The following is a 203,167-nucleotide window of genomic DNA, read 5'->3' as shown; positions in this document are numbered from 1 at the left end:
GGGGCGTTATAATGTGACGGTCAATCTCACTATTTGTTGGTAAAATAATAGCCCAAGAGTTGACGGTGGGTGGTGATTACTAGTTGCCTTCTCCCTAGTCTTACACTGCTAAATTAGGGGCGGCTAGCGCAGATAGCCCTTGAGTAGCTTTGCCCGAAATTCAAAACAAACAATCATTCAGAAAAACGTTAAAAAACGTAAAATTCGCAGTGTGTGTGTTATTAGCCATAATGGGTGATATTTTAAAATGAGTTTCACAGTTTAACAGAGATAAGGAGAATATTTTTCTTGTCAATTGGATTCCAAAGTAATTGAATCAGTCTATGTGGACTTTTAACAAGAAAAGAGAATTTTTAAGAGTTTTTGATATAACTGTAATATTCAATAGTGTAAAGAATTTTTGTACATATGTTTCACTTGTTTTGATTATATTATTTTAAAACAAGTTGATTGTGTACTGTCCATTTGTTGTTCGAATTTATTGCCAACAATTCACATACACCTACTGTAGAATAATCTCAACCTACATACTTAGAACCCTTACATGTTTTATATACTATGAACATTATCATAAGTACATGGTATTTATAGTCGGATGAGCAAGATGTGCAATATATGCAATATAAATTAAAATCTCAAAAATGCTGCAAACAGCATGTAAATAAAATATCATAAGCACTTTACGCACACACTGTTAAGTTGTAAACAAACCAATTAACAAGCTACAAAAGCACTAGAGAAAGTCGGTAGAATAAAAACAAAATTTCAGAAAACTACGAAATTGTCTATCTGACTAACTGACGTTGTTTATATTGGTATAATCCTCTCCTGCCTTCACCTTATACAAATTTAAATGCAGATGATTGAATTACGCTACCTTGACTAAAAGCACTTTTCTTAGTTTTACTTATATTCTTGGTAATAAAAAGTAATAACAACATTGCAATAATATTAATGAGCTAACAATACACTAGTAGTTATATTCTATGATTACGAACACACTCAGTGAGTTGCCAAAAAACAATTCACCCTTATATCACGTGCAAGTGCACGATTGCTGAAGCATATTAGCTAAGTGATCAGCCTGCAGCTGTATTAGCAAGATAAGAAAAAAAGACTACGTAGGTATTCTTTGATAGATTGTTTAGGCAGAGTATTCATGAAGAAACTTTGTAGAATGGACGGCAACTCCACAACAGGCAGTTGCCATCCATTCTACAAAGTTTCATCAGGACTACATAAATTCTCTATATCTAAGTTCTAATTATGATCTAACATTTGAAAGCAAAGTTTTCAGTGTTACGCATTTTACTCGAGTATCCTGTGTTGGACAAAGTAATTTCATTATAGTAGTCGGTATCTAAGACGTGAGTATCCTACATAAGGATGAACGATACCACTGCCAACGTCTTAAATGGTTTTGCTCAAGCACTCTGGATTGAAAACAAAAACAACAAGTTATGTAATTTACCTTTACAATGTTTTTAAACTAAATGTTACCTATTGACATTTAAGGTTGTGCTTGAAACAGTTCAATTTTTAAAATATGCTTTCAAGGTAACAAAATGTGAGAAAATGAAAAAAAAAAATGTTGATGACCTTGTAATGCTTTTGTCCCAACAAAGAGAGAATTACTGTAAGAATAGAGATAAGGTTAGAAAGAGTAATGCCAAATATTCAAAACAAGTTTTAGATGTTCATCTAGCCAAAGAAAAGGCTACTACCCTGGCTAGACAGAAGAAAACTATAGTGATGATATAAACGAAAGCCAGGAAATGTCGAGAGATAGTTCTAAGAAAAGTTTTGCCCGAAATTCAAAACAAGTCAGACCAATACTAGTAATAGATTGTTGTCTAACTGATAATATCAATCTGTTTCATGAGGTACAATGTTATTATCTTTCTGGTAAAATTACTATATTTCATTTTATTCCAAGATATTATCTTACAGGATTACTCTGTTTCATTTTATATTAAGTTATTATCTTACTGGAAAATACTCTTATAACAAATGGAGTAACAGTACTCTTAAAAGAGTATATTACTTGCTCTTTGGCACATCCTTTTATGAAATATATGTACTTTTTCTTAAAAGGAGTAATGTTAGTCCTCTTTAGAGGAGTGATTTCATTCCTTATAGCTAGGAGTAATTTTACCACCACTACTTCACTCAAAAGGACCTATTTTACTCCTACTTATTCTTTCTCAAATTATGATTCATTCTTCTTTCCACAGAAATGTGTGACTGAACAAAAGATTTACATAAAACATTATTATAAAGTGATATAATTTCCTCTTTATATAGCCCGGCATAGCCAGATGGTTAAGGTATTCGACTTGTAATCTGAGAGTCGCGAGTTCGAATCCCCGTCACACCAAACATCCTAGCTCTTTCAGCCCTGGGGGTGTTATAATGCGATGGTCAATCCCACTATCTGTTGGTAAAAGAGTAGCCTAAGAGTTCGCAGAGAATGGTAATGACTAATTGCCTTTCGTATTGTCTTACATTGCTAATTTAGAAATGGCTAGCGCAGGTAGCCCTCATGTAGCTTTGCGCAAAATTCAAACCAAACTATCCTCTTTACAAGTCAAACAAAATGATAATGTATGATAGAGGTATTTTCTTATAAAATGATACACATAATACATGAAAAACAGAACAGGCTGAAACAAAATACACATTTATTACAATGCTTTTTTGAACATACGTTAGCATACGTTGCTAAATTAGAAATATCCATACAACAGTAATAAGCTAGTTATTTTCCTAGCACTTGCTTTGTTTTGGAAAAAACTTCATAAGCAGAAAAGAAACATGATATTCCTTGTATATCATGAAGATGCAACACTGCTATATTGTTGAAATGCAATGTCTTCTGGGTCATATGGCTTAGAAACTTGCAGACAAGGTATGGAAGTTACTGGTAATTCCATGTTCTTAATGAAATAAAACAATTATAAATAATCTAAAGCTTTAAAAACAGAACTAGTAAACTAAACAACAATTGTATTTGTTAAACATAAATGCTATGTTCTAGTCACTAAAATTCACAAACTGATAATAAAATACTCATCAAATTTACAAACCAAAAATGTTTATTTTGATCAGAACTTAAACCAAAATACCTGCTTTATAGTGACAGGATAAATGAGCCATTACTTAAAAAAAAAATGAAACTGATCCCATGTTTCACAGAAAAAAATAATAATTTTATTGAATTAGGACTTACATAGTCTAACCATGCTTTTCACATTTCAGGTGATAGCAAAATATAGGTAAATAAAAATTCAAGTTATATAATATAAAAACAATGCAATTTAACTGACAACAGAAGAGATGTGTATTAACACAACAAGGTACTGTTGAAATATAGTTTATTATCTGCAGTAAAACTTACTGGTCTGTATTATTAGTGCTTTTTAATATCTAAGTGGACTTGCCTATGCAAATAACAACTCTACATATAATTCAAAACTACCAGTTGCAGTAATAATGTAAAAAAATCCAAAATAAATATGTAAATTATTTTACAAATCCAAAAGATATTCTAGAATATTGCAAAATGAGATAAGATATAAAAATAATTTAAAAATCCCAAAGGTACATTATTAAATGCTTCTTTTACAGTAACAAAGCAAATTTATAAATGCTGATTTAACTTGAAAACTTTCTAAATAAATTGTCAAATAAATATATTGTAATAACACAAACTGAAAGTGAATTCACACTTTGCATTTTTTCATCATGTGCACTTAAAATAGTGGCTTGCTTTTTAATACTGATTTCACTTTTTTAAAAGAATTTAAAATACTGTCCACATACATTTATTACAAATATAAATGAAATAACTGAATATACATTAAAGGTGATTTTTCAACAAATTTAATAATTACCTTAGAAACTGTACTTTGGTTAGGTATAATTCCTGTGTGGTTGCCATATTTTTAAACACTTTAATTTTTGAGTAAAAAATGAAACAAAATATGCGGGTCCTTGAACTCAAGTTCCTCTCGGTCGTTCGGCTGTTTCCGTGACGTTTTACAACTATGACGTAATAGTTGCCAAACACGTTTCGTTGCGCGCCGACCATTGTGTTCCTTTCAGTGCTGGTGTTTTATGTAAATCTATCGGTGCTTTTTTCAGATTACATACTTTGTGAGACTATTTTTTGTCTTGATATTGCTACTTTATGTTTGTTTTATGATAACATGGTTTACTGCGTTGCTTATGGTTGTAAAAACAGTTCGGCATCGGGCAAAAGCTTCTTTTCGTTTCCGTGCAAAGAGAAGGAACCAGCAAGGTGGCGACAGTGGGTGCGGATGGTCAATAGGAAGAACTAAACTCCTTCACACCATGCAAAGCTTTGTCAAGATCACTTTGAACGTTCATGTTTTGTGTCGGACCCCACTGTTTTGGATTCTGTAGGTTTCAAGCTAGGCAGTTTGACACTGAAAAAAACATCGGCAGTAAACAAGATCGTCCCCACCATCTTTCCTCGTGTAGAGTTGAGGACTGATCTCAGCCTGCAGCGTACAGGTTCCACCCCTCTGAAACCATCCCTTGCCATCACGAAAAGAACAAACTTAAAGGTATGTGTGCAGTATAAAGCGATAAACAATAACTAGTATAATATAATAATTTAAAAAGTACAAGTTTTTGAAGAATGTAACTAGACATACACATTTCACATTCATAAGCGTGTTTTGCATTTGTGGCACCTGAAAGTCAGTGAAACCTTGATTTCCTAGTCGAGAGAGTGGACAAATCTATTCCAAATAGAGTATATTCAAAGTTTAAAAGCTGGTAGATCATTATACAGATGTTTTTGTATCATTTTTAAATATGGAAAAGTTTGAAGAATTCCATTTTTCTCCCATCCTTGTCGCACGTTCGGAGATACTTTGTCCCCCGCTGGTACAGCGGTATGTCTACGGACTTACAAGGCTAAAATTAGGGGTTCGATTCCCCTCGGTGGACTCAGCAGATGGCCCGATGTTCCTCCGGGCCCGGCATGACCTAGCGCGTTAAGGCGTGCACTTCGTAATCTGAGGGTCGCGGGTTCGCGCACGAGTCGCGCCAAACATGCTCGCCCTCCCAGCCGTGGGGGCGTTATAATGTGACGGTCAATCCCACTATTCGTTGGTAAAAGAGTAGCCCAAGAGTTGGCGGTGGGTGGTGATGACTAGCTGCCTTCCCTCTAGTCTTACACTGCTAAATTAGGGACGGCTAGCACAGATAGGCCCCGAGTTGCTTTGTGCAAAATTCCAAAAACAAACAAACATTATTTCCATAAACATACAATTAATAAAATAGTAAAATATGTACTCTTATGTAATTTTGAGTTGTGTAATAATTTATATAATATCTTAATTATCAGCTTTTATATTACAAATCCTTTCATAAAAATTGATATTGAACCAAGCAGTAAAGCGCTTATGACAGTTTTCCAAGACTGAAATTCTGTTATTTTTTATGTACAACATAAATTTTTATTTTATCTTTTATGGCATCATTCTGTTTTAATATGTTTTAATTAATTTTTCATATGTGAAAAACTGTTGTTGTTGTTGTTTTGAATTAAGCACAAAGCTACACAATGGGCTATCTGTGCTCTGCCCACCACGGGTATCGAAACCCGGATTTTAGCGTGTAAGTCCGCAGACATACCGCTGAGCCACTGGGGGGCGTGAAAAACTGTTACTAAAATTAGAACATTACAAATCTTTTACAACAATCAATTAGTTTATAACATATAATGTGTGTGTGTGTTTTTCTTATAGCAAAGCCACATCGGGCTATCTGCTCAACCCACCGAGGGGAATCGAACATATAATGAAAAGTTAACACAGTTACCAATACTGAAAATTGGAATAATAATTAAAATTATTTTTATTACAAATGACAAGTGAAGAACAAAACGCATCTTAAACTATTCTACTTATTACTTGGGGACCATTACAGTTAATGATACTTTCACCTATAAATTTGAGTTTAAATAATAATTACATCTTGAATTTTTCAAGAATTGATCCTGTGGTTTAAAACTACCAGCAAAGCATTAAAAGCATTCATAGTCAACGTAACTGTATTGTTATCCAGTAAAACTGGTAAGTATCAGATGTTAAAGTTGTGTTTGCCAATTGTGATACTTTTACTTATACTTCTTTATGGTATAAACATATATAATGTGTTGTTGGGCTTGGGTTTTTGTACAGTATGTGTCGGTGACTTGTTGGCAATAAATTCAAAAACAACAAATAGCACTCAATCTACTTGTTTTCAAAATAATATATATATATATATATATATATCGGAATTAGTTATGCATGCAAGTTTTTTACGCTATAAAGATCATACGCATATCATAAACACTATACAGTTCTATTCTTGTTAAAAAGACCACTTAGGCCTATTACTTGCTTTAAAATTTCAGTTGCCAAGCCGAATTACCTTTCTCTATTTCTATCAAACTAGTATTCTGTGTATAATTCTCTTACAATTGTAATGTGAGTTACCACAGTTATATAAGCTCTTGCAGTAATCATCTGGTCTTCTTTCCTCAAAATATCCTCTGTTCCTTTTGTAAAAGTACACTCAGACTGGTTCACCTACTTTTAAATTCACTTTGTAAGCCTATTACTTTTACCGTGGTTAACTCCACGGCAAACTTTTCTTTGGCCGTGACTTTACTCTGTTCTGCTATCGTCTTTGTTTGTTTGCTGTTCCCTGCTCATATCATACTATTTTTGTTTATTACTTAATCGTCTATTCACTATATTCTCGACATAAAATTGACTAACAAACACGACTTCCAATAATCGTCTGCTTTTAACTGTCTTATAACAACAAAAAACTAAACAATTATAAAGTATTTATTCACAAGAAAAACTAATAATTTATATCCACACGAAACATTTTTTATTTTTATATCATGACAATTATACAGCTAAAAATAAGATTTAAACTATTACAATTTCTGTTTTACTCTAATTCACTGTTACTATTACTTATTCTACTAAACTATTTGGCACGGCATGGCCAGGTGGTTAAGGCACTCGATTAGTAATCTGAGGGTCGCGGGTTCGAGTCCCCGGTGCACCAAACATGCTCGCCCTTTAAACCGTGGGGGCGTTAAAAGTCTACGATCAATCTCACTATTCGTTGGTAAAAGAGTAGCCCAAGAGTTGGCGGTGGGTGGTAATGACTAGCTGCCTTCCCTCTAGTCTTACACTGCTAAATTAGGGATGGCTAGCGCAGATAGCCCTCGTGTAGCTTAGCGCAAAGTTTAAACCAAACTAAACTACTTAACTTTCTAGTTTTAAAGTATTACTACTAATATTATAACAAGCGTTCTACAGAGCACAGTTAGCTCATTATGAAGCTTCCAACGGAAACAACAATATCATACAGTGGTAAAAAAACTAGAACTCTAATATGTCAATATCACTCAACATTAAAGATTCTAGTAAGCCACAGGTTGAAATAAACGTGAATATAAGTTTTGAGTAATATAAATTTTGTGTAATAATTAAAGATATGTACTCTTTTTTTTTCTTTGTCTTTCGTTACCATTCTCACGATAACCCACAATAGGTACTGCGCTATCTCTAAGAACACAGACGGTTAAGAACAACTGCGCCGTGACAACAAAAACCTCAGAAAAGGGACAACATTGTGGTTTTCCTCTATACTATCACCAATAGTGGCACGCAAGCGTAATTATTTTTCCCGGCTTAATAATTACACTGATGAGTCACATAAAATGCGAGAAACGATTTTCTTTGTTTTTCTTGTTGAGTACGAAGGCACTCAATGGGCTATCAATGCTCTGCCCATCACAAGTATGGAAACTCAGAATTAGCTCTGTAATCTCCGAGACTTCTCGCTGACCAATGACAGCATTCTTTATTGATAAGCGCAAAGTTGAAAAAAACAATTAGTAATAGTGACTCTTCTGTGTAACCGCGGAGATCGAACCCCGAATTTTAACAATTTGTCTTCGAGCTTACCACTGAACTTCCTACGAGTAGGAGGTGGGATACAAAGAAGCAATGACCTCGACGATTGTTTGTTTGTTGTTTTTTTTTAATTTCGTACAAAGCCACTCGAGGGCTATCTGCGCTAGTCGTTCCTAATTTAACAGTGTAAGACTAGAGGGAAGGCAGCTAGTCATCACCACCCACCGCCAACTCTTTTATCAACGAATAGTGGGGTTGACCGTCACATTATAACGCCTCCACGGCTGAAAGGGCGAGCATGTTTGGTGCGACCGGAATTCGAACCCGCGACCCTCGGATTACGAGTTGAACGCCTTAACACGCTTGGCCATGCCGGGCCGGACCTCGACGAAGCCTGCGTGTTGCTCTCTTATTAATAACGCTTCTTTCGCGTCCTTACTTCGCAAGACAGGTACACATGAGTTGCACGTGCCGCATGCAGTACATGATGCTGCAATGAAGCCCCTGCTTATAAAGACGACCAGAAGTAAAGCACTGCATTGCGTCAGGAAAACCGCATGTGATGAGTCATACCTAATAAGCGGTGGAAGAAGTATAGAGTTGGCTGTGGAAATGACTAAATTATATTAATTTCTCTAAACACCAATCCAACGACAAGCATAGGTAATTAATAAAGATTAACGAACATTGTTTCAAAGTCATGCGCAAAGTAAACATTTTTAGACTTATTTTTAGATAAAAGATACGTTTAATTATAGAGTCATACACGTTATCAAATAGATATTTCTTTTTAAGAAAAAGCTTGCACTTTATAAGAATGTGTCATGTGGGAGATAGGAAAATATTGTAAGTGACACATGAGTAAAATATACTGGGTTAACATCCAACATTACTCATGAATACTGTGTTCACTTAACATGGCACGTTAATATTTTTTTCGAGTTAACATCCAATATGACACGTAAATATTGTGTTAACATCAAACATGACACATGAATAATATATACTGTGTTAATATCCAAAATGATTCATGAATGATGTATGGAGTCAACATCCAATATAACACGAAAATACTGTGTTAACACAACGATGTGAACACCTAATATGACTCATGAATATTTTGTGTTAACATCCAATATGACACGTAAATGACGTATTGAAAAATTGCCAGCGTTGTGTTTGTTTTTTAAATTTCGCGCAAAGCTACTCGAGAGCTATCTGCTCTAGCCGTCCCTAATTTAACAATGTAAGATTAGAGGGAAGGCAGCTTGTCATAACCATCCACCATCAACTCTTGGGCTACTCTTTTACCAACGAATAGTGGGATTGACCGTAACATTATAACGCCCACACGGCTGAAAGGGCAAGCATGTTTGGTGCGACGGGGATTCGAACCCGCGACCCTCAGGTTACAAGTCGAATGCCTTAACCCACCTGGCCAATGCCAGGCCGCAGCGTTGTGTCATTGGTCTTAAAAGTAGTGCTGCATACGATAAAAAATACAGATTTATATTGTAAAAAAGGCGTTATTTTTAATCATCACGAACATTTAAGATTTTATTATTAGAACCCAAGTGCAATACTCTTGGTTCAGATAATAATTATATTTTCTTATATTTCCAATGTTTGTTGGACTTAATAAATCTACAGATACTTAAAACAATTAGACCAATCACAACTTTGATTTATTTTTCACTAAAAACAAGTATTTTAATTGTGTAGGCGTTTTTATGATGTTCTTAACACCCACTTGCATCAAATTCGTTCTTGTTACCAACTTGCTTCATGGATTTTGACTGGTAAATATTTTAAACCATAAACTCAGGATCTAAAGCATGCGCAGTTTATCAGTATGAAAGGATGTAAAAAATGTATATTCTCTCATTATTTCCAATCCACCATTAATGGTATTCTCGTTTAGTAGTCACTCAAGAACAATTATAAAACAAAGAAAAAAATGACTGTTTATCCTAGATAAAGCAGATTTCATTTTATCCAACGTTTCGCCTTTATGACTATTTATTCCACATAAATGAAAATTTATTGTATCCAGCGTTTTGCCTTTACGGCTTTTTGAGGGTTTGTACAAAACTGATCGTCAGGAAAAAAACTTCTGTTGTAAATAGCTGTTTTTTTCTTTTCTTTTTTTTTTTTTTTTTGTAAATGACAAATAGTCTGCAGTTAGCAGTATAAACTATCGGCTATGAATCATCAACATTACCCTTCTTTGAAAATGGCATTGAAACGTTTTTCAATGGTCATATAAAAATACTATTTTATGATTAAGGAAAAAAACAACGAAAAATAACATAAGATTCTTTATTTATTTGTTCAAAAATAAAACCACATTAATCTATCTGCTATGTCCATTGCAGAAAATCAAACCCCAAATTTTAATGTTATAATTTCGTAGATTTTGCGCTGCCTCACCAAAGGACCGTAGCATAAGAAAGCCCAAGGAAGAGTTGTTGGCCGAGTGTAGCTTAGTGATCAGTCTATAGGATTGGTCCCCAGTTGGTACAGCGGTAAGTCTACGGATTTACAACGCTAAAATCAGGGGTTCAATTTCCCTCGGTGGACTCAGCAGATAGTTCGATGTGGATTTGCTATAAGAAAAAACACACACACACTATAGGATCGAAAGGTCCACGGTTTGATATGATATCGTTGAATACGTTCCACATTTCCAGTTATGAAAGCGTTGTAAAAGTGACAGTCAATACCATTACTCACTTCAAAGCGCCAAGTAAAACAGCTGATTGACTTCAACTTCACTCATGTCAGTAGCTCAAAATTAAGAGCAGTTTTTCATGAATCTTAGAGATCCTTGACTTAGTTGTTTAATCTATTTTGAAACTTTATATTTCTATGATGGTTTCTTGTTGTCCTACAACGCCTCCGATGAGAAAGAAAATTATTTTATAAGATTGTGTTACGGAAATACAGTTATTTTAACTTTACATTAAAAGCATGTAATTCTGATATGACAGTTAATATTTGACTATTGGCAAGCTGTAAGAACAACTTTAAGTCTTTTTAGTGTAACGGAGTTACCGTTATACTTTTATTTTAACACTACGTTTGTTTCAGTTTGATGCATGTGACGTATATTACTGGATGAGTATTGTGCAAGTTCTGCCTGTGCTCTGAATTTGTAAAAGCTTCTCGAGAGCAAAAATCAGCAATATATGGTTTACGAAAATACTCGCGTGTTTGCGAACATTGTTGAATGTTCGAGAATGGTCCCGGGTTCGAATCCCCGTCACACCAAACATGCTCGCCCTTTCAGCCGTGGGGGCGTTATAATGTGGAGGTCAATCCCAGTATTCGTTGGTAAAAGAGTAGCCTAAGAGTTGGCGGTGGGTGGTGATGACTAGCTGGTTTCCCTCTAGTCTTGTACCGCTAAATTAGGGACAACTAGCGCAGATAGCTCTCGTGTAGCTATGCACGAAATTCAAAACAAACCAAACCTTCAAGGATCTCGCCTTAAACTATATAAACCAACACGCCAAAAGATAGAATATTGTTTGGTCGCTACAGTCTGTATACTATAAGCTTCGGAAGCTATAATTGTGAGTAACACTTATTATTCGGAAAACTAAATTTTACCAAGGACGTTTGTATATTTCGAATATTATAAATTTTTCTATATCAGTGAATTAACTTTGGGACATTAGTATTTCTATGAGGACATGAAATAACTTCTTCCGTAAGAAGTCAGCTTCAAAGCAATGTAAGTCCACCCAAGAAAGGACGGCTCTAGTTTAAGTGAGGTGTAACAGTATCAACTCTGAATTTCAATTTGCTTGTACTGGACTTGGATCGTCGATAAAATATTCAGTTCTACACCAGAGAGAAGACTCAGTATAGTTTGTAAGCTTGTAAAACCCTTGTGTATAAACAAATATTTGTAATAACCGTTATTATAAATTGTATTGTTTTGTATATTAAATATATTTGTGTTAAGAAAAAAATTGTGTGTATCAATCTTGTTGGCAGATATCATAAATTTGATATATATCGAAATTCAATTAACCTTGAAATTTAAATTTACGGTTATTTGAATTTGTAATACGTAACATAATCAATCGGAGACTCATCCGGGATAAATTATAATACGTAACATTAGTGATATAAATTATCAAATACATAAGTACATATTGATAAGAATTTTTCTCGAACATTCTTAGTAGGCTATTAACTAATGTGTAAGGTTAATAGTTCTTGAATTGTGAAATAATCAATAATAACCTGAATCTTTATAATAAAACCAAAATATATTATTTCTAAACTTTTATAATATAGATAACAACCTTTACAAATTAGATAATAAAAAGCCACTTTATTCTCTCATTATTTGTACACAGCTTTTTGACAAATTCCTCTAAAGAACAATAAAAATTGTATCGTATTTGTCTATGCTTCGTAATTTTTTTTTCAAGAAAAATTTCCACAAGCTTAAAAGTGCTTTAAATGTAAAAAGTTAGTCAAAAAAGCAATACCGTGTCTTGGATTAATTTAATTATAAACTACCGTCCCAGATATATATTATGTGGATGTTACAGATGGCTAAGTGCAATTAAGTTTGTCATTAATGCTTTGACGCTTTCTGTAAAACAAACACAAGAATCATTATGTAAATTATTCTTGGTTAATTCACAACATTCATATATTGTGTAGGAAATAAAGATTGTGGTTGTTATATTATGTTAGTATTATCATTTATCTTTAGATGACAACTAGTCCTCGTAAGGTAAGACGATTTCTTTTATATTCTATAATGAACATAAATCTTGGATATAATAATTTTTTGTTATAACAGAAACATAACGTCAATTATATACCAGTAAGTCGTCATCAGGTCCATTATATTTTTAACACTGCATTCTTTATCCAGTTCCTTAGGGGTTTTCAGGAATTAGAAAAGCGTATAGTAATAGCATTCCAGTCACACTGTGTTAACCATATCCATTGCTTAATGACGTTCAGCTCAATCCAGAACTCATCAGGCTGGCTGGGACACTACAAACACACTAATTGTAATAACATTATTTATATATGCCATTTGTATTATATTTGTAATAGTAGTTGTTATGGAATAGACACATATTTCAAGCTGGCGAAGCATGATTACATACAATTAATTTTATTTTCAGGTATTAGTTCTAGGCCTAACATTAATGTCTAATAACAAGTATAATTAATTATAGTAATTTTCGCCAACTTGAAAAAGGTGTTCACACCATAAAGATAAAACAATTTCAATTTTTAACTCTTATAAAGTATCCACAGATCTAATGCATAGAGCGTGTTTTTGCTGGTACGGGAGGCAAGACATAAATCATCCGATTCAAATTCTGCAGGCCGTGTCTTTAGGTAAATTTGAAAGAACATAACATGCAGAATTATATAATAATACAATTTAGGATGTTACAAGTTTTTCTCTAAAACCATAAAAACGTAAATAGAAGAGAAAATATTAATCACAAACGAGTCATTCTCTTTTATTACCAAGTAAATTGTTGACAGATTTGTCGATTATTTATTATCTAGAACACAGTTATTATGCTTTCAATTCGTTAAGTGCAAGTAAATCCAATTAATTCTCCAATTAGTGTATCTGTTAATGTTTGTAAAAGAAAAAAGTGAAGAAGAGGAAGAATGTGAATTATACAAAAATGTTTAAAGCTTTATTTACATTTTGTTGTTAGATTCTGTACATACCCCCCACTAGTACAGTGGTATATCTCCGGATTTATAACGGTAAAATCAGGGGTTCGATTCCCCTCGGTGGGCTGAGCAGATAGCTCGATGTGGCTTTGCTATAAGAAAAACACACACAGATTCTGTACGAATACAGAAAAGAGACTTTTACAGGGGTAAAATTGTGAGAGAGGGCACATTCTACAAAACACATGCGTGAGTGTTGTGTTTTTATTGTAAATATAAGTTAATCAGTCCGTTTGTGTATTTGCATATCTGTATTTTTTTGTTTTTGCTATTAACGAATATAGGCACAATAAATAGTTGGGTTAAATATTTCAATAATGATAATGAAAAATAAAAACAGCACTTTTATTAATAAATTTCATAACGTTGTATGGTTGTGTGTTTAGAATAAAAATAGTTATGTATTTAGATACAATATTTATTTATCATAAACACAAGAAACTATTGATCAAGACGAGATTATTCAAAAGGTACGAAACTTACGTATCAACAATTGAGCAAAAACGGTAGTTATAAACACGTATTTTCTATTGTCTCACGTACATTAACTGAGAAAATTATTCAAAACATAGCGACCTTGGTATTAAAGTGTAGAGAAACAATCACGCAGTTTTAGATTAAGTATCCCTCTTAGTATTTTCTCAGAGATAAGTCGTATATTATTTTCACTTTCGATAATGTCTATTTTATACTATTTATTATATTGTTTATTCGCAAAACACATGGCGGAAAATGATAAATAATTATACAGCTTGCAAATACCGTAGTTTTATTTCCACGTTCATTTAAATTTCAATAAGTATTTAAAACACATTAATACTAGTTCAAAATTTAAAGTAGTAAGAATATGCCAAATTAGGATAGAAATAAATAAATATTATAATAATATAGATGTAAATTCACTTTTTCGCATTTTTGACTTGACCCAAGAGTGATTTTCACAAAATAAAACTCAAATTAATTTCTTTTTTCTCCTAGTAATACAACTTACAAAATAAGATATTTTAAAAGAAAATACATAGTATCGAACGAATATAACACTGGCCAGTAGGCAAAGTCCATAAAATAACACAGTTAATTTTGTTATCACACATCTTGAACCATTCGCTACAAATACGTGTGTGTGTGAAGTTTTATCTATGGTATTTTTTTCTAGGCTACTTTTACAATTTCACATTCAGTTTTGTATTATTGGAAGTCCCTATTTTGGTGTGTAACTTAAAAAGTTGAATCACGACTTTGATTCTCTAACACTTACTTTATGGGCCTAAACCGTAAGACAATCTTCGACGAACACATCTAAAGCAAAATTTAAAATATCATAAATTTTGTTATGTGTTTATAGCAATACAATTCATCTGTTATTTAAATTCTACCTTCTGAATTTTTCCACAAAAACATTAAGCAACATTAATCTTTCAATCACATTCCAGTAACCCTTTTCCCTTACTTCAGGTTTAGTTTAAATATTGCTTTCTTGCGATGAGAAAGTAACTTGTTTTTTTTTATATATATTTATTAACACTTTACAAGAACCTTAAATTAAAAAGAAAAATTAAGAAACTTTCCATCTTTCTTTCAATGGCAAGTTTTTAATCCAATTTCACCTCGAATTTCTAAGCCAACAGAGACCAGTTCATCATCGTTGATATGCACAAAATATAGCACACATACACTACATAAAACGAATTTATTATACGTTTCCGCAATTATGTATTTTATTCAGACAGTAAACTAGTACGATATTTTTAAACCAAAACGTGTTTTACAACTGAATATCTCACTATAATAAACAGTAAAATAGACCGCGAAGACTGACATAGTTCCTCGGAGTAGATCTGCATTAGCTTAGGTTTAGCACAAACGCATTGCAGAGACAACATAACCAATCGTATTTCCCTAAGCAAAAGACTGTCCTGTAGTACAAACCATGTGCTCTAGACCAAAGCACATTTTTAAGTTTATTAACTCCATGTACTCCGCAATGAAAAACAGTTCTTAATTTATTGAAATATAAAACATAGAAACGAAGTGTTCTATACAATACTGGAATCTCTGGGTTATGCAGCGAAGAAATATTCTTTGTTACTGAATCATAGTTGTTTTTAACTGAGCATCAGGTGCAAAATTTATATTTATGTAGGAATACATTAAGACAGGGTGCACTAAGAGACATCTGCGTTCGATTTAGAAGTGTGTAAAACATTATAAATTATAGAACGGTGGGTCTTGTGTTGAACTAGCTACTGAAATATAAGAAACATGGTATGTATTATAATTTGTATAGTATAATTAATGTATTTTGCGAATAAATGAACCTTTAAGTTAAATATTTGTTATTCCCAAGTGTATAACATGTATACTCAACTCCTGAATTTAAATTTTGCTTTAGTTTTAACTTAAGTAAGGCACTAGTTGTAGTACTAATAGTAGTAGCTTACTGGTACTGACTTTAGTTTTAGTTGAGAAATACTCTAGTCGAATTGGATTTTCAGGTTTGAAATATAAACTAAAATTCATAACGACTATTATTCGTTTAAGCTAGCGATAGTTAATTTCTATGAGTAAGAGTAAGACAACGCAATTTGTTGAAACTTGTCCTCAAAATTTCACTTTGAATTGTATTTATAACTAATTCGTCATACAAGCTATTAGTTTTAAGTGTAATGGCCTACTGTTTATCTCAACCTTCAATTTATTTACTAAACATGTGCGACCCTTAAATCTACGATTAAATTACAGTTGTAGTATAAATTACAAGATATTTACAATGACATTTCAGTAACTTGAATCAGTGTAAAACTAAGTATGTTGGCGTAGCTAGACCTAATATTAATGTTTAAATTAATATATCGTTCATAATAATTCATTTTGCAGTCTCACACACACCTGTTATAGATGGTATATGTATAAAACTTTAGATTAACATTTTGACTTCTAATTTATATATATATATTGTATTAAAATTCGTTTTTGTTATATATTACTACGTAGTAACTCGAGCTGAAAAAGATGCTGCTGAATAAATACATTTCAGTATAAATAATTACATTATTTCACGTGGTGAGAGTAGAATACAAACTAATGTTTTTGAGTCAGTGTATGTAAGACATTAGATTTAAATAAGTTTTTCTTAAAATGTTCTTTGTGAGGAATACATTGAAATCAGAATTTTCTAGAATTCAAATACTCCTACAAGATGTTTGTGTATTTCTATCACTGATGAAAATAAACTATCTTTGCATCTTGTAAATGATGTAAAGTAATGGAAAATAGTTTTAAATTTGTTTAATAATTTGAGTTTAAGGTACTTCACTTTAATCTTGTGTGTTAATAATTACAAATTGATGAATGTTTTCATGTGTTGACATATATATTTCAAATAAAATTGTTTTCTTGTTGCAGGCTGATCAGTTAACAGAGGAACAGATTGCAGGTACTGTAATAGTAAAATAAAATACTGTTACAACCAGGCTTAAAAGGACTAGGTACAGAAATTAATAAGCAATACAACATAAATCTCAATGTTTTACAGTAAAAACAGACAAATTACAAAAGTGAACAAAAAATATTTTTAAAAAACCTAATTCACTAGAAATTATGCAGTGTATCAATTAAACTACTTCTCAGTATCAAACACTGTATTGAGCAATAAACTTTAAATATACTATATGAACTAACTCCTTTTCAGAATCAAGGGAAGCTTTTCATTTAGTATTTAAACCATGTAGCTTTACCTTAAATTACATAATATTCACGACATTAATATCCTTGTAACTGTTATGGCAAGGTTGTATCCATTTCGTGATGCGTACATAAGCTAAATCAATAAACTGTAGTTGAAAGATGAATTTACATATTAGTGTAACTACACTTCAACTGTTCAATTAAACAGTAGAAAGAATAATAAATGAATGGTAAACAAAAGCCATAAAGGTAGAATTTTGATATTTCACAGTATGTGTTCTTTAAGATAACTTTGTTAAACTGTAATATTTTTATATCTTATGTGTATAAAGAATATCCATTATTGTAATTCTCTTGAAAAGGAAGTGTACTGCTTCATACAGTTGCAGACAATACCACCAATGTTAAAATGTGTTAGTGAATGATAACTTTGAAAAATATATTTTAATTGTGACTGACTTAATAAGCTAATGCAGTATGTTAAATGTACAATCTTTATAGTGTTAATAGAATAATACCACTTTGTGGTGGGTTTTATAACCTAACAGATTCTGTATTGGTTACCTTGAAACTGTGACCAATTCATGTTATGTAGACACTGATTCTATGAAATTGATAGTTTTGTTTTGTCAGAACAAAACTTAAACATATTTCTTGAAGCATGCCTTTTAAAGTTTTGGCCAAATACCTTATTGAACTTTTTTTGCTTGCTTGCAGAATTTAAGGAAGCATTCTCACTTTTTGACAAAGATGGTGATGGAACAATTACAACTAAAGAACTTGGAACTGTGATGAGATCACTAGGACAAAATCCTACTGAAGCTGAGTTGCAGGATATGATTAATGAAGTTGATGCAGATGGTGAGTAAAAGAATAATAAAGATTTTCCAGTTAGGGTTCTGCTTAAGTTTAAATATGTTTTTAATCAGGTTTTTATGTATCAAAACCTAATAATGGTTGTTTTTGTTTGCAATGTCATTGAATGGAATAACTTTTATTTTTCGTGCCACCTTAAAGGTGTTGGTTGTAACTTTTGGTACAAAATATTTATTGAAAAACATTTAACCTTTTTTTTCTTATTGTTTAATGATAAATAATGGCTGGGAAGTTGCAAAATAGTGTTTTAATTGTTTTTCTGGGATTCTTAGTTAATTGTTTTAACACATGCATGCATGCAGTGAATTTTGTATTTTAACATAACATTTTCAACTCCAGATTTGTCTTTAATTGTATACTTTATCTTTGGTAATATCTTAAATTGTGTATTTAGTATCCCAACTAAAATGACTAATGTAAACTCCTTATTATTGTGTATTTATGTACACTCTTGTAACCTTAATTTAATTCTACATTCTTGATTACTCACTTAACACCTACTGCACCCTTTATCATACATTTCATTTGCTAGCATTTAATCCTGTTCTCTTTAAACTTTTGGTTGTATCAAAAACTTCTTCCTTTAATAGCTTTGTTTTGTAGTTGGAATATTGTGAACTAACATTTTGTGGTGTTAACACTAATGAAGAAATATGAAACAACTAAAACATCTATAATTAAGTTTTTTTCAAATATTTATTACAAAACTTTGTTTTCCACCTGATGAATCCATCATCCTTTTCAGGATGAGTATTTGTATAGTGTACACAAATGTAAAGCTCTCTATATAATGTTTTTCATAGAGCTGGCAATCAAACTTTACTGGAGTTTAACTATAGATAAAAAGTAATGTAATATTTGCTACATTAATTTCAATATCTTGTCACTGTGTGTGTTTTGTAGTATGAAGTTCAGAGCTGCAAAATTTAAATGTTCATACCAGATTTCCACAATTCAGAATCTTAAAACTTTCTTAAACTTAAATTTACTTGGCTTAATATAAATAAAATGCATAAAATACTTGTCCACTATTTCAGATGAAGTTTGCTGTCCCAGATTTTTGGTAATATGAATTCCACACCCCTATAAATTAATACAGCTTAGCAGTAGTTACCGTATTTTGTTATTCAATGTATCCTAATTTTTAGATGTAAAATCTTCCTTCTAGTAGTGGTGTTGGAAAGTTTTTTGTATTAATGTTTGCAAATGTAGTTTATATTACTTTATCTTCTAAATTGTAGTGCAGTTTCCAGTAATTACAATCATTGGTTATTATCTTCTAAAAGCATGACTACACAAGTTTTTGTTGTCATAAATATAAAATTCTTGATTTTAAAGTGTGGATCTGTGTGCTATCAAGCTTATTGAGTTGCCTTTGAAATACAAGTTTTTTTTCTATTATTTGTATACATCTTATATTAATGTCATTTGTAACATATGCCCAGGAATTTAAAAAAAAAATCAAATTTTCACATTCCCAGGGAACTTTTATTAAAGAATTTCATTTTTTTCAGTTGACTTTTCCAATAAGGAATGCATGGTCCATCTGTATTTGTTTAGTTATGACCTATGAAAGTGGACATTATTGCACAGATTTAATTAAAAAGAAAAAAACAAAAATCTTGAGGAATTGTTTTTTTTTCTTCTTGATAGCTTTTCTCCTTAAGTGAGTGTAATTTTATTTCATTATTTTTATTCCTGAGGCCTACAAGGGTCAATGTAATATTTTTCAAGCTTGTTAAAGAAAATAATTCAATTTTCAATCCATTTATTAAAAGAAAACAAATTGACCTTAAACTTCCTTGTATTAACCCTTTCATCCACGCAAATCATCTTAACTCTTTTCTGAACTTTTTCCAATGAAGCAATGTTCTTTTTTAGATAATTAGACTGAAACTGTACACAGTACTTCAAAAGAAGCCTAACTAGGTTTTATTTGTATTTCAAGAAAATATATTCAGCACAATAAAAACTACTTATGGTATAGTGAATACTTTTTAAGCTGTCCTTTTAGCTCTACTAAGTATACTTTAGCCCTCAGATTTTAGTGTGCTTTCATTTTTAAGCTAAAAGAACTTAATCTTAAAAACAAGTATTTGATTTACTTGTAGGAAATGGTACAATTGATTTCCCTGAATTTCTAACAATGATGGCAAGGAAGATGAAAGATACAGATAGTGAAGAAGAAATCAGAGAGGCCTTTAGAGTATTTGATAAAGATGGTAATGGTTTCATTAGTGCAGCTGAACTTCGTCATGTTATGACAAATCTTGGAGAGAAATTAACAGATGAAGAAGTAGATGAAATGATTAGAGAAGCAGATATTGATGGGGATGGACAAGTAAACTACGAAGGTATGAGTATTTTTATTTTTATTAGCCTGTGTATAATTCATCTTTTTTTTTTCCTAAATACCAAAATCTATATATTTTTCCTATGAGTTTTTAAGCTGTTGATTTTAAATACTTAAACCTTATTTTGCTGTTAACTTGTGCACTTGAGAATGATTGCACCAGTGATTGAAATATCATACCCGTTTTTAAATACTGTTTCTTATTCAACTTGTAATAAGATAACAGTAAACTTCTTAGTGCACTTTGCCTGAGGCTACTTAAAATTTAAAAAAAATAATGCAGATATAAACTTCTGGATACTCCAGTAAAAATTGTGGCATGTTTTATTTAGAAGTAATTATTTGCAACACCTCCATTTCTTTTATCTTTTGATGTACAAGTAAATTTAAAATTTTAGGTTGCTAAAATTGTAAATATACTTTTTTGGTTTTGCACAGTATAACTAACTTTTACTATGAAATTTACATTTACTCCCCCAAAGTGACAAAATAAATTACAAAATAGTTTGTTTATTGAGAGAAATCAAGTTTTATGGTAATTGTTTGAGAAAAAAGAACAAAAATTGATTTTATGAAGCTTTTTTGTAGTAAGAAGTTTGTATATATTATATTAATGTTGTGAAAATTTCTACACCAAATATTTTGGTATAATCAGTAATTTGTTTGTGAGAAACTATTACTAATTTATTACTTAATATTAGATTTTTATGGTGTAGCCAGTGTTTAAACCTTAAACTATCACATAACCCTCTAAAATGTAATTGTGTATGAAGTAGATTGTGCACATTTTAAGTAGTTGGTTTTTTTCTCCAGAATTTGTCACCATGATGACATCAAAATGAAGTTTATGCTACTTGTGAAACTTGTCATTTTAAAGTGATGAAGAGTATCTGCTGGAGTTTGCTTTCCATTTTAATTTAGGATTAACACCCATTTCATCCCGGTTTTTTCTTGTAAAAAAATTTTGTACCATAAGGAAAAAAACAAACAAAAAATTGTGATAGCTATTCATTTTAGAACATCCCAATCCATGCTTTTTGTAAACATTTATTCATTCTCATAAAAAAAATTTAAACCTGCAGGTTGTTTCTGGTATTTCAGTTGAAGGAACATGATTCTACATTCCATATCATTCATTGTAGGTTGTAAACTAGTTTATTTTAGAATGTAAGTTTCAATTTTTTTTTCTCTTTTACACACACACACACACACACACACACACACACAAAGTCAAAATGGACATTGTTTTGGAAGTGAAAAATAGTTTGCATTTTTATTGCAAATAAATGAATTACCAACAGCTGTTAATAAGTCATTTACTTCTGTACTAAGTTTTCAATGAAATTGATACCTTTTGTGATTTTGCTGTAGGAAATAGTGGTTTGAACATTATTTTTTCAACCTTTCTATTCTTCATTATGTTAATAAAGAATACAATGTATTCTACAAGTAGGCATAATATATTTATTGAGATGTTACTGTAAACAGGATGTGTGTTATTATACTAAAGAAAGATAAATTTTAAATAAGTTTAACTTTTCTCCACTAAAAAATAACTTTAAAACTTTTTATTCAAAAAGTATGGTTTTTATTGCTTGAAGAAAGTTGACTTTATTATCAATAAAGATTTATTGAAAAGCTGAGTGTTAAACACTTTGTGCCTATTTAGTATTTAAACTACTGGAATTTTTTTTTTATTGTGGTATCTTTATGATCACTTCCATTCAAATGATAACTAGTTAATCAACTTTTTTCTTTTATATGTAATTACTTAAGGTACAATGAAAAACAGTTGTTTCATACATCTGATTAAATATATGTAAAACTTACTGGTACAAAGTACTGGTAATATCTAAAATGTGAGTCAAAAAAACTATAGTCACATTCTAAAAGTATTCTTGAGTAACTAATATTGAAACAAAGCTAACCAATGCTCTAATAACTTTTGTGTTAGTAATTATTGTTAACATAACTTCAAGACAGTAACTTAATTATTCAATTTGAAATCAAATTACAATGATGACTCTTAAGATGATTACAAGAGAATATTTAATTCGTAGTTGATATAAACCCCCCTGCTACTTGTTGGAATAATTTAAGTGATTAGAATGTTCTCGGTTGTAACTGCTACGTAAGTATGTGTACAGGTGTTTTGATATACAAGTTTTCAAGATGATTTTTCACTCCCAACCTTTATCCATTTTAAATCTCAAATGAATTTAACTGATGAAGACAAACTTTTAATTACATCGGTAAGATAGTCCTTAGTTAAATTGTACTAAGGTTATTTTCAGTAAGATTCAAGCACCTAACGAAGTTTGACGTTCGGTGTTATTGAAGAAGCAAACTGTGAAAATGGGTCTAAAAAACAAATACATCTGATGATTGATGAATTTATGAAAGTTTAAAAGAATAAAAACACCTATAAGAAATATAAGAGTTTACACTGAATTTTTTTTATATAGACGCGCACACACAGCACAGCGTGTTCAAACTTCAAGCTTCCTTTAGTGCAGTGAATCTCAACAACACTAGCTTTTTGATTAAATAATGATCATTTAGAGTTGATCATCAAGACAGTCTTCAGTTATGCCTCCTTTGGAGGAAGGCGGGATGGCCCATTAGTGTATGAGACTGGTTTTTCATTCATGCCCTGCCATCACACTTTGGGCCATCAAATGCGATATTAGGTGCATCGATAGCTTTGCGTCAATATCTGGAAACATGCTTTCGCTGTTTGTTTTTGAAACCATTTATTCTGCGGTTAAGATAGACTAACCATTAAGTTAGAATGTCTAAAGTGTGACTTGTCAAGTTTTTTCTAGCGACCTCAAGCTTTGTGGAACTTAACACTGATGTCTTGTTGGAGAAAGTGCTTCATAACGTTCTTAGTAAAAAATAATCTTTTTTCACAGAAATTGTATCATCGATTGTAACAACCAGTATTGCAGGAAATGTAAAAGGAGGTGCTGGGCTAGATATGCGGTTTTGACAATGATAAGTTGAAAATGTAAATTGTTGCTAAAAGTAGCTCGCATGATACAAAAGGCAGCTCAATGTAGGAAAATTAATATAATTTGGTTACTATATAAGTCAAATGTGTAACTGTGGAGGTGACACAGTCTCTGGTTCTGGCGCCTCTGCACAATATTTTCAAATACTTATCTCAGGGGCTGGGTGGGTTAAGGTGTATGACTCGTAATCTGAGGGTTGCGGGTTCGCATCTCTGTCGCACCAAACATGCTCGCCTTTTCAGCTGTGGGGACATTATAATGTTCGCTAAATTCCACTATTCGTTGGTAAAAGAGTTGGCGGTGGATGGTGATGACTATCCAATGTAAGACCGATCTAGTCTTACATTGTTAAATTAGGGACCGCTAGTGCAGATAGCCCTCGAGTAGCTTTGTGCGAAATTTCCAAACAAACAAATGCTATACGTATTGTATTTAGAAAATACCGAAATATTCACAATGAACAAAGAAAAAACTTCTGCTCCATACAAGATTTGAATTAATCTATCATAACTCGAGTTATAGAGATGATCAGTACTTTTCACGATGATTTTTAGAATTAAAACCATCGAATTACTCGGAAGCATTTAAACTTTTCCTGGTTGGGGAGTAAAACTGTTTCCAGGTCATCCGAGAAAACTATTGGGAATAATCCTGTAAACACGCTGTATTTACTGGCAAAGCTACTGGTATTAAACCTCAACACTACAAATGTAGTTGCAGTATCTGCTAAATATCTCCACTTGTAGTTGTGTAGTAAAGTTGTCCAATCCAGTCCTTGTATATATTAAGATACGTTATCTTGTATGTACACAGAATGCTATTTTTTGAAGCTGTTAGACCTACCTTCCACGAAGCCGAAACCTAAAAGGAAATCATGTGACAGGGCTAATTGCTTTCAGTGAAGAAGAGAGATACTCTTTCGCCTCTTTTCGCGCGTACAGCAAGTATATATTAACTAATGCAAGGTAGTTAAATGTAATAATAAACAGCATGGCTTTTGAAAATGTCAGTTGTGGTGGTTTTATAATTATCATGTGTCTTATTTATGAATAAGGCAAATAATTAACAGAAACTTCTAACGACTTAGTTGAACTCGTTGACTTTCCAATTTTGACTCAATTTAACTTTTATATATTCCAACAGACAATTAGTTTAACAACTCGATTCCCAGCACAACCAAGGACACTGCCTCTTGACTGTTAAAGAAATGTTGTCCAAGACCCAAAGCTAATTTTAGAATTGTGAATTCTCCTTCTATTCCAATACCTACATGAATATACTTGCACCAACAATATTCAATAATTTCTTGCAAAACTGTACAAACAAAAGCAGTTTAATACACTTGAAGTTACAGCTCATAGAGAGGTTTTTAATTTATGGAATTTGAGTGTCCTTTTATGTGAAGTTCAGCAGTCAGAGGTGAAGACCAGTCGGATTTTAATTATAAACCACACATAACATACAATAGGATGTAAATTTATTTCACATTACAATTCCACTCTGAAATTTCACTTTAATGAAGCTACTACCTATATTTTAGAAATGCTAACTAATTTTATCTACAGGCCAAGTAAAGCCTGAATCTTTTCATACTCTAGTGAAATGTAACATATGTTATAATTTTTTAAAGAACTGACAAGTGACACACAAACAAAAATACCAAGATGGATACTATTCCAACTAAACCAAAAAAAAAAAATCTGCTGGTGATGGGCACATGCAGAAGATATACTGAATAAAAAGCTCATAATTCATCTTGATTGTATGAATACCAACAAGTACAATAAACAAACAAAAAGAAGACTGTACAAATTATTCATATCAATCGACATGTATGGTATGTACACAGTAGGTTTTAATCCCTTTCATTATCCTCTGCTGGAGGAGAGCTCTCTTTTGGTGACCGGGAAGGAGATTTTGACTTGGATTTGCTTCTGGATCTGCTGCGAGAATTTTTAGAGCTTCGTGAAGCAGACTTTGAGCGAGAACGAGACCTGGACTTGGAGCGAGACTTACTACGGCTACGACTTTTGGATGGTGTTCTGCTGCGACTTCTTGAGCGAGATTTTGTCCTGGACCTGAAAAAAGAAGGCAAATTTTTGTATATTTTTATAGAAGTGCAAAAACTGTTAATAATAAATAGGTTACATTCTTTCCTTGATAGTACTACAGAAAAATCTTGTTCCAAAAAGACAACTTTGGAATTTAAAAGATTTCCCATTCAAAGACAAATCAGTAAACATTTCTTTTATTGCCTTGTGAATTAAGTGTTTTTTTTTTACTGGACGTGTTATCAAAAATATAAAAATGTGTCTCACAAAATACTCATTATTACCATGCTTGAGTGTCAAGGATGAGGTTTATTCTCCTTATACTGACTAAAAACACTCAGAAACCAGCACAAGGTTAATAAGTATTTAAAGTTATTATACAATAGAAAAAAAAACACAAAAAAACCTGCAAAATCAATTCCAGTGATACAGTTACAATGAGAACATTCGAAAAATAAAAGAGCTTCACTACTTAATTGACATCCTTTCCCCCACACCCACACACTCCAAAAACTGTTTATGACCCTGATAAATATTTAACTGTCATGGTTTCATGTAACAAATTTACACAAGAAAGGAGTAACAATTTGACTGATTAAAACTTAACTGCATGCAGTATTATTAATAGTATTACAAGTATATATGAAATATTTGAAATTTTGAACAAATTCAAAAACTGAAATAGAAAGGCAACATCACACAAAAATATCAATAATCAGCCCCTGAATAAACAGTCACGTAAGTTAAGTGCAATGCAATATTACCTTCGTTTCTTTGATCTGTCCTCAGACAATCTGATCTTTCTGCCATTTAACTCCGTACTATCCAACTTCTCTAGAGCATTTTTCATGTCCGAAAATGTTGCAAACTCCACAACACTAAAACAGTTTCATATAGAACAGCTAAAAATGTTTTTGTTCAACATATTAAACTAAAAACAAAAAACATAACTTCAACATACACTTTTCACTAGTTCTTGATAACATATACAAGTTTCACTATAAATCATAATAAAATTATTACAGCACCTTATTTAAAATCTGGTATAATCTAATAAAACTTCCTTTTCAAACACCATGTAAAAGACTATTTTAAACATACAATTTCCATATCAACACATTAATTTCATGTACTGTAAAATATTATTAATGAAGACACTTGATACACAGGAATTACCCTTCATTTTTTCTTTGCTTATGAGCATCAGCATAGGTTACTTCTCCTGCCTGTCTCATGTAATCTTTAAGATCCTATAGAAATGAAACTTGCATATTAAGTTCTGAAATTAAAGCATCTGGAAAGGATACATTACATGAACATTTTAACAGGAACATTGAAATACCCTTAACTTTTTTTATGCAATTTGTTTTTATTATTAAAAAGGGATTCAGTACGAACATTTTTTTTGCCTAACTGGACTTTAAAGAAAGGACGTGTACAACTGAGTTAAACTTATGTTTTAGCCGATTGTCATAACTTGTGAGTTTAAAATAAATAATAAATTATTACCTTGAGTTAGCTTCTTCAAACAAGGGACAGAAAGTTACCTTGCTAGCCAGAAAATGATCCCTAGGAAAAAGAGGCTACCACACCAGAGTACAGATCAGACAGGCTGACTGTGTTTGACAACCAGGGAGTCACAACCTAGCAGTGACAGACCTCCCGGCTAGACAGACACACCAACTTCTTAGAATATGGAACCAGATCTCAAGCTTTAGGAAGGTGTTCTGAACCTGTTATATGACCCTTCGATGGGCGGCTACACCAGCTTTAGACAACAAATGCCCACTGACCCTCACATACATCTAGGGAGATCCAGGAAACCACAAGGTTTATCTTAACTATTCTCTTTAATCAACTGCATAAAATTTACCAGTTGCTATAATTTTGCCTAAAATATAATACTTCTTCAATGTGTTAAAAAGTATATATCCTACTTTACTACATCATTAAAGTACCCCAATAACTTGAAATTAACAGCTGTTTTAGCATATTTAAGTCAAATTTATGAAAACAAACATATACACGATGAGGAATAAGATTATTTAATTATAACTAAATATCAGCAAAACATGCAACATCTTCACTAAACAACACAAAATCAATTTAATAAAGTGATCTTTTAATAAAGCAATTATTACATGAACTAGAAATATCTGATCTGCTGGAATAAATAGGAATGGGAACACGGGAGGTAAAAAAAATAAATACATTTTTTTTTCTTCAGGGGAGGGGGGTCCAAGGACATGGTACCCCAGAAAAATTATTCAGAATCCATTTGGTGTATTTCCCAGTTTCTTTCCTTTCTCTCCATTAGTCACACCTCACCTGACACCTTTATATATATTAGTTACAATGCCAAAATTGTACAGCTAGCCTTTTGAAATAGTTTTGTTTCATATTGGACTTAAAGCATTTCCTGGTAAATATGCAATTTCAATGAATTCCTCCATGCTGACGTCACCACTCACAGTTTACTATCCTCAATAAATGTAATTTCTAGTTGTTATCCTACCCGAATTTGTCTTTAGGCAAATTATGAACTTCCCTAGCTATTTCATGATGCCAATCAACAGCTTTCTGTCCTTTGTCAAATAAAATGTTGCACCAATAAGAAGCCATTTTGTAAAATAGGGAAGTTGTATTAACTGGTTTCTGACTGGTCAAACACTGTGGTAATTATACACAATACCCAAACAGAGAAAATGTCATGCACTGAAATAGTACAAGCAGCACTTGTTTAAAAAAGCTGGAAAGGTTAAAGTTTTATTTCCCTCCCATCAAACTTTCCTACCAGATTATTGCAAACATTAAGAACAATCTCCAGTGCTATTAAAAAGTTGGAAATTAAGAGTTTGACATAAAATTTAGTTCTAAGAAAAGTATTACTAAGTGTATTATGAAAACAACATTTTAGCCTTTTTTAGAACCCTACAATGACCTATTTACATTGTAAGTAGTTATACAATTCATGAAAGTTCTTTATAAAAACGAAACTAGTGGATGAAATTGTTTCAAATTTGATATGCATGACCCCAAAAGTATGTTGTTTCAAAAAACAAGATATTTAATTTTGATCTTTTCTACTATTTATAATAAAACATTTGACCATCCAAACCCACAGCATATATTAGCTATTCAGTTTCTTGTATAAGAACTTTTTAAAAATTGAGAATTGTAACTGCTGTTTTACAGATTTCTTTTTGAAATAAAGGAATGAAATAAAACTTCAAATAACATATTTGATAATATTAACTTCATTACAATACATTTATAGTGGTTTAATAACATTTTGAATATAACTCAGTAATATGCACAGAATCAGATTTAAAAATGGTGTAATTTCTATCACAGTAACACAACCCACTGTTGTCTTGTAAATGATTTGGCTTTCACAATATTACAGAACTATATTCAATCTTAAAAAACTGCAATGACAGCTTTCTTGTCATTTAGTTTAACTGCCAATTAGTTATTTAATACCCTGTATTTAAAAATTAATTTTTAATTTTTTTTTAACCATTTCTTCCTACCAATGTGGGAACATAAAAATGGGCTACCAAACATTTTTCTTTTACACAGAGATCAGTTATTATTTTAATTATCTAAGAATAATGTTTATTGGTCCAAGTTATGATCAGGACTTATTTTTTCTAAAAGCTATTTAGTGAATAAAAAATGTCCCAAAAATGTAGACTTACCAATTTATTGGTTAACATCCTTATAATTTAACCCTAAAGTTTTTGATGCTATTTTTAAATTCTTTTTCTTGTGTATAGTACTGCGTTACTTACAGGTAGTTAGTTGACCCCAGTGCATATAGTGGTTAGAAATAGTTCAGTTCAAACTATAATCTACCAACAGTTAATTTGAAATTGGAACAATTTTTCTCATAGTATTTATGTAAGTGCTGTTAGTACTGTTGTCTGTTTGATCGACTATAGCACATATGGTTTTTTTAACCTAAATAAGCTGTAACTAGAAAGAATTATATTTTGATCTTACTTTTATCATTAATTATGCATTACTTCTGTTTCAAAAATTGTATTTGAAAGGTATTAAGTTTAACTTATTGCTTGGACTATGAAGGTGTACAAACACAATGGCATCATTCATGTGTGCAAAGTATTAGTGAAACGAGTCTCTGCACCGAAGTTGCTGTATAACAATAATGTCCCACTGGTACCAATTGACATAAGTCAAAAAATAAAAGATAAACATCTGGAAAGGAAAATTTAAAAAAATACCAAATGTGGAATAATACATGTTTAAAAATTTTTTTTGAAAGACTTGCATGGAGAGCTAAAATGTATGTGCACATTTTCATTTACTTTCAGACAATTCACTGGAACATATAATGAAAGTAATAGGTAGTTAGTGATACAGTATGGAAAATAAAATATAAACATTTACCATAAACTCTGATATTGACTTAGGTGGTTCTAGAGGTCATGCAAATGAAATGTTAGCACTAAGACAAAAAATAGTATATTTATACTTTGTATAAAAATAACCTTAAAGTTGAACAAATAACGTTACATGAAGAACCTTTTTTATCAGAAATAAAAGAAAATTAAAAGATTTTATTTTTCTGAAACAGACTTTTAGAAATGTTCTTGTTAAATTTTAAGCAATTTTATCCATCAATTTTATTCTTGAAATGAAATTTGAGAATATTAGACACCAGAAGCCACAGGGTTAATGCAACATTTAGAAAATGTTATGCACCTAACAGTCACTTAGACTACTTTCTACTGACATATATACACATACAAATACACCACTTACAGTAAACTAACCTTTGTATTTATCATAAGGGAACTGCGATTCAAGCAGTTACCAGAACATGAGGAAATGAAGCTGCTTTATTCATTCTGTAGTTTACCTTTTTACTAAAATTATTAGGTTGTACTTCCAAGTCTGTGGCTCAGCTTATGTAAGTAAATGATTAAAATCAGAGTACCTGGTCTAAATTACTGGCAATATGATTGTCTCAATGACTAGTTGATTTGGACTGTAGTTTAAACTCAACCAATCATCTAATAGCAAGCACCTCTGAGGACAGTTATAACAATTATTTTTAATTATCAATATAAAATTAAAGTTACTAATTTCTAAGTGCCTAGTATTTTGTCTGAAAACTATTTTATATACATAGCCATTTCGGTAACTATTTACACTTGTGTTCCCAATCTCTCGGCATGGGTATACAATGCTAGTTTGAATGCTACTCAACAGATTGTTATCAATATTAATTTGACATCTGGATTTTAAAAACAAAACAAACACAAATGTGGTTCCTCAAAAGAAGCTATGTAGAAAAAAAAAGTTCAATAACTAAGTCATTGACAATCCATTCCACTCTTATTTGACTTACAGAATTACCAAGGAAAACAGCAGAACATGAGTGTTGAAGTATTTTACACACTGAGATAAGTAATCTTGAATATTTTATTTTTAGTGCAGCTTTTGAGAAGTTTTTTTCAAGCCAGAAATGGACAAATTTTCATTAACCTTTTCATGACATTTCCATTTTTATTCTAATTCTTATTCTAAAATTATGTTAGAAATAATGCTCAGAACGAATCTTTCTTCAACAAACTTCAGACCCGAAAGATGTACTCAAAGCATTATTTAACAGTGAGTGCATGCATTAAACTGCACCTCTACTTTTCATGTAATCTCACTTCATTCTCAACCAATTTAATTTTTATCTATTAATTTAAAGCCAGTCAAAAAATTTTTTATCATTTCTAAGAACTTAATTTATTGAGCTGCTAATACAGTTCAATTTAATGGGAACTATTTTTCACATTATCAATACATAGTACACTATTTATACTATAATAGCCATGATAGCAACATTCGCCAGAAAGCTTTTCTTTATTGAATCATATGAAATTTGCATTATCATCTCAAGTTAATAATTCCTACACTAAAACACTTGAAAGCTATAAATGCTTACCTGCCAACTTACACGGCTACTGAGGTTTTCAACAATAACACGATTTTCTGTTCTCGTAGGTGGGCCATATCTTGGATTGTAACTACGACTGTTGAAGTAGAAATCAAAATTTAGTTTTAAAACACTGAAATTTTAAAAAATTGTCACAAAACATTTACTATATGGTTCTTTAGTTGCACATCAAAATGTATTGCTTTAATTCACACAATGAAGAATTACTATAAACACCAAGCAAACAAGAAGGAATACAATCTTGAATAAGTGATGATTAAATAAAAATCCTTTATTTTTTAAAATAATGCATGCATTTTATAGCATATAATTTGTTTCTGACAATTGCAAACTAATCAGGGAATAGAAAACCAAGTATCAGGAAAGCAACTATGGAAAACAGAACAATCCTACATGAAATACATATCCCACATGAAACGTTTCTCAACAGCAATGTAGGTCCACATGCTTTATAAACATTCTTCTGAACTATTTACAGCAAACTTGCTGATGAATCAATGACTGCTAGCTAAATGGGCCTTGATTAAAGAATAATTTAAACAACTGCCTTTGTTATTTATTTGTACTTGAAGAGGATGATGAGATTAATTAGATATTTCTTTTTATAAAACGTGGACTACATTTATTTGATTTGTTATTATAAACTAAAATATAATTAATACTACCAATCAGACTTTCTAGTTACTGCTGTTAGGGGGAGGACCCCTTGGACTACATCCATAAAAAAAATGAATGGCTTCACCACACAATGTTTGCTATATTTTTTACACTGAGTGTTGTCGCAAGCCAAAATCTAATACTACTTACTATCTTACAGTACATTTTTTATATCTAGCTTTTGGTGTAATCTAAAAGTCACTAATCTGAGGGTTCAAACACCAACAACCTCAATATGCAAACTGTTAGCATAAAAATAACAGGTGAATAACATTAGTAACTAAGAATATTTCACAAAACAGGAGACATTACCATGAAAAACAGATACAAAAGTTATAATATATTACAATGGAATTCATCTTCAGAACTCGTTTTTTTAAGCTCTAGCAACTGAAGTACTCCTATTTTTTTTTCTGCTTAGAAGTTATGTGAAAACATAATAATAAACCCTACTAATCAGAGTAATATACAGTCCAAGAGCTGTAAAAAGAAAACTTCTTTGTTTCATATTTTCTTTTTTATTCATTATAGTTTGGAGGATTACAAGTTTTCCTTTTTTACAAAAAAGTTTCCTGCGCATTTATAAAAGTTACTTTTGATAATATTATGGAGTTATTATTCAAAACATACTAAGGAAATTAATTTATTGTGAACAGACTTCATACAGCAACATAATAAAGTAGATGTTTCATTCTAAACACAACGTTAATTGTGTAACTAATAAAACTGGATAACATTCATTTTATGCACATGCAAAAATAGACTAAACTGTTGTACCATGTCAAAAGTTATGAAAAATTCATTTTAATTTTTGTACACACATTATAAAGCAAACACTATTCATCATGCATTCATGTTTATTATTAATCAGTTAGCTTAAGTAACAACATGCAATACACAAATTCTTACTTGTTTCGTCCTGCCTGCCAGCGCGGAGGTGCCCTCCTACTCCGACTTCTAGAGGACCAGAGGTCACTTCCGCGAGGCTGACCTCGAGCCTTTTCAACAGAAACTCTGAAAGAACAATAAAAGAAAGCAATGCTTACTTGTCTGTCCAGTTAGAACGTCTCCGAGAACCAGAAGCACCATACGAAGCATTCCTACGAACTGGACCACGGGCTCGTTCCACAATTACACTAATAAAACAAAAGTTTTTACCAGATATGGTTACACTGTAAAATAAACTTGGCAAAATTGAAATCACTACAATAAGATTTTTACAATTCCTGGCATATCATGCCTAATTTGTTCAGTAGCTTTAATATACTGATAATACTCAGAACACGTTTGGTAAATTTTCTTCACTTCAGAATAAGACCCGAAAGATTGTTCATCACTGTATGTCAGTTTTAAACATCAAGTAGTATCATTATAAACCCTACTAACAAGCAATGTACATTAAGATTAAGAAAATAAGTGTAACAAAATTCTTCTACTATCAAAATGCTAAAGACACGAGAACAGAAAACAATTTCATTAACCAAAATATTTTCTCTGTAAAAGTAAAAACCTGGTATTACTATAGTTCCTGTTTACATTATGAATATAGACACAAACCTACAAAAGTTACACTATTAGATAATTGCTTTAACAATATAATATTACAAATATCCTCACACCTAAAACCAAGAAATAAAAGTGGCTTAATTACCTGCAGATTAATGTTGTACAACTACTAAATTTAAATAACCTCGCCAATGATATACACTGTTAAAGTAATATAGTTGGAATGGATGTGATATAACAAACACATAAATTAGCTAATGTAACAATCTTTAAAGGTTTCTCACTGACTGTAAAGCTCAATTTTAAAATTATAATGTTATCAATAAAATATTAAATTGTTCTATACATTTATTCTACCTAGTAATAATATAATTATAACATGTACCTTAGATACAGAGAGAGAGAAACAATTGGTTATGAAAATAATGTGTAGATTATACATTAAGAAAATAAGTTTTGTTTGCATCACATTAAAAAAAAAAACATTATAAGGGGCAAAACTTTGAGGGGAACACAAGTTTACATCATGGAAAACTACAACATGACTAATTAGACCTCTCTGGACCAATGGGAATCTTTCAAGAGTTTACATACACTGCTAGCCAAAATCTTAAGGCCAATGAGCATAAAGACAAAATATGCATTTTGCATTGTTAGACTCGACCACTTATTTAAGTAGAGCCTCGAAAGATGAAAATAAGAAAATGGAAAATAAAAATAAAAACTTTTTTAGCATTTAATAGGGAAAATATGAACACTATGAAATTAGCCTAAATACTAACTGGTCAGAAGTTTAAGACCACACTGAAACAAAGCGTTAATCGGTAAACACGTAATAAAATTTATTCATTTGTGTTCATGCATTAACATTGTCAACATCTCCCACTGACATCGCCTGTATTACATTGGGTAAAAACATACAGAAGCTAAAAAGTTGACAGAATTTAAACGTGGCAGACCCGTTGAGCTGCAAAAACTAGGTCTCTCTCAATGTGCCATCACTGGTGAGATTAAGTGTAGTAAAACTACTGTTACAAATTTCTTAAAAGACCCTGAGGGATACAGAACAAGAATTTCAAATAGTCAGTCCAAGAAAATTTCTCCGGTGTTGAGCAGGAGAATTCGACAGGTTGTCCAGCAATATACCATATTAAGACCCTTAAGGACGCAGAACGCAGCTCAAGAACAATAAGACAGCATCTACGAGAGAAAGGCTTTAAAAACCATAAACGTCTTTAAAGACCACGAAACAGCTCGGTTAAATTTTGGTGAGGAGCACCAACATGGGAAGTAGAAAAGTGGACAAAGGTTTTATTCTCTAATGAGAAAAAATTTAACCTGAATGGTTCAGATGGCTTCCAATGTTACTGGCACCATAAGGATATCTCACTGGAGACATTTTCTTCACGACACAGTGGAGGAGGTTCCATCATGATCTGGGGTGCTTTCTCCTTCTATGGAACAATGGAGCTTCAGGTTATACAAGGGCATCAAATAGCAACTGGCTACACTGACATGTTGGAGAGAGCAACCTTACTGACTGAAAATCCTTGGCTTGTGTGGAAATGACTGGATCTTTCAGCAGGACAACGCTGCAATCCACAATGCTCGCAGTACAAAGGACTTTTTCATGGCAAATAACGTGTTTCTTTTAGATCATCCAGCATGTTTGCCCAAACTCAACCCCAATGAAAATGTTTGGGGGTGGATGGTAAGGGAAGTCTATAGAAATAGACATCGATTCCAAACAGTGCATGATCTATGTGAAGCCATCTTCACCACTTAGAAAAACATTCCAGCCGGCCTTCTGCAATGATGGCTGTGCAACTCACTACTGAGAACCCTCGTTGAGCATTTCCTAGCCTGTTTAGGACTTCTTTTTGGTATGGTCTTAAACTTTTGACCAGCTAGTATTTAGGCTAATTTCATAGTGTTCACATTTTCCCTATTAAATGCAAAAAAAGTTTATTTTTATTTTCATCTTTCAAAGGTCTACTCAAATAAGTGGTTGAGTCTAACAATGCAAAATGCATATTTTTTCTTTATGTTCACTGGCCCTAAGATTTTGACCAGTAGTGTATAAAGTTACATGCTTAAAATAAAACTAGTAATATAACTCTACTTCAAATTTTAATTTAAAAATATTCAGTAAATTATAATTTACAACAAAGAAACAAAAAATGCTTAAACTTTGGTTGCTTATATATTGTTTTTTCCAAGAAATTTCTTGCCCATCCAAAAATACCATATCTTACTTATCAACATTTCTCGTTTTTCCTCTCATGCAACTTTTAATTTAGTACTTTCAAAAAAGCTGTTTTAAGAAGTTATATACTGTAGCAAGAGGACTGGACAATAACAAATAAATCTGCCTCCAAACAACATAGAACCAATGGCTAAACATGACCCGATAAAGTTTCTTTACCTATTTATTTTAAAGTAAACAACACTTAAGTTATGAATAATTTCTGAAAAAATGAGTAGCTGAAATTCTCATAATGGAGAACAAAAAGTTCTAAAACAAAGTTTACAGAACTTATGAACAAGTAATAAAAAAGGAAACCATAAGGTACGTTCTCTAATAGTTAACAGTTCTCTACATTGTTATATTAAGTTTAAAAGACAGTGCGAGGACATTTTAGGTTAGTGATTATAATGATTAAAACAATCTATTCATCCGTGTCTTGTTATTTTTGTATTTTTGCAGCTATACACAAAAATCCAGTTTTGTTGCTTTCATATAATAGTTACTTCCTTTGCATGTAAGAGATTGCATGAAAAGGATGAGCCTATTATTGAAAACAAGCATTATTAGTTTTATTGAAAAAAGCATACATTTAGCACATATGCACACACACACACAAACTAAATCAAAAGGAAGTTTCTGAAAACAGTATTTCAAACAAACACTTTGAAAATTTACATCTTAAAATTTAAAACAAATGCTAAATTAAATTACACAATTTTTCAAACACAAACTACATATTATATACAAGTGTATACCAGACTACATGCATTTAAGTTATAAATTTTAAAACTATGAGAACAAATTAACACAGTGCCATAATGTTACCATCGCAGTTCAGATACGGTTATAACAAGTGTGATGAGAAGTTAAATTATTAAAGCACAGTTTAAAAGTAGATTGGATGACTATTTTGTAGATGAGGTTTCTACAAAAAGTCTGGATAGGAATAGTTCACATGGGTAAAATGATCACTCATCAACCCTTATAAAATAAAATTAGTGTGATAATACACATGCACACTTTATATGAATTTTAACACTAATTAACTTGCATTTTCACAAGTACACAGTAAATAAATTAACTCTGGCACATTGCAAACAAATTAGTAATATTAAATTATCAAATTTAACAAAAAAGAAAAAGCAAATTTTAAAATATTTAAGAACAGTAACAAAACACCCCTTTGTTAGTTAAGAAATATGCATTCTATATATATTTATATTAACACCTACCGTTCCCCTAACAGTTCTTTCCCGTTAAGTTCATAAACTGCATCATCAGCATCACGATAATCCTCAAACTCCTGCAAAGAAAAACAAAAATAATTCCATTACAAGACATACAAGCCATTGTTCTGATATGTATCAAATATTGCACTTATTTCAAAACTATGATAAACCATTTATTTCCTTGGTGAAATAATAATCAGTGATGTCGAGAAACCCACTTGTTGAGAAATTTATATGCAAAAACGGCTCGTTTGGGTTGAGAAAATATTTTACACAGAAGGTCAAAACGTTGTTCGCTCTTCTGTGTAAAATATTTTCTCAACCCAAACGAGCCGTTTTTGCATATAAATTTCATTCATTTCCTTGTTTAACAGTTTAAATTTAAAATGCAAACCTCAATTTTTTTAATACAAGAGTGCACAGCACTTCTAACTTAATAACCTACATACACCATTTAATAAAGGGTAAATATACAAGTATTAGGAAAAAAATTTATCACTATATACAAAGGCTGTGGAAGCCCAGTTACTGAACCTGAAAAAAAGAAACTAAACACGACAGGAACAGAAGTGAACATATCACTTGATCCAACTAATGATCACTTAGTAGACTAAGCTGTCTCAAACTTGCATGGAAAAATAAAATTCCTATACAACTGCACAGTAAAAATTCTTTCATGTGCTTTATATATACAGTAGTACAAGAAACACCCCTCTTAATATTTCATGGTTTCCCAAAATTTTCTAAGATGGAAAACTCCCACCTCTGAAGTTACAGTCCAAGGTATAATCCAACTACTAAGGACAGAAATATGTAATTATTGGAATACGTCAGTACACCCCTGTTAAGAATGAAATATCGCCAGATCAGCTGCTTTAGGTTTTTCTTCTGGGAAGTTTCTAGTTAAACTTTTTATTAACATACAGAATAAAATAAACTTGCTTTTTAAAAATACATGACTGTTTTGACCATTTAAGTCTCTCAACATTGGCTCAATCAATTTGCCTGACCCTGTGACTATTTTTGTACTCATAAAATCATAAAATAGATTATAAACTTCCAATATTCAACATGGTGTATATCATCACAATATCTGACAGTCTTTGAAATACAAAAAATCATTTTTAGTGAAATATTTTTAATTCTCTCAATACATGACCTCTTTGTACATTTAATCATTTTATACTTAATACTTCTAACTTTCAATATGCATATATCTTGTATACATTTGTGCATATATTCACAAAATTTTTTATTCCTTTAATTAACCCTTTCACGGGGGTCATATGTCAAAGGCCATGCTGTTGCATTTGTTGACTTGTATTCAAAATTTTATTGAACTAATATTTTATAAATTTAGGTTAATAAGTTCAGAATCAAACTGTAAATTAGAATTCAAACTTTAATATTATATTTAAAAGTTAATATTAAAAGAAACACCTATATATAATGAGTCACATGGTATTTTGAATTCAGCAATGTTTAAAATTAGATGTTTATGATATCAAAATACTAAGTCTATTGTTTGGTACAAATTAGGAAATCAAATTACTAATATTAACAAGCTAGAATATTAAATGAGAACCTCATATTTTTAATTTGCCGAGACATGACTTATGTATGGAATCAAACAGCAGGCCCCGTTTACCTCTTCATTTTTTAAAATAGTCCTTTATATACACTTACTTCAACAATTGGTATGTAAATAACCAATCAACAGCTTAGAATGTCCTCCTAGTGTGGTTTTTCAGCTATTTTAATCTGTGGAAAGGCTACCATGTTCTTTCAAACCACGATTTCAAGGAGGTAGGGTTATGTCTTTTGTTTTATGCTCAAAAGTTTCATATTTAAAATCTAAACACATCTTAGTCACAGCTTAATTAATTATAGTGGAATCCTATAGTATCAGTGTAGTTATTAATAATATTTGGTTATATAATTGTATATATAAAAACCTAAAAAATTTTTGTTTGATACTCTCCATATGGAAAATTTTAAAATGCTTAGCAACCTGTGTCTATCAGCACCCAAGGTTAAAGGTTGTAGTGAGAAGAGAATTGTTTGCTTTACTTCTTTATATATTTTAAGAAAAATAAGTTTATTTCTGAATAGTAATCATCTATCAAGATATATAATGTATAATAATTGAAATGTGAGTGTATATTACAAAATACAAGTCCATTAAATCACAGCCAAGATAGGGAAGACTTAAGGTTAGTTTTATATTATTGGATATATAACATGAGTGCACATGCACCTTGTCAATGCAAGTTATGAAATGTTAGCTAGGCAAGACTGGAAGGTCAATGTAATAAATATATAGTTTGATGAGATTTAGGCTACCAAGACAAAACATTTCTATTTTCATGTTATAACGTAGTCACCCTAGCATGCAAAAACAATTATTTCCCAATTCTTTTTATGATGATTATACGAGATTGGTCAAGTGACAGATCCCAAACAGCTAGACTATAGAAAATACCATGAAATAGTCGTACTGACAATATATGTTTCAAATGTAATTAGAAAGTTTTATAGATTTTGTTAATATTATCTGAGATTTTTGGAAAGAAGAGTGTTCTCTTTAAAATCATAACATGAAATCACTTTGCACTCTGAGTAATAACAAAACAGACTCAATATTTGTACAAAGAAATCTTTAGTAAAAATATGAATTTCTGTACACAAAGTACTTGTAATCTTTACTAAAAAGTCTACCAACTTTTGTGAAAGTACACAAGACGTATCAAAAGTTATAGTGCAAATACTTAATGTGTGCATGTAGAAGAACTTGTGTATTCTATACCAACCCCATCAAGAAAGGGTTAAAGGTATTGTGTCAAATCAGAAAACAAAAGTTGATTGGATATTCTAGTAAGAGACAAAATTGGATTATTATCTATCAGTGAATTACAAAACAGTGTTAATGATGATTGAAAAAAGGTGCATTTTCATGGCATTTGGATAGTCATATTTCAGAATGGTCTGTATGTCACAAAAGGTAATCGTTAATTATTCAATGTACCATAAAGCATTATTAAGAATACAATAAAATAAAACTCGTACTACTGCACACAATAGTATTCTTCAATAGCTTAGAATGTATCTAGCAAATTGATTAAGCATAAAACCTCCAAAATGAGTCAAATTTTGCTCAAAAGGCACTTCTGTTCCACAAAGTTTTAAATAAAAATGCATTTAGTTGTATGTGGAAAACACCAAAAGATTTTGACAATGCACAATTTTCAAACATCGAAGAAAAAGTGATGCATATGCACGAATATCCTACCAAGAACTACACATCATAACCGACAATCAAAATGTAAATTTTTTTCAATGCAATTTATTTTACTTATTCAAAGTGAAAACATTTGGTAGCTTCAAACAGAATGGATGGATTTATGTAATATAAAAATCATCTCTAAATAAAAATTTCCTTTACTAAATGTTTTCACATCATGAATGCATTTTATAAAGAAATTGTAACTAATTTCAAAACTTCTTGTGATCACTTTGTGAATGACTCGTCCTCTGTAAACTTTTCTTATGCAAGTTGTACTTTTCTAAACCTTTAGTTCTTACAAAAGAAGTTTAATAAGCTAGCTATGTAATGGCTTTGTAATTTTTACATGCTGTGTAAAAGTAAAAAAATTAAATTTACAAGTTTTCATGCTTATTTTGTTTAGTAACTTCAGAATGTGCTTTTGCTTAAATAAATAAAACTCAGTAAATTGAACCTATTGTTATGTGCTCTTTAAATGGACATCCCACATAAGCTAATAGAATTTGTGGTACAGAGATAAATTTAATAAATATGAAACATCACAATATTTGTATTATCTGTTTTATGAATGCAACTACAGACATGGGTATCATGCTCAGCCTTGGTACATTTTTTTTAAAACAAACTTAGATAACCTAATTAAAAATGGACAGACAACAATAAATGAATAGAATTAAATAAGAATACACGCTTCCAAAAAAAGAAAAAAACTCACTAAATGAAGTTCATTTGACTTGCATTAGGTTACTATTTTTGAAAGAATGTACTCCACAAATGAATACCAGAATATTAAGCTTGTCTACAAGGCTCCAAGTAAACTCAGCTTTGCTGGCATTATTCACTGTTTACACAAACCACTATACACTGGACATTTATGAAAATACAATTTTTAAATATAGTCTGCAGAAAGATCTACATAGGTGTTAACATACAACATTAGGTACACTACTAACACTGATTCTGAATTTTAAAATAACAAAATACTACCACTGACTCTCAAAACACTTTTAACATTCATCTTAACAACAATATAAATACTTAATGTAACCAGGGTTACAAAACTTAAGCTAATAAGCCAACAACTGACTGACAATATTTAAAAATGTTCATTATGTTATGTATTATATCTGACCACAAAATATTTAAATCTTTTAAGACTACAATTACTGGTTATCTGAATTAACAAAAAATAAAAACTATTGAAATTTTATCTTTGCTTACCACAAAACCAAAGCCGTTTTTAATAAGAATCTCCCGTATCCTTCCGTAACCTTTAAAAAATTTTTCAATATCTCTTTCACGGCAATCATGGCTTAAGCGACCAATGTACACTCTTGTCCCCATTGCAAACCTGAAATATTAAAGCACAAAATAATGAATGACCATTAAAAAACCAAAAACATTAGTGTAAGTTATGTTATACTAAATGGTTTTAATTTTCACTACATGCTAAGTTTTCTGCAAGCCTTATCCCCAAATAATTATAGACACTTTAAAGAAAGAAAATCACACCTACTAAAAACTAGATGTTTTTCACATTACTCATCACACAAGAACCCAACCATCAGAATACTACTGCACTCCTAAATCAAACATTGCAACATCACAATACTCTAAAATCATTTCCAGTTCAAAAGAGAATATTTAACAATTCTGTTCAAATTTTGCTTTAAATAAAAAATCCCTAAAGTTAGATGGTACAATGGGCCATCTGTGGTCTGGTCACTATGCCCAGTTATGCATTATAACTGTTTCTAGACAAATCATATAAGAATACTCACTTTTACCATTCTTTAGTTATAAGATTCGTTAAATAATAAGTTAAATAATTGATTAGCACATTTTGCTAATTTTTCAGCTCTGGTTCTTATAAATTTTATTGATTTGAATCACCTCAAAACTACCCTATCTCAAAATCCAAAATAATTTTTTAATATGGTGCTCAGAAAAAATGGGATGGTTATCCTCAAGTGGAATTCAGACCCGAAAGATAGATTCATCACTGCACCTTCACAACAAAAAGAATATTTTGTGCAAAGCTCATCAATACTAACAATTTAGAAAAATTATATTCATTCCTTAAAGTGAGAAATAGAAATGTTACAAACTTATCCGTAACCCAACTTATTTAGTGTGCAAGATGCAATTCTTTTATAACTTCAATTTATTAGCTTATGTACTCCCTTTACTGTCTACATGTACAATCTTGTAGACTTCACAATCCCTCACAATCGCAGATCAGTTTGTTTTTTTACACAAAATATTATCTCAAATGTGTATTTGTAAACATACTAAAACTTAGATTATCTTTATCAGATTCCAATACTTACATAATATGCTGCAAAATAGCCTAGTTACTTTTTTGCCGTAAAACAATTTGCTTTATATCACTGGAAATTTAAAAAAAAAACTAGGTGCAAGTCAAAGCTTTATGTTTACAGTTTCTTTCTTCAAAATGATACACAGCGCTTTTCATTAAGGTTAGAAATTTCTGCACACACTTGCTACAAAGGCAAAATCATGAAAGAAGCTATAACACATTTATTGCTTTGTTGACAGGATGCAACCTGTTCATTGATTTACGTATTTAAGAGAAAAGATAAAAGGAAAGGTAACAAAATTAAATGAATCTGGCACACTGTACACGATCCAGTGTATAATGTTGTAATAACAGTCAAATAAATATTCACCTACTGCATTTGTACTTCAATCAGATGCAGATTGGTAAAAAAAAAAAAATCACCTGAAAAGCTCCAGAAAACCAAACAAACCATCTTTCAATTAAGTTTTTTTGCATTAAATTATTAAACCACTCTTCCACAATATTGTGCCATGTGAAGGTCATAAAAAACCATGTCTCTCATTCAGTTGTTGGTATGGTGTGTCAACACTCTCAGCTAATTATAGTTGAGCTTCCATTCTGGCAGTCAAATATTTCATCATAGTGGCGAGAAAAATGGCTGTCTTTAACATGCCACATAAAAGGCTTTTAAAAAATTGCCTCTATAGGTGTGGGGGATAAATCACAAATCAGATAGAAAGTTGGCTGGATGAAAGAATGCAGAGAGTTCTTACAAGTTTAATCAAATTGGATTAAACGCTAGCAACCTACAGCAAGCAGAAAATGAATTCAAAACTCGTAACTAGAACAGATAATTATTTACTGTTCTACACATCAAGAAAAACTGAAATTTAAGAACATTTTCAATGGTAATAATTTTTAAAACTGAAATGTAACAATCTTAAAAATAAAAATCCACAAAAACACAGCAAAAGTAGGCCATATGTAAAGGTAAGTTTTATATTGTTGAATATGGTAACAATACTGAACATTTGCCACATCATAACTTCTGGAACATTAGCCAGATATGGCTGAAAAATCAAGATAAAAATAATAAATATATACATGTATAAATTTAGAATGTAAGGAGATTTAAGCAATTTTTATAAAACATTTGTGTTTATGTTTTAATTCTTTAAATCATTTTTGTAGTGGTTACAAATCAGTCAAACTTACTAAATCTGTAAAAAGATTCTACTGGGAAAAATAACACATTTGAAACTATCTGAAAATTAAATATTTTATTTGTGAAACTTCAAAACTTTCTGAAGCAGTATTTTTAATCTTAAAATCAAAATTTCTTTGTATATTTGATAGTTAATAGAAAAAAGTAGCAGGTTACTAGGTAAAGCAATAAATTGCAGAAATTTTAACAAAATTGTTGCAATGAGAAAGTAGCATGACTAAGTAATTGAACATACAGTGCAAATACATTCATTTGTGATTGGAATTCAATGGCAGGGAATTTTCGTATTTTCATTATATAAAAAATAAGTGAAATCCCCAATATAAAATGTTTGAAGATATAGTCAGCGATATCACTCTGTACCCCAATCTCTACTCTGCTGCCAAATCCAATACTTTTCTTCACAATGTCATACAATTCAAAATTATAATTTACAGAATTATAACATACTTATTTACGTCCTTCAAACTTCTTTATGTTATTTAATACTTCGTTCAATGCTAGTACTCAGTCCCAGTACAACAGCCAACTCTCAATAGTAAAGTTATGCCTAAATAAAAATTATGCTGAGTTCAGCAGCATTTTTAAAATTAGGCCTAAAATTAAACATGACATTAAGGGCATAATTAAAAAAGAAACAAACAATAAAACAGTCAAATACAAGCGTAGTTTTATATTCCACCATATTCAAATAAAGTAATTTACGAGATATATTACCAGAAAATGTATCTCAAACAAACGCTGAACAATAATCTTGATTCTTCAACCTCACAACCCAACTATTTTTTCTTTCTCTAATTCTAGACTACGGGGTCTACAGATTTGTTCACAAGGGATCTTCTGAAGCGTCGAAAAATCTGTTGTTAATCTCGACACCAGATATGTAGTTTTCCTTCCAAAATTGAATACAAAGTTATTATTTTCTCTTTTATTGTTACATTTTTTTACAGTGAAAGAATCATTTTAATTTCTTAATTTTCTAAAATTGCCCTTTTATGAAATAACTTTGAAGAAATTAAACGAAATGTTTCTTTTACTCAGGCGAACAGGAAGTAAGGAAAACCTGTAATAACTGCCATGATGCTATTGGGAAATATAAATAAAAAAAATCGAATATAGATTAGCGCATAAAGATTTTTAACCCTATAGATTAGCGCAAATAATTACAAGGTAAACTACATACAAGTAGAATACTGATGACCTCTAAAAGGATTTTTATATACCAGTTAATTTATTATTTTACAAATGTTTGCTTAAAACTAGACATTTTTTTTATATTAATCAGTGATGTTGAGAATATACATATATATATATATATATATTGTTTTAAGGTATTATATTATTGGGCTGTTTCTTTTTTTTGTGAAAATATTGCGAAGTTTAGTTCACGTAACAGTTTGTTTGTTTAGAGTTAAGCACAAAGCTACACAATGGGCTATCTGTCCTCTGCCCACCCCGAATATTGAAACCCGGTTTATAGTTGTGTCAATCCGGATTCATACCGCTGTGTTTCTGGTGGGCCTACGTAACACTAACGAATTATTTTATTTCTTCGATCACGTTTGCTATATTTACTTTCACGCATTTGTGCACCTAAATTCAGAAATAAACTTTTCAACTTAGACTGTGAAACTGCCGTACATCTAACATATTATTAGTTTAAACGTTGATAATAAACCTAACTTGCCGATTAACTTTACGCCATCAATTCACTCACTGAATACTTCAACGAATTCTCAAAACTGCTTAATAAATACTTCATTAACTTTTTTCTTCAACACTTTACTGATATTTACATTGATATATCCAAGTTTAAATGCAAGTCGAAAATTTTAGAATATTGACGTATTCTATATTCTAGAACTACTTTTATAAGTGTTCTTCATCCTAACGTCATGTTCCCTTTACCAAACATTTAAATTAAATACAGGGTGTTCGGAAAGTTACTGTGCACTTATATATTTATTAACAGACGTGTTTCAATATAGAATACAAAAGGTAAATATGAATGACAATTATAAACAATGTTGAAAGTGACCCCCGTTGTCATAAATACAGGCTTGGATCCTTCTCTTTTTGTTTCTAAACACCGCTATCAGTTGCTGGCTTGAAATAGACTGAATGAATGCTCTTATCGCTGTTTTCAAGTCACCCAGTATGCGCGGACGATCTCGATACACTGCAGATTTTGCTGCTCCCCATTGATAAAAGTCTGGTGGATTAAGATCTGGTGAGCGTGGGGGGCACACGTCTTTGGAAATAATGCGGTCTCCAAAACATTCCTTCAATAACCGCATAGATCTGTGAGATGTGTGGGCAGTAGCACCATCCTGTTGAAACCATGAGTAATTGATTTCATCACTTGTCATCTGACCGATGAAGGTGTGAAGAATCTCCGAACAATAGCGTTCGCTGTTTATTGTGTTCATAAAGAAAATAGGAAATCACAACCCACACACCAACCTTGAAATCATGTAGGGGTGTTTCGTGCAAACTATGAGGATTATCGGGTGACCACGATCTTGAATTTTGTGAATTAACGTAACTCGAGAGATGGAACCATGCTTCGTCGGTGAAACAGGTCACATCCAACACATTAATTGTATTCTCTTCGATAAATCGGTTAAACCATCTGCAATAGCGTATTCGTTTTTCATTATCGATTGCTTTTGGTTCTTGTACCGCCATTATTTTGTATGGGAAGAGCTTTAATTTCTTTCTGACGGCCTTATGAGCAGTTCCAAGAGCTGAGCTAACTTTCCTAATGATTCTGATGGACTCTCCATCACACTGTCAGAAATATCCAACAGTTTCTCCTCTGATAGCTTTGCTGGCCTTTCACAGCGTTTGGCATCATCCACTGATCCTGTTTTCCGAAACTTATCAACAAGGTTACGAACTGCATTACAATGTGGAACAGGTGTATCTGGGAATTTTTCAGCAAATCGCTGTCGCACCACATCTGTGCATCTACCACCTTCTCAGAATACGTGTTCGATGAGCCATACACGTTCTTCAGTTGTTAAAACATATTGGGACCAAAATCTGAAATATAATAAAATATGTGACTTTCCAAACACCCTGTATGTTGTAGGCTCCACAGAACTAAGTAAGTTTGGTTTGTTTTGAATTTCGCGCAAAGCTACATAAGGGCTATCTGTGTTAGCTGTTCCAAATTTAGCAGTTTAAGACTAGAGGGAAGGCAACTAGTTATCTCCACCCACCGCCAACTTTTGGGCTACTCTTTCACCAACGAATAGTGGGATTGCCCATCACATTATAACGCCTTCACGGCTGAAAGGGCGAGCATGTTTGGTGTGATAGAGATTCGATTCCACGACCCTCGGACTACGAGTCGAGTGCCTTAACCACTTGGCTATGCCGGGCATCCAGAACAAAGTTAGGCAAAGTGTAAGTTACTTGTGTGGTATGCATGCATACCATGCTCTCATGCCTTCTGTAGTTATATAAGTATTCTTTTTTTAAATTACTAATTAGTTAGATTCTGCACTGTCAAGTTGTCAAACATTGTGTTGCTTTAGCCACTTCAGCCATTTATTAAATGACTTCCTCTGTCCGCAAGGATATTTCAGTGCTGCATTTTGAGCCTATATTTAACTAGTTATTACTGGAATATTATTTGTAGATCGAATTATGACATAAAGTAATACTAATAGCTGGCCAATGCTGACAGGGAACTGAGATTACGAGGTGACAAAATTTTAAAAAATCCAAGAGCACTTTCTTTGTTCAGGTCTACTTAACTCTCATCATGACTTGTTCACATAGATTATACTTGGGAGAGAAAAAGCCATCCAACTATGTTCTGATCACTAATTCAATTGAGTTGATCTTACACTCGTCTACACAACTAAAAAGTATTTTATGGTATGAAGACGAAAGGCGGAAGACCTTTGAAATGTCGTTCTTTATACTTGTGTCTCCACAACAGGCAGTTGCCGTCCATTATACAAAGTTTCATCGTGAATACTCTGCCTAAACAATCTATCAAAGAAAGATTGTCTTCATTGTCAATTAAATATGTCCAATTTGTTTATTTTTTCCACAAGTTAAAATATATTCAATTTGTCAATTACAAAATACTCTCCTTATTTTTTGATCAAATTTCTTGTTATTTGTTGGTTTGCCTGTTTGATACCAGAGAGGAAATCAGTTTTACTTGAAAATATCGCACTTGTTTAACATGGCATTTAATTTATATACAGCTTTTCTGAGAGTACAGTTCGCCATGCATTTTTTAATATTATTATGAGTAAAATCTGAACTGACCTACTTTGGCCTATTATATAATTTTGTTTGACAGCCGACTCGTCAAAAAATGCCAGGACACAAAAACTTTTGAGCATGGTGGTTAAGGCGCTCAACTCGCAATCTGCGAGTCGCGGGTTCGAATACCTGTCACATCAAACATTCTTCCAGCTGTGGGGTATTGTAATGGGATAGTCAATCCTACTATTATTTAGTTAGAAAGTAGCTTAAGAGTTTGCGGTGAGTGGTGTTGAATAGCTGCCTTCCCTTTAGTCTATCACTGGTAAATTGTGGATGGCTAGTGCAAAGCGTCCTCGTGTAGCTTTGCGTGAAGTTCAAAAACAAGTCAAATAAAACAAAAAAGTTGAAGAGGGGAGGGTAAATCTGCCGACGTTTTACTTTGTTTTGCTAAATATTTAGAACAAAATGGCTTGAAGATGAAACAAGAAGCGGTGGAGACGTAATGTCTTAAAATCCGTTTCAGATGATCAGTGGGCCCGAAAATACCAGGTGAAATAATATGTTCTTTAACGCTAAATGTACTGATTTCATGTTCATGAAATCTAATATGATTCTAGTAATAGTTAGTAAATGAAAACTGTGTTATAAATGAAAAAGAAAATCTTTCTATTCAATATTTGTACGAGATTCGATTATGAAATTCAGAATTTGTACATAAAAAAGGGAAAGGTGACTTTTTAGGATGATAATATAGATATAATTAACTCACAAGTTTAATACTTAATTTGCATAGTCACTAAGAGCTCTTAATAAGCATTAACAAGTTTTATCCTAAGTTTAATTGTGAATATTTTTCATAAACATCAGGTCAAAAAAAGAACTTTTACTCTAAACCTTCAAGTATGCGATATAAAGCATTCAAAAGCTTATCATTTTTCATAATACTTTATTTGAAATTTTTACCAGCTTGTAAAAGGCATTCACGCCAAAACATTGAATTTTTGTGGGCGTTTTTATAAATATTGTCCATTTATTTGCTACTACATGTCCAGTCTCTTTATTTTACTCTCATAAATGCAGCTATTCAGGTAAATTCAGATTTACTCTATAATAATTATTTTGTCAAATAACTTGTTTTTCTGCAGGCCTATTCTATCGCTCTTGTAGGAACTTAAATTTACTTGCAAATATATGACAGTACAGAAAGGAGAACAGTTTGGTGCCGTGGTCATAGGATATATTCCGGTAAAGTTTTTTGCTGATGCGTACATTGCTCTTTACATCTGGATTTGTTTTATTAAGTTTAAAAAGGCTTCAGTGATACATAAATGGCAATTTATACAAGCTATAGGACTTATAACCAAGAGGAAGAGTCAGTTCCTGGAGGGAAATGGTTGTTTGTGAGAGATATTGGATCCAGGAAACCTCTCACGAGCATTAGGCTTTCACTAATGCTGCAAACTCCATGACTATGAAGTCATTGTATCCAATGGCTCAGGTTTAATTGATTATTTGGAAATAGGCACAAAGCTACATAATGGACTACCTGTGCTCTTCCCATCACAGGTTTCTAGTGGTGAAAGCCTGCAGACATACTGCTGTGCCACGAGCGGGGCACTGATATAGGAATTGATGAGTGTGGTATATTCAGAATGGTTTTTCTCCTAAGAATATACCTCACTGCAAGGAAAGCGCTGATGTGACATCTTGCAGGTCTGAGACAATATGTGGTGGTTTGAATAGAACTCCCAGACATTTTCCAAGCAGAAAAACCCAACCCTAGCTCTAGGAAAATTACCACAGAATGGTCAACAAAAAAAAGAAGGTACCATTCTTGAATGACACCTGCCAACAGAAGCTGTCTCTCTGGTAAGTTAAAAGGTGGGTATGAAATGAAAAGACAGTGAACGATAGGGTAGTAACATGTTTATCAGAGCTTAAAGGTACGCTTATGAGGCGGCAGTGGATTATAAAAGAGCCCAAGGTCGTGCAGAACCAACAGACCAGCTATCAATGGCAACTCATTACTTTTCAGCCTTTCTTGTACCAAAGTTCCTGAGCATTCTTACCATGTTGAATTCACGACGTTTGCCTCAGGCAGGTGACAGGTAAGAGGTCATGACAAAAAGATCTTGCCCAGGAGATTAATTTTCCAGTACTGAGGCAAAACATATTGTGCGCCAACATTCAATGATGAAATAAAGGAAGATTTTAACTGTTTTCTTTATTAATGTTTCAGATGACTAACTAGTTGGAATGGAAGGTCTACGGATTAGGCTGTACAATGCCTGACCTTGGGTTTAAATGCTCCAGCCATGGACTCCATTGAGCTCGTGAGTAACGCATAACTTTGAAACTGCAAGTCAGTCATTGCTTAACAAGTCTATAGCATTATTTAGTTTAAATGCTTTTATTCAAACCTGAATCCATGTAAATGAAAGAAATTTGACATTTAATTGTAGATAAAATATTTTCTTGAAAATATTTGGCTACTTATGAGATGACTTTTGTATGTTTATCTTAACCTTGCTTATGTGCTTTTTGCCATTGTCTTCACTGTTTCATTCTTATTTTTGTATTTTTTTAAACATTAATTGTTATATTGCAAGTGATACTTAAGTAATATCCGCTTACTTTGATGATTTACTCATAGGAGATTAACGTATTATACATCATTCGCAATCTTCAGTTTGATATACCCTTTTTAGGTCATGACCACTTCATGAGGTTATAAATTTACAATATGCTTCACTATGATGTATCATTGCAACTTCAATCCTATGCTCACACGCATATAATTCTATTTTTACACAAAAATCCTTTTAAAATAGAACTATTTTCATTATTTACGGTTATTTGGTTTGGTTTGAATTTCGTGAAGAGGTATACCAGGACTACATGCACTAGCCGTCCCGAAGTTACGTAGCAGTGATACACTAGAGGATTTGTTTATTTCTGAATTTCGCGTAAAGCTACACTAGGGATATCTGCGCTAGCAGTCCCTAATTTAGCAGTGTAAGACTAGAGGGAAGGCAGATAGTCATCACCACACACTGCCCACTCTTTTACCAACGAAGAGTGGGATTAACTGTCACATTATAATGTACCAACGACTGAAAAAATACGCATGTTTGGTGTGATAGGGATTCAAACCCTTGATCCTCAGATTACGAGTCGAACGCCTTAACTCACCTGGTCTTGCTGGGCCCTACACGAGAGGGAAGGCTTTTCTTTAACCAACAAATAATAGGATTGGCAGTTACATTATAATTCCTCCACGGCTAAAAGGGTGAGTATGTTCGTTGTTACAGAAATTCGAATTCGTGACTTTCAAATTGCGAGTTGAGCACCCTGCTAGCCTGCCAGGCCACTTACAGATTTACTGTCATCTGACTCACGTTCAGCTAATAATGATAGAAATTTAAGTTAGGTTTACTTTTAAGCTGATCCCTAACTCAAAATGCTTTCCTCGTTTTCTTGTTTTATTTTAATGTTTAAGTAAAATTAAAATTATAAAAGTAACGGAAGAATTAACATATACCAATATAATCGTATGATATTATAGAAGTTAAATCAAAGAGAAAACAACGTAAGAAAATATTTTCTTTGAATTTGATATCAACAAGACCCTCACAACAAATTATTTATTTAGTCTTTGTTTTAAGTTCGTAGTACAGTTTTTGTTTATCTACTTTAGTATATTGATAACCATTTCTTCCTTCAACGACCACCAGTGGCTCAGCGATATGTCTGCGGACTTACAACGCTAAAAACCGGGTTTCGATACTCGTGGTGGGCAGAGCACAGATAGCCATTGTGTAGCTTTGTGCTTAATTCAACAAACAACATCTTCCTTCAACCTGTTTGTGAATTATCATAATGTCGTTTTAAATCAGCAGAAACGTTCATGGAATACTAAAAATAATCCTCATATATATTTTATGTTAATATTTTTAGCGTAGAATTGAAGACAAGAAATTACTACTTAAAATTTTCTATGGACAACTTTTTCTAAACATAGAAATCTGAGGCTTTGGATACAAGTAATAATTTTGCAGTGTTGAGAAGAGTTTTTGAGTTCCTATATGAACAGTTTCCTCATTGACACAAATATTGTATGATATTTTTTAATTGATGAGAATAATGTCCTGTGAGAATCACTATTTGGCAAGGCTAAGCCTTCTCAAGTCTCTTATATGTGCCACCCTTGAGACTCCTCCAATATAGGTATTCTTGTCATATCAGATGTCTTATGTCACATGGTTTATATTTCTTGCATTGTTGTATACTTAACTTTTGTATCATTATTGTTGAAGCAGGTTTCAGAAGCATTTATATGGAAGAAATTGATAAATGGCTCTGGATGTTGCAAACTGGAATGTTTAAACATTATGTTTTTGCTGCTTCAGATATTAGCCAAAGTATTGTTTCTTATGCTTGGAAATCATACAAAATTTATGAATTTGCAATTAGATGACATGGAGGTGGCTACGAAATGGCAACAAACCAAGGAATAAACTTATTTCTGATTGTACATACTCTACATCTCTTTTCTCACCCAACACAGTGGCCTCGTTTGTGACCTTCAAAATGTATATGGATTTCTTGTATCAACTCACATCACCTGTAATAGACTCAAGAATGGACTGGTTCTCAATCAAAGAAAGCCTAAATTTTGATTCCATTTACACTAAGACACATCGTTTTCGGAAACTGTTGTGCCAGAGAACGTAGACGATCTGGCATATGACCAATGTAACTAAATTAGTAAATACGACTACTGTATTAACAGGTTAGTCATGGGCTGGGCAAAATAGGCTTCATAGTTTGTTACTAGAAATGTGAACATTTATATTAATTCTTAGTTATTATTTATTCATGTATTTGAAAGTGTAACAATTATAATATTTTGTGTTTTACAAAATATGGTTGGCAATTAGTTAATTAGAATCTGAGAAAGTACAGTGAAAAAAACCTTTACACATACAGAGACTGGAGTTTGTTCACCTCAAACTTTTATAAAACTATATCTAATAATTATTAAGTAACTGTCAGATAAAAGAACAAAGTTTTGTAAGCTGCTGCTATTTATATTCTTGGCCTAACATGGCCAAGCGCGTAAGGCGTGCGACTCGTAATCCGTGGGTCGCGGGTTCGCGCCCGCGTCGCGCTAAACATGCTCGCCCTCACAGCCGTGGGGGTTCATAATGTTACGGTCAATCCCAGTATTCGTTGGTAAAAGAGTAGCCCAAGAGTTGGCGGTGGGTGGTGATGACTAGCTGCCTTCCCTCTAGTCTTACAGTGCTAAATTAGGGACGGCTAGCACAGATAGCCCTCGAGTAGCTTTGTGCGAAATTCCTAAACAAACAAAACATTTATATTCTTTTAAAACTATGAGTTTATCAAATCTGTGCTGCCATAAGAATCCTTATATGACTGGCATTGTCATGTATATATTGAAAATTAAACTTTGTTTTTGGCTTTGAATTTCTTTTTTGCATGTTTCATAAAGTTTTAGCATGCATTGGGTTTATATTGCTATTTTATTAATATTGATTTTTAGATTAACTTTTATTTCTTATAAGGTTGTTTTTGTTTTATTTTTTGAAATAAGCACAAAGCTCCACAAGGGACTATCTATGCTTTGCCCGCCAGGGGTATCAAAACCCGGTTTTTAGCGTTGTAAGTCCGAAGACATACCGCTGAGCCACTGGGGCCTTCTTATAAGGAGATTGTATTTTTTAATGTGTGAAAACATTAAGAAATATGATTAATAAATCAGTTAATAGTACGGATGTGTTAAAGAAAAAAGTTTAATAGTACACAAAAATATTTAAGAATAAGATGTCTAACGCCCCCCGCTAGTACAGCGGTATGTCTCCGGATTTACAACGCTAAAATCAGGGGTTCGATTCCCCTCGGTGGGCTGAGCAGATAGCCTTTGTGGCTTCGCTAAAAGAAAAACACACAAACACAGATGTCTAATATTATTCTATCTTCAAACAGTAAATTATGAAAAACAAAATTTTTGTCGCGCTTTGAGCTTGGAGACAGCCTCACTTTTAAATATTTATTGTGTACTGTTAAATATTGGATTTTTTTTCTGTAATACATTTGTGTTATCGAAAACTGATATAGTTGTCATCCTTATTTTAATCTCTCTCTCTCTCTTGTATGGTCACAGTATGGGTATTTGGGTATTGATGTTTATCTACCCAAGAGGGTCAGGTTTCGTTAACCTCTTCCTTCTTCCTTAAAACTTTGTTTTCACAACTGTCAAATGTGTTTATATATGGGACACGAAGGCCAAAATAACCCGCACTTACTCATGCCCCTTTCAGGGCAATGTTCATACACAATCTACACATACACTTGGTGCAAATAAATCATTTCTCGTATAGTTCCAGGCCTGGCATGGCCGAGCGCGTAAGGCGTGCGACTCGTAATCCGAGGGTCGCGGGTTCGCGCCCGCGTCGCGCTAAACATGCTCGCCCTCCCAGCAGTGGGGGTGTATAATGTGACGGTCAATCCCACTATTCGTTGGTAAAAGAGTAGCCCAAGAGTTGGCGGTGGGTGGTGATCACTAGCTGCCTTCCCTCTAGTCTTACGCTACTAAATTAGGGACGGCTAGCACAGATAGCCCTCGAGTAGCTTTGTGCGAAATTCCAAAACAAACAAACAATCTTATAGTTCCATAAATTATTTGCACTTTCGTTAGTTAGGTATTAACTATAAAACGTTTACATAAAAACCCTTTTAATGTTTAGTAATTAATCCCTAATCTAATGTGGAGTCTAGTTTATAGGTAGCCTTTTATTTATTTAGAAAATATATATTTACTGGAGAAAGGTGCTTAGGACTATCCTCATCATTTAAACAATATCTGTCAAGTTCGCTTACTAGTTCATTTGTTCTCCAGTTTTTGTCAAAATAGTTTATTGTACTATGTAGGAGTCTATCTGCTATTGTTTCCATGTGTGCGTATTTATGCATGAATTCAGATGATGTTGTTTTGGGTACTTTATAAGCTGTTGTGAATAGTGTATCTTCTATTGTTTGTAGTTTTGTTTGAAGTAGTTTTTTGCTTACATTTATCCATGCAGGGGCTGCATAATCAGTGACGGGTTTAATGTATGTTTTATATATTCTTGTGATGTTGTCTGCAGTAGCTCCACTGTTTTTGCCAGTTACACTTCTAGCATAGTTTGTTCTTCGCCAAATTTTTGTTCTAATGTTATTTATGTGGTTTACCCACACAAGTTTTGAGTCAATCGTAAGTCCTAAAAATTTTGCAGATGTAGCAGTCTGGAGTAGTTCTTTATTCATGTAGATCTGTGGTTGTGCTTTTTTATGTTTAAGTAGCTTAGTGAATACTACTAGTTATGTTTATTTTGATTCTATATTTTTGATAATATTCACTTATTCTATTTAATTGTGGTTGTATGTTTGTGGCTGCTATTGCTGGTGTTGCTACACTTTTCCAGATTGCTACATCGTCTGCGAACTGTGAGAAATATCCATTATTTGGATCTTTTAGAGGCTAACTACCCCTCCTTGAGGGACACCAGCTTCTGGAGTGAAACTCTCAGAGAAGGTCCCTTCATCATTTATTCTACATGATCCGTTTTGCAGAAAGTTTGACAGCCAGCGAATAGTTTCTCGCGGTAGTCCCATTTCTTGTATTCGGAACCGGAGACCGTTATGCCATACAGTGTCGAATGCCTTCTCAATATTGAGAAAGCAGGCGACAGTGCATTGTCATTTATTAAAACTATCTACAATTGCCTTGGTTAATCTGACTAAGTGGTCAGTTGTTTGTTTGAATTTTCTGAAACCATTTTGTTTTTCTGGTAATTTTGATGTTGTCTCCAGGAATGTGCAGAGTCTGTTACTGATTATTCTCTCTAGAATTTTGCCTACATAGCTAGCTGGTCAGGCTGATTGGTCGGTAGCTATATGAGTTATTGGCTGGTTTTCCTTCTTTATGGAACATTAATACATTTGCATGCTTCCAAGAAACCGGGATATAGCCAGAATATAATGATAGATTAAAAATTGATGTTAGATATTAAAATAATTTCGGAGTGTCTTTTTCAAGAAGAATGGCTTGTATACCAACTTCTCCTAGTGATTTATTTTTTGTGTTTGTTCTTGCTTCGATGAGTTCTTGTGCTGAAATTGTGTTTGTAAGCATGTGTTTTTGTAGTTGATGTGTTCATGTCTGGGTCGTTGTGTGTTTTAAACGTGTTTTTGGCCCGGCATGGCCAAGCGTGTTAAGGCGTGCGACTCGTAATCTGAGGGTCGCGGGTTCGCATCCCCGTCGCGCCAAACATGCTCGCCCTCCCAGCCGTGAGAAGCTTTATTGCTTCAATAATTTAATAAAATATATAAAAGTAAAGTCTTATGACTAAAGTGAAGGACCTTATTAGACCTAGAAAAAAAGACATACTTTTAATTAATTTGATGTTCAAAATAACAAGCAAACAAAGAATATTTCTTCACATAACATGTTTGTCTCTTCATATTAACTATGAACCTGGACCAGATGTTTAGAAATTGTAAAGTAACTCAGTGATAATTATAATCTAGATAACAGATAAATTGACCAATTAATCAATTTCACAAACAGATACATGCACTTAAGCCTTTGCTGTTTCTGATACTTCCTAACACTTCTGATAAAGTACATACTTAATTTCTCCCATTACTACCCCCTGTTCAGTGGAGAACTACACGTGGTTTCTTGTGGCTTGGGGAACAAAATACCGCACGGTACTAAAACCAAGGTATGTTTTCCTGATTTAACTATATATATATTGATACTGATCAATCAATGATATTTTTAGTTCAAAATAATTCATGTTCAAATATTTTTTTAATCATATATATATATATTTTGTAAATAAAACGATATCAAGCATCGATTTCTGATATTTTCTATTATTCCTTTATGAACACTATAAAATATTCTATGGAATCATTGACAGGATATTTACTTTAAATGTACACATAGATATATTTACAATATAATAAAACTACGTGTGTGTGTTCCATACAACAAGGGTATTTAGGGAGAGTTAAGTTTATTGTAGTTGTAGTTAAAACTTCTGTTTCAGCTTTCCAATATATACACATCTCATTAAACTTGTAATGTGAAGGCTTGCCGTTTTGGTAATAATTATACTTTATTGTTTATTTGGAATTTCGCACAAAGCTACTCGAGGGCTATCTGTGCTAGCCGTCCCTAATTTAGCACTGTAAGACTAGAGGGAAGGCAGCTAGTCATCACCACCCACCGCCAATTCTTGGGCTACTCTTTTACCAACGAATAGTGGGATTGACCGTAACATTATAACGCCCCCACGGCTGGGAGGGCGAGCATGTTTGGCGCGACGCGGATGCGAACCCGCGACCCTCAGATTACGAGTCGCGCGCCTTAACACGCTTGGCCATGCCGGGCCCAATAATTATACACAGTATGAAAATACACGTTTAATCTTCCGAAAATAGTTATAATACAAGTTAAATAAAGCGTAAATTACACTTTAGGCCAGAACGAGTATATAAAACAATTCTACCATCGTGTCTAATGGGTCTGTCAATATAATCAACATTATAATTTTGTAAAGGGGTCGAGGCTTTTCTTGGCAATATCACGATTCCAGAAATATCAAATTATCAGGTTTGAATTCACAATAATAAAATAAGTTATTTCATCATCTATCTTACGGCTAATACTTCCAATGTTTAAACATATTAAATCAAGCCTATTTTTCATTATTAATCCTGTTACTATACTTCTCTTTACTCTGTGTTAAATTACGTCTGGGTTGAAAAAAATCTGACAATTAAATCCTCAGGCCATAGTTCAGGAACGAAAAACTGTCGCTGTTTCGGAAGACGAGTCAAATTTAATACGAAACTACTTTGATCTAGTTGTCGTATCAGAAGTGAGCTTCTAACATTTATTTTTACATTGACATCGTTTCTATTTAAAAATGGTTCTATATTTTTTGCCATGGTATCTATTACACATCGCCCCATAAATAGTTTCTTGTTAACACCATAAGCTGACCTCAAATCACTGTCTTTATAATCCTTTTTTACACATCGAATTGCAGTAGTCTGGTTCCGTAGTTGTTAAATCCTATATTGAAAAAGAACGAAGACTTTCTCAGGATTCTCTTTTATTTCATCGTCAGAAACAGATCTGAATAGATCGTCAAACTGGATAGTACCTTTACCAGAAGTTTTTTTATTAGACCTTTTTAGTTCAGTATTTAACCTTTCAGATGTGTTAACTGTCTGATGCTTGATTGTAAGTGCGGCAAATAAGTTCTAGGTGTAAGTTTTCGTATGATCAATTTCCACGTTAATCTTATTTTCTGGTATTGTTACTACGAAGAGCCAATAGTTCCTACCTGTACTCCTTTACTTCATTGCGACATAATTGGAGCTCATGTTTTCCTTCATTATTAGTTCCAATTTACTTTCAGTTCCACTGGAAAATTCTTGATTAAGCTTTAGGAAAAATAACTTAATTTTTTTTCTTTTGTAGAAAAATTAAACCTTGGAAGGCCTTTTAAAATAGAAATTGTTATTCAAAAATTGAAAACGCAGTTCATTACAACTTATATGGAAATTTATTGCACTTTTTTGGGGGGTGGGGGAATCCCTTGTGTTTACGTTTTGCAAAGATATATAATTTTGATTCATTAATTATTTTTAATGTTCCAGGTATTACATATTATAATTTATCTCGGGGAAGTCTCCGATTTATTATGCTATGAACGTTATGTATTACAATTTCAAACAGCTGGAAATTTTAAGTTAGATTTGTTTGTTTTTGTTTTTTTTAATTTCGCGCAAAGCTACTCAAGGCCTATCTGTGCTAGCCGTCCCTAATTTAGCAGCGTACGACTAGAGGGAAGGCAGCTAGTCATCACCACCCACCGCCAACTCTTGGGCTACTCTTTTACCAACGAATAGTGGGATTGACCGTCACATTATAATGCCCCCACGGCTGAAAGGACGAGCATGTTTGGCGCAACGGGGATGCGAACCCGTGACCCTCGGATTACGAGTCGCACGCCTTAACACGCTTGGCCATGCCGGGCCGTTTTAAGTTAGAAGTTAACTGTATGTTGATATGTTTGTTTGTTTGTTTTTTAATTTCGCGCAAAGCTACACGACAGCTATCTGCGCTAGCTGTCCCTAGTTTAGCAGTGTAAGACTAGAGAAAGGCAGCTAGTCATCACCACCCACCGCCAAATCTTGGGCTACTCTTTTACCAACGAATAGTGGGATTGACTGTGAGTTTATAACGTCCCAACGGCTTAAAAGGCGAGCATGTTTGGTATGCTGGGGATTCGAACCCGCGACCCTCAGATCACCAGTTTAGTGCCTTAACTACCTGGCCATGCTAGGCCATGTCGATATATATCAAATTTATGATATTTGCCAACAAGATTGATACATACAGTTTTCTTTATAATACGAAATATTTTAATATGCAAACAACCACATAATTTGGAATAACGGCCATTACAAATATTGGTTTATATACAAGGGTTTCACAAACAATATTCAATCTTCTATGTGGTCTGGAACTGAACATTTTATTGACGGTTCGCGATGGAAAAATGATTCAATGTTGATATCGGTACAATGACTTATCTCTCGCTACTCACGTGTAAGTTTTTCCGCTGAAGTTATGCGATTTCTTCATAGAAATACTAACGTTCGAAGTTAATATTCTGAAGTTGATCAGCTTGTAATGTTCGAAATCTATAAATGTTCTCGGTTAAATATCTGTAGTTTTTCGATTGATAAGCGTTTGTTACAGGTATAGTTTTGAAGGCTGATTAGTATACTAACTGCAGCACACTTACAACAATATTCTACTGTCTCTTGGTGCGTTGATTTATATTTTTTAGGCGAAGTTCTAGAAAATCCAATTGGCCCAACAATATTCGAAGATACGTTGGTGCTTTCGTAAAATCTTTCACAAATTTAGACAACAGGCGGGACTTGCGCAATATATATTTAACAATATAAGTTACATACATTTCTAAATATATATTAAACTGAAACAAATATAGATACTAAAATAATATTAAATCCGTTACACAGATTGGCTATTTTACTAAGAAATACACAAATCTGGATTTTACATCAAAATTTCTTTAAAATACGCACTTTTTGGGTGCTCAAAAAGTATTTTTCATTGCACCTATTATGGCTTAAATCATCGTAGTTTTCAACAGTTTTATAATCATTTTTCATGTTATTCTGCTAGATAGATGCAATTTATAAAAAGCAAACAAAAACGTTAAAGCACCTGACCGTAATACAAGTGCATGTGTGCAGAGTTTGGTCCGACAAACTAATGAATAGGGCTATGAACATAATAATAAAAATGGCACCTAAATTTGAGGAGGGGAGTAGTAAAACAAAATGGGATGTCTAATTCGAGTTCAGCGATGCTGAAAAAAGTATTTTAAAGACCCACCTTGCGGGAGTGCCCTTCCAGGAACATTTTACTTCTCCCTTGCAGAAGGGCCACTCCGAGTCTACCCGTCAAATTTTCTCCTGCTAACTCCAAAACTATAAGAGGAGAAAAATAGCAAATTGTGCATCTGGAGCGCTATGTAATTAGCTGGTTTATCATCTGGATCTAATTTGAAGTGGCTGATTATCATCTGCAGTGTTCTTTAAGTTATTGGTTTATCATGTGATGCTTTCTTAATATGGATGGTTTGTAGTTTAAAGCGCTCTTTGAGTAGCTTTAGCATTATCTGGAGTGCCTTCAAATACCTAATTTTGATATAGAGTACTATTTAAATGCCTTGGTTTCTCATCCGAAGCGATCTTTAAATTGTTTGTTTATCTTTTTCAGAGCTCTTTAAGTGACTGCTTTATCATTTGAAATGCTCTTTATGCGTTTTTTCATCAGCTGAAGTGGTTTTTAAATGACTATGTTATCTGTAGTATATTTAAGTTACTATTTCATGATCAGGAACGTTCTTTAAACGCATTTTTTATCATCTGGAATGCACTTCAAGTGAGTGTTTCATAATTTGGAGTACTCTTTGAATGACTGTTTCATTATGTGTATCCCATTTTAGTGGCTGATTCATTATTTTGAGTATTCTATAAATATCTGATATATCACTTAGCGTACTCTAAGTGGCTAGCTGATCTTATGGAGCGCTCTTTAATTATCTCCTTTGTCATCTGGCGCCTTTTTAAACGGCATATTTATTATGTGATGCTCTGTTTTAGTGGATGTTTTATCACTTCGAGCGCTCTTAAGAGATTAATTTATTATATGAAGCACTCCTAAGATGGGCTTTCTATCATTAGCACTCTTTACTTGGGTAATTTATTATTTGAAGCGAACTTTAAGTCCCTGGTTTATCTTCTTGTGGGTCCATTAAGTGACTAGATTAAATCCTCGATTGGTCTATAAGTCTCTTTAATGAGCTGGAGTGTTATATAAGTGCCTAACTTACCATATTCAGCACATATTAATTAACTGTTTCACCGTCTTTGAGTAGCTAGTTTAAAATATGTAGCGATCCTTAAGTCGCTGGTTTATCATCTACAGCACTCTTTAAGTGTTTCATCATCTAAAGCGCTGTTTTAAGTGGCTGATTTATCATCCGAAGTGCTTTTATGTGATTTGTTTATCGTTAAAAAAGCTCTTTAAGAGTTTGGTTGATGATCTGAACCATTCTTTATAAGGCTGATTTATTATCTCGAGCCTATTTATGTTATTTTATCATCTGAAATGCTCTTGGAGTAGCTATTGTATTATCTGAAGCGTTCTTTTAGTGGCTTCTTTATCACGTGTAGCATTTTGTGACTGTTCCATTAATCTAGAAACGTCTTTAGTGACTGTTTCATCTTCTGGAGTGTTCTTTATTTGACTGCTCTATCGTGTGTACAATTCTTCTAAGATTAGGTTTATAATATGGAACACTTTAAGTACGTTTTATTCAAAATCTGGAGTATTCTTCAAATGACTGAATTATCATTTGCAGTTCACTTTTAATAGTGGCTAATCTATCATACAGAGGGCTCTTAAGTGTCTGGTTTACCATTAAGAGCATTTTTTATGTTTTTCACACAACTTTTACAACATTTAGAGTGCTCTTTTGTCATCAAGAGCGTTTTTTTATTACGTAATTATCATGTGTAGTGCTCTTTAAGTAGGTGTTTATCATGTAGACTCCTAGAGCTTATCATCTGATAAAGTTTTATCATCTAGAGCAGGGGTGTGCAACAGGCGGCCCGCGGGCCACAACCCGGCCCGCCAAGCCATTTAGTGTGGCCCTAGTTGTTGTAATCTAACCATGTGGCCTGATCTGTAATCCAACGCAAATGGAATATTTTTAAAAGCATCGATCCTACGGGATTCCCAGGCTTCGACTCGACAAACTTCTAAAATTATCTTTGCTAGAGAGGAGCAGGCCGAATTCGATTGGTCGGCCTCCTTAGGGCATGAATAGGTGACGTGCACTAGCACTATTGTCTACGACTCAACGTCATGTCCTGAACCTCGCCTTCGCCCGCTGGCGACAATTTTCCCTAACCTCTGCTGTCCGTCATTCATTATTGGTGAAAATTTTATTACCTTTTACAGTTACTACAAGAGATTGAAGGTAAATTGATTATTATTTAGCATATTGTTGTGACTTTACTGAATTTATTAAAATTTTTGCTTTCAGATGCATCTGATTCTATGTACAGTGTGACCTCGTTATTCGCGGGGTTACGTTCTTTACCCTCCGCGGATAGCGAAAACCGCGAATATTGGACGCAGTTTTAAAACGTATATGTATGCGATTATATACTATATGAAATGCTTCCCAAACACTAATGATACTTATACTCATTGATGCAGTAATAATGTAGCAATATTGCATACTGTTATGTATTTCACTAAATTGTACCGTGCGTTACCAGGCTGTGCTTTGCCGTTTGCGTTGTTGGGGAAGCTGAGGCAGTCAGCCAATAGCAGTCAATCTTGTTTGGTGAAGACGACAATTGATAAAAACGGCTTGATTGAGTAAATACAACAGAAATCTCCTCGAAAAGCCCTTTCAGTCTCTGTGACCTACAAAACGCAGTTCGCGCATAACCCGCGAATATGCGGGGCCGCGAATGGCGAACCGCGAATAGGCGAGGTCACACTGTATTTTGCTATTCTCAATTAATTTAAGTACCGGAAGGCTATGATCGGGATGCCAATTTAGAAACATGTGTTTCTGTCCATAAGAGGTTCCATGTGTAAATAAATTCTATGTTTTTTTCTACTTTGCTATTTTCGTGAGAATAATTTTTGTTTTGATTTCAGGGCTAGTAAAATGTCAGCAGTTAAGAAACGAAAAATTGATGATGAGGGAAGGTTATTCAACAGTGAATGGTGCACAAAATATCTTGTTGTCCCACATCTTCAAGGTGTTGTCTGCCTCGTCTGTCAAACTACAATTGCAGTCATGAAAGAGTACAATATTAAGCGACATTACGCAACTAAGCACCCTCCCAGTTTGATGAAATTGTTGGTCAGGCACGAAAGGACAAAATTGAACATTTAAAACATCCATTGAAAAGCAACAAGGTGTTTTACCACTTTCAAGAAAAATTCAGAACTGGTGACAAAACTGAGTTTTAAGCTTTGTGAATGTATGGCAGAAAAGGGAAAGCCTTTCAGTGATGGAGAATTTATTAAAAATTGTTTAACAATATTCACAGAATATGCATGTCCAGAGAAAAAATATTTGGTGGAGCAAACTAGCCTTTCCCGCTTTACTGTCTCACGCAGGACAAAAGATCTTTCAGAGGACATCAAAGAAACTTTGAAAGAGAGATTGAATTCGTGTGAAGCTTTCAGTCTGGCTTTGGATGAAAGCACTGATATCAATGACACATCCCAACTTGTCATTTTCATCAGAGCTGTTACTGCAGGCTTTGATGTTTTCGAAGAGTTTTAGATATGGCAAGCCTTTCCTCCACAACCACAGGACAGGATATTTGTGAACAAGTGCTTAAGGTTGTAGAAAAGTTTGAACTGAATCCTTATAAATTATGTGGTGTTACAACAGATGGTGCTCCTTCCATGACAGGTAGGACAAATGGATTCACCAAGAAATTTCTAACTGCAATTGGAGCACAAGACGTAGTTGTAAGCCATTGCATTATTCACCAAGAGAGCTTGTGCACCAAAGTTCTGGATTTTGCAGAAGTCATGAAAAATGTCGTCCAATGCGTAAATTATATTCGAACACGAGGATTAAATCATCGACAATTTAAAACTTTTTTAGATGAGCTGGACAGTGAGTATTCAGATGTTTTGTACTTCTCTGCTGTACGTTGGCTTAGTAGAGCTGCTACTTTGAAGAGATTCTGGAATCTGCGAGAGGAGATTAAGTTCTTCATGGAGAGCAAACGTCAGAATGTGGACTTCTTGAGCAATGAGAACTGGCTGAATGACTTAGCATTCCTCACAGACATTACACAGCATCTGTCTGATTTAAACTTAAAACTACAAGGGAAAAGTCAACTTGTGAATAACTTGTTTGAGCATATTTGTGCTTTTGAGAAGAAATTGGAACTTTTCCAGGTTCAGTTGAGAAGAGCCATATTGACCCATTTTACATGTCTTGCAACCAGGAAACTGGAATTTCCTAATCTGGATTGCACCAAATATGGAACCAGTGTACAAAAGCTGCGTGATGAGTTTGCAAACAGATTTCCAGATTTCAGACAAACTGAAATTAGATTGAAATTGTTCGCTCAACCTTTTGATTTGGCAGTGGAAGACAGTCCTGATGATTGCCAAGTGGAACTCATTGAACTGCAGGCTGACATGGACACTAAAAGGAAATTCTCTGAAAACAGTTTGCTAGACTTTTACAAACTCTGTGTACGTGAAAAGTTTCCCAATTTGTCCCGTCATGCACAAAGAATTGCCTCCCTTTTTTGGTAGCACCTACTGCTGTGAGCAATTTTTCTCCAAAATGAAGCTCATCAAAACCAAATGTAGAAGTCAGCTGACTGATGAACATTTGACCAGTCAGTTAAGAGTGGCAACCACTTCTGTCAAAGCTGATATTGACAAGCTCTGCAAGGACTCTAAATTTCAAGTGTCGCACTAAAATGATCACTCATGCAAAAATATAAAATATTATTGCTTGCATTTTGAGAATTCTTTTTAATTTATTGTGCATGTACACGAATAAGCTTGTTTTTTAAGTGGCCCCGCTTGATTGATGAAGTTGGTTATATGGCCCACCGACGAAAAATGTTGCACACCCCTGATCTAGAGCGTCCTTTACCTTGCTTTGTTCATCACAAAGTATTTGACAGGGCATCGACTGAAGCTTGTAAAAAATGCACGTCATTTCATTAAAATTTTCGAAATGTAAATAATATGATAAAATGTAACGGTAAATGTTTTGGGGGGTATATCACGTTTATCGTTGGATTCACAGAACATGTTCCTAGACTGTATAAACTAAATCGATTCAAATGAAGATGCAACAAATATAAATACGAAGATTTTCAACAGTTCAAGTATCATTGACATTGATTTAGACATGTGTGAACCTACTTTAGACTCACTGTTTTAGTAAATTAAGTAAACTTAAAGCGACACTTCAGTGATAGAATCACTATCAGGAAGTGTAAGTTTTAATTCTCAAAAATATGATGAACTGTAAAGTCAAGTACAATTAATCCTTGAAAAATTAACAGAATGTAAAAAAGAAAAATGAATATTTAAAAACTTTAAAACGTAGTTATCTACAAACATTTTAAACCTGGCATTAGAATGAATGAGGTCGAACAATATTGTAGCATCCAGAATTTTAGTATATTGGGAGTAAAGCAGAGAAATAATAATTACGAACATAGCTAGTGATTTAGATATTTCAATTGGGCATAATGAAAAAAAAAAAAAAACGTCACACAGAGTTGGGAGAAAAGGCCAATTCAGGAAATATACAAGGCCCGTAATTTTAACAATACCTGGCAAGTCCCTTTGCGAAAACATTCCTACCACTACAGTAATAAAAATACCGTGGTGCTACTGTTGTCGTTACATATTTGTAAATAAAGAAGCGTTATCGCAACAGCAGCCCTGGACTTTACCTAGCATCGACGCCCATCGGACATTTACCAACTTTTGTAAGAGGCACCCACTGACCTTTCAACCTACATTGTTGGAGCATTTAATTCCTTCATTCGTCAATATATTTCTATCTTTAAACGCCCCAGTTGGGAAAGTGAAATACCTTTCTTCAAAAGTAAATATCTGCCATGGTTTGGTTTGGTTTAGCTACCGCAATTTTTAAAACTTACATTTTTATGATAAATATTTTGTTAATGGATAATGGAAAATGCAGATTTATCGGTAAAGTGGTATTTTATTGCTACATACAATAATGTGAGACAGATTTTTAAAGCAGCCCATCTATAGTTGTAAATGATGAGAGGAAAGCAGCTAAAACATGCATTCTTTGATAAATTCAACAATAGCACTTAAAAAAAAACAATGTCAAGAAATAAATGGGAATGATGACCGTAATAATAATAAATTAGCTAAAAAGCTATATCAAATATAAATCTCCAACGTTAAAAGATATTACGTCCTTCATCTTTTATTCAGTTTTGCTAAATTTTATTAAATTTAAGAAGCATTAGCTAATTGTTATTAGTCAATTTAGCTCTCTCCGACTTCAAAATTTTTCCCTGTTGAGAAAATGCTCTCAATTGAATGGATATGTTGAATTAAACGAAGAGATTTAAATCATCCTCTGTGTCTTCTCTTCCATCTCTCGGGGATTGTATCGCTGCCCTAGGCCCGGCATGGCCAAGCGCGTTAAGGCGTGCGTGCGACTCGTAATCTGAGAGTCGCGGGTTTGCATCCCCGTCGCGCCAAACATGCTCGCCCTCCCAGCCGTGGGGGCGTTATAATGTGACGGTCAATCCCACTATTCGTTGGTAAAAGAGTAGCCCAAGAGTTGACGGTGGGTTGTGATGACTAGCTGCCTTCCCTCTAGTCTTACACTGCTAAATTAGGGACGGCTAGCACAAATAGCCCTCAGTAGCTTCGTGCGAAATTCCAAAAAACAAACAAACATCGCTGTTATATGCTAAAGATTTATCATGTCCTCATTCATTTGAAACTGGACTACGTGTCTGTGGTCTATGATTCTGCCAGGTCCTCGGACTTAAAGAAGAAGTTGGATCCCATTCACCATCTGGAACTTCAAATCTGCACAGGAGCTTTCCACACTTCTTCAGTTCAGAGTTGTTTCACTGAGTCTCATGAACCTCCTCTAACACTTCTGCCATTTGGAACTGTCGTTACTGTACATTTCAAAATTCCGAACCTTACCACAACATCCCACCAACGGTTGTGCTTTTCTTTCTCAGTAGGCCATGCTTTTTTTCAAAATAGATAGTCTTTCATTGATCTTTTTGGCATTCGTATCCGAGCACAGTTGGCTAAGTTAAGTCTTTCCTTGTGTAACGTTGCTGTCTCCAATAGTCAGCCCATCCCTCCCATGGCTAAATCCCATCCCCACTTGTGACCGTTCTTCGAGTCATCTGAGGAAGGCTATTACTTTTGATTGAAAGTACCGTCTTCTATTTGCTAAATATTTTTTGAACCATCATTTCATCCAATGTATACAGATGGTTCGAAATCAGAAGATTATGTGGGTAGACCATGGTTTCTTCTGGATCAGTGGTTACATATAGGATCCCCTCTACAATTTGTGTTTACTTCTGAATTGTGTCATTTCTCTTGCCCTGGATCACGTAGAATCTGTGCAGTACACGAACTGTACTATTTATGTTGACTCACTCAGCTCTCTACTGGCCCTGCAATCGCTTCACGTTAGTTCTCACTGTTTTCGTCGATATTAAAATCGAATGACAAATTTCTCTTTATCATCCACTTTTTCTGGATGTCAGGCCACGTCAGTATTCACGGAAATGAGCTCGCTGACACCGCAGATATGCCCATCTGTTCTGAGAGTCGCAGGTTCGAATCCCTGTCGCACCAAATATGCTCGCCCTTTCAGATGTGGGAGCGTTATAATGGTGCGGTCAATCTCACAATTCGTTGGTAAAAGAGTAGCCCAAGAGTTGGCGGTGATAATTAGCTACCTTCCCTCTAGTCTTACACTGCTAAATTGAGGACGCAGGTAGCCCTCGTGTAGCTTTGCGCCAAATTTCAAAACAAACAGACTCCTGCTTTTAGTGGGAATGTGTTGGACATCTTGTTATTGATTTTAACTTTGGTAATTCTATTAATGTAAAAGATAGACAGCCATCTGGTGATGAAATAAGGATCTCGTTTTTAGTTAATTTGTACTTTAGAATGCTGTGCCAATCCATATCACATGCTACAACTATGAAATGACTGTGGTTAAACCCTTGGTATACACATTCGACTAATCTTACTGAATGATCGGTTGTCTTTCTGCATTTTGGTTATTGTTGAGGGTGTTATTACTTTCTAAGTAATGTAGTAGCATTATGACTTTTTCCATACGTTTACCTTATGTATTCAGCTGTTTGGCTGATAGAGATTTATCTTTTGGGGGATAATGTTTTCGATCACGGACTTCCAAGTTGACAGATAGTATCCGAAAAATAAGGATATATTGTATAGAAAGGCTGCATGACTTAGTAAGTTATCAGAAAAGTTTTTGATGACTGTGATGTTGGTGCCATCTTCTTCCGAGACATGCGTTCGAGTGTTTTAAAAAATGATTTTTATTTGCGTGTGAGAGAGATAGGGTGCGTGTAATAACTATGGTAATATAACATAGATAGATATACTGTGAATGATAGGTTAAAGTTGTGTGAGTGGCGTTAATGTGTTAGCTATATATATATATATATATATAAAGAGTGGTTTGCTGTGGTGTAGAAGTGTGCCAACAGGTTGGCTTTATTAGTCATTAGGGCTTGCTACGGAATTAAGTTATATTAGCATTTACATTGTTACAGATATTTTTAAACTTATGCCACAAAAATTCTGTGGACTGACAGAATATGTCAGTTGTGTTAATGCTGGATTCTGATTAACCTTTTTACTTGATTGTGCGTATAGTTTATAAAGTTGAGTAATATATCAAGGGTTCTGATTAACTTGCGGTGAATCTTTCGCCATTCTTGGATTAATTGGTTTATTTTCAGGGAATTCCATGGATTTAACCCAGAAATAATAATTTTGCTGGGAACAGTGTTGTTCAATGCATTTAAAAATGTTGGTGAATAGGGAGGCTTAATTATTTATATCTTAGAGGTTCAAGGTTGATGTTATGATTTCGAGTAATGTATCTTTAATTTTACAGTTTAGGATCGAGAAATCTTGTATTGTTTGAAAAGGATTGAATCAGCGACGGGAACTGCAGATTGTGAATGAATTGAGGAGTCTGGAGTGGTGATTTTGACAAGCAATGCGATATTTCCAGTCGTGGTTGACTTGATCCTTTCAATCTTGGAAATCTTGTTTTCCCAAGCTCTCGATATTTCGTCAGCCGTTATCTCCATAGGCATGCCTTTGAAGTTTCAATAATGTTTAATGGGTACAATATCGTTGGTTTAGAATACATACCAAATTATCAGAAATTATGGTATATTATATAGCACCTATAGTATACTCATGTATTATGTCAAGTATAATAGTAACTATTTTTTACTAGCTTGCAAAAGGCCTAAACACCATAATAATTGTGATACAGTACACCACCATTTTGTGTTTCAGAAGTATGCGAAAAGCTAAACGCTGGTTATCTTCACGTAGTTGTTTTAAACTGATAACACGACTTCTGGGCTCCTTTTGTCTAATCGAAAAATGATATTTTTAAAGTTACTTTTATAGTGCACCCATTGCTCCAAAATGTGGATTTTTTTTTTTACGGCAAACGGGGCGTATGCCACAAACCCTCATTTACATTCCGAGCATGCTAACAACTTAAGTCATGTCTGATCTGTTGTTTTGATTTGAAAAGTTTTTATAATAGATCCATTCAGTGTAGCTGTATTGCATACTGTATCAATCGAGGATACAATATAACGATGGAATTATATCTTGATGTAGCGTCTGCAGATTTGAAGTCAGCTACCTTTAGGCCCAACTCTCAAAATTCATAAACCTTTAAATAAATAATTATTATTATTTATTATCTTCTTATTTCAGCATTCAGCAATCCATCCAACAATCGTCCTTCCCCTTCACCAGAAACAAGATGTTTGAATATCACGTTTTCCCGACAACATTCCAAAAAACTCTCTCAAAAATTCGTCTTCCTCTCCATAGGAAAGAATCTTAACATAAAATCGCGTTTCACTAGTTGAGTAACATTCCGTCTAAATTCGTTCTTCATTATTGTTCAAGAACATCTCCAAAAATCGCCTTCTTCTAATCAGAAACATTGTCCAAAATTCGTTTTCTATAATCTGTCAAAATGTTTCTTCTAGATTTGAAAGCTCAATTTAAAATTCATGTTCCTACATCTGAAACAATGCCTCAAAATTCGTCTTTACCTGAATCACAAGCAACTTGTAGGTTTTCATTAACTTGAAATGTTCGCCCTAAAGTTGTCCTCCTTTGTATGACAAACATTTGTACAAAAATAGCTCGAAGTCCAGAACAATTATTCAAAAAAAATATTTCCCCCTGAATCTGAAAAATACATCCCAAATTCGTCTTATTTCAAATCGTGAACATTGTGTGTAAAAAAAAAAGTTTTCCATGCTAAGAAATGTTTTTTATTTTACAGCAGCTGTAAGACGCTTAACGTCAGTCAGTTACATTTCACCTATTTGTACGTTGTGCGTACGTGATCAGATTTAGTCGCCCTGAAGATTATTTTTTAATCCAGAAATTAAACTGTCTTTTAATTGCTGATGGGATCCATGCACCTCACACGATTTGTAATACATTTTAGACTATTTTTTAAGCAAATTGCTTGTTCTGTTGTTTAGCGCAAAACTACACAGTGATTTACCTGCCATGTGCACATAACAGGGCCTAACAGAAATTTGTGCGTTATACTCTCACTCTTGCAAGTTTTTTTAATTTTATTTTGGGTCCCTAATAACATGCAACTTAAAAATGTAAATAAAGTACCATCAAAATGGAAATAAACACCACTAGTTACTGCTAAAATTTCCCATGTATATTATTCAGAAGAAATGAAGGATAATGAGTTTTGTTTAAATCTGCATATTTGTGAGTTAGCAGTTGTTTTTTTCTAATTTAGCATGCTCATTATAGAGGATTACACTAATCCTACTTGAGGCTTACACATTAGCGATTCTTTATGTAATAAGCCTTTATGAAAAATGGCTCAAATTCTGAAAAGGAAAAGATTAGTTTTGTGTGATTGTTATAGATGTTTCTTTTGAGATAATGCTAGGCTAATGATTTTTTTTTGTTGCTGCTAGTATTGACTTTTGCAAAGACGTCACTGCTAAAGGAGAGCCACATTCAGAATGAGGTAGCACAGGTCATAAGAATATCCCAATCTGTCTTCAGGCCACAGGAGGATAAATCGGAGTTCTAAGCCAGAGTTGCAGGTGCAGTAAACGACCAAAAACTACAAGAGCACAACAACCTTCACCAAGTCACTGGAGTGTATGTATCATGATCAACAGTCAGGAACTGGCTCCACAAGGTTGGGCTAAAGCCAATTATATCAGAAACTATACTAATCCCAAAACACCAAACAGCCCAATCAGCATTTCCTAGGGACATGCCACTTCAACCTTACAAGAAAACACTGTACTGTTCAAAGATGAAAGCATGTTCTGTATTTCTTCAAGTGATTAAGATGTTAAGGTTTGGAGCTGTGAAGGTGGGTGATATTTGGCCCATAACAGTGTCCACCTTGAGGCTTATGTGGGTGGCTCAATCATGGTAAGTGGAATCTTCAAACAATGGAGGTTAGCTGAATCTAAATTTGACATTGGATTTTATGTTCCTAGAAATTTAAGTCTTCCTGGAGTGTCATGTTCACATGTGTGTTCATACCTGTATACATAAGCTAAGACAACTAAACATAGCAGGCATCATAATATTTGTTTTTGGTGCTGAATCCTCCTACCCCTACCTGAAATAACTATAGAAATATGGTGTAGTTCCCATGGAGAGGTACCAAGTGAGGCTAAAATATATCCAGAAAGCCACCCAGCAAGATGGGGCATAAGATCACTAACACCATAATTGAAATTGGATTTTTTGTTCTTGCAAACGAATGCTGAAAACAGAGAGAGTTAACACTAAGTAAAATACAGAAGAATTTAAGTTTTATTTGTTGTGACCACATACATACATAGTAACTTAATGTTGCCATTCCTTGGAAGGCATTTATTTCCAAGCATTGTGTATCTAACAATTTATCAGTATTTGCCAATATCTCTAATAGCATGTAAGCTAATTCCCTCAAAAATGAATACAGAAGTTTAAAATGTTCTCATTTGAGTAATTGCAAGGTTATTATAAATGTCACTATACAGAAAACAGACTTCAATGTTCAATTGAATTAATAAAACAGTATCAAGAGTTACCTTAACTCTGGCTACAAAGACTTTTAATATGTTCAGTGTTACCCAAGTATCTTCCGTAAGATGACCAAGCTGCCACACACAAGTAACACTATTGAAAACAACACTTTTGGTTAGTGAAGTTAGAATACTTGATCTGTATTGTTCATAACAATTCTATCATTATTCACAACAGGTTTCCTTTAGTTATATTAGAACATCCAATATTGTTTTTCTAACAATTATAAACAGTGTACATAAATTAGAAAACTTGTTCCCTTGGTCCCAACTGAATATTTGCTCTACTGTTTCAAACAAGATTCACCTGCCATAGTTTATTACTACCATACATTTAGTCTTTGTGGTACTTTTCCAACTTATCTGTAAAGATCCAAGTAACCTGCAAGAGTTGGAAAGGTTCTTGGCAGCAATGTTAGTCTTGTGTAATACCTAAACACAAAAATTAAAATGTTTAAGTCTTATTTTCACATCACACCTTAGCACTAAAAATCTCACTGCTGCTATTTCTGTTAAGCTTTATTTCTACCTGTGTTGAAAGTATCAAGCTAACTTGACTCCATTTAAAACCTTATCTTCAATCTTAGTTTTACTTGTTTTTTGAACTAAACATATAATATATATGTTACTAATGTACAAAATTTTTGAAAGGTATTAATCTAGTTTCTTATGGCACAAAAGTAAAATCACTGAAACCTATTTAAAACAAATAATTTCTCATCATTCAATAACTGTTACTGAATCTCATAATAAAAAAGTACTTGTTAAAGCTGTTTGTAAACTATTATAATACAAGGCAACACTTAATATAAAAAATTGTTAAACATAAAAACTGTTCGCAGTCTGAAGAAAAACCATTATTAGCACAAAAACACATTATTTTAAGGAATAAATGATACATGATTAATATATAACAAACAAGTTTGCACACTTTAGTAAACTCCAGAGTTCAAACAACATTATACAGGCACTCTATTCTAATCATAGAGAGAAAGAGAAGAAACAGCATGGTATGTAGTCCTAGTACTTCCAGTTAAACTTCAGTTTCAACAAGTACTTGATATTCACCTGAGCAGTATCATATACAATGTATCTGGACATATTATAAGGAACACACTGTCTTAAATGATCACAAAATTATGTTTCTTTTATTCTCAACTGCACACAACCGAAGTTTTAAACTACCATATCAAAGTATTATACTAATTAATCAAGACACCTACCTCCAAGGGTCAGAAAAGCAATCAGGGCTCAATTTTAATGGTTGTCCAAGACAACTAAAAACTTCCTCATATGACCAACTTAACCTTCCAGTGTTATGCAACAGATAAGTAGTGCACTGTGTACACTAGTTATGGCTGTCTGCTTTTTACTTATAATCCTCTGGTAGGAAATAAATGATCAAACTTACAAAATCAAGCTCAGAATGTTCATTGTTAATTGTCACAGTTGAAATGCTGACTCCCTTCTGATTATGTATGTATAGGCCTAAGGATAATGTCAGACAGACATTACCAACTGAATCTAGGAAATACAAAAAACCTAGCTGCCACTAGAAAAAAAAGAAAGATTCTTGAATTAAACAAGGCATAGTAACTGCAAACAAAATTTTATGAAAGTTTTGATTAGTATGAAGAAAAATAACAATAAATAAAGTATGGCTAGCTGTGCCTCTCTCAAAGTCAATACAAACTACGAGTATGAGCAACAACACACATCAGCAGTGTGTGTATATGTAAACCTCTCAGATAGTGCATACTTATTACAGTACAGTAGTATACATAGTAGTTCTGATGTAAGTCTAGTCTTACTCCAGGCTGTACTTTATTGCAAGTCCAAGCTGGTTAGAATAACAACATTGATTGGCCAATACTTCTGTTCTGTTTAGCAGTTTTACAGGTCATTTACTGTTTGTTTTCTTAAGATATTATGTAACATTAGCATGGTTTGGGCTTAATTTTTTCCAGTGTAATGAAACTTCCCAGGAAATAGGGCACCAAAAATTAGCTGAATGAAGATGTAAAACTACCATCTAAACATTAATTGTACATCCTGGAAATAAATAATATATAAAAACATAAAATTTCATATAATTGGGTCTTTTGCACATCATTATTGACAAATTGGATCTTTTTTTTTTTTAGGATCTGTGTTTTTTGTTGTTGTTTTCAACAATCAATACAGCCTTTCAGATAACCTGAAAATTTTCCTAAAATCGAGCCCTGAGAATCATGCTGGAACTCACAAAAAGTTATCAGTCCTTTAGTTTAATAAATACTAGGAGAGCTATAAATTTCTCTTCTCTGAACAAACAAAAATCACAAGGAGTAAATAACTGAAATTCTAAAACAGGTGTACACTGTGACTGTTCAAAAAATGTTTATTTTGTACTGCAAATCTAATTAAAAAATAATTTACAAGTCATTTTGTATTTTGTCATAATGATATGCAACACAAACCTAAAGCTGAATTTACTGATTTCATAACTGATGTCCAAGATAACACCCTATTCTTCCATAAACTTTAAAGCTTTGACTACATTCACAATAAAGCCTATAATTAAAGCTTCAAAAGGTAGCTAATAACTTACATTTTAGTGGTACGTGTGTTTTAAATTCTTAAAAAGTATGAAATTTAACTACTCATTATAATTTTGTCATCACTCAGACAAAGCATAATTTCTTCAGCCTTCAATTTTATTTGGTCACATTGCAATAAAATAGAAAATTAGAACCTTTTTCCCCATGCCTATTTGTTATATCCTCACTTTCAGTAATTGCTAATAGTTTTTTGATATTCAGTGTTATGTTATTTATGATAAACAGAAAACCAATGTTTTCTTCTATTGAATAATGTATTGTATTACATTGTTTCATGTACAGAGAATTTTAAATATTGCTTTCAGTAGAAGTTTGATTCCTTTGGAAAACTCGTCGGCTAGCTTAGATGAATGTGAGTGTTTTCTTTTAGCAAAGACACATCTGGCTATCTGCTGAGCCTATCTAGAGGAATTGTACCCCTGATTTTAGTGTTGTAAGTCCATAGACTTACCACTGTACTAGCAGGAGGCAGATGAATTTGTAGTGGCTCTTGTTGCACAGTTAAAAAGTCAGAAAAACTTTGAAAGCTATCAGACATTGTCTGTTTTATTGCATGTCATTCTTCTGCATTCTTTGGTGCATTATTTAATGAAATAAACAATTATTTTATACAGTACAACCATTATTATAAAAAAGTAAGGTTAAGTGTCACTGACAGCAAGAAAAAGGTAAGTACTTTACTTTCTGTTTTTCCTATGTATTCTTTATTTATTATAAAAGTAACCAAAAATAAAATGTAAAAATAGTATTCATGCACAGATTGTTAAATCACATCAATTTGAAGGTAAGTTTGCTGCATAATCAAAGCAAAAGAAATCCTCATATTTGCTGTGCTGATTATTAACAAAAATTCCATTCTTAGAATTTTAAGAAGTACTTATTCACACTCCTTGGAAAAAGTTAAGAAGCATGAGGGAAGTGCAACTGTGCTCCTTTAAAATGAAACTTTAACTGCTATGCTGTTAAATTACTAACTAGGCCCACAGAAGCACCAACAGTGAAGAACATCCCATATACTATTAAATTATATTTTCACTACAATTTAAAAACTGTATTTTAGCCATGATATGACTACTTTAATATTAAGGTTTTAATTAATTTCTGCTTACACTTTATTATTATTATAATTATGTAAAACAACAAAGGTCACGAAACAATTAAAAAAGTTTAGTCCAGTTTGTAAGAACATGTTTGTTTCTAGCTCAAAAGCAATCATACTGTAGTGAAAAGTTTTAAAGACCTCATATAGAATCAAGTAGTGTAAATGCAGCTGGTCTGGCTATTTTAAACTTGACCTTCAAAGAGATTTGCCATATAACCTATTCATGATCAAGAAGTTGTAATTACCAGTGTTAAGTAACACTGAATGCTTTTTTAAGTGGCAAAATACAAATTTCAATTGCAAGTTAAACTCACTATAATTTATGATAAAACAAAGAGAAACTTATAGCTGTAATTTAGTAATATATGGCCACTTCTCAAACTATGTGGTAAACTCTAAAAGCTCTTGTCACAACAATCCAAAGCAACATGTAATATCATGTAGTAAACTACTACAGATTATGTATCTCAGAACAGGTGGTATGGGTATTAACACTTTTACTGGTAAGTAGAGAACATTTTGATCTTCCAAGGTCATCTTCAGGAAGGTTGAAACTTGTTCTATGCTTACTAATAAAAGTGCTAATACCCATACCAGCCCTTCTGAGATGCATTTTTATTTCAAGTGGGTTTCTTGTCATCAAGAATTACATTTAAAGTTGTTATTATCACTATATTTCCTAAATTTCTCAACAAAACAAACAGGAGAGAACAGAGTAGAAGTATGATAACAATAAAATGTTTCCAATAAAGGATACTCATTGTATAACAAAGATGTGTTGGTAACAGGAGAAGAAACAGGTTTCCCAAGAGGGACTTCAGTGCCATCTGGCGTGGTAATCACAGCTTGAGGATCTGGCTCAGTTCGCCCAATACCTTTTAACATCAAGATAAAGATTGGTTCAGCAATGATTTCTGACAATAAAAGTATGATCTATATAGTAGTAAAAAACCCACAAAAGTTATTACTTTTACTTCTTGTTCTTGAGAATTTGAAAATACTTACCCTTAGTACTGTGTTTATTTTGAGGAAGTTGTTTAATCATTTCAGCTTGAGTTTTTTCGTACCTGGAACACAATTACAGAAATATTTGTACTTATATACACATATTCACTGTAGGCTAACAGACTTTTACTACTAACTATTACAAGTCTGACAGGTAAATAAAAATGCAAAAATATATTTTATATAATAAACTGAATTCTACTCAGAAGAAACCTACATGAAAAATGTTATGTAATTAGAACTAATTAAACTTGTTGGAATGATATAATGTAAATAAGTAGCTTAAAGAGCCATAACAATAACTGAAAATAGTTTGTTAGGGTACTAGAAACATTGTATAAAAATATTTGTGCTAATAGTTCAGTAATGAATACAAATTTTATATACATGTGGACATATATACAAGACACACACATATACTAGCTGAATGTTCATCAATATTATAGTAAACACTTCTTCACTTTGATTTAGAAAATTTGTTGTAAATTATTTTATTAACACATTTCCTACAAATGAATTGCATTATTGTAAGAATGCATACAAAATTGTTTATTCTTCTTCTAGTAGTTTATAAAAAATTTCAGGTATATTTTGTTGTCACCTGTATCTGTGTGCATATCTGATATTTTATACTTGCATAAGATTAACCTGTTAACTGACAAGTATTTCAGCTGCTACAATACAACTCTAATGCTTCTTCATTTTGTAACTTTTTCGTGTCGCCATTTTGGATCGAAAGTGAAACAATTTGTAAGTAGGTCAAATGCATTTATGATGCTGACATCTAGTGTCGAAGTTAGGTATTATTTAGAACGAATTAATTCGTCCGTGGCACTGTGTTACCGATCGACTTGGACGAGTTATCTCGTCTATGACGCTGAATAGGTTAAATATAATTAAAAATGTTACATTCATTTAGCAAAAACACAAACGTTACTGGAAAGACCTTTAAGATGTGAGGATGGTAAATTGAGAAGCTAATCTTAATTGAAACTTAAAGTTATTATATTCTGTCATTTTCTAATTGTATATGTGCATATTCTAATAATTTATGTATGTCCACGAGTCTTCTAATTGTACGTGCGTGTATATTCATGGAAAACATACCATCAATTTGAAAAATAAAAAAACATTACTTGAGTGCAGACATTTGCACACAATTTTTTTTTCTCTAATAATATTATGAAATAATATGCTAGATTTCTACATCAAAGATTCAATTTTCAGTTTTACCTCTGGTGAAATATGTAATATCATTATAGACGTTATGGCACAGAAACACTAATAGCACAAATTTTAATTCAGACAAGTATAATGCTCAAGAGGTTTTTTACACCTAGCAAAAGGTCTGACTAAAACATGCTAGGGCTTACTTAATAATGTGTCATTGCTTAAAATACCCTGAAAATACATTTTTAATTAACTTAAACTTTGTGATCATTTTAACACTTAAGTCTTTTTTGTGTGTATATATTGTAATTATCTGCAAGTGATCCTTGATCAGAATTTTTACTTAAGGATATTTTGATGTTATGTTCAAATCTGCTTCATGATAATGCTATATACAGTTGAAAAATACTAGTTATATGATAAATATTTCTCATGGTCATTTATTTAACCCTGCAATTTATTAATTCTGATGACAAAGAATTGGAGCATCAAGGGCAAGTCAAAAAAGGTATCACACTTCCTGAGAAATGTTCATAAAATTTTAAACTAAGTTAAAAAAGAAAATGAATAACAGAAGGACAATATACTTTAGTGTCATCAATTATTTTTCAAAGTTGTGTTTCACACAAGACATACTGGTATTTTTTCCATACAACATATAAACACTCACAAACATGTTAAATAAAATAACCTAAGAAAGATTAAAAATGATATTAATGTTCAATTAATGACTTCCACAAATGCTGATAGTAAATTTACCAGAACATTTCTCTCAGTTTACCAAAACATTAAGGTACACAAATTAAAATAAACTGTTATCTTACATATTTCCAAGAGCCACCTCACAGATCATCATAAGACCTTCTGGGTTATTCTTGTTAGTGTGGCAATAATTGGCACTTTTTGAAACCATGTCAGCAAAGTAAATTCCTTTTCCAAACATGTAGCCAGTCTAGTGGAAGAAAACATGTATCAATGCATGTGACCAAAGAACTGAAACAAATAGAAAATGTAGGTTGTTATATTTATGTAATAATTCTGCTACTCCAATATAAAGAATCAATATAGTATTAAAACCTTGTTCTACATAAACTTTAATTTCTACATGTTTTACATGATTTGTTGCTGGGGTTAACAACTACTTTGCTTTCTTTGAATTTCAAACTTCGATCCCAGAGAAATCACTTTGTTCAAGGTTCTCTGTCAAATCACAGAAAACACAGAAAAACACTTCATTTGAGATTATTTGTAATATCATAAAAAATCATTCAAGTTTCTTTGTCACATCACAAGTTTGTATCATTATTATTCAAGACTCATAACACTTGCTACAGACATTCACTGTTATATTGCATATTTTACTGCAAGCATTTGATCTTCTTGATAGACTTTATTAAGAAAATAACTTATAAAACAAAAACGTAATCAAAATTTAATGTAGTGGATGGCCATATAATACTTTTAATCAAGTTTAGTTTAATTCAATAAATTTGTATCAAAATATTCTCTTATGATTATTCCATATTGTCTAAAAAGAATTATTTTATGCAAGACTGAATTTTATACTTAGAGGCCTTACAGCTAGAACAGAAAACTAAACCAGTCAGGTGCAAGGAGAATTATCTTCAGCTAGAATCAATGAAATCTCTGACCCAATTTTCAAACTTGTGCAAATTATGCATTTAAGACAAAACATGCACACATTTTGCTTGTGTGTTTTAATGTTTAACATACTTTGAAGTTAACCAATCATGTAATTTTTTCATTGTGATGTAAAATTTTACTACATTATAGAAACTTTCAGCACCTGACATTTCAGTTGTGCTTTGGAAACAAAAAGCATACTTGCTGACATGCATGTGCATCAGCTGGTGATTGAACACTAGAAAACTAAAATGTTTTCAAAATTACATCAAAACAGACTTTCTTTATGATTTTTAACATTTAACAGCTTGGCATCAGATCAAACTGAAACTAGTCTTTTGACAATTTAATTACTAATCATCAACACCTATGTTCATCTTTGAATGGTTTTTACAGCTAATCAGCTTTATCCAAATCTAATGATTTTTGAAACTGTTAATTTTGTAGCAATTTAAAATAAAAGATAATGCATGAGAAAATACTGCTCTTCACAAACATTCCTTCAATACAGGATCTAATGAATCAAAAGTTATCACACCTCTCAGAGATTATATATATGTTAATAACAATTTTAAAAAAACTGTTTTAAAATGGAGTTCAGAAGACATGCCTATATAATATACGAGTTGGAGATTAGATATATTAATAACAATTTAAAAAAAAACTTTTAAAATGGATTTCAGAAGACATGCCTATATAATATACAAGTTGGTCTATTGTTTCATTTCATTTGAAAGTATGGTCACTCTAAATAATAAACTTACCACAGGAGCTTCTGGTGGAGCTATACGCAAACCCTGAGACAAAATCCCTACATAATTGGTTACTCGAGATCCATGCCACAGAAGCTTTCTGTTATGTAGTTTCTTGAAAGGTTTATATCTTTTAGCTTCACCTTGCCTATTAATTTTGAACACCTACAAAATAACAAATAAAAAACTATATAAAACATGATACTCACCACTCTGCAAATTCTACTATCATCCTGTGTACTAGTAATTATTCATATTATCTCTATTGACCTTCTTAAAGCACACATGTTGTATTTTTTGATCAGCATTTGCTCTCCTAGAAATATTTGTAAAATTGATTTATAAAGCATAAATTTTCAAACTACTTTCAATTGTGCAATAAAACTACTGGGCCAATTTTTATTTTTACATTTGTCTAGTGAAGCCTAATAAAATTTAACAGTGAAAGTAAAATAATTACTACTGGGTCAATTCAATTTCTCACATGGAAATTTCACTTTTCTTGCTTTCAGTCAGACAAAATCACATAACACTATGTTTTAACAAAATCTTTATGTAATTTCAAACTCATTCAAAAGTGCTGCCATTCCAATCAGTCTTGTTTGCATTATTGGCTAGTTTTGTATAGATTTTAATCAAGTTTAGGAAAGCTTCTTTCTCCACTTCTAACTAACAGTGGTGGGATATGATGATGCTAATCTGTTGTTTATAAACATACATCAATACAGTTTGCCACTTTAGTCATTCTTCTTAAGAGGGCTTTTCATTCATCACAGTTCTGTTGCATTCATGTCAGTAACCACATCATCAGATAAACCAATTCATTTTCATTAAGCTAGAAACACATTATCAAAACTGGACAAGTAACTGTGTTCCTACAGTTCTTGAAACCTCTTCCACAGATTTGAAGCCCAAGGTGAAAACTTTCAAGAAATTCACTTTTTTGTTTTCTTTCCCTACAGATTAAAAGCTGCTCTTAAATTCATTTTCTTTTTAGCAATTCTCCTTAAGCTCTCTCATGTCCAACAAATCTTTTACATGATACCAAAAGGTGTGTGTTTTCTTATAGCAAAGCCACATCGGGCTATCTGCTGAGCCCACCGAGGGGAATCGAACCCCTGAGTTTAGCGTTGTAAATCCAGAGACATACCGCTGTACTAGCGGTGGGCATACCAAAAGGTTCTGAATTAGTTACAAATCCTTCTTGAAGACTTTTGTCTTTTTCTTCCATATTAGCTCTGCATCATATCCCCAGTCTTGTGGCTTTCCAGAAGTAATGTAATTTACTGAATCTCACAAAAGGAAAACATTGGTCATAACAGTACTGGTTCATTTTTGGCTACAAAATGCTGACTTCTTATATTAACTTAAGAAGTACTGACAAATGTTTCCAGCTGTTTGGTTCTTTGGACAATAAAAGCATTATTTAATTTATTACATTAACCTTACTTTTATAACAATGTGTAAGTAATAAATGCTCCAGTTCCAGCCTTACTTCTGCAAGAGCCAGTTTATAAATAATACAGAAAATCAAGTATATTGTATTAAAATTATTTTAGTCTTTCTAGGTTGTTACAGTCCATGTTTCCACATCTAGTTATGTTCCATCTGACAACTCTGCAGTCCAGTTTTCTATGCAAATGGCTTTGTTGCAAGTTTGTCAGGTTCAAAGCATACTACTCCTACCTGTTAAGACTTTTTCTAGATAGTCCTAGTTGTTTTCCAATTCCATTAAATATAAGGTGATTATAAAATAAGTTTTGCAATAAACCTCACAAACAGTACAAAATAGGAAGGTGAAAATACACAGTGCTGTTCAAGATGTTATATAGATGGAAACACCATAGTAGTTATGCTCCCACCAGAGATGGAATGGTGATGTCTGTCCCATATTTTTCATGGGTATAATCTGTCAATCACAAGATAGTACATTATTATTAACATTAATCTGAAAAGTGAGAAAAGATAGCTCAAGAAATAATATGGAGTGTAAAACATAGTTTTACAACACTGTTCCAGTGTTGCTGAGCAACTTCATAAACATTTGAGGAAACAGGTTAAACTGTAATAAGTTACATAAAGGCAAACCACAAAGTTTATTTGTGATAAGCCACATAAAGGCAGAATCAGGTTAATTTGTGATAAGTTATCACAAATGAACTTGGTGGTTTGTTTTAGGTAAGTCACATAAAGGCAAATCACAAAATTCATTTGTAACAAGTCACAGTAAAGCAAACCACAAAGTTCATTCGCGGTAAGTTACAGAAATGCAAACTATCAAGTTCATTTCTGAAAAGTTACATAAAAGTAAACTATCAAGTTTATTTATAAGTGATATAAAGGCAAACCCCCAAGTTCATATCTGATAAGTCACCTCAAGCAAACCACCATTTGTGATAAAGTCAAACAACCAAAATGCACTAAAATTATTCTTGTGGTTAGTCATGTCATGGCAGAAACAAGCCAGCACAAGACAATACATTCAACAATTTAATAATTTCAATTGCTTGTAAGACATTTCAGTCAATTTTCCAAACGTTTCCTTACAAGTTGCATCACAGTTCAAGTACTAAAGTGTACCCATTTAACCTAATATGTGGTTTTTGCACTGCAGTTCTTGGCATGATTGGAAGTTGATGACCAATGGCCTAATGAATAAAAGCACACTTCACCTTTCCTGGAAGTTTCAAGACATACAACTTCATTATCTTGTTTGAAACTAACACACACGTAACATTTCTTACATACCTTCATAATGCTGAGATGACAGTGTGGTGTGGTTTCACATCAGACTTTTCTTTTATTGTTACCTTTCTTGAAGTACCATAAATACATAAGCCACAAACCCCATAGTACCATGCAGTTCTCTCAACCAATATGATTTCTATGTTCCAGCAATGAAGTGTAGAAGTGACAGTTGTCATTCAGGATGGTGCCCTTCCGGAGAAGCAATTTCAGAGCAGAACTATTTCACATTACTTTCCTTGTAAATGGCTGTATCATTTACTAGATGTAACTCCTAGATAAGCATCTAAGCCATTATAAAGTACCATAGGAAGCCTCACACAGTTCCAAACATCTTTCATAATGCACGGGGTGTACACTTTATGGATTTCTGCACGACTTATTTCCATAACATCCAGAGGGTAAATGTCCCAAGCTTTAAATGACTTACCCCCATAATGGCCAGTAAGCACAAGTGGGTTTCTGCAAAACGTACCTTCATTGCATCTATTGCATAAATTTTATGGGTTTCTACTTACCTACTTTTATAATTCTAATGAGTACTACATATTAATTTCTGTATTGCATACCTCAATGTCCACTGAAGTATATATTTTGGGTTTCTACACAACTTACCTCCATAACATCCAAAGTGTACGTATTATGGGTTTCTGCATGAGTATTCCTGACATACGTCTCTAACATTTTGAATTCATCACACTCTTTGTCCACTACTTCAATCTTTGTTTTGAGTTGTTCATAATGAACATCAATGGGGTCCTTGCTAGAGTCAGATGAAGCATCTTTCAGAAGGTTATAGGCTACCTCAATCTCTAGCAGAGAGTCTAGCATCTCAAGTTTATTCTACAGAGAAATTGTAAAATTTCACCGTCATTAATTTTCAAAAGCTTAAATCAACTTTTTCGTAACTTCTGCAAAAAATATTAAAAATGAAGAGCATAAAGTAAGAGCTTTATGTCCTTTTAAATGGATGATAATAGAATTCTTTATCCTCAAATAGTGTAATATTCAACAGAAATGAAGTTATTTTAAATATGAATATAGAATTGTACGTTTCATTTTTTTCTTTAGAATGTTTTAAGATTACCTTGAAAAGATTATAGAAATTTTTTCAAAATATATACCTTTATGATTTCTTCATTGTCCAACAGAGGGGGTTTTTTCATTCCAAAATCATGTGGGATGAGAGTATAAAAACGATTTGAAGCATCAAGAAACATCATTTGACTACCTTTAGTTTTTATGAACTGGAAAGAAAAAGCAAAATTTACTAGTGTTCCTAGTCTCTAACTATTAAGTATTTTTATATAGACTTTATTAACCTAACACAGTGTATGATTAAGATGCAACTCTACACAAACCTCCACTTTCAAATATTTGTCATTTTCAGATATTTGCAGAAAGCAAAACAGACTTTTTATTATCTATCCCTAACTATCAATTGACAAGCTAGAGAATGACAGCCAGTCAACAGAATCCCCTATCAACTCTGGGGGTATTTTAATTGAATAGTGAGATTTGATTGCTACTCTTTTTATACCTCCCTACAATTGTCAGCTACTGCCATCCTTTACAATAAAAACTAAATTTGATAAGTTACAGGTTGTGTTGATTAAAATGCAGGTTACTTTTACAAAACCTCTCCTTGTGGAGGCATTATAACTGATTAAATCCTATCAAACCAAATATGGGTATAATGTTTGAAACAAAGTTGTTTCCCATCTTCTACCTATCAACTGAAGATAATCTTTGTCTAATAACTAAATACATTAAATTCAAAATATACACTGAGTTCCCATACATGCTGTTTCTGGAGCAGCCATGCATGGATTCTTCTACTGCACTTTAATACCTATTAATACTTACCTGATAAAAAGATAACTTCAAATTTACAAGTGCATTAGAGAATTCTATGCAAATATCTGTAATGTATTTTAACACCTTCTACATTGCATACCCACAGCAAATGTCTGGTTCAAAGCATATATGACTGCTACAACTACAAAATGAATTTTAAATTTTAAATGAAGATAAAAAATACTACCTGTGTAAATATATTTCTATTGGCTAAAATATAAACAAAACAGATTAATATGGTTATTACAAGCTCTTTGAGCAATTTTAAATATTCTAAATGATAAGCTTCTGAAAAATGTTTTTAAAGGACTTAGCAGTTTGTTAGGAGTCTTGATAATATTAAAAAAACATTTTTTTTAATATTTCACTTATCTAAATTTAATCCCGTTCATATCTCATTTTTTATGATTACAGATAAATTACAAATTGTATAAACAGTGAACTATACGTGAAAAACTTTTCTATAAAGCTGACTATATCAACACAATAAGATTCAGTAATATTTCTTCTATTTTCTACTGCAATGCTACATGTTACACACATTACAGATTAAGAGAGCTTAACACAAACAGGTGATTTATTATCTCTTGTGCTAAAGGCTCAATCAATTTGATGAAGTTAGTGACCCCAAACTGACCTTTAGGGTTTCCAAATATTCACGTCAAATACACCTTGTGTATCTTCATGAAATTCTGCAAGCTATTAATACATATTGCAAGTCTTTATTAAACAAAAAAAATATATAAAAAAATTAAAAAAAAATTAATGAAGTATTTTTATAAAAACTTTCTTTGTTAAAATATGGACAAAAATGTTGACTGTTTCAAGTGCAAAAGCACTTTTCATGATCAGGTCAAATATTTTCTGAAAATTTGTCAATTTTTCTTTTGCATAATTTCTAAACTTCAAATATTTATTTTCAGTAAAAGTTTTACTTTATTTTCCCTACCCTAACTACATATACAAGCTTAGTCAACTTGACCAACTTCCTAGCCACTATAAAAAATATGAAATAAATCTAATTTATCCTTTTTTGTTCTTTATATAATGACTTCACATTCTAACAGGAAACTACCTTTCTTTATCCTAAATAGCTTAAAGCTTGTAACAATATACTGCCATTTCTATTTAAATTTTGTTTTAATGCCCTCTGAAGTGTATCTAACTAATAATACCACCACAAGTTGTATATCACTTGGCAAATGCCTTCTGTTATCCTAGTGAAGTAGGTAAAGCACAAGCTACTTGTGAACATACCTTGTGAAAATTTTTATATCTTATCTCACCTAATAACTTCCCAAGTTTTACATCTTAGTTACTTTTATACTAATTAAAATGTTTTCTCTTTTAAAGAAAAAACACAACATAGCAACTTAAATTTGTAGAAATCTTTCAAAACTTAAATATATGAATTCTTCACCTCTTGCAATTCTGTAAGAACAGAATATGCACTTTCAATTTGTCTCTTGGAAAGCTTTCCTAATGGCATCTTTTTCATGTCAATCTGGTTATAAAAAAGATTACAATTACAAAGTAGAAACAAAAGCTTCTAAATTTATAAAATAAAATATAATTTAGCAAATCAATAAATGATATTGCAGGAACATTTTTAAATTCTAGAAATACAAAAAAATGTAGAACATTAAGATTTAATAGATTTTGGAGGCAAAGTTACACCATCTTTCAGTTATTTAAAAAAATGAAATCTAAATAACCAAAGTTTTAAAAGTTATATTCAACACTACGTAAAACAGAACAATAAGCAAACTCATATCACAGAGATGCTAAATATTTCAAATGACTGAGCGTAATGATTGTAGACAGAGCCCTTTCGCAGTTTTAGTCCTTTTAAATTTGCCAGAAAAAAGGCAATCTGGTGAACGAGGCCTCTTTTTTTTCCATCTTGTGAACGATCGCATTGGTGTTTCTATGCCACTTAGAAAACGAGAAATACCCATCTACGCGAGCGCTGATTGGCTGACAAGCACTGATGACATAACTATGGATTCCCCACGCACCCAGTATAGAGGAGCACCGCACTCAAACTATTAGTAGACATCGGAGATACAAATATTCTTTATTATTTCAAGCACAAACATGATTATTGCAAGTGGCCATTTGGACTATTTATTATCAAAATTTATTTGTATCTCACTAGAAATTTTCTTTTCACCCCTTTCAAGCCTTGGGGGAACAATTTATTACTTTATTGTATAGCCCTATATAATATATAATAATTTATGAGCTGCAACAAGTCGTAATATTTGTTTGTATGAGCTTATAGTCATAATGTATACACCAAAATCGTAATGATTACACTCAAATCATAACGGTTGGCATCTCTGATATCAGTGCACAGAAGTTTATTTCCTAAGTTAACATATGTACGTTTTTGTCACTTAGTGTTCATGTGGGATAAAAGAATATTAGCAGTTTTATCATTTTTGTAACAATTTATTCATATATTCAGCCATTGTTTGTTTCTCTACAATCAGTAAACAATCATAACATTCCTACTTCCTTAATCTTCTGCACCTTGTAATTTTTCTGAAGTTTTATTCAGTTCTATTTTAATTTAAAGCCACACAATAATATTAACAACTTTTAACATCTGCATTGACTTAAATCATGTTACCATTTTAAGAAGAATTTCTATGTGTTTCATTAACAAACCTCAAATTCAACCATAGCATTTTTCATCTTCTCCACATCAAATATCATGCAAATGAGTTCCTGAACTGATTTTGGAAGCTTTGACCTACTGCCTGGTTTTAGATGAATTTGAATATCCTCTTCATCCTAAGTAATGGCAACTGAAGTATTAATTAACAAATTTAAGTGAATGATCAGTCAAGTCTGGAAATTGTAGTTCATCAATTTTTATTATTATACTTGATAATCAAGTAAAATAAATAAATAATAAACATCAGAACTGTAATCCTAACTATACAGCTGCAATCAACCTTCTGTCCCCAATTTCTTTCAGTAATGAAGCTTTATCTGTCCATAGTCTATATCTAGAACAATAAAGTGTTGCTTTTACATCTAAATGAATACTTTATTAAGTGATACTTTACTTGCTCGTAAGTCTACAGTAACAAAGCATTATCTTTCACAGTCTATCTTATAACAATGTAGCATTACTTTTCAATAACCTATCTTACAACAATAAAGCCTTACTTGTCCATGGTCTCCCTTACAACAAAGAAGTATTACCTATCCATAGTCTACCTTACAACAAGTTACCTATCCACAGTACTTACAGCAATCATGTGTTACCTGACCATAGTCTATCTCCAGAGGATAAAATTTATTAGGGTGTTTTACAAAATTTTCTCTCTGTTCCCAAACATTCCCTGTTTTCTCCTCATACAGTCGCTTGAATTCCAGAATAGCATCTAGTTTTGTCGGGAATTTTTCAAGTTTGTTTCCTCCTATTGTTGTTCCTACACGTCCCCAGGATCGAAATACCCAATAGCTAAAACATATGAACTTCTCTTTAGCGATGGATGAATACAGCTTACAGTAAATTATTTTACCTTTCTATCTCAAATGACTTAAAAACACAAAGTTTAAGAGAAAAAATTAGAAGAAACAAATGTAAACATTAATCTCCAATTGTGTTACACATATTGATTTGTGTAAAACCATAGTGAAACAAAGTGAACTACCTAGACATCTTGTCAGACTCAAGAACCTGGAGTTTGTAGAAAGAATTGGTTCCTCTGGATATGTCCACCATACCAAGAACAGCATTATAAATACTTTTGTTTTCTTCTAAGACATGAGCCTTGTCCTCTAACCCTAAAAGCAGAATGAAAAATTCTTCAGCACAGGTTTAAACCCTAGCGTGAACCATCATTCATCAATAATAGCAGCTCATACCACTTAATAACATATCACATTGTAGTAACATTACTTACCTGTATGCTTAAATTAAGGTGATAAAACTGTTTTATAAATTGCCATTCAAAAATTTCCCATACCAGACATGTTTGTATAATGCTTGAGCAATATAAAATATATCTTGATTCATAAATTTACAAATGATGAATTTACTTATTCATTTATTATGCCTTTTAGTTGAAAGTTAACAGAATGAAATTTTCACAATTCAATCTATAGAACTTTCTTTTACAACAGTTAAATGAATTGAAGGTTATGCATATTGATAAGCTGATTATTATCAGTGATCATGAAAATAACACATTTCTTATATTTATTTTCTTTAATTTTTTTTAACATACATGTTTTCATAATATTATGAATCAAACTTTCAGTGTAGTCAAGAGATTCATATTTCACAAGATAGATAACATTTCGAGTTGTTCTTCATGACAACATTGCTTAACCCTAATATTGTGGATCACGGGTTAAATGCAAGCCACGTCATTGCATTTGTTGACTCTCATACAAAACTTTATTCAAGGACCATTTTATGGACCTATGTCAATAAGTCTTATATAAATTTGAAGGTTATAGTTCAAAATTTTAGAATTATACATTAGCTAATTTTTATTTTAAAGATGTGTATTACAAAAACACACCCACATATCAATTTGTGTGTTTCATATGGTATATTGAATGCAGCATTGGTTCAAATTATTTATACTTGTGATGTCCAAATACTTAATCTGTAGTTTCTTACAAATTAGGAACTCAAAATATCTATACTGACAAGCTTGAATATAAAATAAGAACCTCCTATCTTATATTTTCCGAGATATTGCTCATGGACTGAATCAAACAGTGTACCCACTCACCTCATTCCTTTTTTAGAAATGCTCTCTTATATACATTTACTTCTCCTTATGATGTGAATAACCAATCAAAAGCTCAAAATGTCCACTTAGTGACTTTCTAAGCCATTTTGGGATATTATGACATCAACTTGTTCTTTAAAACAAGATTTTAAGGCAGTAAGCTGAGTCTCCTTAAAAGTTCATTTTTAAGACCCAAATACAACTTAGTTTCTAAGCTTTATGAATTAATGAAATTATATGATATTGGTACAGTAATTGATGTTTTTTTTAGTATCTAAAATTCCTATATAAAATCAAAAAGTTAATTTTGTTTTACAACCTCCATGTGCAAAATTTTAAATGACTTAGCAACTTACAGCAAGCAGCAAATGATTACAAGGCTATTATAATTAGAAGATATAACTATTTGCTATACTTATTTATTGTTATATGTTTTAAGGAAAAATATATACAAGAATTTACTTGTAAGTAGTAATAATGCTTGTACAGGTATAACACAATAAACCTTAAGTCATAGGAAAAATTGCAAGTTACCAGGTTTTCTGTTTAACAGTTAGAGAAAATTCAGGTGTTAACTGGAAGAGATGATGTTTGCCCCGTATCTGTCCGTGGATATGAACTTTCTACTCCACAGTCATCAGAAGGCAGTTTGATGTAGGAAGTAATGTGACAGTAAGCTCCAAATTAGCTTACAGTGTATCAAACTTCCAGATAATTACATAAAACTAATGTGTAACAGCCATTATACCATTGTAAAATACATTATAAAAAAGATATTGAAGGGTGCTAAAACACTTTATAACATTCATATATAGTTTGAAAAAAAATACAGTGGTTAAAAGTTTTAAAGCACTATAATGTACATTAGTAAAACGGATAATGTACAGGGTGCTAGAATGTTTTTTTTACATCACTATTACATAAAAAAGTATAAAAGAGGCACCATACTCTGGAACACTTTACAGCATTAGCATACATCTATTTAACACTAGATGGCAGCACTACATAACTCAACGATTTAATATTTTAAATTTATACATACAGTAGTGATCAAAAAGCACATCACAACCTTTTTCCAACATATTAAACACCTAAATAACTTTATTATCAATGTACCCCAATAAACTTATTATCAAACAGTAGACAAGTTTTAATTTCTTAATTTAAAAGAAAATGTTTAAATTAATTCTAAACCTACAATTCCCAGACTCACAACTCAATAGTTGTGAGTTCTCATTTATAAATGTTTTTCTATTTCTTTACCAGTATCACAGGTTGTTCAGGAAATTAGAAACATGTTAGAGATAATGAAAAGGTAAAGTTTAAATTTTCAACCTTGTATTTTCATGCTAACTGTGACACCACTATTTGTTCAGCCCCTTCCAATATCCTCTTTCTTTAAAAGAAATGTGCAGCTACCTACACACTAGTGCAGAACTTCATACGTGGAGTGAAGATGTATGAGAATCTACTACTATGCTCCCACAGAGGTGTTCATTTTTAGGCAGAAATAAACTGTACATAATAAAAATCAGGCAATAAAACCATGAAATTAGATTAATCAATGTTAAAACGTAAACACTTCAAATTATGAATAGAAAATCAGACCTTCAAAGGATTAAACAATTTTTTTTTATATAGAATTAGTAACAGATACATCACAAAGTTTTTCTCAATAAAAGTTTTATATTCGTTAACGGTACCGTATAGATTATGCAAATAACATATGAAAACTGTAAGATAGATGGAAAATATTTTTATTTTTACCAAGAAACAAACCTTGCATTCAATCAGTTTGAGTTGAACTGACTTCTTAAATTCAAAGATAAATACTTAGTAAAAATACTTAATTAAAATGTAGTTTTATTTTATACAACTGTTGTGTCTAATAAAGGCTTATTATAAAAATACACTTAATAAATTTAGGGTTACAATATGTATAGTTCCATGGCAGTTACAAGGTTGGCCATTTAATACATATATTTGTTCTAGAAAATATTTAAAATTTTATTCAGCAGTTACAAGGTTGCCATTTATTAGATATATTTGTTCTAGAAAATATTTAAAATTTCATTCAGCAAAACATGCTGGTCTCTGAAATAATTACTAATAATATGTAATATAAAAAGCTCAAGATCTTTTTTTTTACACCCTACAGTCTAAGTCAGTTTTTCATCTACGTTTTAATTCTCAAGAACAAGTTTTTAACAAACCTTACCAGAATCAGGATCAACAGCAGCACCTCCTTTCACTTTCATCTTAACTTTTTCAGGCAAACTTTTTGTGAAGTACTTCTCTTCTAAAAAACCAGGTTTGATCACCTTATGACACAGGCATGATGAATGTAAAACCCATTAACATGAAAAAGACTAAAAAATTTTGATAATAACCAGTTTACATTACTCAAAAACTTAGTCTTCAATAAAATTCGTTTTAGAGAATAAATAAAAAAAGAAGAGATATTTACATACTTTTATATGCTCATATAAAAAAAACGTAAAGAGACGTTTTGATCAATTTCTTTGCAGAACAGTCTGAACAGCATTTGAAAATTTAGTCTACAATATTGTCTGGAAGTAGTGCATGTATCAAGAATGATTTCTAATCAAATAAAAAATTTAAACCAATTACCCTGAATCAAAATATCACATGCACCCTTACCCTATACAGCACATCAACAGAAAATGTCATAATTGTCAAAGGTTTAGGTATTCTGCCTCAAGTTTGTCAAGAAAAATATCTGTACTACTCAACCTCCAAGCTTTATGTCTTATCAAACAAGATATTTGTCCCCACATACATCGTTTTTACATGGATAGATATCCTACCTTGAGTCTGTCAAAAAAACAAACTCAATCTGTACAAACACAAGCTATTGGCTTTATCCCATGCTGACCATTACATTACTTACCGCTAGACTTTGTACTTTTCACAGGATCAGCTATTCTGTCTTCAGGCTGTCAAGAAGGAATTGATCTGTGAGGTTTAGAAACACAAATATATATTTAAAATACTACCAATTATTGCTATTATCCTTTCATGAAAGACAACAGAAAAAGCATGATTCACATGGAATTGCATCAATTACAAGCTTTTTTCAAGGTCTTTCTGAGCACTCTCAGAATGTTTTTAAGTACTTTTGGAAGCTAAGATCTACATTAAAATCAATCAGATTTCACTGAAACTTCATAAAATTCCTACTTATTTCTTTCAACAAATGGATGTACAAAAAAGAAAATTTACTTATAACACTCAATTCTGCAATATACATTAAACTTAAATATGGTGTTATGTTCAGATAAAGTACCTTTGTTAAAAAAAAAGAAAAGAAAAAGGCCTCTTTTAAAGCCCTTGAAATTTCATTCTTAATTTGAAGGATCTTCAAGGATATGTATGCACTCTAAATAACTAATTATTTACAAAGACACTCCTATAGCTTATTCTTATGAAAACATGCAATTCACTACAAATGCATTTAAGTTTCTTTATGAAGGAAGTTGTTGCTCATGTTCTCTCCATGTAGAAATTGTTTGATTTTGAATTTTGTGCAAAGCTGCATGAGGGCTATCTGCACAAGCTGTCCCTAATTTAACAGTGTAAGACTAAAGGGAAGGCACCTTGTCATCACCACCCACCACCAACTCTCAGGCTACTCTTTTACCAATAAATAGTGGGATTGACCATCACATTATAACACCACCACAGCTGTAAGGGCAAGCATGTTCGGTGCAACCGGGATTCGAACCCATAACCCTCAGATTACAAGTTGAACACCTTAACCCACCTGGCCACGCTGGACCACCATGTAGAAATTTAAATACAATTATCCAAAATAGTAAATACATTTACTCTAAAAGAATTTCTGATAGAAGAAACCAAATTAGCTCTAACACACAAGATCATACTATTCAAAGGATATTGATCACCAAATTCCTTTGCTACAAAGAGCACTTCCGTAACAGAATGCTTGTACAAAATCATTTAAGTAAGCTTTGAGGTTCCTGTTATATACTGTTCCAAAAACAAAGTGATCATACATTCCCTCCCCATGATGCAATACTACACTGCTGGATCATCAAAGCTACTCCTCCCTTCTGGACTGCATCCAAAAAGTCAATCGAAACAACATGAACATCAGCTTCTTTGGCTGTTTGGAGTTTCTTGTTGTTGTTCTTTACATCATCTACAACAGGAAACGTTTTCTACTTGAATAACATGAGATTTCTATCATCTACAAGATAATGTTTAGGTCTCACATTTTTATGTATTAGGTCACATATAAAAGACTGTTTAGTGTAGATATTATTAATTTATTTTGTGAATGAATGTTTCATGACTGTTTAGTTAAAAATAACTGTTTTAAAGGTAATAGTTTTAACAAGTTTGGTTGCATAACTAGGTAAGAATTATATTTTGTGTTAGTAATTTATTGATGTCAAACAAAGCTATTGAATGTCATATCCAATTCACTGATGTTGAGGATGTAGAGATTTCTAGTGGGCTTGGGTGATAGACATAAATGACAGCAAGCAGAAGAGAGTAATGCAAGAGAAGGAGAACTTTAGTTAGAGAAAAATTAAATGCAAAGTTAACTGTTGTGGGAGTAAAAAGGCTAATGGTTAATATGTTAGAGATTAAAAATTTCATAAGAGATAAGAAGAATAAGCTGTCTCATCAAAGAGTGTTCTAAAGTAATTGAGCCAGCCTAAGTGGACTTAACAGATAATTCTTGGAAATACAAAAAAGGAACAGACAATTTTTAAAGTACAGGATACAACACTGGTAACTGAACGACAATATAAGTGAACTTCACATGGGTAGTCTGGTGATAAAAATAGAGAAAAGTAGCTTGGCTTGTGAACTAAATTCAATAACAATTGAATAGTCCTAAGTGGACTTTTGACAAGATGAAGAGAACTATAAAGAGTTTAAGATATAACAATAACCTCCACAGTGTAAGTCACAGACACCCACTGTAGAAGACTCCTTAGCCCACCACACTGATATTTACTTACTATATACACCAACTAAAATGTAGGTACACAACAGACTGCATTTGGCTGGAGTGGATAATATTTCAATGTGTTCTTACAAGTTAGATAAGTACAGTCTATAAAAATTTCACACCTAATACTTTTACAAAATTAAAAAACAGAAACATATTACAAATTCCCTCAAAAATGTAGCAAATTTAAAACCAGAATACCATTCAATAATTAGAGAACTGTGATAAAGCTTTATATATAAAGATTTTAACTAATTACCTAATAATTATCAAATATATCCATAAAATTTATTGTTCATGATTACATAGTATCCAAAATTTAAGCAAATGAAACAAATTTTAATAAATTGTTAAAGAATTAAAATTAAAAATAGAAGTTCTAAGTATAAAATACAAAAAACAGCTTTCTCATACAAAAATGTAAGATAACATATCAACTTTTGTTTTACAATAAAATTTGAACAAGTGGCTAAAGCTAAATATGACATACCTTCAGTACTGATAACACAGGCAACAGTTTTGTCTACTTTTGTCACTAACTTTCCCCCCAACTCTACTACTTTAGCTGTAATTTTATCTTTACTCAACGGCAACTTTCCTACAATAGCCAATTTTATTCCTTCTAATGGTCGACTGCCGTCTCTGTGAAGAAAGGAATAATAAAGACATTAAATATCTTCTCTACTACCAAATACTATTTTAAAAGTTAACTGCAAACAAATTTTCATACTAAGAAGTTTCAAGACCTTTAAATTCATTCATCAAGCAACAGATACTTTTCTTTCATAATATAGTTTTATATGTTAACTCAAAAAATACTTCAAATTAGTTTTCTCTTTTAAAGTAATTACACACCAATGTTATAGAGTATGCTAAAAGTTCTACAAATAGGATAACACAAACTAAAAAAACAAAATCTGACTGGTTAAATACAAAAGTATAGTTATGCATGCTTCCTCAATTACACTTTCATACCTGGCCTGCAACATTTGCTTTCATTTTCACATCCTGTGATAGTGTATGGAAAAAAAATTTCAAGAAACTTATAAATTTAAACACAAAGAAACTTAACAACAAATTTTTTGTAGGTATCAAAAACATACTTGATATGAGAGGATACAAAATTTAAGTCATCAATGAACAAACCTGTTTCAGAAATGAATATTATGTTTTGGCTCAATATAAACATTTCCTGATTTAATCAACAAAAAAGTATAAAATATTTATTGTTAAGTTAGTTTAACTTTCTTCAAGACAAATAGTAAGAAATACTTAAAGCCTTACTCTTTGGATGTTGATGGTTTAGATCGCCCCTCCTTTTGGGTGGGAAATAAACGATTTCTTTTTTCATATTTGTAGTTTTTGCTAAAATACAAAAGTATAACAGGTTTACTTCAAAATTTCTTTTGTAAAGTTTAACTGAAACAAACAACCAAGATTTGAAAACTTTTCCACCACTGGATAAATCTTTTTTGTGGTTGATTTTATAAAAAATAACTTGTACTGATTGTTCATGCAACATGATTTTTATGAGAAGTTACTAAATGTTATTATTCATCTGAAGATTTATTTGATTATACATGTTTTTAGTTTTGACTTTTGAAACACAATCACTATACAAAAGAAAATTATATTTGCACAGAAAATTAATTTCTGAAATCAATTTCAAAAATTAAATTATTTTTCTTTATCATTTTCTAAATGTATAACTCACCAACTCCCTTTTTCAATTGTGTTTAAGTAGTATAAATATACAGTTCCTAAGATTTATTCCTTTCAGAGAATGTGTGTTAAATACACATCACAAACAATAAATTGTCAGAAACATAAAATAAACCATGTATTAAAACAGTACCTTAAAACCTCTTCCATTGTACTTACAGAAAATCAAAATCTTCAAGGTATTGCTTTGGTATTTTGAATGGCTTTCGATTTGGTGTTTTCGTAACAAAAGCACACTTTGTCCATCCAGTAACATTGCCTGTGCAGTGGTAACCATCCTCACTAAAACCATATATTTAGCTGGTAACTTCTTTAATTAAATACGAACCTCTAAATAACACTTACAAATATACTTGATTCCTGTTAGTAGTAGTCCTGCATATATTTTAAATTTCAATGTGTAATAATATGGCATCTATAAACAGTACACACACAAAATTAAAAGATTACAACAATAGTTAATGGCTCAACATTAATCCTATCCTTTCGAACAATCACAAAATTATGAAGTTTGAACCCTAACAGATTTCAGTATGGTAACACCATGTTTTTTTTTATTTCAAAAATTATCTTAGGTCTTATCCTAAACCTACATTAAAACTAATTTCATGCTAAAGATCATAAAAGTCCTTTACTGAAAATGAACAACATATTGTCAAAGGTCTTCTAAACTGCCCTTGAACTAGAGCAATATGTTACTAAGAAACTCTAAGATGGCCTTAAAAGTGAGTTACATCAAGGTTCCATTATGATTTGTATTTGAGCTACAGATCATTGGCTAGGTCCTCTAAAAACATACATAATAATACTATGTTTTTCACAACTTAGAATTTCACTACACTTACTGGAATGTTAACTGACCACCTTCACACTCTTCACAAGGCTCCAGAGCCCCAAAAACCATACAGTCTGACAATGCACTCAGCAACTGGAAAAGCAAACAAAAACTTTATACCTACTGTAATACTGTCACAACAAACATAATGACAACATTTAGGTGCTATTAATGATTTGCATTCTTTCAAACCTAGATAAACTAGTTTCGCTTTAAATGAATTTTTGATAAACCAATGTACACCTACTGCATTACCACAGTTATGATAGTGGTTCATATTAAAGATAAAAGAATTTCCTGAAAACTCTAATAGAATATTTGGGAAAAACCACCTTAAAAAGCAGACTTATTCTTGAAACAACACTCAAAACTTTCCTTTTCAATAGTTACGGTCAACCAAACACCGATAATAAGCATAAAAAGTAATTTAACACTTTCAGGCAAAATCAAAATTTACTCATTTGTTTGTATTATTGTTTCACAAAGCCAGAGCAAAATTGGCCGAGTATTTTGAAATAAAACCCAAATAGATACTATATGAAATGCTGCAAATGTCCATGGCCTATTTAAAAGTTATCTACATGATTATAAATATATAATAGATGTACTGTTTTATCAATCATGTCACAATAACAAATCAAAGATTGCCAATTATTCAAAGTTGATGATGTCATTAACTTTAAAACTGTAACAACTACAGACAATGTACCATGAAGTTTCATTATATTTGAAATGGTAGAAGTTATCAACAAATGTGACAGGAAAAAAAACATGATACGTTTTCCATGTCAATTGGAATAAGTAAAAAATAAAAATGAGGACCGACTTTGTGGCTAGTAAATGGCCAATACATAATGTTATGTGACTGCTGTGAGATAAAACAATTAAATTTGTCATTCATTTCAGCCACAAGTTTGAAGAGATTTTAAACTAAACCAAATAATGTATTCCAACCAAACTTAAAATCAAATGACTGTCTTTAAAAAAAACTTTTATTAATGAGAAAAATCTTCAATTCAGTTGCCAAGAAATTTTTTTAAAAATTGGTTTTATTATAAAATGCTTCTAGTTGTATTTTTATTTCATATGTAACCATTACTTTTCCAATCTTATGAAAAAAGAAACGACAGCTTTAAATGAAGACCACATCATGCTAGTTGAATTATTTACAATTTATCACCTAGTGGCTCAACATGCAAGCTTTCATCAGATGTATTTCAAATACCAATATTTACATTGTCACTTTTGACATTTTTTCTAAAATTACTGTCATTAAAGATGTATATATTCTAATAACATGTACAGGTGCAACGAGCAGTGGTTATGCCAGTTTGCTAACTACTCAAAAAGCCCAATCTACCTAGTTTTTTCTTATTCAAGATCAATCCAACAAATCAGTAATCATGTTTTCTTGAACAGGACTTTCAAATAATAAAATGAAATATTCCATAGCTGACCAACAAGTTAGTTATTTTGTAACTATTTATACATAACCGTTTACCACTTTTAATTTAAAACATCTCCAACAGTGACATGTGCAATTCAAATAATTGAGAAGACCCTCTACTAGAATGTAACAGGCTATTACAAACTTTCATTCACTCTGCTGTTCTGCACTCTTTGGCAACCTCCCCAATTACCAAGTTAGTACATGGTGCAGTAATAAAAGTGGCCAGATTGTGCAGAAAAAGTCTGTGCAAATTTCCAAGCTAAGTGTGTATTAAGTTTACACATAGAGTGCCATTATCAATTGTTTGTTAATGTTCAGTCCTCAACTCACTCAATATGAACTCAGTTCATTTGACCAGCCATGTGATCTCTTTGTACTCATTTAAAGTCTCTTTAGATTTAACACTTCTAACTTTCAATATAACATTTATATTTTCATAAAATCTGGTAGTTTTTCAGTTAATATTACAAGTCTTTCACATACAAAAGAAATAATTTTTTATGAAATATTTTTATAAAACTAAAATAAAGATATGTCCATGAATAAAGTATTTGTTTTGAAAAGTCCATATGCAAAATATTTTTCATGTTCTTTTCCTCATCATAAAATCTCAAATTTCCTTTGTGTAATCCCTAAAACCTCCTAAATATTTACATTTCAAATGTTTTTTTCCAGTAAAACTTTGTTATTTTCTCCACCTTATCTCAAAATGACCTCATAACCACTAAAATATACAAATAATTCTAAATTATCCTTTTTTTCTAAGATGCAACTACATTCACTTATCACAAGTAGCTCTAAGTTTACAACAGAACATAGCTATTTATAATTAAATTCTATTAATTTAACTGCCCTTTGAATCATGTTTAACTACTATATATGCCAACATGAGCTGTAAATCACCCTGAATGTTGCAGTTAATGTTATGCTAACGAACTACACTAGCCACATGCTACTACAAGGAGCTGCTCACGTGTTTCTCATGAAACATTTATTATATTTTAGTTAATTTACCCAATCTAATCTTAACTAACCCAAAAGGACTCCTATTTTTATATTTTAGTTACTTTTATAATTATACATAAAGAATAAACATGAAAAACAAGAAATAAAATACTTAACCAATCTTATTTTTTCTTGCTCTCAATTATCGATGACGTAATCCTAAATTTTTATACTTATTTATAGTAACATGCTTAATTTAATTAAGTAATGCACCAAGCAAGAAAGGTTTATAACATTCAAACAGTAAACAAATTATCTTACCTCTCAAATTTCTTCTGGCTTTCCAAGCTATTTGTTAAATTTCTCATGGGAATGATGTTGGTACTCTGAGTAATACTGTCATTTAACCATTTGAAACATAACATTATACAATATGTCAGTTGATAAATGGAAACTTTCTGTTGCTTACAAATATATAATTAAACTCAAGAAAGAACTATTAAATTATGAAAGAGAAGATGTAAGAGGCAGATGGGGTCTGATTTTCTATCCAATAGCTTTGTAACCAAATGAAATTGAAGCTGATTAAAAACATGGTTTGTGTGAGTAATAATAATTTTATAGAGTAATTTACATTTAATTCCTCATGTTTTTGAGGGGTGGTGGATAGGTTTTTATGCTATACTAATTGGTATAAAATAAACAAAAAGTAGTTTAATAAAATTTTGAATGTAAAACATTGGAACCTTGTGTCGTGCAGTAAAAAATACCTGTGGCTACATGATTAAGGAAACTGGTGTGCTTCACATTACTTTTTTAACCTTTCTTTTGTTCAATATATCAGCTTATATAAAATAAACATGAAACAGACAAAGACTGTTTTAAATAATGACGATTTTATTTTACAGTAAATAATGTTCTGTGTTTTGTGTTGAAATAAAAACATTCAGGGTTGTGATCACAAGCATAATTATAAAATATAATATTCTTGTTGTGTATAAAGTGGTGTGGGTGATCTTATTTTTAATTTCTTGTTAATCAGTTTTCTGTGATTGGGAAATTTGATAAATTCTACTGATGCTGATTGTTGTCCCATTATGCAATAATTGGCCTAATTCAGATTCCTAAACCAATTATGAGCAAAACAATAAAAAGATGCAATCTTGTTTTGAACAGCTGGTTTTGTACATTCAAAATTCTAATAAACTATTATTTTATGAATGTATGTCGACAAGTTTGGTATCATATTGTAGATTATAATTTAAATTATAGTAGTATACATTTGTAGTTTCTTAATTTAAAAGTAAATATAAAAGGAAATATTGTTAAATATTCATGTTTGTTTATTACATGGTATGTTGAATGCAGTTTTGGTTCAAATTAGATGTTTGAATACAAAATCCAATGTTTCTTATGAATTAAATGATCAAATTACAAATATTAAAAAGCTAGAACGTAAAATATGAACTTCCTCTATTTTCTATATGCTAAGATGTCACAAATTTAGTGAATCAAACAGAGGACCCATCCACCTCTCATATTTTTGGAAATACTTGCTTACATACACCTGCTTTGCTCTACTTTGTGTTTATAAGCAATCAAAAGCTCAGTATTTCCCCAGTGTAGTTTCTCAACCACTCGAAGGAAGGAATTTCCCATGATTCGTTTGTCTCCAATCTTGAAAAAAAAATGGGTAAGTGAAATCGTTGTTCAAAAACTTTTTTACAGCCAAATATTGTTTAATTAGTAAGAATAATAAATGAACGGAATTCTACGATATTGGTAATTTATATATATATATATATATTATTTCAGAGTGCATGCATAAAATCTAATAAGTTTTGTTTTGCACTGTCCAAGTACAAATTTTGGCAAGGCTTAACATGCAAGTACAAACTTCTTTAGAATCATTAGTAGTAGATAACTCCATTTTTTATATATCTTTTTTCCTATTAAAAAAAAAAAAAAGACATTTAGCAATTACCTGGAAATTATTGGGAAAGATTTCATACATGAAATTTGACAACTTTCTGATGGACAAAAGTACTTTTAATCTTAAAATCAAAATTACTTTGCATGTTGAATAGTCAACATTCACAATAAAAACAAATCACTATTTAAAAAATCATAAAATTCAATACAAATTATCTGTTATGTGTATGAAAGCCTTGTAATATTTACTGATAATCTGTAGTTTTATGAAATTACAAATACTGTATTAGAAGTTAATGTATGAAAACTATAACAAGCACCAAGTGGTAACAAGGTCAGTCCTCAGACATACTAAATATTACTTTAAGTGATGTTTTACTTAAAAATGCTATAAATGTTATTTAGTTAGGGATGTGCCTTACTCTAGGCATGCATTAATAAAACCAACACACAAGCCAATTAAAAATTAAGAATCTGAAATCTGCAAATATGGATCACAAAAAAGTAAGCAAAGCTTGAGATCTACAGTTTACACTGCTCAAGCTACAATTCCCTATTAGAAATCCACTATAAAGTTATTACAAGCTATATCTACTTGGTGTTTACGAAAAATGGAAACTAAAATTTGTGCATTTTCTAGTGCACATCGTTACTTGAGTTTGCTTCCTCTATGTGAATTTCTGAAACATTTATACAGTAGATGATCACAATAGCAGATTTTCCTACTAAAGCGGCAGTGATGATTCTATACAGCGTTTCTTATACTCAGCTAAAATCATAAGTGAGTATTCAGTATTTATTTCCACTTCATATATTTATTGCTATTCTTAAATAGTTGGTATAAAGATAGGAGTTGCAAATGTTGTTGATAATTGGCAATTCACGCTTAATGTGTCACCATTGTCTATTTTGCATGCTTTATCTTATTCTAGGAAATACTTGAAGAACAAGTGTGTCATGTACAACTAACAAAGTAAGCATGTCATCAATTTTTTTTTTCCATTGCATTATATTTAAAGAAACATTATTCTGTTCTTAGGAATCTGCTTTACTGCTGCTCATCTTTTGTTACATTACACTGTGATATTGATGGAAGCTAGTCATTAAATCTGTGATGATACAAATCTTTGCCTTCAAGATGGTTCTCCAAGAACAACTTTAGATTTTGTTTCTTGTATTTGCATACCAGTACATATGTTTATTTTTTCTGGGTTTGTACATTTGTTATTTACTTTAAATAAGTTCAGTGTGGTAGTTTGGTGGGAAACAAAAAACAATGCAGCAGTAAACTGTTGAAAAACATAATATTCAGCTGGACAAATATGCACATATATAGTTAAAAATTAATTCTCCTTAATTGGATATAAAAACAAATAAAATTAGTAAAAATTATCAATTTAAAAAAGGATGAATTTGGACCATCAAAAAAGTATAGAAAGAATTTGATTCAAAATTCAAAGATTAAATTTTCAAGCCTACAAGTAGGGGATCTAGGCAGTCAAAAAAGGATTTGTAGCTTGAGAAAGTAATGCAGACACTATTCCCTGCCCTCCCTCTTTTTTATCTTTTTGATTCAACTTGTTTCTATACTTTTTTGACAATCCCTACGACCCTTTAAACTACTAATTTTTATTCATCCCTTATTAAGTTATTTTTGCTTATTAAAACACTCAGTTTAAAATGCTGACCAAAAAAAAAGGAAAAAAATTACTCATTTTATACAAAATAAATAGGTGATCCCAGCAGTGAACAGTGGAGTTAACTGCAAAATTTATACTATTTTCAGTTATCCTGTATGTGAATGACTCATGGTATTAGTGAAATAAGTCACACATCCACAAGCATTCTGATAACTAAACAGTTTATAAAAAACATGGAGCCAGTAACCCTAGGCTTAAGTTCAAATATTATCCTTAGTAATCCTAGGCCTGATTTTAAAGGTTCCTATCTTTACCTTGCTTGTTCCAGAAGGAACCTTCTGTTGATTGTACTCAAGCAATTCCTGCAGCTGTTTCTTACCAAGATGCATTTTTAAAAGGTCATGGTATTTGTACAGCTGTTCATTTTGAACCTAAGATAAAATAGTAATGTTAGTAATTATTCATAAAATTTAACATTTTGACTCAAAATAATTCAAAAGGTGTCAAAGTAACATTACAGTGCTAATGCTAATAAAGTTAAGATTTTCTTTACTTAAAAATATCCTTTTGATATATACTCATCTCTACACACAAAGAACTATCTTACCCATGCATCTGCCTTAAAGATTTGTATACCAATAGCCTTTAGACAACTCCCACTTAAACTCACAAAATGTATTGTCATTTGCACTATCGCATAATAATATTTTTATGCAATGTCCTCCACCAATAGGACAACACAACCTCAATGCACATTAGCCCCCCTCTTATTCTTTTGCATTTGTGAGCTTCATTCTTTAACAAGGCAAAGAATACTAAGTTGCACTGGAAGTGGGAAGAAAGTGAGTACAGAAGTATGTTTTCAGATACAGAAAAAATATCTTCCAAGACAATGCACATTTCTTCACACAGAAAACTAAAATCACACACTGATACAGTAAAATGGTCAGTGTGAAACATACCCAGGTGAGTTCTTTTCAGAAAGTACCCAAAGGAACACATTCATGGGAGAATACATCTCCAAATAAAAAGTGAGGAAATGGCAAACAAGCCCCATGTGTTTCAGTTACGAACAGAAAGCAAAATATCGTCATCCAAATAGTTGCACAGAAGAGGTTAGTCAGCCAAAATATATAGCACAGTTGGGGAATGTTCAGATCATACTTAGTGCACAACAACTCTACCATCAGACTCTTGGACTAAAATCATCTGCAGGAAAAGTGCACACAATTCATGCCATAGTGTGTGCTTGCTTCAACTCTACCATCGAACTCTTAGACTGCTAACACCAGCTGCAAGAAGGAATACAAATATGTGATATTAAGCATGTACACATTAACCTGACTGGACAACAACAACACCTGCAGGAAGATGACGTGTGTATAATAAGTGCTCACTTCAACTCTGATGAGCATAACTGGTCACAAGAGGAAAACATGCCATAACAGTTTGTGCACACATTAACTCTAATTGACAGTAGCAGTTAGCAGGAGGACACAGTGTTATATGAAATCCTTCTGACATGTTGGTGGAATAATTATGATGGGTTAACCATGCTACACTGACAGTGTAACCACCAACCTAGTCCCCTCCAAAATGTTCTAACAATATTTTTTTTCTGTTGACAGTACTAAAATGGGGACCAAATAAACCTGTTCTGAAAAGACAGTAAGCATGAGACTGGAAAGTAGGTAAAACAACCTCTGGTGCTGACTTTTCTATTACAGTCTATGAAATAAGTATGGTCTGGATTATACAGAATACAGATATCAGAATATACCATCAGGATAACTTAAGTAATCTTGCAGAACATTCTATCTAAACAATTGTATTATATATGGAATCACAGTAGATGATATGTTTGTTTTCCATTATTTTGGCTTAATGTGGAATTTTGGAAAATAAGCACACCTAGGGAGGTACTATCAGCCACTTGACAGGGTTCTGAGAGCAATGCTATAAAGGCAGAGTGAAAATGTACTCATCTAGTTAAGGACAGCAAACAGGGAAAGGCAAAAATCTGCAAGATGCAAAACAACCAGGTGGTAAAAATGGTGGATAATGAAAATATGAAATACAGTTCACATGCTGGTCTACAGAATTTCAACAAGCAGCTCTTGAAAACAAGATGTGATGGAATGGGGAATCTGATGGTATGCAACATGGAACAGTTTGTGGGCATTTATGACCAATGAGTGGTAGATGATACATAACAATTGAGACTAAGTACCTGTGAGGGCAGATGGAGATTATACTTGGAAAAAGAATACTAGGAAAGAAAAAAAGGTGAAAACGAGAGCCATGAAATTGAGAGGTATAGGCTAGGTAGCAATGAATGGCATGAAAGGGACACAACACTCTGTTCAAATTGGATCAACCACACTGATGTGAAAACAAACAAAGGGAGATAAGAGTAGGAGCTGTGAATTTTCTGAGGTGCTGAAACTCTGAGAAGGAAAGACCAGCCAGAGTAAAGTAGAACACATGAATGATGCAAAAGGGTTTGGGAAGGGTTTAGAATATGGAGATTTGAATAATGATAAAGACAGGTGAGGGGTTTTGATAATATGTCACAAGAAAAACTTTCAATTTAAGCTGGAACATGCCTTACATTACTATTTCAGACAGATTTTTATAAATTGGACATTTTTACCATAGCATACCTTCAGATTCTTTTCTTCTTTAGATGTAGTTTTCTGCTTTTTCACTGGACCATCCACTGTATCACATTTTCGTTTCCTTAATAAAAACATTTTTCTATAAACATTTCTGTTTATGATCACTATTTTTCTTGTTGTTACCCAACATTGTTATTCTGTGTTTAAGCAAGCAAAAAAACTTAATAACTGCAACATTAATGGTCTTTAAACAAAATCAGTTATAATCACTCATTTTGCAATACTGCATATTCAAATGTTTATTACAAATTCATGTTTCTAGAAATTGTAATTTAAAGTAAAACTCCTTACCCTTTCAGTTATCACATCAAATCACTTACCCTTTTACTTTTTTTAGTTTTTCTCTAAGGGATTTCTGGTCTTCGACACCCAATGTTCTAAAACCAGGAATCCTAGACACACATACACACACAAAAAAAAGAAAGAAAAAATCAAGAGACTTTAAACTTCAAATGCTCAAAACTTTAATCATTTTCTTATGATACAATGACCATTTACTGATATTTTCTAATAACATGAAATTAAGTTTTTCTTGTTTCACTGGATGTACTTAGTTAACTTAAAAACAGATTTATATTACATAAATCCACTTGAAATAACTTGTGTAAATAATTTAGCAAGTCTTCTCAGTGAGGTCAACTATATATTTTCAGTTGTCATTAAAAGATTAACCAGTAACATATATATACTGCTGTTAGTTTGTTCAATCTTATGAAAAGCTACTTGAAGATTATCTGTGCTAACAATTTCCAATTTTAAAGTAAAAGCCTATAGATATGGCAGCTAGTAAACATCATCCGCTGCCAATTCTAGTCAAATGGTGGGATTTTATTTTTTTCCTGTTGGTAATGAAATACAAACCACAGAACCTAAGATTCACAGTCCAGCATGCTAACCACTTGAGTACCAAAATTTACCATTTTTAACCAAAACCAACTAACTGCTGAAATATAAATCTGGATACATGGTTTTAAAATGTTTTTTAACCTACATTTTAAGACATTGCATCCACAAAATGATGTCTTAAAATTAATAGCAATTTAACAGTTATACAGACATGTTGAGGCTCTTACTTCTCAGCTGATTCATAAAACTCCAGCTTTTCTCTGTTTTCCACAAAACAGTCCACATGATACCACATAGGCTGAGGACCATACATTTTGGATCTCTGGCTTTCATAGTCTTTCTTTGATACCCTAACTACACCCTGGGTTAAAACAATAACAAACATAATCATTATACAATTTAAGCATTAAAAATGTTGAATAAACAAAAACACCATTTAAAACATTTTATAGCCACCTCCTAATTATATTTAAAACTATACGAATTACTTTCATAAATAGTACATAACTCAGATTTACATATAACTTCAAATTTATATTATTAAAATCTGATATTGGGTTGTGTTATAAACTTGTTGTGTTATTCAAATGAATAGGTGCATAATTAATTCTGACTTGTTTTATCATTAACATATTATTGGATATTTTAGAAGATTACGTGTATTTTGTGAAAAGAATTTCAGCATGCTAATACAGTGGTCTAAAATGCAAACCTTACTGCAGCCAATATGTTTAGCAGGCTTTATCAGTAACTATATAATGTTAAACTGGGTATTTTTACAGAGGATTACTTTATACTTTGTGAGAAAGATATTAATATGCTAATACAGAAACCTAATATAAAATTCTGTTGCCACAACTGGTGTGTTAGCAACTATATACTTGGTTCAATGCACTATTTGTGTTTTACCCTCCACAGGTATTTCCAGACAATTCAATAGCTCTTGGCAATGGGTTGAGGCTGGAGTCGCTAAATTTCCAAAGAAAACTATTTTTAATGCAATAAGGTAAAACTGTGGGGGCAAAATAGCATAATAAGGAGAACTGAGAAAAATAAAGACAACTGTCTTATTACCACCATGTATTTGTACCTTATATGCAAAACCATAGAACAAATAGATAAAATAGCTGCAATACATACAATTTCCTTATTTTTCTCAATTCTGCAATAATAGTTTCACCAAGAACCAGTTATTTCAAATATCAATTATGTAGAACACAGTATCTTAAAGAAGGAAGCCTTCACTCTTAATCAAAGAAATAAGAAACAATGTGCAGCAAATATTTAGAATAAAAACAAGCATCAAAACGACACCAAAAACCAATCTAAAACAACAATATAATTTATAAAATTAAGGCTGGGTTACAAAAACAAACCCACCAGCTCAAAATTTCACTGCAAAGAAACAAAGAATATCTCTTGGTACCATTGAAAATATAATAAAGAAATATTTAAGGCTGACAAAATGAAGAATCCACAAGTTTCTAATCATATCAACAAACCAACAACTGTAAAAAGCAGTTAGTAACACTTGAATAAAAAAACAAACAAAAAACAATTTGACCACATTCTTGTCAAGGGTTCAGTAGCAACTGAGCAATAGCCAACTTGGAAACAGGACAATTCAGTAACAGTAAATTATGTTCAAAGACAGGTTGTCAATAATTGTGTTATGAGAAGGATTTGTTACTATATGTTTACTTAGGAGAGTGCACGATTATTTACACGTACATGTATCAGGTTTACAATATATAAGTAATTTGTTCATTTTGAATAAATAAATACAATATAAAATGACCTGACACAGACAACAAATTTGTAAGGTATATAATTTATATTCCAAAAATGAACCAAGTGAGAAAATGTAATTATCAAACATCTATAATGTGTTACGAGTAAAAAAGCTACAGATTTGCTAAAATGTTGAGCTATTTATTTACTTTCAATAGCCAAAAGCACTTGCCTAGCCTCTTATAAAAAATACTACCAGTATGTTCAAAATACTGGTATGTCAACAAGTTGTCTGTCGACTAATATTATTGCCAATGAAATGAGTGTCACCAAGTTGGCGATCACCCAGTTGACCCTGAACCCTGTCAAGTTCTGTAATGCAGTTCCAATGGACTTTGTTTGATCTGCTTAAGCTCAGTAATAGAAACTGGCATTTATGTACAATGCAAGGTTTGTTGAAAATTAAGATGTTTGGTTTAATTTTGATCTCCATGTGTATTGCAGAAGCTTGATATAACAAAATTAGTTTCAGGCAATAATCATAACCATCAGAATGAGCAGGATTAATAAATAAAAGCTACATGGAACATATATAAAGTGCAATTAACCCTTTCCACACAGGCCATGAGTCAAAAGTAAACACATTGCATTTGTTGATTCCCTTAGGTTTGGTATCAAACTGTATATTATAATTCAAATTTTAATATTATTCATTACTTAATTTCTTAACTTAAAAGTAAATATTACATAAACACACCTAAACATCAATTCTTATGTGTCATGTGGTATGTTGAATGCAGCACTGGTTTGAATTAGATGTTTGTGATATCAAAATACAAAATCTATAGTTTTGTATGAATTAAGAACTCAAATTACCAATACTGACAAGCTAAAATATAAAATAAAAAACCTCTTATCTTTTCTATTTGCTGAGCTATTGCTATATTTACTGAAACAAATAGTGGTCCCCACTCATCTCTTTCAATTTTTGGAAACAGTCCCTTACATGCACTTACTTCTACATGACATGTGAATAACCAATCGAAAGCTTATAAGGTTCCCTTAGTGATTTCCTCATCCATTTTTTAATATAACAGCATCCTCTCTTTCTTTCAAGACAAACATTCAGCTGGTAAGTGGAATCTTTAGTTTGTTTGCGATTTCTTTCTTTTTTTTAAATAAAAATACAGCTTAGTTATTAAACTTGATACATTATAATGGAATTCTGTGGTATTAATGAAGTAATTTATGACTGTGGTTACTCAAATGTATATATTAAACCTTTAAAAAATAATTTTCATATCTTCCACATGGAAAGTTTCTTAAGGCTTAGCAAGCTAAGGCAAGCAGCAACGAGTACAAAGGTCATAACTAGAAAAGCAATTGTGTACTTTATTTCTATATTTACTGTTCTAGGTTTTAAGAAAAAGAAGCTTAAGGGATCATTTGTAAATAGCAATAATGATTATATAATTGAAATGTGAGTATATTTTACCTAATAGCTATTTAGTCTAAACATTTATCTTTTTGTTTTTACAACCTGTAATTATACCAGAATGAAAAGGGCATAATTTAAATTCATTTCCTAATTTAATATAGTGGTTATGAGATCAGTAAAATTGACTGAATCCATACACAGATTTGTTAATGAAAATAACAATAGTTTTTCTTTAACAAAAAGGACATAAGAATTTTTCATATGAAATTTGAAAGTTTACTGATGCATAAAAGTATTTTTACTCTTAATAAAAAATTACTTTGAACATTGATAGGTAAAATGCAAAAATAAAAAAATGTTAAAAACTCTACCTAACAAACCTAGAGACAATAAAAATTTAAAAAATGATATTTTGTGTATAAAAGCCTATTAAAGTTTACTGATACTCTGTCATATTTCATGAACAAACATTTCCTAATTTAAAAGTAATAGCATGAAAACTATAACAAGCACAAAATGGTTACGTGATCAGTCTCAGGAATAGAACCCATGTTGAAAGAGTTAACAAATATACTTGAAAACTTCTTTTCTGTAATAACAGCACTTCCAATCTTCAGTAAATATTTTATTTAAAAACATATTAAAACAAATGCTGCAAAAAAGGAACAAACAATTTACCTTTTCAAAATTGATCTCACACCAATGACAAACACTACTGTTTCAATCTTAGATTCACACCCACAAAAAGTTCTACCTTTTTCATCTTGGACTCACACCAACAAGTACTACCTTTTCAATCTTGGATTCACATCCACGACAAGTACTTCGATTAGATTTGGCATATTCTGTTGAGAAATCTTTCATATGATCTACAGGTGATGCACTTCCACTATCACTTGCCTCTGGACTGGCTGTTAAAATTGCAAAACAAAAAAATTTCAATAACAAAGCCAAACATTCTTAAAATATAATCTAGGCCAACTGCAAGCTAAACTATAAACAACGTTTTGGAACATGGGACCCACTGCTCCATCTTCTAAATTAAATTAATATAATTTTAAATATTAAATAAAAAACTTAAAGCCAGCTCTTATCATTCATATATTTATCAAGCTTTTTCTTAAACTCAATTAAATTTACTGTCACTTTCTTTACAATCTTCAACACCTCAGTCAGACCCCCAAAACTATTTTTTCAAGAGAAAACAATTTAAGATATTTCAGCCTCTTCTTGTATGACAACCCCTCCATTTCAGGCACCATTCTAGTAACCCTTCTCTAAATCCTTTCTAACAATTTGATGTCTCTCCTATGGTAATGAAGCCCAAGACTGAATGCAATATTCCAAATGTGATCTAACCAGTGACTTGCACAATGAAATTATAGCCACTTTACACTTATATTCAGTATTTATGTAATTAAATCCTAAAATTATATATGCCCTACCACTTGCAACAGCACACTACTTGGATGGTATGAGACTGAACGACTATCACACCAAAATCCCTTTCCTTCATAACACTGTTAAATTTATTCTCATCCAAATTAATTCAAATTATGGTAACCAACATACATTATCTTGCATTTATTATGATTTAAACCCACCTGCCAACTCACGAAATGATATAAATCTTTTTTCTAAATCAGCAACATCTTCTTCAACTAACATCCAAGACATTAATATCATCTGCAAATGTTCTTATTGACTATTCCTTTATATATGTCATTAATCTAAATCTAAATGAGCAAAGATCCTAAGACTGAGCCCTAAGGTATCCCACTTGTAACAACTCAGTTCAATGAACTCCATTTGTTACAACCCTCTGCTTTTTTACATCAAGCCATTCTTTTCAATTTGCTATCTTCTCCCCAAAAACCAAGAATTTTTTTTACAAGTCTTTTATGTGGCACCTTGTCAAATGCTTTTTGAAAATCCAGACACACCAAATCTAAACCCTTACCTTCATCTACATAAGCAGTAATATTTTCAAAGTATGTCAAAAGATTGGGTAAGGCAAGATCTTTCATTAGTGAAATCATGTTCACTATAATAAATTCTAAACATTGCTAAATGAGTTTGCAATTCATCTTTTAACAGACTTTCCAAAACTTTTACCATGACCAATGTAAGACTAATGGATCTATAATTACAGGGCCAATTTTTATCACCTCCCTTGAAAAAGAGTTACATTAGCTAACTTCCAATCCTTTGGTACCTGCCTACTATTCAAGAAGTGACAAAAATAGTAGCAAGTGGCTAACATATCTAATCTTTTACCTCCATCAAAACTCTTGAACAAATATTACCTGGCCCAAAAAACATCGTTTTTAAACTAACCAATCTTTCTTAACCAGCTCAGAATCAATGCAGTCATCCTGCTTCCATTCATCAATTTCCCCCCCCCTTACACTTCTCGTACAATCGCCGTGATGAAATAATAATCAGTGATGTCGTAATGACGTTTTTTCGTGTTTTTTGTGTGTTTTTCTCAGTGTATTTGTACTTACCTGTTACCATTATGTCTGAACTAGCATACCGTACACCACTATTAACAGTACACGCTCACACGATCGTTAAAAACTAAGAAATTTAAACCAACGAATTATTAATAGAAGAAATGACATTTATTTTATTCAACAATGTAGAAAAGAACAACTAACCCCTAATTTTGTAAAGGTAAAACTTTCAAAAAATTTTAATACATACACAAACATTATCCAAAATTTACAGAAAAAACTACTTAAAGCCATGTTAAACACACAAAATACAAAGAACTACATGACTTACAAAAACCAAAAAATGAACCTAAACCATCAACTGGCATGCTGCATTAAACCAGAGATTCTGGGACTTATACAACGAAACATAAACCAAATCAATACTAAGAACGACAGAGACAAAAGATCTGCCACAACAAAAAAACTAGAAAAACTAAGATGCAAACAACAGAAAAGACACCAAAGCGACAAACCGTTGACTAACCTCATAATTAACAGATCCGACCGTCAATTAAACACAGACGAGAAACAACTACTTAACAAAGGACTCAACTCGCAATAGCACCTAGGTACATTCCAACCATAGAAATCAAAACATGTTTAGAAGACCTAGCCAGGAGACTTGTGATACTTTCTACAGAAAAGAAAAACAAGGAAACAACCAAACACAACCAACAGAAAGAAGACAACCTAGATAATTTTATTGACATCCAACAGCCAAACTTCCCAGGTAAAATTACAAAAATATTTTCCAGAAACACCTAAAACAACATCTTAAACGATTTTTCAAAGAATTTTCTCACAAAACCATCAACATAATTTCACAAAACAGAAAACTAAAAAACAACCTTACAAAAGAGACATTAATTCCATTAAAACCTAAAACAAGACAAAAACATAAAAATTCTAAAAGCAGATAAAGGTAACACTATAGTCATAATGAACACGAATGAATACATCCAAAAAATGAATAACATCCTATCAGACACGAACAAATTTAAACCAATGCACACAAATCCAACAAAGACACACGAGACGCAACTGAACAAATTACTACTACAAATGAAAAAAACCAACACAATTTCACAAACACTTTATTCCTACCTACGTAAAACCGACTCACGCACACCGCAAATATACGGCATCCCCAAACCTCATAAACCAAATTGTCCATTACGACCAATAATGTCCACATATGAATTGTTTAATTACAATCTTGGTAAATACATAGCATGGGCATTCTTCAAATATGTAACATCAGCCAGCTCATTCATCAAAGACTCTTTTAATTTCAAGTTTAATCTTAATCAACTTAATTATAAAGCCTTAATGGCCAGTTTCGATGTTATATCCTCTTTACAGAAGTTCCAACCACTGAAGCCTGCAAGATAGCCTTAGAACTCTATATCCGAGACCCTAACCCAACTATAGAAATTCCCAGTAACCAGTTAGCAACCCTCATAGAATTCACCACGATAAAGACAAACTTCATGTTCAACAACCAAAACTATATACAAACAAATGGCCTAAGCATGGGCAACCCAGTATCACCAGTTCTAGCCAATATTTTTTATGACACAAGTTGAAACACAAGCAATTAACACAGCATTACATCCACCAATATACTGGTACAGATATGTAGATGACACGGTTGCGGGATTCATATCTACAGAACACATACTTAATTTTTTCAATCACATTAACTCTATACATCCCAACATTAACTTCACATGTGAATAGGAAGAAAGCAATCAAATATCATTTCTTAACCTCATAATTACAAGAACTGACACACAATTCAAAACAGAAATCCACCGAAAAATCACCCATACTGGACTATACATTCCTTGGGACTCAGCACATGAAACAAAACAAAACTCAACATACTAAGAAACCAAATAAACACAGCCATAAAACTATGCTCACCAGATAAAATTAACGATGAATTAGACAAAATAAAACAATACTTCATCAACATCAATAAGTTTCCTCCACAAACCGTAGAAAACATTATACGCACACACCTAGACAGAAAGCAAAATCAACCAACTAAAGTAAATACAGCTCACGAATCAAAAAACCACGAAACCATATACTGCTGTATACCATATATTCCTGACATCAGCAAACAAATAACCAACATTTGGCAAAAATTAGTAACAAAATATGACATTCCAGTTAATACCAAATTTATTCAAAAACCAGGCACAAAACTGAGGTCTATACTATGTAAAAACTACACTGACAAACACCACACCAACATTATTTATAAAATACAATGTGATAACTGCCACGACTTCTATATTGGAGAAACAAGTAGAAAAATGGAAACCAGATTCAAAGAACATAAAAAGTCACCTTCACACGTTTTCGAACACTGCAAGTCAAATAAACACAACATAACCATAGAAAACACTCAAATACTAAATAAAGAAACAAACATAAACAAACGCAAAATTAAAGAAGCCTTACTTATATAACAACTTAAACCCAAAATAAACCAATATAAAGGAATGCCTTTATACCTATATTAATATAATAAAATAAATAAAATTATATATTCAAACATCTAATACCGCCCTCCACATTCCGACACTCAGTTACACAACCCCTTCCACACATGTGGTCAGCTTCCGGTCAGTTACCTCTTTCTTTGTGAACCTGACGATGACCGAAGAAGGTCGAAACGTTGTTCGCTCTTCTATGTAAAATATTTTCTCAACCCAAACGAGCCGTTTTTGCATATAAATTAGGGTACAGTTCAGCAGTGAACACAGAAGCTGTAGAAGGGATTTTGCATGCAACCACCGAACCACAACAAACCATGGCAGAGCCCACAGAATTACCTGATTTGGAACCATCCGTATAAATTAGAATGAAAAGATTATTCGAAAGATGTTTAGTAAATAAAAGATGGTACTTCCAATCGGGAGTATCTGCCTTTTTCAGGTGACTTGAAGAAAGGTCACATTTGGGGGCTGTAATAAGCCATGGTGGGATGGGCTGACCAGTGGATTCTGCAATGTTATCCAAGGACAGACCTAATTCATCCAATTGCACCTGGATGCCAAGGCCAAAAGGAGCAATGGCAGATCGTCTGTTCTGAAAAAGTATGGCCCAGTGAGGAACGAAAACACATCCCCAGGTGGAATGCTTTGGTAAGGAATGAAGTTTCGAAGAATATAGTAAAGACAGTTGCAAACGGCAAAGGTGCAGAGAAGGTTCATGAGATTCTACATATAAGCTTTGAACTGGGGAGGTGCGGAATGCCCCAGTGCAGAGTCGAAGTCCTTGATGATGAATGGGGTCCAGCATCTTTAAGGCTGAGGGTCTGGCAGAGCCATAGACCATTGTTCCATAGTCGAGTTTTGATCAAATAAGAGCATGATATATCTTTAACATAGAACATCGATCCGCTACCCAACTGGTGGTAGAGAGGACACGGAGGATGTTCAGTGCTCTTGTGCATTTGACCCGTAGCTGCTTTAAGTGTGGTATAAAGGTCAGCTTATGGTCAAAGATAAGCCCCCAGAAGTTGGTCTCAGGGACCAATGGCAGCAAAAATTCACAGATACGGAGTTCAGGATCAGGGTGAATACCCTGTTGGTGGCAAAAGTGCATGCAAACGGTTTTAGAGAGAGAAAAATTAAAGCCGTTCGCCGTAGTCCACATCAGTATGCGATTGAGGGCAGTTAGTAGTTGCCGCTCAATATATCTCATGTTCGACGACTGACACAAGATGTGAAAGTCGTCGACATAGAGCCCATTCGCAACAGTGAGAGAGAGTTGTTCAGTGATGGCATTTATCTTTATACTGAAAAGTGTGACACTCAAGACACAGCCCTGGGGGACCCCAAGTTCCTGTACAAAAGAGCAGGAAAGTGTCGAACCCACAAGAACTTGGAATCTCCTGTCCATTAAAAATTTTGTAATAAACATGGGTAAATGACCACGTAACCCATATATATGGTGGTCTCGCAATATGCCATACCTCCATGTTGTGCCATAAGCTTTCTCAATGTCAAAGAATATTGAAACAAGATGTTGGCATTTGAGAAAGGCTTCTCTGATTGATGTTTCAAATCAAATTAGGTGGTCTGTGGTGGAGTGCTGTCGTCAAAACCCACACTGGGTGAGTGAGAGGAGGTTGTTTGATTCGAGGAACCAAACAAGACAAACATTAACCATCCTCTCTAAGGTCTTACAGAAACAGCTTGTCAAAGCAATTGCTCGGTAGTTTGAAGGAATCTTGGGATCTTTCCCAGGCTTAGAGAAAGGTAAGATAATAGATTGGCACCAGGCATTAGGAATAACATTCTCCTGCCAGATCCAATTAAAAAGAATTGGAAGAATAACAAGAGAAGCAGGAGAGAGATAGCATACATGTCATAGTGTACATCATCAGGTCCAACAGATGTACTGCCAAACCGATGAAGGGCCATTTTCAGTTCTACCAGTGAAAAGGGACAATTATAGTCAAAGAGATAGTCAGTTCGAAAGGAAAGAGGTGAACGCTCTGCCCAAGTCTTGATGGCCAAGAAGATGAAGGAAGAAGCAGAAGTGCTAGATACCCAGTAAAAGCTTCCACCTGGAGTATTGACGATGCTCGGGACATCAGCTACCTCTTGGCCATCAGAGAGTAAGATCGAGAGGGGGACAGAATTGTAGTGCCCACTGACCTTTTGAATCCTGTCCCATATGACCTTGGAACTGGTGGTAGAAGCTATGCTAGTTGTAAACTTAATTCAAGATTCCTTCTGGCTTTGACGTCTTACCCACCCAGAATGTACACGGGCCCATTGGAAATTGATGTGGTTCGAAAGTGTGGAATGTCTACGAAAAGTATCCCAGGCCAATTTTTGAGCCTTCTGTGCTAAGTGGCAAGCAAAATTCCACCAGGGACGAGGATATCGTGGAAAATGTGTCGAGGTTTTAGGAATACAGTGAGCAGCTGCTTGTATAATATAGCCAGTTACCGCTGCCACACAGTCGTCTATTGATGGCTGATTCACAATGGCAGGATCAAGTTCTGCGAGAGCAGTGAAAGTGGACCAGTCTGCCTGATCCAGCTTCCACCGGGGCACACAAGTAGGGTGGCATCGACCACTGCCAGTATCTCTCAAAAGTATAAGAAAATAATCACTGTCCAATGGATTATTGTCAACCCTCCATGAAAAATGGGAGAATAATGAAGGGAAGCAAACCGAGAGATCAATAGCAGTAAAAAACTGACTAGATGCATGAAAGTAAGTGGAAGAACCAGTATTGAAAAGAGAAAGATTGTGATCAGAGAGCATATGCTCTACAGAGCGACCTCTCCTATCAATAACAGCACTTCCCCAGAGGGGATGATGTCCATTAAAGTCCCCTAGGACAAGAAAGGGAGACAACTGTTCAAAGAAAGCATCAAGGTCTGATTGATCATATGTCTCTCCAGGGGACAGGTAGAGAGAGCAAACAGTGATGGTATGACCCAAGGAAACACTGATGGCTATGGCCTCCAAGGGTGCGTTGAGTGACAAAGACAGGGTGGGCACATGCTGATCAACCAATAGTGCCACCCCTCTATGTACTCGTCCACCACACAGCCTGTCATTTCTGTACAGAGAAAGCTGCCAAATGGTGACTGTATCAACAGGTTTCAGAAATGTTTCTTGTAAGGAAAGACATACAGGATGGTAGGAAGCAATCAGTGTTTTGATATCATCCAGATTAGAACGTAAACCTCGACAGTTCCATTGTATCAAGGTGGCCATTTTTAATAATGGGTAGGCAAAGTGGCTGGAGAAATCTTCTGTTTATGACCACGTCTTTATTCCTTACTGTCCTTACTGTCTATCGACCTCCATGGATTCTGCCCTGGGTCTATTGGGCAGGTCTTTGTTGTTGGAAGGGGATTCCAGTGACTGAGGATGCAAACAAACGATTGTTTTGCATCTTGAGGGTGGGAGAAAAAGATGTATCAGAAGAAATGCCTTATTTAAAACCAGAGGATGTGGATCTTGAGGTTTGTTGGAATGTATGGAAGGAACAGAGATGGGTGTAGAAGTTGATTCATCAACCTTTTTAACCATGGAGGTCAAAAGGCTTTTCATTTGTTTTGAAAACAACTCTCTTGGAAGCACAGAGAGATCTGTCTGCAGTCCGACTGTAGTTGTGGAACAAAGTGCAGCAGCATATGTCCGAGATGGAGTGACAGTGAGCAATTTCCTAGCCTCAGAATAACTTATGTAATGAGTCGTGTTCAAACACTGCACCTCTCTTTCCTCCAACCATTTTTGGCAAGAACAAAAGTAGGAAGGGTGAGAATCATTGCAGTTGACACAATGTGGGTCCGTGTCACACTCATAGGCATCGTGGTCCTTGCCACCACAACGAGCACGTGTCAGGGAACCACAACATGATGTCTTTGAGTGGCCAAACCTCTGACAATGGAAACATCGGAGAGGGTTTGAAATGTACAGCCGTACCCTGCAAGTTAGATAACCTGCCTTGATGGTTGCAGGTGCACGTGGTGATGTAAATGTCAAAACAAGGATATTTGTGGGCAGTGTAACTCCATCTTTGCGAATGGAGATGTGCTTCACTGCAGAAACTCCTTGAGTGGAGAGACCAGCGAGATCTCTGACTCGGTGATGTTCTTCAAATCCCTCTCAACAATAACTCCTCATGATAAATTCAAGATAGCATGAGGGGTAACCTCAATAGGTACATCCCCAATTGCCTTTGAAGTCAAGAGGAGTTCACTGTGTTGGGATGTGGATGTTTCAATGAATATGTCTCCAGATCAAAGCTTCTTTACTGACTTTGGAGAGCCAGCAAGACCCTCTATTTCCTTCTGAATAGAAAAAGGGGACAATTACCCTAAAGGTTTTTCTGAAAGAGAATGTAATATAAGAAAATAAGATACGTGTGTTACAGATGTTGAAGATTGCTGCTCAGTCTTCAAGATGTGGTAGTTTACCTATTGACTGTTTTTTCACTATTTTATTTAAATTTTTTGTAGGAGGATCCATAGGAAAAAAGGAAACTTTCGGTACCCACTGACCCCACCCACCATGGAGTCCTACGAGGGGACGCACTACAATGTCATGCAAGGACATTGCAGCAACGCCAGGGTTTCATGAGCACTATACCCAAACACCAGCATCAGACAAAATGTTCACAACACCCGCTGAGACCTTCCAACACTGGTACTTGGTTGACTCTAGCACAAGTGTACCAGCCAACTGACCCAAGGTGGGCCACCCAAAGGCCGCCCGTCTACAGAAATTCAAGGCCAAAGTGGTGTGTTAGGGTTGGATCCCTCAACCACCAGGATCCTCTCCTACCCTTCACAGGTCGCCATGCACAGCAAACATGTGGGTGGATGTTTAGATCCCAGAGAAGGTAAACTGAAAGAACAGAACCTTCCCTGGGAGGTCACCTCGCCACATACAGGAATCCACACCGAGGGGCAGAGTAAAGGAGAACACTAGTAAATATCAATCTAAATTCTTTCCAGAATGTCCAGAATAGCCTACAAGTGCAGTCTCAGATCCCCTTGGAAAACCACCACTGGACTGAATGTATGTCTCCATCTCAATATAAGGTCATGGAAAGCATCAACTGAAAGAGAGACCCCATGCAATCCTGTAGGTATAAAAATCAAATAGGTAACATGACTTTTCAAAGTATCACCAAGATAGTAAAGAGATAATACTAGTTAGCATATGGTTTATTGAGAAAGTGACAATATTATGTGAAGTACTCGCTAAAATATAGTTTCAAGATAGAGGTAGAATGCCAGGAGACAGATATTATGTGAGGAATAAAAGACCAGAGCAAGTGAATAAATGAGACCAATGCTCAGGTTGGCAAAAGAAAAGAAACCCTAACAATCAAGTAATAGCTGTAGTGCGAGGAGAGGTATGTTTTGGAAATCACCTCATCCAATGTGGAGAAAATGTCCAGTTAATTAAACTGTAGGGTAGTTGGAAGGGAAAAATCAAAAGTTTGTTAATAATGGGGTTGTCAAATTTGACCATAATTTGTTATTAGTGAAATACTTGTGCATGAGTTGTTGCTCTGTCTTATTTATCTTATTGACATTGATATAGGCATAATTATTTTAAAAGTTTGCTAACAACATTAAACTCTGATATTTCTCATTAATTGTATTTAGAATGTTAAGATATTATAAAACAACTTGGATCAGTTGGTAAGTTGGAAATATATTTGAATCATGACCTTTAATTACAGTTAGTGACAGGTAATGCATGTGTTATAATTTAAATTGCATAGATGAGAACCAATTTAATAGAACAAGTGAAGAAAAACCTGATAGAATTTTAAAATATATATATAAATATCATAATTAGAAGTTAAAAATAATAATTATTGCTATGGTGAATGCTGGTTACACCTCACTTGAAAAGTTCTCTAGTTTTGATTTTCTTATCTAAGAAAAAATACTGACTCATACTATAATGTAACTTGTTTATATGATACTGGAAAAACTTTTTATCACACTATATGCAACTCCCCAACTTTACAAAGTTTTTATCCTGTGTGTGTGCATGTAATTTGCAATAGAGGTCAAAATTTGCCTGTTTCACCTCTGTTTCTCGTCACAGAGAACTTTATTTTTTTCCATTCTCAGGATGGAGATACACTGTTATAAATATGTCACATGCAAATAAAAATAATCTTTCAACTTACGAAATAGTAGAACTGATCTTCAAAAAACAACTTTTATTAGACTAAATAAGTAAATCTAGAAACATCATTATGATTACTTGAAACTTGCTACAACAAAGAATGTAAAGGTTTTGAACCCCCAAAAAATGTTATTTACTTTTATTATGCAAATAGAAACATGTGAACCTTCTTGTCACTTATAATGAATTACACACAGACTACTAAGATGGTTGATTCTGTTGAGGAAAGAAGGGTTATTTTACAAGGGAAAGTTATATTAACATTTTCTCTTTGAGAAAGATATAGAACATCTTATTAAAATATATAATGTAATCTGGAAGCTCAAAAGAATAAATACAACTGATTTCTTTAAGCTTTATTCTAAAGATAACAGGTTGAAATAAGTTCGAAATTTGGAAAAGACAAACTATGACTCTGTTACAGTTAAAATAGTTGTTTTTCCTAAATGGTTGATTGACTTGTGGAACGAGTTGCTGTCAGCAATCTTTAATAAGAAAAAACCAATGATTTCCTGATAATCAAATAATGGGTTTACTTTTCTCAATAGTTTGTAGGTAAGACCAGTTTTGAAAGAACAAATGGTTTGGTGTTTTCTGTGTTATGGGAACCATGAAAGACTGTTGGTCTGACTTTTCAACATCAAATGTTTTAGAAAATTCCTAAATATCCTTTTTACATTGAATTTATGGCCAAAAAATACATTTATACTGTAAATTTTAGAAGTGTGAGAAGGTAAAAGCTGAAGGTAAGGAAAAGAATAGAAATATCATAGTCAAGGTTCACAAAAGTTAAATACAACAGGAAGTAAATATCCTGTCACAAATACAGCATTGTACCAATCAAGTAAGAAAATACATTCTATTAAGCATTAGTTAAAATCTAGTGGCAAGTTACAAGTTTGTTTTCCTAGCTAAATCTTCACACAATGATATCTTTATTACTAGCTATATTTATATCTTACTAATCTAGTACTCAGAGAAACCTATTTTTTTTAAATGTCGTAAAACTTGCTAATTTAAAGAGAATACTCTTAGTTGAGAGCAGAAAAAGAAATTGTGAAAATATAAAACACATTTTCTAACCTATTTTTTCCTTGATTTTTTTCTGGTCTTCCCACCTTAATGAATCAAAGTGCTCAATATCACCAACAGTTTTCACTTTCTGTTTTCCAAAGAAGCAACTGAAGTGGTGCCACAGTGGCATCTTACCATCAAACATTGGAGACTTAAAGGCAAAATAGGAAGGATTAGAAAAACATTAATTTTAACAAACTATTCATAACCTATATTTTTATTAAAACAAAACTAGAAATTAAAATGGGTGCTACTATAGTATGCTGCCTACAAAGATATTTACATTAAGTCATGTAGTCTATACAGATACTATCATCAACACAGTTTAACTTTACAAATGGTGCCAGTTATTAAACATTTTTAAACTAATCAAGTGCAAAATACCATTAAATAAAATTTTGGGGCAAATATCATTGGAATGAAATAAGTTCCAACAATAAAAACGAGTGCAATTAAAACCTAAATTTAAGATACTCTTGGAACACAACTTATTAAATTAGTATAATATGCTAAACAAAACTATGAATACACAAATAATTTAACAAGAAAGTATGTTTTAATGAATCATTATAATGGTGATGATGATGGTATCTGTGTAGATCACAGATAGTATAAATATCTTTGCAGGCCTCACACAATAGCAGCACCTTCAAATGTTTAAATGGTTTAAAAAAATTAAAAAGTACTCATACATACTTAATAATGAAAAAAATTCCATTTCAAAGCAATAAACCCACAACAATAATAAAACCTTGAGATGTACAAATAAAGAAAACTTCAAATATGATAAAGTATGACATGCTTATACAAGGGTTTTTCTTTCAACCTTTGTCATTTTTAGAATGGGAAGATATTTCATAAGTGATTTTATAATTAGAATTCAAGTAATAAAAGCACATTATATATAGTCTGATTGCACTCTACAAGATGTTTTATGACTACGTCTAAAATGGCTACCTAGTTTTTTACAACAAATTTTTCTTGTTTTTGATTTCAATCCAAGTCCTATCAAATGCCAAAGGGTTAGCTAGTCTCCTACCACTTGTTAGTAAGGCACTTTATAACAACTCAGACTAGTATGTGTGTACATCTGAATACTGCATAGGTTGATCTAGTACAGCACTAAGGAAATTAAATGTTTAGTACCTTTAGAAAGGAATAAGACTACTGATGGAAAAGTTTATACTTGTATACTCTAATGAAACAAACCAATAATAATATAAGCCTACAAACATCACAGATGTTTCAATAATACCAATAGTAGTAGTAGTAATGTGCTCGTATTACACATTTTTTAAAAAACACTAACAATTAAATATTAAACACCACTAATATTAATGCAAGCAGTATATGGTTATATTAGTAGTTTCAGATATTGAATTCAATTACCAAGAAGAATGCAGTATCATCAGGCATAAACTAAAGCTGAGCTTTTAGATTGTAGTAAGAGACTCATTACCATTTTTTCAGTCCAACAAAACAGGCACTATTTACTTTGTACAAGTTTATGTAGCCAATATCCTCACAAACCTTGTGTTAAACATTCTTCACAAAAAATTCTGCAGTTCTTCCTCACAAAACATCCAAAGTTACTGCTGACTAATTTTCCCACATGCTAGAATTTTTGTACATTTTAAAGTAACTGCCTAATCTGAACATTAAATGGCTCAAACTAATAAAATGTATCAGAGAAACTAATGAAATGATAAATAAAAGTGCAACATTACTAATACATAATTTTAGGTGAAAAACATCCTTTAATTTTTTAATTAAAAACATAAAACTTGCTGTCCAGAATTTATACCTGCAAACAGTTAATGTGCAACATACAGACATATTTGTACTTTAGTAAAACTTTAGAAACAAAACATTACTGCATCACTCTAATTTATCAATTATTGACAAAATTTACTTTTTAATATAGCAATGTATATTTTTAATTTTATATACATATGCATTTGTAAATCTCTCTTAAGTGCATAAAATGACAAATATGTAACACTTTCAATTTATTAAAAGTAATTACAGTAACACATCTTATTCCAGCATGTTCAATATTTTCCTTAATGGAATCAGTGCAAAACAACATATACAATATTTCCCCAACTCATATAGAAGATTTTCTCTTAATCAATTTTGAATTAAAAGAAAAACAACAAAAGATGCTTTTATCACAGTACTAGTTATTTCCACTATGCCACTGGTAAATTTAAATTTCTCACTATGTTGCTGTTATTTACTTCTGTTAATTATATAATGAGAAACATCCTCCATTTCCACCCTCTAGTCTGTGAAATAATCCACTTGGTACAACTACCTAATATATCACAATAATCAATCCAGCAATGAAAAAATAAACATTTTCCACAAACATCTGCTCAGTTTAGCAAGTCTTTACATACTGGAACATCATCAAAGAAGTTTACCAAAAACACAAAATAAATTACAGAACATCCACCTTTCAAAATACATTGAAAATAACTTCAACTTGTTTAGAAAGTTAGCATGCTTCAAATATTTGTTTTGAAAAATAAAGCAAAAATGATAATAATAATAGTAATGAAAAAGTCTCCTTCCCCCTTATTTTTAAAACTGATGACTGAATGAAACTTATCTCAAGCAAAAACCCTTTTTTTCTTTCAACAAAACTTAACATTCATGGTACATCTGAAGAACAGCAGTTGTGTTATTAATTACATACGTTTTCATGAAGCAACATCATTTAGGTCATCCACATGTGTCATTGGAAATCTGCTCCCAGTGTGTCAGTACAATACCAGTATCACATGTACAAAGAATACATCAGATTCTTTACAAAATTACCAAATAAGAAAAGTCAAACATCAAAGCTCATCAGACTTTTTTATGAAATTGTCTACCACTTGAAACTCACTGTGGATCAAGAGGTGTTGGGAGTAAAAATATTACAATTGAGAAAGTATGAAGACATCAAGTTCAGACACGCGATACATTTTCTAAAGGCAAATTTTCATCATTGTAGATACAACTGAAAATTTAAAGACATTTTTCTATAATAACAATGGTAGGAAGAACATGTCTAGATCATACATGTACTGATAAAAAGGTAATATTTTGATACAAGTCAATAACATTAACAATACATCTAAAAAATATGACCCTAATTCGACATTTAAGTTATAATTATACATTAATAAAAAAAAACAACAAAAATAACAATCCCTTTAGCACTCATGCACATGGCTCTTTGTTGTACTGAACAAAACAATGACATAATTCTTTAACTTACCTGCACCATAATTGCTAATCTTAGCGAGTCTTTAGGAATTTGCTCCTTACATCCTTTACAAGAAGACCTGCTGCTTTTAGCATATTCAGCACGAAATGGCAATTCTTCTGCCATGACTCACGTTGGATGTATCAGATTTTTAAATTACTACGTTACTGACTTTAGTTTATATTGTACCGCTTCATGTAAACCTACACCGACCGTCAAAATCCCGCTTTAACATGATACCGCATTGTTACGGCGCCGCGTGTCTTCATGCTTGTAGTGCCATCTGTTTCATATGCGAATTTGTGAAATGTTCAAGAATGCTATCATATCTCATATTTTGAAATTCATCTAACACCAGGAACTAGTATAATATTCAGAGTAAATGCCTTTAACTAGTATTTATATAATTTGGATGTCCTTATTTCTAAGGTCCATGAAACAATGCAGAATATGTCAACTTCTAACTTATGGTTATAAATATAAAGAAGAATTATAAAAGAAAGTAATTTAGTTAAATATATATCACAAACACTACTGATATTCCATACTCAATGAAAAATGTTTACCTTTAGGATAATTTAATTGTAATTTATCTGTTTTTGAGATCATTTTTACTTGACAAATTTAATTCACTAAGGCTAAGAAAACAAATCATGCTGAGAGGAAATACATGCGTTTTGTCGTATTTCACGCCCCAGTGACTCAACAATAAATGTGAAACTTTGCGCTTAAAACAAATAAACAATATATTGATATATGTATTGAATTTTTATCTATAAGTTTGACAAAGACTTAAGTTTACGTCGTTTTTATTAAGTAAAGTAATTATTGCATTCTAACCGATGCTAAATAATATAAACATCAGTTGTATCTAACATATAAATTTAAATATAAACCATTTCAAATTCCATTTCATATCAAATGTTTCAACAGTTTTTTCAGATCTACATATTTGCTTTATCCATTATTTTTATGTGTACTATTTTGATTTACGATTTTGCGTCCTACTGTGGTAAATCTGGTTTATTTTCTGTATTGAATTTTACGTGTATAGTATGCTATGGAATCTGCCTACTTATGGATTCGTCATATTTATGGTTAATAAATTTCTACTTTGAACATGTTTGTTTGTAACTGGTATAGTTTTATAAGTTATGTGGTCTCTATAGGATATTAATAATGTATAGGTTTAGCGATTCCTGGAGGCTGCGTTTTTCTTATTAAACTTGTGGAATTACAAAAATCGAGTGATGCGAATTGTGCATGTGCTCAGGGAGAGATGAGTCTCTTTTGTTTCCTTTATATTGATTAACTCTTCTAGTTTCTTTGTTTGGAATTAAGCACAAAGATACACAACAAGCTATATATGCTCTGTCCATCACGGGTATCGAGACCTGGTACATACCGCTGTGCCATTAGGGGTAACTCTCCAAAGCTCACTAACAATTCGTCGATATTTCTTTTAATCTTACAATGATACAGATTTTTATCTCTAAAACTACACTGATGCAAGCTTATACATTTTGTTTTACCCATAATTGTTATAATATATGCATTTACAAACGTTGTAAAATGTAATGATACAAAACTAATTACACGTTTACTTTTTGCAGAGAAAGTTATCTTAAATATTTATACTAAATCGACAACAATATATATATATGTGTAATACTGGTTTCTTAAACACACAATAATGTTTTCAATTTTTTAAAAATTTGTTTTATTTCATTTGTTTGCTTCTAGTGCAAAGCAAAACTATACAACAGGTTATCTGCGATCTGTCTACTGTGGGGATTTAATCCTTGGAATGTATGTTGCGAGTCCATAGACCTATTACTGACCCACCAGGGAACTTAATTTTGAAGTAATAACGTAACTTCTTTTTATTTTTTACAAATGTTTTGTTTTGTCAGTTGTCTCATACAGCAACATAAAATGTTTTACTAACCCCCCCAACAGGATTTTGTGACGAATCAATTAAAAAATATAGATTGTATGTCTTGAAAAATAGAATAAATATGTTATTGTTTTTTTCTGAATTTTGAAGCACACAATGCAGATGTAACGAATGTAAGAAACATGACAAATCTCTACACTTTGGCTGTTTTTCTTTATAAGTCAGTAATTTCGATACTTACAAAATGTAAAATTGTTCAGTGAATCTCCAAGAAAAAGTAGAACTTATTTGGTCTAAGTGGTTTTCCACCCAACCCTCACCCTCCAGTTAGCTCTCCGTATATGAGGCCCTATTAACTCAGTAGTATATCATATTGATAAAATTGTAAAACGTGCATCATAAGTTTAATTAAACCTGCAAAAGTACAGATACACTTTTTAATCTAGACTGTCGAAGCACATTTCTTAAACAAGAATATTCTAAAAAAATAAGTTGTCTTGAGATCTTTAGTGTTTTAAATAATTCCTGCAAGAAAAAAAAATTATTACAAAAATTGTTTTACTATTGTTTTGCCCTGATATTGTACTTTTTTTTATATTATATTGCACAGATAGATTTAAATATGGCAGGAGCAGTTACCCTACCCTGGTACCCTGCTGGTACAGTAATAAGTCTACAGATTTACAGTGCTAAAATAAGGGGTTTGATTCCCCTTGGTGGACTTAGCAGATAGCCTAACGTGGATTTCCTATAAGAAAACATACACATACATACCCTATTCTGTGCTTAACATCATTTATTTATTTTGGAAACAATAGACGCATATATAACATTTGTACTATGCATTACTTGAATGGTTATTAACCCATTGACTGCTGACATACTGTATATGGTATGGTCTTCCTTTGGTAGTTGAATGCAAGTGTGTTGTATAAAGTGTGCAGGTTGCAAAAGGTTAAATAATTTAGGAAATAAATTAACATAATCAGGGCAGATGTTCCCAAAATAGACTGTTGTTTTACATTTTATGCTATAAAAACCCAAAGACTAATCACCCACCCCCAATTTAAATCCGTAATGGTGACCTTTTATCATATACTATGTCTGAATCTAAAAAATTACACAATAATCAGTGCTGTTAAAGTATAAAATATAGGTAACAATGTGTATTTTTTATTTGCATCTGAAGGCTGTAACTGCAATTTACAGATATCAGAACTGTAAAGTCTATAAACATAGTAATGGTGTCCTTAAGATCTGTTAGAATGTCAACAGCATGGAACAAGATTATCCTCCCTTATCCAATATTTATTCAGATGCACAGTGGTATGCCTACAGACTTACAATGCTAAAAGCTGGGTTTTGATACCCAAGGCAGGCAGAGCACAGATAACCCATTCCGTAGCTTTGTGGTTAAATACAAACAATGTTTATTCAGATATTAAAAGTGTCCTTAACTATAATTGGAATGTCTACAGTAGTAAACAAGGTTATCCTTCCTCATCTAATGTTTATTCAGATATTAATGGTGTCTTTAACTCTCAGTTAGAAATGCCAACAGTATTATATAAGATTATTTTACTTCATGCAATGTTTATCAGATATTAATGGTGTCTTCAACTCTCAGTAGAACATCAACAGTATTATACAATATTATCCTATTTCATGTTAATGTCTTTCATTGTTTCATGCAAGATGACTCATTGATATCTAATTTTCTCTTTTCACTGACCAAACAGTCATCTAAGCTCTATTAAATCTTAACAAGTCAATCATAATGTTACTTTCTGAGTTCATATGTATTTGTAAGGTAAGTAATTGATATGATTTTTTGTCTTTCAAAATTTTGTTCTAAACTTTCTTTACCAAAATTACATCATTATTGAATTGTTTTTTAAGTTTTGTTTAATTTAATAAATGTTAGATTTTTAACACGTTTTTTATCCCTACTTAGTCATTTGCATTGGTTTCTTTAATTCTTGATACATAACAGTGTATTATTGATACACTCCATTTAATAAGGTTACCTTGTTAAGTTTTAAACAGTTGCATAACATTGGATTTATTTACTGCATGAATTATGAATATAAATTTTTAGTTTTTTTTTCAGTAACTCATTGTTTTAAGTTTTATTTAATTTATTAAATTATTGAACTTTGTATATTTGATTGTTACCTATATTATAGTAAAGGAATTGTAGCTTCCTTGTTATGCTTAAACTGTTGTTTAAAGTAGGAGGTTTACCATATGGACAGGTAGGTTTTTTTAGTTACTACATATCTAGTTATCTGTATTGTGTGGAATAGTGTTGGTATAACCATGTTGCATAAGATGCAAGTATTCACCAACTATACATAAGTTACATCTTAACTTTATGCTTTTGAAATACAACAGAATTGACTCTTTATAATCTAAATGACAAAGAATAAACGTATATATAACCTCATATCTTAACAACTTTATGTTTTTAACATTTAAAATTTAGTAGATTTGATTCTAGATAACCTATATGACACAATCTAACAATGACTGAAGAAGGTTGAAACGTTTTTCGCTCCTCTATGTAAAATATTTTCTCAACCCAAACGAGCCATTTTTACATATATAAGGTGAAAGTATGTAGGAAAGCTCAGAAGAATGTAACACCTTAAGATAATGCAATGTGTGAACACAAAACCTTATTTTTTAAAACAGACCAGTCTCTTTTTTTCATCTAGGACCAAAAATATCCTGACAATACTTTACTCATGATATACATGAGTAGGTATTGTGTAGATCAGGCTTTGCTGAGAAAATAATACACCATGAAGAAACCTCTTGCAGTATTGTGAAACATCCCATCTTATTAGTGAGCATTACAGACCAAAATGGCTGAACGTTGCGGATTTAAGTATAATTATACTTTAGCAGGCACCACATGCCACTTGCTGAGACTCTAAAATGTAGAATAAAACCCCTGTAAAGTTAAAAGAGAAAAGAAGAATATTTAATCAGTCACAGCCTGTAAGGTGTATGTTAAATAGAGACAGGAGGAAGTCTAAATCATGATGAATAAGAGGCAGCCAAATGACATAGATAATGTGCAACAAAGTGTCAGGATAGGTCACATGCCAGCCTGCACAATTTCTCTCAATGTATGAAAGAAATGTGCACTCATAGACAGTAAGGTGTTGGAGTTGGTGATAGGTGACCTAAGTGAGTTAACATGAACCTACATTCAGAGAAGTATACAGGGAGTGGACAAAAAAAATCTGCCCCTCTCCCAAAGTTCTTAATTTGTTATATCTTTTATTAGGTAACAGAAAAATATATAAAACTATATGTTTTTAGAATGCACTTGCCAAGCTATGTTCAAATATGATCCCCAATTCTAATTTTAACACTGGCTTTTTGAAATACTCAAAACTTTTCACAATTTTAGTTACATTTCTCATTAAAAAGTGTTGTGTACCTGTTATAGTTTCTTTGATCTTCTTATTCCAATTAACCTACAAAATGATCAAGCAAATTTTCCTGCAACTGTGGAGTCATTAAAAGATATCTTAGAAATAAGAGAATTGATGTTATGGAATGTCCAGGTCAATCACATGATATCAATAAAGTTGAAAATTTGTGAGCTGAGTTAAACAGATTAATGAAAGATCACAAGCCAAACAAAGAAGATCTACTATTTAGGCATGTAAAAAAGGATGGCTGTCAGTCACTCAAGAATATCTGCACAAACTAAGTGAAAGCATCTAATGTCAAGGTGAAGCAGTACTTAGATACAGGGGAATGCTGACTAAATATTAACTTCTGAAACTGGTTTGTGTTATTTTGAGTTTAATATTAGATTATTGCATACCCAAACTTATGAATCAACACATTAGGTTGAATTACAGATATTGTTTGAAACTTCACTGAAGTGTTAAGAAAATGAAATAAACCATGTCAAAATTTACAACTCAACACAATAGTCTGAGGAATATTGTTTACTGATTAAACCATCCAAAGCTTTTTACTACTGTCAACTACCTTTTGTGTTTAAGTGAAATTAATACTTCTGTAGAATTAAAAAATAAAATAATAAAAATAAATTAAGGAGAAATAAAAGATCTAGTTTACAAGGTCATTTATTTCTAGTATTAGAATGTTTTATGTACAACAATATGCTCTACAGAAATTAAATTACTCAACATTTTAGTTTGAAGAATATTGCTTCAAATTTCTCAAAGCATTGGAAAATGAAATACACCAAGCCAAAATTTACAAGTTAATACATCAGTCTGAAGAATATTTTTATACCAATATTGTAATAACATTTATTTCCCTGTAAAACTGTGTCATGTCAACATACAAAATGAACTAGTAATTAAGTATTAGAAATAACTATTTTTCTATTTAAATCCACACAAGTTCTATATCAGTTGTATACAGCAAAACCTTTATTTATTTTATGTCCAATGTTTCACTAAGTTTACCTGGCATTACCAGGTGGGATACAATAACTGAGAATATCTTCCATTTATTTCAGTTCTTGTATCTCACCTGATGATGTCCAACAAATATGGTGAAATGCTGTGAACAAAATGAAAACCTTACTAGTTCACACAGATCTTACCAAGTATCCACAGAGCTTTATCAAGGAATCCACAGTTCTTTGTTCACTGTTATGTAATTCTACGTTATATTCTAATGCAGCTAAGGCGTTTAAAAATTGGGAAAGTCGTTGTTGTTCTCTGCAAGATAACATTTAAAATTTTTCTCTTAAAATGCTCTCTGAGATATGTATATATACATATATACATGTACTGGAACTTGAAAATGTTTTCACAAACTTCTTTAACAAAATAAACCTCATTTGCTTGGACTTTTCAGAGGTTTTTGGTATAAATATGGGTTAATTCACAGCTTAAAATCCTTTTACTTTGATAACTTTAAAATTAGTTAGAATTATCTACTAAAATGCTAAACAAACAGTAGTAGTTATAAAACAAACAAAAAATGGACATCCTGAAAATTTTTCATATTGGTGAAATCCAAACATACCTTGTTAGTTTGTAAAGAACTTTCCAAAACTACACATGCACTAGAATAGTTATGGAAATAGACATTTGTTCTCTACATGGTTCCTACATAATGAAATATAATTCACTCATAAAAATTTAAAAAGAAATTCTACCAACAATATAATTACTTCTAATTACAGGTGCATAGAAAGTTGGTGACTTCACCCTAATCCTTTTAATCGTTTCTTTACACTGAGTGCTGCAAAAGCAAAAATATACAAATACTGAATATGATGTAAGATATGGACATCATTGTATATGGTATAAAACATTTATACGTTTGAGGGGTAACTATTAATAAAACTACTACTCTAAGTTACAAGAGTATACACAACCTAAGTTACCTTATTAACTGAGGTTTCCTAATATAATCTCCAAAACATGTTTAATATTTAACTAAAATTAAAACAAATTTACCTATAAATCTTAGACATTTTGTAAAATTAGTTCAAATATCATAAGAACATGTTTCTTAAATTTATATCAACATGCAAGGCTAGAGAGCTTAATTGTAATCAACATTTAATAATCTACACTTTCAAAGTACAAACACTTTTTACACACATTTATTTAAAAAAAGCACAATTTTAAAGCCATGAGCCTTCTTTGGATGCTAGCTCTACAGAAGCTGTGAATGATCTGATAAAATACAATGATATAATACAGGCTAAACTTACTCTGGTGGAAAGTCTGGATATATTTCTTCCACGGTTTTATTTCTTAGTAGATGAGGTGTTGATGCTTGACTATGCTTTTCTAAGAATTGAATATACATAATATAAGATGTTGTTCATACTTCAAAGAGGTAATGTAATTAAAGGAAATAAAGTGTTCTTTCTTAACTGTTACATATCCAACACAAACAATGTCATATACTTTCCTGATAGTTATACATCCAACACAAATTATGTAATGTGCTTTCTATATTGTTTTACATGCAACACAAATAATATTAATCTTCATCCAATTCAAACAATGCATCTTGATTGTTAAGAATCCAACTCAAGTGATATAATCTATTTTACTTATCTATTCTCCAATGTTAATTTCAGACCATAAGTAAAATAATGAAACTTTGTAGAATGGATGGCAACTGCCTGTTGTAGAGACACAAGTGTAGACATCAGTTGAAAATTATCCACTAATACTGCTACAAACAAGCTGGTATGTTACAAATAAATAGAATCATCGATACAGACAAATTCTAGAAGACAAAAAAATTAAAGAATCATTTTATATTAACACTATTAAACTTTCACTAAACAGAGATTCCAGATTAGAGGTGAGTAATTTGTGGCTACCATTGGTTGAATCTACAGGAAATCTTTCCTCCATTCAGAAATAGTGATAATCCAACCAATCATAACACGCTCTCTACAATCTACCAGGACACTATAAAAGACCAAAAACACCTACACACACACTGACTTAAAGACAAAAGGTGGAAGACTTTCAAAACATCGTCCTCTACACTTGTGTCTCCACAACAGGCAGTTGCCATCCATTCTACAAAGTTTCATTATTTTACTTATGGTCTGTAATTAACATAGTATATTTCATTCAGTACATATCAATATTTTAACTCAGAGCTGGAAAAAATTATAACTACCTATAAATTCGTATTTGAATTAAATGTACTCACCTCAAAATCATTGTCATGATCTTCTAAAGCAGAATTTTCCAACATCAGTTAAAATTATCCACTAATACTGCTACGAACAAGCTGGTATGTTACAAATAAATAGAAATGTTAAATAAAATTATGTAATCTATAAATAAAGAACATTATCTTCCTGTCTGTTCAAAGACAAAGCAATATTACAGAGAAGATCAAACAGTATAGCTGATAATAGTTCTTAAACATCATATGTATTTATCTAAATAATATAAATTGGGGTTACACTTTTATTTTTTGCAGCACAAATATAATATATATTTTTAATTTTGTATTTTAATAAGAACTTTAACTTTTTGCTTTAAATTTGCATCATTTTGTTAAAAACATTAAGACTTATGAAATGTAGAAAAAAAGGTTTATGATAAAAAAGAAATATCAGATTTTAAAAGAAAGTATAACTAACTTGCTTGAGCTTTTCAAATGCTGACAATTCTTCATGCAAACATACAAGTAAAAAGCAATTTTGTTATCACAGTTAACATATTCATTAACTAAAAATCTATTTCAGAATATATTTACCACTTTACACCACAAAGTGCATTATCTCACACGTACTTCAGTGTGACTTCCTGTGCATGCCACAAGTCTTGAAAAAAGCTCCCACCCCCTCATGTGTTAACATGTATTGCACTAGCCTATGATGTAATCATCCCCAGACTATAGTCCTCCACTAATAGGAAGATGGTACATTCTCCATGCACTGCAATCTCATGAGAACTAATGTGTACACAGGCTCATTCTCGAGAAGGCAAACTAAATGTACTAGAAGTGTAAAGGAAGAAGAGGATTTTGTGCAGAGAGATGAGCATTTATCTGAAATAAACTTTCATGTAAGGAAACTGTTAGCTTCAGAAACACTGCTCACCTTTGTGCACAACAAAGGACTAGAATCTCATGTTGTATTTGGTGTATGGGCCAGTGAAGAGAGTTAAAAAGATGACTTCATTTCTAAAAACAGCATCAGGAAGGGAAAAGCTCATGATGTGATCACCTGTAAAGCAGAGAGTAGCCTAGTGGTGCAGCACTTGATGTGATAATGCATTCTTTCAAGAAGAGATTATTTTTTCATCCAAAAGAGGTGGTAAAGTAAAAGATTACTAATGTGTTGCTGTGGTAGGTGTAATGATAGATTGTTCAATATTGCTTCATCACTTCAAATGCAGACTGCTGAGCATAATGTGTAGTGTGGCTAGGGATATAAATCAGGCTGTTCCATACTGAAGAAATACTTAGGTAAGATACCATAAAAATCACATGCAGGAAGCAGCATCTCAGACCTGAGAACTATTGACCCCAAGACTTATTTGGCTGTACCTAACCACAAAAGCAGTCTTGAAAAAAAAATCTCAACAGCAGGCCCTAAGCAGAGGCAGGTGGGTTTAAAGCTTTCATGGACCCAACCTGATGTAGATTTTGTGTAAGTTCTGTGAAATACCAACAGCCACTTGGTGGGTTGCATGGTCTAATTAAAGCCACTTTAAAGAGTGGATAATGGCAACTAGAAGGAGATAAAAGCCAAGGTAAGTAAAAACTGACTGTGATGTAAGTAATGAGACAATAACATTTTAGGGTTTGTTTAGATTCCCACCTGCAAGACCTAATATAGGGAACATCAATGCCTAGAGGCAAGAGAAGCATGACAGTAGGAGACATGAAAAATAAGAAAAGGATCATTACCCGTAGAAGAAGAAAATAACCAGTAAGGGCACATAGCCCAAATTGGCAAAATGGAAAGAGTTTAAATGATTAGAGGAATAGGAATTCCATACTGAGAAAATACACTGGCAAAAGCTAACAAAGGGCAGTAAGAGTGAGAAAATAATGAATACACCATACAAAACAAAAGAAGCAAGTTGAGTTGGAATGACAACACATGGAAGAAGGGGAAGAGATGATGAAAGAAAGAAATATTCAAACACCCTGCCAATGATTGGGGCAGTCAGGGAAGAAAAGGTAAATCAGAAGAAAAGACAAAAATGAGGAATGGCTCCTGGTGAAGAAATATGTACAAATTGTACAAAAGAACGTTAAATCACACCAGACAGAAGCCTCAAATATCAAATCAGTGGAAGTGGAGAATAGAAAGGTAGTGATGACAGAATGTTTATAGTAGGAGAAAGTCTACTTACAAACCAGAGGATACAGAAACCACTCTGTGAGAAGAGTCAAGCCTAGATAAGATAGTCAATCTGTCACTAGAACTTGAATGTTTATGATATTAGAGATCTACAACTGAATGTGGTGGTCATGGACCCAAAAGAAAAAGCGTGGAGACAAAAAACAGAGATCTATGTCAGAGAAAGGAGGGAAAAATAGAGGAGGTGTCAAAATGAATCGTGATATGAAAATCAAACAAATATAAAAAAAGATAATGGCAAGGCTGTAGGCAAAAGCTCCAAGTCACAAAGACAAAGAAGTAAACTGAGCATGTCCCAAGTGAATGAAATATAGAATTGTGGTTGAGACTAAAATGGTTGACCAAATCAGCTACTTCAAATGAAATAATTCCTGAAGAAGAAAGAAGATTACAATGGAAGAAGCCACATTCAGAGGGGCAAACAGAGCCCAAATATCCATACAGTAATGAAACAACAGATCTCAAGAATATAACCTCTAAGTAAAAAGCCACTAGACAATCCACTGAAAAAGATGAGACCATAGTTAATGTAAAGGCAAAGACTGAGAACAAATGTTCAATCAGTATGGGCAAACCTAACAAAGAAAAAGGTGGACAGACAAATGAGGATTTGGAAAAGTGTCTGAGATCCCAAATCAGGCCATTTGTCACTGGAAAAAATATCCATCAAAACATGGAAATAATAAAAAGATGAAAATAAAGCTTTAGAGCATGGTTGAGGAATTATCCCAAGGTATTTGAAACAGGTATTTGGAAAGTAAAAGTATAAAGAAAACTCCTGATAAAACAACTAAGGAATGCACTGGGTTGTAACAAATGGAGTCCACTAGTAGACAAAAACAGAAGAAAAGAGCTTCTACTGAACTAAAGATGAGGGTTGGTTTCTGAAATAAATCACTTCCATAACCCATGACAGCCAATCCTAAAACAGAAATAGTAACAAAAAGACAAAGGACAAAAGAAGGTGAGATTTTATGAAGCCATCTAGCCTCTGGTTCCAAGGGTAACAAACTAGAATGAGAAGAGATGACTACTGAAGATCTGCATCAGTTTGAGATGTCAATGTAATAGAAATACCTCCAAAAAAACATATAACAAAGAAAAGATGCAAGACAGAAGTCATGGAAAGGGAAGAAGGTGAGAGCAGTGATAGTCAGAAAGTGAAGTAACTAACCTAACAAAGCAGTCCAAAACATAAAACAAAGTAACTGAAAATTAATGGAAGAAAATCAAATGAAAAACAGGTATGTGCCAATTGACCCAATAATGACAGGGTCATGATGGAAACACCTGAAGTAATATGAAACATAAGAATGGAAATAAGGATTACATAAGAGATGAATACAAGTAACTGAAGATAAATAAAAAAAGGAAAATAATAGATCTCGAAACTGAAAGAATAGATTCACATGAATGAAGCTTATGTAATAAGGAAGTCTGGGATTTAGCAAAAAGCTATTGGAGAAAAGGCATGTGCCCAGCAATGAAGGACAAAAGTGGAACTACCTGTTCCATGTTGGAAAGGGAAAATGAGAAGTAAAAGCATGCATGGAAACATCTGTGGCAAAACACTAAAAAGATGGAGCAGACTCAGCTGAAGTAACAGAAGCAGGAGGTCAGGAATTATGCTAGAATCAAAGATCAAAGTGGAACCAACTTCTGGTGCACAATGGTAGTAATAACACTGATCTTCAGTGTCTCTGATCACCAGTACAAGTACTGAATGACTCTTGTGAAGGAGTGTTAAAAACCTTGTGAGATGTCAGAAACATGTTAATATATATGTCTAATCCAGTTCATCCATGAAACTGACGTTGGTGGTCTGTTCCTGTAAAATATATAGAATTTTTGTTATTGGTTATAAAATAAGGCAAATATGGTGATGGTGCATAGGCCTAGTTATATCCTTGAAAAGTATGCAAGTATACTATTAATATGAATCATCCACGTTAAAAGTTAAGATGGAAATATGGTCACTGAAACATTTACAAAATCACATTACAGACCAGTTTCTAAGCAAGGTTTTCAGGTAACTGAGATCGACCAATTCCATTGGAACAAGGATTAATCATCAAAACACTTCATGTTCATAGGCAGAAGTACATGTGACACCATGAGAATGCCTCATATTTGAATTCTGTCACCCCTGACACATATTATGAATACCAACTGGAACACAGATTACCTCATTATGCTGGATGTCAGTAGCAACTGTGTTATGGATTAGAGGATGTAATGAGTAATCTGTTTCATTCAACATACAGGACAAAGCCTGTTGTGTGTCTCAAAAGTATAATGTTGAGCAAAAGATAATCAAATTGAATGTAATTCAAATGAAAGTTCAAACTGATAGTTTTAAAACTTAGTATTGCTCTTTTATATAATAAAGAAAATTAAGGAAAAAAGTCTATATGTCAAATATTAAGAAAAGATGAATGAACACAAAAAGTATGGCATGCCTATTGAAAACAAAATACACATGAAAACAAAAAAGAATGAGCCTGTGTTCATGTGCTAGTTATCATGAGAATTAGTATACATGGAGAATACGACACATTTCCACTGGTGGAGACCTAAGAGTCTAATAATGGTCATATCATAGGCTGGTGTAATACTCAATGACTCAAGGGGTAGAAGATTTCTTCAAGGTTTGTAGCATATGCAGAAAATTACATGGCATTGCATGCAAAATAATGTCTCTTTGTGGTACAGAAGTAAGTAGCATTTATAAATTCAGATTTTTACAACTTGAACATGCCTCCATGGTTTTTGTTAATAATTTATGTTCTTGCTGCTCAAACAAGACTTTATGAATTTTATTCACATTTCTCACAACCATTTTTAATCATTAACTTAATCAAAGAAAAGGAGATTATACAATAGATCATATTATAACAAAATATTGTGAACAAAACAGTTATTTTTGAACTGTTAACTCTTTAAGTTGGATGTCATAAACACCAGCAATGTACAGCCCTACTCTATATACAATTATACAAGAAAATGTGAATAAATGCAAAAACTTAAACAAACAAATGTCTAACAGAATTGAAATAATGTAAACTTGGATTAAAAAAAGCACAACTATTAGAATTAAACTAATGAGGTCTGAACTTAAAAATACTCATTATTTAAATCAAAATAATGTACATCTGAATTGAAAAGTACTGACTGTCAAAAGCAAAATAAAATGGATCTGAATTTCTTATTTTCATCTTTTGAAGCTCTACTCAAATAAGTGGTTGAGTCTAACAATGAAAAGGCATATTTTTTCTTTATGTTCATTGGCCTTAAGATTTTGGCCAGCAGTGTATGTATTTCCACGGCAGTGGTAAAAGCCAATGGATTCCATACTGACCCTTTTGGTAATTCTAAGCTTAAAAAATTTGAGGATATATTTACTGTTCATAAACATTAATTACACATCTTTTGAAAATCTTTTATCATTGCCATTTACTTAATGTTTTATTATATAATGTTTTCTGGTGTAATTCATTCTAATCACATGTAAGTTTGAAAAGCAATAATCAGAAACTTGGTGGGATTGAAAAGTGAAAGTACTATATGGGGAAATATAATTAACTATTATTTCTATTTACATTTGTTCTCTTTAATAGTGTCTTTATAAATCAAAAGCCAATCATCCAAAGTCAAAAGCTGGTAAAGTGTAAGAATAGATTTACCAAGGTCCCCAAACTTTTCATTGTTGACTTCGTGATAAAGACTTCTACCTATTACTGCAAAGACATCTAAGTTGTCAAAGCTAAATAACTCATAGAGCAGGGTTCATTTGTATCAGTTAAATTTTGACTATTACAAAAATGATAGGCACAAGAATAAAAATACTGCTTTATATTGATATTCTATAGTCTAAATAACTTATCCTGAACTATAATTTCAATAAATTCCCTGGACTATCTAGAAGTCCTGTAACCTAAACAACCTACATGAACTGTCACTGAAAGGAATTTCTTGTTATCCCTTGAGGTACAATGATCTAGATAACCTTCCCTAAACTGTTGTTGAAATAAGTTTACTGCATTATTTGAAACTCTAGTAACCTAGACAGCACTTCCTGAACTGTGTTGAAATTAGTTTCCTGTATTGTCTTAAAATCCTTTAATCAAGGCAATCTTCCTGGATGGTTTGTAAAATGAGTTTACTGCATTGTTTTAAACTCCAGTAACCTAGATAATCTACCCTGGAATGTTGTTGAAAAAAATACCCTGCATTGCCTTTAAATAGTGTTATCTAAGTAACTTTTCCTGAACTGTTATTAAAATTAGTTTCCTGTATTGTCTTAAAATCCTTTAATCAAGGCCATCATCTTGGATGGCTTGTGAAATGAGTTTACTGCATTGATTTAAACTCCAGTAACCTAGATAGCATTCACTGAATTGTTGTTGAAATTAGTTTCCTGTATTGTCTTAAAATCCTTTAATGTTTTTAAAAATATTTACAAATTAATTCCCTGTATTGTCTCATAAATACTATAATTTAGGCAACCTTCCTTAAGATGTTGTTGAAATGAGTTTCATGCATTGTCTTAAAGCCCAGTTTTCAAGGTACACTTCCCTCAATTATTGTTGAATGTGTTTTTTGTATTGTTTTAAGGTCTTACAGTTTAGGCAACCCTCCCTTAACTGTTGTTGAAATGTGTTTCCTGCCTTGTCTTAAATCCCTATAATCTAGGAAATCTAACATGATCTTCAGATGGTATGATTTCTAATCAATGTTTTAATGTCATGTGATTCAATCAAAACACTTTGAACATTTATTAAAATGGATTTTACCTAATATAAATAACTTCTTATACCAGAAATAAGAAAAATACTTCAGTATTTATTTTTTAGAGTTCTCTACTGATTTATGTACCAAAATATTTGGGTTTTACAATATTTGTAAAATGATTTAAATGTTATGAAGCAGTGATTCTTGATAAGTTGTGCAAACATATCATCTGGTAAAAAATGTTGCATAACACTATGTAACCAAATTTTTACTTTTTCTTTTTCCTGGGCAGCAAAGTGTTATTTCCCAATTATTTATACCTAAAGTAAATGGAAAAGACCTATTTTTCTCTTCAAACTTTGCTTTTTTGACCTTGGTTATGAAATTTTCAAATTTACCCATTTTTGAGAACATTCCAGGAAGATTCAGTGCTGAGTAGCTGATAGAGAATCTTCTCGAACTTACAAGAATATTCAAGAACTTTTTAGAATGTTGTAGAAGCCTCAGAGCTGTGGTGCTCCATAATAGGAATAAGTATCCATCTCTTTCCCTAGCTCATTCAGTGCACCTCAAAGAGGAATACAACAGCATCAAGACCTTGCTAGAAGCCTTGAAGTATGATAAGTATGACTGGGAGATTATCAGAGACTTCAAAATGGTGGCATTCCTGATGGGTTTCCAAGGAGGCTTTACCAAGTTTCCTGTTACCTTTGCCTTTTGGACAGCAGGGACACCACAGCCAACTACAACAGAAAGCATTGGCCACAATGGACTGAATTCTCTGTGGGGAGGCACAATGTCAAGAGTGAGCCATTAGTGGACCTCCAAAAGGTGTTGTTCTCACCATTGCACATAGAATTGGGTCTTATGAAACAATTTGTCACAGCTCTCGATAAGGAGTCTGCAGCCTTCATGTACCTTTGAGGCTTCTCCCTTAAGCTGTCTGAGGCAAAGGTCAAAACTGGTGTCTTCGTTGGACCACAAATAAAGAAGATCCTGGAGTGCACAGAATTACCCAAGAAGCTCAGTAAGAAGGAAAAAAAAGCTTGGGGCAGCTTTGTTGCAGTGGTTTGGGGTCTTCTTGGGCAATCACAAGACTGAAAATTATATGGAACTGGTTTAGGCTCTGGTGAAGAACTATGGCAAAATGGGCTGCAGGATGTCCCTGAAAGTCCATATCCTTGTCACTCATCTTGATAAATTCAAGGAGAGCATGGGAGCATACTCAGAGGAGCAAGGCAAGCACTTCCACCAAGATATACTGGACTTTCAATGCTGCTACCAAGAAGCATATAACAAAAACATGATGGGAGACTATATCTAGGGGTTGATACGTGAAAGTGATTTACATTACAGTTGCAAATATCGAAAAACTACTCACTTCTAAACATTTTTGTATAACATTAGTATATATACATGTAAATCTTGATTCAGACTTTCTGAAAATGAAAATGTGCAAATTTGCCCATTTTTTACATAGAAAATAGGTTAATTTCTAAATTTCATTATCCAGGTCACAAAAGCAAAGTTTGAAGAGAATAATGGCCATTTTCAGTACTTTTACAACAAAAGCAATTAAGAAATAATACATACTATCCAGAAACAAAATTTGTGTTACACAGTGTGTCAGTAAAACATATTTCCATTATATCATGATTCTGCTTGATAGGTGTTCATGTAAAGTAAAATAGTTTTTCATTAGTAGAATATATTATTACATTAGTGATGTGAAAACTGTGTAATACCTAAATATTTAAAGTGTATATTTCATTAATCAAATTCAACTTTATATCTATACTGACTTGAAATGGCATTATGGAATTTAAATGTTTATACACTAGTTATATCGCTAATAATTAAGCCAATATTAGCATTTTTACATTAATCAAAAATTCAAGATAATCTAAAGATTACTTTCAAGACCCAAAATATTTTATGATGATGCACTTGTATATTCATTAAGGGATCTTTACACACACACACACACATATATATATATGCATATTTCAGTATATTACACAAAGCTATAGAAAGACTATTTGTTCCTAGTCTTCCCTATTTTTGAAGGCAAACCACAGAGAAAAGAACTACCCAACCAATCACCAACTCTTGAGCTACTATTATCTGACTGAATTGCAGAATTTGACCATCAGTCATACAGAACACCTATGCCACCAAGTACAGAAAACATATTTGCAGCATTGGGTTAACAGTCTGAGCATGCTACTCACTAGATCATGCCTGCCCTCTTATTGTAGTTGTCTTTGTGAGGTACACATATAACTTTATTCAAACTTCATTTCATTTACTGTAACTCATTAATAATAATCATTAACATGTTACAATAAAGGATACACATAAACAAGGCCATCAAGGTTCCAGTAGCACCCATTGATTGAATTGATTGAAAGAATGTGTTTATGATAATTTGTAGACTTTTCGAAACCTACATACAACAACCAGAATAACTAATACACACATAATAGAATAAATAGGAAAATAACACAATTTCAAATATTCTATAACTTTAGAAAATTAATATGTCAGAATTCAAATGTCTGTTTTCTGACCCTCATCTTGTTTTTTTATTACAAGTTATTACAATCAGTTATTTCAATCTTTCTTTACTGACCACCATTAGATATATATATTTTTATAAACTGGCATGACTATATATACAGCAGGTGGTATGAGAATAGTAACTTCCAATCAGAGTAAGCTAAGTACTTTGAGCAAATCTAAAAATTAACCTGGCCACTATTAAAGTTAATTAAATATACCTTTTCATTTACATACATACTTATAAAAATTATGATTTATTGTTTCATCAATGGGGTGCTGTCACTGCTAACAATATTTTGAGATAATATTACAACTGTACATCAGTTGATAACAAAGAAATGTTTGTTTAGTATTCTACAGTAATCCAGTCCACTTACATACTGTGCAAAAGTGTTGGCATGAGAGAATATTTTGTCATTCTTTCCATTTTATGGTTAATTATTCCATGCCATTACAGATTGTAAATTTCAACACTATGGTAATTCTTCATTGATCTCTGTTGACAATTAAATGAGCCAGGTTGAGAATATTTATCATTCTTCAGAATTCTTATATACTTGTACCAAGGGTATGTCATAATGGTTCTGCTCGAATAAAGATTCTGATAAAATTTATGGCATGAAATAACTCATAGTACCCCATGCAGCGTCTTAACTATATAAAAAGAAGCTAGAATATGGTACTGGTATATGCTAAAAGAAATCAGTTTAGTAGCACTCTACAAATAAATATTGATAAAAACAGTGTTTAGCACTATATATTAAGTTTTATTGTAATTTCATGGTCCATAAAGCATAGGGAATTGTCAGAAGGTCAGAGAGTTTGCATAAGAGCTTTTTGTGATGCTGGTTGGACTCTCCGACAAACTGTTGCAGATTTAAAATGCTCCACAAACATTGCAAAGTTCGTCCCAGATCATTACATTTTGACAGATAAACTTAAAAATAGGAAATGAAGATGCAGAACACCTAAACTCAATGATACTGATGTTAAGTATCTTTGTTTATGCTCCCTTAGTAACAGAAGGAAGACTGTCACTGATTTCAAGCATGAGATAAACAATTATGTACCAAGTGACAGAAAATTGTACAGATCTACTGCATCAAGAAGACTCAATGAGATTAAAATATTTGCCCATGTAGTACTTAAAAAACCGTTACTTCAATCTTCAAGTATTGTCAAGAGACTAAAACTTGCTAAACTGGACTATTGATGATTAGAAAAGGGTGACATGAACAGACAAGTCCAAGTTTTGAAATATTTGGTTCCAAGTATAAGTTGTATGTACAGTGAATGAAAGGTAAAAGATACTTACCTCAATGCATAGCTCCTACCCTGAAGCATGGAGGAGGCAGTGTGATAATTTGGGGTGTTTTTCTGCTAAGGCAACAGGAGGTATTTGCAAAATATATGGAATAATGGACCATCCCAAGTACTATTAAATACTGATCCATCATGGTATATCCAGTGGTTTGTACATTATTGGTAAAGAATTCCACTATTAAGAAGATAATTGCCACAAACACTCATCCCACATATGCAGAAATTACTTAGCTAAGAAAGAAGCTGCTGGAGTCATTTAAATGATGTAATGGCCCCCACAGAGCCCCATACTCAAACCAAATGAGCAGATCTGGGATTTGACAAATCAAATGTTACTTCCTAAAAACCTTTATGGGAGTGTATTAGAGATATTTGGAGTAAAATCCCAAAGGACACTGATTAAATACGTTGCAACAATGCCTGAAAGACTGTCTGCAATTAAAGCAAAAGGGGGGCACACAAAATATTAACTTTGCTAAAGTCAAGCACTTCAACCAAGTTTCTACTGTTGTAGATATGAAGATTGATAAAATTTGTATATTTCACCTGTGATTTACTTTGTATTGTTTTTTGAAAGTAGCCTGAAATATAATTTTTGACTTTGTCCAACACTTTTGCACAGTACAGTACTCATATATTTAGCACTGCCAACAATTTTAGCATTGAGGGCTGCCTAAAAATAATGGCATTATGATTTTTTTTCTGAAATATTTTAAGTTTGAACCTTTTTATGGGTAAACAAATTATCAAGCTTATTTTGTGTGTTGTAAAAAGAAGTAAACAGTGTTGAGAATTATGTAGAAGACTAAACTTCATGCTGTGTTAAAAAATTTTGTTAAAAGAAATTCATTAGAACATGGAAGAAATATAAGGAGATGGTGCTCTAGCATATTCAACAGTTAAAAGTGGTGTGCTGAGTTTAAGTATAGTAGACAATCAAGAAAATAATCTGATGTCACTCAGCCCTAAGCATTTAAAACAAAATAAATTGTAGATAAAGTTCATGATTTGATTATATATAAGTGTTCGGAAAGTCACTGTGCAATTTTGTAATCATATTTTATTCAGCCTATTTCAAGCCAGCAACTGATGGCGGTATTTAGAAGTAAGATAAGAAGAATGCAGGCCTGTATTGAAGCCAATGGGGATCACTTTCAACATTGTTTATAATTGTCATTCATATTTACCTCCTGTATTCTATATTGAAACATGTCTGTTAATAAATATATAAGTGCACAGTGATTTTCCAAACACCCTGTGGAATAATTACAGTTAGGAAGTTAACAGAGGAAGTAGGAATTAGTAAAAGAATTGTGGCAAACATTCTGAATGACAATTTGGGCATGAGTAAGGTTAGTGCCAAGTAAGTTTAAAAAATGTTGTAATCTGAGCAGTAAAGAATTCAAGTTATTAAAAGCCAATGCCAACTCCCAAGGTAGCTATAGATAAAATATAAGTTCACTACTTCACCCTAAGAAAAAAATGTAAATATTTCAATGGAAACACCCCAGTTCATCCACACCAAAGAAAGAAGTTCAAATCACAAACCTCTACTTGGAAGATCATAGAATCATTTTTTTGGGATGCCAAGAATTTTACTAGTTGATTATTTGGAAAGGGATCAAACCATTACAGAAGAATACTATGCACCCATAATGAACAATTTGCATCAAGAAATCAAAAAAGAGAAGAGGGTAACTCAGAAAAATGTGCTCTTTCATTTATAAATTTGAATGCTATCCATGATACTGGCTTCAAGTTATTCAGTCAAACCCCTTATTCACCAGATTCAGCCCCAAGCAACTGTTTTTCTCTTCTCAAACCATAACCTCTTTCTAAATAATCAAATATTTCAGAGTGATGATGATCTCATACAAACTATTCAGTGATGGAATGATGATCAATAAGAAGAATTATTTCAGAAGGGCATAAAAGCCTTAGAACACTGCTGACACAAGTGTATAGACTCAAGTTGAGATTATGTTGAAAAATAAATCACAGTTAAAGCAATATATCTTTTTCTTTATAATAGATCATGCCACAAACTTTATGGGCATCCCCTATACTACATTAAGGGCTTATACATCAGGTCTATGCATCATTATGTAACAGTGCTGTAAGTATTCATTACATTAAGATTTGAAAAAGATAACTCTTGGGGTGGAAATCTGATAACTGTTTTTTGACTTCAATAAAAAGTTACTTATTAGTTATATACTTATTTTGGGATAAACATTTGATAAAAAAATTACTAAAAACATATATAGTATTGTGATAAAGATGCATATTATTAAAAACAAACAAACATCATGTCTTTTTCAAACTACAAGTCATCTAGATTACTCCAATTTTACCTCAATCAATGTTTAAAATAACTACATAAACAGTGAAGGTCAGAGAGTTTTAGAAAATGTCACAAGGACTATTCATATGAGTTGTGATCATTGGTAATTCATAATGGTGTAAATCATGTTAAACCTGATAGTTCGCAACACCCTAAGAGAACGTAAGGCTCAAATGGTTCTGAAGATTTGTAGGACTTGGAAGATTGAAACAGCTTGGAAGTTCCCCACACTCTCTGCCATCAAAGACAACATCAACTCAAACACACTCAGCATTACAATAATAAAATCTAAAAAGGAAAAAGGTAATTAAATTTAACACTAAAACATGAAACAGTTGAATCAAAAAATCCTTAGTGTTCTTCCTAAAGTTTATAATTTCTTACAAGTTATCTTAGCTAGTTATTTCAATCTTTGATTAGGTACAATATATAGGTGAATTAACAGCAAGCTTTTGTATTCAACTCATTCATATTGCTACCAGAATGAATAAAACGTTTATTATTTTGATCTTTTAAATGCTTATGAAATGGAGAAACAAATTACACAGGAAGTATACAGATAACCATTTCTTAAATAAACTTGACCTAAAGCTGGTAAAACAGTTATGTTCTTCATAAATTACATTATTTTGTTACTGTCAAAAAGAAAAAAAAAAGTTTATTCTCTTGGTATTTCACTTATTCATGAAAGAACAAAATACACAGGAGATACAGACATTAACATTTTTATATGAACTCAACCTAAAAATCTGTAAAACACTTATATTCTTCACAAGATAACTCAAACCACATCACTGTTTAAAAAGTCACAAAACAAAAACTACAAATTTAACTAAAAGTTGATAAAACAGCAGTTACAACATCAAGTAACTTTAATTTCAAATTAGTCATACCCAACAAATTCCATCCACTATGGAAGTAGAATTTTCTCTAAACAAATATCTTGAGAGTCATTTCAGTTATGTAAAATGCTAGGAACATGTTATCTAAGACATTCAAATAGAACCCTGTAATAAATGAAAACATCAAATCACAATTTTATTTCATGATAAGGAGATACAGAAAATTAAAGCTGTTGGCATTTCCTTTTTGGAAAAAAATTCTTTAGAGTTTTGAGTATAATATTAATACAAATTAACTATAACTTGCTATACAAAAGTCCCAAAATTTTTGTTCCTACTTGGAAAAAACAGTGACATTGATATATAAAAATTATTTTACCAATGTGCAATAATAAACATCAAGCATTACTCTAAAATGCATATGTATATAATGTATATAAACTAAAGACCAGAAATAACTAAAAGACAGTGCCGTGTTTAGCAGGTAGCAAAAAAAACTATGGAAGAAACATGGAATGGGATAAAAATATGTGTATGTATATAACAAATAACATAAATAAACAACAAAATTAATAAAAGGGCATAATACTGTACATACCAGTTACTGAAAAACCACAGTAAATGGAAGAAACGTGAAATGGAAGACAAAGGTACTGAAACAAGTTTCTCTGATACCAAGACTTGTTACAGCTTGCTACATTTATTGTGGTTTGTTATAAAGTACAAGAATAATTGTGACTTATGGAAGGTTAGTGGCACTGCTATTCAAGCAAAAAATATTTCTATTAACCCTCAAGCAAAAATGTAAACCAAGACTTTAGCTTACAGTCCTTTTAGCTCTTGAAAAACATACATTCTGCCCAAAGGTCTTAATTTAAACTTTTCAGCTCTTGTAAAAGCACAACTCTTTATTAAGATCTCCTTCACTCACAGTTTATTTTACTTTTGAACAGACATATATCTATTTCAAAGCATTAAATTAAAACTTTTTAGTTCTTAGAAAACAACAAATCTTGATTACAGACTTAACTTACAGCATTTTTAATTTTTGTAAAATACAAAACTGCATAAGATCTTAACATACAGCCTATTTAACTGTTGGAGATGTAAAACTCTATGCTAATAGCTCAATTTACAACCTTTTTTAGTTCTTAAAAATGCACAGCTGTATATCAACTTTTAACTTAGTCTTTTCAATTCTTAAAACTTAAATTTTCCTACACTGAAAATATATTTATAAAATAAACTTCAGTCACACAATAGCTTTTATCATTTTGTGTTGCCCTCCATATGCACAAATATTTCACTTGCAATTAGTTTTAATACTCCCACCTACACAATGTGTTTAACATGGTAGAGCTGTGTTGTAGCATGTAAATAATCCTGTGGCAACCCTTCACCAATAGGAACATAACACACTCCTTTTGCAGATGATCCCTTCTATACTGTAGCATCCAATCTTCACTTTGAGATTAGGAAAAAAAGAAGCAACAGAAATGAAGAGATAGGGTGAGAAGTGTGGGATAATGTAAATATTTGTAAGAAATATATTTTCAATGTAGGGACATTTTAACTTTTTATACAATACCTTACTTCCTCTCACATAATAGCTAGAATCCCACCATACTGACATGGTGGAGGGACCAATACAAAATTTACCTAGATGAGTATCCTTTGAAAAGCATCCAAAGAAAATACATGGAGAGAAACATCTCTTGGTAAAAGAATACAGATGTGGGAGACTGTACCACATCTAAACAAAGTATACTCTTCATCCATTATAAAAAAAAATGCGTGTTGCTAATTTGACAGAAAAGGAACACATAAGATACTCCATTAGATGTGCTAAACCACATATAGTGGCTATTGTACATCACACCATAATCTATGGGTTATCTCCAGTCCAAAACCAGACAGCATCAGGTATTTATTGTTCTATCTGTGATAACAGGAGGGGCCCTAGCCTTTTTACTTCAAGATGAGAAAGCAGAATGGAAAACAGGTTCCATTCGACCATTCTAATCAAGTACATGTGTGCAGAACAAGACCACAACCAACAACAGGCCTCTCAGCAACCCATCATCTGGACAATACTAGCAAAGAGGAAAGCAACATGGTGGTTCACTCATATCTAAAACTTAGTGACATGGGGAAATTATCATTCAGTCTACAGTAGAATGAGGGCTCCCTACCAACCACATGTATGAGGACTTATATTGACTGATTCAGCTCTAATTCAACACAACACTATCTAGAAACTGACATCTAGGCTTCAGTAGGATGAGGAATCCCAGTTGCAGTGGTGAACTACATTTTGGAGATGATCTCCAGTTCATAACCAGACAGTATCGGGTATTATATTTCTAGTCCATGGTAGGAGGAAGATTTACACTGATAAAACACCACCATCTACTCTCAAATGAATGAAACTGAGCTCATTCAACAGAATTTCTCTTTGATCCACCACTCAAACAGCTACGAGCTGGTAAACTGTATGAACTCCCATACTCCACTTGAAGAGAGGAGCCAGGGAATAATGAGGTAGAGAGAACAGAGGAAGACAACACTGAAGAAAATGTAATGGGTGGCACAAAACCCTATTTTTAAAAGCAGGCCCACCCAAATTTATTTAATAAAGATTGGTGGGATTATCAGCTATCCCAACACTGGTGTATTCATGATAGACCATGAGTTGGTAAATCTAGGATTGACACATACATAATGTAATATACTGTGAGGATGAATTTACTAGCAGTCCTGTGGAACACTCCATCTCAACAAGAGAATTATAGACCTGAAAGGCCATACAGTGCTGATTTGTGAATTTCTATACCTAAACAAACACCACTTATCACACAATGATATCCAGCATGTAAAACTAGGTTACTGTAAAGAAATAAAAAAAATATGAAAACATCTACCCACTTACAGTTTAACAGTTATGGAGAATGGCAACAGGGAGTGTTCAGTATCCTAATGAGAAAGAGATGGTCACACGATGAAGTTAATGAAAGATGAAGGTGTGTACTGTGGTCCACATGCAAGCCTGGATGATCTCATCAATAGGGGACAGAAGTGGGCAGCCAAGGAGAGGATGATGCACTGGACCTGATGCAAATACACTGGGAGATGGGAGAAAAGAACGAATAAACCAATCCAGAAGGAAGATAGGAGAAATATCTTGGATAGAAAAATGGTTCCACTGAATACACAGGTGAGAATAAGAATCTTGTGGAAAAAGCTGTTGAGGATAGTCTTTAACACCACCTTTGTAATTAGAGTATCAGATCTTCTAGCTGTAGATGGAGTTTGGTCAGACTAATTGGACTTAAGCCCTGTTCAAAGCTGTTATCAATGCCATAATAGTGGCCAATCAAGGATTGACAGCCACATTAGAAAATATGGAGTTAGAGCTAAAATGGAGGTGAAGAGAGTTGTACCTCACAGCTACTGTACACTTTTCGAATATGTTAATTTTATATTCATATTTTGAGGGTATGTTACTGTAATTAGTTTTGTACATATATATAACTCTACATTTTGTCTTAATTTTGCTTCTTCTCCTTTATTTATAAATGTATACTGTGTCACATTTAATAATTATGGTGTTATATCATACTTGTTGTGTTTTATTGACAAGAGCCTATGCTGATACATGTGCATCTTTTCTTGATTATTGAGGTTTATCTCATGCTTTGAATCTGTTGTAAGTTTAGGTTTAATCATTTTAATAAATTATAATTTTTATGTTATGCTAATCACTGTCCTGGTTATTTTTATAATTTAAATAATATCATTGTTGGAAGGTTTTATTCATAATCTTTGTTAAATATTTTCTGTTTCCATCATTCATTGTAAGCATTTTATATTTCTCTGGTAAAAAAGTTACTTCTTTTCATGATTATTGTGAATATTTTGTGGCATATTCCATAAATAAACAGTTCACTTTGTGTTAACTTCTTGCACTGATTTTAATTATTATAGAGAATTCTAAACACATATATAATGCAGTGTTTTATGATATCATTGAGCTAAGTTTTCATCTTAAAGAATTTTACTTGTGTTGTAAAGTTGAGATTCATGAACATCAATTATTTTAATTATTAAGACTTACATTAAAACATTTTGCTGTTGTATTTTAGAAGATCCCATCAGTTATGTTTAATGTAACTTATGTAAAAAAGGTATTTATTTATTTATGGCCCAGCATAGCCAAGTGGTTAGGACGCTTGACTTGAAATCTGAGGGTTACAAGTTTGATTCCAGGTCACACCAAACTTGTTCACCCTTTCTGCTGTGGGAGTATTATAATGTGATGGTTAGTCCCATTATTCATTGGTAAGAGTAGCCCAATAGTTGGTGGGGGATGATGATGACTAGCTGCCTTCTTTCTAGTCTTACACTGCTAAATCAGTGATGGCTAGGGCAGATAGTCCTTGTACAACTTTGCATGAAATTCAAAATAAACAAACAAAATTTATTTATAGTTCTTCTTTGTTAAAGACTTTCACTGTGGTATCGTGATATGAGTGAAAATGTAAAGTATTTTTATTGTCTAGTGCAGTGCTTTTCAACCTTTTTGCAGGCGCGGATCCCCCGAGGAGCTCATTTTTTCTTGCGGATCCCTTGTACATGAATATATATATATAAGATTTTTTTCAATGAAATAAAAACGGTTTATATACACAAAAACACAATACAGTACCATCTAAATTTGTTTATTCAAGAGAATTACAAATTAATGTGAAATTTGTCCTTGGTGATTTTTGAACAGAACTGGATAGTTTGGCCTGGTTTTAGAAAGACATACACGCATCTCTTCTTCAAGTGCTAGTAATTTATTTCTTTTCTTACTTTTAATGTTCGTCATGGTGGAAAATCCTATTTCACACAGGTATGATGTAGAAAACTGCAGGAGAATGCGCAGAGCCTTATTCGAGATTGATGGATATTCTTTTGCAGTTAAAATCCAAAATGAGTCCAGATCAAGTTCAGTGTGTTTCATTCTAAGTGTCCGGTTATTTGAAATACCTGCCAACTCTTCCTCGTCGGTCAAACTGAAATCCACGTTCAAAGATTCAACAAATGGATTTCTAATCCAATCATACTCTTCAAGCGATATTGAAGGGAAATATTTATCCAATCCTTTAATTAAAGATTCCAGATGGTTAATTATCAATGGCAAAATGTCAATTAAATTTGTTCTTTGAACTAAAGTGGGAAACATTTCACAATTGCCTCGCGAAGCATGCTTTTTCCAAATAATCAATTTCCTTTTGAACGCATTGATTTTATCTACCGAAGTTAGAATGTTCTCCTTTTTCCCTTGCATACTCATATTCAAATTATTCAGGTGCTGGAAGATGTCAGATAGGTAGGCCAATTTTAAACACCAACTTTCGTCACTCAGAAATTTCACATATTCAATATTGTTGCTTGTAAAGAAAATCATTAGTTCTTCTCTAAGTTCATAAAATCGAGATAGCACTCGTCCTCGAGAGAGCCATCGGACTTCTGTATGAAATAGAAGCGTGACATGTTCAGCATCCATGCTTTCGCAAAGTTTAGTGAACTGCCGGCATTTCACTGGCCTTGACTTTAAGTAGTTGACCATCTTGACCACCATATCAAGTACCTCTTTTAGCTCTGGGCCAATAGCTTTGGCAACTAGAGCTTCACGATGAAGAAAGCAATGTGTTATGAAAATATTTGGCTGAGATTGCTTTACCAATGTGACAAAACCTTTTTACACTTGCAATCATTGAAGGACAACCATCTGTGCATATTCCAACACACTTTTCCCATGTCAAGTCCCAGTGATTCAAGTACGAGGTAAGTGCATCATATATATCTTGTCCTTTCGTTGTTTCTGGTAGTTCTCTGCAACATAAAAAAGTCTTCGACAATTCCATCATTTTCAATAAATCTAATAAAAGCAAGTAACTGTGATTTTCCACTTAAATCTGTGCTTTCATCCACTTGAATAGCAAAAAAATCAGCAGCTTTCAATTTTAACATAACCCCTTTTCGATATCAACTGACATGTCCGTAATCCGCCTGCCTATTGTGTTGTCAGACAGAGGGATGTTCTTAATTTCTTCAGCAGCAGCATCTCCAAAAAAAATCTTCGCAATGGTAACACATGCTGGTAATATTAACGATTTAGCGATTGTATGTGGCTTCATCTGCTTGGCTACGATCTCTGCCACAGCAAAGCTTGCTTGGTTCGCTTTTTTGCTGATGTTGAACTTCCTTTCAAATATACGAGCTTGTTTTGAAGTAGATTCTTTCAGTCTTTGAAAGTATTCTTTGGTTTTATCAGCCAAATTAGGATGTTTTGATATCAGATGACGCTTCAACTTAGATGGCAGCATTGAACTGTTTGATAAATTCTCACCACAAACTAAACATAATGGTGATGGGCAGTTCCGATCGTCGCTAGCAATAAATCCAAAAGCTAAATAATCTGAATCATATAGTCGAGTCTTCTGATTTTTATCAATTTTATAACGTTTTCTTTCTTCAAATCCATTTACAAGCATTCAATAAAAATAAAAAAATTGAATAGGTACTCACACTTCACGTTGTCTAGCCGATGACGAGTAATCTGAGACAATGTTTTATGGTTTAAATTAAACTACGCTAGGCTATACATCAGTAGCGCCTGGCGCTGCATGATTGGATAACGCATACAGTTCTGTAACCTTGAATGACGCCTATTCTACACCGTTCTTTCGGCAATGCTTCGTCATCGAACTCATACAAGCCGATACGCACGCATTTCTTCATTCATCTATAGTTTTCTCTTCAGCAGTGTTGCAGTAGCCTCCTGCCTGCCTTTCCCACGCTCCGCATAGACGTCACGTGCGCACGTCTGAGTCCCGACCTTCGATTAACACTGATGACCTTATTTGGTAATCTGCCACCTCGCGCTCTCATTCGTTCCTTCCTTCCTATTGTACCTCTCCTAGTTAAGCGAGTTCGAGGTAAATTCAAATATACAATAAAGCTGATACACAAGAAGTAAACAAGCAGAGCGTCACGCCGGATAGTATTGGCTACATTAAATGTTTCAATTAAATGACGTAGGTCGTCGTCATAACTGGACTGCTCGACTGCAAATGTGCGCGCGCAGTTCTTCCCTAACGTTAGCGAAGGTTGCTGGTTTCAGATGTGAACGACGAGTTATCTCGACAAGATGCACTAATTACATTGATACAGTGTACTACTGTACCTACATTGATGTGATACTACATATTGATACACATTGATACTACATTAATTGCACATTGTACATCTGTCGGTCTTGCGGATCCCCCTGGGCGAACTTCGCGGATCCCCAGGGATCCGCGGATCACGGGTTGAAAACCACTGGTCTAGTGTGTTAAATTATGTTAAATAGGGATAATGATTCGTTTTATTGGTAATTTTGTTGTATCAAGAATTTAGATTGCATTTATTTAAATGTCACTTGTAAAAGGTTTGTATATGTAGTGTGTACTTGCATCTGTTATAAAGTGTCATTTTCATATACATCTATGACTTCATTCTTAAAGTTTTGGAATATCTATTTTATTCCTTGTTAAGATATTTTTATGGAGCAATTTTGGTTATGATTTTTTTTTACTTAAGGATTATGAGGTTTTCTTTTTGCATGTTTTCAGTAGTAAAAGAAAGTTAACATATTCCTTAACTAGAGAAGGAATTTAAAAAATATATTAATTTTAAAATTAAAGTTAACTGTTACCTTGTGGTTAAGCTTGAAATAATGAAGGCAGGAAAGTGTGGTATGTGAATAAACCAAGCATTTATATCTTCTTGTAATATCATCACGTTGATTGTGATTTTATTCTTTGCTGTGTTAATGAGCATGTTTAAAATAACATGTGTAGAGAAAACCACACTGATTTAATTTTAGTCAACTTCCTTCCTTTATTGTTCTCATGATAAAACCTGGCTCACCTGGATAAATACTGTTTAAATACTGCATGTTGAGTAAGGATGTTGACACCAATGAAGCCTTATCCATGTTTCAATGAGAATGAACAGTCATGTAGCAGCACCGTATTCAGTCTCTTTATCTCTTCTTACACACAAGAAATTTATTATTTATTCATCATAACTTAACTCACAGCCTTTTCAACTTTTTTAAAATTTAAAGTAGAACTGTATGTATATTTGATAGAATTAATGTAAACCCTTTTTTAACTCACAGAAAGGCACTACTCTGCATCACAGAATTAACCTATAGATTTTCAACTTTTGAAGCGGCACAACCTTACATCAACATCTTAAATTACAACTTTTTAACTGTTATCGAACTACATCAGCTAAAGGCTAATGACAGTCATTGGACTTAATATATACCAAATCGTGAATAGTAATAATATATTACAAAATTATAAACCCCTGAATATTTCATACTCTATGTCAGTGCTTTTCAACCTTTTTGCAGGCGCGGATCCCCCGAGGAGCTCATTTTTTCTTGCGGATCCCTTGTACATGAATATATATATATAAGATTTTTTCAATGAAATAAAAACGGTTTATATACACAAAAACACAATACAGTACCATCTAAATTTGTTTATTCAAGAGAATTACAAATTAATGTGAAATTTGTCCTTGGTGATTTTTGAACAGAACTGGATAGTTTGGCCTGGTTTTAGAAAGACATACACGCATCTCTTCTTCAAGTGCTAGTAATTTATTTCTTTTCTTACTTTTAATGTTCGTCATGGTGGAAAATCCTATTTCACACAGGTATGATGTAGAAAACTGCAGGAGAATGCGCAGAGCCTTATTCGAGATTGATGGATATTCTTTTGCAGTTAAAATCCAAAATGAGTCCAGATCAAGTTCAGTGTGTTTCATTCTAAGTGTCCGGTTATTTGAAATACCTGCCAACTCTTCCTCGTCGGTCAAACTGAAATCCACGTTCAAAGATTCAACAAATGGATTTCTAATCCAATCATACTCTTCAAGCGATATTGAAGGGAAATATTTATCCAATCCTTTAATTAAAGATTCCAGATGGTTAATTATCAATGGCAAAATGTCAATTAAATTTGTTCTTTGAACTAAAGTGGGAAACATTTCACAATTGCCTCGCGAAGCATGCTTTTTCCAAATAATCAATTTCCTTTTGAACGCATTGATTTTATCTACCGAAGTTAGAATGTTCTCCTTTTCCCTTGCATACTCATATTCAAATTATTCAGGTGCTGGAAGATGTCAGATAGGTAGGCCAATTTTAAACACCAACTTTCGTCACTCAGAAATTTCACATATTCAATATTGTTGCTTGTAAAGAAAATCATTAGTTCTTCTCTAAGTTCATAAAATCGAGATAGCACTCGTCCTCGAGAGAGCCATCGGACTTCTGTATGAAATAGAAGCGTGACATGTTCAGCATCCATGCTTTCGCAAAGTTTAGTGAACTGCCGGCATTTCACTGGCCTTGACTTTAAGTAGTTGACCATCTTGACCACCATATCAAGTACCTCTTTTAGCTCTGGGCCAATAGCTTTGGCAACTAGAGCTTCACGATGAAGAAAGCAATGTGTTATGAAAATATTTGGCTGAGATTGCTTTACCAATGTGACAAAACCTTTACACTTGCAATCATTGAAGGACAACCATCTGTGCATATTCCAACACACTTTTCCCATGTCAAGTCCCAGTGATTCAAGTACGAGGTAAGTGCATCATATATATCTTGTCCTTTCGTTGTTTCTGGTAGTTCTCTGCAACATAAAAGTCTTCGACAATTCCATCATTTTCAATAAATCTAATAAAAGCAAGTAACTGTGATTTTCCACTTAAATCTGTGCTTTCATCCACTTGAATAGCAAAAAAATCAGCAGCTTTCAATTTTAACATAACCCCTTTTTTCGATATCAACTGACATGTCCGTAATCCGCCTGCCTATTGTGTTGTCAGACAGAGGGATGTTCTTAATTTCTTCAGCAGCAGCATCTCCAAAAAAAATCTTCGCAATGGTAACACATGCTGGTAATATTAACGATTTAGCGATTGTATGTGGCTTCATCTGCTTGGCTACGATCTCTGCCACAGCAAAGCTTGCTTGGTTCGCTTTTTTTGCTGATGTTGAACTTCCTTTCAAATATACGAGCTTGTTTTGAAGTAGATTCTTTCAGTCTTTGAAAGTATTCTTTGGTTTTATCAGCCAAATTAGGATGTTTTGATATCAGATGACGCTTCAACTTAGATGGCAGCATTGAACTGTTTGATAAATTCTCACCACAAACTAAACATAATGGTGATGGGCAGTTCCGATCGTCGCTAGCAATAAATCCAAAAGCTAAATAATCTGAATCATATAGTCGAGTCTTCTGATTTTTATCAATTTTTATAACGTTTTCTTTCTTCAAATCCATTTACAAGCATTCAATAAAAAATAAAAAAATTGAATAGGTACTCACACTTCACGTTGTCTAGCCGATGACGAGTAATCTGAGACAATGTTTTATGGTTTAAATTAAACTACGCTAGGCTATACATCAGTAGCGCCTGGCGCTGCATGATTGGATAACGCATACAGTTCTGTAACCTTGAATGACGCCTATTCTACACCGTTCTTTCGGCAATGCTTCGTCATCGAACTCATACAAGCCGATACGCACGCATTTCTTCATTCATCTATAGTTTTCTCTTCAGCAGTGTTGCAGTAGCCTCCTGCCTGCCTTTCCCACGCTCCGCATAGACGTCACGTGCGCACGTCTGAGTCCCGACCTTCGATTAACACTGATGACCTTATTTGGTAATCTGCCACCTCGCGCTCTCATTCGTTCCTTCCTTCCTATTGTACCTCTCCTAGTTAAGCGAGTTCGAGGTAAATTCAAATATACAATAAAGCTGATACACAAGAAGTAAACAAGCAGAGCGTCACGCCGGATAGTATTGGCTACATTAAATGTTTCAATTAAATGACGTAGGTCGTCGTCATAACTGGACTGCTCGACTGCAAATGTGCGCGCGCAGTTCTTCCCTAACGTTAGCGAAGGTTGCTGGTTTCAGATGTGAACGACGAGTTATCTCGACAAGATGCACTAATTACATTGATACAGTGTACTACTGTACCTACATTGATGTGATACTACATATTGATACACATTGATACTACATTAATTGCACATTGTACATCTGTCGGTCTTGCGGATCCCCTGGGCGAACTTCGCGGATCCCCAGGGATCCGCGGATCACGGGTTGAAAACCACTGCTCTATGTGCTCAAGTGGCTCAATTAATGTTATCAATCCAGCCACTGGATGGTGTGGTTCAAATTTCAATAGACTTCTAAAAATAGAATTGGACTCTCTCAGTGATATGTGGTTTTCTGCTACACTTAATTTCGTTCTGATAAAACTGAAATAGAAACCCTTATTAACTTAAATCTGTTAGCATTTGCCTGCACGAACTTCAGTAGCTTCGAATGTCTGCGCTATCAATAATATACTATTTAACAAAATAACTGAAAAAACGATCCCACTAAAAATTCTTGAGCTTTCAATTTCAAACAAGACCCAACGTAACATGTTCGATTCGCTAAGAATCTTTTGCTTCATTTCATGCATATGAAAATCTTCGTCTTCTTTAGCGGAAATTTCAGATTGTTTGGTTATTTCAAAACGCCTATTGAGTTTTTCCAGCACATCAATTGAAAGTTTTCTCATTCGCAAAGACATTTCGCGTTCACACGGCCTTAGTTCGTTCCTCTTACTAAGAAGATTTTCGATATCTTGTCTTAAAATATCTTTTGCAGCACCCTTTCTTTTTGGCTGATACTCAGTAGATGAAACTTCGACTGATTTTGACTTCTCTCACTTTGCCTAAGCCTGCTTCCTTATCTTCACTATCGCTGTTAGTACTATCACTATTAGAAGTAGAACTGTTACTAGTAACGTTCGTTTTACTTCTATCATTATCCATTTTCAAAGTTTATGAATTGAAAATCTGGCAAATTTTAAACACTCAACATAAATAGTTTATGCTTGTCGTCAATCTAAAATCTGAAAAGATTTACTTGTAATTAATTACAAACTTTAACTACCCATTTCATCTTCATTATAGTATAGTTTATAGCCCTTTCGCCACAATTATGCTTTTGCTTATACTGTTGGTATAGCAAGTTAAAGTTTATAAGTGGATTTGATAAACCCCAAATGACATGTCTGCAGACTTTAACCGCTAGAAACCTGGTTTCTATACCAATGGTGGACAGAGCACTGATAGCTCTTTGTATAGCTTTGCGCTTAACAACAAATAAAATCACCAATAGATTGATGACAATGTTTTCATTTGATATTATTAGATTACTAGCGTCATACCATTAAAGATATGGTCAAATTACTCATTGGATCCAGATAAGAAAAAAAAGTGTTACTTGTGCAAATTTTTACATCATTGCCTTCACATTCCTTCCCTCATATGATTTTATCTTGTTTTACATTTTAAATTGAACTTGGCAACAATTAATCCATAAACACACATTAGAAATGTATAATATTTATACTTTAGTATTTTTATATTATGATAAAATTGTATTATGTTGATCAAATTTAGATGATTGTATCATGTATCATTATGTATATATATGTAATGTTTATGCTAGTATTATTATCCTTCTAAACATTTCACTCAGGTTTCTTTATTTTTATATTTGTAGTTAAGTACAACGCAACACCACGGGCTATTTCTGGGCATGGCCAAGCGCGTTAAGGCGTGCGACTCGTAATCCGAGGGTCGCAGGTTCGCATCCCCGTCGCGCCAAACATACTCGCCCTTTCAGCCGTGGGGGCGTTATAATGTTACGGTCAATCCCACTATTCGTTGGTAAAAGAGTAGCCTAAGAGTTGGCGGTGATGACTAGCTGCCTTCCCTCTAGTCTTACACTGCAAAATTAGGGACGGCTAACACAGATAGCCCTCGAGTAGCTTTGTGCGAAATTCAAAAAACAAACAAACATTTCTGGGCACACCACAGTTATTGAAAAACGTTAATACAGATCATAATTTAAGAATTATATGATACAGTTCAGGGCTTACTTAGGCTTTGTTGGTATGCAATTGGTTAGATTTACTTTGAAGTTATACTTGCACGAAGTTTTTTTATTTTATATTCAGGTGATAATAATGAGCCCGTTTACATGATATCTGAGAATAGGAAGAAAACAACACAGTTTGTTGCTGATGCAGTTAAGAAACTTAAACCAGCTCAAAATTTTCTTAGACATTTATATAATATGTTCTGTTAATAAAATCTTGTATAGTTCAGCGACAATCTTGAAAGTTTGTAACAACAGCTTTCTATTTTTAGGTTTGATTCCAGTTTCGAGCACAAAACAAATAAATACCCTATTAAATAGCTTTACGATAAACAAACAAAACTTGTTTGTTTGTTTTGGAATTTCGCACAAAGCTACTCGTGGGCTATCTGTGCTAGCCGTCCCTAATTTAGCAGTGTAAGACTAGAGGAAAGGCAGCTAGTCATCACCACCCACCGCCAACTCTTGGGCTACTCTTGTACCAACGAATAGTGGATTTGACCGTCACATTATAACGCCCCCACGGCTGGGAGGGCGAGCATGTTTGGCGCGATGCGGGCGCGAACCCGTGACCCTCGGATTACGAGTCGCACGCCTTACGCGCTAGGCCATGCCAGGCCCCAAACAAATCTAAACTATAGTATAAGGGGTATAGTGCTGCCAAAATGTACTAAATCATCGTTGGCTTCCGTACCTCAAATTGGTACTATCAAAAACTAAAGGCCCGGGATGGCCTAGCGCGTAAGGCGTGCGACTCGTAATCCGAGGGTCGCGGGTTCGCGCCCGCGTCGCGCTAAACATGCTCGCCCTCCCAGCCGTGGGGGTGTATAGTGTGACGGTCAATCCCACTATTCGTTGGTAAAAGAGTAGCCCAAGAGTTGGCGGTGGGTGGTGATGACTAGCTGCCTTCCCTCTAGTCTTACACTGCTAAATTAGGGACGGCTAGCACAGATAGCCCTCGAGTAGCTTTGTGCGAAATTCCCAAACAAACAAACAAACAAAAACTAAAAATATTGATGTGAGAAAGCGCGACTAAGGATTGAACACTTTGAAAAGTTACTATCATAGTTTCTGAAAGTCATTTAATATTGTTATTATAATTACAATAATAATGAAATACAGTAAGATTGGTAAATAAAAGTAGACGGTCAAAATTTTAACTTAAAAGTTTAGTGGTGTAAATTTTATTGAAATGTTAAAATAGTCTCATTACGTATAACTGTACTTGAGTTTAGGTATATTTCAACTTACTGACAAATCGTGATGCTGGATACGTACCTTATTTTAATAAATAAATATAATCTAAAAAATAGTTTATTGTTTCTTGATGTTTTAATAATTAAATTGTTTACTTGAACTTAAATCCATTAATTTAAATTCAGTTTGTAGATATAGGGAGATTATAGTATAAATCAGGAGCAATTGGTGAAAGTCAGTGGTAGTTTTTAAAATGTTTTCAAAGGGGCCCAGACTCATACCAGGATAGTTTTAGAAAAAACTTTGCTGTAAATGCTTGCGCTTTTACGCAGAAAATCCCTGGTATAGGTACTTGAAAGAGGCATTTTGTCTGTCTGAAGACATTTTAAAAGCTTCCTCTAACTCTTCGGGAGGCTGGAACTTGACGGACGTGGATAAAAGTCGGAAGTAGCCGGAAGTACCCTTTAAAGTGTCTTCATACAAGCTAACTGCTTCTGAAGACATTTTAAAAACTGTCTCAGGCTTGTACTCACACCTTTTAAAAGCTTCCTCTAACTCTTCTGGAGGCTGGAACTTGACGGACGTGGATAAAAGTCGGAAGTAGCCGAAAGTACCTTTTAAAATGTCTTCATACAAGCTAACGGCTTCTGAAGACATTTGAAAAATTGTCTCAGACTTGTACCCACACCCTTCATAACAAATGTAAAGAGTAAAGAAATAGTGAATTTAGTTATAAATAACTATTCTGTTAAGCAACAAATTTCAGCCCTTGGCTTCAGCAGATGAGGAACTATTGGAATGAAGGAAAACAAAAGGATCAGAGAAGGATGCAGATTATAATGAGGTTGTAATTATAGGCAATTTCTCGTTAAGACAAGTGAATAGAATAGTCTGTGGGGTAAATAGAGAGAAGAGAATTCGATTATACTTTCCAATGGCACAGGTGGAGGATGTAACTGACAGAGCAGAAGATATAACGAGAGGGAGGGGTAAGCAGAGATTCAGTTATTGTGATGTATGTAGGGGCTAATGATGCAAGGAAAGGTCAGATGTAGGTCAGAGGAATTAATTAATAAGTATATGGGGTTGATAAAGTAATTTTAAGAAAAAATCATAACTTAATTTTGTCAGGAATACTGCCCAAAATTAACTATGGGAACGAAGTTACAAGTCAGTCACTCGGACTAAATACTAGGCTTAGATTAGTATGAAAGGATAAGCAACGTGGTTGGGTAGACTTGTAGGATCAATTCAGTGGAAGAAGGGAGCTATTTGGAATGGACGATTTACATTTAAATAGCTTATTTGCTTAAGCTATTAACTCAGCTGTAAGAGAAGTTTTAAACTAGGACTAGACAGTAGTGATGGCTAGGAAAAATTAATGCAAAAAGATCAAGAGGCAGAGAATCTTTTAGCATGGAAAAAATATATAGAAGTACTTATAAGGCCAGTCTTAATTGCTACTATTGTAATGATAGAAGTTTAGAACACTGTTAAGAATAGATTATTTTAATATAATGAAATAACTGAAACATTGTTTATCATAGATGATTTTAATGACAGAATTTTTTTTGAAATACATGGTTATGGGCTATTTAATAGGGATGCAGTATTAATAAGAGGGGAAGAATGGTTTTGTTTGTAAAATGTGAGTTACACCCCATTGAATTTGAAAATATTAAAGATAATAACAGGAAATTGAATCCATTTGGGTTTCAATTAGTGGGAATTTATTACAGACTACCAAACGATACTGATGAAATTAGTGAGATATTGCTTTGTTACTTCTTCAGGTTGTAGATAGGGTTTGGTCCACTTTAATTGAAGAGATAAAATTAAACATAATACATTTGAGAAATTCAAACTGATTAGTATGACAGAAAGTTTTAAAGACTATAGAAAATCGAGAATGTTGAAGAAAGAGGAGATTAGAACATTAGAAATGCAAGATAATTCACGTGTATTATCACAGTTTTAGTTATAAGTATAATTTGAATATGAATAATCTTAACAATTTTATGAAAAAAAGGATCTTGGTGTAACAGTCGATCAGTGACTAAAGCCATCCAAGTAGCATGCTGTTGCTAGTGACAGTGCAAATAGCATTTTAGGTTATACCTACAAAAATATTGTATATAAATATAAAGAGGTTATAACCTCATTGTATAGGTCAGGGGTCACGAAAATTTTTTCACAGGGGGCCAGATTACTTGGGGAATGAGAAGCGCAGGCTGCATGATCATTATGTTCAATACTCATAAGCTAGAATGAAAGCTCTCTGTAAAAGACTTAACACTAAGTTCAGGATGCCACATTAGTCATGTGGGAGTAGCATGCAATACACAAATATAATAAAAACAAACAGAAATAGAACCAACATTTTTATTTACTAAAAGGTTATCAAAGAAGGTGACATTAGCAAAAACAATTGTTACATCACACATAGTGAGTACATATCTGAATTTCACTAAGCTGCAAAAAAGTTAGTGAGATTTATGAAATTGGCATTTGGCTTTCAAAATATCTTCAATGTTTGGTTTTGAATTCTGGCATCCAATCATTAGAATTGCTTTCAAATGTTCATCAGTCAACCTTGATCGATGTACCGACTTCACATACTTTATTTTTGAAAATGCTTGTTCACAGACACAAGTTGCTCCGAACACTGATGCCATACGAGATGCGAACTGCTTCAGCTTTGGAAAATAATCTTCAGGTATGCGGCTGTAAATTCAGTAAGTTGCTCCTATCTGTGTTTTGCTTTCAACAATTCATTTCCTTGCAAATCGATGACCTCTTGCTGAAGTTCCACTGGCATGTCATCAATGACAGAATCAAAAGGATTCTGAAAAAGGAGAATGTCACTTTCGATTCTGTCGAGATGTAAAAATCTCTCTAAAAATGCTTATTTAAATCACCAATAATCTTTTTCTGAAACTCCAGGTTGACATCTTCTGTGATTCCAGCATGAAACTCATTGAAACACTGAAAATGAAATAGATTTCCTCCTTCCCAATGTGCTTCAAACAATGACAGCTTTCTCCGAAATCCTTTAATGATTCTATAGAGATCACAGACAAGGTTATTTTTTCCCTGAAGTTTCAAGTTCAATTCATTCATGTGGGATGTGATGTCAACCAAAAATGACAACAACCAGGTTGGATCCGACAAAAGTGGATCGGCTCTATATTTCTCGATAAGAAATGTATCTATTTCTCTTCTCAGCTTATAAAAGTGAGGCAAGACTTTACCGCAGCTGAGCCACCTCACCACCGTGTGATAAGGCGAGTCACAGAAATCCGAATCAATTTCTTCAAGAAACGCCTTGAACTGGTGATGATAAAGTGCATGACCCCAAATGAAATTCACTGCAGAAATGACTGGTTTCAGTATGCAAGAAATATCTAAGTCTTTTCCACAGAGTGCTTGCTGATGTATGATGCAGTGTATGAACAGAGCGCTTGGGAGTTGAAGATCCTCCAACTGTTTCCTGATCAGCCCCACCAGACCCTTCTTTACTCCAGCCATGTTTTTTCCTCCATCAATTGTTACACCTCTGAGCTGATTCCACTGAAGGTTATAGTCTTGCAAAGTTTTATGCACTTCCATGAAAATGTCTTCAGGACACAGCTCATTTGCTGCTTCCATCATACACTCTTTGATGATGTTGCCGTCAGTAAAAGGTTTTCCTCGCTCTGCCATTCTATGCACTATTTTGTAACTTGTACGAGTGACAGATTCATTTTGAGCAAACTTTCTCGTGAAGAGATTCTTCGGAGATTCAAAAACATGTTTCAGTGATGTCGAGAAAACCCACTTGTAGAGAAATATATGTGCAAAAACGGCTCGTTTGGGTTGAGAAAATATTTTAATAAAAGAGCGAACAACGTTTCGACCTTCTTCGGTCATCGTCAGGTTCACAAAGAAAGAGGTAACTGACCGGAAGCTGACCACATGTTTGAAAGGGGTTGTGCAACTGAGTGTCGGAACGTAGAGGGCGGTGTTAGATGTTTGAATATATAATTTTATTCATTTTATTATATTAATATAGGTATAAAGGGAAATAGGTATATTTAGATGTTTTTGCTACTCTTCTCAATACACCATTTACACAATTTTTGGGTCTCCTATTCCTCAACCTCAACTATGCTTTCAGTTGTGTTGGTACTTTTATGCATATCCCCCTATTTTTCTCCTCCCACATGTCCTTTCCATATATCGTACGTGATTTCCACTGCTGCACTGGTTTTTGTGTCACCATTTTTTATCCTTTGTCTCTGACACTCCTTCATCAGTCACAGTTCAATGTAAAATATCTGTCTGCACCTGGACTCTGCCTTCACATGTTGCTTTGTCTGGTCCCTTGCCTGAAGGTCTGGATATTTGGATGTAGTTTCCTTCATTTTCTGTGCTCTTCTTTCTTCCTCTGTAATGGTTTAGCTGTATGAGTAGTACATGTGCTATCTTTGCTCTTTCCTACAAGATTATGGTCCTTCCTATTCTGAAGTTCCTCACATATCATCCTTTTTGCCTTCGATTTTTAAATGTAGCATTTCAGTTTTCTCTGCTGTGGACCACAGGGTGGTATTATTTGCCACTCTTCAGTTTAACAGCTTTGCTTGTAATTTCCAGTTGCCAGCCTTATACATGATGTTTAATTCCTTCTGTTTTCCCATACTTCCCTTACAGATTAGTACCTCTATGTTTCCCTCCATTTTTCCCTATCCTCCAATGAATCTTTTGCCAGCATGTTCTCTGCATCCCATTGTTTTTGAGTCAGTGTTTCTGCTCTTGTTGATACGTGAATGTTGCTGTTTAATATTTTTTTACCATCAGATCCATCACCTTGCAATGCTCCTGGCTGTGCATTTATATTTTCCCATGGGGGCCTTTATCAGTGCTATTGCTGTTTATTTCATTTTCTTTGCCTTTGCAGAGGCCTTTACTGCATATTTAGATCATGCTCTGTAGTTAGTGGTGCCACTTAGTGTAAATGTGCACTGTACAATGTACAACTTGTGATCATATACCATGCTAGATTACTGGGACATTGAGGATATTCCTACCACAAACTCATACAACTACACATGCCACCAAGTGTTTGTTGATTGACTCTGTCAATGTATGTTCTAGGCAACGAAATACAATATAACAACATGTCACAAGGTCATTTTACACACACCACTGAGATGTTGTTTTTGGCAGGACTACTTATAGAATCCCTTACTGTTTCTTACTTCACAAATATATATGTACCAAACTGTACAATCATGGATTAACATGAGTAAGACAGACAGGGATTATTGCTCCTCTCTGTCACTGAGGCTCTTCTTGATGCAGACCTGAAGTACAATTCCAGACACCACCAGATATTGATTGATTGACTCTATTGATGTGATCCCTCTACTTATCAAAACAGGGTACTGTGGTCACCAATTGCACTATATATGGTGCTGTTGTCCTCTGGAGTCTCTAATGCATTTTCTTCTCCTTCTTTTAGTGGAGTATGGGAGTTCGTGCCACTAACCAGTTTCTAGCCACCAGGGTGGTAGAACATGGAGGCCTGTCCTTCAGAGTATGTACAATGCCACTCATATGAGTGTAAGGCAGTGAGATTCTGCGGGTATAGATAGCATGATGTTCTTCCTACCATACTTACATATAACAGATGTAGGTAGGTGTCGGGTATAACACTCCACCATATACTGCAGTCTGCCCCACCAGCTGAGATACCATCATTTCTACAATTTACTGGATGTCAGTTCCCAGGGACAAGATGTTGGTTGGAGCCAGACCATTTGCATAAGCTCTTATCTGTTTGAATGTCACTTTTCATCTACAGTGAAATGGATGATACATTCCCAATGCTCCAGGTTTTGGACTGGAGATACAACCCCCAAATAGCAGTCCCTCTTTCTGCCATCTGCTGAATGTCAGTTCCCAGTGAATATGATGTTGGTTGTAACTGGACAAGACAGTGTAAGGCTGTGTACCCTCATCTTATTATGGACTGGTTGACAGATTCCCAATTCTTCTAGGTTTTAGAGTGGAGAAAAACACCCACCTGTTATTATTTTCTCCCTACATCTAGTTTTTTCTCTCTCTCCTTTTCTTCTTCCACTTTTTCTTCCTTTTTTCTCTACCTATGAATCTCTCTCTAGGTCTTGTTTACCAAACTCACAGATTGTTATCTTTCAGTCCACGCCACTCACCTCTCTCTATTCACTTAACAGTGTCAATTGACATGATTATGTAGTGAGGTTATGATCTATACAATATTTACACCACCACTACAGCTGTGCATATGCAGGCCTATTTGTTTGAATCTATTGTACCATCATTTACCCTCGTAATTATTGGATGGCTTACTAATGTCAGGTTGTATAGAGCACATGAACACACGCAGAAAGGGGCAAGAGAATGTATTTACTTCTTTGTGTTTCACAAAAAAATGCACATATTGTGACGTAAACATAATAGTGTAGTTAAACTAGAAATTTTTAATAATTTTTATGGAATTTGGAAAAGTTTGCATTTAAGCACATGTAACAATATACATTATTTTAATCTGTTGACTTGTGCTGTAAAAGCTGAATCCCTACATACATGTTTTGCCTTCACCTCTCTGAAAATATTTTGTGAGCTCATATGATATGGTCGTATTGTTTACATTAGTTGTTTTTGAGTTGGTGGCAATGCATGTCAACAATAAATAAACAGCACCCAGTCCACTTGTTTTAAAATAAGATGTTTAAACAAGTCATGTTCATGACAATGTTGTTTATCATAGTTGTATCCAGAGCTTTAAATAATTTTCTCTTTTTAATTAAAGTCTGCAAAGGCTAGTTGAGTTATTTTAGAACACATTTTGACAAGACAAATTGTTCTTCTGTACTCTGTGATAATCTATAATATGTGATACTTTTACTTGGAAATCGATGATATACGGTCTTTATAGCTAAACTCACAAGCACACATTCTAGATCTATGTGATTATATTTCTCACTAATTTAATTTGAACTACAGTTTGAATGTATATTTAAAAATACATCAACAGTGGCCTCAAACTTTCCACACCCTACAAAATATTACCGTTTAATAACACTTGAAAAATTTTGAAAGATATAGTACTATGATATAATAATACAAGTGCCAATACACAACAATTGAACTACACATGTATAATTACCACAGTTATATTAAAAAAAAACTTGCAATGAAATATTTCTGCTAAAAGTAACTAAATTGAACACTTGTGCTATATTTATATTAAAGTAGCATTGTATATCAAATACAAATATACTTAAAAGCTTTTAGAGAAATCAGTTTAACCAGAAAAGATTATGCAGTGATGAAATTGAACTTCTAACAGCTATTCTCGTATTGCATTTATATCTCCTACTAACTGAATTATGACTGTATATGTTGTATGCATAAAAAACGTCCATAATTATACATGATTATTTTCAACCAGAATACAGAAATTATATCAATAATTATGTCTGGGAGAATAAAATTTAAAGCAAAAAAAGAAGTGTAAATCTCTATCTTAGCAAATATTTTTGAAATATCTTAATTTATAAAGCTTTACCTTTATCTTCATTTGATTTTCTTTGTAAGCCATTTCAGGTTCAAATGTAACATTTGTATATTTTCTTCACAATCTGAGTATACTTCCATTTATAGTTTTATCTCAAATTAACCTGTCAGAAACTACTCATTAAATATATATATATATATACATAATGTACGTATATGGGTGTGCTGAGCTAAGGATTCTTCTACAGTAAGTGTCTGCGACTTATTGATGACAAATTTAGCAATAAACGAACAGCACACACTTCACTTATGTATTAGAAAGACGTAGAACATATACACAAAATTCTTTACATTACGGAGATCATAACAATATCTTAAACACCACACAGTTCTTTTCTTTTTGTCAAAACCCCATTTAGGTCGAATCAATGCTTTAAAATTCAGTTGACAACCTGAACTATTTTTCTCTGTTTTTATCACACTACTATTCGTATATAATTCACTTACGCTTCAGCATGAGTTACCACAGTTGTATCCTATACTTTCAATAATCGTTTGATTTTTCGTGTTTTCGAATAATCTCTGTTTTTCGTCAAATTTCACACAGGTAAGTTCAGTTAGCTTAGAATATCTTTTAACAATACATATCATTCTACTTATCTATTTCAAACCATTAATCTCAATCTAACATATCAACCGTTAGATCTTTCACTCCTATGACAGTTAACTTTGCGTTTTCTAACTTTTTCTGATGATTCAGCAAATATCTTGGTTCAGTCTGATCTATTTCTCCCTTAGTTCATCACACCTACTACCAGTTCTCTTGGTGATTTCCTCTTGAATAATACTAATACTGTTCAGGATATCCAATTAAGCAAATCACTGATTGTGGTCCAGATGGGATGTTTCATTTTCATGTAAGACACGTTTTATGCACTTTCTCCTTCTTGCCACTTTCTAAAAATTCATTTTTAGGTCAGAAGTTTATTCTGCCTCCTCATAAACCTCTATTATTCTCAAGTAGAAGTCTCCTGCCCAAATCAAATTTTATCGTTCTATTAGCTGCCATTGAATGCATCCTAGTATATCAATTTCATGTTTTTCTTTTTTTAAAGCAACGATATAAAACAGAATCCCCAAGCTGGACTTTGACCTTGTCTGTTTATCATGAATGAACTCCTAACCAATCATCTTAACTCTTCAATACCTTAATGTATTTTTCTTTTTGATTTTGAGCATGGATTTGATTCCATTCGGCACAGGGGTTTGGTCTCAAATTTCTTTTTTTTCCACATCCTCTTACGTACATCCATTTAGCCTTTTTTTTTCCTCACTGGTTAGAGGGCAGCTATTTCCATCAAAAGTATTCTCTACAATTTTTTCTTACTATACAGTGCCTCAAGGATCAGTATAGTTTCCTCTTAATATATTGCTGAAATGTCATGCCCTAGATTTTCCATACATATTTTCCAATATAATGTTCATACAAATGTTGTTGACAGTAATAATCAGCACATCTTTCTGGCTTACTCTCATCTCTGGTGTCTTTCTACACATGCATTGAAACCCAGGACCATAAAATTTATTGTCTTACTCGTCACTGATCCTCTTTGATGCTCTACTTGGTGTTCAAATATCACAAAATATCTAGGTGTTGTTTACAACAAACACCTAGAAGGCTCTGATAATGACTACTAACCAAAAAGTCACATCTTCCATCAGTTATAAAAAGTACAAGGGGTTTGTACCCATCATTTTTGTTATATACATAGAATACATTCATTTATTCCTGTCTTACATCAGGTCACACTGCATGGATTTTTTTTTTAATTTTTTTATTGTCACTTCCAAGTACTGGAATGTCATGCCCTTCACCTTGTTTTTCATGTTAAACTACCTAATTCTATGTCCACAGCTCATTCTCACCATTTTCATGACTATCAAACCCAACTCTTTCATTGTTTCCTTAATAAAAATGTTATACTTACTGACCTGTTCTCCAGACAAGTGTGAACTTCTTAAAAAGTTTTAACACTTAATGATTATTATTTCAATCTTAATGCCTTTCCACAATTAAATATACCAGGCCATATTAATCACAAGGACACATCTTCTGCGTGCTTCCCTCAGTATGGGCACAGACAGTCTAGTTGCTTTGTGCCATAAAATACCAAACCAATGAACCCTCAGAATGCTAAAGAAACTAGTTCTTGTTCTTTACCAATGCCATATCCATTTTTCTGGTATTTATCATGTATTTCTCAGCCAAGTCGTTTTTCTTCAGGATCTTCTGACTGTCACTTAGTAACCTTCCAGCTCTGGACTTGCATTCTTCACTTAGCCATAGAAAGAGCATAGCCCTCTACTGGTTCACTAGCTGACAAGTCCTCAAGAGTCAAACTACAGTGTACAGCTGAGGGTACAGTGAATCAAATAATGTGTTAGACATCTCTATCACATATTATATTTAAATTCTTTCCTTTGGTGAAAAGAAGAAAACCCAGAATTCCAATAGTTATTTCTTACCCAAGATTTTTTTTTTTCATTTTATTTGACAGGCTGAGTAAGAAGTTTCCTGAAGTTGAAACATTTCTCAATGCTGTCCTGCTGGTGACAAGCTTGTTCTTTACTAATTGAATCTAGCAAATCTTAGTAAATGCAACTGAATGTTCTTGTTCTATACTTCAAAACATGTAATCCCACTTTATAAAATCACAAAAGTTTAGAAACTTCTGTATTGAGTCATTGTAACTGAAGTAAGCTCATTAGATTAGATTTGGTTTCTGTTATACTTGAAAAAAATTGTGAAATAAACGGTGACTGCACAATAATCAATATATGCAAGAGGATGTTACAATGTCCAATATGTCCCCAAATATTAGCATGATTGTCTTACATAAGAAACTTACTAATTTAGACTTCAACATAATTACTTTTGAACATTTCACTAAAAGACAAAAGGAGGGTCTCATGTCAAGTTCCAATATCTTCTCTTACTATAATGGAAGTAATGTGTGTGTATGTAAACAGTAAAGCTTTTACAGCATGTATTAATGGCACAACAAATAAAAAAAATTACACTTTGGGTATTCATGATTCACACAATTAGAAAAATAATTATGGTATGTGCAATATTCATTCCTTTCCAATAAAACATAATTTTAAATAAAAGTATTTTCCCATACAACAAGAACATGACTCAATGGGGCTACTTATATATTTTTTTACCAATAAATAGCTCCACTTTTGATATATAAAAACATTATAATTTATATCAGAAAAGTTTATGAAGATTTTGTACTCTGTACATATAATTATTTTGATGCAACAAGTATCACATTACTAAAGAACAAAAATAGAAAAAAAAACTTTTAGAAAATGTTCACTTTTTTCTAAACTGTTTTTAATTAAGTATGAATATTATGATTAGGAATTACTAGCACACAGAAAGCTGCCCATAGGTTGGCATTTTCTGCTTATATTTGTGTCTATTATTGAACTCTGTCAAAAAAAACAACAACCTTATTTTACTTGGCCTACGCAATGTTATCAATAATGTAGGTTTGGGCACTATTGGAGTGTGCCACAAGTTTTAAATAGGAAAATTCCCATAAACATACTGACAGTATTCTTAATTTTTATGATAACTTAGTTGTGAAAGAAAATATTCTGCTATTTTCTCTCAGTATCTTGTTAGTTTAAAAGCTAAAAAGCTTGAATATTTTTAAGCAGAATAAAAATATATTTTCTAAGAAGGCACATTTGTTGCAGCATAATTTCTTATCCATCAAAAAGGCACCTTCATAAAAAATGTTATAGTGGTCTCCTCAATAAACAGATTTTCTTGACCTTGTAGTTTGTTTCAGGTATTTTTTTTTACTACCCTACAGAGTTATTCAGGTTCTTATTCTGAATTTTGGGTATTTTATTTTCTATCACTCTGTTACTATTATGGATGTTTCCTAATGATAACTCACATCTTGATGCTGTTCTTTTCTCTTGTTGTAACCTGTGTTACCATGACTTATTTGAAACATTCATATTAGTATGCTGTGTATATATATATATGTGATAATTTTCATGTACATGATTCACTGTATGGATTTGATCACATGGACGCAAATGGTCAGACTTTAAAACCTTTAAGGATGAGTATAACCTTGTTTTGATAAATAATGATTTCTCTTTTACTACACCTATAAATTATGAAGATAAACCCTTTAATATATATTTTTGATACCAACTGTGTTAGCACTGGAAATGTTAGACATGTCCACTTCGAAATTTGCTTTCCTTATGAAAGATCTTCCAGTGGGACAGTGGTAAGTCTTTAGATTTACGATGCTAAAATCAGGGGTTTGATTCTTCTCGATGGATACAGGAGATATCCCAATTTGGTTTTGTTATAAGAAAGCACGCACACACCTTAGGAAAGATAAATATGAAGAAATAAAACTTTTGGAGATAGTAGTGCTGCTCTTTAATCAAAGACTTTCCTCTCTCCCTTGTCTGAACAATGTTTAAATTAAGGCCTTTGCAATACATGACCTGTGCATACTAATATTAGTTAAAAAACTGAAGGTTCTGGTCTCATAAGTAATTGGTAATTGACACCTGTAGGTTGGGGTGATTATATGGGCTTAAATCCTAGCATCTCTGCACAAAAAGCACATTTTTTCCCTGCCATGAAAATTATCAAGAAGTTCCAAAAGACATGTCTGATTCCACATCTTGCTTACTATGAGTTATGAGAAAAATATTTCAGCTTTAAAATAAATGGAACATGGGGCCTTGCATGATTTTAGAAAAATAAATAATTGTAATTAACTGTTAATACAAAAAAACCAAAAAAACTCTACTCTTTAATTTTAGGTCATAAAAGTGTTTATATAAGACCTCTGCACATTACTAATTGATCAATGTAAGGCTGCTCTTTTAAATTCACATTTCTCATCATCTCATTTTGGTTCTTACATAATTTTGTCAACTATGATTAAACTATAAAAACATTTTCTGGAACCCACTGATGACATACTTAGAGATGCCAACTATTTCAAATGACTGAGCATAATGATTGTAGACAGAGCCTATACAGATATCATACAACCACTGGATACAGTTTTGAGTCATCCACGTCTGTGGATCCATCTGTGGCTAAACTTTAAACACTTTTAGTAAGTATGCTTGAAATCATTTTGTCATTTTAACAACCCAACATTTGTACAATGGCTGTAGTTTTGGTCATATTTTTTCTTACAGCCATATTTTTTCGCTATATCAGAGTCTGGGAATTTTTTCTGAATAGATGTCCTGCATGATCAGCTATAGCTAGGGGTAAATTATGAGCAATGACAAATTGCGTGAACATCACTTCTGCATTTATGATTTCATGTTCTGAATTCTTACTCATAAATGTCGTTATCTGCATCGTTTTTGTCTTCGCCTCAGCCTTTTGTTGGTGAGATGCTGATTTTGTATGTCAGGAACAATCGTTTATCCCACCATGTGCCACAGAAAAATCGATGTGACAAACTGTACAAAACGCATGACTGTCACTGCTTTTGATGCAATGACCGGATATTTTGCAAAATACTCTTTCCTAAATTTTTGATTCACAGTTTTAGTCCTTTTAGATTTGCCAGAAACAAGACAATCTGGTGAATGAGGCCTCTTTTTTTCCATCTTGTGAACGATCGCATTGGTCTTTCTATGCTGCTTAGAAAACGAGAAATACCCATCTACGTGAGAGGCTGACAAACACTGATGACGTAACTATGGATTCCCCCATGTACCCAGTATGGAAAAGCACCACACTCAAACTATTGGTAAATGTCGGAGATACAGATATCTTTTATTATTTCAAGCACAAACATGATTATCACAGGTAGCCTTTTGGACTATGTCTTTTATTTATTATCAAAATTTATTTGTATCTCACTAGAAATTTTCTTTTCACCCCTTTCAAGCCCTGGGGAAACAATATATTACTTTATTGTATAGGCCTTTATAATATATTTTCCCTACCCTAATTACACATATACAAGCTTAGTCAACTTGACCAACTTCCTAGCCACTAGAAAAAGTATGAAATAAATCTAAGTTATCCTTTTTTGTTCTTTATATAATGACTTCACATTCTAACAGGAAGCTACCTTTCTTTATCCTAAATAGCTTAAAGCTTGTAACAATATACTGCTGTTTCTATTTAAATTTTGTTTTAATGCCTTTTGAAGTGCGTCTAACTAATAATACCACCACAAGTTGTATATCCCTTGGCAAATGCCTTCTGTTATCCTAGTGAAGTAGGTAAAGCACAAGCTACTTGTGAACATACCTTCTGAAAATTGTTTCATCTTATCTCACCATATAAGTTCCCAAGTTTTACATCTTAGTTACTTTTATACTAATTAAAATGTTTTCTCTTTTAAAGAAAAACACAACCTAGCAATTTAAATTTGTAGAAATCTTTCAAAACTTAAATATATGAATTCTTCACCTCTTGCAATTCTGTAAGAACAGAATATGCACTTTCAATTTGTCTCTTGGAAAGCTTTTCTAATGGCATCTTTTTCATGTCAATCTGGTTATAAAAAACGATTACAATTACAAACTAGAAACCAAAGCTGCTAAATTTATAAAATAAAATATAATTTAGCAAATCAATAAATGATATTACAGGAACATTTTTAAATTCCAGAAATACAAAAAAATGTAGAACATTAAGATGTAATAGATTTTGGAGGCAAAGTTACACCATCTTTCAGTTATTTAAAAAAATGAAATCTAAATAACCAAAGTTTTAAAAGTTATATTTAACACTATGTAAAACAGAACAATAAGCAAACTCATATCACAGAGATGCCAACTATTTCAAATGACTGAGCATAATGATTGTAGACAGAGCCCTTTCGCAGTTTTAGTCCTTTTAGATTTGTCAGAAAAAAGGCAATCTGGTGAACGAGGCCTCTTTTTTTCCATCTTGTGAATGATCGCATTGGTGTTTCTATGCCTCTTAGAAAACGAGAAATACCCATCTACGCGAGCGCTGATTGGCTGACAAGCACTGATGACATAACTATAGATTCCCCACGTACCCAGTATGGAGAAGCATCGCACTCAAACTATTGGTAGATGTCGGAGATACAAATATTTTTATTATTTCAAGCACAAACTTGATTATCACAAGTAGCCATTTGGACTATGTCTTTTATTTATTATCAAAATTTATTTGTATCTCACTAGAAATTTTCTTTTCACCCCTTTCAAGACCTGGGGGAACAATTTATTACTTTATTGTATCGGCCTATATAATATATAATAATTTGGGAGTTGCAACAAGTCGTAATATTTATCTGTGTGAGCAAACAGTCGTAATGTATACACCAAAATCTTAATGGTTGGCATCTCTGCATACTTTTATGAAAACCTACACTGTAGTCTGCTCTTTGACAAAAACACTTCTTGTGGGTCTGATTACCTCAAACTAGTCTAGATAAATTTCTGAATTTCAGTTTGTATAATGGCTGCTGTTAATAGGCATTTGTCCTCCCACGTGGAAACTTGATGACCTAGTAAATTAGATTGAGTTAAAAGTAAAAACAGAATGGGATTCAAAAGAAAAATATGTCACAGGACAAAGTTTCACCACATCATGGAGATGACATCAGGTACCACAAGGTGACATTTAATTTTACGATTAGAACCTCTTCATTCTTAAGTACTATGTTTGCCAAGTCAACTAAGATACCTTAACTACATTTATATGCCCGTTTACCATATCGTAGAAGCTCTCTCATCATGGAACAGTTAAAAATGTTACATAACTCTTACTATCCTCAAGTGGACCTGAAAGTTATTTTTTAAATCCAGTAACAAACTTGAGAATTGTTTCTACTACATAAATCATAAGCCAAATGCTCATTGTTTATATTTTGTCTATTTATACAAGTGTGCACCTCTTATAGTGGTAAAATTATAATTTTTAAAGTAAGAGCATTTGAATACATTGATATAACTATAAAAAGTGGAAAAAAGCTACAAACCTTATCAACTCTGCTATCTACCAACACAATAAAGAAAGAGGGCATCTAATTTCTCTCTCCAACTTTAAAATACTCTCAACAGCTAAGCATGATACTGAACTTCCCATAAAAGAGAAGTCATACATAAAAACTCTTCTTATATTGCTAACACATTTCTCATCCGATTTACATTTATTTGAATACAAATTATTTCATTTTCACTATATACTTTTAATTTTGTAATACTTCAAAATTGTTAACTTAGTATTTATTACAGATTATATCATATTTCTGGTGTAATTCCATTAAATCTGTTTGGTACTTGTAGCTTACAGAAGGTATAATTCTGAAATGTTTAATAAATGCTTCAAATAATTACATTTGTGTTTTTCTTTATTGTTAAGTTATATTTTCTGAAAAATGAAATGATCTGTTATCTGCTTTCTAAAGTATGAAGTCTGTTATGATTAACAGAACTTTTTCTTGATAGTTTAAAAAGTATTATAATTTTAATTTAAAAAGTGTCTATGCCACAATGCAAATGTCCAGTCTACCTCGTGAACTGATATGGTCATTCCTGATTTGGAATGGTTGAGCAGAGGATTTCCATTTATTGTGTAGGTCTTTCTTATATATGACTCATACTATTTGCAGTACAATTATAGCTTCCACAACTGGAAGTATGTATGGTCAGTGACTTATCATGACTCAAACCTAGCATCTTCTAACCTGTAAACCAGTACACTAAACATTCCTAGAATATTTTTTTAATATCCTGTTTTGCAGTTCATTATTATAAAAAAGCTACAAAAATATTTACTACCCTACATACTTGGTCAAAGCAGTCTATTTAATATATTACAGAAACATTTTAAACATCTTTGTCTCAAACAAGTTAAGAAAAATCAATTTTGCACATTACAAGTGAGATAACTTTTAATAAATACGTCATTTGTTAAACACAAATGCTGTTTCTGCTTGATCATTGACCAGAATGTGCATTTGAAAAGGACAGCCTGAAAAATAAAATGAAGAGGATTTAGAGAGTACTATATAGACTAAAGAACTGTGGGATGTAGCACTCTAGACACAAGAGTTAAATATTTTACAGCTTTATTGGTAATTTTTGACAACAATTCTACAGTCTTTGAGAAATACACAAGTCCTAAGTTTGTGAAATATAGATATTGAACCACAATCTCAGTTAGTCTTTTTTTACAGGAGGAAAGTCCACCAAACACTTTGGTAATGATTGGGTTAAGGTATGGATACACTTTTCTCTATCACGAACTTCAGGCAGATCATACAAGTAGAGATATTGCAGATTCCTATAAAAATCCAAATACAGTTGGCAAAAGAAACTGCCACATCTGAAGAAAACATTTGGCCATGATGACATGCGACTCAAAGTCATAGGTCAGTTTGTTTAGTTTTTGCAGAGTAAGGATGATTATACATGTACTTTCAATAAAAGATATCAAATAATTCATAAATATTTAACTTTGAAAAATAAAGATATGCTTTAGGTAAAAAGTTATCTAAACAATACACTAAATATTTTTTTCTTGGAAAACTGCTAAATTTATTAATACATAAGCCTTAATCCTAAAATTGCCAACTATTTTGTATAATATTTACCAGCATATAAATTATTGAAAATGATGGAGCAAGTGTTATCGTCCCAACCCCATGGTATACCCTTACGTCACATTTCATAGCTAAATGAGATAAATAAATTTTGCAAAATCAAGCTTCACCAACAAAAGGACAGAAAAGTGTTATTGAGGTAGTCAATCTTCAGAATATTCCTTTGTGAGCCAATCAAAATTAAGATCATTCATGAAATGAATTTGTGTTGTATTCAAAGACTAATTATTGATAAACATCAGTTAGATTAACAATATTAATATATGGCTATTATGTCACGTTGCTTAGCGACAAAAGCATAACCTAATATTGTTGTTAGTCTATGTACTGAAAGTATTAAATGAAATGTTTAGAGAAGTGCTTCTCAAATTGCATGTTGTGGAAAGGTCTCAGGTGTGCTGTTAAATTTTTGTAATTACTAAATAATTTTATTTAGTAATGTAAATTTATTATCAATTTAATAAAGTATTTAAATTTCAAATTTGATTTATTTCCTCCTTGATACAGTATAATGGTAATTTTTGTCTGTCTTAGTCAGGGGGTTGTCACTAGGCTTGCCGTAACGACTTATTTATGTGTCACAAGCTGAGCTGACAAAGTTTGGGAAAAAACTGTAGAGACAACAAAATTATAAGAAAAACATGATTTGTTTTTTATTTAAAATATTGGTGATATATCAGAAAATAGCTTAAATTCAAAAACAATTTAAGTTTAAAATTGAATTGATATTTTTGCTTTCATGATAAATGTTATGCACTTAGCTCTAGGCTAGGAGAGCCCAAACTGTGTCCTTACTTTAGACTTGCTTTATTAACACTCATTATACTTAGGTTTTATGGCACCCCCACCTTGCACACTTGTCACTAAAAATCATAATGTACAGACAATAATTGAACTGTCCTATCTGGATACATGCATTTTGGCTTTTATGACTCCTATTTTGAGAAATCAAGCGTGACATAATGTGACACACACTGGCTTTTATATAGGTTCAATTACTAGTATAGTCTACATATAACATCATGTTGTACACTTTTTCTTGCTAAATGTAAAGACCTGATCTCCAATTCAGGTAAAATCAGTCATTTTCTATGTAAAATACACAAAGGGCCTTGGAGGTAAACAGTGGAATTAATTACCACATTTTATAGTCTTAATGTAAATTTATATCGAAATTTGTATTGTTGTTCACCCAGAAGAAAGTTTAATGACATCTTATGAGCAAAAAAATTAGCATCTATAGTCTAGGATGTGATAACCATGACGTTTGAAACTGTGTACCTCAGCTGATGGTTTGCAAGCATTATACATACAGGACTTCTTGAGTGAATATCAAAGAATTTTATCACAATTTAAAAAACAAAACTATGTTTGATTAAATGAAATAATGTCTCATTTGAAATTTCAATTACTTCTATATTTGTAAGTGATTCTTTTACACACTGCAGGATGAGATTATACGAGTATGGGTGCCAATTATGACATTTTTGATTCACAAAAACAGAAAAGGTTGAAACCTACAGGTCTCAAACTAATGTATGGGGTGATGTTAATACATGCAACAAACTGTGTTCAACCAACGACCCAAGATGGGACTGCTTTGTGTTTGGAATTACATGGAAACAATGAACTTCCTTCCATAAACAATGCACTGAACCAATGCTGATAAAAAACAAGGGCCATGCTCAATCCAATCTGACAGCTGCACATCAAATCTGAACTGGTATTATGAGTAGACTCCCACACAGGCTGGTGTCTTTCCTTCTGACATTTGTGAAAAACATTCAAAGACCCAGGTATGAACACCCTCTGCATGAGTACGTATACATTTTTTTTCTCCCAAGGTGCTTCTTAACATATTGCTCCCCAAGTTGTACTTAAATCCTGAGCAGGGTGAAGAGGACTCTTCTGAACACTCCAACTGCTTTTTACTGAGGGGCAACGAACCCTAGGTAAAATGATTCAAGTTGAAATTCCTACCACAATTTCGCTCGTTACCACGTCATGAAATTCTTGGAGCCGAGGCCCCACAGACTTCAAAGGCATATAATAATCATTAACGCTACTAGTAGTATTCTGACTGAGCTGTGAAACCCTTGAAGTATGAACAGAATCTATGCTGGGTACCAATGTACCAAGGGGCTGATGTTAAAGGTTGGGACCATTAAACAGTGGTGGAACTATGACCTCCTGTAGAAGCCAATGAAAGTTGAGGCACCAGTGACAGGTATGAATGTAGAAGCTAACAATCAAACCAATGTGCATGCTAACAATGGTTACAGCTCATCATCAATGAACTTGGTGATCCTGAGAATCTTTCAATAAGGTTTACTGTTTGGAAAACAACATGTTGGATGTTAAAGTTGTAAGTCTATAGATTTACCCCTGCCAAACCAGGGGATATTGATTAATTCAGGTAAACACTGCCTTAGAACCCCTAATGTTGAGGAGCAGATGTATTATTTGAAAATCAGAATACAATTCAACCTGGCAGAGGAAGGCTACATCACCTAGTTCTGACAACCTTGGTGGATAAGGCAAGCTGTCCCTTCATGTAATTGAGCAGTAAACATTCCTTCATGAATCACATCTATAAATGGAGAGAAAACTAGATATCTTTTCCAAATCTTTTAACCATCAATTAAGGTGCAGATGCCAAAACAACTGGGGAGAGATCCAAAACATTACACTATCAATGAATCAACTGAAGGAAACAAATCAGATAAAACTTATCTCCCAAATTTAAAGACTGTTCTAATTACTGTTGTTTGGAACATTTTGTTAGGTTTGTTTTTTTGGAGCAAAGCAACAGTGGACTTCAGTGTTGTAATTTTATAAACTTATCACTATCCCAAAGACAGACCGAGAGGCCCACAGAATCAGAATAAAAAATGGCACATAAAAAAATAATAAAAAAGATCAGGATAGCTCTCAATTACAGCCTCAGAATCCCTGGAGCAACACTACCAAACTGAATATATGTCTCAATCTCACTATGAAGAGCAACAACAGTCTCAATTGAGAGGGATCGGGGGGATTATTGAATAATTCTAGGTAGAATAGAAGATACCTGATTTGCTTCTGTGCCAGGAATAGTAATTGTGAAGTTCATACCATATACATCAACTTGCAAAAAACACACAAAAAACACAACACTTTTTATAACAAATATCAACTAGATAACACAAAGAATGCTCTATCTCCAAATGACCATAATCCTAAGAAACCCATTAGTGATGCTTTGTCAGGAAAAAGTAACAAGATTATCTGAATGAAGTGCTTATAGATAGTACCAGAATAGAAGGAGCGTTGATACAGGTGGAGAGTGTTGCGAGACATATTTTGCCAAGAACAATTAAGAGATGTAAATAAGACTGAAGTAAGTAAATCAAAATTAGACCAATGCTCAATTCACAGGTAATGTTGATTTTGCCCAGATTGGGATTGAAATATATTCCTGCATTCCTGAGGAATTTCACTTTTCTTGGAAAATTTCATCTTTTTAGTTGGCTTTACCAATCAAGAATGCATAATCCTTCCATATCAATAAAAGTAATTTAACTTGCCTCATAATGTGTTTCTGGAATCTATTTCTGTTACTAATAAGTTCATAAAAGATTTTCACCAGCTATCTGATAATTTAATATTTGTCCCCAGTCAAAATGATGGACTGAAATGCTGCTTTTACCAAAATGCTAAATAGACCCACATCACAAAGGTTTACAAGTAAACACTGTAGAATAATCACAAAAACTGTGTCTACATCCAAAATAGATCATTTAGCCAATATCACAGTGTGCACCATTTTCAAGGAATTAACTTGCAGATTATTATCTGATTTATGAACTAAATTACCTTAGATGTCAATATACTGATTTATAATTAAAAACAACTGTGATTTTTTAAAATTTATGAACTGTAAAGCCAAGTAAAATTAAGTCTGTATTTTCTGTAATTTAACCCACTTTCTGTATTGAAATATGACTGATAATTTGGTACTACACAATGCCATCTAGTAATGGTACTATATAACCAAATTTAATAATTATGAACTCAAAAGTAATTGACAAAATGTCTTTGTGCAATTTGCACTGGAAATAACTTAAGCCTTACCTTGAAGATAAAACTATAAATTTTGATTATAACATCAATAATTAATCTTTTGAGATATGGCTTTACAACTGGTAAAAGTACATGAAGCAACATGGCTGACATAGGCCTAATACTGACACTGACATTCTAGTGCAAAGGCCTAATGTTATTGATATGTTAATAAATATATTTTTAAATTAATATTGGTTTATTTGCCCCACACTAGCATGATTAATGTAAAACTTGAGGGAATGCAATATTTTATGATACAATATAGCATTATGAGTTACATTCCCTCGAAAGAATGCAACTTTTCTCAAATATTTCAACGTCTGCCAGAGTAACCAGCAATTTTTATCCTCATTCAAATATGGGAAGAACATACATTATAATACCACCTGAGCAATCATTAAAATACACTACTGTATATATTTTTTCACAAAAAGCAGCAAGTTTTCAAAAGAATGAGAAAAAATCAAAGGTAGTTAGAACAAAATTAACTTGACTTTCTTAAGCACATAAGTATAATGCAAAAATTGTAGAAAGTCAGTATATCTGACAAATTTAGAATAATATATTAGTAAACAAAAGTACAAAATTTATGTTATGGTTATACATCACACTTTTCTCCTTTTCCTTACAGGAAACATGTCCTCAATTCAATAATTAATTTAAAAAATCAATAAACTCTACAAACATATTAACTGGTCACTAGTCTACTTTTGCACCTGTAAATGCATACATACATCATAAACATCACAACCCTTTGAAACAAATTACCATTAAATAATTAGTGATCCGTTAACAGTGAAATACTTTTAAAAACATTCCTTTAACGTGAATGCAAGTAAACACTAACACGTTAAATATCTGTTAACAAAGAATTCACAATAATCACATCATGTAATAATTTCACAATGATAAGACCCTTTAACAATAACTTGACTGATTTAGGACTTGTCTGTTACTTCTAGCTCTGTTTTTTCCTCAATGGCCAAATATATACTCTAATCTTCTCGGTTGAAGTGGGATAAAACAGTACTTGTATTATCCTCCATTTTCTAGTTACGCCTCTTCACTAGAGGATTGTCAGTAACTTATAGATTCCTGGCTGGCACATGCTACCTGCTTACATGTGCCACTCAACTACTATAACTCATGTGTTAACAAGTAAACTTGTTAGAGAATTTGTTCAGCCACAGTTAAGCAGAATTCAAACTATTGCCATGCATCAAAACCATATCCATTTAACAAACATTTCTTCTGTCATATTGCAACCCTTCCTAGCTGTTGATGTATAAAGTTGTGTGTATCAACAAATGCACATTTTGAACACTCCATATGTTCTTGTGGATATTAGCTTGTTGAGGAGGACGATACATTATGTTCATATAGAGCAGAATATCATACTCAAATATGAGCTTGTTTAGTAAATAATCTGTTGAACTCTACTCAGTTGCACATCATCATGATACAGAGAAGTGTTCATTCCAGCTGCTTTAGTTGAAGTTAACAAACTTTACAAAAATAATCTTGATAGTAGATATTACTCATTTTGTTAAATCATCCAACTTGGAGCATTACAGCAAAGTGTGCCGCTTCAACAATCCCAACACTTTAAAAAACTCAGAGGACAGATGGCTGTTAAAGTTAGTTGCATTATCCATGTAGAAATCTTCAGGTGCTTAAAACTATGCTATTCTGTGTTGACAAAAAGATAAGCCTCTGCCCACTTTCTGAAACAGACAATAGCAACAGTTGTAAACAGGTGACCTCATATCATGTCTAGGAGTAATGAGCAATATTCAAGACAATTATTTGTAATGAGAGAACCAACTATTTTCTATACTAGAATTTACTCAGTTTAGGGTAGCTTCTTCTCTAGGTAACACACACCATACAGTGTTGACATTAGTGCTGAATGTGGACAGACAACCCCCATCAAATGTTACCACAAGTGTGGGTAACATCTTGGTTCTCTTTAGTCTTAAAGTATTGGCAATCACTAGCTGTAACACAGGCTGAGAACCACTGCCTGATTGCTGATAACAATGGTACAGCACACTTTCTTGCACTCATAACTCCTTGCACAAGTACCATTGGATACATGCAAATGTGCCAAGTTTCTAAAACTGAGCTGATTAAGCTTTTAGAGTTGCTCTAACAAGAGCTCCTGCAATCCATTCACCTTTTACTGTATAGTTTGTCAGTACTATGGAAAAAATGGTTTTCCATACAGTGTGTAGGGTCTGGACATTCAATGAATGGATAGGATTTGGCTATGTGGCAAGACATGCATTTCTATATTATGAACCTGAGCTATATTGCATGATTAAATCATACTCCTGCAATGCTTTCTGAACATGCTGTCATCTCTTATGGATTTTTAAACTTCATCAGCCATTTCAGTAATGTGTGGTATATTTGCATTTCCATGCAAGAAATGCCAATAGTTTTTTAAATAATACAAGTGCAAGCAGTTCTTCATCATACAGTATTGTATCTAGGAACCATGATTACACATTCTATTCCATTCTCTAACTGTGATAACAGTGCTTCAACTCTACTATCACTGATGGCAGCATACAACAAGAACATGCATGGGCCTCTAAAGCTTGCATCAGGGGCTGGAATACTTATACAATCATATTCTTCCCTCTACCTGAAGTGCACCTCAGCTTCAGCAAGAGCTGATAATGGTGTGATAATCTTAGAAAAGTTAGTCAGAAACTCAGTTGTATAAAATGAAATGTAGGAGACCACGAACTTCTCGCTTGAACATCAGTTAAAATCAATCTTGCACCACTGATTTAGCAGAATTCAAAGAGCTTCCATCTCTACCCACAATATGACTGCAAAATTCCACTTACATTTTCCTAGTTTGAGTTTTAATCTGCTGGAATACAATTTACATAGCCTTAGCCACAGACTTGAACACATGCTACCACATATTAGGATATCACATACATATATCAGACAATTCTCTTATCACAACTACATCAATGTAAGCTTCATTAATTTCTTGAAAGTGGCAAATACATCACACAGGCTGAATGGCTTGATGTAAAATTCATACATGCCAATTATGGGGGTGAGAATAATCTTAGGCCTGCTCTCACCATGCAGACTGAATTGTCAGTATACAGATTCCATGTCTAATTTATTGATCTTTCAAGCCCTTCCAATGCATACAGATATTCATCTGTTTACAATAATGGAGAAGCATCAGTGTATGTAACCACAATCACCAATTTAAAATCAATAAATAACCTGGGCAGAATTTCCTTCTTTCTGAAAATCACTACTGAAGGAGACCAAATGTTCTTTCAAGACTCTTACTCCTCACTGCTGACTACATACCTAATGCTCCAGGGATGCATGCATGTAGTTGTTTATTTGGACAAGTATCACTTATACCTGTATGATGTTAATATGATCATGGCTTGACAAAATCAGCCACCTGCTTCCACAAATACACTCATCTGTTCAGCCAACAAGACTCTGAAATGATATCACTGTATGGAGTCTAGTATGCCTCCACAATCCTCAACTAGTTTACTCAGAGCATTTGTAACCACATACTTGTTCTCAGATGAAGTGCACTAGTCACAACATTACCATTACTGGTAGCCTCTGTTACTTTTACTTTTCTCACCATGACAAGGGCCATTTCAGCAATAAGCTGAATAAATGACTGTTAATTATTCCTGAAAAACACTGGGGCTTCATACCTCCTCACACAGATAAATGACAGAGCTTATGCATTTACCTTTATTAATAGGAAACAACTATTTCATGCATGCACTTTATGTTGCATGACACCACTGCATTAGACATCCATATTCAACCAAAGAAAACCACTTGTGTACATGGAGGTGCTGTGATTTTTCTCTCCTATATACACTTGTGAAGTCCAATGTTCCTATTCTTGTTTAAACTACAAAAGTTGTAAGTAATCTATGGAGTGATATTACTTTCTGTAAGACCTAAAAGTAATTTATGGTGTGATAGTAGTGACCATAAGATGTAAAAGTATTCAACAGTATAATATTACTTACTGTAAAGCCTGTAGTGAGAGCACTCCCTCATCACTGACATTCCCACAGCTTACAATTTCTAAATTATCTAAGGTATTTTTCACATAAGCTAGCATGAAAAGTGCATTGTCATCCAAGTAACTGCATCGGTGGAATTTTATCTTTTGAAGATGTTCCAGACCACCTAAATGAACACAAAATTGTTTTAGTGTTCAAGAAACACCAGAATAAACAGGTACACAGTACTCAAATTTATGTTTATAAAAAGAGCAGTTGAAAAATATGAAAGCTAACTAATGTTTTCTCACACCAAAAATGTATTTCTGAGAGGTACTTACCTCCCATCACCCACAGCTATTCCAATCTTCATTTCCCCTCTAGGCATTCTTAAATGTAAACTTTTTAAGAGCACATCAGTCTTTTATACCCCTATATTTTTTGTATCATTGCAGCAATATGTGCTGATTATATGACCACCTCCCACCAATCCCACTGCACCCTCTATATTAAAATTGGCATATATAAACCCCAAAACATGAGCAAATCAGTGGGTAATAAGGGGGTGAAGTGAGTGAGAAAAAGTAAATGCTCACTGGAAATAAATTTTTGGTGTTAGAAAATGTTAACATTTGAAATGGTACTACCTTCACTTCCCCACAGCTATAACACCACATAAAAAAGGTGAAGGGCCAGTGATGACATAAAAAAATAATCATTATAACCATTATAAAAAAGCAGATGTGTCACAATTAAAACACAAGGCACACCTGTGTGGTATAGCACTATGTCTGGAACAGGTATTCTCTTCACCCACTAAAATAGATAAGATGTAGGGCAGAAATAAACAGAATACATGGTTAGGATTAGAGGACCATCTATGAATAGGTCAAGTGTAGTTCACCTGAGCAGAAAACATCTGGGGGAAGTGCCTTGTGATATGATGTATCATGCCAAGTGTGGTACAAGAACAAAAAAATGTGGAATATGAACAAATTTGTAAAATTAATAAGTGCAGTCCACTGATGCAAAATACCCAGGGGAAGCTCCTTAGATTGATATCAAAATAGCTAAGTGAGATCCACCCAGGTAAAAACAAGTGGAAGAAACCCCTTGGTAAACAGTGGATTATGTCAAGCGCAGTTCATCTGGGCAGGAAACACCTTGTATAACAATTTCATGCAATTTTGAGTGTATAAGTTGCAGCATAACAATGATAGATAAAATCAACAAGTGCAGTCCACTTAGGCAAAAACATCCAGGGGAAGAGTTTTGAGTTGATATCAAAGTAGCCAAGTGAGGTCTGTCCAGGCAGAAACATCTGGGAAAAGCCCCTTGGTAGACACTGGATTATGTCAAGTGTGGTTCTTTTGGGAAATGCCTTGCACAGTAGATTTCCTACGATATTGTGTCTATGATATGCAGCATAATAAAGATAGCCCTTTTTTCACTAAGTGAATACATATGGCTACAAAACCCACTCATGAGGAAACCTCCATGTGCACCACTCCAGCAACTGGGTACCAGAAATGACAAGAACACCCATGCTTTACTGAAATAAAGGAGGGGAGACCCACTGAGGGTCTGGAAGAACAGTCTATCAGAAACAGTGCAATGGGGGCATGCATTTCCCTATTTTGAAAACCAGAAATATCCAGATTGCAAAAATCCTTATCTGCTTTACTCTTGATGTCTGTGAGTGACAGTCCTCAGGATATATATATGTATAGATATGGACAAAAAAAATGTGATATATATAGATACACCACCAGAAAAGCATCTGATGGTCTTACAGAAACACCCGATCTCCACAGTGAGTGTTGGATAAGTATGCAGATACAAAATCCAGCATACCTGACCAGGCAACACATGCCACCAGGTGGGATCCTGAAATATGTTGTATAAGCAGTGATAAAATAGTGCTGAGGTACACGAATGGAAGAAAACCTCTAAAAGGAGGAGAATGGAGATGTCTGAATAAAAAAAAAGCATCATATCAGAGATAATCAAGGAGCAGACAGAGCAAAGAAAAGGATTAGGTGTGTTGCTCCAGTAAGGGCCAGAACAGAGGGAACCACATCTAAGTGGCCAATACAGAAGAACCAGCAGAGCATGACAAAGTTTGGTCAAGATAAGGGAAATGACCCTGAAGAAGAGTCAAATTGGAAAGTAGGCACATAGCTGAAGACCCCTCCAATCTTGACTGAAAGCAGCCACCTCTACAGGTGAGGAAATGAGGACTAAAAGAATGAAAGTGTGGCATACCAGTGAATAGGGAACACATACAAATATGCAGTGTTCCCTGTTGAGAACACACTCACAGAAAAATATGAGGATGAAGAAATCACTCGGTGGAAAACCTGGTAGGGACACAATTAAACATTGGCCACAAGAATCATAACCCGAGTAACATGATCTGCCAGAATAGTCCCATCAAGCTTATTCACTCAACATACAAAATCCAGAGTCTGATCAGATAGAGATTGGTATGTGGTTCCCCCTTTCTAGGTAATAAAGCTGGCAACAGTGGAACTTTAAAGACAGCCAAAACATTCTCCTCTGCAGGAAAGGGAGGAAAGGATACAGAGCCCAATGAACTGCCAAGGACCAGGATGAAAATATGGAGAGCAGTTAGCTCGAATGACCACCGACCTAAAAAATCTGGTGAATCAAGGAAACATGGGATAGTCCAAGTGATAGTGAGGGAAGTTCTTCTGGTTGAGAAGTATTCAATGAAGGGAATGCATTTATGTCTGAGTTAAAGGAATGAGCATTTCCAAAGAAGACCATATCCCAAGAGAGAGAGAACCTCATGGACACAGAAAGGAGAAGAGATGGCAAATCTGCTCAATATCCTGTAACCAAGGTGGAGAAGGCTCGGCTTAACCAAAAAAAGGAAGTGAAAAGAGCCCCCAAATGAATAAGATACTGTGAGGGAGGTGGTAAAGAACTTCTCCAACCAGTAAACAAACCCACCTGAGAAACTTCCTGAAGAAGGAGTGTGAGTGACTGGCTATACACAGGAAGGATCAAGCAGAAGCCTGACATCCATGAAATGAGAGTCTGAAGACCCAATGAGAGAAGATGATGTGCAAAATCATACCATTCCACAAAACAGTTACAAAGTTGAAGACAAATAGTCTGTGAGCACCAGAATGGGAAAACAAAACTCACTGAGAGGAACCAAAGAAAGGAACATGACAATGAGGCATAAAACCCATCAAAGTGAAATGCAGGACTCCATGGTGAAGCAAAGCAATTGCAGATAAGTATACAGCCAGGAAAGATTAAGAAAATGACTTTAAACTTCCATGTATAGGGAGACAAAAAAGATGCGAGTAAACTGGTGGTTGAGTGGAATCCACATCGTGGAACCAGAGAATGAGGCCTGTTGTTATAACCACTGTCTACTTATGGCAGGATAATTATCAATGAGAAATCCAAATTCACACAAACAAAGTTCACTTCGGAAAACAGAAACATCTCAAAATAAATGAGTAGAAACTTGTAACTGATTGTAATTTGTGATCAAACACAATAAAAAATTGTGCACACACCTGAAGATTGTAAAGCACACATCTATATATGAGAATTCCCATCAAGGAAGTAAAGATTGTGCCACAAGTGTAGAAGGAACTTTCTGTGCTACTTTAGAGGGTGTAACAGGATTGATGGAGAATGGTCACATGATCAGCACGTTGCTACAATGATGCAAAGAAATATAGGGGTACAAGACTGAAGTGCTTTTAAAAGTTTACCAATGTCTAGAGAGAAAATAAAGGTTAAAATAGCTATGGGTGAGAGAAGGTTTTGGAATTTTCCCTTTATTTCTATTTTAAGGAAAATATTGTTTTAGGAAAGAGATTTTTTCAGTGATAACTTTTCAACATTTCTGAATGAATAAATGAAATATGTGTATAACAAAGGTTAACTAAGAGTACAGAATTACAAATAAACAAACATGCTAACTTACACTAAAACATGAAATTAAGGTCATTATAAACAATCAGTTTTGACATAAAAAGGTTTTGGTATATAGATATAACTTGTGTGCAAAGGTTTGTTGGTTAACAAGCTTCTTGATCAATGTTTTATATTAAGTTCCTTTAACTCTAGACATCTAACTTTCTGTATCATTTACTTATAGTAGTATCGTTTGTCATTCCATAGAAAAGGCTGCTGTAAAGTCACTCATGGTATGTGAAATTAATATTTACGTATTTTACTGCCAGTTGGGTCACCTTTTTACATAATGAACTCTCTTATGTTTCATTGGTAATAAGGATTTAGTAGGTAACTCTAATCACTCTTGGTGAGTCTGATATTAAAAATGTAAGTTAGTACCATGAAATTAATTTGGCTTGCAACAGGAGTTCACTAGGGTTGGTCTTCTCTATTATAAAATCTGAAATAGAGCATCTTTACAACTAACTCTTCAGCAGAAATGACTAGCTGTCCATTGTGAAAAATATAATACATTTTCAGTGTGTTTAAATAAAAACTGTTTAATTTACTGTGACTGTGCATTTGTGTTCAGTCTCTATGTATTTATGGTAACTAAGTTAGTCAAGAAATACAGAATTATTTTGAAGTATCTTGAGGGAAAAACTAGTGCTATCTGAAAATACAAAGAGGTTGTAGTGGTAAGAAAATACCAGGTATCTTAACAGTATCTCTCCAAGCAGTTAAGCATATGAGAATATATCAAAAACAGCCTTTATTCCCCAATTCAGGTGAAAGAAGACCTGGTTTACCTATTTTAAATCAAAATGCTGGGTGGTAAATTTATATAGCAACAACTGGGATGGGAATTGTCTTTTAACAGCTCTGTAGTTCAGAAAGATCAATTGGAAGAATAACAGTCTTAGAGCGTTAATAAAAGTTGATAATCTTAGACAGGATGAAGTACTATTTCTTAAGAATCTAATCACTACAATTGGTACTCGACATGGGGCCATAGTGCTGTATAAATGAGTTGGTAGTTTGTGTTTGTATAATTGTTGAGTTGAAAGCTCAATGATGAGCTCTGAGTTTGTGAGAAATATGTAATCATTGAGACAGGAATTACCTTTCATGGAGCTTGTAATACTGAAAACTTAGTTGATAAAGTACTTAGTAAAAGCTGAAGGTACAAGATCAAACTAAGGCAGAATATTATTTCTGAAAATATTAAATTTTACAATGTCAATAGCAATTTGTTACAGATCTGCACTGAAGACAAATTAACCTACATAACTTTGTCCTAATATTTGCAAGTTCAGTCATCATTTTAAAATTCAAACTGCTGGATAGTCAATTTATGTCGACAAAATAGGGTGTATGGGTCATTGTTACAGCATGAAATTTTTAACAAACCTTAAAATCTAGGCTAGTCAAGTGGAACTTTAATAATCTTTTCTTAAAAATGGGAGTTAAAGGTCATTTATTTAGAAAGTTTGGTTTCTTCTTTGGAAACTGAGACACTAGATTCATTATCTGACTTAAAACAAGATACCCAAAAATATTATTGGTACTACATACTATATTTTCATATAAAAATAAATACTTTAAATCAAATTTTTATTTGCCTTGTATTTTATGATGCTAAGAAATAAACCACTGTAGGAGAAACCTAACATCACTTTTAGGTGTTTTACATCAGTTGCAGTAAATAATGTTTTGAACCACTTGATAAGTGAAGATTTGGTAACTCAGATTCCTTACGTAAGTGAGGAAAACCAATGTCCATTACAGCAGAGTCTGTTGCATCAATAACCTCAATCTTGTATCTATGGAAACCACTGCATGGTAAGGTATTATAGTCAGTTTGCCATTTTTCCATGTCTTTCCATTTAACAGCTGCTCCACAACGTATTAGCCATTCTGCTGCAGCTCGGTCTGGACCAACTTCCTTGATTCTAGCAGGGTCGACCCTAAGATATCCTCATATAATCATATATCTACCCACTGTTCCAAATAGGAGATTTTTCTCTAACAAAGTGTATAAAAACCACTGCACAGTCACACAGTATTGCATAAAAAATAAGTATCAAATGAAAATAATATGGGTTTGTAAAATTATACAAGTATAGAACACTAAAGCGACTAAAAGACAGCACAGTATCTGATATGTCAATCACATGTTCTGTTAAAAGCACTTCGAAATACATTATGCAATTTCTATTGCCAATTTAATAAAATTCACTAACTAATATTGTGAATATTGGAATAAACTGAAAGTTGCATGCACAAAACAGTTTAGTGGAAGAAAAAATCTTAGAAATGTTGTATAATGTTATTATAGTAAATAAATAGGTTATAAATCTGTGAAATATCCCAACAAAACTGTTCACCTAAAAAGTGAATACAGAAATAACAGACAGAAGATGGTAAATGAAGAGATGTATCAAGGGAAGAGACAATATATTCTCAAGATGACTGGTATGGATATTAAAACTGTAATTAAAATAAAGTACACAATGTTTCGACCTTCCTACGTCATCTTCTGCTGTCTTGAGAATACATTTTTACTTCAAGTGGGTTTCTTATCATCATGAAAGGAAGAGACACTAATTCTCTTATATTACATAACCAAAATTAAAAGGAAACTGTGAAAGTTTACATGTAAAATTAATGATGTGGAAATAGTGGGCTTATTATACACTCCATTGTATTACTTTAATACAGATTTAAAAAATATGACAACAAATTGAGAAATGGGGTAAAGGAGAAATTTGTTTTGTTGATGGAATAAATAATTGTTGACTTTTATCAGCAGAAAATGGTATTACAGACCAATCAATTTCTGTTGCAAAAACTTTAGTAATATCCTGTCTCATTGGCTCACATTTTATCTAATGGAAATATGTTGATATTGTTTTTTTTTAACAAATGGCATTCAAATAAATGTGCCTTCTGCTTGCATTTATATGGCAATGAAAGTGAAAAATTAAAACATTATTGAAGTTTACCAATATCAGATTGATAAGCCTTAAAACTTAAAAAAAGTAAAATTGATCAGGTTGGTTTAAAGATTTGTGAAACTGAAATACTTGAGCAATTGTATGTGTTAAAACATGTTACTGCCAACTGTTGCTTGATCTTTTACTGGTGATTTAATGTTATTTTTTTTAAAAGTGTGTAATATTGTTATTGTAAATAAACTTATGAATTTGGTTTATCTTCTGGTTCTTTACAGGTGATTTATTATGCTAACCAAATAGCATTTATCAATCTCAAGATCACAAGAACTGATACATATATCCAAAACAGAATTCCACAGAAAAATCACTTGTACTGGATTATACATTCCTTAGGACTCAGCACATAAAACAAAAACTTAGCATATTAAGAAACAAAATAAACACAGCCACAAAACTATGCTCACCTGATAAAATTAATGATCAAATCAACAAAATAAAACACTTCATCAATGTCAATAAATTTTCTCGAAAAACAGTTGAAAAAATTATATGCACACACCTAGATCAACAACACAAACAAATGATAATAAACCCCAAGATACAACAAACTACAAAACCTTACATTGCTGCATATAATATATTCTCAACATCAGTGAAAAAATAACCAACATATGGAAAAAAACTTATAATAAAACACAACATTCCAGTAAACACCAAATTTATTCAAAACTAAAGTCCATACTATGTAAAAAACCACACTGACAAACACACCAACATTATTTATAAAATACAATGCTACAACTGCCATGACTTCTATATTGGAGAAACAAGCAGGAAAATGAAAAACAAATTCAAATAAAACAAAAAAACATCTTCAGACATTTTTAAACACTACAAATCAAACATAAAATGACCATAGAAGACACCCAGATACTAAGTAGGGAAACAAATATAAATAAATGCAAAATCATAGAAGCCCTTCTAACACAACAACACAAACCAATATAAAGGCACCTTTATATCTATACTAATTAATAACCTAACATCTAACTGTAATGCTCCTATACTCCATACCCATTTATACTTTCATCCCTAAGACATGTCCGGCAATGGTCAATTGTTAACTCTTTGTTAACATGAAGATGACCAAGGAAGGTCAAAACATTGTTCTCTGCTTTATTGATAAAAGTGTTGATACCCATACCAGCTGTACTGAAATACATTTTTACTTCAAGTGGCTTTCCTATTATCAAGAGATCACTGCTATCATTATTTTCTGATTTTGATATTAACATTTCTTTTTAATTTGGAGATAAGTTGTTTATTTACAATGTCTTCTTTTATTAGTATTTAATATTTTGTAAAAACTTTTACTGTGTTTAAAAATCTAATTTTTAACATCCTGACATTAATATCATTATTTGCACTAGCACAGACAGTCCTAGTATTCCCAGCATCAGTAATGTAAATAAAACTCATGGCCCTCAGGAAAAAATAATGCCACATGATGAACATATATAAATCAAGGTTTGGGCAGTTTATGGCAAGTTCATGTGACAGAATAAGGCAAAATATCATGTTTATGTAGGAGTTGTACCAAAATTCTGAAGATGGCACAGAAAATTAGAAGCAGTTAATACAGAAAGCCCAACATTTTCAAAAGAGATGTTAAATAATTCAGGGTATGCTTTTTATATAATACATAACCAAGCAGAGATCACGTTACTGACCTAGCTGTAAGTAACTATTACTTTGAGAACAGTAAGATTCACATTACTAAGAAATGGTCTCAGTGAATATGTAGTTGCCTAAAGTTGTTTAAGAGAGATAAAAAAACCTAAAATGAGCATTCAACCTTAAACAGTGAGATGAGCATAGCCAAAAGAAAGTGCCATAATGATGTGTTCAGATTTAAGTAATCAAGAAGGGCTTGCTTGATGGCATACAGAGAAAAGTATCAAGGTTGACACATTTACAATAAAGCAGGCTGTGGGACCAATGCAATTGTGGACTATATGATGAAAGGATACCTGGATGTTGCTTCAGTAGTTTATAGTATAAAGGGTGCCCCAAAAAAACACTTTGAATGATTATAACTCACTCAAACTTTCTTTTTTTACAGGTGCAATTGATTTGAAGTAATGGCAGAAGCCATTTGAAAAAAGGAAATTTATCTTAAAGTGTTACTGAAAGTGCGAGAACGTAGCTGAAGTGCAAAGATAATTTAGAAGGAAGTTTCAAACAGACCAACCAACACAACTTACCATTACTTGCATCAGAGATAAGTTTGAAACAAATGGAACTGTTCAAGACATCAATAAAGGGCGTTCTGGAAGACAGCAGTCATCCATGAGTACCACACGAGAAGCAGAGCTGTTGGAAAGTCTCCACCGATCTCCAAGAAAATCTGTTCGGCAAACAGCCCGTGAGACAGAAATCCCAAAATCGAGCGTCCATCGCATGTTGAAACGTATTCATTGGAAAAGGTTTATTCCGGCATAAGTCTATGCCCTCAATGAAGATGGTCCTGACTAGAGAGTTGAATTTTGTGAGTGGTACCTAGCAAAATCTGCAGAGGATGCACAGTTTCCAAACAAGATTGTCTGGAGTGATGAGGCCACATTTAAGTTACATGGCTCAGTTAATTGCCACAACTGCACCTACTGAACACCTCAGAACCTGCATGTTATAGCTGAACACCACATAAACTTACCAGAGGTTACAGTGTGGTGTGAATTATCAGCAATTGGCATAACTGTACCATTCTTTTTTGAAAACACAGTCACTGGTCTTGTTCATCTGAACTTGCTGCAAGAATCTGTGATGCCATGTATTCGAGAGCAATTTGGAGATGAGGAGTTTTATTTCCAGCAAAATGGAGCATCTCCCCACTACCATTGTAATGGGAGGGCCTATCTTGATGAAAATTTGCGGAACATATGGATTGGGCAAAGAGGTAGCACTGAATTTCCCCCACGTTCACCAGACCTCACACCTCTGGACTTTTTTTTTTTATGAGGATATGTCAAAGGTAAGGTTTATAGCACAAAACCTGCAATAATCAATGAGCTGAGAGCAGTAATTGAAATAGAATGCACCCAAACACCAAATGAAATGATTCGTGAAGTTTGGAATTCCAACTATCCGCGTTATCAGCAGTGTCTGGATCAGAATGGTCATAAGTTCGAACACCTGCAATAACTCAAAAGATTATTCATTTGTCTTCTTAAACTTGTATTTCAAAACCTAGATATATCTTAATAAACATTGTATTTATAATCATTCAAAGTGTGTATACATTTTTTTGGGACACCCTTTATAAACTAAAACATCTTATTTTCATTCAACAGGAAGCTGCAGTCCATTAAAGATGCAATCTCAAACATATGGAATCTTGATGTTAAAGAGACTACTGGAAAAATGGAAAACTCACAATCATAGCTTAGCCTACACAAAATCACAGTATCAATATGTTTGAAGTTGTAAGAGTTCATGTAGAAACTGAGAAGGTATACAAATGATCAAACAACTTGACTGAAATGTGACAATAACACAAGATCACTAGAACAATATATCACAATTGTATATTGATAAATTTATGGTAGAAAAAAAGTGTACTATTCTCTGTTTAAAGCATTTAAAACTAATGCATTGCACAACATTATTTTTGCACTTTTCTTTAGCATTTTATGAAATTATACATTACAATAATGAAAAACTCACTATTAAGTTGCAATTACTCATTGTTAGTGTTATAGTCTACTGGGGATTACCATAATTATTCCCAATAGTGTATCCATTAAATGTTCTCTTTAACTGCAATAGCATGTGTTATAGATAACATTGAATTATGAGTCACATAAATCCAACTAACAAATAACTTCAACTTTAAATGTTCAAGTACAGTAACTTAAACAAGAGTTTTAAATTAACATAAAATTACAAATGTGATATTTCACATGTTAATTATAAGACTCAATTTGCATAGATATTCTATATGTGAGTTCCATTACTTTTGAAAATATCATATATTCATAACATAATAAAAATGAGTAGTAAGAAGAATTATGAAGAAATGGTGCCATCTTTTATTTATCCAATTGATGTATGAAGACAAAATATATATTTATACAAATATAATACCAGAGTTACAAATGCTATTAACATGTATTACACATATACCCTCATGCAACTTAAACACACACAGTCAGAAACAAGTGACATGATGTAACACAGTATCAATACTTTTAGAAGACTGTTACTTGTAGCACTACCATGGTTTATTCCTTAGAAATATTTGAGTTTTAAAATAAAATGTGTTTATGATCTTTATGTAAGTTAAAACACATTTCTATCTAACCAGAAACAATAATACAATGTGAAATACCTATTGAAAATGCTGTTTAGCCAACCCCACAAACATCTGGTAGTATTTGAATACAAATAAAAGCTTGTTTGTCGTTTGAAAAGAAAGGATATCTGCCAAAAACAAAACATTTGTAAGTCTGCTAATAAGAATATAACAAGCATTTTTATGAGGCATAAATAAATCAATTCCTTTTCAGCTCTTTGTTAGTAGTCACTACAAAGTGAAAGAATAAAATGTAAAACAATCTACAAGATATACAATTTCAAAAAAAACAACTAATAAGTTTTAAAAGAGGAAGACATCTTAATAACTTATAATTAAAATAATGCATCATAAAGTAAAATGAAAAATATTTTTCCCAATTATTATTAGGCAAATCCACAAATTTACAAATACAAAATAAATTGGTTCATATCAAAATATTCACTACATCAAACACCTAACCACCATTTATATTGCAAAAAGAAATCATTTTAATCCAGCCTAAAAATACTGTTATACTTCTGAAAATCAACAGTGTTTAAAGAAACTAATTCTCTATTAAAACCAAGTAAGATACTGAGGCAATAAAACTTTTCTACAACTATACTACATATTGTTAAATAAATATAAGTATTATAAATAATAAATGAGTAAATTATTTTAATAACTCAGAATATAAACTAACAAAGATACTTTGTATGAATAATACTAATACTAGTAACAGCCATATTTTCTTGAGTATAACAGCTAACACATTCAAACTTTTAAGATATATAATATGCACAATTGTAGGCTCATGCCAGTAGGTCATGATGTGACTTTTAGGCAAAATTATCTACACTACTGGTAGCAGTGATGTCCAATTTTACTTGCACTGCTAACAGTACCAATTTTAATCAATTTTCTCTCCCTACTCTCAGTCATTTTTAGAATGTTTTTCTCAATCCATTTTCAGTGTAATAAGGATATAAACTACAGATGATTTATCAAATTCAATTGTATTTAAATATCATTCATTCAAAGTGTGGCCAAAAGATATCATCAACAAAGGTCAGAGAAAATATGAGCTATCCATAATTTTTATGAAAGCCTTTATTTACACTTTAAAGTACAAGTTTCTTTTCAGCACATTTACCCTACTTTAAATTTAAGTATAAATAATAATCTATTTGAATATTATTCAAAGACCTGCCAATATAGACTTTTTTGTAATTTTTCAATTATTTTTAATGAAAAGTTTTACAAAGGAAATAGTAAATGTATTTACACATTTTCACAAAATTATATGGCTTGACATTTTTTATATTGAAAGTTAAGTTTGATGAGTGGACATAACTGTAAAACTCAAAATCCTTAAAAACTGTTCAAGAGTCATTACTGGCAAAAATCTCAAAAGAAAAGATACTCGTATCATCAAAAACCAAGGTGCAAATGTGTTAATTTTAACCTTTGTGAAAATTTGCATAAAATTAGCTCAAAATCTGCAAAAATTCACCATTCATGAAACTTATCTCTATTAAAGGTGATTATCCCATTTCTTTACACTGTGCCGGATACATGCAAAAATCAAACTTCTGATCAATAAATTCATAGATATGCAAATTTATTTCAACTGATCAATGTTGTTGTGTTTTGCTTTTATGGAATCAAGCAATGGTAAATTCACATAATTTTACTAGCACAAGGGTTTTACAGTATGTGAAAATCAGAAGCATAAGTATAAACTTATTCCCAGAAATTAAACTCGAATTACATTTTGTACTGGTCAACATCACATATTTCTGACATTGGATAACAAATAATGCTCAATCAGTTCACAAAAAAAAAAAAAATTCTCTATATTATATACAATTTCTCTTGAGCTTACATATAACATTGTCTTATCATTCTTTAAAAAATACACTATTTTGAAGTATAAAAAAATCTTGTCTTAGATACTTTCTGACCAAAATTCACAAGGCTGTAAGGAAAATAATTTTTCACATTTAAGCACTTAAAACATTCAACTGAGATTATCAGAAATATTTGTTAATAATAAAGCATAAAAAATGTTCTTTAATCTATAAAATAAAATGTCAAGACAACATATTGGTATTTTAAAAGATTTGTTTTTGTGCTTTTTCTGTCAAATCTTAACTTTTAATATCATAATGATGAAGTCTGAAATTTAATTCAACTTTGGGCCTTATGTTAAGGAAGTTTCATTCACAACCTGGGTAACAGGATTGAAACTCATTGCCAAACATGTTTGTTAGTTATGGGGGCAATCAATCTCATTATTCAGTATGTGGACCGATGGTGCACATTACGCAACACCATCACTGGTGCGGATACTGAATAGCTCTAAAACACTATAGCTCAAAACTAATCACTGATCATCATCACGTAGACATAGGGATATACTTTAGTTTAAAGCCCCGATATATATATTTGAACTTGAAATATTTATTGAACCATCACGCTTCGCTAACCCGGCTGAATCGTAATTAGTTTTACGAATAATTTACCACACTGTATTTACCATTAGCACTATACCTAAAAGTAAAACTTAAAACTTCGATCAAATAAGTAGTTTGAATTAACTCCTATTCTTCAAAACAATTTATTACGTTTATAACCTCGAAAAGAAATATGTGAAATATCATACCATTATTCCATAGGTATATTAACTATGGTTCGAATATTTTCACTGAAACAAAAGTATTAAAACATTTGAAAATTGCTTAATCCGCTTTATAAGTTTAAAAGTATTTTCAAAAGGTAAACCGTAATTACATTTCAAACTGACCAACATCACTTATTTCATCCATTAGTCTTTCACATTCAACGCAGACTAAAATCACACATATGTTCAAATCCCTTAAAATAACGAAATGTGATTTAAAAACCTAAACATTTTAAGTTACAATAATGCTTACGACGTTAACGCAATTCCATTTTGATCCTCGTTTTTTGCGATTTTTTATTTATTTTAGCAAACCATTTTTACTGTTATGCCATGATTTTATTGAAAACAGAAATATTTTTATATATTTGCCTTTACTACATCTCCATAGATAATTAATTTGTCATGACTAAAATAATTAATATTTGCGCCTTTTCAGAACAAGTTTACGATACATCTGGAGTAAGATATTGTTCAGCTATATTTTCAATGATAAATTTGGTTTGTTTCATTGTTTTTGAATTTCGCGCAAAGCTAAACGAGGGATATCTGCGCTAGCCTTCCTAATTTAGTAGTGCAAGACTAGAGGAAAGGCAGCTAGTTATTACCACTTACCACCAACTCTTGGGCTACCAACGAAGAGTGATATTCATCGTTACTTTATAACGCCCCCACGGTTGAAAGGACGAACATGTTTGGTGCGACCAGGAAATTTAGTACGAGAGCCCCGTTCCTTTATTTATTTTGAATTTTGATAAATGTTACACGAGGGCTAGCCATCCCTAATT

The 203,167-nt window shown here is 32.9% G+C and overlaps 4 protein-coding genes, 1 long non-coding RNA gene and 1 other non-coding gene across 18 annotated transcripts; 1 reads left to right on the top strand and 5 right to left on the bottom strand.

The window, feature by feature from the left end:
- The first annotated feature begins 15,809 nt into the window (after window positions 1–15,809).
- LOC143248973 (calmodulin) lies at window positions 15,810–22,247 on the top strand. The gene is made up of 5 exons (XM_076498046.1): window positions 15,810–15,953; window positions 17,094–17,124; window positions 18,093–18,236; window positions 20,363–20,605; window positions 21,418–22,247. Exons 1-5 carry the CDS (start codon window positions 15,951–15,953, stop codon window positions 21,444–21,446), a joined length of 450 nt encoding a protein of 149 aa, XP_076354161.1. The 5' UTR covers window positions 15,810–15,950; the 3' UTR covers window positions 21,447–22,247.
- A 2,831-nt stretch (window positions 22,248–25,078) lies between these two features.
- LOC143248972 (serine/arginine-rich splicing factor 4-like) lies at window positions 25,079–44,970 on the bottom strand. Of its 2 annotated transcripts, none has more exons than XM_076498045.1 (8): window positions 44,814–44,970; window positions 41,791–41,920; window positions 37,290–37,360; window positions 33,350–33,439; window positions 31,635–31,722; window positions 26,846–26,919; window positions 26,434–26,547; window positions 25,079–25,696 (listed from the first exon to the last, which is right to left on the bottom strand). In XM_076498045.1, the coding sequence occupies exons 2-8, from the start codon at window positions 41,911–41,913 to the stop codon at window positions 25,474–25,476; spliced, it is 783 nt and encodes a 260-aa protein (XP_076354160.1). In that variant the 5' UTR covers window positions 41,914–41,920; window positions 44,814–44,970; the 3' UTR covers window positions 25,079–25,473. The 2 variants fall into 2 exon arrangements, with proteins under 2 accessions (XP_076354160.1, XP_076354159.1); XM_076498044.1 differs by lacking the exon at window positions 33,350–33,439 and adding an exon at window positions 33,213–33,317.
- A 27,675-nt stretch (window positions 44,971–72,645) lies between these two features.
- Parp1 (Poly-(ADP-ribose) polymerase) lies at window positions 72,646–126,768 on the bottom strand. 2 transcript variants are annotated; one of them, XM_076498042.1, is made up of 25 exons: window positions 126,317–126,768; window positions 123,058–123,199; window positions 111,567–111,688; window positions 107,836–107,969; window positions 107,083–107,154; window positions 106,748–106,823; window positions 104,399–104,515; window positions 98,128–98,210; window positions 97,442–97,564; window positions 96,845–96,925; window positions 96,051–96,202; window positions 94,593–94,738; window positions 93,467–93,512; window positions 92,774–92,854; window positions 89,464–89,596; window positions 89,072–89,270; window positions 88,466–88,591; window positions 87,213–87,296; window positions 85,060–85,182; window positions 84,551–84,778; window positions 81,203–81,355; window positions 79,619–79,746; window positions 77,625–77,686; window positions 77,377–77,494; window positions 72,646–74,010 (listed from the first exon to the last, which is right to left on the bottom strand). In XM_076498042.1, the coding sequence occupies exons 1-25, from the start codon at window positions 126,428–126,430 to the stop codon at window positions 73,938–73,940; spliced, it is 2,916 nt and encodes a 971-aa protein (XP_076354157.1). In that variant the 5' UTR covers window positions 126,431–126,768; the 3' UTR covers window positions 72,646–73,937. The 2 variants fall into 2 exon arrangements, with proteins under 2 accessions (XP_076354157.1, XP_076354158.1); XM_076498043.1 differs by lacking the exons at window positions 123,058–123,199; window positions 126,317–126,768 and having other exon boundaries at window positions 111,456–111,584.
- On the bottom strand, window positions 91,141–91,265 carry LOC143250037 (small Cajal body-specific RNA 8). The gene has a single exon (XR_013028077.1).
- A 3,524-nt stretch (window positions 126,769–130,292) lies between the features above and the next one.
- Window positions 130,293–160,135, bottom strand: LOC143248971 (uncharacterized). 3 transcript variants are annotated; one of them, XR_013027309.1, is made up of 4 exons: window positions 156,829–160,135; window positions 134,892–134,972; window positions 133,927–134,005; window positions 130,293–132,919 (listed from the first exon to the last, which is right to left on the bottom strand). It is a non-coding gene; the product is annotated as an uncharacterized LOC143248971 (long non-coding RNA). The 3 variants fall into 3 exon arrangements; XR_013027308.1 differs by lacking the exon at window positions 156,829–160,135 and having other exon boundaries at window positions 134,892–143,484; XR_013027307.1 differs by lacking the exons at window positions 134,892–134,972; window positions 156,829–160,135 and having other exon boundaries at window positions 133,927–134,885.
- A 5,200-nt stretch (window positions 160,136–165,335) lies between these two features.
- LOC143248969 (ATP synthase subunit s, mitochondrial) lies at window positions 165,336–202,729 on the bottom strand. 9 transcript variants are annotated; one of them, XM_076498037.1, is made up of 6 exons: window positions 202,362–202,624; window positions 199,751–199,842; window positions 194,165–194,373; window positions 188,486–188,648; window positions 178,145–178,235; window positions 176,494–177,247 (listed from the first exon to the last, which is right to left on the bottom strand). In XM_076498037.1, the coding sequence occupies exons 1-5, from the start codon at window positions 202,362–202,364 to the stop codon at window positions 178,175–178,177; spliced, it is 528 nt and encodes a 175-aa protein (XP_076354152.1). In that variant the 5' UTR covers window positions 202,365–202,624; the 3' UTR covers window positions 176,494–177,247; window positions 178,145–178,174. The 9 variants fall into 9 exon arrangements, with proteins under 9 accessions (XP_076354148.1, XP_076354147.1, XP_076354152.1 ...); XM_076498036.1 differs by having other exon boundaries at window positions 202,503–202,525; XM_076498040.1 differs by lacking the exon at window positions 178,145–178,235 and having other exon boundaries at window positions 202,503–202,523.
- Between the last annotated feature and the right edge of the window lie 438 nt (window positions 202,730–203,167).

Source organism: Tachypleus tridentatus, chromosome 4 (genome assembly GCF_004210375.1).
Source record: "Tachypleus tridentatus isolate NWPU-2018 chromosome 4, ASM421037v1, whole genome shotgun sequence".
Lineage (NCBI taxonomy): Eukaryota > Metazoa > Arthropoda > Merostomata > Xiphosura > Limulidae > Tachypleus > Tachypleus tridentatus.
The sequence above is the reverse complement of the archived record's forward strand: the minus strand, read 5'-3'. Positions and strand labels throughout refer to the sequence as shown.

What these genes read in the sequence shown, in the direction of transcription:
- LOC143248969 (XM_076498033.1), bottom strand. Translation starts at nt 167,037, where the DNA reads ATGACCGAAGAAGGTCGAAACGTTGTTCGCTCTTTTATTAAAATATTT.
- Parp1 (XM_076498042.1), bottom strand. Translation starts at nt 126,430, where the DNA reads ATGGCAGAAGAATTGCCATTTCGTGCTGAATATGCTAAAAGCAGCAGG. An exon ending in GGTGGTCAGTTAACATTCCA is followed by an intron (nt 97,565 to 98,127) that starts GTAAGTGTAGTG and finishes ATATGGTTTTAG; the next exon opens with TGAGGATGGTTACCACTGCA. An exon ending in AAACCATCAACATCCAAAGA is followed by an intron (nt 96,203 to 96,844) that starts GTAAGGCTTTAA and finishes CTTTCTTCACAG; the next exon opens with AGACGGCAGTCGACCATTAG.
- LOC143248972 (XM_076498044.1), bottom strand. Translation starts at nt 41,913, where the DNA reads ATGGGGACAAGAGTGTACATTGGTCGCTTAAGCCATGATTGCCGTGAA. An exon ending in GTAGCCGTGTAAGTTGGCAG is followed by an intron (nt 26,920 to 31,634) that starts GTAAGCATTTAT and finishes TCATTTCTATAG; the next exon opens with GATCTTAAAGATTACATGAG. An exon ending in AAGCAAAGAAAAAATGAAGG is followed by an intron (nt 26,548 to 26,845) that starts GTAATTCCTGTG and finishes AAACTGTTTTAG; the next exon opens with TGTTGTGGAGTTTGCAACAT.
- LOC143248973 (XM_076498046.1), top strand. An exon ending in AACAGAGGAACAGATTGCAG is followed by an intron (nt 17,125 to 18,092) that starts GTACTGTAATAG and finishes GCTTGCTTGCAG; the next exon opens with AATTTAAGGAAGCATTCTCA. An exon ending in TAATGAAGTTGATGCAGATG is followed by an intron (nt 18,237 to 20,362) that starts GTGAGTAAAAGA and finishes ATTTACTTGTAG; the next exon opens with GAAATGGTACAATTGATTTC.